Below are 288,358 nucleotides of genomic sequence, written 5' to 3'. Positions count from 1 at the left end.
GGAAATATAATAGATGAAAATTAACTGTTCTTTCCACTACAATTCACTTCACCAAAGTCTTAAACTCAAAGTTTAACTTTGACCTTATAATTACTATTACATTCCCAAACTAAAGATGAGTTCTGAGTAGTGTAGATAGTACTATCTGCCAAGTTCATATAATATGAAAAAGTTCTTTTCATTTTACAGTGTACTTCTTTTAAAAAATATTTTCATGGCTTTCCCCTTTAAATTTTCTTATAAAGCTTTTCAAGGCTGCGCTAATAGTTTACTTTCTGATATCATTTTATAGGAATGGTTACATAGCCTTCTTTACTTTGGAAATTATGATGATTTCTTCTCCTTAATAACTCTGATCTTACCAATTAATTTCAATCTAATGGAGACATACGGCAAGGAGCCCAGAGGTATCTGGGCAGAAGTATTATTACTTTATGGGGATTAGGAAAATAATCATTGACTTGGAGAATTCTCTAGCCATTTCTACCTGGGAATTTATACAATGATACCCATCAGTCTCAAACTGCTTACCTCATGTGTCCATCTCTTTCTTCCATGTCCATAATCTGTCAGATGCTAAGTTTCATTTTAAAATGCTAGTGGAAAGCAAAAGTAAATCTACCTGAAGGGTCATCTGGATAAGAATGATACCAGTTGGCAAAACCAGATTATCTTGGAATTGTTCCTATGTCCTGTGGATACATGATATTGGTGTCTCGTGACTCCTACTGATGGCCTTGACTTCTTTGGTGACGCCCTGTCTGCTGCCCTCTGAATTGTTCCCAACATGCCACCAGTTAACGACTTCTTCCTTTTCCTGGACACTCCTTACTACAGGCCTTCAATTGTTTGTTATTCCTTACCACTGGCCTCCCTACCTCAGAATTCTCCTCTCATTCAGTCCTTCTTACCCACTCATGCCATATTGAGTCTTCAGAATGTACTGAAGATCCTGGCACCAACTTTAAAGGCTCCTCATAGCTTAGTGGATTAAATCTAAAATCTTCAGTTAGGACCTTCACAATGTAAATTCACCTTCATTCCCTACAAGGCTCCATAAACATTCTTACCCCCCATTCAATCAGGTCCCTTCAGTCTGTGATGAACTAGAACACATAGGTCTTCTAGGAGAGAAGTCAGCAAAGTTTTTCTGTGAATGGCTGATAGTAAATATTTTTGGTTTTATGGGCCATAGGGTCTCTGTCATAAGTATTCAACTCTGCTGTCGTGACATGAAAGCAACTGTAGGCAATATATAAATGTATATGTCCATGTCCTGATAAAACCTTTATGGAATGGAAGTTTTTTTTAGATTTATTTATTTATCTGAGAGAAAGCACATACATGAACAGGAGGGAGGAGCAGAGGGAGAGAATCTCAAGCAGACCCCTCTGAGCCCAGAACTGAACACAGGGCTCTATCTCATGACCCTAAGATCATGACCTGAGCCAAAACTGAATCAGATGCTTAACCAACTGAGCCACCCAGATGCCCCTGAAAAATTTAATTTCATATAATTTTCATGTGTCTTTTTATTTTTTTTCTCAACCATTTAAAAATATAAAAAGCATTCTTTGCCTGTGGGCCATACAAAAACATGTAGCAGGCTAGATTTTACCCATGAGCCATACTTTCCCAACCCTTCTCCTAGAAGATCAGTGATCATGGGCTTTTAGTCAAGCAAAGCCAAGGACCACAAGATAGCAAAAGCAGCACTTCTTCTCCCCACAATGGCATCCTTTGTTACCCACTGTTAGTGTTTATCCTGTCACATAAGGTGCAGGCCTGCCCAACATCTTTGAATCTGTTTCTAAAGAAGAAGGCCCCTTACTAACCACACTGCCATGAGAAGCTGGAATACCACTGCATGTGGCTAGAGCACTGAGCAAGGGTCAGCGTGGAGGCCTTGGCAGGAAGGCAAGCCCAAACTACTGGCAATTCCTTCCTCTCAGTACCACTGGAGTCCTTCTAGGAACTAAAACCTCATGACTGAATTCTTCCCTTTCAGCTTTTAGGTGAGATATCTCTCCTGGGGATAAAGTTTGCTGACAAATTCCTGGCAAAGTTATAGGTAGTGTCAGGGGTCATATCATTAGGTATGAACACTAAACCTGCAGGCTAATGCTGCTGAGAAGCCAAGAAGATTTTTTGGCTGTTCACTACCAAAGAAAGACACTGCTTACCTTCAGATATTCAATCTTTGAGACCCAGAGGACAACCCTCTATGCCTTGTCTGAAAATTGTAGATAAAAGAGATAAAATCCACTTCCAAAAGAGAAAGATTGGAGTCAATAGCCACTAGAGCCTGAAGTTGGGGGAGCCCAAAGAGTTCTCTCTCATACAGCCCGGAGAATTATTAAGCCAACCAAGAAGCAAAGACAATAAACCACCTGACCAGGTAGAGCAAGACAAGCAGGATCTCAGAAAATCCAGATCCTTAAAGTACAGCAGACCAAATGACTTCCTACTTTGTCTGGAAACAATGGCCGAAGCTAGCATCTCATAAAATTGAGCTGGGGTGAGAATTGTTTATGGCTGAAACAATTGTATGAAACCAGCATACTCCCTGGCTTCATGGATCCTACATTGAAATCACCGAATACATTTTTGGTATTTTTCTTTCAAATGCTAGGAAGTAAAATAAAGAATAAGAATTCGGTAGAGGTATAGGCGCTTGGATGGAGAGTAGTCAGGTCCGTGTTCAGATGAGAGTAGGTCAGGAAACAAGGGAAGGTTAAAAATGTTCTTTTCAAGTGAGCAGTGGAGAGCAAAGCAGGATCTAAGCCTTAGCCACAGAGGCTTTCCCACTCTACTCTCTGTCACTCCCAATTATAACTGTCCCTATTCGCTTTAGAAATTCTTCAAACCAAAAAAAAAAAAAAAAGAAAAGAAAAGAAAAGAAAAGAAAAGAAATTCTTCAAACCAGAGAGAAAGTGTGTGTGGAGTCACCTTTTTGGAGACAAAGATGATGATCAATTGTTCAAGAGGCTGTTTAAGTAACACCGTGTGGGTGATGGAAGGGAGGGCTGGTCAAGTGTAGAAGGCAATAAAATCTCAATATGATTCTTATATAGGTTAGGACATATAGATTCTGATTAATACTAGATATTGTTAGAAAAAAATTTAATATGTAAATAAGGGAAACCATTAAAGGAGAAATAAACTGTACAATTTTCAAATCAGTTGGGGAAAAAAAAAAAACAGAGAAAGTTCGATCAGTTCATCTAAAACCAAGAAAAGGAGATAGGAAGAAGAAACAACCAGGAAATGTGGAAAACAGAAAAGATAAGATGGCAGAAATAAATTCAGTATCACCATAAATGAGTTCAATGTACCTAATTAAAATTCAGAGACTTATATATTGGGTTAAAAAAAATCAGCTGACTTTATAAGAAGTGTCTAAAATAAAATGACATGGGGAAGTTGAAAATAAAAGATGGGAAAAGTTGTATGAGCAAATACTAACAAAAAAAAGACAGGAGTAGTAAGAGGTTGTTGGAGTGACTTCTGTGTCTCAGTTTTGGTTGAACGCCCAAATGCTAAAAACAGTGCAGGGGGTATCAGGTATCCCACAGTCTAAAGTGAGGTACCCAAACTCCCCAAATAGGACATGCTAAGAAATGGTAAGACTCAGGTCATGATCCTGAGGCCGTGGGATCGAGCCCCAAGTCATGCTCCCTGCTCAGCAGGGAGTCTGCTTCTTCCTTTCCCTCTGCCCCTCTTCCCTGCTTGTGTTCTCTCTCCCTCTCTCAAATGAAATGAAATGAAATGAAATGAAATGAAATGAAATGAAATTAAATTAAATTAAATTAAATTAAATTAAATTAAATTAAATAAAAGGTAAGACCACTCCCTCAGCCTCCAAAAGAATAGAAAAGTGGAAGGTGTATATTGGAGAGAGTTGTTGGTTGCTCTGTGCTTCTACTGTCATGGGCAAAGTAAATGGTGTGACTCCCCTTCACCTCATGGCAAGGGAGGAGGGCTCCATTTGGAGAATTTGATTGGAGTCCCTGGAGTTAGGAGAGCATATGGGCTACATAAGAAGCTGTGGCTAGATTTGCTTGAAGCATCAGAGGAAAGAAAGCAAAGCTGTTTAGGGAACGAGCCACAGTTGTTAATGGCAACATGACAGCTGGGGCAAGGTGCATATTTCCCATGAACCAAAAATGAACCCACGGATTGGAGATGGGATGAGGGAGCTGACCTGAAGTCTAAAAGAGAACACTTCCCCCAAAGGACTGCTGAGAAGGATGATAGCACCTCGTTGAATGGTCATCCATTGGAATCCTGGAGCTGGGAAGCAGAAAATAGCCAGCTGGTGTCAAAGGACCAATGGTGGCATGTTTCACTGGGGGATTCTCTAAGAAACCCCAAAATTGCTTCCAAGAGAAAGGGTCAATTTGGAGCATCCAGATCACAACAGTAGCAGATAATACTCATCCCTCTCCTCCAGGCCCAGCCCTGGTGGAAAGAGGTAAGCAGGAGAGAGAGAAGTTGACCATATCCTTCTGTCTTGTTGCAGACTCCACAGTGCAGCAAATCCAAACCTGTATAAGGAAGAGACTACCCAAAGTGGAGGTTGGAGTTCTCATTATCACACTGGATTTGTTCTCTAGATGTCAAAACAAAAGGATAATTCGTATATTATCTAAGAATGATCCAAAGAACTATGGGACTTGTCCAAGATTTCATTTAAGGGCAGGGAACGGATTGTTTGATGGAGTGCGTTTAGTGAGGAGTGGTAGGAAAGAGTAAATTTGCTTCATAACTATATTATTAAGCTCAGATCATTTGACATAGCTATTGCGTTAAAATAAGATGAATTCTAATTCAAGGTGAAAATTATTAAATAAAACCAAGGAGGATATTTCATATTAATGAAATATGAAGACCTCTATAACAAGATTTCTCTTTTATACTCCCTCCTGTTCTTTTTCCATCCATCCACTTAGGAGACTTTCCTTTTCCTCTCTTGTTCAACCTGCCTCATACTTTACATTCTGTAAATGTGACATGGGTTTCAGTTCCCTTCCTCTGTCTTCTTATGGTTAGAAGTCCTTCCATCTCTGTATATCCTCCAAGAATTAAAGGGTGACTCCATCAATCCATTTCCATGTGATTTTGAGCAGCTGAAAGTTCCTATCTTAAGGTTTAAGTAAAAATAATGCTTATAAATTGTTTAATGTGGTATCTGGTGCATAATAATAAACGACAGTTATCAGTAAAACAAAGTGAGTGATAAGAAAAAATCTATATAGCCACTTCATCTTCTTTCAAGAGCAGAGAATGAGACTTCTCTGTGATATGTGCCAATCTAGCATATATAGAAGTTCAGGATATGTTCCTGAGGGGGATTATAATGACAATGAAATGGTAAGAACAGCAGTAATAGATACCCCAGAAATGTAACACCTAAAGCAAGTGTCCCAGGAAAAAGATCACTGTGGGTAATGGAGCCTAGCAGATTATTATAAGGAATTGACAATAGCAGGGAGATTAGGTTGAGATCCTGTAATTGGAAATTTGGGTGGCTCAAGTCCAGCACAAATTCCATGCAGCCTTCAGAGCAAAACCAAACACACAAAGAAAATATTTGATAAATATCCTCTGTGTGTAACACTCAGATAGGCCCTGCAGATCACCTTGTTTTTTTTTTTTCACTGTTTTTATACATGGCATGCTATCATATTTAAATATGAAGGACAGCTATAAATCTTTTTAATCTAAGCCAAGCACTATCACATAATGTCAGAAACATTAAAAGAAAATGCAAATATCTAAAGGCTGAGGGAATTGCAATTTGGAGTAAGCAATGGTTCTATAAAACAAATTGCTTCCGACAAAACCAATTGCAGTTTTGATAGAATTATGAAATCATCCCCTTATGGGACAGCAGTTATATTTGAACATTATCAAATCATTTGCCAATTCCTCATGCAATTTTAAATAATTCAGATTAGACTTAAACATGAGCAATTGCAAGTGGAATGAGTCAATGAAAACTGGCTGAGGGTCTAAAGATAACGAGGTCATAGTAATAATATGTGAAGCTCCAAGTAGGGTTCGAGTGGGATTGCTCTTTCCATGTTTAATATCTTGATTAATAGAGTGGGTGATGGAATAGCAATATAAAATGTTACATTAGGTCATTTTCAGGAGAGTGGTTGAATATAAAGAAAAAAAGAACAATGGAAATAGAAACTCATAGAAATTAAAAATTGCGGCAGAAAATAAAAAGCTGCCCTTTCAGTTGTAAAATTCAATGTAAATAATGTGATATAAAGTATTCTGATACACAGGTTTATTAAGAATATGTGCCTAAGAAGCAATTGGATAATGGCAGGCAGGAAATTTGAAATAATTTGTGCAGACAGTTGCTCTGCATTCTAACCATCTATCTCAACCCTCTCATCCAAAAGGGTCCAATCTATATGTAGATGCCTATACACTTTGTAAAATGGGGAAAATTAGGAACTAGACGTCAAAATATTAACTGAATAACAACAATATTATAAATTGTAAATAAAGGCTCTGTATGTTTGTTTGATAAGTAAATTGTAAAACTGGATTTAACTTTCCAGAGGATAGTATGTGTGTGCCTGCTTGGTTTCTTGCTTGCTTCCTTTCCTTCTTTCTTCCTGTTATTTCTGCATTGTTTTATTGATCACCTAGATCATATCTGATCCAGTGTTGGAAGAGGCTTCCCCAGGCATGAATACCAGCTGGCAAGGATCATTTGTGTCCATCAGGCAGCGTAACCAACGCACCCACCTTTTCTCCAGGCCATCATTTATCATCAGTCCAGAATTCCTTTTATTATTTTGCCTCAGTTTATGACACTGCTTTCTTATTTATTTGATTGAGTAACAATTTAAAAACAATTAGGTATCAGAGATACTGGGTTGAAATTGAGGGTTGGAAAATTTGGGGGAAAATGATAGCAAAAAAAAGAAAAGAGTCCAATAAATGCAAGGTCTAGTTTGCAGAAGAGCCCTCTGATATATCTGGTTCTTTAAGTTTGGACATATTTCCTTATGGACAAAGTTGGGGAAATACACCTGAATCTTAAAAATGGACTAAATATGGGCAGCCCGGGTGGCTCAGCGGTTTAGCGCCACCTTCAGCCCAGGGCCTGATGCTGGAGACGTGGGATGGAGTCCCACATCAGGCTTCCTACATGGAGCCTGCTTCTCCCTCTGCCTGTGTCTCTGCCTCTCTCTCTCTCTCTCTGTGTCTCTCATGAATGAATAAATAAGTAAAACCTTTTAAAAAATGGACTAAATATGTGCTAATAATATCATTCATCAAAATTGCTATTGATTCCATTATAATTTTCGACCTGGAAAAAAAAGGTTAGAGATATGCATTTTATAAATGAGAAATTGAAGCTCAAGGAGATTTAATAACTTGCTCAGAATGACACAGCCGTTTTAAGGCCAAGAGCATCCTGTGCTCCAATGCTTTCTACTCTGCCACAACTGGCCACCGAGTAAACGGTGACCTAAATGCTATGACTAATCTCTCTCTCCTTGATAAGGACTGGGTTCCCCACTTAACTCTGGGAGCCAAGTTACTTAGCTACTTAGGTTCAAATCCTGGCTCTACCTCTTACTAGTAGTGTAACCTTAATCTCTCTGTTTCCTAATCTATTAAATGGGGGTCATAATAGTACCTGCCTCATAGTGTTGTTGAAAAGATTAAAGTAGTTAGCTTGTGTAAAATGCCTAGAAGAACAACAAATGTTGGAGAGGATGCAGAGAAAAGGGAACCCTCTTACACTGTTGGTGGGAATGTGAACTGGTGCAGCCACTCTGGAAAACTGTGTGGAGATTCCTCAAACAGTTAAAAATATACCTGCCCTACGACCCAGCAATTGCACTGTTGGGGATTTACCCCAAAGATACAAATGCAATGAAACGCCGGGACACCTGCACCCTGATGTTTATTGCAGCAATGGCCACGATAGCCAAACTGTGGAAGGAGCCTCGGTGTCCAACGAAAGATGAATGGATAAAGAAGATGTGGTTTATGTATACAATGGAATATTACTCAGCTATTAGAAATGACAAATACCCACCATTTGCTTCAACGTGGATGGAACTGGAGGGTATTATGCTAAGTGAAGTAAGTCAGTCGGAGAAGGACAAACATTATATGTTCTCATTCATTTGGGGAATATAAATAATAGTGAAAGGGAATATAAGAGAAGGGAGAAGAAATGTGTGGGAAATATCAGAAAAGGAGACAGAACGTAAAGACTGCTAACTCTGGGAAACGAACTAGGGGTGGTAGAAGGGGAAGAGGGCGGGGGGTGGGAGTGAATGGGTGACGGGCACTGGGGGTTATTCTGTATGTTAGTAAATTGAACACCAATAAAAAATAAATTTAAAAAAAATGCCTAGAAGAATTTTCCCATACATGGTAAATGTTAAGTGAATGTCACTATTTATTGTATTTGTGACCAAAAGTCTAGATTTCATGCTGCTAAATTTAATAGAAAACATCATGGAGTTTTTTGAGAAGTGTTCTTGTAATTTATGAACAAAGGAACAATTTTCTTGGCAATAAAGGCCGTATCGTTTAGTATGTCTCAAATAAAATAGGGACTTCCACTTTTATAAGTTTTCCTGCATTATTTTACTTGGGAAAATATCACAAAAAGATATTTCAAGTTATTTTTAGCTGGTAAACTTTGTATATATTTTCTTCATGGTTTGCATTGAAATGCCTATGAAGGTAGTCTATAATCATCATTGCCTAAATCAGGTATGTTCTAAGGGAAGGATTTCAAAGCCTCATGGAGGATTGAAGATACACACACATGCACACATATACACACATAAATATATGTACATATATATTTTTTTAATTATTTTACTCTCATCTCTGTGATTTAAGAAAAAGCAAGAATCTCTTACTTAATTCGGGTGATAACCAGAACCAACCTAAGTCCAAAGCACTTAAGAACAGAAAAAACCTGAGTTTTCTTATTGCCTTTGGTATCTAATGTGGTCTAACTATTTTGCACATTTTCTGAGGGAAGGAAAGTGAATAATTTCATTTTAAAATGTTTAAAATGTTTTATTTTGGAGAATTTTAAACATATAGGATAAAGTAATAAAGCTGCTTGTACCTACCACCAAGATGAACAATTTACCAACTCTTGGCCAGCCTTCTTTAACCTGTATACCTTCCCAGGTGGTGTGCTGGAATCAGCTCAGACCTCTTGAGCATCCGCTCAAGAGCATCTTTTCGCAACGTCAAGTTCTGCCTCACAGTCTGATAGTTTGAAATCAGTCATGGTGTATTGATACCAAGGCAATCAGAGATGCTATGAACACTACAAATCAGGCCACCCTGAAACCACCCCCAAGCTAGCATTTACCAGCACACCACTGCCCTTCTCACTTTTTCCTCCCATATTATTTTGAAACAAGTTCCAAATTATATGTATTTCAGCCCCCAAAGAAGAGGATTCTTTTTATCTAAACATAACCATAATCGTATATAAAATTAATAAGTAATTCTTTAATATCAAATGGCCCATCAGTGATCAAAGTTGTAGTCATCTCTTTTTTTATACATCTGTTTGAAATAGGATTCAGATAAGGTCCCCTCATTGTAATTGATTGGTATGTCTTAAGAGATATATTCTAAGATGTATAGATTCCACCTCCATCCTCTTTCTTTTTTGCCTTGCAATTTGTTCAAGAACGCAATTTGTTTCTTGGGTAATTCCCTAAAGTGTGGATTTTGCTGTTGTATTCCTATAGTGTTGTTATTATACATTATTATTATTATTATTATACATTATTATTATACATTATTATTTGTCCTTTGAATGTCCTGTAAATTGGTAGTTGGATCAGACTCGGGTTCAGCTTTTTAGCCAGACTACCTCATAAGGTGGTATGTTATTTCATTAGGAGTACATAGTATTTGCTGATCTCTACTATCACCAATGGTTTGGTGATAGTGTCAACTGTTGATGATTACTACCAAATCTATTATTTCATTATGGGTTCAAATGCTGCTGTTCTAATTCTAATTCACCGCAGAATACTTCTATAAATAGATCTCTCCCTTCATCTTCTTGGTAAGCCAGGAATGCAATTTGTATAAAAAAGGCAGGACAAGTGTTTGAATGCTTCTTCATTTAACAGTGTTTAAGCTGCCTTTTGAACGTTCACGTTACACCACGTGCTTTTATATTAGTACCTGTTTTTGCTAATTCAAAGAAATCCCATGAGGATTTTTGCTTTCCGCAGAAAGGCAGTAAATTCAGCAGTAAGCCATTAGAGCAGCAGCAAGTTCCTCAGTAGCAGAAGTGGCGCCCCCAAGTGCTTTCCCTGGGAACTACTCAGCATCCCGGTGCCTTGGCTTTCAACTGTGTCTGGACATCTATGCTTTATCTCGATTTATAAATAACAAAAATATTTACATTCTTCCAAAGAATGTAAAGAATGTAAATACATTTTACATACATTTACAAATATTTACATGCATTCTTTATTAAAGAGCGTTGTCTTATGTAAAATAAGAAATTTACATACATTTACATACATTCTTTATTAAAGAATTGCATACATTTTACATATATTTACAAATATTTAACACAAATATTTACATACTTTACATTCTTCCAAAGTCAAATTTATAAAACAAGATCTATAACCAAAAAGTCTAACTCCACCTCATTTTCTTTCCCATAGGTAGAACCACTGTAAAATTTGTTACGGTCTTTCTAATACCAGCAAACTTTTTAAAGATTTTGCTTATTTTCACTAAAAACTATAACCCAAAGATGATTCCATAGTAATATATAGAGATACTCTTCCTTTTTACAGCTGCAAAGTATCCCATTGGGTGGACATACCAAATAATGGTTCTCAAAGTTCTCAAAGGGATGGACCAGCAGCCAACCATCACCTGAAAACCTGATAAAAACGCAGATTTTCGGGCTCCACCCCAGACTTATTGAATCAGAGAAACTCAGTAGGGTTGGGACCCAGCAGTTTGTGTGTTAAAAAGATCTCTGAGTGGTTCTGATGCACCTAAAGTTTGAGAATCACTGGACCATAATTTCTTCAGTCATTCCTCTCTTGATGCACAGTAGGTTTGCTTTAAAGCGAAAATTAAAAAATACTTAAGTATGTTTCTATTTCAGATAACTTTGTAATGAATCCTTTTTTTTTTTTTTTTTAATTTTTATTTATTTATGATAGTTACAGAGAGAGAGAGAGAGGCAGAGACACAGGCAGAGGGAGAAGCAGGCTCCATGCACCGGGAGCCCAATGTGGGATTCGATCCCGGGTCTCCAGGATCGCGCCCTGGGCCAAAGGCAGGCGCCAAACCGCTGCGCCACCCAGGGATCCCTGAATCCTTTTTTTTTAAAGGTTTTATTTATTTATTCATGAGACAGAGAGAGAGAGAGAGAGAGAGAGGCAGAGACATAGGCAGAGGGAGAAGCCGGCCCAAGGCAGGGAGCCCAATGTGGGACTCAATCCCAGGACCCCAGGATCACGCCCTGGGCCAAAGGCAGGTGCTAAAGCTCTGAGCCACTCAGGGATCCTGTAATGAAACCTTTGTACATATATCTGTTCATAATGTTGCTAGCGTTGTCTTTGGGATAGATTTCAAGATGTGGGATTCTTGGATAGAGGGTAAGTTCATCTATAATTTTGCTGGATATTGCCATATATAAGTGTTATTTCCTTAGGTCTTTCCAACAGACTACCCTGTTATACTTTGGATAACAAGTATATTTTGGATATACTTTTGGATGTGTAAGGAACTGTGTATCTCAGTGAAGTTTTTATTTACATTTTTCTTATGCTTGAGAACTGTTTGCATTTTTTTAAAGCTCTAGCCCATTTTTTTTTCTAGTGTTAATGGAGCTTTTGCTCCCTATTTTTACAAGTGCTTTACATAGTAAGACCATTTTTGAGATACCTGGGTGGCTCAGCGGTTGAGCATCCACCTTTGTCTCAAAACATATTCAAGGATTGAGTCCCACATGGGGCTCCCTGCATGGAGCCTGCTTCTCCTGTGTCTCTGCCTCTCTCTCTCTGTGTCTCTCATGAATAAATAAATAATCTTAAAAAAGAAAAAAAAGAAAAAGATCTGGAACAGAAAAAAACTTTTTAAAAAAGACCATTTTTCATGTGATATATTGCAATGATTTTCTCTAAATTTGTCACTTTTTAAACTTTCCTTACAGTGTCTTTTTTGAAGCAAAGCATTTTTATTGTATGTACTTCCTCAATCCATAACTCAATTTATTGAGTTGGTTACTTTTCAGTTTTAGTCCATCCCCATGTCTCTGAAAGTCTTATAGGGAGAGATATGTGGGGGTTTTTTAAGGATAAACCTTTGGTAAGGAAGTTTTACCATGGGAACCTCAGAAGAAAATAAATCAACACTGCCAGAGTATGGAATTTAGAGCATTGTGCTTAGGCGCTCAATATTGTCTGTAACTTCTTCATGATTTTTAACAGGTGTTCAATGGTGTTGGCTGGAAAAAGTTCAAGCTGGGCCCATTAAATTCTCTCTAGGCTGTGCTCTTATTCTCTTCCTGGCTTCTGAACAAGTTGGTGCATTAATGCAGTTTTTATAAAGCACTGATGCTTCACACTGTGCTTATTTGTAAAGCAATTCATGTAATAAAAATAGATAGATTCCTGACACATTGGAAGTCCCTGGAAATAGGGAGAGTGGATTATGTTCACTCCCCTGGTGTGAGCTAATTAAGAGAATTCAATGAAAATTCTGTTACCAGCTTATTCTGTTTCCACCTCCTGACAAATATCTATAGGTATATAGCAATCGTTACATGACTCGTATGGACCCACATGCTCTTTTGTGATTATTTCCTAATTTGGCTTCCAGGAGGAGGTTCACAAGGTAGATGTTTCAGGTTCCTTTTATAGAGATTATGAGTATGAACTGAAAAGAACGAGAGCCTTTATTCTGAAAATCAATTCCTAACTCATTTCTTATTTTGGAGGCAGTTTTAGATATGGATGACTATTAACTCTTGACATCAACATGAATAATATTGTCTTATATTTCTTTTATGCTTTCTATATTTGTAGAGCATTCTCACATAAGTGGTCTTATTTAAGCTTCACAATAATTTCATAATATAGGTGGATAAGTCTGCTCCCAATCCCGTTGTAGTGGGATTTCTCCCCCTCCACAGCACCAAACAATTCTCAAACAAGAGCTGGGCGTCCTACTACTGTTCAAGTCAGTTCTGACACTATCCAGAGAAAGCATCGGAGTCCACAGGTTAAGGACTCAGTCCCACAATACTGCCCTCTACTCCAGAGGCCAATTGCAAGTGCAGGCCATTATTTGTGCTTCTGACTGACTGGCTGTAAATCAGAGGTTCCCACAATCCCCTCCTTGGGTTTAATTAATTTTCTAGAGCAGCTCACAAAACTCAGGAAACCAGTTTACTCACTAGATTACCGGTTTATTACAAAGGATATTAAAAAGTATAAATCAACAGCCACATAAAGAGATACATGATGCAAAGTCCCAGGCAAAGGAGCTTCTATCCCTGTGGACTCTGGTGCCCAGCATAGGGGCTTGTGGTAGCATTCTGCATCACCCACCTGGAAGGTCTCTGAATCTGTCCCTTTGGAGTTTTTATAGAGGCTTCATTACATAGGCACGATTGATTAAATCATTTGCCATTGGCAACTGATTCAAACTCCACTCCCTCTCTTCTCTCTAGAAATCAGGTGGTGACATTGAAAGTTCTAACCCTCTATTCATGGTTTGTTCCCCTGGTAGCCAGCACTCCCCCCTCCATCTTTAGGGGTTATCCAGAAGTCACCTCATTAAAATAAACTCCATTGTAGTTGAAAGGGGCTTGTTATGAACAGCAAGACACCCATTTCACCTTTATGGCTCTGAAGCGGTTTCAGGAACTGAGGACAAAAGACCAAATATCATGATGAAAGGTGCTCCCCTTGCTCTCACTGCTCAGGAAATTCCAAAGGTTTTTGGAAGCTGTGAACCAGGAACTGAGGACAAAACCCCAAAATGTATTTATTAAAAATCACATCATAGGCTTAATATCCTTATTTCACACAAGTTAAAAGATAACTCAGAAATTTTGATAACTTGCTCAACGACACATAGCTAGTAAGTAGAGAAGTTAGGATTTCTACTAAGATATTCTAGCTGTAACTACAGGGTTCTTTTGTAGTTAGCCTCATCCCTTTTTCGGTGAAAATTCCAGATGGTCCCCAATTTACAATGGTTCAACTTACAACTTTTCAACTTTATGATGGTGCAAAAGTGATACACGTTTAATAAAAACGTACTTCAATTTTTGGATTTTGATCTTTTCCCAGGCTAGCAATATGCAGAGAAAGAATCTCTCCCTCTCTCTCTCTCTCTCTGTTTCTCATGTTGCTGGATAGCAGCAGAGAGCCACAGCTACCCAGGTCACGAGGGTAAACAACTGCTATAACCATTGTGTTTTTCATTTTCAGCACAACATTCAATAATTTGCATGAGAAGCTCAACACGTTATTATAAAATAGGCTTTATGTTAGATGATATTGTCCAACTGTAGTCTAAGTGTTTTGAACATGTTTAAGGGACTCTAGGTTACTTATGATGTTTTTGATAAGGTTAGGTGTATTAAATGCATTTTCAATTTATGATATTTTCAACTTACAGTAGGTTTATCAGGACATTACCCCATTGTAGGTTAAGGAACATCTATCTATCTAAGCATGTATACCTGTTTTAAAAATATGTTATTATTAGAATAGTGCAGATCTTCACTATATTATAGGAGAAAGGAAAAGAGACATGTCCTATTTTATAGGATATTACTATAAGCAATATAGATACTGTGTACAATTAAAAATTAGTCCAGGAGTGCACCTGGGTGGTTTAGATGAAGTGTCTGACTTGATTTTAGCTCAGGTGTGGTGAATTCAAGCCCCAGTTTGGACTCCATGCTAGGTGTGGTGCCTACCTAAAAAAAAATAATAATAATTGGTTCAAAGAACTGTGCATCTAATCTAGACAACACAAGGTCTGTGATAATTAAATGATTTGTCTCAAGTCATGTCACATGGTGTTAGTATAGCCAGATCTCTATTGGTTAAAGGGATGGGAAATGTGACTGCTAGAAGATAGCAGGTGGGGAGGTGCCTTGCCTAAGTGACACAGCAGATTGGTGGTTCTAGATGAGAGTTATCAGGATTCCCAGTAGAAAAGATTTGGAAAGATAAATAGTTGTCATCTATTGATAGAATGTTTTCTCTCTTTTTTTTTAAAGATTTATTTATTTATTTATTCCTAGAGATGCAGAGAGAAAGAGAGGCAGAGACACAGGCAGAGGGAGAAGCAGGCTCCATGCAGAGAGCCTGACATGGGACTCCATCCAGGGTCTCCAGGATCACGCCCTGGGCTGCAGGCGGCGCTAAACCGCTGCGCCACCAGGGCTGCCCGATAGAATGTTTTCTTTATTTAACATTTATTGGGCACTTATTCTGTGCCTTGGGGTTCAGAGATCCATATGAAAGAGACTGGCCAGAGCAAGGTGGATTAACAGAACTCCACGTACTAGACTAATTGAAAGGCCAGGATTCCAATCTCTAGGGAAATAAGTGAGCAGAAACATCCAGTACAGCTCTTTCAAAGCAGAAGCCCAGTGCTGGATACTTGGGCCCCAGAAGCAGGGGAAGCTGTGACTCAGCAGGGGATAACCACAGAAACTCAGTGGTCATCACTAGGACCCTAAATCCTGGGTCTCGTGAGCAATAAAAGAGACTCAGGAAATGGGAATCAGAATTCAGAACATAAATTACAGCTGCCCACGCACAGGTATCTGATCTATTCTTCACCAAATAGGTGACCTCAAGGGAGACTTCACATTGGGAATGAGCAGTAATAGGGAGTGCGTATTGTGTGGCAGTTCTATTTTGCAGGTGTGGTAGCAGCAGCAGTTGCAGGGGTGAGTTTTTGCTACCAAAGTAGCAACAGTATTGGTTTAAGTGAGGGTGAGTCCCTGGCTTTAGGTGCCTGGTGGCAGCTGCACTAGTAGTGATGGTTTTTCACTGGACCCATTCTTTGGGATGGTTATGGGCGCTATTCCTGGAGGTATAGTCTCAAATCTATTTCTCCAACCCTTCTACTCATCCTCTAATAAAATAATTTTCTATTTAAACTAATCAGAAGGGGCTCTTGTTTGCAACTAAGAACGCTGACCTTTGTCTCTGGCCTGTGTGGAATTAGGGCCTAAGACTAGGCTAAGGCTAGCTTCGTGACGATAAGAGCCCAGAAAGCAGGCAGATCCTGGAGAAACAGGGCAATTGCAAGGGAAACCTGCACAGGATCGATTTCTATAAGAGCTGCAGTCGTGGAGCTCAATTCTCAATACGTAATGTAGCCAGGGAAATATAAACTTAGCATATTTTCATTTCTTGGTTGAAAAGATCGTGTCAATATAAAGCATTATGTATCTATATTTTGTATAAACACAAACATAACACTTTGGTGAAAACACTGAATAAAATTTACATGAAGATACAGCCTTTTGGTTAACAATCAGCTTAAAGGTTAAACACTAGCTACTTTGCTTAAAGTTGCACACAAACTGAATACACATCACGTTGTGAAAGGTACTATGCTATGCAATCTGGGGCAGTAAAAGTAAAAGAGAGCAGTATTTACTGCAACATGATTTGTTGATAATATAAATATGTATATTTATATTATAATTATATATAATTATAATTATATAATTATATAATATATAATAATATATAATATAGTATATAATATAATATATCGTAATATATAATTACTATAATATATACATATATATTATTATATATTATTGTGTATACATATATTGTGTATATATATTATGTATACATAATATTATATAATATATATACATACATATATTATTATATATTATTGTGTATATTTACAGAATATTATAATATTATTATGTATATTTCATCTGACTGTTTCATTCATTCATTTATTTTGTCCACTATGTGGTCCTGCATCATCAGGTACTTGTTGGATGCAACCTGAGCATTCAATCAGCGCCTCATATCATCTTCAGCATGCCTGATAGTAAACTCATCATCTCTCCCACATGTGAAATCCTCTCCCGATGTTTCTGTTTCTTCTCCTGCATCAGCATTCTCCCAGACAGACTGACTTGAGGTCTCAATGTTTTTTTTGACTACTCTTGTCCATGTTCAGTCAGCTTCTAAAGGTACTTAACTTCTGAGTCTTCACCTTTTTAATTTCATCCTGTAGCTGGCCAGCACTAGGTTCATATTTTAGAGAGAATCCCAACTTTCAGTTTTAGGAAAAATATAGGTGATTTGGAAAATGGCAGGAATATTTTAATGATAAAATTTTCTACTAGAGCAGTGGTTTTAAAGCAAACTAGCAAATCTGAGATGCAGAGTAGCACCAACCTACATCCAATTCTGAAAGCACCAAGAACATCAAAATCTAAGTTAGTACTAAACATCAAAGAGAAACTGAAGTGCAATACTGTTGTGATTTCTCTGTTAAAGGAGAATTTACCTACATTTAAAAGCATGGTTTGATAATCAGTCTATTTAAACAATGCCTAAATCCATCCACTGTGGGTGCAGCGTGGGTTTCAACAAAGACATGGTGATCCTTTTGTCTTTTTGCACAGTTCAAATTTTATTCTTTAATTTTCTGAAATGTGTCAAATACCAATAGCCTCTGGGCTGCTTATAAAATATTTACTTAAAAAATTATGCAATAAAAAATCCAAACAGCAGCTGAGCTCATAAATAATTTAGCAAATGGCAAACTGACTTTTACTCATGTGCACAGGGCCGTCCGCAGAGATGCTGCTGCTGTGAAACCCGAAAGCAAACACAGTGTGAGACAGTTCTAGCAGAGCTGGAGAAGAAGAAGCCAAAACAAAATATGAATGGCCTTCCTCCCTTTTCTGTAAAATTTGCATTTGGGGTCAGAATTTGTGTCTGTCTTAGTTTATTATTATTTTCACAAAATGGCACTATCTCCACTACTTAGGTCTCTTGAACCTCTTTCAAGTAAACAGAGTGGCAATCGAGTGGCAATATTTTTTTTTTTCGAGTGGCAATATTTTGGAGAGAAACTGGATTTCCTTTGGCCATTGTCTGATGGGCAATCAGTCTGGTGTATGTGGTTCCACCCCCAAAGCTTTGGGTGGAGTTGGTAGGTAGATTTTTATGGTACCTGGACCTGAATTCTTTTAACTACTTACTAGCTCTAGGCTTGAAATTCAATTTAATTTACTACTATGAATGCACAATTTCTGTGAAGCTGTAATTCAGTATCTGCGACGCTACCCCTCAATTTATATGCAGAGAAATAATGTGCTTTAATGGAGGAGTCTTGCTAGAGGCACTGATGGCTGGGTGCAGTCTCTCCAAGAATGCAGTGTCCCTTCGCTATTTTTTTCCTTCCCTTATGTATCTGAAGTGAAAGCCTCTAGTGGATTACTCTTTTTGAGATGTATGAAGGCCCAGGGAAACAAGGAAGTGTGGACTGCTTTATCAGTGATTAGATTACAGCTACACGGTCATACATTGTGGCTGAGCTGGGTTTTATTTCAATGGGGATTTTACTTTTAACATTTTATCTAACTTTAAAATGTTTGCTGATGATATCAGTTGTAAAAATAAATGAAATGTTATTTATTCATTACAAAGGTGAATGACAGGGCAGCCCTGGTGGCTCAGCGGTTTAGTGCCGCCTTCAGCCCAGGGCCTGATCCTGGAGACTAGGCATCGAGTCCCACGTCGGGCTCCCTGCATGAAGCCTGCTTCTCCCTCTGCCTGTGTCTCTGCCTCTGTGTGTGTGTGTCTCCCATAAATAAATAAATAAAATCTTTAAAAAACAAAAACAAACAAACAAACAAAAAAACAAAGGTGAATGACATTGAAATATAACCTCTTAGTGTCTGATGGCCAGGTTTATAGTTACTTAGTTGCATATTTGTTGATCACTAACATATGAAATGAGAAGTAAGACAATGCATATTAGCTACAGAAACCTCTAGAAATATACCTCTATTCTTTTTCAAAGATGTATATATCTACTAAAATGGAAACATTATGGAAGGTTAGCTTGTAATTGCTTTCTGGTTTTCTTCGTATCTTTTCCTTTTTATTTTTGCTTTCCTAGGAAACCAAGTAATGGAAAAACAGCTGTTGCAGTGTCTTGCTCAGAACTCAAGTGTCATAGGTTAAAAGCATATATTTTTGGCTTTCACAAATAATTAATATCCTCTAGGCATTGTATTTGTGTATTATGCAAGCTTTACTATGAGAAAGTGGAGGCTATTTCTGTTTTCCTTCCATATCAGTGAAATTCTGTTTCTCTCTTTCTGTACTCCCAGAACGGATGCCCCATCTCAAATATCTCAAATGGCAAGTAATTCTACATGAAGATAAATATTATTTTTATTTACTATTACTGGTTGACTTTCTTACCAAGAGAGTATTCATCATCTTTATAGAACCAGCCATACACTTTTCCTTCCTCTTTTAAGAGGCACTTCTTCTTCCCTTTTTTTTTTTTTTTTCACAGTGTCACTATGGAACTCCATCCTTGCTGCTACTCCTCAGACATGCAAGTTTCTGTCTTGGCTCAAGCTCTTTGCGCTTCTCCCAGGTATCCGCATGGATACCCTCTCACTTCCTTTAGGTTTCCTTTTCAAAAATTTCCTTATCAGAGAGGCCTTTTGACAAAGTTATAGAAAATAGCAACCTTCCCCAAACCCCATACTTTCTATTCTGTTGATGCTTTTTTTATGTTTCTTCATTTAATTTTCCTGACATATTATATTTCTCAGGGTTGTTTGTTGTCTGTGTTCAACCATAGAATGGTTGAGGACAAGAAAGTTGCCTGTTATATTAATATTCTATGTATACTTTGTCTAATGTAAAGTCTGGCACATAGTAGAGACCCAATTAATATTTTCAAGTGAATAAATGAATCAACTAGATATTGATTGAACACTTTGTGGGTGTCAGGTACAAGGATAGATTCTGGGACATGACTGTGAATACAACAGACTTGTTTTTTGTCTTTGTGATGTTTACAGTCTAGTGGGCAAGAACGTGATACTAACTTCCCTTTCTCATGAATGAAGGTTAGATGTATTCCTGTAAACTTCAATATGCAAATATTAATTGCTCCAAATCTCCAGAAAGCTCAATCTTTTACAATCACCCTGCCATAGTCCTCTGAGTCTTGATAATAAATTATAATCAATTCTTGTTGTTTATAGAAGTTATATTCTTTAAAGTTTTCATGAACAGTCAATGAGTAAATACTGAACCATTGCTTCAAAGGAAATACAGAGTTAAGTTTCTCTAAGACTAGGGCCACAACATTTTCATTAGTTACTCGATATATAACCTTGCTTTATGTGTGTTTCTCTTCTTTTTTTTAAGATTTCATTTATTTATTTGAGAGAGAAAGAGAAAGCACAAGTGGGGTAGGGGAGGGGCAGAGGCAGCTGGAGAAGCAGAGAGCCCAAGACAGGGTTCGAACCCAGGACCCAGAGATCATGACCCCAGTCAAAGGATTAACTGACTGAGCTACCCAGGTGCCCCTCTTTTTTGTTTAAAATTTTTTAAATTTTATTTGAGACAGAGAGAGAACATGAGCAGGGGGAGAGGGGCAGAAGGAGAGGGAGAGGGATAAGCAGACTCACCACTGAGCAGGGAGCTGGCATGGGCCTTGATCCCAGAACCCTGGGATCATGACCTGAGCTAAAGGCAGACACTTACCTGACTGAGCTACCCAGGCACCCCATGTGTGTTTCTCTTTAAAGATAACTTATTTAATATATATTGTTGATTCATCAACTTTGAACTCATGGCCAACAGCACTATAGCTCATGCCTGAATAAAGCTTTTCTAGCACATGTGTTTTCTCTGTAAGGCACATCATAGCCTTGTGCTAGGAACCTGGGACAGCATTTCAGCACTGTGCTTGTGAACTATTTAAAACAGTGATATCACCAACAAAAAAGCAAAAATATGAGAAAAATATGACACTAAATAGATTTCAAGAAGGGCACTTGTTTATAGAAGGAAAGCTGAAGCAAGAACCGTGTCACCTTATTTGACCTCAGCTGGGAACGTGCTCATGGTGTGACTCAGATTTTTTGCTGCTGAACACATGTTCACAAATGACCACAAAAGTGTCCACAAATATTAATTTGGGAGTTACAAATAAATTTTAGCAAATAGGCAAGTTTGCAAATATAGAATCTGCAAATCATTAGAATCAACTGTATTTAGAGGGTAAAGGAAAGAGAAGAATCTAAGATAGTTTTTAAGTATCTGGGCTTGATAGATGATAGAGGAGTAGCAATGCTAGTTTTGAAAGAAACTTGTGAAAGATATTAATGTTGATTGGAGCTCTGGCTGCTTCCCTACTGGACTTACTAAAATTTGAGCAAGAACCAAAACTTTTGTAATTTAATGACTCAACTGGAGCTACAGAAGAGGAAAAAAAATGAAGCTATGTCTGCAAAGAGAAAGGGAAAAAGGAAATCCAGTGTTTAGGCACTTCCAATAATTCATTTAATTTTGGCAAGACGGCCAGTTGCTGTGATTTTGGCTCAATCAGTTCTGGCCCTCTGATTTTCTTTAGAAAATCTGGTGTGTTTCTCTACTTGTAAAATATTTTTAAAAGAAATTTAAGTAGAAGTTATTTTAAATATGAAGTATAGAAAAAAATATCACAATTCATGTGCTGTTTGGTTCTCTATTGCTACACAGCAAGCCATCCCTAAAGTAGAGACTTAGAATAGTAACTATGCTCATGATACGATGGATTAAAAGGAATTCTGGCTAAGTCCAGAGGGGTGGCTTCTTTGAAAGGGCTTCAGCTTTTATGATGGCGGCTCTAACAGCCTCTGAAAGCTACAGTAGGTTCAGGTGGGGTTGTATGTTTGGGGCCTCAATTTTATCTTTCACCTGAGTTCCTCACTTCACCTTACACTGTACCTGCTGGGCCTATTATGTCCAAGATGACTTCTTCACAAACTTGTTTGGTGCCTGGGCTGGGATGGTTGGGAACGACTGGGCCTCTCTTTCTCTCACTCTGGGCACATCATGTCCACATGGCTAGCTCGGGCTTCCTCACAGTATGGTGATCCCTAGAGTGGTCAAACTTCTGGTTTTTCCCCAAAAGGAACATTCCAAGAGACAGAGCTGGAAACTCAGTTTCTTACGGCTTTGGCTTAAAAAGACAGACACAGTTTATGTTCACTGTATTCTATTGTTATGGCAATCACAGAGCCCACCCAGAATCAAGAGGAAGGGACATCACAGAATCAAAGCCCATGCTTGGTTTAATGCTTGCAATATGAGCCTTGAACAAATAAAATTAACTATTGTAGTGTGAAAAAAAAAAAAAAAAAAAAAAGAGGAAGGGACAGAGACCCTGATCTATTGAAGGGAAGAGTGACAAAGAATTCATGGCCATTTTCAAACCACCGTGTGTACCCACTGCTGCGATTTTTTTTTTAAAGATTTTATTTATTTATTCATGAGAGACACAGAGAGAGAGAGAGAGAGAGAGAGGCAGAGACACAGGCAGAGGGAGAAGCAGGCTCCATGCAGGGAGCCCAATGTGGGACTTCATCCCAGGTCTCCAGGATCGGGCCCTGGGCTGAAGGTGGTGTAAACCACTGAGCCACCGGGACTGCCCACCACTGCTGAGATTTAATAGATCTTAACATTCTCCCCTTATTTTCTTTGTATCTTTCTCCTAAAGAAATAAAGCATTGCAGATAGAGTGCAAGACCTATGGCTCCATCACATCACTCCTTTCCCAAAGGTAATCATCTTCCTGAGGTGGTTGTGTTTCAGTCCCATTCATTGATACTATATAACTTTATCTAGTCACAAACAATATATTTGCAACTTTCTCTTCCTACTGTTAGGCTTTTGAGATGTATACATATTTGTACATGTTGCTGTGGTTCATTTATTTGAACTGCTAAATAGAATTATTTTGTATGGATAAACAATCATTTATCTACACATACACACACTTTCTCTTATTAAAAAAAATGTTGCTGCAAACTCCTTGTACATATTTCTTCCTGCTACAAGTGTAAGAATTTCTCTAGGATTACTCTGTCCAGTATGGGAGCCATTAGCTACATGCAGCTATGGGGCACTGGAAATTCAAATTGAACATGATCTAATTATTAAGTACATACAAGATCTTGAAGATTTAGTACAAAAGTACATAAAATACTCCAATACTTTTTAGTATTGATTACATATTGAAATGAAAATATTTTTAATATGTTAATGAACATTAAAATTACTTTCACTTGTTTTTTTACTCTCTTAATGTGGCTACCAGAGAATTCAAAATTATAATTATGGTTCACATTATATTTCTAATGGACAGAATTGCTCTAGGGTATATGATTAAAAGAGTTTTTATCTTTAGCTTTACTAGATATTGCCAAATTGCCCTCCCAAGTGGTTGCACCAGTGTATTTCTGCCAAACAGTGTGTTACAAGAGCTTCCATTTCTCATATCCTCTCCAGTCCTTGTTATCAGACATCGATCTCTGCCAGTTTTATAAGATATGAAATGGTATCTAATCATTGTTTTAATTAGGATTTCCCTGATTACTAGTGAAGTTAAGAACTTCTTATATGTTTATTGATGATTTTCCTTTTTTTAAAATTTTTATTTATTTATGATAGTCACACAGAGAGAGAGAGAGAGAGAGAGAGAGGCAGAGACACAGGCAGAGGGAGAAGCAGGCTCCATGCACCGGGAGCCCGACGTGGGACTCGATCCCGGGTCTCCAGGATCGCGCCCTGGGCCAAAGGCAGGCGCCAAACCGCTGCGCCACCCAGGGATCCCTGATGATTTTCCTAATGATGGTTTTGCCTTAAGATCCATTTTATAGTTTAAAAAAAAAAATTTAGGTATAATTGACATAACATTATATTAGTTCCAGATTATTAAAAAGAAACAGTAGTCTCAAAATGGAGTCACTTTTGCTAAGCCCCACCAAGACTTAATACTTAACCTGAATGCAATTTCACCCTCCCCCAGGAGTAGAATTTTTAAGCCAATCAGTCTAAAATTTCCTGACTAGCACTAGTGAGGTAATCTCCGTGATAAGAACCCTGCCTACTTTTAAAGGAAGATAACCTTACAAAAATAATTCACTCTTTTAATTTCCTTCTCCCATCCTGCCTCTGCCTATAAAATCTTTCAATTTTATACAACTCCTTGGAATTTCCTTCTACCTGCTAGATGGGATGGCCCCCAATTCTTGAATTGTTGATAAAGCCAGTTAGATCCTCAACTTTACTCAGTTGAATTCTAGTTTGTTTGTTTGGTTTTTTTAAGATTTTATTTATTTATTCATGAGAGACACAGAGGGAGGCAGAGACATAGGCACATTTTCTTTGTCTATTCACTTATTGATGGACATTTAAGTTGTTTCCATGTCTTGGCTATTGTAAATAATGCTTTAATGAACTTGAACTTGATTCATTAAAATATATATATTTTATGCATATATCTTTTTAAATTAGTGTTTTTGTTTTTTTTTCAGATAAATACCTAGAAGTAGAATTGCTGGATCATATAGTAGTTCTATTTTTAATTTTTTTGAGGAACCTCCATACTGTTTTCCAGGGTGGCTACACTAACATTTCTGGACATTTCATTACATTTCTATCAACAGTGCACAAGACTTCCCTTTTCTCTTCATCCTTGCTAACACTTGTTATTTCTTACGTTTTTTATAATAGCCATTTTAGCAGGTGTGAGGTGATATGGCTTTTATTTGCACTGCCCTGGTGATTGATGATGCTGAGCACCTTCTCAAGTGCCTGTCGGCCATCTATATTCCTTCTCTGGAAAAATGTCTATTCAGATCCTCTGCCCATTCTTAAATTGGATTGTTTGGTGATTTTTGGTATTGAGTTGTATGAGTCCTTTACATATTTTGTATAGAAACCCCTTATCAGTCATTTCATTTGCAAATATTTTTTCCACTTAATTGGTTGCCTTTTCATTTTGTTGATTATTTCCTTTGCTGCACACAAGCTTTTTAGTTTCGTGTAGTCCCACTTGTTTATTTTTGCTTTTGTTGCCCTTTTTTTTTTGTGTGTCAAATCTAAAAAATTATTGCTAAGATAGGTGTCAAGGAACTTATGCCTGTGTTTTATGGTTTCAAGTCTTATATTCGAAACTTTGATCCATTTTGAGTTTTTTTTGTGTGTATGTGTGGATGGTATAAGATAGTGGTCCTTTTAATTCTTATGTATGTAGCTGTCCAGTTTCCCAGCACCACTTATTGAGATTGTCCTTTCACCATATAATTTTTTTAAAATTAATTTATTTATTTGGGAGAAAGAGAGAGAGTGCGCGTGCAAATTGGGGGACAGACAGAGGGAGATAATCTTCAAGCAGACTCCTCACTGAGCATGGACCCAGACACGGGGCTTGATCCCACAACCCTCATGAGATCATGACCTGAGACAAAACCGGGAGTTGCACACCTAACCAACTGAGCCACCCCGGGGCCCCCTTTCCCCATATATTCTTATATATTCATTCTTGTCTTCATGTATGTTCTTGACTCCTTTGTTAGAAATTAATAGTCCATATATGCATGAGTTTATTCCTGGGTTTTCTAGTCTGTTCCATTGATCTATATTTGTTTTTATGCCAATACCATACTGTTTTGAAAATTGTTTTAAAAGATTTTATTTATTTATTCATGAGTGTCATAGAAAGAGGCAGAGACACAGGCAGAGGGAGGAGAAGCAGGCTGCATGCAAGGAGCCAAATGTGGGACTCAATCCCGGGAATCCAGGATCACGCCCTGAGCCAAAGGCAGATGCTCAACCGCTGAGCCACCCAGGCATCCCGAAAATCTTTTTATCTAGTTTTAATATAGCAGTATCTTTTTTGGATTAGTTTGCCAGGTTTACTGTATGCCTTTCTATATCTTTATGTTTTGAGTGTGTATCTTACAAACATTGTGTAGCAAATATTTTTATAATACAATCTTATAATCTGTATTTTAACTCAAAAGTTTAGTCCATTTGTATTTATGTTGACTAGTGAAATGTAAGGATTTAATTTCTGCCACTTCATTTTCACTTACTACTTATGATGCTTTTCTCTTTGCTTCCTCCCACCTTTTCTTCATTCTACTGAAACGAGCTTTTTATATCTGCCCCTCTTTACCTTTTTTCTCCTTGATTTAGAAGCTATGCATTCTGTGTCCAGTATTTACTCATCACCTGTAAAATTTTAGCATGCATAGTTGATTTACTGTCTGATTTAAGCAACATCTCTACTTCACTCCTGGAAGGATACAAGGACTCCCAATACCCCCTGTGGCTTTTAATACTTTATTATCATCATGTTTTAATATCCCCTGAATTAGTCATTCTTATTATGACTATTCTATAACATCCACATTTATTTGAGTTAGCTAGATGTTTAACAATTTACTTGCTTAGAATTGCTTCACATTTCACTCTATTCTTTTGGATTCGACTCGCTGCTCTCTAAAATATATATCCTTTAGTAGTTCATCAGAAAGACTCTACAGTGAACTTTAGTTGAAGTTGTCTGAAAATGTCTGAGTTTCCCAATCAATCATGAAAGATACTTGAGTCATATAGAATTCAGAGTATACAGTTATTTTCCTCTAGCTCTTTTAAGATACTCTTGTGTCTTCTGGCTTTGAAGTAGGGTGACCTAGCAGTCCTCATTATGGCGACTTTCCAATTTCAAAACTAGAAAGTCCTAAGTCCTGGGAATCCCCTCAGTTCTGGACAGACTGGAATGTTTGATGATTCCACCTTGAATGTCGCAGTTGGGAAATCTGTTACGTGCCTAATTTTTGTTCTGTATTTTTTTTTTTTTTTTGGTTGTTCTTACTCTTAGGGTTTTCTCTTTGCTTTTGGTGTGTGTATAAACTTGGTTGCCAGCATTCTGGGAACTGGGGTGGGAGGAGGGTACTGAGGGAAGCAGCATCTCACTGCTCCCTGCATAAACTTTAATTCTTTTGTTTTCAGTATGTGCCTTCAGCAGGTCTTGTGTCCTCTAGTCCAGAGCTTATTTGGTTTAATTTTCCCTCTTCTGCCTGGTTAAAAAAGTGGCTTAAAAAAGTGGTTGCTTGACCACTTGGGTGTCAGAAGAGTGTTTGAAGCATTAAATCCTACCTTTTAAAGGCTTCCAACCAGTCCTCATCCTTTCAGGCCCTTTAGTACCCCTGGTGCCGCAATTCTGAGGCTTCCTGGGGTTCGGTTGCAAGAATTACCTTGCTTCTTTGTAGCTTCTCCTCCCCACACATCTCCCTCTTACCACCAACACCACAGATTTAGATTTATGTTGTCTCCAACCCAATAACCAACCCAGTTACCATTTGTAGATTTGTAGATCTGAGTTCCAGCTTATAAAATTTCTGTTGGCACTTGTTATCTTTTCTCCTATTGTCTTGTCCTTACATGTTTAAGCCTTTTTTATTTCTTCATTTTCATTTTGGTGGGGTTTCAGGATTAGACATAAAGGCTCAAAAGTTAAATGTGCCATGTCTTACCAGTTCTCAAGGACAATATAGTTTTTTTTTTCTAAAATTTCTATTTAGTGCTTTCTAAAATCTCAAATTTTACTTTTTAACTATCATTTTTTAAAGATTTTATTTGTTTATTCATTAGAGATATAGAGAAAGAGGCAGAGACACAGCCCGAGGGAGAAAGGGCTACCTGTGGGGAGCCTGACAGGGACTCGATCCCAGGACCCCAGGATCACAACCTGGGCCAAAGGCAGATGTTCAACCATGAGCCATCCAGGCATCCCTAAAATTTCAAATTTTATAGTACGATTTTGTTTTCTCAGTATTTTGGTAATACTTGATTCTGATCATTTTAAACTTTCTGGTTTCATTGTCTTGTCTTTTTCTGGCTGTTTTTTCATCTCAAGTCTTTGCGTGTGTCTTACTTTTTGTGTCATTTAGCACTCACTAGTGGCAGGTGGTTTCTTATGTTTGATTATTTTGTATTGTGGACTTCTTTGTTTTTTGATAATCACATGTGATGTGTGTTGAGGGAGTGCCCCTCTACAGTGACTGTGTGTACTACACAAACGGAAGCACTTGCATGGGACAGTTTTAATGGTGATTTCTTGACACAAAGGAGGCTCCTTGACCATGAGAGTTGAGCAATTTCAGTCCTGCACTTGCACAAGGCACAGAACCAGGGATTTGACTTCTCAAGAACATGTTTTTTTTACCCAGAGAGAATGGCTTCCTTGCCTGCTCCCTGCTTTTCCTAGAGTACAGTTTCACTGAGGGGTAGTCCTTTGAGATTCCTGGGTTTTTTTTTTATGCAGAGATTTCAGTTCCAATCTCCTCCCACATGGGCCTGAAGAATTCATCTTCTATTGCTTCTTGAGATGTTAAAACAAAGAGGATTATGGAGAGTAGTAAACACTCCCCAGAGTATTGCAGCATCTGCTTATGTAACTACTACTCTAGTTTTCAGTTCCTGCTTCATTTCTGCTCCTGGAATTTATTCTTTTTTGTAAGCTTAGATACACACTCACTTTTATTTGTTTTTTTTTAATTATAAATATTTTTTATTTTTGTATATTTTTTTATTGGAGTTCGATTTGCCAACATATAACACCCAGTGCTCAGCCCATCAAGTGCCCCCCTCATTGCCCGTCCCTAAAAACTGCAGAACACTTCTGAAAGAAATTGAAGAAGACACAAAGAGATGGAAAAATATTCCATGCTAATGGATTGGAAGAATTAATATTGTGAAAATGTCTATGCTACCCAGGGCAATTTACACTTTCAATGCAATCCCTATCAGAATACCATGGGCTTTCTTCATAGAGTTGGAACAAATAATCTTAAAATTTGTGTGGAATCAGAGAGGACACTGAATAGCCAGGGGAATATTGAAAAAGAAAGCCAGAGCCGGGGGCATCACAATGACGGGATTCAAGTTGTACTACAAAGCTGTGATCATCAAGACAGTGTGGCACTGGTACAAAAACAGACACATAGATCAATGGAACAGAATAGGGAACCCAGAAATGGGCCCTCAACCCTATGGTCAACTAATACTCGACAAAGCAAGAAAGACTATCCACTGGAAAAAGCATAGTCTCTTCAATAAATGGTGCTGGGAAAATTGGACAGCCACGTGCAGAAGAATGAAACTAGACCATTCTTTTACACCATACACAAAGATAAACTCAAAATGTTTTTGTTTTCTAAATGTCTGTAGAGAGAATTCTCCATGTATTCTTGATCTACCCTCTTACCACAATCCTATTTCTTTGTTTTCCTCAAAAATACACTAGGATTCTTAGTGTGGATAGATAGAAGTAAAAAAATGCAAACGTAGAGATGAAAAGAATGAGTAGCACTCAACATTGTAACCACCGAAACACAGAAGATGTCTTTTATGCAGGGAAACAAACCATTTTCTGAGAAAGATAGTTAATTTAAAGTGAAGGGTATACTGGAAAATGATAAGAAAGCAGTTAAGAACTAGATTTTTAGATAAGCAGCAGTTTAGGCAACATATTATTAAGTTTCAATTTCATCCAGCTTACTTCAAGACACAGGGAAAATCAGTGTTTATACTCTGTGTTACAAATCTATTAGCTAACAAGAAGAATGCTACTATTCTCATAATTGTGTTAAATTAAGTAAAAACAAACAGGCTTGCATAAAATTTTATTAGAGACAGAAAATATGTGAAAGTGTTAGATTTTGAATGTTCTGAAGAAATACTGCCAAGTTTCTGTACTCCTCCTCTTTGAATTTAAGAATTATATGTTCATATTTTTATCTTGAAATTTTAACAATATCAAGATAGTTTATTTTGACATTCTACGAACTTATAGACCTAAAATCTTCTGAGAGAAAAAAATTAATATGATCAATCAAAATGTTACTCTCCAAAACAAACAAAATACAGAAAGGCAGAGATTTGGGGTAGAGATGATATATTAATTCTCTATTGCTACTGTGACATATTACCATAGACTCAATAGTTTTAAACACAGGAATTTATTATTTTTACAGTTCTGTTGGTTAGAAATCTGACATGAGTCTTCGGATAAAATCGAGATGTCAGCAGGGCTGTATTCCCCTAAGAGAGGAACTAAGAGAGGATCTATTTCTTTGCCTTTTCCATTTTGTACAGGCTTGGCCCACAGTCCTTGGCCCGTGTCTGACTCCCCTTTCTACATCCTGAAAGCCAATAACACTGCATCTCTCTGATACTGATCTCCCTGTAACTCCCTTCTTCTACCCCTCTTTTCTACCTTACAAGCCTTTGTGGGGGCACTTGGCTGCCTCAATTGGTAGAGTATATGACTCTTGATCTCAAGGTTGCGAGTTCAAGCCCCATGTTGGGTGTACGATTATTAAAAAAAAAAAAACAATTACTGTGATTACATGGTGTCCACCTGAATAATTCAAGATAATGTCTCTAGTTTAAGTTCAGTTGATTAGCAACCTTAATCCCTTTTTACCATGTAACCTAACATATTCATAGTTTCTGGGGTTTAGGATGTGGACATCTTTGATGGGCCGTTATTCTGCTTTCCACAGATGGCAGATTACACGTTAGACAAGCCAAGTTTGAAGGTCTCCAGTGAAATTCCTTGTATGTAGCTATAAAAAAATATACCTGGCACTCAATAAAAAAAAAAAAAGTGGTGATGCAGATTTTATGAGGTATTGATGTATTCGTCGTTGGAGTTGAGGTTATAGAGGAGCTCATGATGTTAGGGTGAATAGGCTAAGAAGAGAAGGAAGAAAGAGAAGTAAGAGAAGGGTCAGGGGGGAAAGATCAAGGATAGAAGGTATGAGGAGGGAAATAAATTAAAAAGATAAGCAACATATACACTTTGGGGGTCACGCTGAGACACGCTGAAGGAATTCACTGATGATTTTTATTCGATCACAAAGCGATGGTTCAAGTCATTTGCTACCAAACACAGTGGCAAGGATCTTAAGGAGGCTGATGATGTTTGAAATGGTTACTGAGCACTGAAGGAAGGCGAGCTGACTAAAGACTGGTTATAAGACTTGTTGAGTTGTATCTGGGGCTTAGCTGAACTTATTCCAATATTATAAAAGGTTGACGAAAACAAATTCTCCATGCTTGATAATTATAGATCTATCTAATCTAGTCTTGTCATGAAGACAAGAAGGTATATATAGGGTTACTCATGAGTTAGATCACAATTTATGTCCTTATTCCTTATCTCATAGGGAAAAATATTCTGAATTATAAACAAACTAAAAGGCAAACCTTGACTCTTGATCCACTGATGATTCATTCATCTGTCTTTTAGCAACCTGGTCCCATTTGTTGTCTAACTTTTTTTTGACTCTACTCCTTATCTCCAGGGTCTAGGTTGCCAATTTTCTCACTGACTCAATACCTTACCTTTTGACCTTTATTTATGACCTTCTTTTTTCATTTGAAATACAGGCTCTCTTTCTAATGCTTCTGTCAATAGCACTTAACCTGAAATGCTGTGTGCATGCTTTACCAAGAGGACTTCAGTCCATATTCATTTCTCTCTTCTTTGAATTCCTGTATGCCCACAGCTGCACCACCATCTAAGGGAGTCATTAGCTGCGCATTAACTTGCATTCTTTCTAGCTTCTCATGTGGTAGTTTTCTCAGAGCTCCTATTACTCATTCAATTTATATATATATATATATATATATATATATATATATATATATATATATATTATATTTATTTATTTTATTTTATTTTATTTTATTTTATTTTATTTTATTTTATTTTACCTCTTATGTGTCAAGGACATTTTCAAGAGGCTGGATATACAGTCATATTCAAAACAGAAGCAGGTATTATTTCTACTTCTGAATCTCCCAAATCATAGTGCAGAGCCTATGATAGGCACCTAATAACACATGCTGTTGATTATCATATGATGCAAGGTATGTGTCAAGGCTACACTTGATGCTGGTATTGAAGTCTGGAGTGAGAATCCAGGGCTCCACTCTGCTAAATGTGTGCTTTTTCTTGAAAATCCATTGGCAGGACCCAGATGCTTTCCAGAGAACAAAGAGATGCTGAGTAGAAGACTGATTTTAGGCTTGGAATGTAAATGCTTCAGGTGATAACAGACATTTGTCAGACTAATGAATGGGCAGGGAAACCAAAATACAGGCTGCAGAGTATTCTGAAATTATAGGTCACCATACTGAGGGAATATAGAAAGGAGCATTCTGGCTTTCCTGGAAACTGAAAGACACCCCAAGTCTGCAGCATTTACAGTAAATTTGAAGGTGCTTTGTTGAGTTGTCTTGTAAGTAGAAATAATATAATTTATGGAGTTCCTGGGACCCACTCAAGATGAAATTAAGCAGATTCAAAAACTACATGGTTAAAATTTGTTGTATAAGATGAGGGAAGGGTAGAATGGACCAATGGACCAATCGACTCATATTGGCATCTTTGGATCTCCTCTTTCCATGGCCCAAGAATAGAGAAGATTTGTTCTGAGAGCAATAGCTCTTTTTTTCTACAGACAAGATAACTTCGTTACATGCACATGTAAGTGTATGTGTGGTGCATTTAAGTGTGTGGAGAATGCTGACTTTGTACTGGGGTGAAGGTTAAATGACAACTCTAATTATGAGGCTGATAAGCTAGGATTAGATATAACTATGGGATGAGAATTTTAATAAGGAACGGAAAAGGAAATGGAAAAGGAGAGAAAAAAACAAAAAAAAAAGGAGAGCATGAAGAAGTTAAAAAATAAAAAAATAATAAATAAAAAGAAGTTAAAAATAATCTTTTGTAGTTTGATAGTTGGTGGAAGCATCTGCATTTGTGAGGTCGTGGAAGCAGTGAATCAGAGGAGATCCACAGAGAGGGGTTTTGGGGTTGGTCAAGAGAGGTTGGTATAGCAGCCTGTAGAATTTGACCAAGCTTGGAAGTTTTGGAAGAGATGAGTTCAAGTGTTTACTGGTGAAGAAAAGAGAGAATGTGAGCGTAGATATTTAGGAACAAGCTCAGGGCATTAGGGACCTTCAGGAAGAGAAATTTCATTTCATACTGGAGGATGATCATGTTGAATTTGACAGAAAAGACCAGGACCTCGTCATATTCAGAATTACTCTGTAGGGAAAGCATCAGCAATGTTTTTATTTTCCAGATGAGGAAGCTGATTTCTAGAGTGACATGTTGCTAATAGATGGAAAATTCAGGAGTTGAATCTCACTTTTAAATATACATAAGCCCCAGGGCACCGGGTGGCTCAGTCAGTTAGGTGTTGACACTTGGTTTCAGTTCAGGCCATGATTTCACTGTTGTGAGATTGAACCCTGAGTCATGCTCCCCACTCAGTAGGGGGTCTGCTTGAGATTTTTCTTTCTCTCCCTCTGCTCCTCTGCCCCCATTCTCTCTCACTCTTTCTCTCTAAAATAAATAAATATATTGTTAAAAATAAATACATAAATAAAGTTGTGCCTGTCTATTGGGATCTCCACCTGGGTGACTTTCCTCTGAATCACTTTTTCCTCATATCTCTGTTTTTCCTCACTAATGCTTTTTTCAGTACCCAAGTTGAAAGGCTTAGAGTTGCCCTGCCTCCTCCCCATCCCTTATACTTCAGACTCAGTCCTATGAATTATTTCTCTAAAGGTTTTTCCAAACTATCCTTTCTCTTCTTATCCTCCTTCTATATTCTTCCACCTTACCTATAATTTCTGATTCTTCTTCTCTGGACAATTGTAAAATTCTTCATCTGGTATCCTTAATTGTAGCTTTTTCAACTACCTTTAATTTTTTTTTTTAAGATTTTATTTGTTTATTCATGAGAGACAGAGAGAGAGGAGAGCCAGAGACACAGGCAGAGGGAGAAGCAGGCTCCATGCAGGGAGCCCGACATGGGACTCGATCCCGGGTCTCCAGGATCAGGCCCTGGGCTGAAGGCGGCGCTAAACCGCTGGGCCACCCGGGCTGCCCCAACTCTCTTTAATTTATCTTAAGTCTCACTGATAGATTTTTTAAAAATTAAATTCAATTAATTAACATACAGTGTATCATTGGTTTTAGAGGTAGAGTTCAGCTATTCATCAGTTGCATATAGTACCCAGTGCTCATTACATCAAGTATCCTCCTTAATACCCATCACCCAGTTACATCTGACCCACCTCCCCTCCAGCAACCCTCAGTTTGTTTCCTATAGTTAAGAGTCTCTTTTGGTTTGTCTCCCTCTCTACTTCCATCTTATTTTATTTTTCCCTCCCTCCCCTTATAATTTTCTGTTTTGTTTCTTAAATTCCACATATTAAATCTTATTGATAAGTTAATCACTCTAAAGTTTTAGCTTCAGATATACAGCTCTTCTGTTCAGAAACCTTTGATAGTTTTCCACTGCTCAGTAAATCAAGTACAAACTCACTAAAAACAGTAAGTAATAGTTACTGTTTGAAAGCATTTCTACAAGGTAGGGGCTTCTTTTGCATCATTTTATAGAAAAAGCAGTTGAGGACTAAGTATGCTAAATAACTTAAGTTATTAAGTATTAAGTGTCCTAAAGTCACACAGCAAACAAGTGATGGGGCCAGGACTTGATCCAGACACTTGATCCCAGAACCTCTACTTTATGCTACTGTCCTAACTTTTTGACAGTGAAGACCAGGATCATAGTAGTCAAATTGAACTCATCTAGTTCATAGACGTATTTGGTGTCTCCTAAATGTTGTTTGTGAATTTTTTTCCCCTACTCAAATCTCAAACCAGAAAATTCTACTTATTCTTAAAGATCTGTTCAAATTGTACTTCCTTCATGATGTCATTCAGAATCCCTCCAACCAGATATGATCAAATACTTTTTTGAATCTTAAGAAGATTCAAATATTATAATCATTTGTTCATTCTATCTATTGTTTCTGGTTAAATCCCATTCTCTTCTGAAGCAAGAGCTTTTTTCTTATACATTGTGAAATGCATTAAGTTGGATAGTTTGATACAAAGATCCCAGAAAAATTGCGATGGCTCCAGTGTTGTACTCTGTGCCTCATGTCCTTATATATCTTCTTAGCCAATGCACACTGTAGAATTGAGAACCCCTGAATAGAATACATATCCAGACCATAATTTGTTGGGCTTCTGGCCAATGTACACATGTGATTATAGGCGCATGAATTTAATGTAAAATTGCTTGGCCCCTTCCTAGCTTTGGCTATATGAGTCTAGTTTTAGTGGACTAAAAAGCAGAAAGTGCTTCCCCAAGCTAAATAAGTTTCTTTAAACATGAAGGCTAAGCAAATTGTTCTTAAAACTCTTTCTAATCCTCCTAATTAGATATAGGTTCCTCTTCAACTTTCTTCCTAGATTTTGTCATCCCTGGGAGACACATTTAAAGTTAACCTTCAGCCCTGAGCCAAGTTTTACAGTTCAGCTTACAATTTACTAAAAACTTAATTGATAAATGATGTTGACTGAAGTGGAAAATTGAGAAGTTATCTTAGTGATTCAGGTCCAAGCTAATTTTTCACCGGAAATATCCAAATAACCAAAGCAAAATAGAAACAGGATCATTTGGATTCTGATGCACTCCTTGGAGCTCAAACAGAAAATTTCAGAGAAATAGAAAGAGGCTCTACGTATTTGTTCATTCAACTAATATGTGGTTGGGACTGAACAAAGAGCCTGAAATATATTAGTGAATATAAAATTTCGGTGAATATATAAAATTCCTTGCTCTCCTCTGTTTACATTATTCATTGGGTATTGTTTGGGAAACTTTGCTCACCCAAAGAGTGAGCCAACTGGACACATGCTTAAAAAAGGATTTAGGTTCATTCCATAGATATGTAAAGGGTCATTAAAGGGGAAATAGAGTTGTTTAGGAACAGATCCATCTCCCTATGAGTAATAGCCTACCCTGTCCTCACTAATGACCATATCCCTCTTGCAAAAAATTCCTTAGTGACATAATGTGAGACTGACTGGACCACTAGTTTATATTAGTATAGCAATGTTTATGTTCCTTCGTCCCTTTTTCTTGTTAACAGAATGATTCAACTGTTACTTCAATCCTTCACAGAAGTTTGCAACTAAGCTTTCTAACCTTTAAATTTGTGTGGTCATTCATACACATCCATCAGTTTTCTTTTTCAGTTTAACCAATGGGCATGATAATTACCCCCCTAGAGTTAACAGTCTTGCATGTGTTAATTACTGTATTTAAAATAAGATAATATAAACACCTATTCTGAAGTTTTGGTTTAAAATTTTTTGAAAATTACTTTTGCGTCCTGAGCTACACTTTCATTCAGGTGTCAGTAGGTGGCAGCACATTATTTTTTGTTCACTGAGGGAGAAAGGGGAAATTGATTTTTCAACAAGTCCTATTTTGTAAAGACAGCCTTGACTAGAACAAAGGCAAATAGTTTCCGTATATAATCTTCATTATCTCATAAAAGTATTCCTTTAATTCTATGCATTATTTTGTATCTGCTGTGCCTTTATTTCAAATTCTACCCACATTAGCTCAATTATATGTGCCAAATTAGTTTTAGTTAGGTTTTGAGAAATTTGCTTTTTGTAATTAAATAGCCAGTTAAGGAATGAATGCCCTGAGTAACGTAAATCTGTTTTGGAAAGCTATCTCTGAGCAGATGTTGGAAGTTAGGGACTAGAGGGCTAGAGAGAAGTGATTTTCCCTAGGTCAGTTTTCAGGATTGTTGTTGTACTTCCTCAGGGCAAGACAGATGGAAATAAAAATCACTAATCTATTATTTAGCTATTTGGGCCTTATCTCTTTCCAAGGATTTTGATCCATGCCAGTGTTTTTAGGGAAAGGGAGCATATTTGCTCTTTAGAAAAACTCAAAATAATTTTGAAGGAATATAAACCACTTGGTTTTTAAAGCTAAAGACTTTTAAGCTTCGAAAAATGTATAAGGACAAAGTTTTCATTTCAATTCAACAAATACTTACTGAGTGCTGTGCTACGAAAGACTCCATTATCTCTCCTTTACTATTCATACAGAACGCTTCTTTCTGACTCTTCTGGTCACCAAAGGTGTGGGTTCTTCCCCACATACCACGCAATTCTCTGTGACACCAGCTGAATGTCCTACAATTTAACTCAAATCCAACACTGTCTACCTGGAAAGAATGTCAGGTTCCACAGGGTAAGGGCACAGTCCCACAAAACTTCTTCCATTCCACTGCAAATGCCAGTCACAAGTCATAGCTACTCATAACTTCTGTCTGAGATGGCCACAAATCAGGGGTTCCTACAACCTTCTCTTGGGTTCAGTTGATTAGCTAGCATGGCACACAGAACTCAGGGAAACACTTAACTATTTACTACTTTGAGATGAAGAGATACATAGGTGAGGTCTGGGAGGGTCCCAAGCATAGGAGCTCTATCCTCATGAAGTGAGTTGTTTCACCTTCCAGATGTGGATATGTTTGCCAACCTGGAAGCTATCCAAACCTCCTACTGGGTTTTATGGAGGTTTCCTCATGTAGGCATGATCAATTATTAACTCAATTTCCAGCCCTCCTCCTCTCTCTGGAGGTTGGGAGCAGGGCCGAAAATGCTAAGCTTCTAATTATGGTTTAGTCTTTTTGGTGACTAGCCCTCATCCAGGAGCCATCAAGGACCTACGGAGAGTCACCTGATTAAAAGAATAGACGCTCCTAGTGCTCTTTCACTTAGGAATTTATAAGGGTTTTAGGAGCTCTGGGCTAGGAACTGGGCGCAGAAACCAACATATGTATTTTTTCTATTCTCTCACAGTGCTCCTTTATTTAATTATTCAAGAAACATTCTTTGACTTTTATTCTTTAAAGGGTATTACACTGACTGCTGTAGAAGTACCAAATGAGTGTGACTATTTCCTACCCTCTGATAATTATTCTAAGACAAAGGGTAAGACATATAATACAAGCAAATATAAGGCACATGGTTGTGTTCAGTAACATTTGTTGAATGAATGGATTGTGATAAGTAGTTGTTAAAATGTGCTATGGGGCTTCAACGGGGAAAATCGAGTAGACAGATTAGGAAGAGGTAAATGGAAGATGCAGTTTCTGGCCATGGCTTTGAAGGACAAATGCAATCGAAGGGTCACAGAGGCAGAGGCTCTTCCAGGTGCTCAGAATACCAGGAGCAAAAGCATCTTGGGAAACAACAGATAGTCTAGTTTGGCAGGAAGGTAGCTCAAGGCATCAAGTCTTCCACTTGAAGAATCAGCAAGGCACACAGTGGGACATAATAGCTCCTTGCCAACTCATTTAGTAAATTAAGAGTTAGGGCCTAGACTAAGGCCCTCCTGGCTGGCCTTTGGCATTCAGAACCCAGTCTCTTATGAGGTGCGGTCAAACCCCTTGTTGTTCCTTGTCAACTAAGGTAACAATTGGTGACAGTTTTTTCTTTATTTATTTAGAACAACGACATTTTAAAAAATGATATATTCTTAATTAAAATTTCAAGTAATTCTAAAAAATACGAGTAAGAAAAAGAATACCCCAAATTTCATCTCTCAAGAAATAATCATTGTTAACATTAGATATCGTTCAGATCTTTTCCTTTGCTTATATGCAGATGAAGGGCTGTCTGGTGAGGAATAGTTTTGCAAAAATGGAACCATAGTACATCCTAATTTTATAGAAGTTATTAAATGTAATTCTACTTGAGTTTAAAAAGAAAAACTGATAAAAATGAAGGTATTGTGGAAACTTATGTAAATGTTTCATTAATATTAGTTGCTTTAAAAGAAATAGATAATATATTCCTGTGGTACACATTTGAAAAGCTACACATTAGTGAAAAGCCATGAAAATTCTCCCTCCCACCTGATCTCTCATCTATTCAGTGTTCTCCAGAGGTATCCATGTTACCAAATCGTTGTCCACCTTTTCAGAGTTCAGTGTTTTTAAAATTCTTTACCACAGTGATATTATGGTTCCTAAAATTAAGGACAAAATTATTGTAAAATATAATTAAAAGCCATACAATTTTGGAGATGTTATGTTTAAATAATTGTGTTTTGATTTTTTTTATAATGGTATCTAATACTGGGCACTAAACTAAGAAATTTACAGAGATTATTTCATCTGCTACCCACAACATTATCATCTTCATCTCACTGGCAAGGGAACTGAGATAATTAAATACTTTGTTTGAGGCCAAAGGTAAGAATTGACAGAGCCAATTTTTAAACTCAGGTGGGTCTAATTCCTGACATACCCACTACATGTACATGTCCTTCTAACAGTGAATAGAATTCCAGTGCTTTCCCCCTGGCACCTCCATTTGTTTCTTGTATAGCTTGATTTCATCTCTGGTAGTTTTTCCCAAGAAGAGCTGTATCTGCTAAGGCCTCTCAGAATGTATACCTACTACCTTAATTCTCAAACAACAAAACCATCTGGTTATTCCCAAGTCACACTTTCTTTCCTTCAGAATTTTGTAGACAGAGCTCCATTATCCTCATTGATTGTTGTGGAGAAGTCTAGCCAGTCTAACTTTGTTCTCTTGTAGGTGACTTGTTTTTTGTCTACCTGGATTTATAACTCTTCATTTGATCCCCAAAGATAATTAGCCTAAGTAGGCTGTGTGTCTGTTTTAATAATTCTATACCAGTTCTCCCTGGAATATGGACTGCCTATTTCACATGCAAAACTACTTCATTAATTTGTGGAAAATCCTCTTTTAAAAATACTGGTTTTCTGTTCCATTTTTCTGGTTCTCTATTCAGAGACACCAATTATCCTTGTATAGGATCATCACTACTATCTCTCTTTCACGTTACTTCCTCTCTAACTGTCAAAATCCTTTGTCCTTTTTTTCTGAATGTGCAGTGACAGCACTAAGCCTTCCTCTCAGTCAGCATTGCAATTCTGTTTTCAGTCTATTTGATCTTTTTCTTTCACATGTATTAGTTCTCTCATGGTGTCATTTTGGTCCTCAAGTTGCAGTCTTAGCTGTATTCCTTTTTATCTCTGTTGTTTTACCATTTTTGTCTTTGAAGTTTTTTTTGTTTTTTTTTTATGATAGGCACACAGTGAGAGAGAGAGAGAGAGAGAGAGAGAGAGGCAGAGACACAGGCAGAGGGGGAAGCAGGCTCCATGCACCGGGAGCCTGACGTGGGATTCGATCCCGGGTCTCCAGTATCACGCCCTGGGCCAAAGGCAGGCGCTAAACAGCTGCGCCACCCAGGGATCCTGTCTTTGAAGTTTTATTATGTTATCATATAATACAAAAGCACTGGAAGTGAAGTTTTTTAAATTTTTGAGTCATATTTTCTTTCAGATTGGGTCCCTCACCTTTTGTTCTTATCTGTCTTTTCTCCTTTTTAATTGTTATTATTTTGTGCTATAGTATATTTACATCATCGTGACATCAGTTATTTTTCTCTTGCTCATGCTTAACAGAAAAAAAAAAACATTTTCCAAGATCTCTTACTTGTGTCAAGATATTATGGGTAAATTCATCTTGATTTCCTTCCCATACTACCTAGGGCATGTTGTTGTCTCTTCCATGCAGGTGAGGACAATTCTCCTGATGCCTGAGGTGTGCACAGGGATGCAGGGGATAGGAATAGACATCAGCTGGGGCTGTGTGCAGCCTTTCATGGAAAATCAATGCATACATGTTGAATCACACACACACTCACACACACACACACACACACACACACACATTGCAAGGATATACTTTAATTCCCAGAGATGATACAATCTACATTTATATTTAATTTTCCTTTTAAATATAAAAAGGAAAACATTATCATAACTGCAGCATAACCTGTACAGCTGCTGCTGGGAACATAATGATGTTTCTTTCATTATTATTCAGGAGACAGTATAATGTGATGGTTGAGAGCACATCCCCCTAGGTTCAAATCCTAGGTCTGCCACCTAACTAGCTGTGTAACTATGAACAAGATACTTCTGTTTCAAAGCCCAGGCTTCCAAATTGGGGATGATGATAGAACCTATCCACACAGCTATTGTGTCATAAGTGGATTTGTACATAGGAAGGCTTTAGCACAGTCAGGCATACAGGTAAGGACATAATAAATGCCAGCTATTATTATCATCCAAAAGAGTAGCAATTTCTTTTTATTTTTCCTCCTGCTTTTGGAATTTGATCCAGAACCTTCATGAGTGAGAGCCATTAACAAGCCATCCACTTTCTAATAGCACATCTTGGTTAAACATGACTAAAGATCTGAAAGTAAGAACATGATTTATACATAACATTGATGGTGGAAATGTAAATGATACAATCACTCTGGAAAGCATTTTAACAGTTTCTTAAGAAACTGTGTGATTACCATTCAACCCAGCAATTGTACTCTTGGGCATTTGCCCCAGAAAAATGAAAATTTATGTTCATACAAAAACCTATACACAAATGTTCATAGAAGTTTTATTTGTAATAGCTAAAAACTGGAATCAACCCAGATGTTTTTCAGCAGGTGATGGTTAAACAAACTGTGGTACATACATACCATGGAATATTACTAAGCAATAAAAAGGATTGAGCTATTGATATCTGCAGTAATTTGGAGGAATCTCCAGGGAAATATTCTGAGAAAAAAAAAAGCCAATCCCCAAATTACATGTTGTATGATTTGTTTATGTAACATTTATAAGAAGCAAAACCTTACAAATGTAGAACAGATGAATAATTGCTGGACTTTAGGGATAGGGGATGGGGGAAAGGGAGGTGGTTATAGTTGTAAAAGGTCAATAAGAGGGATCCTTGTGGTGTTGGAACTGTTCTTATCTTGACTGTGATGGTGGATATTTCAACCCACACAGGTGACAAAATTCTGTGGACCTCGATACACACACACTCAAATGAGTACAAGTAAAACTGAGGAAATCTAATCTGAATAAGATAGGTAGATAGTATCAATGTCAATATACTGATTGGATATACATTTTTCTAGAGTTTTATACAATGTTACCATTGGTGAAAACTGTACAAGGGATTTCTCTCTCAACTATTACTTACAACTGCATGGGAATCTACAATTTTCTCAGCAAAAATTTCAATTCAAAAATGAAGGGGGAAAATTGCCTCAACTTCCCCCCTCCCTGCAGAAAAAGAAGGAGAAGGGAAAGAGGAGGAAGAGTGGGAGGAGGAGGAGAAGAACGAGGGGGAAGAGACAGAGGGAAAAAAAGAAATCTTTCTCTACTTTTTGGAGCCTCAGTAGATTTTCAGGCAGAAAATTCTTCTGTAATGTCTGAATAGGAAGGGAAGAAGTGTGAGAATATATTATATCCTTTGGTGCTGACAACTCCCCTCCACAGTGGTATAGATGGGGCGGGGGGCACTGGCAGGGAATATTCTACCAGCTGAAAGAGGGTAGGATAGGAGAAGGAGAAGAACCTTTAAATGATTTTGAGCCAAGGGGTGATCCAGTGTGTCACAAAAAGAATAACCCTGGTGGAAATGTGATGTGAGATAAAGTAGGAGCTTAGGATACTACTTCATGGTGCAAATTTGAGTGCTAAACAGTTCTCGCGGTTTACTGACAGGCTCTTTCTGGCCTCAGTGTTCGAAATTTGCATGTGAGGCAACCCTCCTATTAGGGTTGGGAAATATCCCATTTGCAGTGCTCTTATGTTATCTGGGATGCTGATATATCTCATTTGATGCCTCAAATGAGACATCAAATAGTTACCTAGCTTATGTCTGTTCAGCTAGATTAAGATTGTGGAGGAAAGGGATTTAAGAAACTATAAAGTTTGGTAGTAGAGGAGAGGCTCAGGAAGTGCCAAAATATATTGAGTTGCCCATATGCCCATGCCATGTGCCCATATGCCATGTGGCCATGAAGGTCATATGGTGGGATGCACTAGTAGGGTTCTAAACTGTCTAGGAAACCACTTGAGGGCACTAGAGGACCATGGAGAATTTGGAAACGGATGTCCCAAGTCCTACATATGCTTTGCATGTATTATGTCATTAAATCTCACAATAACCTCCTGTGAGCTAAGTGTTGTTACCACTATTTTAAAGAGAAAAAAAAAAAAAGCTGAGACTCAGATAATTTAATTTGTCCAAGAGCACATCATTAGAGAGTTGTAAAGGCAGGATGTCATTGGAGAGCTTCTGAGCACCAGTCTAGGGCTCTCTCACTTTCCCACGCCACCTTCTGCTGGGAGTTTGACTTTATCTGTCTTTTATTTAACTAAAAATTCATCTCATAGGCATCAGTGTGGATCCTACACATTTTATAAATGCTAAAGGTGAAAAACCAAACCTGCCTCTCGTTCTCATTCAGTATCTCTGGTCTCCTTCTTACCCAAGTTTCTGGAAAGAACGACCTGCATACTTGGTCACCCTTCCTCACTTTCATTCACTCCTCACTCCCTTCCATTAGACTTTATCCTTGACACCCACTGAAGGTGCTGGTGTTTGGGCCACCAAGGGCCTTACACCTTACTTGAACTTTCAACAGCTTTCAACAAGGTAGGCCAATGCTTTTTAACAATGGCTGCATTTTAGAATCACCTAGAAAGCATTTTTTAAAAAAAACTATCCAGGCCACAGATATTTTCCCTAAGAAAAATATCCCCTGAGATGGTGACTTAATTGGTCTAGGGTGGAGCTTCGTTATTAACACAATGGGTAGTGCTGGGGGCTTTAGGGAGGATAGTAACGTCATTTGATTATGATGACTGGAACTAGGATTGCAGCCTTGGAGATGGAGAGAAATAGAAGCTTTTGGGAATGGGTTCAGCAGGATTCAGTGATTGGATGGGGGAGAGGCAAGTGTCAAAAATGATTCGTAGATTTCTGGCATATGTGATTGGTGGTTGGTGGGACCATTTACAAGCATGCAGAACTTTGGAGAGGGAGCATATAGGAGAGAGCGGCAGATGGGAACTGAGAGCTCAGTGTTGCCATGTTAAGTCAGGCATGTTTTTGCTAATGCTCAAGTAGAGATTGAAGTATGTAGTTGAATGTTTGGATCTGGAGGTTGGAAAGGAGTCTGAAGTTGTCACCATTGTTAAAAACAAGACAAAAGGCTCAAAATGGAGCTGTTGATGCTAAGCCCCACACCACCAAATGAAGATTTAACTTAATCATAGTTTCAGCTCTCCCAGAAATGGAATTTTAAGCCAGTCAATCAGGAATTGCCTGAACTGTGCTAATTAGCTAATCTGCCTGATGGACCCCTGCCACCCCAAAAGGAAAAGGAACAAACTGATTTTCGTCTAGTATAACTTCCTTGTCTCTTCTCTCTAAAATAAAAAGTCTTTCATTTTATACAGCTCCTTATAGCTCCCCTCTGTCTTCTAGATTGGACGGTGATCAACTCATGAATCATTGAATAAAGCCAATAAGGTCTTTCCATTTTATTTGAATATTTTTAACAGCATATAGATTGTACATAAGGCCATGGGTGGATGAAATCATACATGGAGAGACTAGAAAGAAGAGAGAACGGGGGCAAATCCTGTAGAGTTCTATCATGTATAGATCAGTAGAGAAGGTATAACCAGCAAAATAAATCATGAAAAGAAGTGGCAGTGAAGTACAAGGAAAAGAGTGTGGCCACCTAGAGTCCAAAAGAAGAAGGAATCAAGGAGGAGGAAATTATCCCTGTAGCCGTTCTCAGCCTGCCTGAACATTAGAATTCACCAGAGAGGCTCTTCCTTCTGCCTCCCTACACCTCAGCTACCTCCTGATGAATGCTTTCAGTCCTTAGAGTCTTGGCTTGAAAGTCCTGCTCTCTGAGCCCCAATATAAAAATAGTCCTCTTGTCTATCCTCTCGTACTGTCTGTACTTTCTCTTCTCAGCACTTAATAGGATTTGTAATAATAAATTTACTTCTGTGGTATTTGTTTAAAGATGGTTTCTCCACCAGACTGCAAACTCTGTATGAAGGAGCAGAGACTGTGTTATTTTGCTCACCTCTCTAGTGTTAGGGCTTTCATGTATCTGGCATGTAGGAGGTGCTTAAAAATTCTTGTTGAGGAAATGCTTAGGGAAACAAATTTTTTTTTTTTTACCAGACCATCTATGTTATTATAAAATTTTCATGATGCCAGAAATCTTCAACTTCAATAATTTAGAGGTTTTTAAACTGATGCTTCAGGATCTTCCTTCCGCTTCCTTTCCTTTCCTTTCCTTTCCTTTCCTTTCCTTTCCTTTCCTTTCCTTTCCTTTCCTTTCCTTTCCTTTCCTTTCCTTTCCTTCCCTTCCCTTCCCTCTCTCCCTATCTTCCTTCCCTCCCTTGAAAAGCCAGCTGACTTCTTTATTCCTTTGGAGGTTGGGGCAGTAGTCTCAGGGGCTCCTGGTGGGTGGGACTGCTTCCATTTCAACATCACTGCCTTCTGGTTGCACAGGTGATGCCCATTCTGCAGATGGCTGTGGTTCATTGATGAGGAGTAGTACTTATTCTGTGGATCATGTCCCAGATGCTGCAGAGGGTGGCCTGGGAGTGATACCCAAGTAGGAGGTGGCCAGCTTTCAATGGCCAGATCTTCACTTAATGACCACCAGGGACATCTTTGCCCTGGGCTGCTAGCTCCTTGCCCACAGTCTTGTGGTGAATCACACCCATTAATAGCAGGGGTTGAGAGACTTCAGGTTGCTGTGTTTGATGCTCTATATCTGCTTGTTCCTCCTGACTGGAAAATGAGAGCAGTGCCCCATGAACAGCTATTGCAGATACCTGGCCATGGAGGCAGCTGCTCTTGCTGAGGCAGCAAGAACTGGAAAGAGCAGGGTTCCTTCTTTAGAGAAGAAAAGAAGTATGTTTACAGGTGACACTCCATTAAGTTTGTGCATAATTTGGGGGATAGGGAATATAAAGAAAAAAAATGACATTCTATTTGCATAACTGACACACTTTTCTCTTTCATCAGATACTTTATTAAAAAGTTAATTATAAAGAAACACTCTATTGTTTTCATTTACATTGAATACAATACTCCCTGAATACTTCTGATTCAAACACCCCACACGTGTCTGGGGTTTTCTTTACACCAAGCATACTGCAACACCAGCTGGGTGTCCTGTCCTGCGATTTAACTCAATTCTGACACTACCTATCTGCAAATATCATCAGATTTCACAGAGTAAGGGCTGTCTCACAAGACTGCCTCCTCTACCCCTCACCCCCACTGCCCACTCCCACCTTAGGTGTCAATTGTAAGTCCAAGTTGTCACCTGTGGTTCTGACCAACCAAGTATAAATTGACACCTTCCTCAGATCCAATTAATTTGCTAGCACAGCTCACAGAACTCAGGAAAACAGTTTATTTATTAGATTACTGGTTTATTACAAAGGATATCAAAGGACACCAATGAACACTCAGATGAAAAGACACACAAGACCTTTTCTGTAAGGATCCTGAACACAAGAGCCTCTGTCTGCAGGGAGTTTGGGGTACATCACCCTCCCAGCACATGGATGCATTCTACTCCACCAACCCAGAAGCTCTTCAAACTCCATTTTATTGTGCATGTGTTTTTGTTTTTGTTTTTTTCTGGAGGCTTCAATATAGAAGCATGACTTATTAAATAAAATAATTGACCATTGGTGATTGAACTCAATTTCAAGTCCCCGTCAGTCTCTGGAGGTCAGAAGTCAGAGCTGAAAGTTTCAACCCTCTAATCACATGGTTGGTTCCACTAGCAACCTTCTGTAAAGGTTGAAGTAGTTGGGTTTCATTTCTGTCCTCCAAACACATCTCATTTAATTTTATGGTCGCCCTAATTGGCACCACACCTGTTGTATGATAGTATACATTATCCTTTATCTATGTAAAATAAAATACCTTATATATTATTGAAGAGTAAGTGCAACAATATGAAATAGCCTGTACATTTTTAAAATGTTGTCGCCAAGCTATGTTAATCCACATCTCTGTTAACAACCTTTTTTAAGTAATTAAAAAAAAAATAAACACTCTGGTTACTAAAAAAAAGTGGGCAGCTTTCCAAAGGTTGTGGTTGAAAGGGGCTTGTAAAAGGATAACAAAAACATCCATTTCACCTTTATCCCTGTAAAGCTATTTCAGGAACTGAGGACGGAAAGACTAATGTTATAACAAGAGATGTTCCCATCACTCTTATTGCTTAGGAAATTCCAAGGTTTTGGGAGCTGTGAGCCAGGAATCATGGATAAATACCAAAATATACAAGTCCCAAACTTATTTAAAATTTTGAACTTTGATCTTTTTCCAGGTTAGCAATATGCAGTACGATTCCCTTTCATGACGCTGGGCAGTGACAGCAAGCATATAATCACAAGTAAACAACCGGTACACTAAAGGCCACTCTGCACTCATATACAACCATTCTGTTTTTCACTTTCAGTACAATATATAATAAATTACATTAAATATCCAATACTTTATTATAAGACAGGCATAGTGTTAGGTGACGTTGCCCAACTGTAGGCTAATGTAAGTGTTCTGAGCACATTTAGGATAGGCTAAGCTAAACTAGAATGTTTGGTACCTTAGAGGTATTAAATGCATTTTAGACTTAATGGTACTTTCAACTTAACAATGGTTTTATTGGGACATAATCTCATCATAAGCCAAGGAGGACCATATTTATTTTTTATTATATGTCACAATATCACAGAATGAGTTTTGGAGATTTAACACCTACACCCAAGAACATCATTTATTTCATTAGTGGAGAGTCAGAGGATTTAAGGGACATTTATTGTACTTATTGTATTGACTTTAGATGTCAGATTTGATTTACTCTTTTCAATATTTATAGAATATAAATATCATTATCCCATTTTACAGATCAGAAAACTGAGGATTAAAGGATTAACTAACTTGCTAAGGGTGTGAAACAGCACAAAGGATCAGATAATCAAATCAGACTCATGGGACCACATATCTCACACAGCAGCAAACTTTACTAATAGTTTCAAGGATACAAATAACTTCAAGGCACTGATGAAGCAGGAAGAGTTCTAGGACCCACTGACACAGCTCCCCGGTCACTTCTTGTTGCCCAGGGACTAGTTTGGGTCCTAATTAACAAACAGGATCTCTATGTGATGTGCACAATCACACCGCTTACACAGAAGAGAGCTGTATCTTTCAAGAAACATCTCCATTTTGTACTCTAATAGTTAAATAGGTTACATGACCTTTTTTAGGGAGGAAAATTACATAAATCCATAAATTGCAGATTTGATTACCATAGTAATCAATCCTGGACAGATGAGGTTCATCTTGCCCAAAGCAGTCCATAAATAAGGGTGCTTAGCTACTAATACTACAAACAGTATTAGTGTATTTGTCTGGATGTCTGTGGTCACATGCTTACAAGGAAATTTGACCAGATTATCTTCCTTCTTTCTTTCCCAGGGGCATTTCCTCAGTAATGGGAGAGCGTGTCACAGGCCTGCTGCTAATCACCTTGCCAAGGTGGCAGCACCAGTAAACATCAGAGCTGGCATTCAGATCCAGCTCTGTCACTTGCAAGTGACATTCTTCCCAATACCCTATCCTCTCTTTAGACTTCAGGAGGACCTAGCTAGTGGACTTCATAAGTATTAATACTTCTTAATGTGTCTCAGCTTTTGATTTTCATGAATGTTACCATTTGCATCTCTCAAACTCCCATGAATAGTTTTTCATAGAGTTGTTTCTGCTGCTACTACTGACAGCCAAACAGTCTGATTTGTAAAAGAGAGAAAGAAAGAAGGAAATAAATAAATAAATAAATAAATAAATAAATAAATAAATAAATAAATATTTTTTTAAAATGTAGAGAAGAAGGGAAAGATGGTTCAACTAATAACATTTTATTTGAAATGGATGTTGAAGTCTGTGATCCTTCTTTAACGGATAGCTGGATTATAAGTATTGTAGTCACCTTATTAGTTTTAATAGATGATAAAGTGGTTGTTTATAAAAGTAGGCTGATAATCCTCGTTATTTACATTTCAGGATATAACAGAAACTCAGCATGCTTCATAGATAGTGGTAGGTTATAGCCAGTTAGTACTGGTTTGTGAGAGCTCATTGTGAGCGGGATGTCACTCACTTTGGTAGCTTGATATGGCCATGGTAGAGATATTCACACCACAGAAATGATCAAGTACTATAGACCAGGACTTTTCCCCCCAGAAAGTTGGTTGTTGAAGGTTTACCAGCACATCAATATTCATAGAAAGATATTCATACACTTTCCCATTCTTACATTCAGCATTAATCTGGTGTCAGAATTAGAAAGTCAATGGAGAATCAAAATATTTACTATAAGAGGCAATTGGAGTTTAAATGTATTGGATTTTCTGGGAGGGGCAGTAAATAATGTCCATTTCTTTCTCTCCTGAGTTTGGAACCGACAGAAAGATAAAGATAAGATAAAAATCAGTATCTCAATCTCAACAGCATAGCTCTGTGCCCAAGTGGGGCTTCCTCATTCCTTGCCCTGCAACTGAATTCACCCATTCTGTTAGTGGCAGGGCCAGATCATCACAGACTATGGGGCCCCCCTCCACTTCCTGAATGTTTGAGCTGAAAATGTGTTTGTCCCAAGGTCAGGGGATTCAGAGGCACACAGAGACTGAGAGGAAGAGATAGACAGATTCTGGGCCTGCACACTCAGGTCCTGCTTCCCAGGTGTTCCAGTCACACTCATTGGGTGAGTCACTTCTCTTCCTTTGGGCGGGGACAAAGAGAGGAATGGAAGAGAGGGAAGAAGCTGGTACTGTATAATCCAAAGTTGTGGAAGAGAATGTTTGCCCTATATTATATTTTAATCCCCTTTCTTATCACTTAGTAAGATCAGATGTTGATCATACATCAGACATTTTGCTCTGTAATGCTGTAATGCTGTTGAATTGAACAATTGAGGTGAAAGGGTGATAAAGTTTTCAAATCTTTTTGTGGGAAGTGGTGGTTATGGTGGTGTATTTTACCCACAGAGGCACATAAAATATATGCTAGGCAGTTTTGATTTCTCTTTCTCCTTTTAAAAAAACTGTGAACAAAAGAGTTCCTGGCTGGTTCAGTTGGTGGAGGATATGACTCTTGATCTTGTGGTTATGAGTTCCGACCCCACATTGGGTGTAATTAATTAAAAACAATTTTTTTAAAGATTTTATTTATTTATTCATGCAGAGACACAGGCAGAGGGAAAAGCAGGCTCCATGCAGAGACCCCTATGTGGACATCAACCCTGGGGCTCCAGGATCACGCCCTGAGCCAAAGGCAGACTCTCAACCCCTGAGCCACCCAGCTATCCCTTAAAAATAAAATCTTAAAAAAAAAAGTTGTTAACAAAGATTCTCACTTATGTCTACCAATACTAAAATATCAGATCCCTTTGAGCATTTTCATCAAGCAACCAGTTAATTCATTGAAAAAGAGATAATCAGGCGAAGCATTTATTTAAATGACTTATTGTTTAGCTGAATTGCCTAGCTGCTTAAAAGAATTGACATCAGTTCTTTTGGGGTTGTTAATCCAGTGGCCCTGTGGATACAGACAGCCTCTTTTTCTCTGTCAAATCACAACATAGTAAAGTTTTGTCTACATTTCCAGTTTTGTGTGGAAATGTTTAAAAGAATGCACAATCCAATTTTTTTTTTTTTTAATTTTAAGTATGATACATTATCCTTTGTGCTGAGCATTGTATTTTCTTTTGGGGGGAAGATAATTTCAGACTTTTGTGTGGCTCTTGTCTTTTCCTTATGGTCCAATGAGGTCAAATTACCCAACGAGGATCTTGATGTTAGACTTGTCTAATAAACATGTCCTTCGAAGGATGGCTGTTAGTCTAAGGAGCATATACTGTTTAGAAGGCTGATTTGGGGAATCTCTAGATTATGTTAAAATCCAACCTAGGTTGATGATGACTTGACTGCGGACATCTGCAGACTATTTTCTCATCCACGGGAAATGAGGTGGTCCTGTCTCAGTGCCACAGGGCCTCAGAGCTGGTACTAAGTGGCACCATTGTTGACAGGCCCAGCAAGAGGCCAGGGACAGGGTAGTCATCACTGGGCTCCATCTCTATGCCCGGGTGAGGAAACACTGGTGCACCATTGTAAGGAGGCTTGTTGTCCTGCGCATGTGGCCCCCAAGTGAACAGTACCAGGGCACCTCAGCTCTGGTGTGAACTGCCTGCCCTGTTCACAAACTCACGCCCACACAGCACTTAAGAGAATCAATGCGTTTTGTCTTTCATTTGTTTGATGGGCTTCATTTTAGGGAATGTCTCAGTTTCCCAAGTATCCACTGAAAAATCAATATCCACATATTGATTATAATTTTGGCAGAGATTACTATTAGTAATGTTATTTTCTACAATAGTCCTATTACCTTTCTAGGATATTTATTGGAAATAATAGACTCTGGTTTGCATATAACTTGCATTAAATTTATATGTCATCCATTTATAGTCAAAAATCATAGATGCCTCTTTACATCCTAATGCTCCTTCCCATCCAGAGACCTTGAGTACCATTTTTCTTAAACCTAATCCTCTTCAGACTCTGTCTTCTTCACTTTGAAGGAAAACAAAATCATTTGTAGGAAGGGCTCTGACTCTATGTATGAAACAATGACATTTCACAGATGATAAGAGATGAATAGACTTAATTAAACCCCACATTTTGGTGAGGCTGTGCTTAAAATTCCAGCTGATATTGTTGTCATCTTTTATTACGTGCTTATTAAATAAGACATTGTCATTGTATGAAGAAATTCCTAAATGGTTATTATTGAAGATAGAATTTAAGTTATTTAAATGCTTGTAATTTTGAGGACCTATGGGCATCATTTTGAATTCTCCTTTGTCCCTTATTCAACAAATATTTTATCGACACCTGCCATATGCCCAGGATCACACAAAGTATCAGGAATATAAGAGGGTACTTGTGGCCCAAGAGACTTGGCTTTGTCTCCTCCCTTATAGTAGCTCACAGTCTAGATATGAAGATAAACAAGTAAAGGAGTTATATTAAATTGTAAGGTTAATAACAGGAACAGAGTAGCCATTTTAGTTGGTTGAAATTGAGGCTTGGCTATATTTAAAGTATGAAATAAACATTTCTTTCCTTAAGAATCTACTCTATCCACACGAATGAGTGGAGAACAACTTGGAGATGTGTTTTAAATTGATGGTAAGTATATTCAAACATAGTTGGTACAGGTGCGTATTTGTGAGCTGCATTTGAAGTGTGTGAGATGACATGATCATATTGCAGGAATGTTGACTTTGGTATGATGACCCAAATTTAGCAACAGGACTGACTGAGGAATGGAGGGAAATTTTTATTTCATATATGGTGTGGCAATGGGCTTTGTACTCATTCAACCTTTTCCAGCATTCCTAAATCTCTGTGTTTGAATTAAAATTCCTCTTGTTTTGAAGTTCAAGCAACTCTCCACAGTGGTACCCTCCAAATAATCTACAACAGGGAATTAAGTGCATCTCCTTCACTTTGTGAGAGACGGCAGAGATATTGGAGCGTGGTGAAGATGTCTAGTGTCAGTAGTCAAGGCAATGAGCAGTAATCTGAAGCTCAGTAGGAACCATGCAGAGCATAGCATGACTGAGGCCAGTGGCACTGAATATGGCTTGGATTGCCAGGGCTAGCAGAGGCATCCGCAGACCGTAACATACCTTCTCCGGGTATCTCTCTATCTAGTTTCACCTTTAGACACTGTCAAAGGTCTCTCACGAATATGCATGAAATGGTGTCATAGAGACCAATGCAAATGGCGGCCCAGATTGATTCTTTTTTTTTTTTTTAATTTATTCTTTTCCAGATTGATTCTTAAGTGTATTGCAAGACCCTCCTTGGCAACCTCCCAGAGGACCTCATGACATAGTTCCTTTACAAACTGGTGGGGGCTTAGCACAACCAAGATTCAGTATGAATAATAATGGATCCTCTATTCCCCAACTGGAAAGAACTCTTAATTTAAACCTAAATCAAATTCTTGTTTTAGTTACCTTTCCTTCCCAGGTTCATTCCAATTCTGCCCAGATGCCCATTACACTGGACCCACTAGTTGCTTAGTTATCTCAATTCTCTTTCAAACTGGAATCCTAAACAGATAAAGCCAGGACTCATTGTCTTGAAGTACACATATCATTGTCTGTAGAAAGCAGGGGAGGGATAATGTCGGTGGCATTGTTAAAAAGGCCCATCCTCAGCCCCCTCTGGTACAAAGACACATTTTCTTTTTGGTGGGTGAAATAAGGCACTTCTCCCTTGTAGGTTGCCTAACTTGTACAACATCTGACATTGTCAACCATGAAAGCAATTCCCCAGTCCAGGAACAGTACTTTGGAATTCATTCCCGTGATAAACAGAAGACATAAATCACTTAACAGGGTGCAAAAGAGGAAAGGACTAAGATTTCATGTTTTAAGATGTTTTCTGCACAATTATATATGTATCTTCATTTTCAGGGTGATAAAAGGGCACCAATGAGAAAGAAAATACCAATATGCACACATAAGAACCCAACTTGTGTTTGGCAAATATAAAGAAAATTTGGACTGCAAAATAGTAATTCAGTTGTATTCCCTAATCACTCCGTATTTGAAAAGTAGGTAAAATTATTTTCAAATTGTCAGAGGAACTTAAAGGAACATACCACTGTGTATTTAGATGTATATGTGATTTTAAAATAAAAAAGATCTGAGGCCAAGCTTTCCTTTAATGTGTTTTACCAACCATTGGCACATATGAAGTAATAGATACTAGGAAAGTTTAGAAATCCTCTGCCTCGTTAGGGTAACTGCTCTTTCTCCTACAATCAGACATTTATAGAGGCCTCTTTCAGTTTAAGAGCTATAATATATAAAATGAAGCAAGCTTTTGCAATTTGGTGTAAGTGCCTCTATCCTCCAATGGATTCCATCCCTTCAGTAGTTTTAAGAAGAAGACCTCTTGGGATGCCTGGGTGGCTCAGTCAGTTAAGCGTCTGCTTTCACCTTAGGTCAAGACTGGGATCAAGCCCCACATCGAACCCCACATCGGGGTCCCTGCCCAGCAGGAGCCTGCTTCTCCCTCTCCCTCTGATGCTTCCCCTGCTTGCTCTCTGTCAAATGAATAGATAAAACCTGAAAAAAAAAAAAAAAAAACCCAGGCCTCAAAGTTTTTGATCCACCTTCCATTAAGAGGTAACATCTATGTTCCATTTCCTGAATCTGAGATTTGTGACTCCTCAATTAATAGATGTAAATGTGTGTAAATGGTGCTGTGACAGGAGCAGGAGACTGTGTAGCTCCTGCTTTGCCTCTGGGAGACCTGAGCTGCTAGGTAGGAAGTCTCACTACCTGTGCCCACTGCCCTGGAACGGTAACATGTAGGTGCTCTGGTGGACAGTCTCCGCTGAGTCCAGCCTTCCAGACATCCCTGCCGAGGCACCAGTCATGCAAATGAGCCATCTTGGATCCCCAAACCTTCAGTCTTCCGGCTGACTACCGAGTGGTCAACACCATGACAAACAGACAAATCACCCAAGATCACTTAAAAATGTTGCCTTTCCACCACATCTCAGTTGTTATTGCTCATATCATTTAAAAATCCCATTTCAATTAAAAGCTGTCAAGTAGGAACTATGTAAGTGGAGACATTTCTCCTTCAATTCTGTTCAAACCCATAAAATCGTGATATAACAAAGTATTGTTTTGAGCCACCATGTTCTAGGGGGCCCCAGCGATAGATAAGTGGAACAATCTCCCTTGGGAGATTGGGCAAGCCTCTTCTGCCCAGAAATTATATGTCCTTATTTTGAAATTGCATTTTTTTAAAGATTTTATTTATTTATTCATGAGAGACAGAGAGAGAGGCAGAGACCTAGGCAGAGGGACAAGCAGGCTGCTCACAGGGAGCCCGGTACAGGACTCCATCCCAGGCCCCGGGATCACACCCTGAGCTGAAGGCAGACGCTCAACCCCTGAGCCACCCAGGGGTCCCCTGAAATTGCATTTTGTATCATGACTGAATGGATGGAGTTAACTGATGTCAAAACAGCCTTGCCAGGACTCTCAGTTACTTTACACTTTCAATTAATTGGCTTTTATTGGCTGGTTTGGGGACCTCATCACCATTAGGAATCACATGTGGCTTCTGAGTACCCAACACCTAAGTAATCAATGAGTTTCTGGGTTTAACTATTGGCTGATTGGGAACTGTTTCCACTGAAAGCAGCTGTCACTCCGGGAAGAAAGGCAGCTGCACAGGTTGATGCTGTCTGCAAATTGAGTGGATAGAGCTGCAGCAGGGCTCCAGGGCAAGCTCCGGCACCTCTCTGCGGCATTCACCTCCACGCTCTGCTACACGGTGGCTGGAGGCCTCTGGTGCTCAGTAACATTTTGGGCAGCCTGTGTGGCTTAGCGGTTTAGTGCCGCCTTCAGCCCAGGGCCTGATCCTGGAGACCGGGATGGAGTCTCACGTCAGGCTCCCTGCATGGAGCCTGCTTCTCCCTCTGCCTGTGTCTCTGCCTCTCTCTGTGTGTCTCTCATAAATAAATAAATAATATATATATTTAAAAAAAAAAGACATTTTGTTTGTATCTCTTCCACGGTGCCTGCCACGCTCTGCCTTGATTTTCACTTATTCCTACATACTTATTTTCCTCTCCTCTGCTAAATTGTCAGCTCCCAAGAGGGGGGTGCGATGCTGCATTAATTCTCTATCATTGGACAGTGCATGCTGCCTTATGAGACAGATAAACATCTGTTGACTAAATGGATGTTTCTCCACTAAAGTGACTGCAGTGGCCAATGGAGAAGGTTCTAGCTTTATTTATTTATTTATTTATTTATTTAATTTTTTTTTTTTTTTTTTTTTTTGGTTCTAGCTTTAAATTGCGAACGTGTGTAAATTCTCCTCTCCTTTTTCTTCATGATTTAGCATCACAGAATATCAGAGCTGGCTGGGAATTTAGAGAGACAGCTGGAGGAACTGAGAACAGGGCCTGCTGAGTGAGTGTAAGAGCTGGGACTGGAGCCCAGGTCCTCTGACTCCGCGCCAGAGCTGCTTCCACCAGACTAAGCAGCCTCTTCATCTCATTGATTTACCTGGTAACTCCAGCCTGGCAGTGGTGACAATATGCCATCAATTAGGTGCTCAACAGAGTCTCTGGCCAGTTCTACATCTTTGATCGTTGTCCAAAGTCTTGTAGCTTTGCTTTTCCAGCTCATCTCAATTATTGGGGTTACATTTGAACAGCTCATTTTCAAGCAGGAACTTGATGCAGGAGGGTCTCCTTCAAATGAGTTGTTTTCTTAATGCTCAGACCCATATTGTATGCATTCATTGATCCAGTGGGTATTCCTTGCATATTTATCATCAATCAGTATTGCAACAGATGGTTCTGTGAGGGTTTTTCTATTTATCATGTTATCATTCATTTTTAAAATGTACTCAACAGTATCATTTGCTTTCATTTCTTTCCCAAAATATTTACTGTTGTGTTAGATGTGCTTTTCATTCATTCATTCATTCATTCATTCATTCATTCAGCAAATACTTGTGTAGGCCTCTGTATGCACCATCCTTGGAAATGGGGACAGAGTGCTGAATGAGACAGATGTGGCCCTTATCTTCACAGAGATTACAGTGAAGCTTTGTCCTGGCTATCTTAGCTCTGTCCTTCTTTAACTCATCCTGAAATTCCCTGGGGGAGGGGGAAAGGAAGTACATTTTCCATCCCATCACATTCTTTCTTGCATTTCAGGACTCAGCCCTGACTTCTGCTCAAAGCCAGTCTTTTCTCTCCTCCCCACCCCCCTCCTTCGCCCCTAGGGCTCTGCTGCTTGTTGCAGTGCTTATTCATATCTCTATGTTTCCATGCAAGGCTATTCCCAAACTCTGGAATGTCCTCACCACTCTCCTCTGTCAGAAAGACACCTATTTATCCTTCAAAGTCTAGACCACATGTTCGCTTCTCACAAAACTTTCTAGCCCTCAGCCACTGGCAACCTCTTTTCAAGTGTGCAGGCACCTAGATTCTTATGTAAAGGCACAAAACCCATCTGGAATACATATGAATGCAACTGAAATTAAAATACCAAAATCAGAATACTAATATAAAAAAGAACAACTCAGAAGAGATTTTTATTTTTTTAAATAATATATGTACATGTTAAAAATTCAGTTGTGTAAAGTCCCAACTTACTCCTTTCCACAGAGGAAACTATGGTTATAAGTCTGTTGTACTGTTTTCCAAGTGCATATTCTATGCATATATGAATAAGAATCCTAAAAATTTTGTGAGGGGACTGGACAATTATTTTAAGCTCATTTGGAAAAATAAAAATCAATGAAGACCCAAGAAAACTATATCTAAGGGTAGTGAAAAATGATGTAGGAGAAGAAAAAAGTTTCCTTGACCCTCTTAGGGTCCCTGGCTGGGCCTGAAAATTAAATTGGCAAAGACAGATTTACAGGAGAAGAGCAAGCAAATTTATTTAATGTTCATTTCATGTGACACAAGAACCTTCATAAGAAAATGAAGACCGAAAAAAAAAAAAGAAAAGAAAAGAAAAGAAAGAAAAGAAAAGAAAAGAAAGAAAAGAAAAGAAAAGAAAAGAAAAGAAAAGAAAAGAAAAGAAAAGAAAAGAAAAGAAAAGAAAAGAAAAGAAAAGAAAAGAAAAGAAAAGAAAATGAAGACTGGAAGAAACAGACCTGAGTATTTTTATGCTAGTAGATTTGCTGAAGATTGGACAGGTGTGAAGAAATATGCTAGGTCGAAGAGTATGAGATAAGTGTGATAAACTGGGGGAAACAGCAACACCGGTTTGTCAGGATTCTTTTCAGGATCCTTTGTCTTCAGAGATAAGGATGCTTCTTTCCGTCGGGTGTAGGGAGAGCACCTCTCACTTGAGAGTTTTATGACCTATTTCATGGGAAAAGGACACAGGAAACACCAAAGTGACCTTGTTTCTGCTGTTTTCTCAAACCTCTTCAATTCAAAATATTTAATATGCCAAGGTGCCAATTTGGGGGGTAATGTGTCCTGAACCCCATCCGTGCCAATGACCAATTACAATAATCACAGCAATACTCACCATTTATGCAGGCATCAGGCACTGTTCTGAACACTCATTAATCGTCACAACAACTCCATGAGTTAGATACTATTATTATCCCCCTTTTACGGAGAGAGATATTGAAGTAACTTGCCAAAGATCACGAAGTTGTTAGAATCTGATCTAAATCTAGGCCTTTCATTTCAGGAGCCCACATCCTTAACCACGATGCCATCCTGTTCAAGATTATGAAGCTGGTCATAAAAAGTACAGCAATAAAAAGAACAATATTGACATAGGAATAGATAAATGGATCACTGGAATAGAACAGAGTCCAGAAATAGGTTCATGGTAAAAACGATGTTCCAATTTAGTGGGAAAGGGTGGGATATTTAATAAATGGTGCCAGCATAGTGTGCTATTCCTTTAGATATATCTTTAATATTTATTAAGATTTAAAGTCCACATAGTCTTTGACTTAGCAAATACATACTCAGAAATCCATCCCTTACAAATATAAACCACAAAAATTAGGACACACAAAAGGGTGGTGTTCATAAAAGCGTTGTTTGTATTGCAAGGGGGGAAAAAAGGATGAAGTGAAAAGCTGAATGCTGAACAAACAGGGAAATGACTGAATACATTCCACACTATACAAAAGTATGCAGGTATCTAACACGTCAGATATATATTCATTGACCAGGAGACATATCCTTGGGTAGATTGTTAGATAATTTTTTTTTAAGTTGAACAATATGGGGCGCCTGACTGGCTCAGTCAGTAGAGCATATGACTCAGTGTTGGAGTTGTGAGTTCAAGCCCCACAGTGGGCATGAAGCCTCCTTAAAAAAATGTAAAGTTGAATAATAACGTGTGTGCATGATTCCACATTTGCCAAAAGTAAGCATGTGGCTTGTGTTTGGTGGAGAAACTGTGGAAGGAATCATTCAAGCTGTTAACTCTATTACCTCAGGAAGTGAGAATGGAGGAATGGGAATAGGAAAGGTAATGAATGCTTTGAACTTTTTATTTAAATACTTTTGATTGTTTAATTTGTTATAAGAACATACTTCTTCTGTAAGCTAAAACAATCTGTTATTTGAGCACCCCAACCCTGGTGTATCTTTCATCTTTTTTTCATTACGCCTTGGAATGCTGCTAATATGGTCATTATTTCCTCTTCCCCACTGAAGACAAATACTGTGATTGCTGTAGCCCCAGCTCAAGAGTTACACCATCATGGAGCTTTTTTCACTGGTTTCCCAGGTAGACTTTCTTTGCATTCCTATACTTGTTACTGTTACTTTAGCATTTAGCAGAGTTAACTGTATTATTTATTTCCTTGTCCGCCTGCCCTTTGCTAGAAAGTAAACCTTTTAAGAGTAGAGGCTGTTTACTTACTTAGTATCCTCTGTGCCTGGCACAGAGTCAGGGCTTAATAAGTGTTTGTTTAGTGAAGAGGCTAAACCTTTGAAGGAAAGATCTTGTCTGGTGTAGTTCAGGAGCCTATTTATGGTGCTGTTTAAAAATATCATTGTTCCAGTCAGCAACCTCTAAAAAATTTGATGATTAAGGAAATTATAAACCCTCTTCTGCTGAACCTTAGTGGAAAAAAATCCCTAGGATGTTTATATTTAAATTAGCCTTGAGAGGTTAAGCCCACATATCAAGTATTTACATTTGTAATAAAAATAGATTTTCCCCCTAGTTCTGCTTTCACTCCTCTGTCTACCAAATGCATGGAAACATCATGGAGAGAACTAAAAGGTAGTGATAAGAAGGGTGGTATGTTATACTCACCTTTCAAGGTTTGCTTCTGGCTTCCCCAATTAAAAATATTATTTTAAAAATTGCCATGAAAGTAATACCTCATCATCATTAAAAAGAATACATCCGGGGCACCTGGGTGGCTCAGTGGTTGAGTTCAGGTCGTGATCCTGAGTCAAAGGATCGAGTCCCACATTGGGCTCCCTGCGAGGAATCTGCTTCTTCCTCTGCCTACGTCTCTGCCTTTCTCTCTGTGTCTCTCATGAAAAAATAAATAAAATCTTAAAAAAAAAAAAAAAAAAAGGAAAAAGGAAAAAGATTACACACAAAAGTGCCAGGGTAGCTCAGTTGGTTAAGCATCTGACTCTTGATCTCAGCTCAGGTCTTAATGTCTGGGTCATGAATTCAGGCTCTGCATTGGGCTCCCTGCTCAGCATGGAGCCTACTTAAATATATTTATATATATAAATATTTATGTGTATAATATATATAAATACTTTAATATTATGCATAGAATATATGTTATATTAAATAGAATACAAACATTTATGGGGCACCTGGGTGGCTCAGTAGTTGAGCATCTGCCTTTGGCTCAGGTCCTGATCCTGGGGTCCTGGAATCCAATTCTGCATCAGGCTCCCCAGAGAGAACCTGTGTCTCCCTCTGCCCATGTCTCTGCCTCTCTCTGTGTGTCTCTCATGAATAAATAAATTAATTAAATATTTTTTTTAAAAAAAGAATACACACATATATAAAGAAGAAAGTGAAACAACTGGATTTTTTTTTTTTAATTTATTTATGATAGTCACACACACACACACACACACACACACACACACAGAGGCAGAGACACAGGCAGAGGGAGAAGCAGGCTCCATGCACTGGGAGCCCGACGTGGGATTCGATCCCGGGGCTCCAGGATCGCGCCCTGGGCCAAAGGCAGGCACCAAACCGCTGTGCCACCCAGGGATCCCCTGGATTTTTATTATGTGGCAATTAATATAGAAAACATTTTAACAATATGTATCATTTCATGCTGTATGTGTGTGCATGCATGTGTGCACCCATACCCACAAATATTTTTACAAAAAACGATTGTATTTTTAAAAGATTTTTTATTTTTATTTTTCTAAGTAATTTCTACACCCAGTGTGGGGCTCTGAACTCACAACCCCAAGATCAAGAGTCACATGCTCTACTGATTGAGCCAGCCAGGTGCCCCAAAAAAGGATTGTATTAATCATACTACTTTGCAACCTGATTTTTTCACTTAAAATAAATCTGGTCATTTTCCATATTAATAAATATAGATCTGAGTTATATTTTTTAGTATGATTTCTTATCTGGATATACCATAAATTATTGAACTGATTTCCTATTAATGGATATTTTAAGTTGCGTCTAATTTTTCACTGATACAAAAACATGTCTTGGGATTGCTATCTTGAATTTTGCACATACCTGATTATTTTCCTAGAATAAATTACTAATCATGCAATTGCTAGGCCAAAAGTCACATGTATTTTAAAGTTTTGGAAACAATGACAATTTTTCTCCAGAAAATTCTCCAATTTCTACTACACTCAACATTATAGAGAAGTGAGACAAGTGCCTATTTTGCTGCATTTTCCTGCAGCTTTGAGTTTTGTCATTCTTGTTAATTTGTATCTCTTTGATTACTAGAGAGGTCAAATATTTTCTCACTGCTTTTCTTTGAACTTCCATTATGGCATTTTGTATGTGTGTTTAAAAAGTTTTTCGTTTTTATGTATTATTATGTTCAATCTATCATCTTTTTCAAGGTACTGGCTTTTGAGATCATGTGTAGAAAGGTGTCTTTAGTGACTACGATGCATTATGCACTTATGTTTTCTATTATACCTTTATTATTTGGCTTTTTAATATTTAAATCTTTGATCCACCTGCTAATTATTTTGGGGGAAGGTATAAAATAGAGTTCTAACTTAATTTCATTTTAGTTGGTTATCATACTCCCTTTAAAAAAAATAATTACTGGGGATCCCTGGATGGCTCAGCGGTTTGGTGCCTGCCTTTGGCCCAGGGCATGATCCTGGAGTCCTGGGATCGACTCCCACATCGGGGTACCTGCATGGAGCCTGCTTCTCCCTCTGCCTGTGTCTGCCTCTCTCTCTGTGTATCTCTCATAAATAAATAAATAAAATCTTTAAAATAAATAAATAAATAATTACCCTTCCCCTGTTCGATTAAAACCATTACAGCAAATACTTAAACAGTGATTTGTGTGCCACACACTGTTCTTCATGCTTTATGTTTACGAACTCATTTAAACCTTGCCACCACATGATGAAATAGGTACTATTATTACCCTCAGTTTATTAACAAGAAAACTGAGGATAGAGAATCTAAGTAACATGCCCAAGATCACATGGCAAATCACTGCTAAAGCCAGATTGGAATCCAGGGAGCTCAGGTCCAGAATCCACTCACCCAAACCTTATGCTGCCTCAGGAAAACACCTCAAGATCCAGTTCTAATGCTGCTTCCCCCTATACCTTCTCTGCTCACCCTAGTGAGACATGCTTTCCCTCCTTTTACTTGAAATCTTCCTACTCACTGCACTAAAATTCCTGCTTGGCAGTAAAACTGCATGTGCACATGGCTCCTCTTCCATAACAAATGTCAATTTCCTTGGTGGCAGGGACAGGCATTAACTATCTTTGCTCCAAATGCAGTGCTCTGCTCATAGAAGCATAAATTATTCCTTTCTACAGAAAGTCATTAGTCTATTCCTACAACCTCCCTCCGAAGACATTTACTAGACATTTTCTATTTAAATATAGTTATATGTGTATATTTTTGTTTCATGTAAATAGGAATATTCTAAGTATCTCTTCTGTACCTTTTCTTCAATTCATATATCTTTAATCTAGTTCCATATGAATACATAAAACTCTGGCTCATTATTTTTAATGATATTATAGCATCCCATTATAAGGAAAGGTCATAATTTATTTAACCAATCCCCTATGTGTGGGCATTTAGATAACTTCTAATCTTTTGCTTTTACAGCGATAAAATGACCATTCTTGTACATTTGTCTTTAAGGACACATGGGAGGTTTTACATATATATGAAAATTATAGCAGTAGAACAGCTAATTCAAAGTATATGTGCATCATAATTTTTGATAGATAATGCCAAACTGAACCATAGATTTTTTTTAAAGTTAGGTAATATTTTAGGAATTATATAGTTGGCTTTCAATAGTTTTGAATACTGAAAGACTTGAAAAAAGAGCAGTTTAAACCTGTGGACAAAAGCAAATATTATGTATGGAAAAAAGCCTTAAAAATTGATTTGATATTTACTGCAAAATAAGATAAGCCTGGATTTAAATTGATAAAATATAAAGAGGCAGCCAAAATCAAAGGCAACCGATAACCCTGCCATCATATACCAGTTAAGAAGCAGCATTAGAATGGTTTAAATTAGGGCATTAGAAATGAGGCTTCCTTTGTTGAAATCCATGGTGTGCCTCTTCTCAGTTGTGTGACCTAGGGCAAATTTGCTTAACTTCTCTGGGCCTCAGCTTCTTCATCTTTAAATGTGGGGGAGGAATAGATATAGAAGCATGTTTATCCATAGTGTTCATCTGACCCTGCTGGAGAATCTTCGCCTTTGTTTTTCAGGAAACAGTTGTTTCAGTTGTTCTTGGCTCCACTTTAGAGGATGCACATGGCTCAGTGCAGGATGAGACTGATTTTGGCAACTGAATGGAACACTGGAGTGTTCAGTTTCAAGGCTGATTTATGAAAAACAATGGCAATAAAGCCATTGATTAAAACATCCTAATCCAACAATACAAGAAAATGATTGTTTAGAGTGTTGGATGTGATTTTTGACTCTTGAATGAATTGCTTTGTTCCATTCATGAGAATAGTAGGGATTTTAACAAACATTATATAGTGTTTTCCATTTTTGAAGAACTTAAAGTTTGCGTAGTTTTATATACTGTTTAGTAAAACTATTAGAACTATATTTGATCCACATGTATATGCTTAGATATACCACACCATTAATGGTCCCATTATATAATAATGATAATAATTCTGTGCATTTATATAGTGCTTAAAATTCTTTTACAGTCTTTTTAAATGTTTGAGAGCTGGTTCAATTGTTTTTCTTCATGTACATAGATTAATCTCTACTTTTGAAAAAAAATTGGAACATCAAATTTATTTAACATGAGATTAAAGAAAAAAATATATTTTTCTAATGTGAAGAAAATGCAGTCGGATAGGTGGTGTGGGGGAGAGGGAGAAAATGCAGTCAGGAGGACATATGAAATTAATCCCTGTTGAAATGTTAATTTTGTAATAACATTAGCTATGACAGAAACCATGTGAGAGTGTGATACCAATTAAATCTGTGGATTTCTGTAAGGACACAAACTACATGAATCCCTGGTGGTGTTGCGGGGAGGGAAGAACATAGTTATTTCTTACTCAATAACAAAATGCTATTTCTGCATCATTTCTATCTGTAAAATCTCTTAGGAAGAGACAAGTTGCTCTTCTACCAGCTAACACAAAATACAAGGAAACCTTGTAATTTATTGCACAAGCTGTAAAATTCCAGATGGTGGTGCTGTTTTCATGAAGGAAAATATTTTATAAATCTTATTTTTCTTAAGAGGTAAATTATTATAATTGCTCTTTTATTTGCAAATTAAGCCGTTAAAACAACAATACAATATAGATACAATTTCTTTTAACCTTTGAAAAATTACTGTTTTCCATATAGGATTATTTTAATCTGTAGTGATTTTTTTTTAATCTGTAGTGATTAATCAGCAATGTACTTAGCAAAAAGATAGTGGTATATTTATTTATAGTGAGTAGTAATGTAAAAATGTGTATCACCATCCTTTGTATTTGAAAAGTAAAATGTCCAGAAAATGCCCTTATCTTTGCAAAACACAGTGCTGCATTTATGAAGATATAAAAACCTGTAGAAAAGATGCAAAATTCAAGACAAAAGCATTACTTAGGTGGTTAAAATGGCAACGCTATTCAAATTCAAACAAGGAAGTAGACTGTTAAAGCCAAGCAATATATAACTGCCAATAGCACTGCTTTTAATTTAGATAACATTTTATTGTTATTGTTTGTTGTTTTGTTTTGTTTTGTTTTGTTTTTTTCAGTTTGGCCTCCTTGGTGTGAAAAAAAGAGAAAAAAGTAAATGCTTGCATGTCTTTATTTTCAAAAGTCCCTTCCTAAGAGGTGAGAATATCTTTCTATAAAATTTCCTATATGAAATAATGCCCAAATATCTGGATGTGGCTTTCTGAATACCTGTGGATGCTTAAGGGAAAAATATCACCACATATTTACTTAAATTAGATAAAACCCAAATGTTTCTTGGAAAGGATCTTCAGCAGTTCTGTGAATCTGGGCAGGGCCTAGTCTCTGGTGTGGAAATTGTTACCCTGGCAGAGGCTCGTATAAAAATGATGGAACGAAACTCACTGTAGGAAAATCAGCCACTCCCTATCAGGACAGTAGACACCTGTGCCCTTTCCCTCAGCCAAAATGTCCTGAAAATTTTGGAACTATTTTCTGTTTTTGGTGGAGTAGACAACACACTGGATCAGAAAGGAATCCAAAGACTTGGATTCTAGAATCTCATCAACTATTAACTTTTGGCCTTGGGCAAGGTGCCTCACTCGTCTAAGCTGTCCTTATAAATAAATGAAAGGATTGGACTAGAGTGTAGATGACCTGTATGGCCACTTTCAAATCTGTATCTATAATTAGAAGTCAAAAACATTAATAGAGATGTAACATTAAATATATTAATTAATATATGTACTTAGGCATATTAAAACGTATATACTTGGGAGTGCCTGGGTGGCTCGGCAGTTGAGCATCTGCCTTTGGCTCAGGGCATGATCCCGGAGTCCCGGGATCGAGTCCCACATTGGGCTCCCCACAGGGAGTTGCTTCTCCCTCTGCCTATGTCTCTGTCTCTCTTTCTGTGTCTCTCATGAATAAATAAATAAAATCTTTAAAAATAAATAAATAAAACACATATACTTAAACAAGCAAAATCAATCATAGGCAAGGGGATAGGGTGGTTATAGGGTTACTTAATTTAGCAGTCAGTGATATTATCAAGAATGTAGATTTTTGGGATGCCTGGCTGGCTCAGTGATTTAGCATCTGCCTTTGGCTCAGGTCATGATCCTGGAGTCCAGGGATGGAGTTTCACATCAGGCTCCTGCTGGGAAGCCTGCTTCTCTCTCTGCCTATATCTGTGCCTCTCTCTGTGTGTCTGTCATGAATAAATAAATAATATCTTTAAAAAAAGAAAGAATATAGATTTTTTTTTTCTATCTTTCTGCTCTATTATCTTCATTATCTTGTCTTTTCTCCTTAGGCCTGTTCTCCACATGGTTCCAAAGTGACTGTTATAGTTCTAGGTGTTATATGTAGCCATGACCCCATCAAACAGAAGAAGAGCTTACCTAATAAGAGTGACCTCTTATTATTAACAAGGAAAATCTTTCCTTAAGGCAACCCTACTACCACTCCAGCAGACTTGCTTTCATGTATCATACATCATTAACCAAAATTATATTTCACATGCCCATGCCTAAACCACTACTATCTTAGACCAAAAAAAAATTCACTTTATGGGAGAAGAAAGGATCAGATGTCCTATCTCAATGAAATTAGGGTTCTATTAACGAGAGAGAACTAAAGGAAGGAATGACAAGTAGGCAACCAACAGGGCCAACCACACTGCTAAATAGGGATTGTTTGATGTTTTTATTCCCATAGGCTGCATATTCCCAGAAATATATTGCATGGATAGAAACATTCTTTCCCATAATAGATTTCATTGATCAATAATCAATAATTGATCAACAACTCTTGAGTCACATATTCAACATAAGATATTAATGGGGGGGGGCAAGGACAATAACTCCTGCTCACCATTTGGTCTTAAATTGCCAACATCATGCCCCATTACTCACAAATACTTAAAAGTATAATTCCTACAAACATAGACATTCTCCTATATAATTACAATACATCCAACAAAATCAGGAAATAAACACTGACACATTACTATTATCTAATTCTTAGAAACTGTTCAAGTCAAATAACATTGAAATTTAGGATAGAGCATGATGAAAAACATTTGGTGAGCATCAAATCAAAAGACACAGGAATAGAAAAGTTGCTATGACAGAGACCAAGGAATTACTGGCCAGATGGAAGGAATAGATGATGTTTTCCTACTGCAGATTATAAAACTAAAACTAAGGCATGATATTATAGACATGAGGAAGAGGATAGGATACACTTTTTTAGCTTCTCTTGCTAAAGATAAGTTTTGTCTCTTGGGATGCTCCAAAGACCACCTTGGCCTGAATTCTGACCAGCTTAAAGGAGCCTATGCACTAAGGGAATGAGACAGGAACCTTGTGACCATGTGAGAAAGCAAGTGCATCATCTCAAAGCTTTGATTATTAAATAAGGGGATGCTCGGCATGGTTGAAATGCACATGAGGCTTGAGGAAAGCAGATTTCAAAGGTTTTGAAAAAAATTCACAGTCTAAGACATGTCAAAAATAAAGTAGAACTCTGACAAAGTGAAATCTTATGTTTTATAGAAGAATATCAAACTGGTTGTGTTTAGGAACATCAAGTCCAAGTGACTGGGGTGAGTTACTAGGGAGAGCATAAGTGAAATTATGGAATCTAGTAGAAGAGCACACAAAGGGCCAGGTTCCTGGTTAACAACACAATTCTCTAGGGAAAGAAGAGGATAAATACCATACTTACCTATCAGAGTTCAAATAAAGTTTTGCTTTGGAACAGAAGGATTTATTCATAGAATGAATTGTATATACAGAAGGAAAAATAATTTTTGTTGAAGAGGAATACATTACAGAAGAAATTCTAATCAGTTAGAAAGCCAACTGATCATCAGCAAAGAATCAGTAAAACTTGGATTATGGAGTTGTAATGGAGCTTGTCCCCCAAATCCTAAGATACTCTGACTTTTGTAATTGAGACCCAACATTAAAAAATCATGACAACAAAGTTTATGCCATGGGCCACTACTTTTCTTTCATAGCTTCTAATCTTTTCAACCAGAAGTGAGAGAAAGCAAAGGGATCAGCTGAACAGCATCACATTACCCACCCAAACCCAATAGGCTCCTTTCTCAACTCCTAGACTGTTGTGACAACACTTAGAACATAAATTTTAGTGGACCATATATCTAAATATAAAAGCTAAAGCTAAAAAACCATTAGAGGAAAACAAGAATAAATCTTCATGATTTTAGGTTAGGCGATGACTTTTCTGATACAACATGAAAAGCACAAGTCTTAGAAGATTGATAAGTTGATAAATTGGGCTTCATAAAAATTAAAAATGTTCATGCTTCAAAGAACACTATCAAAAGTGAAGGACAACCACAATGGGAGAAAATACTTGAAAGTCGTACATCTAATAAGACCCTCATATCTAGAATATATAAAGAACCCTTACAACTCAACAACAACAACAATAACAACAAATTAAAGATGGGCAAAGGACGAGAATAGACATTTCCTCAAAAAATATACGTGAATGGCTAATAAGCACATGAAAAGCAGTCATTGTCATTAGTCACAAGGGAAATACAAATCAAAACCACAATGAGATACCAAACCACATGTACTAGAATGTCTATAATAAAAAAGACAGGCATAACAGATATTGGTGAAGATATGAAGAAATTAGAGTCCTCCTACACTGCTGATAGGAATGCAAAATGGTTGGGACACCTGGGTGGCTCAGCGGTTGAGCATCTGTCTTTGGCTCAGGGCATGATCCTGGAGTCTTGGGATCGAGTCCCACATCAGGCTCCCTGCATGGAGACTGCTTCTGCCTCTGCCTCTGTCTCTACCCTCTCTCTGTTTCTCATAAATAAATAAATAAATAAATAAATAAATAAATAAATAAATCCTAAAAATAAAAACAAAAACAAAGGAATGCAAAATGGTGCAACCACTTCGGAGGATGAGGCAACAGAGGGTAGGAATTGACTTTTAATGGATGAAAGATTTCTTTTGGAGGTGATGAAATGTTTTAAAACTAGTTTATAGTGATGATTGCATAACTCTGAAAGTATACTAAAGCCATTGAACTGCACCCTCTAAATCAATGAACTTTGTAGTACATAAATTATAAAGCTTAAAAACATATATATGCATCCATATATATGTGTGTGTTTGTTTATTTATTTATTTATTTACGTAAACTCTAAAGTAGCATGGAGTTCCTGTGATAATTCCTTGGCACTATAGCATGCAGCACGATCTTGGAGCTGTTACATGTGTAACATGTTATAGGAAGGTATGATTCCCATGAGAAGGAAATGTATAAATATATGAAACAGCAATCTGGCTTTTCAAGTGTCTGGTTTTGAGGCAGATGCTTTGGACAGGCCTGGGTTCAATATTATCCTTTCCTGGAACGAAAGTTACAAGATCAAGGAGTCCCTCCTTCTAGGATGCCTTATTCTAAAATGAGACCTCCCTGTAAGGCCTGTTTTCATTGTTCTTAATACCTCAGGTAAATTTATAAAAAATATATAATGTTTGCTTCACAAACACAACTTCTTTTTATTTATCAGACCTGCTTTTTAACCATGGTTCAAATCCTATGCGATTTACTTTTGGCCTACCTGATTTATCCGTCTCTAAGAGGGGCATGCTAGAGATTTCCACTATAATTGGGAGTTTTTTGTATCTCTTTGCATGCCCACCAGTCTTTCCCTTATTTACTAATGCTGTAATGTTAGAGACATAATGGATTTATAATTGCTCTACCCTCTTAGTGAATTGTTCTATCAATATGAAACATTCCTTGTTTTTCTTCTTGGTACATTGCGTCTTGAATTCTATTTTGCTTAATATGAATGTTGCTATACTTGCTTTCCATTTCTTAGCATTTGCCTAGAAAATGCCTTTTTTTCCCCTTTTTTGTTCCAGCTGTGTCTCTTACAAATGACATATAGTTGAGGTCTCTTTCTTTATTTTATTTTGCTTTGTTTTAGACCAGCCTGAGAATCTCTGCTTTTTAAATAAAGGAATTTAATCCATTCATCTTATCATAAATACTGATTATTATACTTATATGTGCCATGTTAGTTTAGTATTTCTTCTTTGTAATAGTCTCATACTTACAGAATTCTTGTAAAAATAATCCAAAGGACTTCAATATGCTTTTCACTCAGATTCACCATCTGTTAATATTTTGCCACATTCTTGATATTCTCTCTCTTGATATATATACACACACCTATGTCATGTATGTGTATTATATATTACAAAGTTATACATATAGTTATTTTTCATTTCTGAACCATTTGAGAGTACATTGCAAAGATCATATCCCTTCATTCCTGTATACTTCAGTGTGAATATTCTAAAAGAAAGAAAATTACGCTACAGACCACAGTACCATTATTAAAATAAGGATATTTAACATTATTATGTTACATTATTCGACCTAGAATTCATCTTCAAATTTTTCCTAGTAATATGTCTTATGGCAATTCTTTTTCCATCCCTGCTTCCAGTCCAGTATTGTGCATTGCATTTAGTTGTCATGTTTCTTTAGTATCCTTTAATCTGGAACATTTCTGTAGTCTTTATTTTATTTTCATGATTTTGACATTTTAAAGAATATAGGTCAGTTCTTTCCTAGAATGTACCTCCATTTGGGTTTCCTATCATCTTGTTTTATGGGCTTTGTATTTTTCATTGCTTATTTTTCTTCTTTCTAGTCTTTTATCCAGTTGCTGAAGTTTTTTGTTTATTTTTGTTTGATTTTAGTTACATTTAGTTGCTCTAGTTCCTTGGAAGTTACACACTCTATTTCTACTTTTTGAATGGTTATTTTTACATGTTTAATATGCCTGTTCAACATATTTTTACCTAGAATTATGCAGCATTTGACTTCACCCAAGACAAAAATGAACTTTTGCTCACTTTCATTTACCAGCTCCCTCTACTCCTGCTGCCATTTCCTACACCGAGATCATCTGGGATTTTAATTTCTGATTGTTTTTTTTAATCATCCCTCCAATAATCATTAAGGGTTAATTATAATTTATTCTGATTTCTTAACACCTTTCTTTCTTGTTTTATCTGTCCTATGTCTTCTACTTGGGTTTATTTTTCATTATTTGCAAATACATTCTTTACTAGTTTTTTCGGAAATGATTTATGATAGATAATTTTTTGAGACTTTACATTTAGAAAAATGTTTTTTCTTTCATACTTTCATGTTTGACTAGGTTAAATTTTGGGGCTCAGGTTTTTTTCCTCAGAATTTTGAAGATGTTCTAATTTCTTTTTGATTTCAGTATTATTGATGAGGTCTGATGTTAATCTTTGTTCTCATGTAGATTATCTGGTTTTTTTACTCTCTAGAGCCTTTATTTATTTTATTTTATTTTTTAAGTAAGCTCTATGCCCAGCATGAGGCTTGAACTCATGACCTTGAGATCAAGAGTTGCATGCTCTGCTGACTGAGTCAGCCAGGTGCCCCAACTCTATAGCCTTTAGAATGCCCTCTTTATCCTTTTTGTTCTGAAATTTCACAAGAATGGATCTAGATATAAATTATTTTTTCATTTATCCTGCTTATAACCTATTAGATACCAATATGAAAATTTTTTTCCTCAGAGAAATTTTATTTTACTAATTTTTCAATTATTTCCTCTCATATTCTCTTTGTTCTCTCTTTCTGGAACTGCTATTAAATGGCCATGGAAATCCGTAAATCCTTATGTCTGTTAACTTTTCTTTCATATTCTTCTTGTCTTTTCCCACTATGTTTTGAAACTATTCCTCAACTTGGTATTTCAAAATGCTGCTTATATGTGTCTATTCTATTAACTCTCAAATTGATCTTTTTTATTTTAATTATTGAATTTTTTAATTTCTACAATATTCAGTTAATGTTTCAGCTACAGTATCCTACACTTTTCCAGAGATATTTTTACACTTATTCTGAAACTTTACAAGCTTTTTAAAATCTTATTCTTCAAAATTGTTTGTTGAATTTTGGCCTTTCTTCCAAGGTGTTAATTTTCCTCAAATGTTTGCATAGTCTTGGTTGTTTGTTCATTTTCTGAGAATCAGTAAATGTTTCTGTTCTGTTCAAACACTGTGCCAGACAGGCAAGATGTGCTGGGGGTTCAGGTTGGCTCTGGTAGTCTGTTTTCTCCTGGTGTCGCGTCCTCAACCCTTAGAGGGAACTCTTGGTTTCTTTGCCCCATTCCCCAGCTCCAGACACAGATTTCTGATTTAGCTTGTGAGTTAATACTACTACTTTTGTCCTGCCTTTGTATATTCCCCTGTGTCTTTCAGGGCCTTTCTTGGCTTACCACTGCCTCTTTCCTGCTATTGGCTAAAATTTCCTGAAAGAAGAGGGGAATTGGATGACGAGGTCCTGGCTACTCTTAGACTTGTTGTTGTTTTACCTCGTCTTAGGAACTCAGAGAGTTACAAAGCCCTAGAGATTTAAGAAAAAAAGGAAGTATGTTTAACCAACAAAGTTGGGATCCCTGCTCAGACCAGGTGATGCTGACTACTGTGGCCTCAAATGTTACTTAAAACTTGGCATAAAAAAATTTAAAAATCTGATAGAAGTTCCACTTCTACCACATTTTCTAGGTGTTGTGACCCACCTCTGTATCTCAATTTCTTCATCTAGATGCTGAGGATAGTAAAATTATCTGCTGCATGTCTTCCATGATGATGAAATATGGCAGAAAAGTGAATATCCTTGGTGAGTGTCAAAGAGCTACTCAAAAGCCATTATTCATTACACTAAATAATGCCTCCTCAGACCTTGTGATGGGGAGGAGTAGGAAGTACCACATGAAGGAAGGAGAACATGAGAAAGTAGAAGAACATGAGAAAAGATTGAAATGACCAAGATGGGGCAGGAGGAGCTGGTTACAAGCTCTCACCCCAGACTTCTGCTTTATAATCAATGCTCTCAATTCCTTAGACTTCTTAAAACCAAGGTTTTCAGTGTGTCAAATCCAGAAACTCTGCTTTCCTTACTGTATAAAATCTAGCCAAAAGAATCACTGTGAAGACTATCATTTAACCAGAGCAGATAATTGATTGTGGGGGAGAGGGAGGAAGGGATGGCTGTTGAAACTCAGTAGGTAGGATTATAAAATCATATTAATTTTTCCTTAGAACTTTTCCAATTTTATACGTATCTTGTTCCCTGCGTAAAACAACCTGGGGAGAAAATAAATGAAAATAAAAATAAAGAACCTGGGAGTTATCTAAAATCTGAATCTGAAAATATCTTCTGTGAAGTGAGGATTTTGTAATGGGTTTTTTCCCCTCAGTGATGAAAAATTGGGTAGAAACAAAAACATTACAAACAATCCGAACTCTACATGGGCTGAACTCATAACCAGAGTCCCCACTAGGATCCTTACCTCAAAGGATTCTCATGTTCTTCCTTTCTTTAGGGAATGCAATTTCTCAGCCAATTCAGCCCAAGCTGTGCTGCTGTTACAGTACTCACTTCGGGGCTTAACGTTAAGAGGGCCAATGAGCATCAGTAATACTACAATGTAATAGATAGAGAGATTTCCTTCCGATGTGCTTTCATGTGGGTTATAACAGATGGCCTTAGCTAAGATTGGAATTTTGTATTTTACTTCTTGGCTAAAATAGTTTTTTGCCAAAATGTTTTCTTCACTAGTGTGAAAATGTCTAGCTGAATCAAAATGGTGCTGCCTGCGTACAGATTTCTTGTGTTGGCTGATCATCATCACATTTTTTTTTTTTTTAGGGAGGAGAGAATATTTGAATATTTGTTTCCCTCCATTTTCATTCAGGGATTATTTTGTCATTTAGGATTCAGTGTGGCTACCCGGCACTCACTCTTCTTGGAATCAAATGAAAGATGAGTTTGATCCAAGGTTTCCTATATTTCAAAATGAAGGTATCTACTGATGGTCAGGGTTCCAGGAGGGGGTGGATTTAATAAACCAGGAGAAGGGCAAAAGACTGGACACCATCTGGGGATATTTTCAGCTAGCTCAGCCAGATTGTTATTGACCTGAAGCTGGCAGCTTTTCTGTGGCCGGCACAATATGAATATAGTGAGCTCAGCCAATTCTTAACTGACAGGCTCTCATATTTCTAGACATTCCAGCAGTGGTTCCCAGAATGTAGATTTCATGGACAAGTACAATTGAAAATAAAAGAAGTATGGAGATGAACGAAGATCAAAGATCCTGCAATTAAGGTCAGCCCTTTAAATAGAATAATTTCAAATACATAAAAAAGTTTTGCTCTAATGTCCTTCATTTTCTCATTTTTTTCCAGATCAATGAAAATCAGATCTTGGGTCAGTCCTGGGGCACACATAGATGTTTGAAAACCACTATCCCTAGTCCATGGGGTAGCTTGTGACTTTTTAATCTGCAAATCCACTTTAGGCACTTAAATAGCGCCTACTTTGTGGGAATATAAAAGTGAAAAAAAAAAACCCCTCTCTATTGTGAATATACCTGCACAACTAATTATTCAGAACACTTCACCAATAATGTCTTATTGGAGTTCGCTATTCTTCCAAAAATATTTATGCAGTCACAATCACTCAAATAGCTGTTTTAGGCTATTATTTCAATCACAAATCGGAATGACCCTGAAGCAAGTAAAAGGCTAATGTTTAAAGATTAAGAGTGTTTTTGTATTTGAGCAAATGATTTTAAATCTCTGCTTGCTGAAAAAGCAAGGAAAGTGAAGTATGAATAAGTATGAATATGAAGGTGAGTACGTACATCCATGCAAGCTCATTTTTTTGGTAGTAAATGTGTGTACCTAAGAAACGAGAATTAAGATAAATGAGTTGTGATCCTCATAGCGTGCTCCTGGAAAATCAAAACTGCATTTCTCCTTTGTCAGGAGTGGAAATATGCATTGTTGCCCAATTAAGGAAAGGTTGACTGAAGGTGAGGAAGGTTCCACTTTTCTGCCCTTATTGCTCAACAGGCTTGTTTAACAGGCTAAATGGAAGGGAGGGTACTGCTTCACTCCAAGTATTATTGGGCAGTTGCCAAAGACAGTTTAAAAAAATAAACTAAAATAAAACTGCTCAGGCATCTAATGCCATGGAGCACAAAACTGACATGTTGGGGCTCGCAGTTTTAGTTACAGCAAACTAATTACCACACACGTAATTTCTAGTTATGGATAAGGGGCCATTTGCGCAGCATCTAGTACTTTTCATATTATCTCACCCTGGAATCTTGCAAATTAATAGAGGTAATATATTATTATGGGAAAAGATTGAATCTGACAATGATCTCAGGCACTAAAGAAACTGGCTGTCCTGCAGCACATGTGAATTTTTCATGCTTCTTGGAGACTGGCGTTCTTACCCTTCCACTGGCATTCATTTTCACTAGTAAGCTTTTGCCCTTCTGGCCCTGCTTACATGGCTCAGCAGACCACAAATCTGATGTTACAGCGTAATGCTCTGTCCTTTGCCAGGAGTCTCTGCTGTGGGCACACTTTCTTGAGGAGACTCTACTCTGCTTTCAGTCTCCGTCAATTACCCTTGTGAAAAGAATTCCTCTAAAGCATGGGGTGTATTTGGCTTTTGTACAATGGTCTAGTCCCAAACTCTGTGACAGCTCTACCTTGAGTAGCCTATTTGCGAATTCAGAAGAGCTAGGGTTGCATTTGGGCTCTCTTTAACCACAGCATTCTTTTGGCTTTTACGCTGGCCTCCAACATGGTATAAACAGTGATTTCATTATTGCTGGATAGAGTTTTCTCACTGGTTTCTGCTGAAACAAGGAACACGGGCCCGCAGATAAAAGCATCGTAATGATAAGAGGTAACCTTTGTTGCAGGCTTACTACGTGACTGGCACTGCACTGAGCGATTTACAACGCGCTGTCCCCTTTATTCCTCACAACCATTCTGTGGGGTATGATTCTTCCCATTTTATGATTGAGGAAATTGAGCCTGAGAAAAACTGAGGAAACTTGCCCAAAGTCACGTAGCTTGTATGTGGTAGAGGCCAGATTCCAGTGAAGGTCAGTCTGAGTTCAAAGCCATGTTCCTACTTTCTTACCTTTTTTCCTAGGCAAGCCATTTGTTCTTGGGCTGTGTGGGGAATTCTGGAATAGAAGATTGGACATTAAACACACACACATACACACACACACGCGCACACACACACATACACAAGTCTAGGTTTGCTCCCAATCAAACATGGAATTAATACTTGTAGGGCTGAGAGGGAGTCGCCACTCTGCTTAGGGCACCAACTCCCTCCAAAAGACAATCCTTTCTTGAAGCATCAACAGGCGGTGGGTGGCCCTGATATACCATCTTGCTCAGGCCAGTTCTCTATCCCAAGGATAAAGCTTTTCCCCTACCCCAGGCCCCTAAGGATCACTTTCCAAATGGGAGGCCCAAGCCAGTTCCCTGAAAAGCAGAGTATGAAGGATGCCTCTTTGACAAGATGGAAACCATATCACCTATGTTATTCTCATTTTATGTGGAGGTTTGCTCTAAGGCTTCACTTGGAGGCAGTGCTGTAGGACCGGTGTATAAGTGACACTGCCTTCTGAGGACAGCCTTCTTTGTCAGTTAACACTTCCCTTTACAAACCTGCCATATAAGATGGACCTCCCTGCTTATCAATTCCTCTCTTTAGTAAATAGCATTATGCAATTCTAGCTTAGATTTAATAAATTTACAAGACATTCAACCAACTGCCCCAAAGATAGGAAAATTGGAAAAGGAGCCAATTTTATAGTACTATTTTGAGAACTGAAAACTAAAAGATAATACAGACTAGGGGTGTCTGGCTGTCTCAATCGGTAGAACATGTGACTCTTGATCTTGAAGTCGTGAGTTCAAGCCCTATGTTGGGCGTGGAGCCTACTTTACAAAATAGGTAAAAAAAAAATAATACTGAATAAATAGGAATTCCAAAATGACAAACATTTCAGCATACCCCTCTAAAATGGTGATAAACAGAACTCTTCTTTCTCAAGGCAACTAGGTTCTAAAGAAACAGGGTATATTGAGAGTTTCCTATGCTCTGAAAGGATTTTGGAATTCCGCTTGATTGCCAGAGGTAGTTGGGGTATTATTTGTAGAGAGCTAACTCAACATCAAAATGGATCTGTTTGGAATGATCCCAGTGTCTGCTAAATTCTCTTAAGCCTCAAAGATAAGAAATGAACTGGGCAAAAAGAACTTCCTCTGAAGCCCCCTTTGATGAAAGCTGACTTGTTTTATTTTAGAGAAAAGCTGGAATGATAGGAATTTTATTACTGAAATCTCTTCTGTTGAACTTCTCTTTAAGAAACATTTTGGAAGATCTTAAGATTATCCGATTATTTGCTAAAATAAAATTGAATGATAACTTTTGGAGGAACTTTCTTAGCTATGATCTTATGTCTGTGTGCTGCTCAGTCAGTGGGTTGGTCTGTAAGGGAAGCATAGCCAAGGACTGCAGTTCGTGAATGAATTGTTCTAAATAATGGATGACGTACAGGATAGTCTGCCAAGAATAATTTGGTCTTGAATTAACTGATATTTGGAATCATATTTTAGCTTGTTTCTTCTGTGTTCTTTTTTTTTTTTTTTTTTAAAGATTTTATCTATTCATTCATGAGAGACACACAGAGAGGCAGAGACACAGGCAGAGGGAGAAGCAGGCTCCATGCAGGGAGCCTGATGTGGGAATCGATCCTGGGACTCCAGGATCACGCCTTGGGCCAAAGGCAGGCACCAAACCGCTGCGCCACCCAGGTATCCCTTCTTCTGTGTTCTTATATTTGATGTGAAACTGTCCACTTTCGCCAAGAGGCAGTCCTTAAATTTGAAGGAATTAGTAGTCTGGAGTTGGGGGCAAAGTAATCTAAAAGTTCATCACAGGTCCAACCAGAAGAAAAGAGCAATTTGTATGCCTGGTTTGTATATGGATTGGTGCCTCTTTTCCTCTTTCTAACAATAAGTGGAGCAGAATAAAATGGGTCACAGGAATTATTGAATCAAGCCAATTTCATCTATAACTTCCTAACTAATCCCAAACATGGGTTATTTTCAGAATACAGTGTTCCTTTTATATTTTTAAAAGTGAAACAGAGAGGACGAGACACAGAATAAAAGATGAAACAGTATAGACACATTAATCTAGGGCAAAACAATTCCTTTCATTTATAGCACTGGTTCTCAGACTTTAGTGTGAATCAAAATTGTCTAGGGAGCTTATTGAGTATGCACATTCCTGGCCCTACCACATGATTTAATAAGTTTGTGAGGGACTCAGGAATTTACATTTTTAAGAGACATCCAACTGTTCTTATTCAGGTAACCCACAGATCATACTCTGAAGGATATTGAAACCATCTGAGGGGAGATTAATGTCTGTAGATGCTAATACAGCATTTCCTCAGGGAGTGAAACTTGAGGTAGAGGATCCTGAACAGAGAATCTTGGGAATCCATCTTTGGTCTGGAGCTTACATATGGTTTCATTTCCTTTGGATTAGATAAATGACATCCAGGAAAATGTGGAAGCAACAACACACGTGTGTGCACACACACACACATCTATAATTTCTAGGCCCATTAATATTTTCTACAAATAGATTCTGAGATGCTTATTTTTATCATTAGCAAAAACTTTCTTCACTTTGAATAAACCTTTGACCTCTCTTACTTTCTTCACATCTGGACCATGTAGAACTCTCCAAACTCCAACCAGCAGTGACAAGGGACCTCTCAGCTAAGGCTTACACTGCTCCAAGATTTGGGGGAGCTTCTGGCCCTTTCTCCCCCTCCTTTCCCTACATCTACCTCTGCATTGACTAGATTCTCCTGTCCAGATCCATTGAGCTAGACTGCATCTATAAGCTCTGACCTGGCCTAGTGGTTGATCCCATTTTGTTTGAGATAAGCAGGATGTTAACAGATTTGGATTCCTACACTAAGCCAGCAAGATTTAGTATTTAATTTATCTCCTATTCATTCAACAACATGTGAGTGCCTACTCAATATTTCAGTGCCTACTATGTGACAGGTGCTGTTCTAAACATTTGGGATACATTAGTGAATCCAACAGAAAGATTCTTGACCTTATAGAGCTTATATTCCAGTACCGGAGAGAGACAACAAACAACATGATTAAGGCATAAGTGCTATGAGAAAATGAGAAAGTAGATCAGGGGGTGTGCACATGCATATGTGTGTGTGTGTATTTGTGTGTTGTCAGGGTAAGCCTTATTAAGAAAATGAGAATTGGGCAAAGATTAAAAGATGGGAGGAAGTTAGAGGATATTTGGAGGGAAAGCACGGTAGCCAGAGGATAAGCTAGGGCAATGACCCTATGGCAGGGATGTGCCTTCCATGCTCAAAGAATAATCAGGAAGCCAGTGTAGCTGGAACAGATAAGAGGCTTAAAGAAGGAGACAAAATAAGAGGTAATGGTAGGGAAAGTCAAGAAAAACTTCATCTTTTCTCTGCAAGCTGCTAGAATATTGGAGTGGATATCATCTGAGAAAGGAAGGACTATGGATGAGGGGGTGTTGACATGGAGCAAGTTTAGGCAATAGGGAGAAATCAAGAGATTTGTCTTGAAACTGGGCAGCCTGGTGGCTCAGTGGTTTAGCACCGCCTTCATCCCAGGGCGTGATCCTGGAATCCTGGGATTGAGTCCCACGTCGGGCTCCCTGCGTGGAGCCTGCTTCACCCTCTGCCTGTGTCTCTGCCTCTCTCTGTGTGTCTCTCATGAATAAATAAATAAAATCTTTAAAAAAAAAGAGAGAGAGAGAGAGAGAGAGATTTATCTTGAAACTATCAGACACCAAATCAAAATTTTGAGTAGGCACTTGGGTTCTTGAGCTTGGAGTTCAAGAGCAATGTAAATATGGGAATGATCAGCATATAGATTTTATTTAAAGACATGGAACTGATTTAAGTTATAAAGATGAGGATAGATAAGAGGTTTGATTCTGAGCTCTGAGGAACTTGAACAGTAAGAGGATGAACTAAGAGAAGCAAACAGCAACAGAACTTGGGAGGAAGCAACCAGAGAGGTAGGATGAAAAGCAAGAGAATGTGGTGTGCTGGGAGAATAGTAAGAAAGAGGGATAGCATCGTAAGCTGGTGGCAGGCCAAGGTCTGAGGTTTACCCATTGTAATGAGCCACATGAAGGTCATTGGTGACCCTGCCAAAAGCAATTTCAAGGGAGTCATTGGGAGTGAAACCTGATTGGAGAGGACTCAAGAAGAATAAAAGGAAAGTAAGTGGAGACAGTTAGTATATACAATTCTTTCTAGGAATCCTGCTACAAATGGAAAGGAAAAGAAATGGGCAGGAACTAATAAGAGAGGTGCTGTTGTCACTGTTATTTTTATTTTTTTATTTTTTTTATTTTTTTTTAGAGGTTTTATTTATTCTTGTGAGAGAGAGAGCACAAGCAGGGGGAGGAAGAGAGGGAGATGGAGAAGCAGACTCCCTGCTGAGCTTGAGCCCAGGACCCTGGGATCATGACCTGAACCAAAGGCAGATGTTTAACTGACTGAGCCACCCAGGGGCCCCTCACTGTTGTTTTTAAATGGGAGAAATATGACTAATGAGGAGAGAATAGAGAGAAATAGAAATAGAAGTAGAGTGAAAAAATTGAAGTGCAAGAGAGACAAAGTAAAATTGCTAGAACAATGTCCTTGATTACATGAAAAGGGTCAGAGTCCGCATGTACAGGATTGGCTTTGTAGAGAGTTTGGGTAGTTCATTTATGGCCATAGACAGGAAAGCTGAGCAGGTGGTAGACGATGTCATTTGGTAAGTACATGGGATGGTGTGAGTCTCGGGGAGTTCTCTTCTGATATTTCCATTTTCCCAGTGAATTAGGAAATAAAACCTATTAAAATGAAGATGGGGATGAGGTTTGGAGGGTTTAAGAAAAGGGGAGGAGGTGTGAAAGACTATCTGAGAGAGTGGGAGAATAAGGGATCTTGAGATATATGGTATGATTGCCTGTAGACATTAGGGGCCCAGCTGTGGTTTCTGTTTATAAATTTAAAAGTTCAACTTGTCTAGAGTTTGTGGTTTTTCTCTGGTCATATTTAGCTACACAGGTGCAGACACAGAATGGGCTAAGAATTGGATTTAAACCAGGGAGAAAAGGGAAGGCACTCCCAAGAGGAATTACATGAAGAAAATGTAAAGGAGGACCAATTTTCAAAGGTACAAGCAACGTCAAGGGGACCAGCAAGGATGGTGCAGCACCTGAGGGCTGGCAGCCGTAGGGAGCCATTATCACACCCAGGCTGAAAGGGCAGGAGATGGGCAGTTATCAGAACTCCTTGAGAGGTGCAGCTGCAGGAGGAGGACCCGTCAGTCCAGGCTCTGGCCTTAGGGAAACTCAGCCGCTGCTGAACTGCAGCCTGACATGGAGGGAGCAGGGGATTAATACCCCTACTCTTCTTTCCTCCCCTTTCCTGCCTGCACCTCTCGTTGGTTGAATGTAGCTGGTAGCTAAAGGGTTAGAGGGTCCTGTGCAACCATCTGTAAAGGGCAGCGCCTAGCAGACAGAGCAGAGTAGAGAAGGATGGAGAGTGGATGTGGAGGAGCAAACACAGAAGAATCTCCAGCTGGACCAGAGTTGTGCTTTTGCCCCACGAGTACACTGAAGTGAGTCAGGGGCAAGTGAGTCAAGCCAACATGCAAGGGAGTGATTATAATGGCTGCCTGTGGAATTCAAGTGGGTAAAGAGGGAAGAGAGAAGGACATCAAGGGTTTGAGGGACAGTGAGAGTGCAGAGGAAATGCCATCTGCTGAGGGTGAAGGATAGTTGGCCTTCAGGTAGCAGAAGGAGTGAAGACAGGAGGTACAGGTAGGAGGTGGTCCAAAAGGTCAAAGCTGAGATTGTGGAGGAGTTTCAGGTATTGACATTGACAAGGGCTAGATGTTAATTATGATGTGAGTGAGTGGTTGGGATGGGGTGGGTGGAATCTCAACAAAGTCGTTGAGAGTGGAGACGTCAAGGAACTAAGGGGTCAGACCTGGGATCTGGTGCTATACTGGCAGCCACTGGGTTCAAGAGCTACTCCCAGACCACTGCTTAGTGTTATCAGATATGACAGCTGGATCCTTCTCTTGCTCTCCTGCTTGCTGCCTTGATTGGTAGCACTGATTTTTGGCCTAAGTCCTGGTTGCTAAGTTCCAACCAGTACTTTGTTTGGTACAAACCACAGTTGACTGTGGTTCTGTTGTCTTTGGTTAAGTTTCCTGACCAATGTTTAGGATTATCCTGACCTGGGAATCACTTCTGATTTGCTGTTGCAGAGTTTCACCGCTAGGAGGAACCTGGACACTTTCTCCTTGGACCCTGTAGCTTTGACAGATGGCTGATCATGACTGATACTGTGTGACAGTCCCTCTGGGCCTCCTTCACTTCGCTAAACCTTCAAAGTCAGTTTTGGCAGCTGGGTGGATTCCCATAAAAGCTTATCCTTATGCAAAATCTCTTAACGTCCCTACTTGTTCATATTGCTATGAGGCCATTTTACCTTGAGTCAGAGGACCAAGTTATAACATACTACTCAAGGGAGGATCTATAAATGGACACAGAAGTGGCAGGTACTAGACACATAATCTTTTCCAGAGAAACTTAGGTTCATTTCAAATCCTCCATGCTTAGAGTTCCTTCTCATAAATATTCACGTAGCATACCTTTTGGTTCATAGCTAAAAACTAAGCACTATGTTAAACCTTTCTGGTAAAGGAAAATCTATGAGTTATAAATAAAGCACATGATATAAAGCAGAAATAGCTTTCCAAATGCACTATAAATTTTTAGAGCTAGAATGATGATAAATGTTAAAAGAAAAAAGAATATCTGTGATAATTTGATAATGCTGGGAATGAGATGCTTCTTCTACCTGACATAATAAAACAAAGAATCTAGAGTCTACTAATAATCAATTAGAAATGGAAGTGGAGGGACGCCTGGGTGGCTCAGCAGTTGAGCATCTGCCTTCAGCCCAGGGCTCATGGAGCCTGCTTTTCCCTCTGCCTGTGTCTCTGCCTCTCTATCTCTTATGAATAAATAAATAAAATATGAAGAAAAGAAAGAAAGAAAGAAAGAAAGAAAGAAAGAAAGAAAGAAAGAAAGAAAGAAAGAAAGAAAGAAGAAAGAAAGAAAGAAAGGAAGGAAGGAAGGAAGGAAGGAAGGAAGGAAGGAAAGGAAGAAAGAAAGAAAGAAAGAAAGAAAGAAAGAAAGAAAGAAAGAAAGAAAGAAGAAAGAAAGAAAGAAGAAAGAAAGAAAGAAAGAAAGAAAAAAGAAAGAAAGAAAGAAAGAAAGAAAGAAAGAAAGAAAGAAAGAAAGAAAGAAAGAAAAAGAAAAAGTGGAGAGGTGAGCACCTGGGTGGCTCAGTCGGTTAAGTGCCTGCCCTCAGCTCAGGTCATGATTCCAGGGTCCTGGGATTGAGCCCAGAGTTGGGCTCCCTGCTCAGTGGGGAGTCTACTTCTCCCTCTCCCTCTGCCTTTCCCCCTCCCCTGCTTGTGTGCTCTCTCTCTCTCTCTTTCTCGCTTTGCTCACTGGCTTTCAAATAAATAAATAAATAAATAAATAAATAAATAAATAAATAAATAAATAAAATCTTTGAATAAGGAACACCTGGATGGCTCAACGGTTGGGCATCTGCCCTCAGCTTAGTAGGGCGTGATCACCGGATCCCAGATAGAGTCCCACATCGGGCTCCCTGCATGGAGTCTGCTTCTCCCTCTGCCTGTGTCTCTGCCTCTCTCTGTGTGTCTCTCATGAATAAATAAATAAACATCTTTTTAAAAAAAATCTTTAAAGGTGGAGAAAAAGATTCAGTTTATAATAGTGACAAAAACTATACAATTCTTAGGAATAACTTTTAAAAGGAAGGTATAGGACCTATATGAAGCAGACTGGAAAATCTTTCTGAATAATATAAGATGCACATAACCTGAGAGACATTTTTGTTTTGGAAGAGAGGAAGACTCACTCCAAGAAAAATGTCTATTCTTTCCAGATAAATGTGATTCATGTATTGGCATTCTAACTTGTATCCCAATAAGCTTAAAAAAAAAACAAAACAAAACCTGGGCAAAATACTTCAGAGTGAAGATAGAAGGTTAAATATCTAAATGTGACCAATAGTTTTTTAGAAGGACTGAGACGGACACATCTCACCAATTATTAAGACATCATATGAAACAACCGTGACTGTAGTTAATACCATCTTGTGTAATTACAATTTGCTGAGAGAATGGAAGTAAAATGTTCTCACGCACACACACACAAAAGGTCCATATGTGAGGTGATGGATGTATTAATTAACTAGATGACAGAAATCCTTTCACAATGTACACACATATCAAATCATCATGCTGTACATTTTAAATATCTTCAATCTTGGGGTGCCTGGGTGGCTCAGTTGGTTAAGTGCCTGACTCTTGGTTTCAGCTCAGGTCATAAACTCCAGGCCATGAGTCTGAGCCCCACATTGAGCTGTGCTTCAGACTCTCTCTCTACCCATTCCCCCCATGATGCTCTGTCTCCCTAAAATAAATAAATAAATATTTTAATAATATTTAAATAAATCTTTAAAATAAATAAATAAATAAATATCTTACCATTTTTTCAGTTGTAGCACAATAAAGCTGAAAAACAAGAAAAAAAGAATATTAAGTAAATTGAAATTATTTTGAAAACCAAAAAATAAAAATGAAAAAAAAAAGACTCCAATTCATACAGTTTTAGTGCAGGACTGCAAATATTGATAGAAAGAATAAAATAAAAAAAAGAAAGAATAGAATAGAAAGTCCAGAAACAGATCAACATATAGGAACTTAATAAAACAAGGACAAATGATGGTTTATATAATAAATGGTGCTGACCTAGCTACCTACCTATCTATAAGAAAAGTTCTAGTCTCCTTTCACATACACAAATATCTTACTAGTGGATTGAATATTACTAAATAATAAATAATAAATGAAAAATAAATAAATGAATAAAATAATAATATATAAAATGAAATAATATAAATAAAAAATATTTTATTTATATTGTAAATAATAAAATAAAATAAATATAATAAATTATATTAAATGAAATAATATAATATTATTATAAATAATAAATATATTAAATGAAATTAGAGTGATATTTTTATTACTTGGCACTAAGAATTTCTTTATAAAAACTATAGACTCAGGAAAGCCAAAATCCATAAAGTAACAATAGCTTTATTTGACCACATGAAAGCAGAAAATAAAAGGATGCATCACAAAATCCAGAAACAAATAGAATAGAAAAAAATTAATATTTTACAATATATGTAGTAAACAAAGCATTCCTTTGTTCCTTTTACAAGTCAGTGAGTAAAAGATAAACAATCCTACTGAACAATGGATAAAGAATGTGAATAGGCATTTATAAGAAAGGAAATGAAAATGGCAATAAGTATTTGAAAAAAATGATCAATTTCATTAATAGTTTGGAAATTTAAAATTAGTAAAAACAAGATCCCATTTTTTGGTCATCACTTGACAAAAACGTTAAAAGTGTCACAGCTTCCATTTCTGGTGAGGATGCAGAAAAAGGGACAGTTATATATTATTTGTGGGTGTGTGGATTATTACTAGTAGCTTAGAAAGTAATTAGGCAACTTCTGTTAAAATTAAATAAGACAGATCTTTTGGTCCAGTAGTCTCACTCTGGGGAATTTTATCCTAGAGAAATAATACACCAATGTATAGGTCTTGCAGTCATGGATATTTAATTTAGCACATATACCACAAAAATCTGTATGTCTCTCATGGAAAAAGATTGAAAAAATATATATCCCTGTCTCATGCATACCAGGGAATGCTAATGCATCTAGTCACAGAATGAGTTTAATCTGTAGGTACTGTGATTGGCATGAACTCCAAGATCCATTGTTAAGTGGGAAAAAAATTAGATAATTTGCTTAGTGTTTACAGTATGAGTTTTTGCCCATGTTTTAATGAAGCCATTTAATCCTCACAGCAATTCTATGGAAAGGTTCTGTTATTACTTCCGTTGTACAAAAGCAAAATCCGGCATCAAGATATTGAAGTAACATGTCTGAGCTTGCAGATCCAATAAACTTGAATCCAGACAGTCTGATTTTAGAATCCATGTGTGTAGCCACTGTGTCAGAAGTTATATTTTGGATGTTTAGTATCAATCTAGTGTTCCAAAAACAGATTCTTAACCATTTTTAATACGTCTCTGTAATGTTTGATTTATTGCAAGGAGGGGCTTATAATTCTTAAAACACCTATTAAGAAAAATATTTAAAAATTAAATTTCAAAATAAAAAAGGGTTTGGGGACACCTGGGTGGCCCATCGGTTGAGCGTCTGGCTTCGGCTCAGGACAAGATCCTGGAGTTCCAGCATCGAGTCCCACGTCGGGCTCCCTGTATGGAGCCTGCTTCTCCCTCTATGTCTCTGCCTTCTCTGTGTCTCTCATGAATAAATAAATAAAATCTTAAAAATAAATAAATAACTAAAAATTAAAAAGTGCTTTAATTACTACATTGTGCACTTGAAACTAATACAACACTCTATGTTAACTAACTGGAATTAAAACAAAAACTTAAAAAGAAAATTAAAAGGGGGAAGAAACACAAATCTGGGAGTAGGATGTTGAATCCTGCATCTAATTATCCCACTTACAGAGAGAGAGTAACATAGACTCAATGTAACCTCTTTAATTTATTCATTCACTCATTCGACAAGTATTTATTGAATACCTACCTACCCTGTTCTAGGTGCTAGGGATATGGCAGTGAAGAAAATAGACATAAACCCTGCTCTCGTAGAGTTACATTCCAGCTAGAAAGAGACAGGCAAACAAGCTAATTAAAGCATTTCAGATGGAAATAAGAGTTCTAGCAACAAAAATGAAACAAGATAAGGGATACAGGAACTAAGGTATGAGTGTTACAGGTAGGTGAGTTGCTATTTTTCATGGAATGGTCAGAGAAGGTCTTAGGGATAAGGTGACATTTGGGAAAAGAACTGAAGGCAGTGAGGTAACTGCCACATGGGTAACTGTGCGAAGAGTGTGATGGCAGGAGGAAGAGCAAGTGCAAAGGCTCTGAGATCAGAGTATGCTTGGTATGTTTAGAGAACAAGGTCAGAGTGGGGTCGGGGTGGTCAGGAGGAAAAGGTCATGGGCTGACTATGTAAATAAACGATCTAATTTTTTCTACGAGTGATATGGGAAACCACTGGAGGATGTTGAACAGACCATGACATGATTTGACTTACTAACCGATGATGAATATTAGTCGGTCATTTCAGATTTGAAAGTGTTTGCTGTTCACTCCACACAGTCCACATAAACACTCCACTGAGAGTCTCTTGAAACCATTATCAGAAAAGAGAATTTTCAAATGGCCTGGGAATGTTGTCAGGAAAGTCTGAGAGGGCAACTGAGTGGGATTCCAGAGACTGATTGGAAATCCCATCCTCGTTTGAATGGACACAGCTGACAAAATGTGCCATCCATGTGGTTTGCTTTGTGGCTGTCCCTTCAGAGAAAGAACCTTAGAAAACTGAGAAAGACATTTTATTCCAGAAAGAATATTGTTTGTTTGTTTGATTGATTGATTGATTGATTTTCAGCAAAGGGAAGGTGGTTCATAGGATTTACCTAAGGCCTGACTTCCTTCCCCCAACAAACAAAACTAAACAAATAAAACCCCCAGGATTTTGGTTTGTCAAGAGAGCTCAGAACAACATGGAGGAAATTATTATTTCAAAAACATTTTATACGTTATGGGCCCAGGCAAACTTAGGGTATTAGGTTGGGTTTCCCAGAAGCAAATTTTAAGACTGATTTATTAGGGAGTGTTCCTAAGAAGAACCTACAGAGGTCAGAGAGTGGGGCTGGGAAGAGAAGGAACCAAGCAAGGAAGCATGTAGTATCAAGAAAGCCTGAAGGGAACCTGGCTCCATGGCACAGGGGAGTTCTACAGACAGTAGGCACGCCTCCATGTTGGCCCCATGAGGACCATGAGGTTGCGGTGCTATTTATGCCACAGCTTAACATCAATGACACCTTACATCACTTACTGATCAAGTGCTGTGGGAAGAGAAGAAATGCTAGATCCTCAGGCATACACATCCCCGAGTGGACTCCACTGAAAATCTCTAAGAGAAAAGATCCAGGATAAGGACATCATTTGACTACTATTAATAGAAAGTATATCTCACTCTTTCCTTCATGTTCTGAAAACCATCATGCTTCCACAGAAAAATAAACCTTTAGCTCAAACATCAGCTTGGATGTTTGAAAAGTGAAAACAAGATGCTTTCCCAGGCAGAAAAGACAGTTTCTTAACTACTTAGAAGAGCTGTCTTGTCTTTTTTTTTTTTAAGATTTATTTATTTGAGACAGCACAAGCGAGGGTGGGGGGGCCAGAGGGAAAGGGAGAAGCAGAGTTCCCACTGAGCAGGGAGCTTGATCCCAGGACCCTGGGATTGTGAACCGAGCTGTGGGCAATGAACCGACTGAGCCACCCAGGTGCCCCAGAAGAGCTATCTTTTCAAAAGGTATAGATAGTAAGTACATAGTACTTTCTCTGATGCCCAACTCCCAAGTGCTGAGAGTTCATGCAGACTTGGTTGCCAGGTGCCTGATTGAGGAAAAAGGTGCTCACTAGTGGTCAGGCACCTCTCCTGCTCTTAGACATGCTTCCTTTAGCTACATATGTTTAAAAATTGAAATTGCAATATTTGTCTGCATATAAGATATATTTTGCCCACAAAGAACGTATTAAAAAATTTATTCTGTGTTTAGAGTGTTTGTATTATGAATAAAAGCTTGAGAATCCAAGATGTAAAATAATCTATGCTAGGGGGACAATGAGTATGGCAACATAAAATATCACAACAGAGATAGATAGGAATTTCACCTCCTATGGATAGTTTCCTTAATGCAAATAATAAGCCAAAGATAACACACATCCAACCTGAAGTAAAATGGTCAAACCAATTTAAAGGGATTTGGAGGGGTGGTACAATTGGTTAATCATCCGACTCTTGATCTCAGGGTGTGAGTTCAAGCCCCACATTGCTGGGTGTGGAGCCTACTTTAAAAAATGAATAAATAGGGCTGCCCAGGTGGCTCAGTCTATTAAGCATCTGCTTTATCTCAAGTCATGATCCTGGGGTCCTGAGATCAAACCCCATGTTGGGATCCCTGCTGAGCGGTGATTCTGCTTCTGCTTCTGTTTCTCCTCTTTCCCCTTCCCTCCCCTAGTTCTCTCTCTTATTTTCTCTCTCTCTCTCTTTTTTTCCCCTCTCTCTTAAATAAATAAATAAAATCTTTAACAAAAATAAATAAAATAAAAATAAAGGGCATTTTGAGGAACTGATTATAGGCATTTAAAAAGGAATGATAGAATAAGATTGCTAAATTAAATACAGATTTTTTGAGGTTATATTTCACCAAGACAGAATCACATATGTAAATATGTAATTACCTATTACATTTAAATATTACAATATATAATTTTACAACATATTTAGGTTTATTGCAAAATCTAGGCCTTTAGTCAATAGTAAATAGCACATCAAACAAAAGCAGATTCCTCTAGATGATTAAATAATACATAAGTGAGATTGGTAAATGACATCCTGGCCTAATATTATGTCCTCTCTTTGTCTTATTTCTAAATTTTGGATAATTTCTAATATCTTGGATGTACCACTAGAGATTATAATTTAATGGGTCTGAAGAAGGTCCCTGGCATAACTATGTTTTAAAGCTGTCCTAAATTCATAATATATGTAAAACTTACCCATCATCATTTTGAAACCAGCTATGAAGTCAAACAATGGTGGACCAGGGATCTACCAATGGAGATTTTCTGATGCATAAGACCAAGAGTTGTCTCTAGTTTCTATCTGTGATATGGATGGAGCTAGACTAACTGGGAGCCTGAAGATAGAAAACAAGGAGTGGGGCTGGGTTTAGTCGCGGGGAGTGTTAATTAACATGCAGACTGTTCAAGAGGTTATTGAGGAAAGAGAAGAGATGAAGAAATAGCATAAAGGACAACAGAAAACAGTAGAAGAAGAGAGACCCGAGTATGAAATGAGATAAAGACATAGGAAGAGAATCTGAGAGCATATTGTTCTTAGAAGTTACAAAACCTCATCATAGAATTGATGGGGCAAAAGTTAAGAGCATTTCCAATATTAATAGATATTGTTAAATTTCTCTCCAAAAAAAGTCATGACAGTTTACACTGTCATCAGCCACATATGAAGATGAATGTTTCGTACATCTTTACCTGAACTATAATAGCAATTGTTTTGGTTTTGCCAGTATGAAAGGAGTCGTTTTAAAAGGTATACACCGATGTTCCAATTTTCATTTATTTACCTACGACTTAGTTAGATCAAACATCTTTTCAGGGCTTATTTTTTTTCTGTTCGTTTTTTATATTTGTGTAGCCCTTTTTACTATTGGGCTTTACATATATTTGTTTTTCTTAGTGATTTTTAAAAAGATTTATTTATTTATTTATTTATTTATTTATTTATTTATTTATGATAGATGGATATATAGAGAGAGATAGAGGCAGAGACCCAGGCAGAGGGAGAAGCAGGCTCCATGCCAGGAGCCCGACACGGGACTTGATTCCGGAACTCCAGGATCGCACCCTGGGCCAAAGGCAGCGCCAAACCGCTGAGCCACCCAGGGATCCCCTTCTTAGTGATTTTTAAAACTAGATTTGTTAAGGAGATTTGCTCTATGTCAAGGACTATGTAGGCAGAACTGTAGGAAGTTTCTAGGTGCTTCTTTTTGAAGACAGTTTAGTCACTGTTAAACAAGGAAAAGTCAATTGAATGGCGCCTCTTAAGTTCCAAATAGAAGCCAAACTGGCAGGCATCACCCCAGGGAAAGATGTAACTGGAACATTTTTGTGGTTTATCTATGATTGTCCAAAGCCAAATATCCCTTGGTATGTTGAAACAGTAACTGTTGAAAGGGTCAAGCAAATTTGCAGAGGCACCAGGAAGCCTCCCGGGAAGATAATATTATGTCTTCTACCCAATTCCTTTCCTTTTGAGTTTTGTTTTCGAACCTCTCTTGTAGATTGAGATGATCTCAGAGGGGACAGGAAACAGTCCCGAGAGTCCCAAAGGGAAACTCACCATGAGGCACACCTGGAGTTGAGACCTGAGATCAATATCAGGTTTAAATGCCCATGGATGGGGAAGGGGACCGGGGTGGCTCTGATACAGTGTGCAAGTATAATTGGAGCCCCTTCTGAGCCCCTTCTGGAGGGCATGAGCTGGGAATGAACTTCTGGCAAACTGAGGCACTCTTCATTGCTTGGGCTCTCAAGGTGATGTCTATCATAGCACTGCATTGATTAAGGTCATCATTCCTCTATGACTTCAGCCCTCATAGAACTGTGAGCCTGTGACAGCATTATTGCCATAGTAGGCACACGTAAGAAATTGTGCAGAGCTGGTGTTCACCAGTGACCACATGTGGCAGCAACAGAAGCTGCACTGCAGTGAGAAAGAGGCCTGATGTAAATGGGTTAAATTCTCCAGTTCTCTTTTACCTGGAATTTGGAAGCACACCTCTGCTTGGACAATTTGAAGGCAGAAGTATCAAGAAAGACATGTTGGGCATCCTGATAATTTGACCAAGAGAATATTTTGAATAATTTTGACCTCAAATTTTTTTACCTGGAATTTGGAAGCACACCTCTGCTTGGACAATTTGAAGGCAGAAGTATCAAGAAAGACATGTTGGGCATCCTGATAATTTGACCAAGAGAATATTTTGAATAATTTTGACCTCAAATTTGAGAGTCAGATTATACCAGTTGATACGTGTTATGGCAAATGTGTTTCGCAAATGTGTTTCATCTTTCAATTGGAATTTTTGGATTTTTTTTCTGTTTGGCGCTTTTATAAATCATAGAAAAATTTAAAAATTTATTTATTTAATTTGGGAGAGAGCATGAACAAGAGGGGCAGGGGGAGGGGGAGAATCCAAAGCAGACACCGTGCTGAGCATAGAGACAGACGGACAGGGGGCTCGAGGTCATGACCTGAGCCGAAACCAGTGGTCGGACCCTTAGCTATGCTACCCAGGTGTACCATACATAGAGAGATTTAAAATAATGATTAGTCAGTTACTTCCTGTGTGACTCCTGTGTTTTGTACCAAGAAAGGCCTTCCTTTCTCCCAAGATATTATATATATGAGATATAGATAGGTAGTGCCAGAAAAACTTTGAAAGACTCTAAAGTAGGGGGAGGGGGGGAAAGATGGCCAGATGATCTTTCAGTGGCACACTATACAGCTTTTCAAGGTGATGTGGAAAAACACTGATGATAGGATGGATATCCATTCATGGCTACAGTCTGTTAGCAACAGTTTTTCAGTCTCATCATCAACTAGACTTCTGCTTCCTGAAACTTGCCTGAGGCTCTACAACAAACTTCAGGCCAAAAATCTGGTTCTTTAGCAAAGACAAACTGCCCAGATTCTCAGGGAGTTGGACTGTGCCAAGTACATTGAACTATTGACACTTCAAAGAACAGATGTTTGGGTACAAGCTTGAGCTGACATAGTTTGGATGGCTTTCAGGCTGTACCTGTGCAGTGTGGGTGGACATCCAGGACTCGATTCCAGAAGCAGACAACTTTATAAAAGCAGAATGCTACATCAAGATCCCACAGAATAGAATTTCACAGGATGAAATGAGCTGATAGAAATTTGACTGTGGTTGTTGAGGCTGTCTTAAATGCTCTATTTTCTGAATCCATAAGGAGGCCATTTTTCTTCTTAAGTGACCTTTAATCTACAATCCAGTAGACCCTGCTCTTGTAAGGTGAAGTTAAACTTTTTTTTTTCCCTGCTTCTCACTGACCTTTCTTCCACCCACCAAAGTAAAAAGCTGAGTTCCCATACTGTTTCACAGCAATATACTTATTTGCATAGGTTCAACAAGAATCTTTTCCTTTCTACCAGTACATAATTGGAAAAAATTGATCGTGTAACAATGGTCTTTCCTGGAATGTCATATTCGAGAATGATGCTCAGTCAGTTATGTCAAACAACTCTAGGGAACAAAGGTTATTTCACTTATGGAGCCAATGCCTACAAAACCATCCCAGCAAAACTGGCCGAGTACAATCCTTAAAGGTGGTGAAAATGGGGCCGGGCAGAGGGTAGGGAGGGGGACGGGACTCAAGTAGAGAGGAATTCACTCAAATTTATAGACAGTGCAAGCAAAATATGGTAGTTTCTTGGGGTTCCTTTCCCAGCCTTGAGCTAGTAAATAATAGAGACATTAAACATACAATTCTGTGGCTCCAGTAGCTGTTCAGTACTACATGGCTATGAGTTTTAAATGCAAATTCAAAGAACCCTATATGATTAATACTTGCCTCACTTAAGAAAATAATCAGGCCAAACCTAATGAGTCCAGCCCTTTTTTATTATCAAAAACAATCTTTGAGATTTTTATAGTCACAAAAAAAGGAAGCCGTTAGGGAAATTGGAAAGACTTTGGAAGCAGCAGAAAAGGCTACTGGGAATACTTTTGATATCTCTTCTGGGTTAGCTGATTCTGTACATATTTTGCCTTTTTGGGGAGATGGGGGTTTTGAATTATGTTATAGCCTTGTAAATTATGCAAAACTGATGTAGAAATGATTACTGCCCAGAGAAGTAAAAGAATTCTGCTGGTGGAGATGCAACTGATTTCCCTGTGGGTTAGTCCAGTTTTGTGTCTATTAGCAAATTCATTTCAGCTCCCCCAATTGCTTATGTATGTGTCTGTTCTTTGAGTTATCCTTTGAACCATTTTTAAAATATCTTACTTGTTCCTTCATTAATAGTGAGCTAAATAAAATTTTTGACGCATGACAGCCTTATGAGAGTCATGGGTTTACACTTGTGAAAAAACATACTTGCCCACGTGTTGTGTATTCGAGCCGTCTTTAGATATAAGGGGCAATAGAGGATCCTAGCTTTACTTTCTTTAAAAAGCTAATCATTTTTTTCATAGTTATTGAATAACCCATATTTCCCCTATTAATTTAAAGGCCACCATTCTGGTGTTATTTGGACCATTTATGTGTTCTCTATTATGATCTATTTATTTATTTTCACATCAGTAAAAATCTGTTGTAGGTGCTACAGCTTTATAATACACTTTGGTAATCTGACAGGTTATTTTGATGTTACACTGAGCCCAGAGAGGAAGAACAGATTGTCCTGCCAATTCGGATTAGTCTAAAATTTAAACTAACTAATGATAAAACATTGGTATACAAAAAAATTGCCCTGCTATTTGGGTCTCGTCAACCTCTTCCAGATTATCCAACCAGACAAAATACAATTATGAGTCTAGAAGGTAAGTAAACAGGTCTTTTGAGTTGCAAAGTCAATGAGCCTGAAGTTTATCCCATAGGGGAGGTAGAGAGAGAATAACCCTGACCCAGACTGTAATATGTAAAACAGGGCACAACAGAACAGTATTGGCAGACATTCACGGAGTAATAGTGGAAGAAGTCAGAACTGTCAAAAGCACTGAAGGATTGAATCTTTTGATTTAGAACAAAACCAGCTCATATATTCAATGGCCTTTTGGATGTTTGCATTTTAACAACTACTTGGGTTTGAAAGTAATAATTACTTATACTCTTTGCCTCGGGGGTTTTGATTGGCTAAGGAATAGACAAGGAATACATGTATAAAAATATCAGCTTTCTTGCCAATGAAGCTGATTTGGAATAACAGCTCCTGTGCCCCGAATTTCCACCTTGAGATCCACACATGCACCTGTGCTCTGCAGAATGGGCTGTCATCCAGGCAGCTCAGGGAGAGGCAAGAAGGGCTGCATACCCAGTCATACCATCAAGGTCCAGGTTGTTTTTGCACTAACCCCATCTGCAAAAGGAATCTGGATATCAGAATCTGGCCATCTTGCTGGTCTGATAAACCTTTCCTAAGATCATGGAGGAGGAGCCAGGAATAGACAAAGAAAAGGTCAAGGTGCAGAAGCTTTCCCCATAATAGTTCAGAGAAATGGAGGCGTTGATAGAATTTTCTGTTACAGGTGGCTACAATATGAGGAGAGTAAGACTAGAGTCCCTATTACAATATAACATAGAAATTGATCCATAGGGGATCCCTGGGTGGCTCAGCGGTTTAGCACCTGCCTTTGGCCCGGGGCGCCATCCTGGAGTCCTGGGATCGAGTCCCACATCGTGCTCCCTGCATGGAGCCTGCTTCTCCCTCCTGTGTCTCTGCCTCTCTCTCTCTATCATCAATAAATAAATAAATCTTAAAAAAAAAAGAAAAAAAAAGAAATTGATCCATAAAGATGAACCTGAGTTTAAAAGGGAAATATTATGTTTAGTCTACCCTGATTACAAAGAATGGAGAAATATGTAATATGTTTCAGATCAGATTTCTATCAGAGGTATTGTTTTTCAAGTTTGGATATGTAAATATAAGTTTTCATGAACATACAACGTTCCAGAACACTGACAAATGTGTGCAAATCTGTCTCCAACAATCAAATGCCCCCCATTTTAGTACTGCATCCCAAAAGAATGAAGGCAAAACTCAAAAATGCTTTTAGTTCACATTTTTTAATGTTTAAAAACTATGTTAACAGAGCAATTATAGAACAGAACTTCTTAATATTTCTTTATTTACACCACATCCTGGGGGGAAAAGAAACTGTTTGATTAACCATGAATAGCAAGGTTTTGTGACTTGTGACTTACTTCTATCACCCATCTGAAAGTCATTTACAAGTTTTTATATTAATAAAACAGTGGTGTGCTACACATACTGGACTTATATGAAGTCTAAAATACAACTGGACCCTGGAGCGTGGACTATGTACCAACGATCAAGATTCAAGTGTTTTGGGGAAAAAATGACTTAAGACAATCTATGTTGGCGTCAACGCTGAAAATGAAAGGCAAACATGCAAGACTTTCAAAAGCTTGATAAAATAAAGGTCTTTTTTTTTCCCCCCCGTCAAATTTGTGCTCACAGTTAATATTCAGGTTTTTTTCCCCCTGTCAAAGATCCCAAGGTTTGGGAAATGCAGCAATTCAATTTAATTTTGAAAAGAAAAATTCTCCCCAACCTCTGTTTTCATAAATACTGTGTAGTGGTATCAGTGTTAACGGCAAAAGAGCATTATGAAGAAACAATTTGTCCTTTTGGGTATATCTATGTCTATATGACAGTAATTTGGGTCTAAATATTCCTTATTTGTAGCTCAGAGGATTATCTCTTAAATAATTGATCTTAATACAAGAAATCAATGCAACTATTTCTCAGACATTTTGCTTTCTAAACAATTAAGTAAGATTTTTAGAATCCAAGTTTACACTGAGAGGATGATGTTACCTGGGCAAGAATGTAAATTTTCCTAATTCCCAAACAAAACCACTAATATCTATGACAACATTTATTCTCGTTATGCAGATACTAGATTCTTGATATGCAGACTTCTATTTCAGTGTGAATCAACAACTGCAAAAATATACAGCCTCCTATTTATTTACAACATATTTACATACAAATGAAATATTTCCTACAATAAACCTCAGCTGCATAGATTCTTCCTTTTAAAAACACAAAGTCAAGCCTGTAGACAGATGGGCCCAGTTCACAGCCCTTCCTCTGAGAAAACCCTAAAGAAGGAGAAGGACTGAGCTTTGTGAATTTTACAATTTTCAAGCACTTTCCCTTTTAGATTTAGGGAGGTTTTTCCGTTGTTAGCCACCCCATTCCCAATTTGTACCTAAAGCCCTATGTCATCATCAATAATTCACTGCGTGTATTTTAGAGGAAGTATGTTCTGTTGCTGAAGGATCCTCAGATCTGCCATCCATAGGGAAAACCATTTATTGGCCCTGCTCAATGATGTAGTCTGTCTTCTTTGTTTTGAGAGTGGCTACAAGTTTACAGGGAAGTGGACTGGAGGCATTCTATTCTCAAAGCTTCCGCCCTTTCCAAGCCTCAAGCCATTTCCATTGATAAACTGAGGGAAGCCAGTGGCTTTGCTCTGAGGCATGAGATCAAATACCTGATGGTGTCCTCAACCTCCTCCCCACCCCATAAGTGGCCAACATTGTGACCTACTGAAACCCGGCCTTCTCCGAGCAGCTGGTCGATGCTTATGCGGTGCATACCTTTCTAGAGAATTCACTTTAAAAGGAGGGCACGATGGATCATTACACAACGCACAGGAACATTGTGGAGAACTTAACTCCTGGCACGAATTCAGGATCTCCTCTATGGAAGGCCACATTTACCAAGGGGGTTTTCTTTGCGTTCTCCACAAAAACAGAAACACTTCACTTTCATGTCTTCACAGCTTCAAAAGAAAGGTAATCCCAGTGCACCTCAGCCCGGGAGACCCGAGTGCGGGGAGCCTTCCTTTACGACTGTGCGTCAGCACCAACATTTCCTAGGCACCGCACTCTGAGGTAGGACGACTGGGGAGAAGCAAAGAGAGACAAGTTGGCCTGTGGTGGTTCTCTGACTTGACGTGCATCAAGGTTACATGGGGGGCTTGTTCAAACCCAGACTGCTGAGGGTTTCCGCCCCCACAGTTTGTGATTCCATTAGTTCTGGGGTGGGGCCCCAAACCCTGCATCCCCACAAGTCCTCAGGTGCTGCTGCTGCTGCGGCCCATCCGGGGAGCACTCTGTGAGAACCAGGGCCCTAGAGGCTTGAGTCCAACTCCAGAAGGAAGTCAGCTGTGGGGGCCATTTCTGCGGTGTCCTCTCAAACACAGGGATCCCACCACAGTCCCCTGTCCACCCCCAGCCCCGTGGCCGTCACCCACGTGTGCCTTTCTCAACAGGGTCCGCAAACACAGAGAAGGAAAGTCAGTAGAGAGCCTCTTGGACAGCGACCTGCTTACTAGGCGGCTAAACCACGGTCCACTAGCCCGAAACCCATTCGAAGTGCTGTGTGCTGGCACTCGGGGGAAGCTCTGCGCCAGCATCCTGCCCTGTAACTGGGGTGGGGTGAGGGGGGACAAACCACGGAGCAACAGGTCCTACAAAACAGAAAAGCCAGGCCAAGCCTGAGACCTCTAAGCAAAAGAAAGGACACCAGCCGAGGAATGAACGTCCCCGGCGGTTTACAACCCACAAGAGGCCCCATCCTCCTCCTCCCACCTGGTTCTCTGGTGGCCCTGGACTTACTCTTCCCTCCTTTGCCAGAGACCTTGCTTCAGGCCACACGGTCTCCACTAACTGGTGGTCACCCTCCCCCCACCGTCCAGCAGCTGGTGTGTGGCTAGCGTGGGCCGTCCAGATTCCATGAACAGGAGTGACGTCTTCTTGGCAACTCTGAACAAATACTCCTTAGAAACAGTATTCTCTCTGGTGGCTAGGCTTTTTAGCAATCACGCTTTATTATCCTTATTCTGCTAAATGATGGGTTTGATCATCCTTCCTAGCTGCTCTGGGGCCTAACCACCATGTATAACCTGGTTTTTAGAGGAAAATACATACCAGGTTGCAAACAACCAACTAACAGGGTTTTGCAACATGATCTACTTATAAATCGGGGACAGCCTGTGTTTAATGAGATTCGATTTCTCTCCCGTACACACTTTACTACCCCACTCCCAACACTACGTTAAATTAGGGATTTACTAGTATATTGTGTGATAATAACTAGAGAACAGGTCTAAATCCAAAGTATGAAACTGGCACTGTTCACTAGTGTTAAGGTTCTAGCTACCAAAGGAAAACGTGCTGCTCCCAATGGCCAAGGTATAATATTCTTTAGTCTACTAATTTAGCAGAAAAACTTCTATAGCACTTGACTGTTGTTTAAATTCTACCTAACATCTGTGATACATGTATTTTTGGCTACCAGTTCACTATTCTGAACAAGAAGAATTATTGCAGTACACTTTACAGCTAATCCCACACAAATGATGTGATTAATCTGTGGTATTTGACAAATTACGGTAGGGTCTATTATATTCAGTCAAAAATCAACTTAGATAAACATACAAAGAAGATTTTAAAAACCTGCAGTATCACAGGCATCAACAACAATGTGCCTCCTCTAAATAAATATCTTAAATAATAATAAAAGTTCCCTGTACTGACACAGAAAATCCAGAGATCCAAAAATATCACTACACATCCCAAGAGTTACAATTTTCTAAGTTGACTTTGTGTCAAATGAGCTGTTATAAATTAAGGAGGAAAATAGAAAGTAGCATAATATTGCTTGCAAACTAAACTCAGTACTTTTTTAACGGAGGGTCAGTCCACTACCTGGCTATTTCATTGCTCGGTGCCCTAGACGAGCCTCTGAGGGCCAACTGACTCGTGTTGCTCAGTTTCTCTCCCTGTTCATCCAATATGGAAGACACTGCTGAAAAGGCCAGAGGTGGCTGTGGATTTTACTAGGCTAGGTATTCATGTATGAGGAGGTATTCCTATCTAATTACCCGAACTCTGACCTAACGTGGATAGAACTCAGGAGCATTACATTAAAAGCTATGATGATCCTACCAAGAAATGCAGGAAATAACCTTTCCATCACAAGGTGCTTCGATGCCTGCCTTTTCTATGGGGGAGGGACAGTTCCTTGTTACTCCTGGGGAATGATGAATAAAGATCTTTGGGGATTTGAGTGAAGGAGGAACAGAACGCAGAGCTAAGTGCTTGGAAATCCCGCCAAGGTTCTACGGTTTAGATCCTACTTATCTCTGGATAATAAATCTGTGCTCAGTGAACGTACAAGTTTGAGAAATTCAACCAGAATATGAATAAACCACAAGTCCTATTTCAAGAGCACAAACATTTCTTACTGTGTGATAAGGACTGTCCAATCACAGGTGGTGGCCCAGCTTCGGGGGGATGCGATTCTGGGTTTCCTTGCTGTCCTCCAACTTTCCAAGCTATGCCTTGTCCCCAACTCTCTTCTTTTTCAGTCTCTGTGTAATTTCCTTCCACCCCCTTTAGGAGGCAGTGGGGCTGGGGTAAGGGTGTGAGGCAACGCTGTCCTTCTGTGTGAGTGACGCTGGGCAGGCAGTAATGGCCCACCCCTTGGTTAGGGATGAGAAGAGGAGACAGCACAGGCACCAAAGTCCCCGTCGGAGGGAAGGAAGGTACACTGATTTTGTCACAGGTTCTTCTCAAAAGCTATATCTGAAGGTTCTTTTTCTTTATTTTTTCCCCAAGACTCTGAGTGGATTGTTGATGGAGAAGAAATAGGAATGAGGCTTATTTAAGGTACAAAAATCTTATATTTGTAATAACCTAAATTTATAGATATAAAACAAGTCTTTTAAAGACCCCCTAAAGTACCCAATATAAAACAGGAATTACTTATCCTAGATCATCCTTGGTTAGATACACATTATTCTCTGTGCAAAAAGCTGGTGGACATGAGTAAAAGCTGCTGGGTTTATAATTTAAGAAAATGTCTTCTCTCCCTTCAACAATACAGGCATAGGGTTGAAGGCTATTTGCATCAGAGGAATATTTTCTTAGGCATTTTGGATGCTCTTTTTGCAATACTCTAGCTTCTCAACTTATTACAAAGGTGTCACAGGTCTCCCTCAGTGGAAGGTGACTTGGATTGGAATTTGACACAGTTGGCCAAGAGGGAAACAAAACTCCATTTGCTAGATAACCCAAATGTGTAGTTTAAAATATTTACCAAGGTAAGAAATCATTCTCACCCCCTCCCCAGCTGAGAACACTCATTGCAGAATGTCTCTGCATGAAGCAGGATGTAGTACCAGTGAGGCCACTGGCCCGCCGGAACCTGGCTGCCAGCTGATCAGAGCCACCTCAAATATTGGGCAGGTTCTGATCCAGCAATGGCACACACCCTGTCACTCTCTTATGATTATCCCTGTGTGCTATGTTAACCAAAGTAGGCAAAATATTTATGAAACCATTTTTTTTTTCTGTAAAGCAAAATAACTATATACAATTCAAGATTCGTTTTCTCTTCTAAAAAGGTACAGATGGTGTGAGTGGAACATCGGCAGGGAAATTATTTTAGAATCCAGATGCATAATAAATAAACATGATTGATCATTATGTTTTCAAAGTTCTAAAGGACCATGAAGTCACAAAAAATAGAGTAAGGAGGGTGAAGAATAACTGATTGTGAAGAATACTGAGAAATACAATTGCATGAAACTTTAAAAAAAAAAAACAAAAAAACACCACAATCCTGAAATCGATCCCAAATCTTAGAGGAACAGGAACCATTATACAAACAGGTTTTTTGTTTTGCTACCGAAGTGTTATTCCATTTTAGGTGTCTTGTGAATTTCTGTTTGCTTCTGTAAACTTGCGAAAGAAGTGATGAGAGATTGCTGATGTGTGGTGACATGACGGGGCAGCGGGCTGGAACGATTCCTGTCCTCAGCTGGTCTCAGTGGCCTTCGTCACTACTTGATGAGCAGGCCCAGTCGTAGATGACCAAGGGAATGCTGACCAGGGAAAACAACACCCCCAGGCCCAAGAAAAGGGCAGCCTGGAGCAACACAAAGGCATGGGTTATTTTCAGTGAGGCCCACATTTCCCACATACACCTGGGGAAAAAAAATAGAAATACTTTCCCTCTTCTTTGTGTGTCCCCAAAATTTGGAGTTTGTTACAACCATTGCTGAACTGTGAGAATCATCCCAAGATTGTGTGGATCTGATTCTTCAAGGATGGGAAAACAAGAACTAGCTATGCAGGGCCATCCTCCACATTCTGATCTTTGACTTCATGTCACCTCAGAACAAATATCCATTCTATAACTCTCTGGGTATCCTTATAGTTTCTTTCAAACTAAGCTCCTAACAACAACAACAAAAAAAAGCCTCTGAAAATATACAGGTCATTTTGTTATTTTTTTATGAACCAACCAAGGTTAGTTATCATTGGCAGGCAAACATTTCTGTTTGGAAAAGTGGGAAAAAAGTTATATAAAAGCAAAGTCAATCTGAGCAAGTGAAATAGGAAATGGGTGTCCACAACTAAGTTATTTTAAGAGTTCAGGAAGGCAGAAGAGGGGACCAAAATCTGGAGAACATGATATTAGAAATTGCTTGGCCTTAAAAGTATCCAATGAGGGATGCCTGGGTGGCTCAGCGGTTGAGCATCTGCCTTTGGCTCAGGGCGTGATCCGAGAGTCTCGGGATCGAGTCCCACATGGGGCTCCCCGCAGGGAGCCTGCTTCTTCCTCTGCCTATGTCTCTCTCTCTCTCTGTGTCTCTCATGAATAAATATATAAAATATTAAAAAAAAAAAAAGGTATCCAATGAGAGCTTTGCAGGAAGAAGGATGAAGTAACAGGAGAACCAAGGGGGCTGGACTGGAACCTGGGGGATAGAGCTAAGGGAAGGAGAAGAGGCAAATGGTAGGCAGGGCTGTACACCGCTTACCATCACAGGTCTGGTCTAACTCCCAGTGGGGCCCCACATGGACAGGAGCCCTTGTCTAATGCTATCTGCTAGATCCTACTACCAGTTTTAACGTTAAGGAGGCCCAGAGAATTCACGAGCAACAGGCCTCTACCATGTTCAGATTTAATCTGAGTGTATTTGACGGGCTCCTTCTCTGTCCTTGTGAAGCCCCTACTGGTATGGTTTAGTAAGATTTGGGACTTCTGGCTTCAGGGATAATCCTGTTGGGGAAGTAGATGTTGTACCAGCATCAGTGCTGCTTTTCCTAAATGCATAAGGATGATCCCTTCTGCCTACATCTCTCACCCGGGTCTGTTGACTCGGGTGATACGTGCAGTTGGAGCGCTTACACTATCTGGGAGGGCAGCTGAGAAGCCTTCTCCGAGGCCAAACAAAATGGTGCTCCAGAAGGTACTCATGTAGCAGCCACTTCACCCCTGCTTCCCTTACTGTCTCCAAGTGCACCACCTTCAAGATGCCTTTGAACTTCATCAGACCTGGAAACAAGAATCCCAATGTAGAAAGGTAGTTTCTGAATCCAGGTCTGTTGTTCCAAAGTATTTCTGTCAAACCATAAAAAGGCTCTTTAAGCTAACTCAGCCATTTTAAGTTAAGGCGTCCCACATTCCCTGGGCTGTTGGAAGGAGTTACATGACCACGAATTGTACAGAAGCAGTGGGCTGCCCTTAATCTTTGAGTCCCTCTCCCTTTCCTAGCTTGCTGAAGACAAGGCATCGCCTTACAGAGACGATGACAACATCCAGTTTCCCAGGTGGCCCAACCCTCGCTCAGGGAAAAGTTAAAACACGGTAAGAGTAACATATTTTCAGAGAATAGATCAGATTCTGATAAGGTATTTTAAATCCCCCAAAGGGGAAAACTATAGGACTGCTCCCCTTTTGAGGTCGCTACCAGTAGGGTCAGGTAGGGGAGAGATGGGCTATTTATTTGGGGAATAAATAATTTTTAATTTACATGAAAAACTAATCAGAAAAATCAGAGTGGCAGGCATGAGACATACCCAAATTCTTTGAGTTCCTTTATCTCCATCCTGGCTTGTGATTTTTAAATAAAGAGATGAAGGAAGAATGAAAATGAGCATATTAGCAGACGTAACTCCTGTAAAATAAGAAAAAAAATTGATGTTGTTATGGTGAAATTTTAGCTTTCTAAACAGCTGTTGTAGAGCACTGATAAGTGTAAAGTCATCAAGCCGTACCTACGACCCCAAAAATATCCTTCATGGAGGGTATGAAGATCACCAACAAGTTGATTATCACCAAGAGTATGAAGGTAACCAAGATATGGCGACACAAATTAAACTTCGTTTTCTTAGCCAGTTCAAATAAAGATGATCGAACCTACAGGAAAAGAAAACAAAGACTCCGTGACGGCCTCCAGCTTGCCAACCTCCACATTTTCAGCAGAAACTCATGTACTGGTGCACAGGAATCTGTGAAATGTTTTGCAAAGCCTTGCACAGTATTACAAGCAAAGGTCTTGATTTAAGGAAAGTATTTTTATTTACAAATAGGTAGTTTGCTTTGGTGAGGGGTAATTGCTGTTTCTATCTATGACTAAGTGTTCTCTTCCAGTCCCTTTCTGTTCTCTCATCGTGTACGAGGAAGATTCAAACACTCCGTCTTGGACGCCTGGGTGGCTTAGTCTGTTAAGCGTCTGCCTTCTGCTCAGGTAGTGATCCCAGGGTCCTGGGATCGAGCCCCGCATCGGGCTCCCAGCTCAGTGGGGAGTCTGTTTCTCCCTCTGCCCCTCCCCCTGCTCATGCTCATTCTCTCTCTCTCTCAAGTAAATAAATAAAATCTTTAAAAACAATCATTCTGTCTACATTTCTTTGTGAAAAAGGAAGAGATTATGAGAATTAAGATTTATTCCATCAGAGCCTGCCCTATCTCACTGACCCTACTTTCTCTCTGAAGGGCCCTAACCGAGTCTCAGGGTCCTTCCCTACTATATATGGTTCCAGTGACACTGGGAAGTCACCCTCAGCAGGCTTTCTCTGGAGCGGGCTCCTGAACACAGGAGAAAAGGGGAGGCCTTGGCTTTTTGTATGTCGACAGCTCGGAGGCCTCTTACTCACCGTGAAGAATAACACGGGCACTGTGAGGATGACAGCCACGATGACAGCCAGCCGCACTGTCAGGATGAGAATGTCATCTTTACTCTGGTACTTGTGGAGGAGGTCCGACTGTACGTTTTCTAAAGCGAGGGAGAGTATTAGAAAGAAACAAACACATTGCTGAATGACAGTTTTTCCTAACAACACAGAATCTGGAAACAAAAGGGCAAGGAAAGCAACGTTCTAGGTGTTGAGGTAACTATTACAACAATTTATGAAGTTGAAAAGAAAAAAATGCCCTGTGTGAGACAGGCTCCACTTGTCCGTATGTAACTTTAAAAGGAATTTACAGTAATTTCTAGAAGCAGTTACACAGTGTGGGGATGCTCAGCTTATACTAAATTCAACCTGGGAGTAAATCAGAATTAAAAATAACAGAGTTGAAGCACAAAAACCTTCCTCATCTAGACTTTTCCCCACTTGGTGCCACTCATCAAACGACGCTACACCTCTGCAGTCTTGCCAGGTGGACTGCACGCCACGCAGAGCCTCATTCAGACCCTCCTCTTATCATTCCACTTCCAGGGGCCAAGAGAAGGTGGTGCTAACTTCACCACCAGCAGGAAAGAATTCTCTTCCATACATGTTTTTCTTATTAAAAAAGAAAAAGTATTTAGCTTATGTAGCATTTTGAACTTTTCTTAACTCTGAACTTCAGGACGTGATTTCAAAGACAACCAAAGCTAGAATGGCAGTCCCTGCAAATGCTCACTCCTTTGACCAGAGCACCTTCCCCTCCTGCATGTCTCCTGTAAGGTCTAGCACCTTCCCTTCCTGCATGTCTCCCATAAGGTCTAGCACCTTCCCCTCCTGCATGTCTCCCCTAAGGTCTAGCACCTTCCCTTCCTGCATGTCTCCCATAAGGTCTAGCACCTTCCCTTCCTGCATGTCTCCCGTAAGGTCTAGCACCTTCCCCTCCTGCATGTCTCCCGTAAGGTCTTCTCACTATACCGGTCTCAAGGTTCTGGGGGTGGAATTCCAATTCGATTCTGTGCCATAGATTGGTCTCAGTTTTGGAAAAGGGACCCTAGGTTATAATGAGAGTCTTATTAGTTCTAATTTTCTTGATTCAGAATTTATAACCATCTAAAAATAGCTGAGCCTCTTTCTTTAACCAAAGAGTATAAAAGGGTTTGATATTCTATTTTTTGTGGGGGAAAAATGGATTTGCAAAGAAAATTCATGCATGAAGGGGTAACAGTGACACTGTTCAATTAACAGGGAGGCTCTCCCTCCCTCCCTCCCTTTACCTACCCCCAGCCCTGCAACTCTGCAGGAAAGCTAGAAACACTATTTTTATGCAGAAATTCAACATGGTATTTATGGATTTATCAGACAGTGCTGTTTGCCATTGCTTACAAAAACAGTAACAATACAACTGTATATTCAGGGTAGCCAATCTTCTCCAGGCTGAATTAATTGTCTCCAAACCTATTTAAGTTTGGAGACATTAGGGTTTATGGAAAAAAATGCCCCAAAGAAATATGATTTAATAAAGAACAATGTGAAATATATGTATTTAAATTTAAATCAAGTCCCAAATCATAATGGTAATGAAAGATGTTAAATACAGCTTGAGGATAATCTGAATAGGAGAGGATGAAGACCTAGTAAAAGAAGGAAAACTATTCCCACAGGGCCAATAAATTACAAATGAAACCTAGTTGTTCTCTTTTTCAGATTTCATGCCTTTGAACCTTCTCTGCCATTCCTTCACATCTTTGTAGGGCTCCAACTTCCAGTGAACAATCAGGCGTTTTATTTTTAATTAACACAAGTGTCATGAGTGTAGCACTCTGCTCTTTCTCACTTTCAACATCTGTCTCTGTCTCTCTATTAATGGAATCTGACCCAATTCGCAACAGCAATTAGGAGAGCCTTCTCCGGTATAGTTCTAAACTTTCCTCAGTAAAGGCGGCATGCTTATAAAATGCAGTTTCTTTTAAGGACAGTATTAGGAGAGAAAAAAATTACAGTATCTTGTTTCAGTAATTATTCTATTGCGCAGTCTGCACAAAATATACAAAGGAATCATCACCACTTGCTTTATGCAGAAGAAAAGACCTGCACAATCAATGGGTAGATTTTTTTTTGCTTTTTTGGGCTATCATGTTAAAAAGTTATTTAGATATTGGGGTGCCTGGGTGGCTCAGTTGATTAAGCGGCTGACTCTTGATTTCAGCTCAGGTCGTGATCTCAGGGTCCTGGGACTGAGCTGTGCTTTGGACTCTGGGCTGAGCAAGGAGTCTAATTCAGGATTCTTTTCAGGATTCTTTCCCCTACCTTGCCCCTCCCCCTGCACTCAGACTTTTTTTCTCTCTCTCTCAAATAAATAAATAAATCTTTTAAAAAATGTTAAAAGTTATTTGGATATTGCTTTTCACTAATTTACTTACAAATACCTATATTTACGCGCTAACAGAAGTCACTTACCATAGAATGTCAAGTAGCCAAAAATGGCAGTCAGGAAGTACATAACAAACATGGCGAAGAAGGAGATATTGGAAACCATCTGCATCTTTTTCTGTGATCGACTAAGAACAAAGATAAGGGAATTGTAAAACTTACAAACCATGTTACTGAGCTTAACTACCAGTGCTAACACAGAAGAATACTAACGACGTTCTATCAGGCTAGGGAAGATCTGACCAGCTGAGATCACCCCTCTTCTACACTCACTGCCCCCAGCAATTACTCCAGTTTAAAATAACTTCTTTTATACCAAACGGATATTGTGAGAGAGATCCATGGAACTACCGATCCCTTGAATGTCCTTCCCCATTCTTTCAAAAGAATATCAGGTTCTCATCAAAAGGCGGAGAATATTTTTTAATATTTGTTTTTGATATTATCTCCACACTCAGCATGTAAGGGGAAAAAAGCAGAATAAATTCAAATGGGCAGCCCCAGAGATGAACGGCAAAGCTAGAACTTGACCTCAGGTATTCTGCTGCTACAGCTGCTACTTAGGTTCCTTTTTCCCCTCACTGTGTAGCCCCAGGATACACCTGCCATTCCTTGGTCTGTGTTTCCAGACCAATAAGTACCCAAGTGATCACAGCTGTGATGGTGAAGGGCTCTTTCTCTCTCAGGTCAGGTTTACTCTGGGAGTTTTGGGTGAACTTTAAGTTTCTTTAATGGCCCAAACAATTAAGCTATCAGGCCTGTAGTCAATAACAGATCATGACTGTCATAACATTTGTTTGCGTCATAATAGGAAAAATTGAGAGAAGTATACACATCAGAAAAAATACAAACTAAAAGCTGGACTATTAGGTTTAAAAGAGGTCAAAGACATATTTAAATATTTATGATCCTGAGTATAGGATCATAAAGTAGGACTGATGTACATATAGGTAGATGTAGGTATTTCCAAATATATCCACATATCAATTACATATGAAAGAGGAAGAGTCATAAGTGAATCAATGCTAACAGACATCTATTTCATTTTTCAAAATGGAAATAGATAGCTACATGGTATATCTTTTCTGAGCTTAAGACTACGCCATGATGACTATTTTAATCTATAAAGTCTGCTAAGAGTCGGCTAAAAAGAGAATCCAGGAGGAAATTTATAAGCAGGATTTTTAGTTTTCTCTAAAACAGCAATCAAAAAACAAATCCACAGAATCATCTTCATGGTTTAAAATGAACAATAATATTCTTTTATCCAGTTTGTGGCCTTAACATTGATTTCTTTCTCCCTGATTTCGCAGCCTTTTCCATCTAAACCAGTAAGAGGCAAATCAGACATGAAGCATTTTGCAGTTTATAGATGCTGATTATTATTATACACTTGTAAAATAAGCATAAGTAACATAAAGTAACACGAATACTTGAACTCTCCTAAGAAACACAGTATGTGAAAAACTAACAAAAAAGTCCACATAGTTGGCCACTTTATATGTTTATGGCCAAAATATACTACAGTTTTCTGATTTTTTTTTTTGTTCTTTTTTTTTTTCTCCTTTATTATAGTACTTGCTCAAGAATGGCAGAAAGTAAATGTTGAAGCTGGGTGATGAGTCCTTGGAGGTTTATTATATAAGTCTATTTATTTTAATACAATACCTGGCTATTAATGAGGGGATGTAAAAAATGATTAAGATAAAAAAAACAAATCTCTTACTCTTTAAGCTCACTGTAAATTGGCAGGACTGACGGGTGGCAGACAAAAGCAAATGCGATGGTTGGTAAAGCGTACACGGTCTAGTTGAAAGAGAAAAATAAACATTAAGAAGAAACATTTTTACTCGAAAAATTATTCTGCTCCAATATCTCTGAGCTGATTTTTGTCTGACAGCTCTTCAGAATCCCAGGATTATTTGGTTATTAGGAGGGCTTTGATATCTAAAATAGAAGCAGCTTTTCTAAGAGAGCTTATCTAGCATGAGACGTGAGGCACTTGGCACAGAGGGGTTTTAGGTTCACCTCACCTACAGTGTATTGCACCTACTTCAGGCATAGCATCATCCCATATTTACATGGTGCTGGGCGGTCACACAGCGCTTTCCCTACGTCATTTCACTGAGTCTCTACAACAACCCTGAGCAGTAGACAGACCACCGATACTCTTCTGACTCCCTCCAAAAATTCAGGTGACACACTCAGGACTTCCACCTCTATTCCATGGCTCTTTGCTCCATAGGGTACATCAAATCAGACTTAAAAGATGACATCTAAAAAGACAACTACTTCCACGTTTGTTACTTTGGCTGTGTCCTTAGAGTTGCCGGAGAGAGAGAGAGATCTCTCTGTATAGAAATAGATCTGTATCTATTTCGTTTTCTCAGATAAGGCTTTTTAAAGCTCTCAATCTCAATATAACTTCTGATACAAAAAGAAGGAAGAAAAACTGACATTCCTCATGCTCTAATTCTGCAAAAGCTCTATACCAGGCCCATTCTATAAAACCCTATAAGATACAGAATTCTAGTTTTTTACATGGAATTTGGTAACTTGCCAAAGGATTTGAATCCAAGCCTGACTGGTTCTGTAGTCTACTGTTCCCCATACTACTAACAACACCCCAACTGTATGAAAGTTTTCTAAGTGCCAATGTGTGGCGGTATCCGTACTTGACAACTGTGCGAGCTGGTGTGCTTTACAGTCACTACGAGAGAAGAGCAGTGGGCTAAGGATGTTATTAATCTGTTTTTTCAAAATCTACAAGGAAAAGAGGAGCTGAGCTAATGATCCAGAAAGAGATTTTCACAGAGAATGCTTAAGGTTGTCCCATACATAAACTGGATAAAAGGAGGCATGAAATACAATCTTTGTCTATTTCTCAAAGGTCTCTAAATTTATGGAATTTGGGAAGCAGTGGTATGGTGTCCTATCGAGAATGAATACTTTCAAAGCAGTTTAATTACAACAAATATGAGAACTACAATGCCCTTAATAAAATGCTCTTTTTTATATTTAAAAGATAAGGAAACTTACCTTTGAATTGAAGGTAACATATTTTGGTGTACACATGTCAGGATTTGTTAAATTAGCACTTATTGTTGAATTTAGCTCTGCAACATCGCAGCGAATTTGAAATTTCTTGTAGATAACCTGGTATTAAGAAATATAGGAGAAACAAAATGGACTTGATCAAATTAAAGCCAAACAATGAATAACTGGCATTGTACTATGGCAAAACTAAACCAACCCTTTTCATCAGCACTTACCACTATAAGGAAAAATACCATACAGCTCAAAGAAAATCCACTAGTATAGCCAAGATACCCTAAAAGAAAAGGTGAAAAAAATTGTTATTATTTCATGTATCATCTTGTTTTTTCAATGCATTATTTCAAGCATAGTTCCAATAATATGCAAATATGCCTGTGTGAACATAAGATTTATTATTTGAGAGTGCTACTTTATTTGTTAAAAAAAAATGGTGACTTTAAATAAAAACATTATATTACTGTTTTGATTCCAGTTTTCCCTGATACACTAGACAATGAAGATTCCCAGATCCAGGGAAAAAATTGGCCCCAAATTTGGCCATAGCTCTTGGTTGCTATACTCTCTGATGGAGACCTATGGCCAGATGCATTTGCTCCTTGATCTACTCCATAGTTCTTTATTATGTACCTATTGTGTACATAGTGAATATCAGCTACAACACTTCTCTTCCCACATGAGGGGCACACACAGGGGAGATGAAGTGATTTCTAGGAATAAATTGAGCATCTGGGGCTCTTCACCTTGCTACCCTTGGAATCCCCCAACCACCATAATTTCCACAAAAGCAGGGTTAACTTGTATGTGGGAGGCTGCACAGAAGCAACTTTCTGTCTTGATACTAGATTTGAAAATCTACTTATCTAAATAATCTGGATATTTAAGATGTTGTATAAAGAGAATTCCATTTTCTGTACTTTTCTCAGAGGAGACTGTAAGTTGTGCTATTGGATATATCACCATGTCTGCCGCTGGCCCCAGAACTTCACTTCTCCGCTCCATATCTCAGTAGGATTGCTTAGGAGGGTCACATACTGACCAGCGTTTTCATCCCATATTAAAGTTAAGCCTGATTAATACTTGTAAATTTATCATTCACTTAAATCTTTACCCCACGAGTGAAAGTAGAGTTGGCAAAGTTGTTCATTTTTATCCGGTTTCTGATTCATCTGGGCACTGTAGAGACTATGATAAAAGCAAGCTCTTTCCTTACCTAAGTTCTTCAAGAGACACAGAGGAAGGATTATGCCAAAGGTAACCACCACCACCAGAACACGGCCATCCACATACCAGGCTCTGAAAGAGGCATTTAAATGGTTGGGTCACATTTTTGTAGAAAGTTGTATTTTTTTTTCCTCAAATGTAAAATTTCACGATGTATTTTAAGGAATTTTTACTATTATTAATTTTTACCATTAATTTCTATCATTATTCAGGTTTATCCAAACACTTGAACCCAGCCACTCCTCATTTACTATCGTCTAGCTCCCAAGTGGTAGAAGGGATTTTTCCCCTCCCCCATCAGCTAAATGTGGCGTTCCTTTGAATTATTTACATGGTTTCAAAGCTGAATGCACACACTGCATTCTGTTAGATTACAACATGTCTTATCAATTATTTAAAGATAAGTTCCTTTTTGTTTTGCTTGGCTAATACCATTGAAAAACAAGTCAGCACAGGTAGGCATTGCTTTCTCCCTAACCTCTTGTATTTGACCTTGAGTCCTGATGATAGAACACAAGGAACTCTGGCTTCTATGATTCTCCCTTGAAAGAAAACAGAAAAACTAGACTGACAAGAACTGTTAAACAAGAGGGAGTCAAAACAACCGATGTGCCAGGTGTACCTCCAACATTTTCCAAGCTTAGCTGTATCTTTAATAAAGTTGGCTCATGTAAATTTTGCTCCCTTCTTTAAGAAAGAGACAACGGTCTTAATGCGTGTTCCACTTCTGTGTTAAATATACGTCTGTGTTAAAAGTACTCCGTATCTGTTCTATTTTGTAGAAACTAGATATAGATCTCAGGCTCTCTGGGAGGTGCAGCATCTACCGTTTGCAGCCTGACAGATAAATCTACCTTTTAAATGTTCATATTCAAATGGCTTTCATTTATATAGCCCTAGAGAAATTTGTTAGAGCAACAAAGAAAGAAAAAAAAAAACCTAGGGAAAACTCAAAAACTTTGGTTAGCCCACACTTAAATTAAAAACATTTTAGTTATTTCACAAAAAACATGGTCGATAACTTACGAAAATGCCTCTTCCTTTCCCATGAGAAACTTTATGGCAGAGGGTAGTTCATTTTTTACTATGAAGAGGTAGCTCAGCATTGCTAGAGGAAAATGAGAACATTTTTAGAAAGAAGATACTAAGGCTCACGTTGCAAGCTATATAAAAGGCTAGCAGCCTGTTCTTAGACTGACCTTCAGTAAGACACAAAGACAGTTTTAGCTACTCCGTATACTTGGTTTTAAATAAGTGACTGCTCTCTCCGCTTTGCTTTCCATGTGCCATTTTAGCAATGAGAACGATCCTGCTTCCATTTTGTTAAAATTCATCCGGCCACCCAACCACCAGAATTAGAAAAGATAATAATATTCACATACTTTTAAAGTTATGTATAGAAAGCGTGTTCTTTTTACCTCCAGTGTTCTGTAGAGAGGTGGCTCCAAAGATTACGAGCTTCCCTGTGGTGCCAAAGACCTGTTCTCCCAGCTTTTCATAAACCATGCAGCCTATTTAAAAACCATAGTTGAGAACACAAGAAATGACAGGGTTCTAAAAGTTAAAGAAAGCCAAGATTTCCTCATTCCATGGACTATTCCCCAAGTTATTCTGTCTTTCTCAAAATCACACAAATAGCCTTTTGGGCTTTGCAAGGGGTAAGGCGTTGCAACCTCATGACATTTTAAAAATGTCAGACATGACCACCATTTCTCCTTTTTTAGGTTGGCTACGAAAGCATTACAATTAAATTATTAGGTCATAAGGCTTATTTTAAACTATCTCGAAAAGTCTTTGTCTTCTTACTTTACTGGGGGGAAATTCCTATTCTGGTCTCCCTCTCAGGTCTGATGATATCATTAAAATAAAGATTTGATTTAAAAATACAAATCCTATGGCTGGGATGAAAGTTCCCTTCTGAATTAATTACGTGAACCGATGAGGCTAACAAGGAATTATCTTAATCACATTCCACAAATGCCTCATGTGTCCTAAACACAGTAAGAAACATGTAAGAGTGAACACCAGAACTTTGATCATTTGTAAAATTTAGTTCAAAGATATGCAACTCAGAAAAGAGACCAATAGGTAAATCTGTCAAAAGAATAATTTGGCTACAGCAAAATCCTAACATGTTCAATGGTCTCATCTCAATAAATACTAAGCTGCTAAGCCATTCATTTAAAAAAAAAAGTGTTTATATTTCTTTATGACAGTTTGGCTCACATTTTTAAAACGTTCACAGAAAGCAATATAGGTCAGACTATAATTAAAGCTTTGTTTAATCTCTCATAAGACTGGTGTTTACACAAGACAATGGTAGATCCTCAATTTATTACAAAATGTCCCAGCTAAATGGAGTCATCTATGTACAGTAATAGTTGGTCAATGTGGTTTTAGCTAAAGTCAAAGTCAAAGTATTACAAACAGAATCCATTTGTCCCAGGAATAGAAAATAAACACTTCAGGTATTACACTGCCCAGAACCTGGAGCCTTTCCACAGCACCCTCACTCCCACGTTGCCTCAGGCGTAACATTTTCTCCTCGGAATATACACAAAAAAGAATGAGAGCTCTGTTTACTTTTAAAATCTTGAAGGCTGTAATATCAAAACATGGAATCCTTGCTCTGAATTTATTAAGACCTAAGGAAAAACTGAAGCCTTTCAAACAGAGGCATCTCAAACTAGAAAAACAGGTATAATTGGGGGTTTGCTTTACATGACAACGCTACCCTCTCAATGTCCAAGACAATGCAATTTCCATGGTGCTGTGTTTATTTCTCTGGGTCAATACCACTGTAGGTTTTTGAGGGACTGTAGGTCAAAGTACTCTTCAATAATCAGTTGCTGAATCGGGACGGTATCACTTGTTTACAGTATCACCATGCAAATCAGTCACCCTGGCTTTAACAAAACTAGACATTTATTATCAGCTTACCTGTTTCCTTGGAACAGATCAAAAGAAGGTTTATTGAATATATAGATAGCAGTGTCACAGAAGTCAAAAGTATCCTAAAGCAAAGAAAAGAAGTCTTGTAATAACAATAAAAGAACATAACTCGGACCTTACATTTTCGAAGGGCAAAGGCTTATTTATATGGTTAACCCTATATGGTAACATCCAAATTTTGGAAACTATTAGTCACACCCTCTTTAAAATCCTCCATAAAAATGCTCTACCAAATAAAGAACTGTTCATTAGAATCTGAGTAACCCTAACAGTGCAAATCCTCTACATAATTCAGAGCCTAAATAGCTCTCTGAGGTCATTTCAGTTGAGATGACTTTCAGACAGTATTATGAAAGAAAGCTTTTATTGTCTATGATGCACTTTCTGTTACATCTGAGTGAGAAAGTGTGAAAAGGGTGTGGGGACTGGGGATGGTGGCGGGGGTAGAGGGAAAAGCTTGCGGTGACTCTTAGGTCAACGACCACGTGCCTTTAGGCAACCTGCTCAGTTCTCTCATCCCTTAGAGGCCTCACCTATAGCACAGACGCAAGCTAAATGATGTCTGAGGTTCTTTTCATCTAATTACTCGGTGGCTATTTTTGAATCGATACACTGGACCACTGAGATAATTCATTTTTTTTTGCACCTGGTTCCTCTTAAAGACTAAGCACTTCTTTTAACGGATGGGAAAATCTTGACAAGCAAAGTGAAAAGACTTTTTTGACAAACTCATGTTTTTGTTTTAGTACATATGGCTCATTATCAAACCCTCCTCGAGAAAAAACACAGCTAAAATGGTGTGGGAGATTGCATAGATTATTTCTGAATCATTTGGTTAAGACACACTTAGTAATTGAAAATAAAGCCTATTTACTAAAAAGAAAAAAAATTCCAGTCCCCCAAATGAAACCACTTACTCCCTGATGTAGGGAAATATAGTCCTAGAACAATATATTACGGCAGTTGATTCCACATTTGAATAATTAAAGCTATGATTTTTCTAGCAAGTGCAGTTGGGAGGCACTTGGCACATCACGCAATTCTCTCTGTGTGAGCTCTCTCTTCCCAACCCCTTCCCCCACCCCACACACCTGCTGAACCACTGTCCTCGGGCCCAGCTCAGATGTCACCTTCTTAGGTGCCTTCCCTTGCCCCAGGCAGAAAGAAAGACAGCTCCACGGCTCTCTCATGTCTTATGGCGTTTTGCTGCTCCTGTGTGCAGTGCAGCCACAAGGAGATAAGGGAGGGACTACAGAATGGTCAACTGCAGAGAAGATGGAATGCCATAGATTGGTCACAAAACGTAAAAGGGGGACAGAGCTCAGCAGAGGTAAAAACAAACACTGGGGGAAGGAACAGAAAACCTAACACTCTGGGTGAAGACCAAACTGACCAGCTAATAAGAAGGGGAATTTGGGTTAAGGTATGATTGTAAGGAAGAACATTCAGACATATATGGACTTATCTAAGGTCCTTGAGTAGGAGGGTGAATAAGGGGTAAGACCCTTATTATCTATTCTGGCTTAGGGAAAGGAGAAACTGAGAGCAGGCATTTATGAACCATCCCAGTAGTGTTGATGTACGTAATGGACCACAACTGGATTTGCTCTGCCAGAGAGGAAGATACAGGACAAAACTGTGGTATGATTTTTCTTTCATCTCATAAGAGATAAGCCATATTTATTTTGAAGTTCACTCATGTTTTTTAGGGACACTGAACACTAGCTGGCAACTCCTACATGTGACAAGCCATAGAGGACTTCTCTGACCAGCATGGGCATCCAGCTTGGGATAGGATAGATGGAATTTTCGGATTAGCCATGGGCTGTTCTAGAGTGATCACATGTCCTGTTGAGTCTATTCTCCCGGGACTGACCTAGTGGGGAGAGGGGATCTTGCCACTGGGCCCCAGGCTAATGAGTAAAGAGTATGACCTTGGAGGAGCTATGTGCCTAGTGGGAGGGATAATTACTAACGTCTACATAATAATTAACCAAAGGCCCTAAGCTGAGGAGAACTGGGTCTTTATTAGCAAAAGAAACATAAGGAAACATCTGTTCACTCAGCTAGTAGCCCCTCGGATCACATGGTTCTTGCACATGGTTGCCTCTTAACACATTCTACTGGGTTGAATCTCTTTGTAGGTGATGCTCAGCTGGCCTGTGGCCGTTGACAAGAAGTAAAGGATTTCTTCACTCCTAACACGTCTTTTTCTCTTTCTGGGAGAAAAGTGTTGGTCAGGGAGGACATTAGCAGGGAGTTCCACCTATCTTCTCCCCTACACTTAACAGCACAGTGAGGTTCTCCCACAGTCATGAAAATGACCCTTGTGCTCCCCTGTTTAAGGACATAAACATTGTACCCTAGACGTAAAGACCTGTAGCAAGAAGTCTGACAGCCTCTGCCTTTAATCATCCCATCGCTGAAGATGGTCTTTCCATCCCTCCCAAAATATAGAGCTTCCCTCCACAAACTGAAAACTCATATGCAGCAAACCCTTTTTCTAGCAGGTCATAAGAGGTAAAATCAGGATGTAAAATTTTAAGACGGCTTTAGGCTATAAAAAAGATCTAGTAATATCAATGGAATTAAAATTTAGGGAAGTACATCTCCTTGTTTAGATTCTTAGAAAGAAGCGCTAAGTTGTCTAACTGGCTACAATGACCCTAGAGTAGTTTAAGGGGATCCAGGGATGTCAAAGACACAAAACATAACATCAAAGAGAAGGAGCAGGAGGGATGATTTGCCAGAATGTGATGACTTATTTGAACATTTCTCCTGTCTTGAGCATGATTGTACCTCTCTTTGTCCAGTTAGATATTTGTACATATTATTGTGGTTTGCTGGAAGAGAAATATACGCAGGTATTCCTGTGCTAAGAGGAAGATGAGTGATTCAGGTTTTCATCTCATCCAGACATCATGATTGCTTGCACACCTCTAATCACTGACTACAAGTTCTAACGAGGTTAGAGCAAAAGCCGCCTGCTGAAAAAGGTGTTGTGGTGGCAACTGAACCTCTGCAATAGAATCTGAGCTCTCAAAGTGTTGCTATTTCAGACTTAGGTTTTGCCTGGAAGAGAAGGGGATCCAGAACATGTATCTGGACATGGGCACTGGGGAAGCAGCAGCGGGAGAGTTCTCTAGTGAAGAACGTGGTCAGGAACTTCTGAGAACCCTCGCATGTCAGCAACATCTTGAAAGAGGTGGTGCGGGGACAATCCTTGGAGAGTCTGTGTCCCCTGAGGAGAAAGAGTCCTCAATTCTAGACTCTAGGATCAGAGGGGGGCCTTTAAACATTGCCCTGCCCAGTTTTCCACCCAGCACAGGAATGCTCCATGCTCCATCCAACACACAGGCATCCATCCAGGTCTGTGAAGTGTGTCACAGGGGACACATGTGGCACTCACCCCATCCTGTTTCTGGAAAGAGCCACACATAGGGAACAGAGGCTGAGCTGAAACTACTGCTGCTCTTCTATCCTCGGGGTCCTCATTTCACCCTTTGGACCTACTTGCATCTACTTGTAATGGAAACCGTCTTCCACCAAATAGTCCATCTGATGGTGCTCATTTTAACATTGTGCCCTTTGACCTAAATCTCTCCAAATCTCCCAGCTATCATCCTGTGATGGAGGTTTCAGGCTCTTTACATCTTAGTCATGGTCCAGTTCCTCAACCATCCTTCTTCATGGCTGTGTGCCCCCAAACGCAAATGCCATCACATTGGTTTTGGTCCAAATAGTGCAAAGCGTGTTAAGATTATTAACTTGAGCTGGACATCATGCTTCCTTGAAGGCAACCTATTTTGGCGTTCATTTTTACAGCAGCCAAGCCACACCTGATTCTTACTGAGCTTCTGTTGGAAACGGCTATTAGGCTACTCTTCCTGGCTCTGTCTCATGTACTTTTTTTGAAAAGATTCTGCACTTTTCCATTACATCTTATCTTTCCAGTCTCATGATATCTTTTTAAATTGTTGATCTTTTTACTTATGTATCAACTGTCTCATCAAGCTTTGTATCTTGAATTTGCCTTCATCCAAGTCACTGGTACAAACTTTGAATACAACAAGACCCCCATCTAAAAAAAGCCCCCAGTCCAGTCAACTGCTCCAGCCAGAAACCTGGAAGTCACCCTTGATCTTTTATCCACTCTCTCATCCCTCATATCTAATCATTGACAAGTGTCCTATTACTTCTCCCTCCAAAATAGATCCTAAATCCATATCCATTTTTTTTTCCATCTCCACTGCCACTACTCTAATCCATCACTTCTAATTTCTGGGCAACTGTAGTAATCTCTATCTATTTCTTGTTTCCAACCCCCCCCCCCCCCCAGTCCTTCCTCCACTTGACAGCCAAAGGAATCTTTTTATTTCATTGCTTTATTATGTTCCTCTGTTACTAGACATGACAGTTTAATTCAGAGTCACGGCCCATCCTATTTGCCTATTTACATACAATACCAAGCAAAGCACATAGCAGACTCTTGGCTAAAAATAAGTGAATTTACAGAATATTAGCATCTCATTTGTAAATCATATAAGATTATGCCAAATGTCTTGCTAAAATCAAAATACATTCTGCCTAAGACAGTTCTGTGACCTACTAGTTCACTATTATCTCAAAAAATGAAGTTAGTTTAGCAAAACCATTTAGGAAAACCCTATTGACCACTATGAAGCAATATTTTCTACAGTATTTGCATATAAACAAGCTATTTAAGAATTTGCCCTTGAATATTGCTTGGGATCTATGTTTTACCACTTCTGAAAGCTGGGATGAAATCTGCCCATTTCTAGTCCGCTGGTGATACTCCTGCTCTTCATGATTTCTTAAATATTTCTGACAGTGGTCCCAGATATATTTACTGTATTTGGTGCAAGAAAATTTTGGTTCCTACCTTAAAGCAATAACATGTAAACATCTGTTTTAAAAACATTTATTTGCTATTATTTTGAATCACATCAGTAAGACTGTAATTCTTTGTTCTCCCATAACTTACCCAAAGACTACATGGATAACATTATAATAAATTTCATTTCTTAAAGTACTATATGCTAATCAAATGGAAAACTGTGACAATAAATGGAACCAAACATTTAAGACAACTGAAATGTTTTGTTTTTTAAGTAGGCTCCACACTGGGCTACAGGGGCTTAAACTCACGACCCTGAGATCAAGAGTCAGACACTTAATGGACCAAGTGAGTCACCCAACACCCCAGTAATTGAAATGTTCTATGCCATGATTGTGGTGGTGATTTCACAACTGTATCTGGGCAAACTTATCAAATCCTAGCCTTTAAACTGGAGAATTTTATTGTATATAAATTATGCCTCAAAAAAAAAATTTAAAAAAGACCAACTCCACATAGCTTCAAGGATGATGAGACTATCTTTTAAGTCTCGCTAAATAACAAGCAATCATATGACATACTCCCCACCCAGCATCCATCGGAGCCCTTGAAAGAGGTGGAGATGAAGCAGCAGTCATCGCTGTGGATCCAGAAATAGATTCCATGGGGGTGTTCGGGGCTGCCATGCAGGTGAGTGCTTTCAACTCCTCCTGGACCCATTCCTCTTAAAAAAAAATAAGAGAACCCTTCCCAACCTTCCCTGCATGACTCTCCCTGTGCTCTCCCTTGCCAAAGTTTAAAGCAGTTGTCCTCAAAGTTTAATGATATATCCGAATCTCCTTAGGATCTTGTTAAATTGGAGATTCTAAATTCAGTAGATCTGGGGTGGGACCCGAGACGCCGCATTTCTCACAAGCCCCCAGGTATCGTGGATGCTGTTGCTCCACGGGCCACACCTGGAGCAGCAAGGATTTAAAGTCGCAAGCATGGGCACTGCGACACATACGTCTCGGTGTTTCTGTTTCTCACGACTGCTGTGCCACATCGCCTGCCACACTGTGGGTGGGGTGCCATGCCAACGTCACAGTGTGACTACCTATGACATGCACCCCACGCTGTCCAGGTGGGACTGCAGTGAAGGGAAGCATTTACAGCTGGAGCATTATCACTCCTGTGGGATGCTGACCGGCTCTCAGTGTGAATGCGAGGTCCAGTCGACTTCCTTTGGTCAACTTCCCCAGGGTATTAGGGCATTATATACCTCACCAACATATATATTCTAAAATTAGGGGCGCCTTGGTGGGGGGGGGGTCAGTTGGTGAAGCATTTGCCTTCAGCTCAGGTCATGGTCCTGAGGTCCTCTGATTCCCACACCCCGGCTTATGTGTGTGCTCTCTCTCCCTCTCTTGCTCTCTCTCTCTCCCTCTCTCTCAAATAAATAAAATTATTTCCAATGCTACATCCCTCCCCCACCCCAGCCACATCTCTTTCCTTCCAAAAGGGATCTGAGGCTCACCACACTATATACTTCTTCCTCTTTTAAATCCAGTTAAAAGTATAAAACTTTTAACACCCTCATGATTAGAATAGTCCATAGAAAAACTCCCTGCACTAGAGGAAAAGTAGTCTTTATTACTAGTCTTGCTTTTATCTACCATCATCTCCCACCAATCTACAGCCTCTCCCTCCACAACTCAGACACATACAAGCTGGTCAAGGCAAAATATGTATAAGAAATCTTAAAACTCCAGGACAAGGGAATTGGACAAACTGTAAGGAACATATCGTTTTCTGGCCAACCATCTTCCTCCAGTCCTTCTCTGTTACTGGCCTCTCTCTTACTCTCCTCTACCTCTTCCCTTTTTCCTACCTTTCCAAGCTGTGTCCACCTTCCTATTTTTCCCCCTCCAGTTTTTTACACTAACTCTCTCCGCTGTTCCATCCCCTCCCCACCAACTCCTCCAAAGGGAAATATCTATGTGAAGTGAGTAAAGATTTAAAAACACTGCTGCAGAGAGCAGAGCGCTAGCTGGGGACGAAGGGAGGGCTGGGCAGGGTGGAGGACTTTGAAAGAGTTACCCATCTGTGTGGGTTAAAGAGCTCAGATTCGGGGGTGGTTTCCAGCCAGTGTGACAGAGGACCAGTGGAGAAGGGAATTTTAGGGTGTGGGAAAGAGAGGGGGTTTTCAAGTGAAGGGCAGTGACATCTAAGCTGGACAGGGAAGGAAGTGTGCTTCTCTGTGAGGTTCTCAGAGACAATGGTCCTCCATGACATTGGAGGAGAGACCCAGTGGGAGTACCTGAGGAAGGAGCCTGGAAGTGGAGGGCATTGTGGTCAGAAGTAGGATATCTGGAGGGTAACTGCAGAGGCAGGATGGTGCAGCATGGTTCCTGGCCCAGGGGAGCCATACCACTAGGAGGCTTAAGTGGAGAAGAACTGGCAACCAGAGAAAGAATCATCTATTTAATGAGAGCTCAAATGGAAGGAGATGTGCCTGAAAGTGAGGAGAGAGGGACCAGGTGTTCTGAATCCCTAACCCATACGAAAATTTTAAATATTTTGGAAAATGTAAAATTCTCTTTTACATACAAATCCACTTCCTAGAACTTTAATTGACTTTAATGAGAACTCAATATAATTCACAAAACACAAATTGATCATTACTACTAGTAAATTTAGGGCATTTTCACTATATCAGGCCCACACTAAGCACTTTTTAAAATATTTCACTTATAAGTAGTACTATTACTATTTTACAGATAAGGAAATTGAAGTTCAGAGAGGTTAAGTATTTTGTCTAAGGTCACACAGTTAGCATGAGAACCCTCAAACCCGGGATGTCCGGGCGGCTCAGTGGCTGAGTGTCTACCTTCGGCTCAGGGCGTGATCCCGGGGTCCTGGGATCGAGTCCCACATTGGGTTCCCTGCAGGAGACCTACTTCTCCCTCTGCCTATGTCTCTGCCTCTCTGTATATCTCTCATGAATAAATAAATCTTTTTTTTTTAAGATTTTATTTATTTATTCATGAGACACAGAGAGAGAGAGAGAGGTAGAGACACAGGCAGAGGGAGAAGCAGGCTCCATGCAGGGAGCCCGATGTGGGACTCGATCCTGGGTCTCCAGAATCATGCCCTGGGCTGAAGGCGGCGCTAAACCGCTGAGCCACTTGGGCTGCCCTGAATAAATAAATCTTAAAAAAAAAGAAAGAGCCCTCAAACCCTCATAGTCTGACTCCAAAGACCTTACCCACCCATGCTCTATTGTCTGCCAAAGTCAAATGTCCACAGAGGAATGACAGTGTAAAAAGGAAAACCTTGCAGAAGACAAACAACTTAGAATGAAATACATCATAATGTTAACAGAGCCTGTTGTAACAGTGAGCTTTTGGGTGATTTCTTTATACTTCATTTATTTTTTGCATTTTCAAAATGGTCTTTAATGATTATCTTACTTTTACAATAATATTATTAAAATGAAAATGAAAAGAACCTTTCAAATGACGGTAGTATTGTTTCAAATCTTCCTTTCGCGGCGGGGGGGGGGGGGGGGGCGGAGTGGTTAAGAGTTGCATCTGTTTAAACCTCAAAATCATTAATGTAGTCCCTATTTCCTTGAAGGATCTCACCAAATACTTAAAGAAAGGAGCAGAAACATATAATTATTCAGTTCCAAAGTGCACTTCCCAGTCACTAGATCATGACTGGATTTCAACATTCTGGGGGTCAGAAGACCAGCACACCAGGACCTAGTAGCATGCAGTTATTTGTAATATTTACACATTAAACTAGAGAGTGAAAGGGATGGTTTTAAAATGCTGAGCTGGGAAGAGGCAGGGATCAATTATTTGTACAATTCCTTCCATTTCTTTCCTTGTAGGTCAATCTAAGTTTTCTAGTATGAAGCTGCTTTTAAACCGCCCTCACTGCTGGTTACGTATGTCAATTTGTCTAATGAAAGAAATATGCCTCACTGATGACCAAGCCAAATAATATCTGGTATAATCTTAAAAAGAAAGAAGTACTTACAAGAGGTGTGCAGACAGAACTAGAATTTATCAATTTAGTTGATACTTTGTGAGGTTAGGAGGGGACTTGACTATAAATGAGGAAGTTGTACTGGTAAGAAAGAAAGCCATGCGCCACCACCACTTCCTGTTTTTGCCTATAGTCGTTGGCAGAGGGCTGTGGGTTTTGCGGGCATTCCATTTATAACTCTTGACATGTCCTCCTTCCTCTTCTTCTACTCCACAAGAATAACTGGCTTCCTTTCCCCTCAAACCTAGATCCTTACCTTTGAAAATGATGCCCCCTTTATCACGCTCTTAAGATGTTAACTCCAGAGTGACAGAAAAATTCCATGTAACCATTAAATAAGGAAGTATGCTGTTCTTGGTGGGTATTTCGGACTTTCACTCCAGCAGGAATGATGGAACTGGGGCTTCATTCATATTTTCCTACTCTGTTTCCATGGTAACAATGTACATTTAAAAAAGAGATGGAAGAGTTTAGTAGGAGGCCTACACCATGGGCTTGTTGCCCTCCCTTCCCTCATCCTACCACCAATCACAGTGTCGTCCTCGCAAGTCCCTTAGCCCCTGTGAATCTTAGTTTCCTTACCTATAAATTAGGGATGTTACATAGGGTTGTTATAAAGATCCCATGAAACATGTACACTTTATAACATCTTTTTTTCTAACTCTTTAAAAAAAAAAAAAGCTTTTCCCAGCTAACAAACCATACCAAAAGAGGTTACAGGTGGTTTCGGTCGGTACGCTGTAGTTTGCGAACCCCTGATATAGATGTAGATCACTGATACCATGTACCCAAAGTGAAGTGAAGCCTGTGGCTATAGAACAAGGCATAACTAACTGGCCCACACGAGGGCAGTTTCCCACTCTACTAAACCAACTACCACTCTGAGCAATAAAAATTCAAGTCAACCCTGAAAATCCAAATTTCTGGACTATACTGACCTACTGTGCTGATATGCACCTGGCCTACTGCAACCCAGTAGAGTGGACGAAAAGGAGGCCTCCATGCGTCATCATGGAGGCTGAATGATGGCAAAACCTTAGACAGTATAGTTAAGTTGGTTCTTGCTGGCTAAGAAAGACACAATGCTCCAAAACGGAGGCCATGCTGTTGTCCTCGGGTAGCACGATGGCACCGGATGCAATTCGGTATAGAAAGGACTGAGCATATACTCCCTGCACATGCTCTTGCGCATGCACTCGGTGCACACACTTGCCCGCCTTTCTGGGGCCACGAGAACTGCCTTCTTGGAACCTCTTATCAGACACATCTTAGATGACTCACCCAACTAAGCATAACTGCTCAACTTTTAAAAACAATGGGTGGGACTCATCTCCTACGCTTGCCAACCCTCTTCGTTTACAAAATAGGCACTCATTTTTAGCACAACACAAACCATTTTCCTATTTCCCTATTTCTGAAAAGCTTCTTAATCCAGTGAATTTCAATAGAGTTCAATGGCACTGCCACTGTCCTTTTTACATGTATCTCAAATGTTGGCAAGCCTGAATGTGCCATTTCTCCCCTTCCTGTATTATTATTATTCCCAAACAAGAGACTCTGATGCCAATGATTTTTGCTGCCAGCTAAAGGACAACAATTTTCTCTTCAGATCATTTCTAAGGAACAGTGATGATGACTCAAAGAATTTTAAAAACAACTAACTGATTGACAAGAAAGAGAAGATGAATGTGTCTATACTCCTGGACCTCCTAGGATCACCGGAAGCGTCGGGTTTCCCTACTGACTTCCTCTTTAATCGCATGGTTTTTTAGATCACAAGATCCAGTTTGGTCTTTCCTCAGGAAGCAAAGAACTGCCTGCTTAGGAGCCCAGAGAGAAAGACAACTTAACATTTATGAGGAATAACTTGATAAATATCACACAGACCATCTTTGTTACTGCTAAGAGCAAAATTATCATCTTGGTGGGCGTGATTCAAACTTTTCAGAATATATATGAAGTAATGAAGCAAGGAGAGTTCAAGAACATGCAGAGTACATACTGGCGAAGGTACACTGCAATCTCACTCCAATCTAGTAGAATTTGCTGAAAAAATATTAGACTTTAGAGCTATACTGAGGCGATTGTTTAAGAATACAAACCTCTTGATATCATAAGAAGCCCATTTTGGGGGACAGGATAATAATGATCAAATACCTACAAGATACGAACAGGACTTAGGGCAATGTGTTGATGCACCTGTGGTCCTAATTCCATTTCTATCTTCCCCTTATGTAGGCTCAACTGTAAAACACTGAATTTAAAGAGAGAAGGCCCCTGCTAGTCTCGTCTTGCTTTACAGAGATCTTTATATTCTAGGTTGACCCTCACTGACATGGCTATTTACTGGTTTGTTTGTAAACAGTGTCATTATAGGTAATACAGTGTTGCATCTTTTTGGTGGTAGGATAATGATAAATGGTCCACTGAGATAAATATTAAGAAAAAGGGAGACAGAATTCACCTACAATTGAAGCAAACAATTCACCACAAAGTGAAAGTAATTGCTCTAAACTGAAAATGACAATTACTGTCCTTTTTGCAAGTAGCAATTTAACAACAAATGCCCATTTAGCAATGTAATACTAACCTCTTACAGGATTTAATAGGCTCTGAACTATTTAGACTTTTCAAATGAAGGAGGCATTCCCAGGAAAGTAACCAAGTAACCACTTGGTAGTGAGTCCTCTACTAACCTGGTTATTATCATTACAGCTCCCATAGCCCACTTAAACTTTGAGAGTGAGCCAAACCTTTCTATTGGTATTTGCCCTATGAGAAGGTTACAACATTATGAAAGCCATCGCTTTGCCCTTAAGCCCTGTTTTGGTGTTTGCTAAATCTAATTAATTCACTCATTTCAATGCATATTCATTCACTCATTTCAATGAAACTTTATTGAGAATCGCCTAGATGCAAGCAACCGTTCTAGATCTTATTGGGGCAGGGGGGATGACTCGAAAAAGGAAGAATTAGACATTAATCTTGCTCCTCGTAGGGCTCAGAGTTCAATAGGGAAGGCAAAATAAACGCATAATTAATGGACATAATACTTGCTATTGGAAAGGTTAAGAAAGGAGAAAGAAGAGAGAGAGAGCCTCTCTTGTACCTGGGAGGATGGGGAAACATTTCTGGAGATGGCATCCGATTCAGAAGCCCAGAGGCCTGTGGGAATAAGGAGGGGGAAAGGCCAGGGTGACAAGGACGGGGCAGGAGGCCTTTACAGAATAGAAAGAGGTTGCCTGGCTCAAGCAGAGGCTATCAGAAGGGAGATGGGGTTGAAAATATAGTTTGGAACAGGTGGCACAGCACCAACTGCTTATTTTCACTCTTATGGTCTTAAATATCAATACTGAAAATCTGTTCTTCCTCAAGTTTTCTGTAAGAGGGGGAAAGTCTTACTGCATAGGTTTTAAATTCCCTAAAAAAGAAGTTTTTTTTTTTAATTAGTTTCCTCCCCTAAAAACACATGGTAGCAAAGATAATACAGAGAGTGTAAACTTTGCACCCCAGCCCCTGTGTCACTCTCCAAAAGTAACCACTGTCAACAGCTTACTTGTGTAGGGTATATGCATTTACACACAACCTCCCTCCTTGCTCATTTCCACTTAACATTCAGGTTTTTCCACATAATATTATTCCTGGGAAGTTTTTCCATACCAGTACATAGATATCCAGTTTGCTTTTTTATTTTTAAAGATTTTTATTTATTTGAGAGAGAATAAGAACACGAGTGGGGTGAGGGGCAGAGGGAGAAGCAGACTCCCCACTGAGCAGCGAGCCTGATGTGGGACTCGATCCCAGGACCCTGAGATCATGACCTGAGCTGAAGGCAGATGTTTAACCAATCAAGCCACCCAGGTACCCCCAGTTTGCTCTTCTAAATAGTCATGTAATATTCTACTTTATGGAACTACTATGATTATTTAATCAATTCTCTCATAATGGACTTGGTATTATCTGACTTTGCTAGTACTTGGTTTTTAATTCTTAATAACAATAATTTAGTTAAATCTTTGGAATTAAATCCAAGGGCTCACAAAGACAGTAAGGAGTCTTAAAAGCACACAAGGCCAAGTCAGATGTAGATATGACATGTACAAAGAAGTTCAGAATGTTTATTAATTTTATGATATATTTTAGGCATATATTTCATTGGCTGTGACCAGAAACTTGGTTACCCCTGAGCTACAATTTAATGCACTTGATATTCCAAAACTATTTCCTTTACAATATGGGTGGTAAAAAGTAGTAAAATAGCCCCTGATGATTATACAAGGCGATTTTTAAAGCTAAAATATTAACTTGCAAGTATCTATTGATAAGAATAAAATTTCTCTCATGATGTATATTAATTATGCAAATTTTGTTTCTGAAAAGCAATATAGTGTTTTAGATTACACAGGTTCTAGGGTCAAAAAAAGCCTGAATGGAACTCTGGCTCTCCACCTTGCTAAGTTGTTATTAAGCCTCAGTTACTTCATCTGTAAAATGAAGCTAATACTTCATAGTGTTGATGGAGATTATTATTATTTTCAAAGATTTTATTTATTTATTCATGAAAGACATGAGAGAGAGAGAGAGAGAGAGAGAGAGAGGCAGAGACACAGGCCGAGGGAGAAGCAGGCTCCATGCAGGGAGCCCGACATGGGACGCGATCCCAGGTCTCCAGGATCACGCCCTGGGCTGAAGGCGGCACTAAACCACTGAGCCACTTGGGCTGCCCTGTTGATGGAGATTAAATGAGATATATGGCATATATAATTACTGTTCAATAAATGTTAACCATTATTTTTTTTTTTTGTTAACCATTATTTAATGACTACCTAATTAATACTTCAGCAACACATACTATATAGTGTTATTATATACCAGGCACTACTGGTGTTCCCTTCATCTCTCTCTTTCTCACATGCACACACTCACTCTTTCTCTGTCATACACACACACATACACACACACACTCTCACGGCAGCCCTATGGGATTGATACTAATTAATAAATGTCTTCTTGCATACCACTTTTCAAAGTGTGTCTTTAGCTAGATTATCTTTTTATCCTCATAAAAAGTGACATAAAAAATGCCAAACGAGACAAAAAATTCAAAAACTTAAAAAATGAGAGACTCTGGAATGGTCATCAACCAAAATAAAATTTAAACCAAACTAAAATTTAAACAATCTATATAGATTGTTATGTTATTTCACAATTATCATTTCAAACAGATAGTTTATAAACTCAGTGTTTACGGTAAATGATCATATCTTTTGAACTCTCAGAAGTATTATCAATTAGTTTCTCCTTTTTCATGGTTTTACACTTAAGGACTATATTATTAAAGTAATAATAAATGATGATAACTGCTAATAAGTTATGGAAAAATATAAAGCATTTATTGCTTTTCAGATTAGACATTGTTTAATAAGCCTCTCATTTACTTGCTACTGTGAAGAAATTGTACATTCTAAAGATATTCATTTTCTATAAAATGCATACCTTTTTAATAGATACCTTTAGAAATGTAACTTCCCTGTTTCAGGCTGGCTTGGGGCAGATGGTAAGGTGAAATAAAAAAACAAAACAAAACCCACCATTCTTCCATGCCAATATTTACTTTTCTCTTCTTTTCTTTTTTGGGGGGGAGGGGCTGAGGAAGAGGGAGAGAGAGAATCTTAAGCAGGCTCCATATCTAGTACACAGCCCTAGTCCGGGTTCAATCACTGAGACCCTGAGATCGCAACCTGAGCTGAAATCAGACGTTTGACACTTAACCCACTGAGCCATCCAGACACTCTGCCGATATTTACTGTTAATGCCACTATGGCCAAGATGGAGTTACAGAGAAGCTATGTAAAAAAAATCAGTGATAGAAGAGAGAGCTAGTAGAAGAGTTTTTAGCACCCACTGCCTTTTCCTTGGATCCCATATCTTAGGGTGCATTTTACCCTGAGAAACTTGTACCTCAGCACATCCCCAAACTGCTGCCTCAGGGTATAGCCCTATTTTGTTTCTAACAGAGAACACATACTGTCAGAACAGCTGTAAGGGGGATCCCTGGGTGGCGCAGCGGTTTGGCGCCTGCCTTTGGCCCAGGGCGCGATCCTGGAGACCTGGGATCGAATCCCACGTCAGGCTCTCGGTGCATGGAGCCTGCTTCTCCCTCTGCCTGTGTCTCTGCCTCTCTCTCTCTCTCTCTCTCTGTGACTATCATAAATAAATAAAAATTAAAAAAAAAAAAAAAAAAGAACAGCTGTAAGCTGAGATTCCCATTCCCGTACTTCCTCTTCCTAACATGGAATTATAGGGCTTCAGAATTCAGGAAAATACAAAACCTAACTGCATTTTTCCAATGGGGCAGAGTTCACTGAATCCAACTGAATCAGATGTGTGTTAAACAAGGATGACAGCCATTATGGTTAGGTCAAAAAACGAGCCCCACATTCATCCAAGAAAAAGAAATCACTCCCGCAAGTTTTCAGATGACCCGAGTGAAGAGCTCCGCACCCAGCCTCAGGGAGACTCAGAGGAGCCTTCCCAGCTGCTTTTCTAAAGAAGCTTGGACAAGCTTGGACTCTTTTTCGGGTTGGCTAATATGAGTCTGGAACAGGGCCCTGTACCAGATGAAATATCTTGATCCTGCCAACTGCTTCTTGGCTTTGAGCAGCTGTAGGAGCAGCTGGTTTTACAACACACAGAGTGAGTCCTTGTTCTAAGGTAGGAGATTTCAACATTTTGTGAAAAGCTTATAAGTTTGGGTCTTTATACAACTACCTTAGGAGCTTTCACCTGATGATTTGGTGTGTTGTGCTTGCTACTCATGCATCTTGCAAATAACCAAATAATTTATGAGAGTTTTATACAGGGAAGTCTTCCTGCAACCGAAGAGTCAAGTTTATCCAATTCTTTGCTTCAGTCAGAACCTGAAGAGTCATGAGATAAGAGATCAATTATCCCTGAATCACTATAATTAAAAATCAACTGAATCCTAGGAATGGTAGATTGAATATAAGAACTTGCCCTGCTCCCTCCTAAGAACACAAGAAGAGCCAAGAATCACAAAATTTCAGAACTAGAAAGCAGACAAAGCTGAACCTTAAATTGGCAGTGGAGAAAGCCAAGACCACAGAATTCCCAAAAGGCCCTGGTGGCATTACTGGAAGTAGGGAACAATGGAAGGGATGAGCTAAAATAAAGAGGATCTTCAAGAAATAGCTAGATTCCTCAGACCAGGCACCTATTCCGTAAAGTTGAGTCATTGCTCATCCCCCACCTAGCAAAAGATATTTATCTGAAGATACATTCTCTGGAAAGTGCCAAATATAGGTCTCTAGGTGAGGGATTCAGCACAACTTATGGGGGGGTAGGTACTGTCAGGAAAACTGGGATTTGGTGAACACATGCAACTGAGATATTCACTCCAAACCTTTCCCCCAACTTGGTTCCCAGAAAGACGGCAGCAATGCTCAGCCCCTCCGGACAGGTGACTGGAAGACCCTGGGTGCTCCAAACAGCCAAAGAGTAACTGACACTGGTAGTTCCCCAAGAAAAGGGCTGCTGACAAAAAAAGAAAGAAAAGAAAAGAAAGAAAAGAAAAGAAAAGAAAAGAAAAGAAAAGAAAAGAAAAGAAAAGAAAGAAAAGAAAAGAGATAAGAAAAGAAAAGGAAAGGAAAGGGCTGCTGACAACACCTTAAATGAAGTTATTGCCAACAAGCCCCACCCACCGGTAGCAGGCCTAAATTAATCTTGTTTTCCTCATCCCTTACTTTTGAATATAACAGACAAAGAAGGACCACTAGACATCTGAGGAAAGATTCTACAAAATGAAAGATAATGTCCAAAGCAAACAAAAAATCAACTTGCACCAGAGAGATACTGAATTCAGCAGAATTCAGGCTGTGGGAAACTCTAAGAGGACAAATGGCCCAGTTTCTTTAACAACTAAACTGTATACAAAAAAAGGAGAAAGAGAAGTGGGGAAGTCTTTAGTCTATAGACTAAAAGAGATTAAAACACACATCAACCAATTGTACTGTATGGACCTTATTTGAGTACTGATTTGGAAAATCCAGTTGTTCTTTTTAATGAGATAGATAGGCAATCCAAATATCATTCAGATATTTGATGACATTAAGGAACTGGTTTTTTAGCTGTGACATATTATGGTTCTGTTTTAGTAAACCTTATATTTTAAATGAGACATATACAGAGATATTTATGGATGAAATAATATTAGAGCTGGGATTTGCTTCAAGACAAACCAGGTGAGGGGGATGATTAAACAAGAATGGCCATGGGATGAAGGGAACATGGGAATCTTTTATGCTCTTCTTTCCACATTATGCTTGAAATTCACTAGAAGCCTTAGAGAAAACACGGACATCAAAAAACAAAATAATATAATATAAAAAGGAATATTCCAAGAATCTTTAAAAGCTCCTATAAATAAAACAATAATAACAGAAATAAAGCATTCAGTAAAGAGCTGGGGGAAATTGAGGACATATCCCAGAAGCTATAGTGAAAAATCATAGAAATGAAAATAAAGAATAAAAATTAGAGGACTAGTCCAGAAGGTCCAGAATCTGGGGAGCAGTTCCAGAAACAGAGAAAAGGAAAAGAGGAAGAAGGAATTCATTAACACAATAATGTATAAGAGAATGTCCCCAAACTACTTTTTTTTTTTTTAAGATTTTACTTATTTATTCAGGAGAGGCAGAGACATAGGCAGAGGAAGAACCAGTCCCTGAACTTCTAAAAGAAAAGGAGGCACACATGCCTGACACAATAGATGATAAAGACCCACATTAAGACACATCACTGTAGGGGTGCCTGGGTGGCTCAGTGGTTGAGTGTCTGCTTTCAGCTCAGGGCATGATCCTGGGGTCCTGGGATCGAGTCCTGCATCAGGCTCCTTGCAGGGAACCTGCTTCTCCCTCTGCCTATGCCTCTGCCTCTCTCTCTGTCTCTCATGAATAAATAAATAAAATCTTAAAAAAAAAAAAAAAAGACACATCACTGTAACACTGCAGAACATGGGGGACAAATTTCTAGAAACAAATTTCCAGAAACAAATTTCCAGAAACAAAATGGAACAAAACAAAACCACTGGCTGTATAGGAAAGAGCAGGAATCAGAAGGATACGGGACTTCAAAACAGAAGAAACCAGAAAACATTAGAGTAATACCTTCAAATTCTGGAGGAAAATTATTGCCAGTATAGAGTTCCATATCCAGCCGAACTACCAATCAAAGGTAGAATAAAAACATTGTGCAGACATGAAGGTCTTGAAACAAATAACTTATTTCTATTTATCCTTTCTCAGCAATAAAAACAAGGAAGTAAATCCAGAAAAAGGAAGAAGTGGAATACAGGGAATAGGGATCTAGCTGAGAAGAGAGGTGAAGGGGATTCCCAGAATGTGACAAGGAGAGACTCCACAATGAAAGTCTGTTCCCTCTACCTCAGTTCTCTTATCTGTAAAGTGGGGAGCTAACACTAGTACCTATCTCAGAGATTTGCAAGGATTCAGCATAAAACACTTCGAGTAGTACCTGGTACAAAGTAAGAGCTACAAGTTACTGTCGCTACCATCATCAAAGAATTACTATGTTAACATAGAACTAAATACTTGATATAATGCAATAACTGAAAAAAATTAATGGAAAACACATTTCTGAACTGAACATATTTCCAACTTTAGAAAAACTGAAAACAGTCACAGACCATAGGGTTTCAAAGGTTGGCGGGGTTCTGAGATTTTTCTAGTGCAATTTTCTTGTTTTACAGAGTAGACAACTGCAGCTCAGAGTGGAAAAGTAACTTGCTTAAGACTACACAGCCATTTAGAAGAGCTGGGACTAGCAGTTAGGTGTCCCTGGCCACTGCTCTGAAAATCACAAGTGCAGCAAACCCTCAGGTATCCTCAGAGTTCCACACATACCAAAAAAGTCACCATAGAAATATTTTGCCCAACTCCATGATTTTACCCTAAAACCTAGCACTTGGCTCAAGATACACATAAACAGAAAGACCATATAGAATGATCCACCCAGCACAATAAAGAGAAGAGGCTACAGTTGGGTTTACTGAGTTGGGCAGACAATGAGGAGGAAAATGTATTGAATTCACTGTCCTATCACAGAGTTTTAATTCTAGAAAGGAGGTATCTAGTGGGTTTACACATAAGAGGAAGAATTTTAATCCCTAGCGCTACTGACCAATATGGCACATCATGGATGGACATCACTGATCCCTGAGTAATGGAATGGATACCAATGTACTTTCATCACAGTTTTCTAAGTCTTTCTAAAGGAACATACACAATTTGTAGGAGTACTAGCCATTTCAGTCACTGCTTCCAAGGAAATGATGCTTTCATCTAAACAATCCAGCAATGAAGACTAATGAGTGAGGCAATGAAGAACGTGAGTGTAGTCACGCGGGAAAAGGCTGGAGGAGAGAATTTCCTCCTTGCCTTATCAGGCAAAACACCACTAATACTCCATGAGGTTTGAGAGGGGAATCAGGCTGGGTGAGCATTTTCCTGGCATCAATTCTAGGATCTGTTTTCACCTTGGTCCAACTGAAAATAAGCCCTCTGTACATCTGCAGAAAGTCCCATTCAACACTGCGAGAAAAAGTTATATAAAACAAAATTGCCTATTTTCTTTTAACTAACTCTCAGAGGAAAAGTACATGCTAATTTCTCGTCTGTGCTTCTTGGCTATTTATTATAAACAAATTTGCAATTACCCTTGGATATGGTACATGTTCCATTGCAATCCAAATACCAAAGTGGTGAGTGGCTGGATTAAACACCTCTAAATATTTTGACCTTTTAGCTGAGATTTAAAGTGACAGGTAAGGAATCCAAAAATACCAAAAGTGCTATTATGAAATCTTTTAATCCTTTTTATAAAGGCTTATTTTGGTATTTTTGATAAATAAAAAGATTTCCTCTTTTCCACTTTCTTATAAACATTAGACGCAACTTGGAAAATCATTCCAACAAATAATATAAAAGTATGTACTCATGACTTCACCAAATTACTAAAAACATAAAAAGAAATATTCGGAAATACTTCCAATTTCTTCCATATATGATCAGAAACATACAGAAAATAGTTTTAAAATGGAAAGTATTGTAGTGTCAAAACTCACAGAAAAAGTAGGATTCCGGTGTTTGCCAGGGCAAAGGCGAGTCCCAAAATCCCACTGCCCATAATGGCGTTGCTTAGGTTAAAAACAGACATTCCTAAGGACGTTGTTCCTGGAATCTAAACAAAGAGACACACATAAGCACAACAGTCCCCAAGAAAGTACCTCATGCCAAAGTCTTTAAAGCACTATTAGGAACCAGTGGAGAAAAAAAATTCAAGAAATACTTCCTTAGTGGTCTAGTTATTTATTTTCTAAAATGGGTTTTGGGAGAAAATACACAGGATCAGAGGAATACCCTGGTGAATATAAATAGCTGTACTTGGGGTATTATGCTACACGATTTAAAAACATCTGTCCCAATTTATGTGATTAAAACAAATAAACATACTTTATTATGATGACACTTACATATTCATCACATTTCTTTTTCTCCAAATGGCTGTTGGTGAGACTTCTTCTACTTTCGCGATCAGAAATAAACTTGCTGTAAAGACATGTATAATAATTTAACATCACACTGATGATTGAAGCTTAAAATTATAACTTATCAAGATATCACACATAAAAAGTCATGAGAGGGTTACTTAAGAGTTTACTGCCCTATTCAACCACTTTTCTGTTTTGTTTGCTTTGTTCTTTGCCCGTAATAGTTGTCTACGCTCTTGTTTTACCAAATAAACTGAGTCTCCAAGGGCAGATCTTTGCTTCATTTGTTTCTATACCCCTCGCTCTACTTAGTAGAAAACACTGATAGTAGCAGGTGTCCATCTTTAGATGAAATGAAAGACAACCACCTTCATCAAAAAGAATAATCTCAAATCATTTCAATACTAATAAATTAAAACACTATACGCACTATAAGTTAACTTTCACATAGATTTTTCTCTAACTGAAAATTAGATGATGTCAAGGATACTATAAAGCTGGCATTTTAAAAGAATACTGGAAACAGATCTCCTTCGGAGCTCACATCCCTGGCGCACAAACTTAAATAAGCATCCCTCTCTGCTGCAAAAAAAGAAAATAACTCTTTCCCCATCAAACATTCCTTCAGCAACTGCTATATGCAAGTCAGCAGGCCAGACGGTAAGGGAGACATGGGGCTATGTAATAAATGATGCAGACACTAGGCTATATGAGTTCAGGCTAAGAGATCATGGTGAGGGGGAAGGCAGGGCATATAGTGAGGGGCAGTTAGGGCTTTAAGAAAGCATGGCATTTAGAACTTGAGCTCGAATCCTCACTAGCTCTGAGGGACTGAGATATGAGCCATGCTACCTCCGTTTTCTCATCTGTGAAGTGGGAGTAACTCTATTCCATTATCTCATAGCATTAAGTAAGAGAGCATGAGTAAAACATCAGTACAGCTCCAGGCACAGAGTAACAGCAATAGATGCTAATCACTACTCACCACCAAGGAGGTGGGACTTAAGTTGGGATGGAAAGATTCAGACAGGCTGCCTAGAGTAAAGTATATACAAACATATAGAAACAGGAATTCAGAAAGCTCTAAGAACTATCAAATATATTCATGATTAATATGAGAACTTTATGGCCTAAATTCGTAATTAAAAAAAAAAAATTCCCATGGTGCCTGGGTGGCTCAGTTGGTTGAGCAGCTAACTCTTGATCTCAACTCAGGTCTTGCTTGATCTCAGAGTCCTGAGTTCAAGCCCCACATTGGAGCCTAGTTAGAAAAAAATCCTGGCGCACCTGGGTGGCTCAATCAGTTAAGTGTCTGCCTTCAGCTCAAGTCATGATCCCAGAGTCCTGGGATTGAGCCACGGGTGGGGCTCCATACTCAGCAGGGAGTCTGCTTCTCGGTTTCCCTCTACCCCTCCCCTGCCCTGTGCCCCTCCCCTGCCCTGCTCGTGTGCACTCTCTCTCTCTCTAAAATAAAATCTTTTTTAAAATATCTCCATTAACAAAACAAGTGTTATTGTCAAAGAAAAGTCCATTCATGGGTAAACTGCTACATGGATTAGCAGGACACTTTAGGGATGCTTTTTAGCTCTTCTGAAAATTTGTCCAGTTTTAGCAAGAACTAGTCACAGTGAATTTTTCACCAATGAACGTAAAGCCCCTTGAATTGGGCTTTTTAAAGACTCAGATATCTTTAAATTGTGCACTACATTTTCATATATGTTTTGAATGATACTATATTTCACAATAAAACATTTTTTAAATGAAAGATACATATCATCAATGTTGGTTTAATTTAGCTACTTTTTTTCATCTTTGATCCCAGGGGTCTGGCTTCTCTTACTTCTCCAAGTTCGCCTTATTTTGCCAAGCTAACCTCAAGAGAGGTGACACACAGGCTACGAACTTCCCCGGGGGGCCACCACCTCACATAAGCAGCACAATCTGCAGTTTATCCCTTTGGCATCTAGGCAGATGTGTCTGCAACCTGTCCTGTTAGGGTGAGAGAGCGAAAGGAAGTAGAAGGGAATCTCCGTCTCCTGAAACGTAGGAGAGACTGTCCCAGATAAACCCAGAATAGGGAGGTCTGGCTGTGCAAAAGGCAGACGAGATAAGGAATCCACAGAAGGAAAAGCTGCTTCTATCGGTAGAATTAGCCAGACAAAACTTAAAGGCAGAGGCCTAAGAAACAGTATTACAGGTTCTTAGCAAGAGAATGGCATCAGGAAACCAGTATCTTTGGAGACCAATCTGGCAGTTGTATAGCATTGTTATTAATGATTGGTGTGGCCCTCCTTTTGCCCTCAACATTTTTTAAAAACGATTTTATTTAATTTATCTGAGAGACAGAGGGAGGGAGAGAGAGATTGCAAGCATGAGCGGGGGGAGAGGTAGAAGGACAGGGAGAGGGACAAGCAGACTCTCCACCGTGCACAGAGCCCGCCAAGGGGCTCAATCCCAGGACACAGGGGTTGGGCACTTAACCAACTGAGCTGCCCAGGTGCTCCTGCCCTTAACATTTTAAATCTTTATACAGAATTGAGGCTAACAGATCTGGCTGAAAAGAGGCAAAGGAAGGCTGTCTTCCATTTCACACAGGCAGACCCAAAAAACATGGGTGCTGGACTTGCCAAGATGAAAGCGACTCCTATTTAGTGTTGCTATTACACAAAAGATTATTTAATCAGACTGACCTTGACAACCAACTCAAGTCTAACTAAATCTTTATCCAGAAGGTCCCCCATTTGCCTTCCTTGTAGAGGGACTTGATTTCCAAAAAGCATTTCCACTATTTTTAAATCAAGAGGAAAGCCCCCAATGTTTTCAAAGAAGACACCCAAAACACCAGTAAATGGCGACCCAACTTATGGCAGACCCAAGTTCCCAGCCCGGCAGCTCTCCTCAGAATTGGTGGCAGAGGACTGGTGGGCAGAGAAGAATGGGACACAGGCACTGTGACACCAAGGGCGTCTACCAGGGTCAAACACCGTGCAATGGAATGGGATAAAGAATAAGGTCCCTGCGTGATTGCCAGGTCTCCCCTGCAGGACTTCTGCAGGATGAGAATAACCAAACTAACTTTCAGAGCTGCGGTAGTGAGTTACCATTACAAAGCACATTAAAAAAATGTGTGTCAGGCGCCTCCCTGGTTCTACTTCTCCCAGTCTACTTTCTGCCACATGGCTTAATCGGTTTTCCCCCAAAATCTTCACTGGCTCCCCCACTGAGAAAGTTTCAAGGACAGATTCCCTACCCTGCAATTCTAGGTATTGCTTAATTTAATTTTGTCTCAATGCTCCAATCTCAGCTCCCCCTGACCCTCAAAATGATCTTCCAAAGAGAAGTGAGAACTGAGACAAGCAAGGCCAGTGCATTCTGCAGTATATCCCAAAACTTAACTCCTAATAGCCTACTGTTGGCCAGAAGCCTTACCGAGCACATGAACAGTTGATTAACACACATTTTGTATACGTGCTACATACGGTTTTCTTACAAGAAAGCAAGCTAGAGAAAAGAAAACGTTATGAAGAAAATCATGAGGAAGAGAAATTACATTTACAGGACTGTACTGTATTTACTAAAAAAAATTTTTTTTTTAAATTGGACGCATGCAGTTCAAGCCCATGTTGTTCAAGGATCAACTCTAGTAGGAATCCACTCTCACCTCAGAAGGCCCTCCACCCTCCTCTCAGCCTGCACCATCCTGCCAGTTCAAAGCCCTCTCCTTCCATGAGTCTTCTTATACTTTGGTCTAAATGGAGTTTTCTGACTCTGACCTATTTACTATTTTTCTGTGGCACAGACTGAGCCCTGAGGTCATTTTGCATCCTGAGCTGTTATGTGGCACCCTCACTCCCTCTCCTTATACGTACCTGCCCATGCATCTGCAATTCAGAAGACCCTCCATAACCTGCATAGGCATCTTCTTTTAAGGAACTGTGGAGTAGCTTAGGCTGCAGGGAAATCTAACTCACAAGAATGAAGTACTTAAAGAAAGCCTCTTTATTCCCTTTGATTGTTCCAAATTTTTCTTCCCTGTAGTCTTTATAGCTTTGCTCTGTACTTCTGTAAATGTCTTTAAAACAAATAAAACCAACCCTTTTTGTAATGGAAAAGTCCATTCAAAATAACTAGGTCATGCAGCTTATTACAGGTTCCTGTTATCTCACCATTTAAAAAAAAAATGCAATTGCATGTTAAAAACCACTGACCTCTGGCAAAGAAATAGGAATAAAACTTCTTTTTTATTGACTTAAAAATGGGCTATGGGTGAAGGTGCCTTTGACATATGGTCTCAGATGATAGAAGTATTATTAAAAGAAGAATTTCCACTGGGTCGGTCTGTACCTACAAAGCAGAATTCAACAACTCTTAGGGAACCAATTGTTCTGTGTCCAAAACAAAACAAAATAAAACCTACAGTGGCTGTCGTGGTGACCTTCAATAGACAAAGCCTTAAAAAGGATGTAGGCGTTATACTGAGATAGTGTGAAAGGAGGAGAGAAATACAGAGCAGTTATTTAAAACTAAAAATAAATCAACAACAATCCAATTAAGGATGGGTTGTACGATAGGAAGATAATCTTCCTATTGTAATCTCTACCAATCAGGTTCTTACTAGATGATAGTGTTTCATTTGAGGATTCATAACACAAAAGAGATGAGTGCTTGAACCTAAATGACCTTTGCTAGTTCTTTACCGAAATTCTAACACTCTATTAAAAAGGAAAAGGAAGAGAGAACTGGAGGAAAGAAGTAACAAAGAGATTGGAAAACATGAAAGAATGAAAGAAACAGAAGGCATTTAAAGAGAAGACAGATCCAGATGGCCAACAGACACATGAAAAGATGCTCGATATCACTCATCATCAGGGAAATGCAAATCAAAACCACAGATATCACCTCACACCTGTCAGAATGGCTAAAATAAAAAACAAGAAACAATAAGTATTGGTGAAGATGTGGAGAAAAAGGAACCCTCACACACTGTTGATGGGAATGGAAACTGGTGTGGCCACTCTGGGAAACAGTATGGAGGTTCCTCAAAAAATTAAATAAAATAAATCAAAAATAGAATTACTGCTGAGTGAAGTAAGTCCATCGGAGGACAAACATTATATGTTCTCATTCATTTGGGGAATATAAATAATAGTGAAAGGGAATATAAGGGAAGGGAGAAGAAATGTGTGGGAAATATCAGAAAGGGAGACAGAACATAAAGACTCCTAACTCTGGGAACCGAACTAGGGGTGGTGGAAGGGGAGGAGGGCTGGGGGTGGGGGTGAATGGGTGACGGGCACTGGGGGGGGGGCACTTGACAGGATGAGCACTGGGTGTTATTCTGTATGTTGGTAAATTGAACACCAATAACAAATAAATTTATTAAAAAAATAATAATAATAATTACCATATGATCCAGTAATTCCCCTACTGGGTATTTACCCAAAGAATACAAAAACTAATTTGAAAAGATATATGCACCCCTATGTTTATTGCAGCATTATTTAGGATAGCCAAATTATGGAAGGGACCCAAGCATCCATCCATAGATGGGATGGATAAAGAAGATAAGGTACATACAAAGAGCCACACACAACAAAGAATGAAATCTTGCCATTCACAACAACGTGGATGGACCTAAAGGGTATAGTGCTAAGTACAATGTCAGAGAAAGACTAATACAGTATGATTTTACTCATATGTGGAATTTAAGAAACAAAGAGACAAAAAACAGATTCTTAACTATAGAAAACAAACCAAAGGTCACCAGAGGGGAGGGGCTTGGGGGGGATGGGGGAAATAGGTGAAGGGGATTAAGAGGACAGTGATTAGTGATAAGCACTGAATAATGTATAGAATTGCTGAAGAATTGCTGAATCACTATATTGCACACTCAAAACTAATATAATGTTTGTTAACTATACTTGAATTATTTTAAATGAATAAATAAATAACTTAAAAAAAACTTGAACTTAAATGACCTTTGCTAGTTCTTAACCGAAATTCTAACACTCTATTAAAAAGGAAAAGGAAGTTAAAAAACTTAAAAAAATAAAAGACTAGAGGGTAAACAAAGCCTTACCTGACAGTCAAACTCTACTGAAAAGAAAGGGAACAGAAGCCATTAAAGCAAGGAAAGAATTTTCTGACATGAAAACTGAAGACAGAAGTTGTGGAAACTTCGTCCTTAACATGTAGAAAAGACAGTACATTCTCAAGCGTCCTTCCAAATGATACGAATTTAGTACATAAATTCTTCTGGAAGATACAGAGGGATCGAAACAAACAAAGGCTGATGCAGGGTATAGTGACAAGAGTTGTCCCGGATTCTTTCAAGAAAAATCTTAAAGACTTTTCTGGGGTCATAACAATACTAACTCTACATAAAGACCAGAACAAGAATAGATAACATACATGAATATTCTCATGGATACAGCTGGGATAATCTATGAATATTTTGACAACTTTAGTATTTCAACAGCTTTAAGGTAACAATAACCAGCAACCCTCCAAAAGCTAAAGCGAAATTGTTATTCCTCGGAGTGGAGAACACAGAAGTGCTTCCCAAGGAAAGAGGGTTGCCCTATTATTGATACAAACTTTTCTCCTACTAAACTAAAAGTCTTACTATTGCCAGACACTCTGCCAAACACTGTACATGGATTTGCTCATCTATTTTCACAATCATTACATGTGATCAGTACTATCATTAGTCCCATTTTAGAGAAATTAAGTAACTTGACCAAAGTGACATCGCTAGTAAGTAAAGTGCTGAGCCAGGATTTGAACCTGAGCAGGCTGGATGCAGAGCCTGAATTCTTTTTTTTTTTTTTAACTTTTTTTTTCTTTTTAAGATTTTATTTATTTATTCACAAGAGACACAGAGAGAGAGAGGCAGAGACACAGGCAGAGGCGGGACTCGATCCTGGGACTCCGGGATCCCGTCCTGGGCTGAAGGCGGCGCCAAACCGTTGAGCCACCCGGGCTGCCCCAGAGTCTTAACCTATTCTTAACCTATAAACAGTATAACAGTATTGCATTTAATATTCCCCAACGATCCCATAAGGTAAGGTATTATTATTATCCCTGTCTCACAGGGATAGAACTAAGGCTCAAAGCACAAGGTCTACTGATTGAATCCCAATCCAAACCATGCACTAACTGTTCTGTTTGTGACTGTCTCTCTCTCATTTAGCCAATATTTTGTAACATCCACCCTGTACCAGGCACTATTATCATATCATTACAAGGTATAAGAGATATAAAGATGACTAAGATGGCTCTGTCAAGAAGCTCACATCCAGAAAAAGAGTCTAGAGCCTGCCTCTCTGAAGTGTGGTCCCTGGATCAACAACATGGGCATAACATACATGAATATGAATCTCAGGCCCTGAAATAGAATCTCAGGCCCCATCGCAGACCTCCCGAACCAGAATCTGCATTTTAACAAGGCTTCCAGGTGTTGAGTATGCACATTAAAATGTCAGCAGTACTGGTCCCATGGACATTTCGAAAGGTTTTGCTGTTTTAGGTAGAGATTTCTATGACTACAACCCCAAAATTAGGGCATGAAATAAAACAACTGAACTGGAATAAGGGCAGGAGTTCTAATACCCAGATGGCTCTACTCTATTTTTAACTAAACTTAAAAAGATGACTCTTACAGTACCCTAGTGGGGGAGTTCTCAGGCAAAGACATCAGTTACATGCCACGTAAGCAGAGATCAATATTTGCTTTCCACATTCTCTCTAGCTTTGTAAAAAGAGGGACCGTGACCCCAAAAGTTCACTGTTTTGGCAGATGGCCCTCTTAGATTCCTATAACTGAGCCTACTTTCCTCACTCCCATGTGAAAACGCCACAAGAAGAGTGAGAGGTATTTAGGTGTAGCTTTTGCAGGAATCATGATGGGGATCTTTTGTTTCTTTCATTGGCCTCTTTTGGCTTCATGTTGCCATATGCTGTTTTTAATTTGAATTGTCCTGGAGCCAGAAAGGAAGCAAGATTCATGAACTATGTCAGTGAAAGAGAGGACATAAAATAAAGAAAGAAATGCATCACACTGTATTTGCAGTAGCAGAACCAGATTCCACAAAGCAAGTGGTCAACACCCGCCAGCTCTCCCGCTGTACCCACTTACTGCTTTAATCAGTCTGTGAGGAAGTGAGCTCAGGCAAGGTGCCCAAGCCATGGGCGAGAATGGGTGCTTCCAGCTATTGCAAGCTGGAATCTCCTCAACAACTTAATATATTTAGTTTACTAAGTACAACTTTTAAAGATCAAATTCAGATTCTAAACTGAACATTGTAATGACTCATTTTAAGGTCCTTACAGTTTGTACTGCTTGGGCAATCAATGAAGCTTCATTATAAAACTAAACTGTCTTGTGAAATGGTTGGACTCCCATCCACTGTTAAGTGGAGGTCAGTAGTGACTGCAGAACACTCCGGGTGTACGCAGCTTAAAATAGCATTGGTATTTTAATAAAACTGGGAAAGACTACCCTTTTTTCATTAATGCCCCAATAGTCGGAGGCAGCAGCATAGAACAGAAAGACGGGGATTTCTGACAGAACCTGTGTGCACTATTGGGCAAGTTATTTTATTTCTGAGTCCCAGCATCCTGATTTGTAAAATGCATTTTAAATTTTTCCTTATTTGCAAAAGAATGTTATAAGGAAAAATGGCAATATATGCAAAAAATACTTGGCACTCAAGAAATGGTAGTCATTATTGATAATTACTCAGAAAAAGTCCAAGAAGCAAATTTAATTCCAACAGTAAGATATGTCACCACCCAGTGAATGGTACTTGGATGATAATGAGGAAGTGTCTGGGTTGCACACTTAACCTCTGAGAACATTTAGGGAAGAGAAAAGGGAGAAGCAGGGCTGGAACTTTTGAGTTTGTGATGACCACAGCTGAGGGCTCAGCAGGCCTTCCAATTGCACACCATATTAAAACATAGAGCAGATTTCCAGAAACAATTTCCACAAAGATGCCTGGTTAGCTGTTGTAGGTTTTCATCTTCTTCCATCCCATTTCCGTCTGATCACCCCCCAAATATGTACATCTCTGGAATGTTCTAGTAAGTGGTCCTGTCTATTCCACTGTCTTCCCCTGGCCTTTTAGGAGGCTACATGCTTTAAACAGACCACATCACTGAGTCCCAAGCTAGAGAGCTTCCTGTGAAATGATCCACAGACACTGGCTATAAAATCAGCATGTCAGAGAATGGCCCAGATCACTTAAAAAAGAGGGAAAAAAAGACATCAGTCCTTCTCTTCTAACTTAAGAAACATAAGACCCAAGAGTTGCAAGGACCTGCTGAGGTCATGACTGGGGCTGAGAGCTTTTGGGGCAGACTCTTCCCACCTGCCTCCCATCTACCTCCTCCCACTCATGCTCTCTTCTCTTTCTGTTTCATGTACTAATTCCCTACTACAGTTTCTCAGAGAACTACTGGGGCTCAACTATTATTATTACTATTTAAAATCTGTGATAGACATCATGCTTGTAAAGCTGTATTTGCAGTTTTAAAATGGGATCATTGGCAAATGGGATGTTGACTGTTAGTAAAAATGTGGGTGAGGGCAGATGACTGTAGTACATGCTCAGATATGAGATGCAGCAAAATTCTAGCAGCCTGTCTGATTCACAAGCATAGAGCTTTTGAAAAGTTAGGTCTGGTTGGGGTCCAGTGTATTTATATATTTTTATTAGACTCAATTGAAACATTTGAAAGGATGAATAAATTACTTTCCTATTTGCTTCATTTGCTATTGCAGACTGTGCCCAACAGATGTCACATAAGAAATTCAAATTACGTCTTCAAATGGAGCATAACTTTAGTAATGAATAATTCAGGAGAATAACCTAACACCAGAATAATATTTTAGAGACATTCCTTTCATAGGGTTGAGAGTGTTAGCTGAGAAATACTCACCTATTTATCTGACCATTTTCTACTTCGGTGAAATCATTGGAATCGTTGCTAATGTTATCATCCTCGGGCACTGTCATGTTCTGCAACTCAGTTAATTCGAGTCCACTTTTGAAATGCATCATGTTTAGAAAGTAGTATCGATAGTCAAAAAATTAGTCCAAATTCTGCTCTGAGTGTATTACAAATGGATAGCAGCAAAAATATAAGCTTGACACCCCTAAAATACAACACAATAAAAAATAAACATATGAATATCACTACTGATTAAACTGTGACAAGTAAACAATAGTCAACTTACTGATAATTTATACATTTTGCTATTCAATGCATTTGAGCAGTCTTTGTACATCAAGTTATAGAGGCTTATCTCTAAATTTTATGCCTGTCATAACTCTCCCCTCTTTATAACTACAAAATGAGTCCCATAATTTTCCCGTTCACATTTATAGGAATACCAAGTCAACTCCAGGCATTATAGATGCCTTTTATGAAACTGTTTAAAAGGAAAGGGATGCAGTTATTTTAATGCATCCCATCACAGGGCACACACATAGTGGGTGCAGACTACACAGACACAAAAGCACCTCTGATCTAGCAATCCTCGTTTAATAAAAATGCGAATCCTCAAAAAATGGCATCATGAGGGATCAACTACCCAACCTGGAGGTCAAGCAGCAAAGGACAAACCTGTGTTTTGAAATTTAGCAAACACTTTATCCATCAACTGCAAGAGATTAAATCAATCTCTTCCATGAAATCACTCCATGTTGGGGAATTAGGGAATTAAAAACTCATACTCAGGGGATTTAGGTTAATCTACCTAAAACTGTATTTCCTCTCCAGAAACAAAAGACTTGTAGAGTTCCTAGTCTGCCCTACATGGATGACTGGGACTTACATTTTGATGGCATATAAGGGGAAAAAGAGCTTCGGACACATCACAAATTAAGCAGGTGGCAACCAAAAAGAGCTAGATGTGACCTGAAAAGTAAGGCCTATGTATGTATATACAGGAACCTCACCAGGGTCATCTCGATGAGGTGATGGACACCAGGGAATGAAGCAGAAAAACAAGAAAGTTTGTGTTTTTTTTTTTTTTTTCTTTTTACCACCAAAGGCAAACCCCTTTGGATGATACTTTGTCTGATCCTGAATTCCATAAGCTGACTATAGCCTAGTTAAGAGTCAAAACCCTAATGTGCCCAGGTAAGCATCCCGGTACATCCCAACCAGTATTTTGCTAATTGACAAAATTTTCAGGACCCGTAGAAAATACCTCAGAATGATCATTTTTTAAGACTGTTCACTTTCCCACAACCAAGGCACGCAGTATTCCTTTTTGTTCATACCGACTCCTATCTAGCATGAAATTCCCTTGGTTCCAGGATCCTTTACAACTTCCAACAGGGAGACTCACCTCAGTGCCGGTGACCTCTGTTCCCCTTTACACCTGTCCTCTTGAGTCTGGACCCCCAAATGAGGGGATGGGGAAAACCCTAGAAACCAGGCATGGACGAGACTGGAGACAAAGCCAATGAAAATACATTTTAAACCTGCGGCACTGGCGTGCTAGACTGCCCCTGCCTTTTGGGGCCAGGATAGACGGACCTTGCAGTGGGGGCCTGGAGCTTCCTACCACACCCCCAGGGAGAGGGGGCCATTGCTGTCCCCTGCTGGTGAAGACATTCTCACTGCCCACTGGGGAAGATAGGCTTAAAAAAAAAAAAATACGGGATCCCTGGGTGGCGCAGCGGTTTGGCGCCTGCCTTTGGCCCAGGGCGCGATCCTGGAGACCCGGGATCGAATCCCACATCGGGCTCCCGGTGCATGGAGCCTGCTTCTCCCTCTGCCTGTGTCTCTGCCTCTCTCTCTCTCTCTCTCTCTCTCTCTGTGACTATCATAAAGAAAAAAAATAATTAAAAAATTAAAAAAAAAAAAAATACTTCCTAATACTTCAGGTCCTGGGAGCTCCACTTCCCTGCAGGGCAGGGCCTCTCCTGGAGAGCAGGAGGCCAGGGCAGGGAGGGTCAAGCCCCACGTCTCCCTGGGTGGTGTGGGAGATCTCCCTAGGCTGATTCTCTAGCTGGAATGGTAGTACTAGCAACTAGGCCCATCTCTAATTGTTTTTAGTGCCTTCACACAGCAGCAGCATTTACAACCTCTTTATAAACGTCGCAGTGTGTTAACACGCACTCTTGTCGGCCGCCTTAATGAAAGCCACACAGATGGGCTAGACTGGGTGATTTCCAGGAGCCCTGCCACAAGGTCTCTTTTCTGTATCACTTCCCTCGGAGTCTGAAGTGTTACTGAAGTGATACTGCGGGGCTCGTATAAAGTTGATTCAGTGGGTGGTGTTTGCAATTTGGGCTGAGTCCTCTCCTCTGACAGAGCAGGAGGAAAGAGGACGCTGGACAAAAATTTTCTGAGGGGAGAAAAAGTTGACTAATAATAGATCTGGAGTCTACTGTTTGAATTTAAACTTTCATATCAATATACATGTGTATGTGTGTGTGTACAAATAACATACATATATATAGATAGATGGTCAGTTAAATAAATGGATTAAAAAAAAGGCAAAAGCATCATAAAAAGGAAGTCCTGGCCACTAAGATGATGTCAGTATAAAGAAAATGCCGGTACTAAGTTAATCACACAGAATAAATGTTTTTTTCTTTGGCTTACACAGAAAAAAATTTTTCACAGTCAAGGAGCCTAGAGGTCCAAGATCAAGGAGTCAGCAAGTTTTGTTTCTTCTGAGGCCTATGGTCCACAGCTTGTGGATAGCGCTGCTTCTCTCTGTTCTCAATGGTCTTTCTGCTGCCTGTGTGTTGTCTGTGTCCTAATCTTTTTTTTTTAATAAATTTATTTTATTTTATTTATTTATTCATGAGAGACACACACAGAGAGAGAGAGAGAGAGAGAGGCAGAGACACAGGCAGAGGGAGAAGCAGGCTCCATGCAGGGAGCCCGACGTGGGACTCGATCCCGGGACTCCCAGAATCATGCCCTGGGCTGAAGGTGGCGCTAAACTGCTGAGCCACCTGGGCTCCCCAAGAATAAATTTTTATTGTTATGAAATAACCTATCTGAAATCTAACTCGTTCTTGAAAATGAAAACTGCAAAACTGGGTAAATTAACAAAGTTAGTGACACCTCTCACCAAGGCTGAGGCCACACTTAGAAATTCCTCACTGTTCAATTTATCATCTATTTACTGAGGCTCGATGATGAAGGGATTTCAAAGTTTGAGAAAGGTCAGATTCAAGAATCTGAGGCAGCTTCACAGAAAATTCACATTTGGACCAGCCCTTGAAAAAGACATTTTTTTTTTTCTTATTCTAAAACTAATACATACCAGGGATTCTTCAGAACCAGGCCTTGCAAAAGAGATCCCACCACCCAAAACTGGGCCACTATTAGACTCTGGTGTACTTCCTCTCTCCTCTTCTTCTTTTTTCTTCATTTTCCTTTCCTGAGTTTTCTTTCTCCCTCTCTAGTTCCTTCTCTCCCCCCCCCTTTTTTTTAACATTGGGATTTTAGATTGTTTTTAACCTACTTTTCCTCATGTTGCATTACCTTATAAGCATTTTGGAGAACAGGTATCTTTTCTAAAACCACATTAGTTCCTTATTAATAAAGAATATAGGCTTTGGTAGAAAAATTAGAAGAAACATGCATGCAAAGGAAGGGGGGGGGCAAGTAAACAGAAAAAAGTCACCTGTTATGTCAGCAAACAGAGATGATCACTGTGTATATACTGGAGTATGACCTTCCGGGGCTCTTCTGTGCACATAGATATGGTGCCGAGCACACAGTAGGCACTCAATAAATATCTGTGAAATGAAAAGAGTACAAATAAAAAATAGGTCTACATTTACAAAAATGGAAATCATATCATAGAGTCTCGAAAACATTTCATTTTTTTTGCTTAACAAGATACGATCTCCTCTCCTGAGTTAGGTTGAGATAGTGAACACGGGGCTACACCATTGCTGCAAATGCTTGCTTATCTGCTGGACTGTGCTATAAGCTGACATCCAGCCCTTTCCATCTGTACAGCCACACTGCTTGGCAGACAAGTGACGGGGGGTGGGGGGGCACTGAGCTGAGACTTCTCAATGAAGGAGAACATGGTCAACAGCACAGGCAGGAAATGCAGGCTGAGTTCAAGAAGCAAAGAATGAGAGCTTCACTGAAATTACCGAGGCGATTATCAGACAACAGAATTAATTAAAAGGCCTACCAGGGTTATTGTGTGAAGATCTTGATGTTCGCCCAACCATAATTACAATCTCAATATTTATAATAGGCTGCAAATTAAAGGTTTTTTTTTAAAGAATTATTTATTTATTTATTTATTTATTTATTTATTTATTTATTTATGATAGAGAGAGAGGCAGAGACACAGGAGGAGGGAGAAGCAGGCTCCATACTGGGAGCCCGACGCGGGACTTGATTCCAGAACTCCAGGATCGCGCCCTGGGCCATAGGCAGGCGCTAAACAGCTGAGCCACGCAGGGATCCCCTGCAAATTAAAGTTTAATCGGTACAGAATATCTTTGGTCCTTTACCACAATCTCGTGAGGTACTCTTGAGCAAACATTATCTCGGTATGCCTATTGGTATACTTTACCAATAGTAAAATTAGAGCAACGTGAAATACGTAAGTCTCTACTCTTCATGGTGTTACATATCAAAGAAGATATACAGAGAAACTTGTCTGGCCTTACATTGCTTAAGCCCTATATAAGCGAGCAGACTATCCCATATAAGGTGACAGCATACCATAAAATATCTGCTAACTCTATGATAGAGCAAAGAATAAATCCAGAGGTTTCAGAGATATGCATGCCTACAGGTGTACGGAAGGAAGGAGGGAAGGAGGGAAGGAGGGAGGGAAGGAGGGAAGGAGGGAAGGAGGGAGGGAAGGAGGGAAGGAAGGAAGGAAGGAAGGAAGGAAGGAAGGAAGGAAGGAAGGAAGGAAGGAAGGAAGGAAGGAAAAAATAGGGCCTGGAGAAATCAGGAAAGAGTTTACAAAGTTAGGCCTTGAGCTGTATCTAAAAACAAGGAGACTTAGATGGGGGATTGGGAAGGCGTTACTTGTACTGGGAACAGCACATGCCAAATGTACACAGAACAGCCTTACACGACCATTCAGATGAACCTAGCTAGAGCAGAGGGAGCAAGGGACATGTTCTTGAGGAACAGAAGTTTTATAGGTTTGGTAAAAGCTGATTAAAAGACTGTAGGGGGGATGCCTGGGTGGCTCAATCGGTTAAGCATCCAACTCCTGATCTCAACTCAGGTCTTGATCTCAGGGTTGTGAGCTCAAGCTCCACACTGGGCTCCACATTGGGCATGGAGCCTACTTAAAACTAAACAAAATAAAATAAGATAAAATAAAATACTGTATAGGGAAAGCCAAACTATAAAGAATATATTGTAACTCGATGTCAAAAATCACTTCTTGGATGTGGTCTATGTATACAATGGAATATTCCTCAGCCATTAGAAACGACAAATACCCACCATTTGCTTCGACGTGGATGGACCTGGAGGGTATTATGCTGAGTGAAATAAGTCAATCGGAAAAGGACAAACATTATATAGTCTCATTCATTTGGGGAATATAAAAATTAGTGAAAGGGAATAAAGGGAAAGGAGAGGAAATGAGTGAAAATATCAGTGAGGGTGACAACACATGAGACACCTAACTCTGGGAAACGAACAAGGGGTAGTGGAAGGGGAGGTGGGCGGGGGGGTTGGGGTGACTGGGTGATGGGCACTGAGGGGGGCACTTGGCGGGATGAGCACTGGGTGTTATGCTATATGTTGGCAAATTGAACTCCAATAAAAAAAAAAAAAAGAAAAGAAAAAAATCACTTCTTGGGAAAAATACAAATTCAATTGCTTTCTAGTTTCTAGACTTTCTAGTGGATTGGCCTGCTCAGTATTTGTTCCTACTTCTTGTAGTCCAGTTCTATAGATGAGGGCAACTTGAGAGCTACATTTCCCACACTCTTTTGCAGCTAGGGTTCTAGGTCTGATACAGATTCCACCAATCAGAGAGCAAAGTGGTGGGAGCAAGGCATCCATTTGGCTGGTACAATTCTAGCAGGTGCAATACATGGCTCTGGAACCAACAACTGCAGCTATGGACTCCTGATCATCAGGTGTGGCTCAAATGATGTATTCCTGGAGCATGGAGCTGAGATAGTGAGAAACTGGCTTCATGGTTTCCTGGCTTCCTGATGGAGATGCAAGTGGCAGTTCCCTTAGCAGACTAGTTTTAAGTGGTGGTATTCCCATAATTATTCCTAGAGACCCAGCCTGCTCTGTCTTCTTTTCCAACAATTTTACAGGCACTTAATTGCCTGTATTAAATCCCTTACACTTACCATACATAGAAAAATCTCTGTTACATGCAACTAAACCCTGACTGATAGTCATTAATTTTATTCCCCCCACCCTTTTAAATGTTTTATCATGGGAACTTTTAAACATATACACAAGTAGATAGAATGGAATAAGGGACCCCCGTGAAACGACTTCAACAATTATCAATGCAGGCCAGTCTTACTGAAGTTTTACTTCCACCATCACAGAGAATTATTTTAAAGCAGATTTCAGACATCCTATCCCCTGTAAATGTTTCAGCACATATCTCTGAAGGAAAACTTTTATAAAACAATACCAGCAGATCACTATCAAGCCTAAAAAAATGACAAGAATTCCTTCCTATCAATAATATCCAGTCACATACACTTAATTTTAAAATTGTTATGAATCACTATTGGTTTTTTATTCTGTAAACTAATTAGATTAAACCTCTCCTAGCTCAACTGCTGAGAATCAATTATGGTAGTTAGGTCAGTAGTTTTGAGAAAGCATGAGGCCTAAGGCCAAAGATGCTCCTATTCTTCCCGCCATCTCTTCCCATAACTGAGCCGGTTTACCCATTTGAGATCTTTGGATCATCTGACTCTTAGATGGTGAAAATATCAATCTATGAACTGCTTTTCTGTTTCTCAAAAGGCCTCAAAGAGGCCCAAGAGGTTGACTAAAATGTCAAGTATTCTTGCTTTGGGCTAGGGTGCATTAACTTGGTGTGATAAGCCTAAATTCTGACCGGCAATTTTATATTTCTTTGAGTAATAAAACCAGGACATAAACTGATATATTAAAGTTGTAGGCAAAACTCATTAAACAGTATACTTACAATCTGAATATTGCATCGTATATAAATTATACCTCAGTTAAAAGCTTAGTGTATAGAAATACAACGGACTTCTGTGCACTGATTTTATATCCTGTGACTGCTGAATTTCTCTATCAGTTCTAGCAATGTTAGGGTGGAGTCTTATGGGTTTTCTACATAAAGTATCACATGTCATCTCTGAAGAGTGAAAGTTTGACTACTTCTTTGCCAATTTGGATGACTTTTATTTATTTTTGTTGTCTGATTGCTGAGGCCAGGACTTCCAGTACTGTGTTGAACAACAGTGGTGACAGTGGACATCCCTGTCGTGTTCCTGATCTTAGGGGAAAGGCTCTCAGTTTTTCCCTATTGAGGATAATATTCACTGTGGGTTTTTCCCATATGGCTTTTATGATATTGATGTATATTCCCTCTATCCCTACACTGCAGAGTTTTCATCAGGAAAGGATCCTGTATTTTGTCAAATCCTTTTTCTGCATCTATTGAGCAGATCATATGGTTCTTATCCTTTCTTTTATTAATGTGGTGTATCACACTGGCTGATTTGCCGATGTTGGACCACCCTTGTGGCCAAGGAACGAACCCTACTTGGTCATGGTGAATGATCCTATTGATGTACTGTTGGGGGATCCCTGGGTGGCTCAGCAGTTTAGCATCTGCCTTTGGCCAGAGGCGTGATCCTGGAGTCCCAGGATTGAGTCCCACATCACGTTCCCTGCATTGGGCCTGCTTCTCCCTCTGCCTATGTCTCTGCCTCTCCCTCTCTCTCTCTCTCTGTGTCTCTCATGAATAAATAAATAAAATCTTTTAAAAAAATGTACTGTTGGACCCAATTAACTAGTATCTTTGTGAGAGTTTTTGCATCCATGTTCATCAGGGATATTGGTCTGTAATTCTTTTTGGTGGGGTCTTTGGTTTGGGGATCAAGGTAATCCTGGCCTCATAGAATGCGTTTGGAAGTTTTCCTTCCATTTCTATTTTTTGAAACAGCTTCAGAAGAATAGGTATTCATTCTTCTTTAAATGTTTGGTAGAAGTCCCCTGGGAAGCCACCTGACTTCTGTCTGTTGGGAGATTTTTGATTACTGCTTTGATTTCTTTAGGGCTTATGGGTCTGTTCAGGTTTTCTATTTCTTCCTGTTTCAGTTTTGGTAGGTTTTTTTTTTTTTTCCTAAAGATTTTATTTATTTATTCATGAGACACAGAGAGAGAGAGCCTGCGTGGAGCCTGACATGGGACTTGATCCCGGGTCTCCAGGATCATGCCCTGGGCTGAAGGCGGCACTAAACCGCTGAGCCACCGGGGCTGCCCAAGTTTTGGTAGTTTATATGTTTCTAGGAATGCATCTATTTCTTTCAGATTGCCTAATCTGTTGGCATATAATTACTCATAAGATTCTCTTATAATTGCTTTTATTTCTGCAATGTTGGTTGTGAACTCTCCTCTTTCATTCATGATTTTATTTATTTGGGTCCTTTCTCTTTTCTTTTGGTAACTCTGTCTAGGGGTTCATTGATCTTACTAATTCTTTCAAAGAACCAGCTCCTAGTTTCATTGACCTGTTCTACTATTTTTTTTATTTTTATATCATTGATTTCTGCTTTGATCTTTATTGTTTCTATTCTCCTGCTGGATTTTGGCTTTATTTGCTGTTCTTTTTCCAGCTCCTTTAGGTGTTAGGTTAGGTTGTGTATTTGAGACTTTTCCTGTTTCTTAAGAAAGGCCTGTATTGCTATATACTACCCTATGACCCAGCAGTTGCACTATTAGCTATTTATCCAAAGGATATAAACATAGGGATTCAAAGGGGCACATGCACCCCAATGTTTATAGCAGCAATGTCCACAAAAGCCAAAATATGGAAAAAGTCCAGATGTCCATTGACAGATGAATGGATAAAGATGTGATACATATATACATATATGTATATATATCGCATACATACACACAATGGAATATTACTCAGCCATCTAAAAGAATGAAATCTTGCCATTTGCAACAACGTGGATGGAACTAGAGGGTACTATACTAAGTGAAATAAATCAGAGAAAGACAAATACCATATGATTTCACTCCTATGTGGAATTTAATAAACAAAACAGATGAACATAGGGGAAGAGAAAGAAAAATAAAATAAGACAAAGGCAGAGAGAGGGGCAAACCGTAAGAGGCTCTTAACTATATGAAACAAACTAAGGATCACTGGAGGGGAGCGGGGTGGGGGACGGGGTAACTGGGTGATGGGCGTTAAGAAGGGCACGTGTTGTAATGAGCATTGGGTGTTACATTCAACTGATGAATCACTAAGTTCTACATCCGAAACTAATAATATACTGTATGTTAATTGAGTTTAAATAAAAAAATTTTAAAGACCAAAAGCTTAAAATTGATACTTATAATCTTTGAAAAAGATCTTTGGGGGATGCCTGGGTGGCTCAGGGGTTGGGTGCCTGCCTTCGGCCCAGGGCGTGATTCCGGAGTCCCAGGATCAAGTCCCACGTTGGGCTCCCTGCTTGGGGCCTGCTTCTCTCCCTGCCTATGTCTCTGCCTCTCTGTGTGCCTCTCATGAATAAATAAATAAAATCTTTAAAAAAAAAAGAAAAAAGAAAGGAAAAGATCTTTGGGAAGTGGGAAATACTAAAAGAGGTCTTTGGTAATAAAAAGGCTAGGAGCCAAGAAGCAATCTCCAATTAAAGGTGTTTTCTCTCTTCTTAAGACTCATAGCTTAACCAAGTACAAGTGCTCTTAGCTCTGTTAGCATTTTTCTATCACTACTTCCTCTCCACGCACTTCCCTGACTTCCACCCATCACTCTCAGCTCCATATCTGGAAAGTGACCTTGTCTATAACCTTGAAATACCAGCCCCCAACCCGCCCGTTACTGCCAACAATCTGAACTTGCTCCTGTCCTCATCACTCCCCTGAAACCATGCTCAACTGGCAAATTCTGGCTCTACCGTTCAGGAGCTGTGGACTCTGGGCAAGTAGGTCAACTTCTCTTTGCCTCAGTTTCTGAATCTGTAAGACTACCCACCTCATACAGTCATTATAAAGATTCCACGCTCGGATCCATGGGCAGCACCTACAACAGGCCTGGCCTGGGTCTCGAAGGCTACTGTAGCTATACTTGCTACTCCTGCTACCACTTCCTAATCAAGACAAGTGGCCTTTTCTGGGTTCTCATTCTCTCCAACGCCTTCCAGGCAGGCAGGGAGCATTGCTTCTTGGACTCCAACTTGCTCCTAAGCACTGCCTCTGGGCCTCCTGGGCCAGCCCCCTTCCTTCTCCCGCCTGCAGTGTAGGGGTCACTCCTCCAGCATACACTCTGAATTCTTTCCTTTCTAAGGTTTCAAGCCTGTAGTGTCAGATTTCAGCCCACAAAGGCATCTTCCAGACGTTTTCCCCAGTCTTTTTCATTTGCTAAAACTAGCATTCCTCTGCATTATGAAATAGGCTCTCCCTCATAAATACTACTTGGTAATAATCAAGTCACTTAACATGTCACATGTTTCTTCATCTGTAAAATGAGAAGGCTGGAGGGAGAGAGGATCTCTCAGGTTCCTTCCTGTTCAGAAAAATTTCCACAAATTCTTTTTAGACGCCAGCTGCCCGCTGGACTTCTCCATGTGGATGCTTGCCATTACTTCAAACCCCACATGCTTAGTTGAACATATCACTGACCTCACACGTCGGCTTTGCTATTCCTGTTAAAGATAATGTTCTTTTTCCTCATCACTCAGACTTGGAGCCCGGGTATGGCTTTAATGCCGCTAAATATCTAATCAGTCACCAAGCCCCATCAACATTCTTTCATAGTCCCCTCCTGCCCCTTATTCCCCTCTGCCCACAATCCTAACTCACTTTCCTCCATGCTACCTGCTGGCCCTACCCTCTCTCCCCTACAGAGGCAGGTTGTTCCTGAAAACCTGTGTCTGGCACATTCCTCTTCTCTTCTTGCCAATCATAACTTCCCAGCGTCTACAGGATGAAGCCTAATCTCTGGAATCTTCCAAAGCAATCCTAGATTGCTCATAACTAGCTCTTTAATTTGCTCTCCCATGACATTCCTCCTGGGCCCTCCATTCCCTCAATGGATCTAGTCTTAGGCAGTTTTCTGCTTTGTTCACACCATTTCTTTGACCCCGAACTGCTCCCCTCCCCCTTCCCATGAAGTCCACTCCTCTGGAAGTATAACATTGCTTTCAAAGCCCAGCTTGTTTGCTTTCATGCTCTTTTTAAAAAATTCAAATCAGGGCAGCCCCAGTGGCTTAGCGGCTTAGCGCTGCCTTCAGCCCAGGGTGTGATCCTGGAGACCCAGGATAGAGTCCCATGTCGGGCTCCCTGCAGGGAGCCTGCTTCTCCCTCTGCCTGTCTCTCTCTCTCTCTCTCTAATAAATAAATAAATTTTTTAAAAAATTTCAAATCAAACTTCTCTGTGATAGCTTTCTCCAATGACCAACCCATGAGTATGTACCTGTGATGAATTCTTTCAACATTTTTGTATAGATTACTCATTGGCCTGTACAAGGGTTTTCATATAGGTTAACAATCTTTTTATGTACTTATCATCTTCCCTAATTACAATCTCAACTTCTTGAGGATAGGGACCATAGACCTGATAGCTCCCTTAGCAAATAGTATTAGCAAATATGTTAACAATAACAGTGATGACTAAATTTAAAGAGCAAGCTATGATCATCTGTCTGCAGAAAACATATCAGTGATCCTCACACACTTTCCCTGGAAAATAAAATAGAAGCGGGAAGATAAAGGAAGCAAGATGAATGCCCCTTTCCATGAAGTCTGCCACTTAATTCCTTTCACATTTAATCTGGGTATGTGAGAATTATGTGGAAATACATTTAAAACTGTGCGGTACTATATAAACGGGAGGTATTTATCATTAACCAAGGTTAATGCCATGATATGATACGCAAAGAGAATGCAAGAGCCAGGGGAGGGAGAAGCAGACTCCTCGCTGAGCAGACCTACAAGACTGGCCTCAATCCCAAGATGCCAGGATCGATGCCAGGATCAATGACCTGAGCTAAAGGCAGACTGAGCCACCCAGGTGCACCCCATATTCAGACGTTTCAGAACTACTCTGATTTCTCTAAGACCGAAAATACTGATAAACTCCAAGAGTTGGTGAAGTCAATCTGTAACTTTCTATATAGGACAAACTGTATATCACATTTGTTTAAAAAAATCCCCTTAAAACTTTATTTAATGAGAACAGTGAGTGTATTTGAGCAGTGTGGATACCACAAAACTAAAAATCTTTCTTATCAACTGAAAATTTGTAGATTTAAATAGTTACAAAGGGCAGAGTTTAAATGTTTAAAAAAAAATAGTTACAAAATGCAGAGTTGAAAACAGCCTGGAATAGTTCAGCTTTTGAGAAAATTATCTTTCTTTGCATATATATGTTTTTGCTCTAATGATATATTTTTTAAAGATTTTATTTATTCATTCATGACAGACACAGAGAGAAAGAGAGAGGCATAGACACAGGCAGAGGGAGAAGCAGGCTCCATGCAGGGAGCCTGACATGGGACTGGATCCCGGATCTCCGGGATCACACCCTGGGCTGAAGGCGGCGCTAAACCGCTGAGCCACCAGGGCTGCCCTCTAATGATATTTTTGATCAAGAACTGCTGTTGAGGGGAGCCTGGATAGCTCAGTTGGCTAAGTGGCTGCCTTCAACTCAGGTCACGATCCTGAAGTCCTGGGATGGAGCCCTGCCTCAGTCTCCCTACTAGTGGAAAGCCTGCTTCTGCCTCTCACTCGTTCTCTCTCTCTCTCTCCCCCCACCCAATCTCAAATAAATAAAATCTTAAAAAAAAAAAAAAAAGGAAAAAAAGGACTATTGTTGAACTAAAAACACTGGATGGAATTTTCTTTGTTTTTAAGGCTTAGCTAAGTTATGACAGCTAGTGCCCAACAAACTATTCAAGAAAGAACAGAAATAATAAGAAATTTAAAGCATCACAAAGTGGTGCATATAAAGAGGATCATTTATTAAAAAATTACACATATGCCTTTGCCTGAAAATAGAAAACATAATAAAACACACTATAGGGATCCCTGGGTGGCGCAGCGGTTTGGCGCCTGCCTTTGGCCCAGGGCGCGATCTTGGAGACCGGGGATCGAATCCCACATCGGGCTCCCGGTGCATGGAGCCTGCTTCTCCCTCTGCCCGTGTCTCTGCGCCCCTCTCTCTCTCTCTGTGACTATCATAAATAAATAAAAATTAAAAAAAATTAAACACACTATATACCCCAATACCAAATGATGTAATAATCCTTGGACAAGTTTTTCTTCCCTCTAGGCCTGTTTTCTCACCTTAAACTAGGAAGTTCTTTTTTTTTTTTTTAAGATTTTATTTATTTATTCATAAGAGACACAGAGAGAGAGGCAGAGGGAGAAGGAGCTTCCATGCAGGGACCCCGATGTGGGACTCGATTCCAGGACTCCAGGATCATGCCCTGAGCCAAAGGCAGACGCTCAACCACTGAGCCACCCAGGCGTCCCAAACTAGGAAGTTCTGATTAACCAATGCTCTCTCAAAGATCTCCAGTCTTAAGGCCCTCTGAATTTATAATGCTATCGAGTGTTTCCTAATGGATCACTTTCAGAGACAAGAAACGGGCTTGTGGACAAATCTTCTGAATAGGTGACTTAGGCTAGAAGTCCTCAGTTCCGGATACAGATACAGGAATCACTTCAAGAGTTAAAAAAAAAAAAAAAAAAAATTGCCTAACACACACCAATTTCTGATTTAATTGGTCTATGGTGGGATCGAGCATGGATAGTTTAAATGCTCCCCAGGGGATTCGAATGTGTAGCCAGGACTAAGGTCTACAGATGCAGAGCAAGGGTTGCAAGTGCCACCACAGCCTGGATATGGGAGACAAATGGGCAAGGCAGATGAAGCATAAGGAACTGGAGAACACATATCCCACCTATTTCAGTAGGAATAAGCCAGATCTTTCTACTGTTTGTTTTTTTTTTCCTAAGAAATGCCTGAAATCCAGATTTTAAGTGAATATCCGAAGTTTAAATATTGACAGCTAATTCCAAACAATTTTTTTAAAAGTCTAGGTCACATAAAATGTACCCACATGCTTTATTTGGCTTTATAGCCAGTCGTGTGCAAGCTCAACTAGACGAGTTCCATAAACCAAATACAACTTTTTCTCTGTGCTCTGTCCTTGTCTCTTCTACTCAGAGCTTCCTCCTCCCTTACCTGGGTCAGACCCTATCCTTTTCCTTTTCCTTTCCATTGTCTGTTTCTTTTCCAGTCTTCTTCATCACTCCTAAAAGATGGAAACTGAGATCCACACATTAAATCTTTATGTGGCCCTGACTGTATCAGTGGGCAGGATTGTATATACCTGGGAAAATTCAGGCTGTAAATTGTAATCTAAGGCTGTGGCTCCCTGATGTCAACAACAGGCTGGTTTAGTCAAAATCAAGGGAAAAGTCACTCAAGGTCACAGCTCTGCATTATTTAGACTATATCAAACAACATATGGAGCTCTTCATTTAATTTCTGGCTTTTTTTTTTTGTTTGTTTGCTTTAAAATCTAAGTCACTGTAATTAGAATCACCCTGAGTGTTTTAAAGAAAAAAAAAAAAGTCCCAAGTCTGGGCTCCACCCCAGGCCAACTAAATCTGAAGGTCTGGAAATGGAGTCTGGGCATTGGTAGCTTTTAAAAGACTCCGAGTGGGGGGCAACTGGGTGGCTCAGCTGGTTGAACGTCTGGCTCTTGGTTCCAGTTCAGGTTGTGATCTCATGGATCATGGGATTCAGGCCTGTACCGAGATCTGGGCTTAGCAGGGAGTCTGCCTGGATTCTCTCCCTCTGTCCCTCCCACCTGCTTGCTCACTCTTCTTTTTTTTCTCTCTCTCTCTCAAATAAATATTTTTAAAAATAAATGAAAAATAAAAATATAAGACCCCAAGGAGGTCTAATGTGAAGCCAGAGTTGAGAATCACTAATCTGAACTTGTGCCCTAAGGCTGTGGATTAGCAGCACATTTAACTCAAGATGATTATCATCTTGAGTACTTCTTTGAAGTTGTTCAAGGATTTCCTCAGCTCTGTTCTCATTGTATCTGCACAACTCTGTGGGTTAGGCAGCTTGGACACTATTTATTAGCGCTGGACGGATGAGAAAATGAGGCATAAAAACGTTAAATGATTTGCCCAAGTGCACCCAGCTTATTAGTGGCAAAGGCACACTGTAACTTTACCAGGTAAACTGAGGCAGAGTTCCTTGATCGTAAGCCTGGTTCTTGCAAAATTTCCCCAAAACATGGTGCCCCCCTGATGACTGAATTCCTTTACTGTTATTAAGTAGCCCTAACACGTAGGTGGTCACTAGAAAACCAATGACTATAATATGATCAGATTTTAGAAGCAAGCGTAACAGCGCTTTTAAAAGACGTAATTTAGGGTCAGTGGTCCAAGGTGCCTTTTTCTGAAGTCTGTGATGCGATTTTGAAAATACTTACTTCTACACACATCCTTTTCCCGCCCCCACACCACCTTTCATAGTTTCCATTAAGATGTTATTTTCAGAAAAGTATTTTAAATGATTAAATATGCACAGAATACCAGAGGTAAGGGGAACTTTACTGATCAACTTTCCCACCACTTCTGATAAATGAGAAACCTTAAGTCCTTTTTTAATACAATATATATGGAGTGCTGACATGGTGCCCAGCACTTCACACACGTTATCTTAATTAAATATTCAGGATACCTCAAGAAGATAGGGACCACTACCACCACCATCACAATTACCTTCATTCCCATTTAACAAATGAAAAAACAAAGCCAGGGGCGCCTGGATGGCTTAGGGGTTGAGCAGCCGACTCTTGATTTCGGCTCAGGTCGTAATCTCAGGGCCATGAGACTGAACCCCACATCCAGCTCCCAGCTCCACACTCAGTGGGGAGTTTGCTTGAGGATTCTCTCTCTCTCCTCCTCTGCCCCTCCCCCAGCTCTCTCTCTCTCAAATAAATCAATAAAATCTTTTAAAAAGACAAAACAAAAACACTAAGGTTTAGAGATGCTAAACAAGCCCCCATGTCCCTGGGCTGGTTGGTAAGTTGAAACTCAGTATTTACTTTTTTTTTTTAATAATGTGTTCTGAATTATTATTTTTAAAATTGTATTTATTCATTCATGAGAGACAGAGAGACAGAGAGAGAGAGAGAGAGAGAGAGGCAGAGACACAGGCAGAGGGAGAAGCAGGCTCCATGCAGGGAGCCTGATGTGGGACTCGATCCCGGGACTCCAGGATCAAGCCCTGGGCCGAAGGCAGGAGCTAAACCATTGAGCCACCCAGGGATCCCCTCAGTATGTACTTTTAACTCGAAGCCTGTGGCCTTATCTCCTGCCTTCCGTGACCTGGAGTGACAAAAGTGCAAAAAGTAAGAGATACATCCTTATGAAAATGCTAAGAGATGATCAGTGAACACTTTATTTGAAGGGGGAGAAAAGTGACACTCAGGCTAGGCCTTCACAAATACACAGGATTACAGGAGGCATTCCAGTCCAGAATCAACACCGGTGCTGAAGCAGCAAAGTGACAGGGAGAGCACAGGGTAAACTGTGAGAAAGATGGAAAGAGATGAGGCATCAGACCGTGGAGGGTCCTGAGCTGACTAGCTAAGAAATGGAAACTTTAATTTTAGGTGACGAGAACCCCCTGAAGGTTTTTAGAAGCAAAGTCACTAAAAAATGCAAACCGAGTTTAAGAAATACAGATCCATGGAAGCCTGGAGACTGATTAGGGAGCAGGGGCTTGATACCCGAGCAGATCAACTAGAAAGTTGTTACAGCTCATTAATTCCCTGCTCCACTCTTAATCACGTGTTGTGTCTGCAGGAAGCACTGGTTTCTTCAGAGCACCCCCATGTCTGTTTCGTGATCCTTGTATCCCAACACACTACTTGCATTGCCATGTCTAAGACTGGTGACAGGGACCTGAACTTGGGGCAGTGGGAATGTAGATGAGAAGACAGGTTTGAGAGGCATTAACAAGGGCCTGGTAAGTGCTCAGAAGAGGGAGGAGAGTAAGAGGGAAAGAGAAGCAGAAAGAAAGCTCTCACATTTTCACTTGGGAGAAAGGGAAACAAATAATGTGATATAGAAAGGAAGAGATGATGGGGCACCTGGGTGGCTCAGTGGTTGAGCATCTGCCTTTGGCTCAGGTCATGATCCTGGAGATCTGGGATCAAGTCCCACATTGGGCTCCCTGCATGGGGCCTGCTTCTCCCCCTGCCTGTGTCTCTGCCTTTCTCGGTGTCTCTCATGAATAACTAAATAAAATCTTAAAAAAATAAAAAAAATAAAGGAAGGGATGGTCAACAGTCGCATAAAGAAGTGAATGAGATGGCTAAGGTCTCAAGCCAAGAGGCATTTCTTAAGCAGCTACTCCATGCTGGGCATTAGGGGAACAATTATAAGACTGGTTTTTGCCCTCAAGCGTCATCCAGGGGGAGGAAAATACCCGACAAGAGCAGCCAGATGCCTGGCCTCCTAGTCTCTGGACAAACCTCACCCTCCCACACAGATCCTGCTAGACGGTCATCTATTTCAAGCACCTTCCCCCATCATGTGATCCTGTTTTATGTCTTCATTCTGCTAACACACACCTGAAATTCATTATACGTGCATTTATCGTCGGTTTCCTCTAGGAAAAGGGAAACAGAAACAGGAACTTTAGTTACATATAATAAGTCCTCAAGTAGGAAATATTTATTGAATATTTGGGGGCAGGAGGGGAAGTGAATAAACCACATCAAGGTTTTAAGATCTCAAACCAGACTAGGCAAGTTTCCTAAATACCTTAAGGAGACATGCTGAGAATTGATGTGACTGAGAGGGGCAAAGCCATTTTGAGGTTGGGGCCCGAAGCAAAATCCAGGATCGGTGGCTCCTCTGGGCTGTTTCACATAGATTTCAGGAGTACCCGCCCCGCAGTGAGATGTTTTAACAATGAGGCCAGCCAGCCACCTAGCTCAGGTTTTATTTCCGCGGTCCTGACGTCAGAAACAGCACAAGTTGCTACCCAGTTTTTTCTATCAAGGTGACAAATTACAGCCTGGCTGTACCCTGCAGTCTGCAAACCACTGCTTTATTCCCTCCTCCCCCTGACATTAAAAAAAAAAAAAAAAAAACTCCACTGCAGAGATGTCAAATCCCCTTCGCGTACAAATAAATACCGTTTCTTCGCGCTTGGGGTCCCTTTCACTCTTAGCTACGCGCGGCGCCAGGGATTAGTCTGAGAAAGTGCGCGATCCCGGGGGCGGGGAGGCTTCCACCCGAGACGCGGCGCCCCGAAACGGGGGTCCGCGCCGCAGAGCGAGACACAAAGGGCTCCCGACGGGGGAGCCCCACCTTCCCAAGCCCGAGACGGCCCGTGGAGGCGCCCCGAAACGCGCTGACGCCGTGACCGCCAAATTCCTTTTGCCGCCATCCGCTCCTGTGCATCCTCTGATCGCAGTTCACCCCAAACCCGGGGTGGGGGGGGCGACTCCGCAGGGCAGCAGCGCCCGGGCAGCCCCGTGACCTGCGGGGTCCCCGCGGGTGCGGAGGAGCCGGGCGCTCGGGGCGCGCTGGGGGGGGCGCGGGCGGGGGGCGCCCCAGGGCGCGCGCCGGGGCGGCGGAGCGCAGGATTTCCTCCCGGCGCTGGCGCGGCGAGTTCAAAAGGCCCTTTTGTGGCAACGTTTAGGGACGCGAGCGCGGTGCCGGGGAGGAAGGAGGAAGGGGCGCGGCGAGGGGAGGCGAGGGCGGTCCGCGCCCGGGCCCCGCGCGGGGCGGCCTTTTGTTCGCCAGCTCCCCGAGCAGCGCTTCTCGTCCTCGCCCTCCTCCCGTTGTAAAGCGCCTCGTGGGGCGGGAAGCGACCGTGAATCACCGCCCGCGTCGCCAGCCCCCCTCCCCCCGGAGCCCCCCGACGCGGCGCCGCCGAGGGAGGGGCCCAGCCCGAGGAGGGGGCCGCAGGCGAGCTCCCGGGGGCCGGCTCGGCCCCGCCGCACGCGCCCCGCGCGCCGCACCACCTGCCCTCCAACGGCCCCGCGGGCGCAGGAAATCCCCCCGAAAAGCCCGGACCCCGCGTGCGTAACGGCGGAGCGCCCCGGCCCCGCGCGGCCCGGACCCCGCAGCCAGATCCCGGCGGCGCTCGGCCGCCGCGCACACGCCCGCCGGCTGAGCCACGGCCCCGCACAGGTGCAGGAGGGGAGCCCCGGGCTGGTCCCGAGCGAGAGCCGCGCTCCCCGCCGCCGCCTCCCGCGCCGCGAACTCCCTTCCCTCCCGGCCGCCGCCCGCTCGCCCGCCCCCCGGCCCCCAAAGCGAAGTCGCCTCACCTCGGGCACTAAAGGGGAAAGCGGCCAGAGGAGGCCGGGCGTCCGCCCTTCCGGGGTGCCCCGGGCCGAGGGCCGGCCTCCGTGCGAGGTCGGGGCGCCGGGCGCGCGGGCGGCGGCGGGGGTCGCGGCGGGCTGCGCGGGGAGGCCCGGCGTGCGCGGCGGATCTCCGCGGAAGGTGAAGGGCGGAGGCTCCCGGCGACCTTCAGCGGCGCGGCGTGGCCGCCCCAGCCCGCGCTCTCGGGCTCTCCTCCTCCTCCTCCTCCTCCTCCTCCTCCTGGGCCCGATTGCATCAGAATCTCCCCCACCGCCAACCCCCACCCCACCCCACCCCCACCCCAGCCCGCTCGCCAGCCTCGCACTTACACGCGCGCGCTCGGGCTCGGAGGGTCCCGGGCCGCAGTCATTCTCCCACCGGCGCGGCGCGGCGCCTCGGCGCATCCATGGCTCGTGACGGCTCCGAGGGGGGGAAAGTCAGGCCATTCTCCGCGCGCCGCCGCCTCCCCTCCCGCGCGCCCGCCCCTGAGCCCGAGCCGCGTGTCACCGCGCCGAGCCCCGTCACATGGCGACTCCCCGCGGGCCCCGCTGGCCGCTCGCAGAGGGTGCGGCGACCGCGCGTCGGGGAAGGGGCGGCGGGCGGGGGCGCGGGGCGGGGGGCGTGTGCGGGGCGCCCTGGCGGCGGCACCGGGCACGGCGGCGGCGCGCAGCCCGGACACCTGCCCACGCCCCCCTGGGGTCGGCGGCGGCGGGGCACCGGGGGCCCTCGGGGGCGCGAGTGGGAGCGGCTGGGGGGCGGCTTTCGGGGCACGCCGGGGAGGGGGGCGCCGCGGGCAGCTCGCAGCGCGTGGGTGCGGGGCTGGCTCCGGGGGCCGGGGAGGCCGCGCGGCGGGCGGGCCGAGCGGGGCGCACGGGCGCCCCTGCAGCCCCTTTGTCCCCGGCCCGCAGCTGGGGCGCCCCCCTCGGCCGACCCCGCGGCCGCCGCCCGCCTGCCCGCCCGAGCCCCGTGCGCGGCGCCGGCTCCGGGGGCCTGGGCGCGACCCGCCGAGCCGGGAGCGCGCACCTGCCCGCGCGCCGCGGGGCCCGCTCCCCTCGGCCTCGGCCTGGGCCTCGGCGCGGACCCTTCCCGGGCGCCCCCCGGCCCCGAGGTTGGGTTTTCCTGAAAATGGCGCCCGGAGGTCCCACCTGCGCCTCCGCCAGCTGCGCCGCGGTCACAAAGCCAGTTTGCGGGCTGGGGACGCGAGCTCTCCATGGGCAGGGATCGCGCCGTCCCCGTGTTCCATCAAAACAGGAAAGGGAAGGTGAATCATCGCTCAGATTAATCTACCTGGAGCGTCTCCGGCGGGCGCATGGACCGGCCCCCGTAGTGGAGTGGCCACCAATCGCTTTATTGAAAAAAAATGTTAATCACGTCTGGAAAAGTGAGAGGACACCCCACCATTCAAACCCCTGGTAATTCAAAGTCTCCCCCCCCCCCCCCCCCGCCCACTGCATCCCCCCAAATGGCAGCAAATGGCAATAGCCATTCACTGGGCAGTAGCTTCCTGAGAAGGCACGTCGGTGAATGAGCTTGAGAAATGGAAAATCCAGGGGAGCGAAATGATGGCAGCTCACCTCAGGCCTGCGTTCAAATTCTGCCTCTGACGTGGTGGCCTCACCTGCTTCACTTTTGTCCTAGTCCTGTTTTCCCGACTTGCACAACAGAGGGTTAATTGTACCCGCAGCACGGGAATATTCTACAGGTCTTCAAAGAGCTGGTTCCAACCCCCTGTCCTTTCCTGGAGGAAGCTAATGTGGTATGGAGTTAATTTTTTTTTTTTTAAGTGATTTTAAGTAGTGTGCACCTTTGCGCGACACAATGATTCTAATAAATAAGGACAGAAATCTGAACGGGCAGCGTAGGTAAACTGTGAGCATAGTTCCAAAGGCTGTTGAAATCTTTGCCTTATTAGGCAGGATGTATGTTCATCACTATTTGTTTGGAGAGAATCTGATTTTAAGCTCATCCTTCCATTGTCTGCTGGTTTCTAGGCACCCGAAAGACTGCAGTTTTTACCGAGCGTTTTTTTGAATTGGATTCAGGAGTGATGGAACTGCTACTCCTCTCCAGCTACCGTGCTATGAACTTTACAAGTAAATAGTATCTCATTTAATCCCTCCAACCCGCTCCATTAGGTCCTGTCCTCTCTGTATAAACAAGAAAGTAGGTTCAAAGAGGCGGAATTGGCTCTGTTCGCTCCAGACAGAACACAGTGCAAGGGGGGGAGCCTGGAAGTGATTCCTGAAAATCTATGCTCAAGTCTTTTAAACCGTGACACTGCGGCCTTTTGCGAGCAGACACTCTTGGTCCTCGGGTTGAGAAGGAGCTTCAGCCCTCATCTGGATATGAGTTGACAACCTAGAAGGAGAGTGTAAGTAAGCATGAACGAGGCTGAAAGAAGGGTTGCTCCTGCGTGGGGAACTGGGGGTGGGGGGCCGGAGTGGGGGTGCCCAGATCAACTTCCTGCTCTCTGCAGTGTATGTGTTTTTTTTTTTTAATTTAATTTATTCATTTATTTATTTATTTTTCAAAAAGATGCTATTTATTCATGAGAGACAGAGAGAGAGAGAGGCAGAGAAGCAGGCGGAGAGAGAAGCAGGCTCCATGTGGGGAGCCCAATGAGGGACTCCATCCCAGGACTCCAGGATCATACCCTGGTCTAAAGGCAGGCGCTCAACCACTAAGCCACCCAGGTGTCCCAATTTTATTTATTTATTCATGAGAGACACAGAGAGAGAGAGAGAGGCAGAGACATAGGCAGAGGGAGAAGCAGGCTCCATGCAGGGAGCCTGACGTGGGACTTGATCCCGGGTCTCCAGGATCACACCCGGGACTGAAGGTGGTGCTAAGCCACTGAACCACCCGGGCTGCCCAGTGTGTGGTTTTCTTTAGGATTGCTTGTAGTGAGACTTCCTTTCAGTAGCTCAGCACTTAAACCCATTGCATGAAAGGGGGCAAAGGGTGTTGTGATGACAACCTCCCCATTCACTGGGCTGAGACATAAGCAGCAGGATAAGCACTTTACAGATGGGTTCTTTTTCTTTTTTCTTTTTTTTTCTTTTTTTCTATTTGTTTATTCATGAGAGACCCAGAGAGAGGCAGAGACACAGGCAGAGGGAGAAGCAGGCCTGATCCTGGGACTCCAGGATCACACCCTGAGCCAAAGGCAGATGCTCAACCGCTGGGCCACCCAGGTGTCCCTACAGATGGTTTCTTACCTAATCCTTACAACATTCCTAAAAGGTGCCGACCATCCAAACTCCTGATTCAGACACTGAGGAAATTATCCTAAGGTCTAACTGGCCCATCTAGCTCTAGAATCCTGAGCTGATTCCAAAGCTGATTCTCTGTGTCTAGGTCTAAAATGTTGCCCAATGTGAAAACAACCCTCTTTGGAGGGCCGAGGGGTGGGACAGGTCCCAGGTCCCTGTGCCTTCTGGTGGGAAACCACTGGCCTGTTTCCAGAGAATCCAGGGTGTCAGTTTGCTCTATAATGGGTTTGTGAAAAAAAATAATAATAAAATAAAATTAAAAAAAATATATAATGGGTTTGTGAACTCCAAGGGCTTTGTTGTCGATAGTGTCTAATGTTCCCAAAATGGTACAAAGGTAGTCAGGACACACTCACAGGTTGTACTGTGGACTGCTCCAGGAAACCAAGAAAATGAAAATTCTGTGTCTGCTCTGAATGTGATGTTGAGGAAGGAATCTACTGTGAAAGGAGAATTGAATCACCTGGGGTCACCTGGAAGTTTTCTGGTAGCCCCATAGGTCCTTTCTGTTTGGTTCCAGGAGGGACGGGTAGCTTTGTGAAGAAAGATCCCCAAGGAGGATTCAGCCTAAACTTAAGTCACAGCTGCTCTCAATGCAGCTTCACCGTGTCCTCACCTGGCTTGCACTCGCTCCCTGGGTGGGTTGCCCGGCAGGATAGCTAGAAGGGTCACCACTAGCTGTGCACTTACGGAGAAACTGTGCTTTCTCCGTGCATCTTCAAAACTTTCCAAATACATCTGGCCCAATACTAGCAGACATCTTGTGGATGAATCTTGAGTCATAGGATTAATACTATCTTCTGAATATGTCGCTTTTCCTTTTAATCTACAAAGGACTATTTCAGGACAGTCTGAATTTTAATAATGATAAAAAATAGAAAAGTCGACTGGTGAGGTTAATTCAGAATAAGTGTCCTGTACATTTTCTACTTGTAACAGAAGCAGTTCAGCCATCTGTGAACAAAACTTACCTTATTAGGAAATAAGTTATTTATTCTGAAATTGGTTTTTTTTAATCCCTATTGATAGGATCTACTCTAAAATCACTGATGATCTTTGAAATTACTGGTTCTTCTTTTGACTGATGTAATCGCATTTCTTGGCCTGATTAACCCTTTTTTATCATTCTTGTTCTTTGGATCATATCCATAGATGCCAATATTTTGGTACTAGGAGTTAAACAGCCGCAGCAAAAAGTAATTTGCCATTAAAGGCGTTCCCAGTTGTCCTGGCCATCTTTCTCCAGACACGTGGCACTATGAGAACTAACCTTTCTCCATAGCACTGTGACAGACAGATCCTACTGTCCCTTCTTCCAGCACTGAGATGAACATTCTACCTCGCTGGATTTGTAGTTGATTGGTCCTGGCAGGAGGTCAACAATCCCCACTCTAAGCTGAATGTAAATTAAAATCCCAGAGTGAGCCTCTTTAAAGGTGTCTATTGTCTCTGATTTGGGCCCAGGCCAGCTTTGTAGGGTCATTTATTTGTTTCATCTCTTAGGGGAGCAGGGAGTAGGGTTCATTAAGTATTGCGACTGTATGGCAAGATAAAGAACCAGGGCTGATGACCAGTCCTGAAAGTTTGATGTCAAATTTATCTGACATTTAGGCATCATTGTACAGGTCAACTGTGACTGTATTTCCCTAGCTTGTTGCCGCATGGGGTAATAATACCCATCTCATGGTCAAATGAGTCAGTGTCTACAGAATACTTACCATAATGCTTGCTTGGGGCATAAGTGCTCAGTAAGTGGTATTTGTTTATTATTTTCACACTTTGCAGAAAAAAAAGCATGCGGCACTGACTGTTCAAAGCCTGAATTTAGGGGCACAATGTGTACTTTACTGTCCTCACCCCATACTGAGTATCAAGCCCACGCCTCTACTCCCATTTCATTCACCACTGTGGTAATGGGGAGAGAGATGGTATTAGAGAATAGTTAGCTCTCCATTTCGGCTCTCAACCTTATCTTTAAGGTGAGAAAGGGAAGTTTGGGATCTACCCAATAATGTATTAATTAAGAAGTAGAAGTGTTCCAGAGTAGTGTAGCATCTTAGCATGTACTTACTAACGGTGCCGGTGGAAATTGGCACAACTTTTTGTAAAGCAGCAAACTAGGTGTTTGAGTGTGGGCTCTGGGCCAGATTGCCTGAGTTCTAATTCTGATGCCACAGCCTATTAGCTCTGTGACCTTGGGCAAGTTACTTAATGTCTCCGTGCCTCAGTGTCCTCATCTTTAAAACAGAAGTGAACCAGGGCAGCCCTGGTGGCGCAGCGGTTTAGTGCCGCCTGCAGCCCAGGGTGTGATCCTGGAGACCCTGGATCGAGTCCCACGTCGGGCTCTCTATATGATGCCCTCTGCCTGTCTCTCTCTCTCTCTCTCTCTCCCTGAATAAATAAGTTTTTAAAATCTTAAAAAAAAAAAAACCAGAAGTGAACCATAATACCTACCTCATAAGGTTAGGTGAAATGTGTATGTCAATAAACTTAAGAGAGTTCACAACATATCTTAAGTATTCAACAAGTAATGAAAATTGTTACTGGAAAACAGTTTGGCAGTAAGTTGAAGGAACTTAGATTTCATCAGTGTCACTTCTGAGAAACTGCACCCTAAATATAATATGCAAAGATGTCACTACTAGCGCAGAGGGCATGGACACAGGCTTTAGAATCACACAAGTAAAGGTCAAAGGCATGTTTCCAAACATTCATTTTTTCCCCCAAGTATTCGTTTAAAGCAAGGATGACATAAATTCATAAATGACAAATTGAAATAAAATGCTCCCGTGGCTAGGCAGAGCTATAAACCCTCCATAGCCCTTAGAGATGCTTTGGGAAACAGGATACAGAGCTGACTATTCCTTTATTCTAATCCAATGTGATCCTTCTTTCTTTCTTATCAGTTTGGGTATCCAAACGCAAGAGAGCTGGAGAGAGGATCTGCATCCAAGAGTGAGAGAAAGGAAAGTGATAGAGAAGTGGTTGAAAGACACCAGGGAAAGATAAGAAAGACAAGAAAATGAGAAAATGAATGACAAGATCAGGAGGCAGGAACATCTGAAACAAGTCGGAAATGCTTGGCATGGAACTATCAGGGCAGGACTAGAGCTGGGTCATCCCAGGGTGTTGGAGGCTCTCCTGACGCTCTTTGATGCTGCAGTCTCACTGGGGGGAAATGCAGCTTTTGCCTTTTCTGATGAAAAGATAGCTTCGAAATGGAGGGGCTGCTTTTTGTTTTTATTTCATGTTATTTTATTTTTTACTGCAGGCAGTTCTTAGGGGGAAGAATCCTATTCATTACTTGAGTAGAGTAACATGCTTTACTAAAATAAGTTTCTATTCTAAATGATTGTTCTTAAAATAGGAGATACCCAGAAATATCCATTTTGAAGGACTCTTTATTCAGTTTATTTTAGGCATATGAAGCTACTTCATAATCACAAAGGGGGTAATTTAACAAGAGATGTAAAACTGATAGTCTTGTGTTGTACATATTTATGGTTATTTATACGATGTATATTTATACACATATAGTTATTTATACACACGTGAATAAAATGCTCAAAGTTCTTTAATCAAATGTAACATGTCCAAGATTGAGCTCATCATTTCTTCCCCCAACCCAAAGTCTTCTCCTCCAATAGACGCCATCTTGGGAAAGAGCACCATCATGGGCACAACCACTCAAGCCAAGAGAAGGGGAGTCTCTTGGCTGTCTCCTTCACTCTTCACATTGAATTCATTAATTCTTTGAATTAACATTTACTAAGTGCCAGGTATTTTTTTAAGATTATTTATTTATTCATGAGAGACAGAGAGAGAGGCAGAGACACAGAGGGAGAAGCAGGCTCCATGTGGGGAGCCTGATGTGGGACTCGATCCCAAGACTCCAGGATCATGACCTGAGCCAAAGGCAGATGCTCAACCACTGAGCCACCCAGGCGTCCCAGTGCCAGGCATTTTGCTGGTCTTTCATGGAGCTTGGAGTTAGAGTGGGAGGCCAGTATTCCTCAGATGATCTTGGCAGTGGATGTAAAAATTACAGATGGAGAGGAATGCTCCGAGGAAAAGAACTCAGAGTATGATTCTGTGAGAGTGACAGAGGAACATGCACCAGCCTGGGAGTCAGGAAGGCTCCCCCGAGGACAAGAGCCTTGTTTGGATTCTGTCCTCTTTATGCTAAGGGTTTGAACAGGGAAAGGGTAATGGACATGGTCCAGTGTGCATTTTCAAAGGAATAATCTCCAGTCCCATTGCTCCACCGCTTAAATATTTCTGCATCTGTTCCATCTTCTCCATCCTCCTGGCTATCACTAGCATGAGCTTCCATCAATTCACTCCTGGCCAACTTCTCTCCCAAGGATGTTGATTATGTACTGAATCATTAAAAGCACCTGATTATACTTACTCAACATGATATGTACATGTACATATTAGTCAGTAACATATATGTATTACTGTCCCATTTATTATATACATTAAAAACATTGCCCCAAGTTTTTAACAATTAATAGGATTTTGCATTTTATATTTATTTAACAATATTTTGTTCTATTACTAAAATATATTCCTAATTATTACTAAAATGTTAACATTTTAATGGGATATATTTGATTCAGTGTACCTTATTTTTAAAATTGTTCTTCATGTTCGTGGTACAGCAATTCACAAGTCTGGCTCCAGAGTTGATTTATTTTGACTCTGAATTTAATGGCTGTCATAGCTGGGAAAGAACCTCAAAAACACATGTCCCGATGGAGGAGTGCACCGTTAGCTTCCCAAAGAAGTGAATGAAGCCATTCATTTCTCAATCTCATCCACTAATTTACAAAGACTTATTTTATTCATTGTCCACCTACAAATGTACACTTAGATAAGGATCGTCATTAATGACCATGGAAGAGAGCCCATAAATCTTACTTGATAATTCTGAGTTTGTTTTAATGGACTTCTTATCACTTTGACTAGATAGGCATTGGTTTACCTTGCAGTGTGACCAACCAAAGAGCCCTTACTAGGAGTGAGAGTGTCAGTTCTACTTTTTCTTATTTCCTTATGCTTATATTGTTAGTTTTTTCTAAATCTGGAGTTTCTTTAGATGGATCTTTTCAATCTACTATTATACAAGTTAAACTGAAATATAATTTGTTAATTTAATCAACTAAGCACACGGAAAAGCAATACATCACAATATGCCAAAAGGAGACAAATTAACAAGGGCACCATTATACCTTCCTGGACTCCTTCCTCAAGATACCCTGAGTGCTGCGAGTGACAGGATCCCTTCTAACATGTGGGCTGAGGGAGGGTCATCAATGATCTATGTATTAATCTAAACAGGAATTCTAGTATTTTCTCCCCGAGGTCCACTTTGTTACTCCACATCAGCCTTCCCTGAGAGCCTCCAAAAACTCAGTCTAACTGCTCTTGATCACCTAATGTCTCCACTGCCGTTTAGAAGTCACTTGCCATTTCTGAAGTCCAAAGTAGCTTACGTGCTTCTCTACATTGAAATGATTTATTCAAAGACCACTTCCCCACTAGTCTCCAAACTTCATAAAGTCAATAAAGTCAAATGGCATGTTTTCACTTGTTTCCAAGTACCTCAGGCATAATGGGAGCTCAATAAATATTTGTGCAATTAATAAATGTATGAAAGAGTAAATAGAATATAGTTAAGTAGCTCTAATTGTTTCATTTTTTTTTTTAAGATTTTATTTGTTTATTCATGAGAGACACAGAGAGAGGCCAAGACACAGGCAGAGGGAGAAGCAGATTCCATGAAGGGAGCCGGACATGGGACTCGATCCCAGGACTCCAGGATCACACTCTGGGCCGAAGGCAGGCGCTAAACCACTGAGCCACCCGGGTGTCCCTTGTTTCATGTTTAATTTAAATGTCAGGTCTTTAAAAGGACAAGGAATATAACAAAAATATAAAATATTTATCAAATATACATTTAGCTAAGTTTTGAAAGTTTAGGAGCCTGTATACATGTTATCAAATGAACAGCAATTTTTGGAATCTCATGATGAATAATTTACAATTTTAAAACACCAAGGGTGTCTATTGAATATCATTCTTAAAAGGAAACAAACAAAAAACAAAACCCCAGCCTGTGTTTAAGGAGTAGTATATTTAGCTTAACAGTTTTCTAGCTTATGTGAATTATCTAGAAAATTCAGAGCCCAAACCACTTCCTTAATGATCGGGAAGTTTTTACTTCCAGAATTATCGGGATGAATGCCAGCATTCTCCACGTCACACTCCCTGTATGAAATTAACATTTGTAAATGGAGTCCAATTAAATTTTGTACTTTAAAAAAAGTTCCAATTTGTTCTATTGTTCCTCCTTGCCCTTCATACAAAAATGAGAATTTAGATATAATCCTATAGTTAGGATATGAGCCATTTAGCAATATCAATTTAACCATGAATATGATAGTTCTTTGTCTCTATTCAAGTTGTTATTCTTAATCCACTGATTTCAGTTTTGAGAAGGAACAGAACTCCAGCAAAACTATCATACTGCATGGTATTAGTGTATTCATTCATTCATTCATTCATTCATTCGTGTCTTCCAGGAATGTGCTTGAAGTTAATTCCTTTTAAAGGCAGCATTCTTTAACTGATTCTGTCATCTTTGGAAACTTGCTCCTGCATTCATTTCTTTACTACTGTATTTTCATTCCCTTCTCTACTGACGGTAAAGTATTCAAACCTCTCATCATTAGAAAAGAAAGGGATGAGGAGGGAGGAAACAGGAGAGGAAAGCAAAACAAGGAAAAAGAAAGGGAGGAAATTTCTCGATTTTACATCTGTCTCTAGCTGCAGCTTTTTTCTTTCTTCTATTTGAGAGCAAGCTTCTCCAAAGAATAGTTAACAATATGTTTCCAATTTTTTTTACCTCCTGTTCATTCCTTAAATACACACACATATATACGCAAAATTGCAAAATTAATTTCTACTCACTGTAGAAAAGTTGGAAAACGCAGTAAAATCTAAGGAAAACTAAACTCACCCATAAGTTTGTAGACCATTAGATAAGCACTACTGACATTTAGTTCATTTTGTTTTTGTGCCCATCTTTTCTACATTCAGAATCATGTCCAGTTATGCATTTTATGAAATTATGATCATTTATTATATCATTAACATTTATTCAAAAACATAAATTTTAATGACTACGAAATATCCCATCATATGGTTTTGCATTCTCATTAACTTCAGATTTTCATTTCATTATATATGTGTATAATACTTCTTCCCCATCTCTGAGTATTTCTGTAAGATAAAATTCTAGAAGTAGAATCAAAGGGCTTAAATGTAGCAATATTTTAAAATATTTGATACAAATTTAAGATCACTTTTTAGAAAGAGAGTATGCCTTAAAACATTAATAGCTGGGTGATATGCTATATGTTGGCAAATTGAACTCCCATAAAAGAAAACATTAATAACATGTGAAGGTACTTGTGACATGGCATCTTTAGTAGTCTTGAGAATTATAATTTTGCTCATAATTTAGTAGTAAGTGAAAAAAGAATTTCGGGATTTAATTTGCATTTCTTTTGTTACTGGTTTTACTGAAGTTTTAAAATGTGCTTATTAGACCTTTTTTAATTTGTTCTATGAATTCTTATATCATAGGCTTTATTCATTGTTCCAATATTTTGGTGTTTTTAAATCCAGTTGTGCAAGTGTTTTATATTTTAAAAGTCATAATTGTAGCTAATTATGCATTTTTTCAATTTTCTGTTTGCTTTTTAGTTATGTTCAGAAGGTTAAAATTTTTATGTCAATGAACTCTTGAATTTTTTTCTTACATCTACAAATTTATTTCACAGATACAACATTCACCAGAACTTGGCCTTAGTTCTTATGACTTGGGCTTTTACTGAATTCTTTCATCCACTTAGGAGCAAGAGTTAAGAATCTAAATTGATTTGTTCCAAATCACTAACCAATTATTCTAGTACCACCTGTGAAAATTCCTTCTCTCTACTGCTGTGGTGCCTCCTTTATCAGATGTCATCACACTTTAAAATATATATGTAATAAGTTCCTACTCCTGATCTAACTACTCTGTCTGCTGATATGCCTATTCTTTTATCACCTATGCTGATTTAGTAGACCTTTGTCGTGGGCTTTAATATCAACTAGGGCACAAGCCTTTACATATTTTTCTTAGTTAGTCTTATCTGTTTATTATTCCACATGAATTTTAGGATCATTACTAAGTCAATAAAACAAAAACCATAGATTTGGACTTTTTTATGCCTATAAGTCAATGTGAACATACACATAAAACCTTTACCATAAAAATGCATAAAAATCTAAGAGTTCCTGTAAAAGAAATGTATAGGCTCTCTATCTATAATTTTGAATATATAGGGGGGCTTGGCTGGCTCAGTTGGTAGAACATGTGGTTCTTGATCTTGAGGTCATAAGTTTGAACCCCCACATTGGATGTAGAGATTACTTTAAAAAATATAAAAGAGGGGGGCACCTGAGTGGCTCAGTCGGTTAGGCATCTACTATGGTCCCAGGGTCCTCAGATCAAGTCCCACATCAGGATCCCTGCTCAGTAGGGTGTCTGCTTCTCCCTCTGCCTCTGCCTCCCTCTCTGTCTGTCATGGATAAATAAATAAAATCTTTATATATATAAAAGAAACACACTTTAAGAGTAAAGTATAAAATATTGCTAATATATAAATGACGTACTGAATACATTGAGAAATATACCGTACAGGCAGAAGGTTACAATTTTTTCCTAAATTAATTTATAGAAAATTAACTTTTAGGGCAGCCCAGGTGGCTCAGTGGTTTAGCCCCTGCCCTCAGCCCAGGGCCTGATCCTGGAGGCCCAGGATCGTGTCCCATGTCAGGCTCCCTGCATGGAACCTGCTTCTCCCTCTGCCTGTGTCTCTACCTCTGTGTGTGTGTGTGTGTGTGTGTGTGTGTGTGTGTGTGTGTCTCTCATGAATAAATAAATAAAAATCTTTAAAAAAAAGAAAATTAACTTTTAAAATAAACCCTTATTTTTATTATTTTTCTAAGATTTTATTTATAAATAACCTCTACACCCAACATGGGGCTTGAACTCACATCCTCAAGATCAAGAGACTCATTTTCTACGGACTGAGCCAGACAGGCGCCTCTTTTATTATTATTATTATTATTATTATTATTATTATTATTATTAGAGAGAAAGAACTGGAAAGAGAGGGAGAGAAAATCCTAAGCAGGCTCCCTGCCCAGTGGGGCTCCATTTCACCACCCATGAGATCATGACCTGAGGGAAGATCAAGATCCAAAGCTTAACAGATTGAGCCACCCAGGCACCCTGACCCATAGATCCATTTTCAAAACAATAAAATGAGGGCACCTGGGTGGCTCAGTCAGTTAAGGATCCCAAGCTTGGTTTCTGCTCGGGTCATGACCTCCTGCTCCCTGAGATGGAGCCTCCCGCAACCTCTCAGAGCTCAGCAGGGAAGATTCTCTACTGCCAGGCTCTCAAATAAATAGGTAAATCTTAAAATAATAATAATAATAAGGCACCCATTTTTAGACAAATTACATTTCTGTATTAGGAAAGCATAAATAACCTTATGTACTTGAGTTTCGGGGGAGGGAGTTGGGTTTGGTTTTGGGTTTTGCTGCAAAAAAAGCTTTATTGTTTCTCCTGGTCCACGGCTGGGGGAGGCTCCGCGGAGGGGCTCAGGCACCAGCGCCGGCACCAGGGGGCCCGGGGGGCCCGGAAGGCTGCGGGGCTCCGGGTCGCGCTCGCGGGGCGGGGCGGGGGGTCTGCGGGCGGCCCCGGGGGGGGGGGGGGGCAGGAGGGCAGGAGGGCCTCCCCGGGCGGGGCTGGGCGGGGCGGGCGCAGAGCCCCAGGTGGGGTGCCGGCCGCCCCGGGGCCCGAGGGGTGAGGACACGGTGGCCCGGTGTGTGGCCGAGGCTGCAGGAAGGGGCGTCGGCGGGTCCGCGGGGTCCCCCCTGCCGACGCTGAGCCCGAGCAAGGCAGCGTGTCACGGTCCCCGCCTCCACCCCCGCCCCGCCGACGGGGTCCGCTGGGTACCCCCCCGCCGACGGGGTCCCCCCCAACCCCCGCCGAGGGGTCCTCTGGGTCCCCCCCCCCGCTGACCTGGTCGGCAGGGTCCCCCCCCACCGACGGGGTCCCTCCCCCGCCGAGGGGTCCGCGGGGTCCCCCATCCCACCGACGGGGTCCTCCCACCCCCGACGGGGTCCGCTGGGTCGCCCCACACCCCACCGACGGGGTCCCCCCACCCCGCCGACAGGGTCCACGGGGTCCCCCATCCCACCGACGGGGTCCCCCCACCCCCGACGAGGTCCGCAGGGTCCCTCTATCCCACCGACGGAGTCCCCCCACCCCCCGCCGAGGGGTCCGCTGGGTCCCCCTCCCGTCCCCCCCGCTGACCGGGTCCGCAGGGTCCCCCCTACCGACGGGGTCCCCCCACTCCCCCGCCGATGGGGTCCGCGGGGTCCCACTTCCTGCCGATGGGGCCCCCCACGCCCCCCGGACGGGGTCCACGGGGTCCCTCATCCCACCGACGGGGTCCCCCGACCCCCCGCCGACAGAGTCCGCGGGGTCCCCCATCCCACCGACGGGGTCCCTCCACCCCCCGCAGAGGGGTCCGCTGGGTCCCCCCCCCCGCCGATGGGGTCAGCTCTGTCACCCCCCCACCCCCCCACCCCGCGCCGAGGAGTCCGCTGGGCCCCCCACCCTGCGGACGCCGAGCGGGATCCAGCACCGCCGTAGACGCGCTCAGGTTGTAGCGACGCCCGATCTAGTTGTGGAGATTCCGTAGGTCAAAGTGAAAGACACCACTTGGGTTTGCTCTCTCCAGTAAAGAGAGCCTCGGTCCAAGTTATCAAAAATATTTAATAATCCACAAAGTAGGTATCTGTCGAGGTTTTGGATTCTCTGGGGAAGAGTCAGTCTTAAGACTGAGACTCATGAGGGGGAAGTTGATTACTTGGGATCTACCCTGGAGGGAAGGAAGCAAGACCAAAGGGACACCCCCAGGGAGTCCCAAGCCATGACGGGCCTTCAGGGTGGCCTTGAGTTAGAGGAGGAGCAGGATAGGTGCCCTGGGGCCAATCAGCCTTCTGTGGTCGAGATACTTCTGCAAAAGAGCAAATAAATGAGGGCTTCTGTGGGCTTCCAAAGGAGGACAAGGACAGTGTCCCATGGTGTCCTCTGTAGCACAGACTGAAATTGGGCCTTATGATTGCCCCATCGTGCATCAGTGTGGACTCAGGAAATATAAATGTAAATGCAAAAGTAGAAAATTCTTGGGGATCCCTGGGTGGCCCAGCGGTTTAGCGCCTGCCTTTGGCCCAGGGTGTGATCCTGGGGTCCTGAGATCGAGTCCCACATTGGGGTCCCTACCTTGGGCCTGCTTCTCCCTCTGCCTGTGTCTCTGCCTCTCTCTCCCTATGTCTATCATGAAAAAATAAAAAATCTTAAAAAAAAAAAGTAGAAAATTCTTGAGAGAATGGTTTTAAAATACACACAGCCTGCTGTACTTCATGTCACAAACAGGAAGAAATACAAAAAGGAAGGATCCTAGGGTTCTCATTGTTCTGACTTATCTGACTCTTGGGCATGAAAAACTAGGGTCGAAGAATTCGATGCTCATTTCCTTTGTTTTCCATCCCCTTCTCTAGTGAAACAGCAAAATAATATGAAGCCAGGAGGAATAGCAAGGGATCAAAGTTCACCATACATTCCTGAACAGGCAGGGAGGGGATGGAACTTAGTCGAGATTTCGTAGACAGCAGCTAAGCCGAGGTCTGGCTGCTTTGAATGACTGTGTTTCTTTTTCTATATGCTGTAAATATGAGGGATAGAACCAGACAAAACAATTAGAAATTATTCCTCTATTCTGGCATAACTCCGCTTTTAAAATATTCTATTTATTTATTATTTATTTATTTATTTATTTATTTATTTATTTATTTATTTTAGAGAGAGCACGCGCACATACTCCTGCACATGAGTGAGGTGGGAGAGGAAAAGAGAGAGAATCTTAAGCAGGCTTCACACCCAGCATGTCAGGGCCCATTGCTATTGTGGGGCTCGATGTCACAACCCTGAGATCATGACCTGGGTGGAAGTCAAGAGTCAGATGCTTAACCAACGGAGCTACCCGGGGAACCCCCATAGCATAACCCAGTTTTTTTCATTCATTGGTTTAATAAATATTTATGGACTGCTTACCAGGCACCTGACTCTTTGTTGGGATAGAAAGGAGATGGATGAAATATAGTTGTAGTCACAAAGATCTACCGAGCTTATCCATCCTGTTAATTATTAGGGTGTTTGCTATTTTGCTATTTTGCTCCTGTACCAGTGGCAAAGTAACTGAAGTAGTTACGTAATTAATTCTTTTGATGGCTTGCCTGAGCTACGCAAATGAGTGAGCATCTGAAAGACATTAAAGGCATAAGGCACACCTTTAAATAGATTTTTGGAGATGAAGGTGGATATGGTGGCATGGGGAAGGGAGACAAAGGTGACCCATTTTTGAAAGGGAGGCAAAGTAAAATTGTACTCCTATCATGGGAGTAAAAGTGCAAGTTATGAGGGGCATTCCTGGGGATCCCTGAGTGGCTCAGCAGTTTAGTGCCTGCCTTCGGCCCAGGGAGTGATCCTGGAGTCCCGGGATCGAGTCCTATATCGGGCTCCCTGCATGGAGCCTGCTTCTCCCTCTGCCTGTGTCTCTGCCTCTGTGTGTGTGTGTGTCTCTCATGAATAAATAAATAATCTAAAAAAAAAGGGGGGCATTCCTGAATTGTTTGTTGATTTTAATGAAGAACCTAAAATAGTAAGTTAGATGCCACTCATTCTTTCTTTTGGTATAGGGTCCTGCTCACAAGCATGAGCTTTGTTACTAAATATACCCAAATTCTAGTCTTGTCCACATGTAAGAAGCACGTGTGCGGAAGTGACTTAACCACCTCGGTCTCTGAGTATCTCCCTCCACTTGTAAGATAGGAATGATAGCAGTACCAATCTCATAGGTTCATTGTGTGGATTACATGAGATTCAAGATTAAATAGGGCCTGGTACTTATTGCTTACTATTTATTAGCTCTTGTTAAGAATTGGTAGTCTTGGGACCCCTGGGTGGCTCAGCGGTTTAGCGCCTGCCTTGGGCCCAGGGCGTGATCCTGGAGGCCCAGATCGAGTCCCACATTGGGCTCCTTGCATGAAGCCTGCTTCTCCCTCTGCCTGTGTCTCTGCCTCTCTCTGTGTCTTGTGAATAAATAAATAAAATACTAAAAAAAAAAAAAAAAAAGAATTGGTAGTCTTTACGTGAACATGTATTTAACTCTATTTGTAGTCGGCATGAGAGACAGTAGAGACTGATGGTTAAGAAAATGACCTCCAGAACCAGACAGCCAGAGTTCAAACCTAGACTCTTCCTTGGGCTGGCTGCATGACTTTGGGCTAGTTACTTACCCACACTATCCCTCAATTCCTCGTCTGCAAAGTGGAGGTTACACAGTTCCCACTCACGGTGTTATTGTGAAGATTGAGTGAGTACGTATCTATAAAGCCTCTAGGATAATAGTACCACGCAGAAAGGGCCGGGTAGGGGCACCTGGGTGTCTCATTTGGCTGAGGTCTGCCTTTGGCCCAGGTCATGATCTCAGGGTCCTGGGATGAAGCCCCACATTGGGCTCCCTGCTTAGTGGGGAGTCTGCTCCTCCCTCTCCTGCAGCCCTCCCTCTGTTTGTGCTCCCAGTTTCTCTCTCTCTCTCAAATAAGTAAAATCTTAAAAAAAAAAAAAAAAAAAGGAAAGAAAGAAAAGCAAGAAAGAGCCATGTAAATATTAGCTATCATCGTCATCACCACCACCATCATCATCACCGCTTGTTAAAGACACGTGCTTCTCCAGATCAGTTGATGTTGCAAAACCCGTAGCCCTCAGACATACACCCACATACTGGAATGCACACATGCACAAACACACCTCAGCTGCAGAGTCCTCGCTGCTACAGACCGTTCTCTGGGGAGACCAGCAGTGAGTGCACCTACTCCTCTGCTGAATTTCCCCTGGAAAGGAAAGGGAGCTGACTTCTGGAACAGAATGTAAGGGCAAGATAAGACCGGAGGAATGAGCAGCCTCTGGCGCTGCCAGCCCAGGGCAAAGGGTAACCCTGGTGCCTTCCTCACTTCCCTTATCAGCCTCCTTTCCTTCCTTTTGCCACTCCCACTCTCTCCTGCCCTCCCTCTCCTGTGTCTGGTCTCCAGTTTCAGTGACTTCTAGCCATGAGCCCTTGCCAAAGTACCAACTCTAATTAAGGCAATTGCTGAGAACCTCAGGTATGCAGCTCCCAGAGGGCCTTTTCATATTATACAGGAGGTAGGAAGGGGCAATATCTGCTCTGTTGCTCCCGCCCCTTCAGCCCCCCTCCTTCTTAACCCGTGTCAGGGTCATGGTGAGAGCCAGCAGCAGGGGGGTGGAGCAGTGGGGCCCTTCTTTCCGACTCTACCTGCTCCTCCTCTGGAGGGGCAGGGTTTTGTGACCAGGCTTTGCTGAACACGACCCGTGTCAGCTCTTTCCACTCCCTCACCGGATTATGTGTCAACACACAGGGGTTCCTACTTTGGGTTCAGAAAGGCATCATCGGGTATCCAGTCAGTCTCTTACACTTTTCTTCCACAAGAAACATTCACACTTTTACCTAGAAAGAAGAAAGGAGCCATTAAAAAAGAGGAAGGAGAAAGAAGTTTAAGTGAGGGCTTCAGGAGGTTCCTTGAACCAGCCAGACCTGCCTGAGTGTGCCAGTGGCCACACAGGTGCAGCTAAATGAGTGGCCAGATGGATCTTGGAAGCTTCATAGAAATACGTCATTCCAAGATGGGACTCTGGCATTTCCTTTACAACATCCCCGATAAGTGGATGGGTCTAGCCACATGGGGTTATTTGTTTTGTTTTCAGGTTATTATGTTTCTCCTGGCTCTGCCCTTCACCAGCCAACCCTCCTTTTCACATGACAGACGCTAGATACTCAAGAGCAACCTCTCAAGAGTGTTCTCTCCGTAGCCACCATCTCGCCCAGGCCAACCCTACCCTAACCTGCTTGTCTTCCCTGCCTCAGCAGTATTTCTAGTTCCCTTGATCATTCCCTGTATGTGTGTTGACAATATGTTCTGCACTTTCAAATTTTCAAATATATGATCTGTGCTCACTTTGGCTATTCCAGTGTCAGATCATGTGTTCTAAATATTGTTTGGAGAAGATGTTGCTTTGGACCACGAGGCTACTCCTCCAAATTCTCTAATTCTGACTCCTGATCTGGCTCTCTCCCTTTCCTTTCAATCCATTACAACTTCCTAAATACTTTGCATAGGTACCTGCGAAAGTTCCCGATCCCTAAAGAACCCTAAATGCTATTCTAAGGTGCTAGTGGATGCGGAATTCAGGAGTGACCAGAATGTATCAGGAGGAGCACAAGTAACAAATCGGAGATGGTGGAGGGGAGCACAGAGTTAGGGTCTAAGTTCATATAAAAGAAGAAAACATACATCCAGTCAAGTGTGTACTTGAAATCCTTTTAAACTTTGAGTCTTTCTGTTCCTTCATGAGTATTTGTCTTCTATACATTATTTTTATTTCTTTATCTCTTTATTAGTTCTTCAGTTAATTCTTGCTACACAAGAATCAACAGTGTTAGCATCACACAGGAGTTTGTTAGAAGTGCAGGACATCAGGTTGCACCTTAGACCTACAGAATCAGAGTCTGCATTTTAACCAGACCCCCAAAGTGATTACCTCACATACTGAAGCCATCATAGCCACCTGCAAATACACTATGCTTCTTTATCAGTGGCTGGAAAATCTTAATGATGCTTTGTCCCAAAATTCCACCAACATACACCAATCATTTTATCCTTGACCACATGTGTTGATTTTTTAAACTCCTGACACTTAAACTTCTTTCTCCTTCCTCTTTTTTAATGGCTCCTTTCTTCTTTCTAGCTGAAAGTGTGAACGTTTCTTGTGGAAGAAAAATTAAAGAGACTGACTGGATGTGTTCAAACTATGGGGTATATACTCCAAGAAGTATAAGGGTAGAGCACTTTACTGTAATTCTAGGAAAAGATGGAGATTTAAATCTTTGTCTTTGGGTAAAAATGGTGATGAGGAAAGAGAGGGGCATGAGTGGAACCAAAAGCAACCTTAGGACTGGAGCTGTTTTCAGGAATAGACATGGGATGGCCATATTTGCTTGTAGTGAGAATGAATTAACAGGCGCTACCCAATTCCCATGATTGGAAAGCTGAAGCAATGTGGAGGCAGTTAATAGACTATCTTGTGGACATTTGAGCAAAGAAATGATATAACTAAAAAGGATTTTGCAATTTTTAAGAGGCTGTAAAGGATGGACTCTAACTTTTATAAGTGTCAGTTTTCCCATCTGTGAAATGGAATGTAATTTTTAGTGTACAGATTGTTGTAAGGAATAAAAATAAACTATATAAAGAGCTTAGACAGGGTTGGCACATGGATGGGAAGCACCCAACTGGCACAGAGGTAGTTGTAATTATGCAGGTGGGGCGTAGGGGGAGGATGAGAGCTGTAAGTGTGGGGCACTCTTCTGAAAGTGCTTTACAGGGCAGCCCGGGTGGCTCAGCGGTTTAGCGTCACCTTCAGTCCAGGTCGTGATCCTGGAGACCTGGGATCAAGTCCTATGTCAGGCTTCCTGCATGAAGCCTGCTTCTCCCTCTGCCTGTGTCTCTGCCTCTTTCTTTCTCTTTGTGTCTCTCATGAATAAATAAATAGAATCCTTTTTTAAAAAAAGTGCTTTACAGAAAGTGACACATGTACTTCTCACCATTGTCCTATGAGGTGGATGCTGTTATTCCCATTTTCCAGATTGGAAACTGAGGGACAGAGAGGATAGTGACTTGCTCAAGTTGCCACAGACAGAATTCAAATGCACAATGTGACTTCAAACCTGACACTCTTGGGACGCCTGAGTGGCTCAGTTAGTTAAACCTCTGCCTTTGGCTCAGGTTGTGATCCCGGAGTCCTGGGATTGAGCCCTACGTCGGGCTCCCTGCTCAGTGGGGAGTCTGCTTGCTTCTCCCTCTCCCTCTGCCTTTCCCCTAGCTTGTGCTCACTCTCTATCAAATAAATAAATTAAACCTTTAAAAAAATCTGACACTCTTGAACACCATGCTATTCCATTACTGGTGTCTCCTTGAAGACAAGGAGCAGGGGTGTGATGGGAGAAATAGAAAAGAACGAGAGGAGCCAACAAACACCCATCAACGAGGAGAGATGGCAGTGTGTGAGCAAACAGGATGAGCATACAAAGTCCAAAATAACTCTGAGCCGGTAAGCAGAGCTGGGAGGAAATCGGCACAGGTGCCAGAGACAGAGGCTTGTTTTGATTTCGGCTTACTGTCCTTGGAATGTTTAAGGTTTGATTAAAATCTCTTGGATCATTTTGGAGCTATAAGACACTATTTAAAAAGAGTGAGAGAGAGAGAGAGAGAGAGCATTGCTTTTGCTTTTGCTTTTTGAACAAAGAGCACTCAGAACTGGTCATTCACCTGAAGCCTGTGTGTTCAGTGATTAGTTCTGTACACAGGTGAGAATTCCTCTCAAGTAGCACATATTTAAAGAGCATAAGTGGCTTTTTTTCACACCCCATTTAATTTACACTGGTTTTACCTTCCTGCACAGATGGCCTGCTTTTCCTCTTCCTGTGCTCAATTCTCACTGAAGCCAGAGAATGCTAAATGCCCATGAGGATTCAGCAGAGTTAAGGAATACAGGAAGAGGAGTCAGATGGTGCTAATATTACAACCCAACTGCAGGGAATGGTTCCTAAAGTTATGATTTTATGCATAAGGCACTAAAACCATTTGCGCAGCATGGCTAGGAAAATGGGACATTAAAGGAATATTAAATAAAAAACTAAATACTAGATGCTGTAGGAGTCTTAAATGGTGAAAGTAAAAAAATAAAAAAAAAAGTGTTGATAAATGTCCCTGTCACATCGTTTTTATTTTTTTAAAGGCAGGACTTTATTTTCAAAAACTGTTAGTGGTCATTTTGGTGGAACAGACTTAGGGTGATTTTATTTTCTTCTTTAAATTCATTTTCATTTCTCCACGCTGAGCGTGTGCTCCTTGTATAATCACAAGAATCCCATTCTTTTGAAAAAGAAGAGTGACATTTAGAACCTCTGTGTTCCCCATTCCGTGTTTAACTCTGAATGAAAGCTGCAGTTTCGGCTGAGTTTTTTGCCTGGCGGGGGCAGTATGAGTCCCCAGGATTTCTGTCGTTGTCATGTTATTGGTCCCTGGGCAAAGTGCAGGGAAGGGGTGAGGCTCCTCCTCTCTCACCCGCTGTTAACTGATTAGCAACGCGAAGTAGAGCTGTTCTTCCTATTAAGTGGAAGAGTCAGCCTAAAGGAACAGAAAGAGGGAGTGGTGGTGAGGGAAGAACCTTCAGGAGAGCTTCCTCTTCAGCATTTTTCAGTGATGATTACTCCAGGGACTCAGCCAGCTGCAGCTTGCAGCTGTGTTTCCAGCTGTGCTGAGTGGGGCAGGATGCTGTGTTTGGCAGGTGCCCCAGTGGCCCTTTTCTGGGGGCACGTAGAGCAGCCGGGAGAAAGGGTAGAGCTGGGGCTACTCTGAAACCCTAGGGAGTGGGCTTTCTGGACAACTTTCAGAAAGTTGAAGTTGTACCTTTCAGGTGTCAGAAAGATCAAGTGAGCCAATATACATAAAATTGAAACCTAAAAACACTATCTTGACGTGTTTGTATGAGAGTACACTTACTTCTCTCCTTAAGCTCTAAGACTTTAAAGCTTAACCACTGTTACTTTTGTAAATGGAATAGACCACATTTTTTTTATTACTTGGCATATTTTAAAATTCTGAAAACAGTATTACAATGACCATAAAGAATGCTTTAGAACATGGAAAGGATCGATCATGTAAGACTCCAATTATTTAAAAGAAAAAAAAAGAATCCTATTATTTTCATTTGGGGGGCCTTAAAGTGTTTTTGTTTGTTTGTTTGTTTGTTTGTTTGTTTTTAAAGATTCTATTTATTTATTCATGAGCGACAGAGAGAGAGAGGCAGAGACACAGGCAGAGGGAGAAACAGGCTCCCTGCAAAGAGCCTGTTGCAGAACTTGATCCTAGGTCCCAGGACCATGCCCTGAGCCAAAGGCAGATGCTCAAACCCTGAGCCACCCAGTCGTCCCTAAAGTGCTTATGCTTAAAAGAATAATGAAACTATGTTACAGAAAATTTTGGGTAAAATATCATCCCCCTCAGATTATACTACCCTAAGACAACTGGGCAGACAGTTGTCTCCTGGGTAGTAGACAGTTGTCTAGGGATAGTATACTACCCTAAGACAACCGTCATCAATTCTGTATGTTCTCTTCCAAGTTTTTTTTTCTAAAGGCAACATCTTTAAACTTTAAATTGTGTGGGATATAATACTTTTGTATCTGATTTCTTTTTGCTCTCTGTTTAACATTATATTGAATAGGAGACAGTTTAGGGTAATGCTTAAAAACCCATGCTCCAAAGTCAGGTAGGAACTTCTTTAAGGAATTTTCTTTCTGTTAAGTAGAAGGGAAGTCAGTGTGGAGAGATAATTGAAAGGAAGCAGGGGGGATAAAAGAAGAACCTTGAAAAGTACCTTAAAGGGGAGTAATACCTACTTCACAGAATTATTATGAGACAGAAATGAAGTAATATCCACCACATAGCTACTACATAGCCCGGGACACAATAAGCATTCCATGAATGGTAGCTATTGTACCATACATATAGTGTTCTATAGACTTTATAATTCTTTTAATACCAATATCAATATTTTAATTTCAATATAGAATGTCAGCAGATACATTTACTCTAATATCTTTATTGGTGACCACTAATTCTCTTATAATTTTTCGGCATAATAAATAATGCAGGACATGGCTTTTCTCACATTTTAGATTCTCTTCTGAGACTATATATATAATTTAAAAGAATTACTGTGTCAATGAACATTTTTATGGTTCTTGATACATTTTGCGATATTGATTTTCAAATATGTTCCAATTTATAATGCCATCATCAATATTTGAAAACAATAGTATTGTTGCCAGAATTGAATATTAAAGTTAATTTGTGTGTGTGTGTGTGCATGCGTGTGCCGCGCACATGCTTGCATGCATGTCACACATTGTGTGTTTGTGTATGCTTACTAATGTGGTGAAAAGCAAATGATGATGTAACAGCATTTTTGCTAAGCCAGAGGAAGCCTCTGATAGGCTGGCATGTGGAACAAGGAAGCACCACTCCCTAGAGGATCCTGGTCTGCAGGATCTGGGTGAACTAACTTCCTAACTGAATTGGAAAGTTCCAGAAATTTGACTCCCACAGGATGTGCAGACAGATGCCGATTTGCGTTGGTTCAGGAGCTAAGTGGGAGTAAATCAGAATTCAACTTACAACAAACGGGCCTCAGATGTAGAAGGTTTTAAAGGTGGCTGAAGATGGCTCAATGGAAAAGAGAGAATCCCCCCAAAAGAAAGAAAGATGTATTAAACTTGAGGAAAATGCAGTTGAGACTTTGAGGAAAAAGTCTCTTTTGAGTAAAGATTTATTCTGACAGAGTGGCTCAGGTTCAACAGCAGGATCTGACTGCTAAAAGCAGCTGGCATGCTTCTGAGCTCTTAAAGGAAGATAGTAATAAAGGAAAAGAAAAAAAAAATATCACCTAGGATACAGCATCTTTGCTGTGGCAACTTTCTCTGAAACAGCTGGTCAGGAAAAGCAGGCGTCTCCAACTAGCTGGAGAGTGAGAAAAGCCCTTGAGTGGGTGGGAGAGGTGGGATGGGAGGTGGTGGCAGCAGGGCAATAACCATCAGTGGAGCAGGGATGGCTGAAAACCAGGCACTGAGGTAGGGACAGCAGTGCTTTGGCACCATGGATGGTGTATGAGGCCATGGGCCTCCCTGTAGCTGCTTGCTGCCCTCTTTCTGAATTACTGCTTCTGATCTACTTTGGGCTTGGAAACCAGATACCCAATCTCATTAGAATTTTGGGTAAAATAACAATAAAAAGTTTCTGGGATGATAGTGGAATAGGAAGTGCCAGAAATCTGTTTCCCTACCTAGACAAAAATTATACTGGCAGACTCTGTCTGATGTAACTATTTTGGAACTGTGGAATCTGTTGAAAGCTTGCAACTTCCAGAGGAAGGTTTGGATGGTAAATTGCAGTAAATTGTAGTTAATTTTGGTCAATTTCAGCTCTTAGCACAGTCTCAGCTACCCAGCCCTCACCCTCTAGATCCCCCACAGGCAGCCATGAATGCATTCCAGAAGAAGCCTATATGCAGCTTGTAGGGGTGGGCAATAAGAACCCTGTCCTCCAAACATTGAGGATCTACACTCCAATCACTAATTATTGCTCTGATCACAGAGATGCAGACAAAGAAGGGAGTGGCCGTTGTTGTTGCGCTTCTCCCCATTTTTGCAAGTCCCTCCTGCTCTGGCTGACATGACTTCCAGAGAACTTGAAGGGCCAATGGCCTTTTTTCCCCTTCATTTTTCTTTTTTCCTTCTGGGAGTCAGACATTAAAAGCCAAAAATTTGTTTTTGGAAAAACAAGAAAGATCTCAAGACTTTCAAAAGCAACTGCAGGAGTGCCTGGCTGACTCAGCTGGTACAGCATCTGACTCTTGATCTCAGGGTTGTGAGTTCAAACCCCATGTTGGGCATAGACTTACTTAAAAAAAAAAAAAAGAAAAAAAAGTAAGTCCATATATGAGGACATTAGAAAGTCACTGCACATGCCCAGAGAAGAGTATATGCATAGAAAAGACCTAAGAACACCTTAATTTTACTTTGCAGGTTGATCCCTGACAAAGAGATAGCTCACAACAATCAAAACAGAAATAAAAGCAACAAATAAAATCAAAACAAAACCCAGACATCCCTGGGCAAAGGGTAGAATCCGATTTTCAGAGTTACTACATTATTAGATTCAACTGTTAGGTTTTTAATAACAACAACAAAAATATCACAAGACCACAAAGAAACAAGAGAGTAAGGCCCATTCAAGGGAAAAACAGTTAGTCAAAGGAAAAAAAAATGTCCTTGAAAAAGACCAGATGGCAGATCTTCCAGAAAAAGTCTTTAAAGCAACTGTCTTAAAGATGCTGAAAGAACTAAAAGAAGATGTGGAGAAAATCATGAAAACAAAGTATGAATAAAATGAAAATATCAATAGAGAGAGAAAAAAAACGAAAAACCAAAAAGAAATTCTGAAGCTGAAAATTGCAATAACAGAAATGAAAAAAATCACTAGAGGGATTCAAAGACAAATTTGAATAGGCAAATAAAAAAAGAATCATTAAACTTGAAGATGGCTCAATGGAAATTATAAAGTCTGAGGAACAGAAAGAAAAAAGATTGAAGAAAAGTGAACATAGAGAGTCTAAGGGACCTGTGGGACACCATCAAGTGAACATAGAGAGTAGAAGGGACCTGTGGGACACCATCAAACAGATCAACACACATATTGTGGGAGTCTCAGAAGGAGAGGAGAGAAAGAGGCAGAGAGAATATTTGGAGAAATAATAGCTTAAACTCTCCAAATTTTATGAAGACATGAGTATCACCATCCAAAAAGCTTGATGACTCCAAGTAGGATGAACCTAAAGACACTCACACTGAGACACATTATAATCAAACTATCAACACACAGTGAGAATCTTGAAAGCAGCAAGAGAGAAGTGACTCATCACGTACAAGGGATCCTCCATAAGATTATAAGCAGATTTCTCAAAACTTTGGAGGCCAGAAGACAGTAGGATGGTGAATCCAAAGTGCTAAGAGAACAAAACTAGTAACCAAGAATCCTGTCTATATCCAGCAAAACTATTTGTCAAAATTAAGGGGAGAAATTAAGTCATTGCCAGATAACAAAATCTGAGGGAGTTTGTTACCATTAGAACTGCCTTCCTAGAGGGACACCTGGGTGGCTCAGCATTTGAGCATCTGCTTTTGGCTCAGGGCGTGATCCTGGGGTCCTGGGATCGAGTCCAGCATCGGGCTCCCTGCAAGGAGTCTGCTTCTCCCTCTGCCTATGTCTCTGCCTCTCTCTGTGTGTCTTTCATGAATAAATAAATAAAATATTTTTTAAAAAGAACTGCCTTGGGATCCCTGGGTGGCTCAGCGGTTTAGTGCCTGCCTTCCACCCAGGGCATGATCCTGGAGATCCAGGATCGAGTCCCACATCGAGCTCCCTACATGGAGCCTGCTTCTCCCTCTGCCTGTGTCTCTGCCTCTCACTCTCTCTCTGTATCTCTCATGAATAAATAAATTAAAATCTTAAAAAAAAAAAAAAAAAGAACTGCCTTACTAGGAATGGTATAGTGAGTCCTGCAGGTTGAAATGAAAAGGTAATAGACAGTAACTCAAAACCATGTGAAGAAATAAAAAGCCCAATAAAGATAAATACAAGGACAATTATAAAATCTAGTATCTTTGTAACAATGGTTTGTATCTTCATCTTTTATTTTCTGCATGATTTGAGACTGATCCATTTAAAAAAAGAATTATTTGTCTAAATGCTGGTATTATTATTGCAACTTTGGTTTATAACTTCACATTTTGTTTTTTTACATAATTTAAAAGACAAACACATTTTTAAAAATTATCAGTTTATGTTTTTGAACATGCAGTATATAAAGATGTCATTTTATGACCTCAATAACTGAAAGGGGTAGGGGCAGAAATGTACAGGAGCAGTTTTTGTATGTTATTGACATTAAGCTGTTATAAATCCAAATTAGCATGTTATAACTTTAGGATGTTAAATGTAATCCCCATGGTAACCACAAATAAAATAAAACCCAAATCAAAAATGGGCAAAGAACCTGAATAAATATTTCTCCAAAGAAGATATGCACATGGCCAACAAGCACTTGAAAAGATGTTCAGCATCACTAATCATTAGGGAAATGCAAATCAAAACCACAATGAGATACTACCTCAAACCACCAAGATGGCTACTATAAAAAAAAAACAAAAACAAAAACAACAAACAAACAAACAAAAAAAAACCCTCAGAAATTTAGCAACTGTTAGCTAGGGTCTGGAAAAATTAGAACCCTTGTGCACTGTTGATGCGTATGTAAAATGGAACTGCTGCTGTGAAAAACCATATGGCAATTCTTCAAAAACTTAAAAATGGAATTTCAGTTTAATCCATTAAACCCCATTTCTTGGGTAAATACCCCAAAATTTAAAGGCACAGTCTTGGGGAGAAATTTTTTCACCCATGTTCATAGCAGCATTATTCACAATAGCAACATGAAAGCGTGGAAGCAAACTGAGTGGCCTTTGATGGATAAATGGATAAGCAGAATGTGGTATATACATACAATGGAATATTGTTTAAGCCTTAAGTAGGAAGGAAATTCTGACATATGCTACGAGATGGATGAACCTTGAGGACTGTTAAGCTAAGTGAAATAAGCCAGTCAAAGAAAGACACTTAGTCAAATCATAGAAACAGAAAGTAAAATGGTGATTCCCAGGGGGTGAGGGGAGAAGGGAATGGGGAATTATTGTTTAATGAGTATAGAGTATCAGTTTTGCAAGATGAAAAGATTTCTGGAAATGGATGGTGGCAATGATAGCACAATAAGAACATACTTAATGCCACTAAGCTGTACACTTAAAAATGGCTAAGATGGTAAATTTTACATTATGTATGTTTTAGCACAGTAAAAATCTCTGAGACAGAACCTGAGGAATTATCTTTACAAGCAGTGTGTGTGTGCTTTAGTATACGAAATTTATAAACTCTGTTTTAACTTATTTTTTTGTTTCTTTCCTGATTCTGTGCTCTGTTTTATGCAAAGGAGTTTGTCTAAGAGCTAAAGTTCTAAATGGGTGAAATCCTTTGGCAAATTTTATATAAGTTTCTTTGCCCTCTTCCAGGTTCATAATATATAAAGGCACTGTAATGAAGTGGATAAAAATTTAGGCTCTGGAGTCAGAAAAAGTCAGGAAGATCTGGGTTTGAATTTGAGTTCCACAAGGAACTACCTATGTGATCTTGGGAAGTTATGCAACCTCTCCAAGTTTAAGTTTATTTATTCATGAAATGGAGATAATAAGTTACCTGTGGGGTCCTTTGTGAGGATTAAGGAGAAAATGCATGTGTAATGATACAATACACGGAGCCTGACACCAGTGAGAGCCAAGGTGTGTTACCACTATACTGAGAAGCTCCAGAATTCTCTCCTGCTCATTCTGCTTAGTGATGAGTCACTATTCAGCATAATATAGCCACTTTACAGTGTGGAGGGGAATTAAACCCAGAGCATTGCTTTATGATTAGATGATATCAACAGCATGCAGATTTGTAGTGGATTTCCTAAAAGAGAGAATGAGCTTTCAATTAAATTTAGAAAATAAGCAAACAGAAAGCAACTTACTTCACATGAGTTTACCCTAAAATCACAAACTGGGCCTGACTGAGCATTTGGCCTCTGAGAACAAGGGTAAAATAAAGTCTTTCAAGACCTAGCTGTATGCCTTAGTTTTCCCCCACAAGACCTAGAGGTCAGAAATTCAAAAGAAATACAATTTAAATAATATTAGTATTTAAATTTGAAAGTCTTTTTTCTCACTTTTTATTTGCCTTTTGGATGAAGTCTTTACACACACACACACACACTCATAGGTGTGTGTGTGTGTGTGTGTGTGTTCTTAGTTTGCCTACTTACATTTTTTTCCTATGGAAAAAAAATAAATGTACAGTTGCCAGATGACCTTGGTGAATGTACCCCCTTATTTTGAATCAGGAAAGGGGTGTTTGGGGTTCCAGGTCACCTTCTCTTTTACCTTCCTTAGCTACTCTCTTCTTTTTCTTTTTAAAGATCTATTTATTTATTCATGAGAGACACAGAGAGAGAGGCAGAGACACAGGCAGAGGGAGAAGCAGGCTCCATGCAGGGAGCCTGATGTGGGACTCAATCTCAGGTCTTCAGGATCACGCCCTGGGCTGAAGGCAAGTGCTAAACTGCTGAGCCACCCAGGCTGCCCCTACTTTCTTCTTTCCTCAGACTTAAAGAGAATGTGAAGGAATAATTGATGATAAAGTGTCTTTTTCTTTTTTCTTTTTTTTTTTTTTTTTTTTTTAATTTTTATTTATTTATGATAGTCACAGAGAGAGAGAGAGAGAGAGAGAGAGAGAGAGGCAGAGACACAGGCAGAGGGAGAAGCAGGCTCCATGCACCGGGAGCCCGACGTGGGACTCGATCCCGGGTCTCCAGGATCGTGCCCTGGGCCAAAGGCAGGCGCCAAACCGCTGCGCCACCCAGGGATCCTAAAGTGTCTTTTTCTTAGAAGACAGAAGAAAAAAAGCATATGTCAATAAGCTATGTAAATGTATACTGGGATTGAAAACATATGTCTAAAGACTTGTACATGAATGTTCATTGCAGCATTATTCATAATAGCCAAAAAGTTGATACAACCCAAATGTCAATCCCTTGATGAATAGACAAAATATGGTATGTTCATACAATGGAATATGTCTGTATGTATATAAATATATACATATTTGTATTTAGTTTATTCAGACATAGTTTATGTCTGTATGTATATAAATATATACATATTTGTATTTAGTTTATTCAACTCTTGTAGTCACTGAGTTGTATACTTTAAAAGGGTAATTTTTATGGTATGTGGATTATATCAAAATAGAGCGCCTTATTTATTTTATTTTATTTTTTTAATGCTAGACATTTTTATCTTATTTTACTTATTTATTGTTTTAAGTAGGCTCCACACCCAGCATGGAGCCCAACTGGGGCTTGAACTTAAGAACTCTGAGATCAAGACCTGATCAAGATCAGCTTAACCAACTGAGCCACCCAGGAACCCCCTTTTTAAAGCTGCTTTCAGAAAAAGGAAAAGAAAGGCATGACTAGGTTCTCACAGACCTGTTGTTGTTGTTTTTTTTTTTTTTTATCACATCTATATATAACTTCACCATAGCAGAGTTAGAGCATTTTCATAAATAACCTGAAGTTATTTACATAAAGCCAATTTATTCTGAAAAATAAAATTCAGAATTTTCCAGGAAAAGCAGGCAACATTAATGGTAAATTTGCTCCAGCTCACTTGGAGGATTATGGAAATATTCGTACTCTCTATTCACATTCATCAGTTGAAGCTTCTGAGGCAATGTTTGTTTTCTGAATGTTTCCCGCTTCCTGGAGAGGTAGAAGAATTCTTCTTATTAAGAGTAATGCCAAAACAGCATTACGCATTTGACATGAAGAATTAAAGAGAATGACTAATGAAGTTCCAGGCTAAGCTTTTGCATTCTACCTCTGTTCTCTACTAGTAAGTGTGAGGCTTGTTTTCCTATGCCCTGTTTATTTAAGCAATGAATTTCTTCCAGAAACAGAAAACCCATTAAGTAATGATAAAGTCTCCTCTAAAAACAAATTTGAGTATTTGATTGCTTTTCCATTTGATCTTCTTTAAGGATTAAAATGAACAATGTCATCAATATGTTAAAGTAAGCAATTACATTGAAATAATATTACAGGCTTTAAATTATGCTGTCTTTAATCTTGTAGGTATGACAACTGATATTTTGGGACTAGGGATCATTTCTTAATTACCAATAGAAAAATTCCTGCATCATGAATCATGTGATTTAGATTCAGAGCTTATTTGGATCATACATTTAATTATGCTTTTTGAAAAAAAAAAAACTTCTGATCTATAAAACAGATTAGAAATAACAGCACCAATCCTCTTAGCCTGCCAGCTAGTTTTATTGTCAGTTAGTGTCAGAAATTATCTATAATAGTCAATGAGCCTATCTACTACTAGGTCCTCTAAGAACAGTCTCCAAAATAAAGCAAAAATAAATTAAATGAGAAATAGAGAGACAGAATCAATCATTTACAACCTCCTTAAAGTCAAATGAGATGATCCTTCCCTGAGCCCAAACAGCTTTCTTTTCAGCTGATGTCACCTGAGTTCCATATATAGCAATACCTGAGGACTATGGTGGAAGTGCAAAGATACCCTGGTTTCCAGGGACAGCTTCCTGGACTAGAGACATCTGAACCCAGGACTGCCCTCCCCACCCCCCAGCGAGTCTTTATGATACATTTTTAAACTTCTGAAGTCACTTCTGGTGGCCCTACTTTTGATATGACCCATCCAATGACTAGGCAGCCATATCTGGTCATGAACTAGGGACCACTATTCGCTTCTAATACCCTGGGACTCACTACATTAGACTTAATTTTTCACCAGTGCCTCTCCTAACTCATGTATTTGTCCAAGTTTATCTTCTATTTTGTTTCCTCAACCCACATATGCTTCTCAGTCTCCATTTACCCTACCCTCAACCTTACGTGATTACTTATTCTTTTCCACCCTGAACTGTGCTTTTCTAGAGGTTGAGCTTCACTAAAACAGCTCCTGAGTTTTTGGCTTTTTAGAGTCCAGTTGGGTTTGGCCAATGGCAGGCACCAGAAGTCAGATTGGAGGGTGAAGGTAGAGAGGTTAGGATATTTATTCTTTTTTTTTTTTTTTTTTTTTTACTTCATGAAAGACACAGAGAGGGAGGCAGAGACATAGGCAGAGGAAGATGCAGGCTTCTTGCAGGGAGCCAGGTGCAGGACTCGATTCCGGGACCCTGGGATCACACCATGAGCCAAAGGCAGGCGCTCAACCATTGAGCCATCGGGGGGTTGGGGGGTGTGTCCCCTGGGATATTTATCCTTATGGTCTTTCTAACCAACTCCCATCCCTTGCTTCCTTGTGATCCTGGCCATAGCTTCATCCCTCTACAGCCAAAGACCCCTCTTCTATACCTCCAGCTCCCAGTAGACTACCTTTCTGTCTCTGCCTTTTCAGAACAAGTGGTGATAATGGCTTCCTGCTAGTACTTGTCTCAGATGCCTCATCTTTCCTCGTTGACCTCTTTAATCCTGCCCCCCTCTGTTTCTTGTGGGGACAGTGACTGACATCCTATTTCTTTCCCTTAGCATCTCCCTGATACCTAACTCTGAGGCTTCTTGGTGCGATTCCTACTAACCACTTCTGAACATCTTGCTTATTCTCTAGGAATGACCACATTGATGATGGGGAGTGGAAAAAGGATTGCATATTTCTGGTTCCTTTCCTTCTGTTTCATTCTCCAGATATTATTGAGAGATGGCAGCTACTGGTGACACAGTGCAGGGCTTTCCTCTGTCCAGATCATTGGTCTTAGAGGGACAGAGACAGAAAGGGGCTGAGTGGGCAGTCTGGCTGTGCACCCATGGCATTTTTAGAGACAACCTGGGACCCAAGTCACCATGAACCATTTAGGACTTCAGCTACTGTTATTTCTAAACCTCATAGCTCTTGAGTGAGGGTTTATATTATAGGGACCAGCTGGCTTTGTTTTTCTAGGAAAGGAGCAATCTTCAGAAAGCAAAGATAGTTTCTAGAGTCAAGGCAGGGTCTGACAAGAACCTCCAATTATTTCATTATATAAAATACAGATCTTCCAATGCCAGAAGTTTATAATGAGTTGAATGTCTTCTCTTAGCCCAATCAGCTCCAAACCACTAAAAAACAAACCCCTTTATTAGGCAAAATCAGATTTATTGAGCCATTGCTAGGGGAGGGACCACACACTAGGGAAACTGCAGGGCATCTCACCAAACAAAGGGAAAGATAGAGTTAGGATTGATAGGATTCCAGGAGAGTAGAGTTTAGGTAAAATTTAAATAAATCAGTCTTTTGATACGTTCCAAGCAAAGCAATGCTGGGTAAAGTGTTTAACATCACGTCTGGACTGCAAGAGACCAAAGGCCTTGTTTCCTTGGGGGAAACAAAAGTTAAGATAGATGTGGAATGTTATGTACTCAAACCCCTTATCTGAAGCTTTGCACCTGGGCTGTAAATCCAGATTGCTTCTCTGTGTCCAAGTAACTTACCCCCCAGGCAAGTGGGTTGTTTCATCCTTACTGACATCATCTCAAACAATTTAAATCAAAGTATTTCAAATTTTGATGGTCTCTGATTTTAGACAATACTTTCTCAGTGAGTGAGAAAGCAGTAGTCACTTAAAGGAGGAGGGGTGTGATGACAGTTTACAGCTGCAGTGTGTCCTTGGGGAAAATATTGTTTCCTGTTAACTCTGCAGCTGGCTTTATCTGTGTCTTTTATTCCAATCTGATGAATGGCAGGACGGATTTTTACAGTCCGAGCTATTTTTACTTTCTCATTGCCTCGATGAACTGCATTGGACATGTAGCATAAGCAAGAAACTTTTGTAAGATTAAGCTGCTGACATTCTGAGGTTTTTGTTTAGTTTCGTTGAGTTTTGTTTTACCAGAGCATAACTTAGCCGATTTGGGATGTCATAGAAATTTCTATTTTAATTACATTCCTGTAAAATGAAGTATTGGCTTAGGGGCCGGTAGCAGGTGGTAGAAAACTATTACTGGAAGATGAAAGGATGTATATCCGTACTCTGCAGGAGCAAAACATTTGGTACAGTTGTCATCCGAAGTAATTTGTGTGGCACATCGAATTTCTAATAATTTATGGCTTAAGAAAAAGAGGTTGGAAAATAGAATGTTGATAGCCTATGTTGCTTGCTGATGATGACTTTTGGCAAGGTATTAGAAGGAATAGATAAGCTTAGGAAAGAATTGGCCAGTTTGCATGCAGGGAAGGGAATAGAGTGTCCACAAATTTGGGAATTTTATAAGGTTGTAAAAGGCAACCATTGCTGAAGCTCGAACCTAAAAAGCAGCATTAAGAAATGCTCTGATGACAAAGTCTGATTAAAACTCAAACCTGCCTGGATGGCTCAGCAGTTAAGCTCTGCTTTCGGCTGAGGGCATGATCCTAAAGTTCAGGGATCGAGTCCCACATTGGGCTCCAAGGGGAACCTGCTTCTCCCTCTGCCTCTCTCTCTCTCTCTCTCTGTGTGTGTGTCTCTCATGAATAAATAAATAAAATCTTTTAAAAATTAAAAAAAAAAAAAAACTCAAACCCATAGCAAGGATCAAATCAAGGTACAGCCATAGGACATATTGTTAAAAATCTCTGTATTGGTTAGGGTGGCACTTGCTATATCTTTTCAGTTGGACAGACTAGCTCAGGGTAAATGTGACTGTCCCACCAAAGACAGGCCCAAAGTAATTTCAATTGAGAGAAAGAGAGAAAGAGAAGGGAGGGGGGTGCAATAAGACAAAGAAATGTAGGGATCCCTGGGTGGCGCAGCAGTTTAGCGCCTGCCTTTGGCCCAGGGCGCGATCCTGGAGACCTGGGATTGAATCCCATGTCGGGCTCCTGGTGCATGGAGCCTGCTTCTCCCTCTGCCTATGTCTCTGCCTCTCTCTCTCTCTCTCTGTGTGTGACTATCATAAATAAATAAAAATTTAAAAAAAGACAAAGAAATGTAGAAAATTCAAGAAGTATGACTAAAGAGAAATGAAAACATACGTCTGTTCAAAAACTTGTACGCAAGGGTTTATAGCAGTATTATTCATAATCTCCAAAATGTAGAAACAATCCCAAACTCTATCATTTAACGGATAAATCAAATACGGTATATTCACAAACAAAAATATTCATACAATGGAATATTATTCAATAAAAAGATATCGAGCACAGATATATGTTACAACATGGGTGAACCTTGAAAACGTTACGCTAAGGGAAAGAAGCCAGTCACAGTAATCGATGGGCCACTTCTCTGTTATCCTCATCAGTGTGAGTTCTTTAAGGACACTGTGTATCTGTGTATTCCCAGCTCGTGCAAACAGTAAGTAACCAATAAATGATGATGACAGCAACTATCACTTATTGGATGCTTACCATATCTTGGTGCCAGGGTAAAGGCGTTACCCACAATATTTCATTGAATCCTGATAAGTCATGTGTAGGTCTGTTTAACACAAATATTGGTTGAATGAGTCTTCCAGGCATCTGGGATCTTTGTGTCTTTAGCATGTGAGTCAATGTTGTGTGAGCCCTTACCATAAACACTGTCTTCCCCAAGATTTTTGCCCATGTCTGAGAGCTTGGTTGTTTTCTTTGTGTCTTCTTGTTTTTCTATTTCGGTTCCTCCTGAATCCCTGACCTCACTTGGATCTTTTCTCCTGCCTGTGTCATCGCTCAGCTTTATATCAAACACGGAACCTGGACCTTTTCTTTATCTTCACCACACTCATTAGCATGAGGTAGTTGGGGGTAGCGGGTCGTTACCAAAGTCTTGAGAAAAACAGAGTCGCATGTTGCATTGCAGCACAGCATACACTATAAAATTGAACATTATGCCAAATATCTCTGAAAGAATACACAAGAAGCTGCTAATTGTAGATGCCTAAGGGGGAGGGACCTGGAGGATGGAGGGCTCAGGAGTGAAAGACGGGCTTTTCATTTATACCACGGGCTTATGTCGTTTTTTCAAGAAAACCAAAAAAAAAAAAAATGCAATTTATACAATTGTTTTTTAAGTTATTACATCGCTCTTAAAAGTCCCATGGCCATTCTTTTTTTTTTTAAGATTTTATTTATTTATTTATGAGAGACACAGAGAGAGGCAGAGACATAGGCAGAGGGAGAAGCAGGCTCCTCATGGGAAGTCCGATTTGGGACTTGATCCCAGAACCCCGGGATCATGACCTGAGCCAAAGATAGATGCTCAACCACTGAGCCATCCAGGGCCCCCCTTGCCCATTCTTATCCTCAAAGCATGTCCTCTGGTTGCCTCTTGGAATACCTCAGCCTTCTGCCTTGTAAATGTACCTTCTCCTTCCTCCTCACTCCCTTTACTCTTAACCCTTGTTTTCCATTTTCCCACCTCTTTTTGGGTTCTCCATTAATTGCACTCTTTTCCCACTTTTCCAGACTAGACCCAGAAGGAGAAAGGAGGGGGGAGTTTTACCTTTCATGTCCGAAGAGGCCGTCTGTCTTTTCTGTGAATCATGCGTCGAGGATAGGAAGCTGCAGTCTGTTCTTGTTTTAAGTTACACCTACCAAGATGGCTCTGATTTTTTTAAACATGAAAAGATCAAGTATTGGTGAAGGTTAGAGAGATGGGAACTCTTGGGCTTTGCTTATCAGAATGTAAAATGGTGCGGCCACTATGGAAAACGTTTTGGCAGTTTCTCACAAGGTTAAACATAGAATTTTCCTATAATCCAGCAACTCCACTCCTAGGTATGTATGCAAAAGAACTGAAATCAGGGACTTGTACAGATATTTGTATGCCCATGTTCATAGCCCAATAGCCAAAAAGATGGAAACGACCAGTGCCCATCAGCAGATGAAAGGATAAACACAATGTGGCATCTACATACAACAGAATATTATTTAACCATAAAAAGGAATAAAATTCTGTTATATGCAACAACATAGGTGGACCCAGAAACATAAAATATGAGCCAGACACAGAAAGACAAATATTATATGGTTCTGTTTATACGTGGTGCCTAGAATTCATGAACTTACAGAAACAGAAAGCAGGAAACAAATTACTAGGAACAGAAGGGAGGGGATAAGGAGAGTTGTTGTTTAATGGGTATAGATTTTTTTTCTTGGGGATAATGAAAAAGTTTTGGGCACGGAGAATGGTGATGGTCACACATTGCACATATATCTAGTGCCACTGAATGAACAGTTAAAATGATATATATTAGCTTATGTAAGCTTTACTGTAATAACCCTCCCCCTGAATCCTATGCTTGTCTACCCACTATGTACTATCTTCTCCATTACGGAGATGCAGACTCAGGTTTAGGAAAATAACATTCTCCAGGTCACACATCTGGGAAGTGCAGGATTGGGATTCAAATTCCAAGTGTGCATTCAAGCCTTCTCTTGCTCATATACTACATAAATCATTCTCTTATTTGCTGTACCGCTTTATGATAGCACTTCTAATATTAAATTGCAATTCATCTGTTCCCCTCACTTGATCACTTGATCTTGAACTTCTTAAAAGAAGGGAAAAATTCCTCTATCTTTGAATGCTTTTTTTTTTAATGATTTTATTTATTTATTCATGAGAGACACAGAGAGAGGCAGAGATATAGGCTGAGAGAGAAGCAGACTCCATGCAGGGAGCCTGATGTGGGACTCGATCCTGGGACTCCAGGATCAGGCCTTGAGCTGAAGGCAGATGCTCAACCAGTGAGCCACCCAGGCATCCCTCTCGAAAGTCTTATTAAAATGAACTGTAGCTCGTTCATTTTCAGCGCTTACAGTATTCCATTGTGTGATATACACAGCAAAAGGCACTTTCTGGGTTACTTTACTCCATCTCCAAAACAATCCCCCCAATGGGCAGTTAATGTTCATCCTTACTCTGATAGCAAGTTAATTAATGGCAAGACATCAGGACTGAGGCTTGAATCTCAACTTCATCACTTTCTGGGCAAATGACTTAACCTTGTAAGGGGGAGGCTTGACCTACAAGCCTCAATTTCTTCTTCAGCAAAATTTGGATTAAAAAAAAAAAAGCTCCTGCCACAGGGGATGGTAGTGATTACCCTCAGTGCTACCTGGCACGTGGTAAGCACTAAATGATGTGACTTATGTTAGATTTTATTACAAAGTGAGCCAAGTGGGCCAAAGACAAGTTAAGGAACTTGCTGGAGATCAGAGAGCTGGTAATGGCAGACCAGAGCTTGGACCTGTCTTTACACAATACAATTACCAGGTCATGCTTTTCCCCAAGACTTTTTCAGTGTATTATGGTGTGTGTGTGTATGTGTATGTGTGTGTGTGTGTGTGTGTGTGTGTGTGTGTAAGAAGAAAGGGTGCTTGTTTAAAATGTAATTCATTAGGCTTTCTTTCTCTCACAAGCAAGAAGGAATTTCTCTTCTTGCCTCATTGCCTTTAATACAGGCAGTAAGGACTAAACATTTCTTTTTGGAACAGTTTATGAGAGAAGAATGTTTTCAAATTTATGAGGCTCTCATGCATTTTGAGAAGAGATTTTCATATTCCACATATTTCCTTCTTTGGATCTTTCTATTTTGGGATTGGTTTAAAAATACAATCCCCCTATCTGGAGCAAAAGGGTTGTGAACTCTGAGTTCCACATCTCTTGAGACTTTCAGTCACTTTAGAGGAGAAATACAAAGAAAATGAAAGGAAATAAAAAACAAATATAGCTTGTTCTTGGCTTGGAAAACAGGGCAATTCTGTGATAGGCTGCAGGAGATTGAAGACACTGGAAGAAAATTCATCATTTACCAAAACTTAAGGGGTACTTTTCCCCTCAAGAAAAATAAACAGTTGCTTACTGGAATTACAGCTTCAAAATAGGCATCTTCAATATATTTGCTTTCTTTTACTGTCTGTTGACCAGATGCCTCACTTTAAAAAATTATATCAATGTATGATTTTGCCACATTTCCAGTAAAAACAGTGTATAACTTTGGAAGTTTAAAGTTATACACTGAGGACCTGAAAATAATTCCAGAAACCTCTGAGAAACAGAGGATTCCCGAGATTCGTTTGTGATCACTTGCCCTTTTAAAACTAAAGACCTCCAGAACTAGATCTAACAGGAATTCAATGTTTTTAAAGATTTCTTCCCCTACCTATTTGAAAAGACAACAGCTTTTTTTCAGCAAATGGAAGGCACTTCTTGGCAACGGCATCATCATTGATTAGGGGGCAGGAAATAGATTATTCAATATCTGTATTGATTCCTTACTTTGATTACTTACTCAACCTTAGAGGTAGATACCTGGAAGGACCTGAGTCCTTCCTCAGCCACATGATCATAGTCAAGGAGACTTGACCTCTATGTGACCTTAGTGTCAATCTGAGGTCGTTGGGTGGTACAGAGGTCAAGATCATAGGGTTACAGAGAGGATGCTACAGCCCCCCCACCTTGTCAATGAGAAGAGACTGTTTGAAAATGGTGACTTAGTGGGTGAGCTTCAGACTGGCAGGTTTCTTAGTATCTTGGGGTCTTGTTCTCCTGAAAGAATTTAGAGCCATGTTTTCAAACCATGTTCCATAGGGCTCCAGGGCTCCCTCATAGACCATTGTGGAGAGATTAATCAGATGGAGAGAGATTGGAAGCCACAGCTCTTAGGCTGTAGACCTCACCCCTCACCATTTTAGCCAGCACAGCTCTGCTTTTATCTCCTTTATAGATTGGGCTCTACATCAAATATTTTTCAGATAATCAGATGAGAAAGTTGAACTTGTCAGAACTCCTTGTAGGGAAAGTAAGTAGTTAAGAAGGATACTAAGACGAGTCTAGTAAGTAAATTTATGTCCAGTAAAAAACCATCTCAGGAAAGTGAGTCCTGATGACTTAAAAACTTTTGTTTATCTGAGAAGGATAGACAGGTTTGAAGACAGAGTTGAACTACTCGCGGGAATCAAAGACAGGCTGTGTTATGTTGTGGGGTGAAGGGCAGACAGAGAATCTCCAGGTTACAGTGCAGCCAAAGGGACTTGGGAGGAGAAATACATCAAGTGGCATTTTACAAAGTGGCACACAGTAGGACGTGCAATGTAAGAAATTTTCTTTGCTATCTAACCCTCTTGATACCCCACACCCCAAATAATATTTAGTGAAACATGCTCAGTAATGCTTTGAGGTTTCATTGTGAATAGATTCTTTCTGGAGAAGGCAAGATGTATTGAGGTTTGCAAACTGATAGTGTAGAAAAAAAACAAAAAAAAAAACCAGATACCATACACATATTTCATTTGATGATTCACCAGAAGGACTCCCAAGACTCAAAATCAGATAATACTAACTGCTAAGATTTATCAAAGCAAGGGATACAGAGCAAAAGGAAGAGGGAAAAGATATGCAACAGTGGAATCCAGAGGGGTCTGGCACAGGGTTCCAAGAGCTTCCTCGGCCGAGGCCACACAGGAATGAGTGCTGTTTTTCCAGCAGTGAACTACAGGGATGTGTGTGGAATGTCTCTCCTCAGGGAAGCCAAAACGAGTCTCAACGTCCAAGGCTTTTATGGGGGACCGGTTATGTAGGCATATTCTGCTTGGCAACCGGTCTTGGCAACCAAAACTCAGGACCCCAACAATGAAACCAGGTGCACATCATTAATCTTGGTGTCTGTGTAGAGTAACCGGAGAAGCCAGTATAGCCTGGTCTGTTGTTTCAGGTATATGTAACAGAATCATCAATCACTAACAGAAGAAACATTCTGAGGCCCACTTTCCCAGAAGTTGCCCAAGGAATATTCATGGTTCCCTTGAAGACATAAGTAGCAAGCCACCAGAAGAACTAGACTGGCTGTGTGAATTTTCCCCTCACAACACCTGGAGTACAACCAAGTCTGGCTAGCATTTGAAATGGATTTCACCGCCACAAAATCACTTCTATGGAGTAGAGGTTAAAGATGGCGTCTGCCACCTGGAGGCAGATCGCAGCCTAGGCAAGAAAGCCTTCCTGTCGGAGGCTTCTGGTTGGAGATGAATAAACGATCTTGTTTGAGTCAGAGTGTTAAATTTCATAGTACTCACTGCATTTATGTTACAAGCATCTAGTAAGGTTTTTTTTTTTTCTTAAAAGTTTGAGCCTCCTCTCAACTACGCTATAAGAAATACAGGCCATGTCTATTCATTCAACAATTTTTTTGAGGACTTAATGTGGTATTTGCTGGACTGTTGTGAATGTTGGGGGTAAATTAATAAAAAGATGTCTGCTCTTATAAAGCTTACTATTCGTGTGGGAGAAATCAGGAAAAAAAATGTGATTTAAGGAAGGTATAATCCATGGACTTTGGGCAAAGTCATAAAAGACAGTGGTTCTACCTAGAAGTCTAGAAAAAGGAAATCCAGGGAGAATGAGTTGATCGGTATCATGAGGTTGTTTGATCACTTTGCTGCGTGCCTTCCTAACAAGAGTGACCAACCATCCCAGTTTGCATGGACTGAGGGGTCCCCCAGGATGCAATACTTCCAGTGCTAAAGCTGTAACAGTTGGTGACCCTATTTCCAGCCCATGATCCTGTCACTCCTCCTCTGAGAACTATTCTCCCCACCAGGGTTGGGTCCTAGTAGCTATGTTTGTGTTGTGTCACCCTGCCCACCTGCCTGTATTAGAGACCAGGACTCATTATTGGCCAATGCTTATCTTGAGAAGTTGGCTGAAGAAATTGCTCAGAATCTAACTGCAAAGCTCTACAGTGAGCTCTCGAAGGTGTCTGTCATTAAGGTCTCTCGAACAAATCTAGCATTTGACCTTTGGGAAGCCTATCTTTTAATTCTCTGAGGTACCTGGTCCTCTAAGTTCTTTTCCTCTGCCACCATTTTTGCTTACGCTAATTTAAATGATTTTCTTTACTGTTACCAGAAACTTAACTAAGCCAGTTGTCCAAGAAAGAGTATTTCCAAGTCAGGTCTACTCTGGTTCTCTAGTTAGAAACATTCCTAGAATATTCCTCAGGTTTACTGGAAACGTCTTTTGGGAATAGCTGACTCCCTGGTTGCAGAGCTGTATTTTCGTCCCTTGAGTAGACCTACCCACCAAATATATTTATTTGGGATTAATAAATTGGCATTGTGCTTCATTTCGGTATCATTTTTCTAGAATGGCTCATTGCAAGTGTATGAATTCTGTTAAAACTGTGGAGTCTGACACATAACCCCACCCTCTTTCCCATGGGCATGTTAATTGTATGCAGTAAGCATTCAATTAAAACTTCTCAGACAAGTAACTGCTAACTCCTCCAGGCTTTTTGTCCAATTCAGACGTGTTGCAAATTCTGCTGTACTTTCTCACCACACATAACCCCTTCCCACTTGACTATCACGACGGGATTATTTTCTTGCAGAAAACTTCCCCTGCCTTTGCAACCACTCCCAAGCACGCCTGCTGCTCTGAGGCATCTTGCTTTTTGTCGTGGGTATTTCACTGTACACGCCCTAGGTTTTCCAGGCTCCCAGCAGACCATACCTGAACTACCTGGTGTATTTTAGCAACTCCCCTCACATCTAGTCTCAGCTTGCCTGCACATTCCTCTGCAGCCAGCGCGCTTCCTCTCCCTTCCTGGATTGGTGCACAGAAGCTTAATTCTTGACCTCTTCCTAGTTTTTTCACCACTCTTTACTTTCACATGCTCCTCAGCAGTACCTGGGTAGGCACATGCTCCAGAAAGCTCTCAGATGATGCTGATGCACTAGTGGCCTACCTATAGCAGGCCCAACCCTGGGTCTTTGAGGTACCTCCTCACTTTGTAGAAACCAAAAACAAACTTTCCCTGACCATTCTCCTCTTCCTTATTTTATGGGACCTACTCAGCACCTCATTATCATTACATGGGACCTACTCAGCACCGATGCAAAACCCATCAGACACTGCTTATCCCATTACCTCAAAGAAAACACTGCTACTCAGGATTAAGCATGTATTTATTTTAGTTCAGTTAAAACAAACATACATTGTTTCATTGAAACGGTGTAGCACTCTTTGCCAACAAGTCCTAGTGGAACTGTTGGCCTCCAACAGCAGAGTGGGGGTATTTACACTATATACAGAAAGCTAACACACCCAGGTTCTCAAAGATCTTTCATTACACTAGATCACATTTGATTCCGTTACCTTAGATCACATTTTGAAACTACTGCATTTTGAAAATTAGACCTTATTTAAAATTTAAATAAGAGATCTGAATTTGCACCAAGTTTTCATGAAAAAAGTGATGTTCATTCAGTCTGTTTATTGCAAATGCAATTTAGGCAATATTTTAAATCTTTAGTGTTTACATAATTAGTCAATTTGTTTATATTGAAATCTCTGTACAGGTACTTTGGGGACAATTCTTATAGATACATGTGAATTCATCAAAATGCAGTTAAGAAACTTACAGGAATATATACACTTGAACCCAAGACCCAAACCTGACATTATATACATCATATATTACAAATACATATGGACAGACAATGTATGTACAGATTATCATAAATATTGAAAAATAGGTTAGCTTTAATGGATTAATGCTGTTCTATAAATAACATTACAGTTATAACTGAAACATCCACGGAAGACAGTAATGCAAAATGAGGTGACGAGACAGTGGTTTTAATACTGAAGACTGCTCATTAATGGGAATTCACTGTTTTAGGAACCTCAAGGCAGACAAGATAGCTCCAAGAAAATCATGCAATGGAATTTACCCTAGGCAGTTCATTTTGAATCTCAAACAGCCAAAAGAGGATTGAAGGAGTCTTCCCAAATCAATTTGCTATGAGAAGAAAATGCTTTTTTTCCCATTCCTTCCTGGTTGCCACGGTAGTTTCTCCCACACAAAAGGATGTAAACTGTAGAAAACAACTCTCCTTGGTATTCTCTGGCAGGTCTCAGATGTGCAATCAGGAATTCTTCCGGGAACTCAAGCGAAGTGCCAATTCTTGGTCTGAACTAGAGGTGAGGTTCTGGATTTGAAGGGAGTGCTGAAGCCCAATTAAATGAAAGCAGTGCCATAGAATCCATCTTCTCACTGCCCTTCTCGATGGTCCCCAATTACTTTTTATTTTTGCAGAAACACAAACGGACCATTGGTTTCACCCAATGTAGCACTACAAGACGTCTTCCAGTTCCACAAGGGTCTTCACAGACATTATCTTGTCTGTAATTTAGTCACATATAATACAAGAATGTGTAACAAAAACCATGTCTGCCACATTTCTGGCCCTTGCCTAAAACTAAAAATGCTTAGTTTTAAGAGAAAAACTTAGAGCCAGAGGACCAATTGATGATTCCATTATTTGCTTCCCTCAACCACTAATGGAATTATGTATATTAGATTTTAGACATTATGCCTGATGAGCAAAGTACCACATTATTTAATATATTCACCATACACCGTAACGTACAATAAATGTGCTCTTAAAGCCAAGTAATTTTTTCACTTCTAACTGGCAATGAAATGGAAGGGTGATCATGCAGTTGGACCAACTACTTACACTCAGGTTGCACTGTTTTCCCTAGCTAACCACTTGTTGGATGTAAACAAAGAATTCTGTGTTGTACAAGAATGAGATGACGATCCAGTGCAAATGAGTTTTCGAAACTTACTGCATGAGAAACCCAGTGGCCTATATAGAGAACTTATACCAAATATCGGTGTAACCTGTGAATTAGACCTCTACTGTAGACAAAACATGAACACGACTAAGCCATACATTATCAAGTAATTCACACTTCCAGTAGCAGATGAGCATTTCAAAAAGTTGTACTCTCTGGATAGAACAGTTTTGGCCTATAGCCATCAAATGCCCATTTTCCACTGCTGGAAGCAATGTCAAAAAAAGGGCTGGCCCAAAAAACCCAGAGCTGTCAACTCAACTCTGGAGACAGATGCAACTGAATAAACCCTGTTTTACCCAATTGCACTATTTGGTACCTCAAAATTAGTTATTTTACTCTCCATAGAAGTATCTGCATTATGTATCTTTCATTCTAATAGATTGAAGCCATAAATATTTCAGTCTGAATGAAGCAAATTATTTGGGGCCAGAGAAGTAAAGTGATGAACGAGTTCATCTGATTTGGTATAGCAATCATCAATCAATTAGTCTTTAATGGTGAAGTCTGAATGGAAAAAACTACGTTCCTATTCATGGTACTATTTTTCATTACATCATTTTCTCTAAAAATTTTTTTGGGTTTAAAAAAAGTATTTGGCTTATCATGCCTACAAAAAGGCAAATCATGTCACAATATTAATATTTACTTTTAAATACCAATGAATTTCTTTTATGGAATTTGTGGACAATCATTTTTGGATAAAGTTCAGGAAAAAAAAAAGCAATTTTTCTAAAAGTAAAATAGTGCTTCTGAGGTCTTAAAATATTTTTGGTACAAAAAAATAATAGTGTTTTTCTCAATGGTTATTTCAATACTTTGCTGTAAATTAATAAGAATTGTTTCTCACATCGAATGGTTCCATTAGGCACATTCAAGTAAAATCATAAAATATCCAAGTTAAACAATGACATAGCCAAACATGTGGCTTGATAAAAGTTAAGAGTTCGTCCATTCTCTGGAATGGAATAAAATTGTCACTTCCATTAACCCGAGACTCGTGGTTTTGTTGTTAATATCCATTTCTATCATACAGAATAGTTTCTTTAGAAAGAAAAAAAAAAAGTTCACTTATTCTGCACTCAGAAGAACCAGCGAGGAATCTGCACTTCAAAAGGAAGTGAAACTGAAAACATTAGGTGAAATTTCATAGTAAGTTGAGAGTTGACTCAACACTGGCATCAAGTGGGCTATTGGAGTTTTCGTGGTGCCAGTTAGTGGCCACCTCCATGGGCATTGTGTACCCAATCCAGAACAATCAAGGCCATGCTGCCGGTCATCACCACTATGCCGCTTAACAGGAAGAGCATAGCCTGTGGTGAGCACAAGAGAAATTGATCAGCAAACAAGAAAATATAACTGCTAAACATTCCTTTCTACTTTTAAAAATGGGCTTGTGATCACTGAAATTATGTCGAGTGTCTTACAAAAGGTTTTCTCTTGCAAGGATAAATAATTCTCTTTGCTAAATAAATGAAACAGATGACGGTTGTTTATAAACAATTCTAATACTCTAATCAGACTAAATCTATATATGGAGCAGGCTAAGGACTAAAAGTCAGTCTTTTTCCTAAATAACTTCACCACCCCGATCTTCTGTACTTAATGTACGTATTCTTTGTAAAGTCAGTTATTATGCTTTAAAGCAACATTTTAGGACTTTATAGTGACAGCCCCCCCAGAGCTTTGCTCTGAAGACAGTTCAGTTCCTTCCTTTATACACTGAGGCCCATTTAAGCGTCTGTCGCAACGGACAGACAGCCCCACATACATGGGTTAAACTAATGTGGAAAGTTGAGTCAGTATCTCCACACCTTCCATGTACTCTTTATCTCTGGTTCCTATCGCTAAAAAAATCTCAACAGCTTTCCTGCGATTAACTTAGGCCTGTATTCAAAGGCCAACTCCCTTTCACCTCCCCTGCCCCAACCTTCTACCTGAGAAGCACTCCATTCTAGAAATATTCACTAGACGCTAAGGAGAAGCAGAACTCTAACAAAAGGTAGCTAAGGAACTAAAATTAAAATCAGGAGAGGAAATTCTAGTTTGGAAGATTGCTACTGTGCCTGTAGAGCAGAATATCCCACTCACCCCAATCTTCTGGACAGATTTCATAGGCTCTTTCTTCACTAACTTGATATAGAAGGCCGAAGGCAGAATAAAAATCAACATAGCAGCTGCAGACGCCCCTGGAAAAAGACACAGGCCATTTTGAGAAATCACTGGTCATTCCTTTCAAAACTTTAAAATCCCTGGTATGTGAAAGAACTTTTGACACCTTCTAAAACTTACCGATGAAACCAAAGATATCTCTAATTGTGGGGACAAAGATGACCAGCAAATTGGTAAATGCCAAGATAGACACAGTAATGAGACTATGACGCCACCAACTGAAATCTTTTGTTGCACACAACAGGTGAGTAATGGAACTCCGGATCTGCAAAAACAAACGAATAGAGAAATTGAAATTCCAGCTTTACATTAGTGGGGGGAAAAAAATTCCCCAAATAAAGGGCATTATCTTAAGAAAAAAAAAAAACAAAAAACAAAAAACAGGGGAAAGCAAAGCAGCTTTCTCAATGCTTAAGATTGTGCCCCTTCCTCTACTACTGTTTCCTTAACATTGGAAGATCATTTTAGATCTCCAATTATGGAAAAAATTACCCAGGAGGTTTTGAAAATCTACCAAGTATTTAAAAAAATCCCTTCAAAACCACCAACTTGGTATTGCTCTAGCAGTGTTTCCCTTCTCACAGAAGAGGAAAATCTCACAAGTCTTCACCTGTTTAAAAACTCGTTCCTAGTGAGAAGAACTAGTGATTACTTACTGGGAAAATGACTACTGGTACGGTCAGAGTCACAGCCATCAGGACAGCCAAACGAACAATGAGAAGAAGAATATCAGTTCCCATGATAGTAGAGTAGGTATGAAGCAATTCAGACTCAACGTGTTCTATGGGGAAAGACAAAAAAAAAAAAGAAAAAACTTCAAGTGAGTGGTTTCCTCTAGACATTAGGTGGGAAATCTAACTTAGAGCAAATGTGCACCAAAGTTATGAGCTACTCACAGAACGGCTATAAACTAAGAGGCTAATAAGATTAATTTGGAATTAGGGTTAATGCAATTAAAATAACATTGAAGGAAAATTTTTCTAAATACCAAGTAGAGATTTAGCCACATGACCCCCATCAAAACCAACAGGAGCTAAATAGCTAAATCCCACGGTCTGGCTTACAGTTTGTGTTGTAGAGTTTGAAGGTGGTAGGCAGTATGAACTCAGATGCAAATACATCATGTAAAAAGCCATCAAATGACTAATGATATGAACCGGAGTTCAAGAAATTACTCATTAAAGAGATTATAGGAAATTCTAAGCTCTAAAAAATCAGTTTCTGATCCCAAACAGGAAATACACCAAAATAGATAGAATTTTAAGTGGTAGATTATACACATAAAAAAAATCAGTTTCATTTCACCAAGTGTTTTCTGAAAGCTAGACATTATTTACCATAAAATGTCAGGTATCCAAAGAGGGCAGCAAGCAGGTACATGAGAAACATAGCGAAAAATGAAATCTTGGACACATTCATCATTCTTCTACGGCTGCGGCTACATAAATTCAAAGAAAAATACGAGTATGTATTTGAGCAGTAGTTACAGCAATAACCTGGTATTTGTCTAACTTTCCCAATAAATTTTTATAAAAAACATGTAAGGCACTCACCCTTTGAGTTCTTCGTAAATGGGAAGGATAGCAGGATGACAGACAAATGAAAAGGTCAAAATTGGCACGGCATAGACAGTCTGCAAAAAATGAAAACATTTACTTAAAATCCTCACGTCACACACTTGGGTCATCCCAGTTCTATAGTTTGTATTTTATAGTAACCAATTTTAGAATCAAAACTACAACTTTCCCTGGCATAATTAGATTCCCTTCTTCCAATCTGTTCACTGTGATCAACATCCTAACTTCAGAAAGTGTCAATTACTAACATCACAGGATTACTTCATTTCTCCATCCATTTTAAGATACAAACTAATGCTTTCTTCTCAGTCTTCAAGAACTCAATAATTAACTACTCATGTTTTCTGAAGAGTAGCTTTTACCCCTCCTCCCCTTACCATGGAAGTTATTTTCAAATTTCCAGTGGATAGTTTCCCTTCTGTTTTTCCCTAAAATCTTCTCTTAAGAAGATAAAAATTAGGGGTCAGGCAAGCTTCTGCCTTTGGCTTGAGTTATGCTCCCAGGGTTCTGGGATCAAGTCCTGCATCGGGGGGGGGGGGGGGTCCCTGCTCAGTGGGGAGCTGAGCTGCTCCCCCCTGCCCCGGTTGTGTTTGCACTCTGTAGAATAAGTAAAATCTTAAAAACAAAAACTAAAGAAAAAATTTATATTTAGTTACCTGTGAGTTGAAGATAAAATAACGTGGTCTGCAAGAATCATCATCAGTCACATTAAACATGTCAGATGCCAAAGGTGTTGGATGTGTTAAGGTACTGTTTATTGTTTCATTAATTATCAAACCAACTTCCACAGGACAAGGAATCTGGAATTTCTTGCAAATCACCTGCCAACATATTATTTTGCGTTTGTTAAACTGGGTAACATGACTGGGCTTATAAACAAATCTCTAGCTTTAAAGAAAAGTTATACCTACCACAATTAGGAAGAACATCATACACAGTAAGGAAAGGCCACTGGTATATCCCAAATATCCTGTAAGGGGTGACAGAAATTATTACTTCAATACAACAGACTTCAGGCAAATATATCTTCTCAACCAAGCAACCCAAGTCTGCTTGGAAGACTTTAGTATGAACCCAACACCAAATTTCTAATTCTTACACACTAACGTATAGAATTACTTAAAAACACTTGCTAATAAAATAAAAGGGACTTTAATTTCGTATCATCATTTAAAAGCAAAGATATCCTCCAATATCAACAAAATATCCCAGCCCCGCCTGGAAGCCTTCATGCTGGGATTTTGAAAGGCTTAGGCGTGTAATGCGGCAGCTCCCAAAGTTACATTCTTGGGGCTTTTTAGCTTTCAATTTCTATTAAGAGGACATATAGCTAGTGAGAATTCCCTTTAGAGATGGGTTTACTCACCTAAATTTCTCAGCAGTGACAAAGGAAGAATGAGCACCAGTGACACCAGCAAAACCAAATAATCACCATTCAGATACCACAATCTGAATTAAAAAAAAAAAAAAGAGAGAAACAAGGTCAAAACCAATCATGAGAACCCCCAGAATACTATGCACTTCTTCTTACTGGACTCATTTCATAGATATACTATAAAAATAAACACAAAAATTAAGACAGGTTTGGAAAAAAGCACTGCTTATTCACAAAAAACCTATACATAGGAATAAATTTCTGTGTGTGCTAGCTGAATATTTACTCAGGTTAGAAATGGGGTATGAACAGTATAACTTTTGTCTCACTGTTTGCCCTGGGAAGGCTGCCCAGCTGATTCATAACATAAAATGCTTCTTAAAGGCTTGATACTAATGTAGTATACAAAGCAGCATTGTTAAGGCAGTAATCTTATCTTTAAGCGTTTTTAGAAAAATTGTACACCAACTCGGTCATAGCTTTAGCTTGCAATTTTTAATGCTAGAAACAAGGAAATTCAAAGCAAGTTCCTTTTAGACATCTATTAGCAAATGTAATTATTCAACTCCACAGCAAGAAAATTTTTTTATACTTAGGTAAAATACATAGGCAAAGACACATAACAAAACTCCCCGCCCCCAACCAGGATTTATTCCAGACTGTCAGGAGTATGTTGTGACACCTTGACCCACCTTGACTCCAAAAACAGTCAAAAGGTCCCTTCCCGAACTTAGAGAAATTATTACCCAGGTCTCCTTTAAGAGTTCTAGCAATATCTTTTCCTTTCCAGGTAATCAACCATACCCTCTCTTAAGTCACTATTTTCAAATTCTAATGCCCTGTGAATTCCACTCCACTTACTTACTTCAGCAACAAAGACCCCACAGAAAACTCACGTTTAAAGAACAGCTTATTCAATTTCTAAGCCAAAAGAGATAACCACACTTCTCTATTTTGAGATAATGAGCTTCAATAGGTGGGGAAGTAAATTATTCTTCCCCATGTTTACTTTAGATAAAAACCTGTTAGTCCGCTGGGAGGAATAGCTGTGTTACAAGGATAAGGTTTCTACAGCACCGCCATACGTTTTCTGGTCTTATGCATTTGAACAGATTAAGTTTTAAGAACACAAATTCATTAAAAAAAAAAAAAAATCAGATAGGACTGATTTGTAATGTAATTCAAAGCTTCAACCTGACTTAAGTTGGACTTTGTGAGTTATTCAGCTACAATTTCTCAGGGAATAAATATAAAGTTCAGTTCTAGAAAAACCTGCTTTCACACACAGGTTAAAGATATTATCCAAAATTAGAGCGTGAGCTTCAATCTTTGGGCTTTCATTCTTAAGAGTTCACATCAGTCCATGAGGGACTTCTTGGTCAATTTCAACAGGAACATTAGGAAAAATAACTCATTGATAATTATTTTGTATCCACCTTTGAGAAAATGTATCTAACCATTTTAGACTGTAATTTTTCTTATGAGTAACCTTACTTAGCACCTACCCAGTTGTATCTTCAATGTTCATTAATGCCTGGATCACCAAAGGTAACTCATATTTCACTATGAAGAGGTAGCTTGACATAGCTGGAGGAAAACAAAATTATACCATTACAAGTGCAAAATGTGGCATGTGACACCAAAAGTAACGTGTCACCACTCTGTGCTACACAAAGAGCAAAAAGTCTACCCAAATCACCTTTTAAAAAATTCTTACCTCCAATGTTCTGCATGGTAATTGATCCAGAGGCTGCAAGCTTTCCAACTAATCCAAATGCTTTATGCCCCAACTGTTCATATAATAAAGACCCTAAAATACGAAGAACACAGACGCATGAAGCAAAGGAGGAAAATCCTGACAGGCGTTAATTGCTTTAGAAATAGCAAGAACGCTAACCATACCTCCTTCGTTGGCAGTTTTCAAAAGGAGATGAACAGAATACAGGGAAAATATTGACACAAACGTCAAGAGAATTCTGGTGAGAGAAGGAAAAGGCACAGAGTTATAAATAAGCACAGCTATATTTAAAGACAATCTTTTGCTTGTTACTGAAACACTGAATATGGAACGTGTCCTAATATTTCTGTGCTAGATAGAAAGCCCCTAAGACCTGGTGTTTACAATCCTGGCTAGAGTGTCAACATCTATGAATCTGGTACTAAAAACTCGCATCGCTTCTCAGGTGTTCTACAGTATTGGTGGAGAGCAGGGCTTTACCAACTGCACCAAAGGTGTCGGGAGACCCAGGAAAGCTTAAGTTTAAGGTGGTGGAATTATAAGACTTATAATTTGGTTCTGGCGCCATAATATTTAACTGTACTCTTGCCACTTCTCTGCATTTTAGTTTATTTATTTTTTTTTTTAAATGATGGGTAGGTCTGCCAGTAAATACAGCCCACAAGGCACTTGTGAAATCCAAAGTGAGACAGATTCAGGAAAGACCTTGAGACCACCTGGACTACATAAGAGGAATGGGACTAGAAAGGGACATCGATACTAACATTTCAAGTGTCAGGCACAGCTTTACAAATAACTGGGCACAAGTCAGAAGTAATCGCTGTGAAGATATGCTGTATTATTGCGTGCCATGGTGTGGAATACAGGCCTGGTATTATGACAACATTAAACAATGCCTGTGCTAGAACAAGGAGCCCAGCCCATCAGTCTGACGGGGCTAGCTAGCTCTTTGCTCAATCGGGTGGATCAGGGAAAATAAAAAATAAAAATAAAATCTAAAGAAAAAAAAAAAAAGGGAGGAACTAGAGGTTCCCTAACGTCACTTAGTTTTCCTTTAAGGATACAATTTCTCCCTCACTCCAGATTCACTTTCCTCCCCTCCTGGGCAAGCCAAGGAAAATATAAATTTCTTTCTATTAAAAATAAAACAACCCCCCTCTCCTCCAAATCAGGGAAACACGTAGAAAACTCTGTAAACAAGATGGTTACTTTGATTCTGTACAGGAATACTGAATCCGGTACCATATTAAGGTCTAGCAAAGAAACTGATGTCTGTTAGTTAAAACCTAGGTAGTGGCACTGAATTGCCAGTCTAATGCCAAAAGCTTTATGGGGCCTAGTCTGAGGTGGAAAAATGACACCTCCGGCCTCACCTCTCACTGAACAAAGTTGTTAGTTTAATCAAAAACAATGTTCAAAGTATGCTGACAAACTCAGCCCTAACTACAATGAGGGACCAAAGGACTTTATAAAACCTTTGAGGTCGCTTTCAACCTCAGGTCTGCGTCTGCCTAGAGTTGTTTAACCATGCCGTGGCAGCCACATGGGTTTTGGCCCATTTACCTCTTACAACCTCTACATCCTCTAAACGTACCTTGTAAAATACTGAGGAGATTAAAAACTCACTTTCACACTCTCAATGTTATTTAACCATTTATTAAAAGAGTTGCTCAAGCACATAGATCCTATTACAGTGTAATTTCAGAAGTGCAAAGGTAACATCAAAATTTTGTTTTTACTTATGAAACAGGTGCCATCTTATCTCATGTTAAATAGAACCACGCTGGCGGCATTTAAAGTTGGTCTCCAGTTTTCATAGTAAGAGTCAGGAAGGATTTCGAATATTTTAACAATAAGGTCATTCGAGTTCTCCAGTAAAAACTTTAAAACACTCTTAGAGTCCCTTCCATGTAAATTCCTGGTCCTTCACACCTTAGTAAGAGATGTCAGGGAGCCTCATGCTAATGAAGCAAGTTGCTGGGATCCTAGCTTCCCATGCTCAAAGCCAGGCTCAACTTCAGTACAGATATTCACCACAAAGCACAACTTTGCTGCAAAGGTCCGCTTTTCTTTTCGTGAACATTCTATTCTGCTGGAGAAAATAACTTGAGTAGATGGCACCAGTCAGCTAACTAAAAACACATCTGTCACAATGGGACAAGTCCCTGCTCCCTGTAAGGCATGGTTTCTTCATTTGTGCAACAAATCATACTATCCTCCACAGAAATTGCCTTACCAGGAGCCCAGAGGTACCTAACCTCAACAACTACGATACAAACTTCATTGAAAATGTACGTTCAAGTTTATACGTACTTTTGTCTTGTACTATTCCCTCCTCTGGAAATAGGGTCCAGTTTTTCTGATTATATTATCTGAGAATCAGTAACCTCACAACAGTTAAGCAGCACTGCTCTCAAGTCCTCTATAGATCCAAAGTCCTATCCTAGGCATTTATGCTAGGAAGCACAGGAATAAATCATTTTAACTGGGTAACTAGAGAAAGAACATTTAAAAACAGGTACTATTAAAATAGTTATTTTATTGCTATGGCATGTGGCAATCACACAGACCTGGAAGAAATAAATATTAAAAAACAAAAAGCGAAAACAAACAAAAAAAAACCTACCCCAACATATGGGTTTCTTTTCAGTGTCCAGAAAATCATGACTCACTTTTCTTAGAACGAACACGTTCCAGGTTAAGCAAACACCACCACACCCCATATATTCTAAAAAGTCTTTTTGCCTTATACAAAGGTTTTGGGGGGAGACTATGCCAATTTATAAATGGACTTGGAGGTACCATCCTAATTAATTTTGTTTCCTATTTGGCCAGAACAAAACTTCTAACTACCCTGGATTTATCATCCACGGTTCTTTTCAAATATCCAACCCGTTACAACTCTTAACTATTCCCACTGATTTTGGTTTAATGATCAGTTTTCACTGTGGTCCTAACACCTCTTCTTAATTGGCTTTCTTGGTTATCATGCAGTTTACATATCAGAGTTAAGGTTTCCGGGTTTCTCATTGTAAATTTCACACAAAGGATCTTTTTTTAAGTCAACTATTTCAACTGTAAATTCTGTCTCTGGAGCCAAAAGTTTCACGTTTTATCATCAGATCAACTGCCCTGCATGGCAGACTCACTACTTACACATACTTACATAAAAAGAGCAATTCCAGTATTAGCCATGGCATAAGAAAGCCCAAGGATTCCACTGCCCACAATCGCATTGCTCAGATTAAATACTGACATTCCAAAGGAAGTAGTACCTGGATGCTACATAGAGGGAAAACGATAACCAAACATATAACAACAATTAAATGGAGAAAACCAGCTTTGGGCAAGTTAGATTGAAATCTAAAAGTCAAACTATTCTTTTTTTTTTTTTAACTCCATAAAGCCACAGACACACAAAATGATTATTTCCAACTTACAAAGTCTGTTTCATACTTCTTCTTCCCCACGTTGGATTCAAGTAAAAAGTTCTGGTTTTCGGGATCTACGTCTGCATAATGGCTGTGAAGAGGGGGGTGGGGGGTGAAGGGTGAAAAAAAAAAAAAAAAAGCAATTCTCAGTCGTTTTGCAATATACCACGGATCGCGGGAACGCAAAGAGCTAGCTGTCACACACCTTCCCCGAAATGCCCAAGTGTCAAGCAGGAGTCGGCTTTCACCCCAGAGACTGTCACTGCGACAATCGGATACTCTTTTTTTTTTTTTTTTTTTTTTGAGATTGCACACACTCTCTCCAGATGCTGGGGAGGGAGCTGTGCATTGCAACAGCAGAAGCAGAGTCCTAGGTAAAGAGCCCCTGATTGCAAGCCGTTAAAAAAAACAATAATAAAAAATTAAAAAATTTTAAAAAAAAAGGGAAAGAAAAGGAGGAGAGCACACAACTTCTCCCACCTTTTCAGAGCGGCTTGCTTGGTGGGGTAGGAGTAGTTGAAGTCGCTGTTGGAACTGTAGCTGCTGCTGTCCTCATCCGGGGAAATGTTGAACCTTCCCATCTCGGCCTTCTTCATGCTGCTCCCGGGAGGCACAGGGCGCAGCGCTGGACGCTGGGCGGCTTTTGTCCTTGGCGGTGCACCGGCCCGCGCGGCTGCCTGCGAGGAAGGTAGAGGCGGCGCGTCAGGACTGCAGCGCGCGCCCGCCCGCCGCCCGCCCGCCCGCCGCGGTCACGTGACGCCGCCGGGAGGCGCAGCGCGGCTGATTCATCCCCGGCCAGGCGAGTGGAAAAGTACCAGCCGAGCGCGAGGGGCGGGGGCGCGCCGAGGGGCGGAAAAGTACAGACAGCGGAGCCGCGGAGAACAAAGATGGTCCCGCCGCGGCGCTGCGCCCGCAGAGGCCCGCGCCCTCCAGACCCCGGGGCCCCTCTCCGGCGGCTTTGAGCCTGGCACGCTCCCCGTCCCCCCCAGCCCGCGGGCCGGGGTGCACGGGGGGCCCTGGAGGCTTTCCCTCCAGCCTCGCGGGTCGTGCACGGGCGTGCAGCGCACCCTTCGCACCCGGGCGCCGGCTGGCGAGCTGTGCGTGCAGCCCAAGCGCTACAGCTCCTCGTTTCTTTTGCAACGGGCGACGCGCGTCATCCGTCTTTTTCGTGCCCGGAGTCCCCACATGGGGAAATAAATGCCTCTGCGGCAGACAGCGGACTCACAAGGGGCAGCAAGGGCTGACACGGGTCCCCTCCCGACAAGGGGAGAGGGAGAGCACCCGTTCCCCGGCGCCCAGGGTTTGTTTACACGCGCACGCCCGTGCCCTCGAGCACACCCGTCTACAGGCATTTGGCTCGCGAGCGCTTCGCCCGGCCGGCCCCTCCTATGCCCGGAAAAGAAACTGATGCAATATCGATCGCCGATTATCAAATGTTCCTGGCCCGTCTTTCCCCGCCGTGGCCTCTCTATTCCAGAAGCCCCAACCCTCCTCCTCGGCTGCCCCCATATCCCAGGCCCCCTCCGAGCTCATTTTTTTTTTTTTTATTAATGCAAATCAGTCACAAGACTTGCCGCAGCGGAGCCGCGGGGCCGGGCTGGTTCCCCTCCCCTCCCCTCCCCCCCCACGGGAGGATGCGGCTCCGCTCGCGGCGGGCACGAGACCCCCGCGCCGCGCCCCTCCCCCGCCCCGAGGAGGGCGGCGACCCCCGCACGGGCCGGGGCCGGAGGCGGAGGCGGGTCCCACCGGCCCGTGTCACCCGCCAGTCCCGGGAGCAGGTGACCCCCGCAGCTGCCTTCCCGTCGCGGCCCCTCCCGGACGCCCCTCCCCCACTCCCGCCCGCGCCCCGCGCCCCGCGCCCGGGGCACGGACGCCCCCGCGCACGTTACCTCGGTGGTCCCCGCGCCTGCGATCCCGGAAACGTCACGCAGACGCCTTCAGCGGCTTCTCCTCCGCCGAACAGAAATCGTTTAACAAAAAAACCCAAACCAACAAAGGGCAGGAAAATTTAAAAAAAAAAAAAAAAATTTTTTTTTTAATAAAAAAAAAAAAAAAAAAGGGAAATGGCAAGTGGCCGCCCCCACCGTCCGGCGTCTCGAGGGAAAGGCGTGAGCGTGCGGGACGCGTGGCCGGGCTGCGGGCGCTGCTGCGGGCCGAGCGCTCCGGGACGGCGGCGACGCGCGGCTCTGCCGCTGCCCGCCGAGCCCGCGGGTTATAGCGGCCGCCCCGGAGGACGCGTCAGGGGGCGGGGCCGCGGCCGCCCGGGTGCCTCGTCTTTGTGTATCAACACCACCTGGGCCCCGCCCCCGGCCCGCCCGGGCTCGCAGGCCCCGCCCCCGGCCCCCCGCTCCCCCGCCCCCCGCCCCCCGCCCTCGGGGCGGCCGGCCCCGCCCGCTGCCCCCCCCCCGCCCCCGGGCAAAGCCCAACCCCGTTCTCCCGGGCCTCGGGGTCAGCCCCGAGACCCCCCGCCCCGCTCCCCCCCCCCCCGGCCCGCTCCTTTCAGCCCCGATGGGTGCCCCGCGCAGGCGGCTGCCTTTAAGGAGGCTTCTCCTTCCTTCATCCCTTCCTTCCGAGTTACCAGCAGTCTTTGCTTTCTCCCCAAGGCGTTTTGGGGACACATCCCGCCCACCCGACCCTTCCCTGCCTGTTATTTTTGTGGTTTGCTTGGGGTTTTTCTCTCTCAAACTTGGACCAACGCAACAGCGTCGTCTCCATGGCCGGTTTCTGTTCTCGTTCTTTCTTCTCCATGTAGACCCGCTTTCACTCTTCAGGACTAGCCTGAGTGGGTCCGTTGGCAGCTCCATTTCCGTCCACCCTTTTTTTGTATGAACGTGGAAAACCCTAGCAGGGGGGAAATGCTACATCCTGACCTGCCAGCCAGGCCTCTTGGAAGGGGATCCCGAAGGGGCCTGGGCTGGGGGTGGGGGTGGGGGTGGGTGGGGAAGCTGGTTCTTTTGGGGAGGGGGACGGGGTCCCCAGGTTTCCTTTTGCAGACCCACTTCACTCATCCCAGCACCCCCGACCCAGCTTGAGAGCTCTTCTCGCCCTCCTCGCCTCTCTTCCCCTGTATTTACAAAGGCGCTGGCCCCCCTGGAATGCTGGTCTGGGAGACTCTCCCTTCCAGTGGTGATGTGGTCTTGCTGAGCCAGGCAACTAGGGGGCCCCTTCGCTGCGGAATACTTCGTGCTGCGGAAAAGGCACGAGTCCGTCCCTTGCTGGAAACAAAGGCCCCTCAGGAGAAATGCTTGTTGAGTGAATGAATAAACAAACGAGTTTGACCTACTGCTCTCTTCCTTTTGGGGACGTGGGAGAGATTGGGCAGGGCATAGAGGAAAGGGTTGGGTGTGATCACAATTTTTGCTTTCAATGTTTTCCTGAGGAAATCTGTACAGCTGTCTATTTCCGTGGCACGTGAGGCTACGGGTGCCCTGGGCCCGCACAGGCGTTCAGGAGTGACAAGGGAGGACCCGATTTCCCCTCTGCACACCACTGTTCCCCACCCCTCCTGCTGGGCAGACCTAACAATACTCTTCCTTGCTTTACAGCCCAACTTCCCCTCACCGTCACTCAAGGCTCATTCACTGAGCCCCTCAGGCTGGCCCCCCGTCTTTTTGCAGGAATTGTTTTCTAGACCATGTGGTGCTGGACTTCTTAAAACCTGTGCTGTCTTGTACTCAAAATTGTTCCAGTTTGTTTGTAGTCTGGTCTCCCCAGGGAGATTGTGCACTTCCCCAAGGCAGGTTTGGCATTTGACATGCACTCGGAGCTGAAAGGACTTACCTTTCTTCCACATTCGTTCCCTAATAACACCCATCAACGCTTGTCAGGCGAGCACTCTTAGTGGTGGGTTGGAGGGGACTCCCTGCAAGTTTCTCTATATCAGGTTTCCACCAATAAAAATCAAAAGGTCTTAAACCACTTTTTCGTCCAGGTGAGTCCCCCTCCCCTGCCCAGTCCGATGTGCTACGGAAGCCCTCAGGATGGGTGGTTTTGGCTGGCAAGTTGCACCGTTGGCAGCTGGATCGCCTGTCCTTTGGACTTTTTGGTGGTTTGTACTGCAACACATACTTAAGAGAACCTGTAAAATTCAGGGTGTCTGTGTGTGTGTTGAGGGGAGGGCTGTAATCTTGTTCTGATCTCTGTATAAGATCTTGAACAGTAAATGAGGAAAAAGAGAAAAAGGGGGAGACCTTGAAGCATCTGATTTCTAATTCCCAGTTTTTCAAAGGCCAATCTGGAGTATATCTACTAACTGAAGTGACTTCCAATGGAGGCCCGAGGTGCTTGGGGTTTTGCTGGTACGGTTACGCTTTGGGCTAAAATGCATGGGACATGGTGCCCTAACCCAGTTCCTGAGTGCCTGTGCTGCCTCATGCTTGTTGGTCAAAAGTGCTACAATTTTGCTTCATTTCCAAGCCAATGTTTTAAAAGAATGTTTTTCAAACTGCAGAATGGAGCCCAATGGTGGACAGAGATGAATTCAAAGGATAACTATGAGCTTTTTTTTCTTTAGTGCGGAAGAACAAACTAGAATAAGAGATACCACTATGCTATGTATAGTAATGCTAAGTACTATTCTATAAAACTTTAATTTTGATTTATACATATGCATATATTCTGAGTTATGATGTAAAATGTATTTCTTACTGTGGGTTGGGATCAAAGAATATTGAAAGCTACTGAAAGCAAACCTATCCGAAGACAGAAAAATAACCACAAATATCAGTTGTCAGCTTTGGATTTTCAGAAATGCAGTCAAGGTAGATTGTTAGAAGTTTCAGGGTGGGGTGGAGGATCCCTGGGTGGTTCAGTGGTTTGGTGCCTGCCTTCGGCCCAGGGCGTGATCTTGGAGTCCTGGGATCGAGTCCCACATCAGGCTCCCTGCATGGAGCCTGCTTCTCTCTCTCTGCCTGTGTCTCTGCCTCTCTCTCTCTGTCTCTCATGAATAAATTTAAAAAAAAGTTGGGAGGGGGGTAGAATTATTTGACCATTATCACTTAATAAAGTTCAAGAGTTTTGTTTCCTGGGGGCATAAAGAGTTGACTTTCCCAAATGGTTGCTAAACAATTGGTCTTTAGGATGTTCTTCAAAATTCTATTAAATTTTTTTTTCTTTTTTCAAAAACCTATTTATCCAGCATTTCACTTTGCCTGAAATGGGCTTAAATAAATTTGCTTCTTTCGGGTGCCTGGATGGCTCAGTGGTTGAGGGTCTGAGACTTTGGCTCAGGTCGTGACCCCCGGGATCAACTCCTGTATCAGGTTCCCCGCAGGGAGCCTGCTTCTCCCTCTGCTTATGTCTCTGCCTCTCTCTGTGTGTCTCTCGTGAATAAATAAATAAAATCTTTAAAAAAAAATAAATTTGCTTCTCTCTAGTCTCCATTTCCAACCAAATAGATTTGTTTTCCTCTTTCCTTGTTTTTATTTGAGAGAGACAGGGAGCCTGGGAGGAGGAGCAGAGGGAGAGAGAGAATCTCAAGCCGACTGCCTGCTAAGCAAGCACCTTGATGCTCCATCTCATAATTTTGAAATCATGACCTGAGCAGAAATCAAGAGTCAAACACTTAACCGATCGAGGCACCCCTAAATGGTTTCTTTTTCAGTTTGGCTTTTGTGACTTTCTTTGATTTGGCCCTAGCCTATATTTCTACCTCTATCCTTTAGTTCCTGTGGTAGGCAGCTCCTGCCATTACTGTATATCTAAACTTTATCTTTCCTTTGAAACTCAGCTTAAATATCACACCTTTCATTAGTCTTTTTTTATTAGATGCTTCCATTTGAGACTGTGCTCATTCTACTTGAACTTAGTGCTTTATAAATGCTTATCTCTTTGTGGCCCTTTTTGTGTTGTCTATGTAACAGATTTTACGTTCGTGTCTTTCCAGGATAGAGTCTGGCTAACCATACCCAGCCTAGTCACCTGTAAAAAAGAAGGTACTTACCGAGTAGATGGATGAATTAAATACGCTTTTTCCCTCTGTAATATCTATCCCTACCTGAATTATATTTACTTATTTGCTTATTTATTGTTTATCTCCCTCACTCTAAGCTCCGCGAAAGCTGGAATTTAATCCCGTGAAAATTAATAAAGGGAAACCTCACTAAAGTGGATTTGGGATGCTAGAACGGGAGGCTGGTAGGAGTTCTGGTACCACTCAACATCAATTATGGAAAGAATTGTCAATTATAGACCCAACAGAAGAATCCTCAACAGGAAAGAATCAGGAATTACAGGCTCCAACATGAGAAGATGTACCTTGCATCTTATAAGAAATTACCCCTGTAACTCAGTACATGAGAAACTGTCATCACTAGAACTCTTGCTTCTCTCCAATGGACTTTTGTTCAAAACAACCCCTCCCAACTTCCTCCTTCTTCTCCATAAAATAAGGTTCCTCTCTTTTGTTTTTTGGACTTGCCTATGGTTTTGCCTTGGCTTGCCTGTCCCGGATTGTAATTCTCTGCCCTTTCCAAATAAACCCATTTTTGCTGGTAAAATAACTGGCAGTTTTATTTTTAAGGTTAACAATCTGCTTTGATCACTGTTAGCTCTAGCACCTATTACATGCCTGACAACACATTTTTGTTGAATGAATACATGCAGGAGTAAAGAGTTTTGAGCTTCTCTTGGACCAGGAGGAAACAAACATGCTATCTGGTATGTCTAGAGGGCATCTATCTCATCCCTTACTAGCCAAAGCAGAACTCTTGATTTCTAGCAAAACTGTTCCTCTCTTAATTCTTAGAATTTAGAAAAACAACACTGCCATTCATGAGATAGCTTAGGCCCCATACCACGGAGTCATCTTGAGCCCTCTTATCCTCAAATATCCAATCCATCAGCAAATATTGAGGGCTCTGCCTCCAAACAAATTCAGAATCCTGCCACTTCTTACCCTCTGCACTGCTCTGGTCCAGATGACTGTCACTCCTCTTCTAGATCACTGCCAAAGCCACCGTCTAACTCATCTCTGGGTTTCTGCACTTAGTGCTCACTTTCCATTCTCCACCCAGCAGTCAGAAAGATCTCAGAACAAAAATAAAATCCCTTGCTTAAGGGGATCAATTATTTCTCTTCCTTTAAGCCCTCCAGTGACTCCTCATGGCAAACAGAATAAAATCCATATTCCTCACTCACCATGGCATTACCAGGTTGTGCCCTTGCCTACCTCCTCAGCCTCATCTCTTTTTTCTTTGCACATTCTAGCCACATTGATTTTTATTTTTCTCCCTAAAGCACTCCAAGTTATTCCCTTTCAGGGAATAACTTTCTGCACTTGCTCTTTCTTCCGCCAAGAAATCTCCTTGCCTCAATCTTTATTTGATGGTTTCTTACCACTTAGGTCTCAGTTTAAGTGTTGCTTCCTAAAAAAAAAAAAAAAAAAAAAACAAATCAAACCAAAACAAAAAACTTCCTTGACCATTCTGGCAAAAGTTGCCCCTTGCATGCAATCTCCTTTTTACCACTGTCCTATGTGATTTTTTTATAGTATTATTTCATGATTTGAAAAATATATTATTTAATCCTTTGTTTATTTGCTTGTGACCTTCCCCTACCTGTCTCTCTCCCGGACCTCTTAGTGAAATAACTCCAAGAGGAAAAGTCCTTTGTTTTGCCAAATCACTCAATCTTCAGTGCCTAAACAGCACCAGGTACATAGAGTTCTTTTAGAGAATTAGTATGTTTAACACAGTGCTTTGCAAATAATAAACTGAGTCGATGTTGGAGAAGGGCAGATTTTTCTTCCACCCAGTCTTCTGTAAGCCACAATGTGAGAACTGATCCCAAGAACTTGCTCTCTAATGGCTCCATTTCACCTAATTAATATGACCTTTTGCAATGTACACAACCTGACATCCTTGTCCAGACAGTGTTATTCAAAATTCAAGTATGGATGCTGGCATTATGAAGAAATAGTGAAATCTTGCCCTTCCCCAACCATAGCTGTCCCTTTATTCCAATGACTTACATATTTCTTAGCAGTCATCTCTCCCAGTTTCCTCAACAAATTCCTCTACTCTTCTTTTTCTCTTATCATTTTATGTATTCTTTAAAAAAGCTTTTATTTATTTATTCATGAGAAACAGAGAGCCAGAGAGGTAGAGACACAGGCAGAAGGAGAAGCAGGCTCCATGCAGGGAGCCCGATGTGGGACTCGATCCCAGGTCTCCAGGATCATGCCCTGGGCCAAAGGTGGCACTAAACCGCTGAGCCACCCAGGCTGCCCATTTTATGTATTTTATTCTTGGCATTATGTTTAGTAGGTGCTCAACAAATGCAGTGTTGTATTTTATCTTTATAAGACAGCTCTCAAGCCCAAAGCAATAATATTAACTGCCTGAGCCCTCTGGTGACTTGAGCATGTTTTTCTGGTGCTGAAGGATACTCCATTAGGTAGCAATTGCTGTGTAATAAATGATTCCACAAGTTAGTGGCTGAAATTTCAAAGTTTCAGTCTGTGAAGCGGACACTCAAGAGCAGGTCAGTTGTGCATTTTGGCTTCGAGTCTCCTATGAGGTTGGAGTCAGCTGACAGTTAGCTCTGTAGTTATCTGATGGCCTGACTGGCAAGCCCTGATTCGGTGTGGGAGGGGACTACACAAAGATGTGAATGCCAGGAGGTGAGGGTCATTGGGGTCTATCCTGGAGGCTGGCCTCCACAGAGGGGCTGTCAGCAGTGAAAACATTTTATTGCAAAAAACCCAATATGCAATGAAAAGTGGCTTAAGTAATAAGGACTCACATACTGTCCCATATAATAGGAAGCCGATAGGGCAGTCATAGGGTTAATTCTTGGGCTTGATAATCTCCTCAAAGATTAAGAGCTCACCATCTCTTTACTCTGACATCTTTGGCATGCTGGAGATGTCTCCTGTCATGGTCACATGTTGGCTGCAGTGGTTTCAGGGGTCATATGCAGACTTGGCCATATCCACAAAGAAAGGAATGTCAATTCTGTGAATCAATTTTATTATGAGAGATAACATTTCCTGGAAGTACTATTGTAGACATCTTAGGTCCTACTGGCCAGAGTTAGGTAACATAGTCCTGCACAAAAAATACAAGATGCATATTGTGAAGCCATATGTTTGGAAGCATTACTGTTCTGCAGGTACACACCTCACTTTGCAGTCAGAAAAAGAAAATCATGGTGTCCCCGGAAGCTCAAATTAAAAAAAAAAAAAAGAAAGAAAGAAAGAAATAAAAAGATTAAGGTAATTTTACAGATATTTTAGTATCAATATATTCAGTTCTGTCAGGACTATAGAACGTTCCAGAGTGTCAGTACTCTGGTTTTCTTGTCTCCTCCCCAAGGAAAGGGGGGGAAGGAATGGCTTGAATAATGACCTTTTTGTGGTATTTATCCATTGGCCTTTTCATGTGACCCTGGGATAGTCTATTTGCTAGGTGTGATATATAATAATGAAAGTGAAAAAGAAACAGCGTCAGAAAGATGAAGGATTTATTGACCATAGTTCTTTCACTGGATAAACTGACACCTGCTAATTAGCAATAAGTGGCTTGGGAAGTGAAATGTGAAAGCAAAATCACAGACGAGAATTCTCGCGTGCCCGCTTCCAGGTTATTCAGAACGTGCCAAGTTCTCACTAAGAATCACAAATTAAGCTAAGAAGACAAGATGTGTACATACTTAGTAAAGAGAAGATTTATGTTTTATGGAATAGAGTAGTACGTACGCTCCATTCCTTAGAAAATTGGAATTTTCACTCTCTTAAAATTCTCCAAAATAAGGTGGTTTAAAAATACCTTTATTTCTAGGCTTGTTAGTGGTCTGTTTTCTCGCCCAAGGAGAAATGACAGCCAACTGCATGATGTGTTCTACTCAAACCACTCTTAGGCCACAGTAGACTTGGGTCAGTTTCTGGATCTTTCTTTGCCCAGGGCTAAGATACTCAATTAGGGATTTATTAAAATTAACATACCCGAAATTCTGGTTCTGAGACGGAAAGCATTTTAATATCTGAGCTTGGTTCTGGAATCCTGACTCAGGTAAAACTCCCGGTTTTAGCAGAAATCTCTGGCACCCCGTGTCTGATTACGATGCCTCCTCCCTCCAGCTCCAAGTAACCCTCACGTTGGGGACATCTGGCGCTAATGCCACTTCTCATCCCCACCCCGTCCAGGGACATCCGTCCACCCAGAGGGGTCGTGCACAGCCCACCGGCCGCTCAAACCGTGAAATGCATTTGCTTTCTGGAGGTGAACCGCGCGCATCACACACCCCTTGGGGGGGGGGGGATAATGTCATTGTGTAGCCACGTGTCAGCCCTGGGGGGGGATGAGGTCAACCGACTCCCCAAAGTTGCCGTCTCGGGAATGAATGTCGTTCGCGGTTGGGAAAGCGAAGCAAGGAACGCCACGGGATGGAGAAAACAGCTTATTTGCCAAGCAAATGAGCAGGGGGGTTAGGCAGGGGGTTAGGCAGGGGGAAGCTGCAAGAAAATTGGGCCGAGCGTGCGCTTTGCTGGAGCGACGACGCAGTGCGTTAAGCGGCGCGGCAGGCAGGACGCCGACCGGAGCGGCCCTCCGCCTTTGTCCTCCGCGCCACCCGAGCTGGGGGGGGGGGGGGGGGGGCGTGTCCTGCGGATCTGGGGTGGCGGCCCCGAGGGCGCTTGCGGCGCCCCAGAGGCGAAGGCGGAGGCGCCAGGATGCCAGCGGGCTGCGCACAAGGTCGGGGGCAAGGCCGCGCGGCGGCCCGGAGCCCCAAGGAGGGGCGCGAAGGAAGCGAGCGCGGCCAACCCGAGGGCGAGCGGCGCGGGCGGCGCCAGCCCGGGGGCCGCAGCGGGCGGGGCGTGCGCAGCGCAGCCCCCGGGGGACCGAGGAACCTCCGCAGGGGCGGGGCCGGGCCGCGGCCGGAAGACGGGGGCAGGCGGGGGGGGGGGGGCAGGCGGGGGGGTGGGCGGCGCGCGGCGCGGCGAGGGGGCGGGGCCTCCGCGCGCAGCCTCAGTAGGTCTCCGGGAATTTTCCACTCGAGCGCCGGAGCCGCCGAGACGCCGCCCGCCTCTGCGCACCGGGGGCCCACGTGACGGTGATTCACCAGGCGCCGCCTCCCGAGCCCGAGGCGGGGAAGCGACGGGGAGAGGAGCGAGTGAGGAGAAGAGGAGGAGGAAAAGGAGGAGGGGCGGGCCCTGGAGGTGCGGAGGCCCCGCGGCGCGGCGCGGCGAGGGGGGCGGGGCCGGGCGGGCCACGCTGGCCTCCGCCTGCGACGGGGAAGCTAGACGGCGCTCGGACGGGGACGGCACGACCGGCCCCCGGCTGCGTGGAGGAAAGGGGCGGGCGGGCCTGCGGGTTCCCGCGGAGAGAGCCCCGCCGCGGACATCGCAGTGCGGGGCACGGCGGCGCCCCCGTGGCACGCGTCCGCGCGTGTGTACGTGGCTCCTGACGTGGAGAGCCCCGGCGGCGGGGCGCGCGCGCCGGACGCACGCACGCACGCACGCACGCCGGAAGCGAGGGTGCGGCCCCGGCCCGACCCGCGTGCCCCGGCAGGCCCGCGGGCGCTGGTGTGTGCGCGCGAGGCGGCCCTCGGGGCGCGGGCCCGGCCTTGCAGCCGGTTCCACATGAGTCCCCCGTGGACGCTCGGGAGGCGGCGCCCCGGAGGTTTCCTGTGTCCGCCTGCTGTGTTGAGTAGCCGCGGCGCGGGCACCCCGGCCCCGGCGCTGCCCTACAGGAGCGCGCCCAACTGTTTCATCTCAAGTGCGTGCCCTTGTTTACGTTCTTTCTAGTAATTGTGGCCTTTTTTTTTTTTTTTTTCCCTTCCTTTTCCTCAAATCGTCCCATCAAAGAGTTGGAAGCAAATTAAAAGGAAAGAAATTACCAGCCTGAATTAGAAAGTTGAGATCTTTGTTTACCAGCTGCGCTGGCTGCGGAGGCATCGGGGGTTTGCTGTGTTCCGGGTCCCCTGGCAGCCTGTTCTGGGGCCTTTTCCTCTCTTTTCCACCTCGAGGCGAAAGCACGGGCTAGAAAAAGCTGCTGGACCTGCCCGATGCCTTTTCTACGCTTTTTGTTTGACTTTTGCACCAGAACAGTGTATATTGTTTCTGCCGTTAGAATTCTTGTAACTGGGATCCCTGGGTGGCACAGCGGTTTGGTGCCTGCCTTTGGCCCAGGGCACGATCCTGGAGACCCAGGATCGAATCCCATGTCGGGCTCCCAGTGCATGGAGCCTGCTTCTCTCTCTGCCTGCGTCTCAGCCTCTCTCCTCTCTCTGTGTGACCATCATAAATAAATAAAAATTATAAAAAAAAAAAAAAAAAAAAAAGAATTCTTGTAACTAAAAAGAATAGCTAATACTTGTGTACTGCTTGAGATAGGTGCTGTCTTGTTTTTTTTTTGTTTGTTTGTTTTTTTCCCAAAAATTTTATTATTCATGAGAGACAGAGAGAGAGAGAGAGACACAGGCAGAGGGAGAAGCAGGACTCGATCCCAGGACCCTGCAAGGGAGCTGGATGCAGGACTCGATTCCAGGACCCCAGGATCAGGCCCTGGGCTGCAGGCAGAGGCTCAACCACTGAGCCACCCGGGCTGCCCTGTTTTAAGTTCTTTATAAATATGTGAGGATTCACTTATTTATATATGTCAACATATTTAAATTCGTCAAGTCTGTGAGGTGGGGGTTCCTTCTGTCTCCTTATACGCCTTATCTCATCCCTTACAGCTAGGGAGGTTGAGGCATACATAAATCAGATAACTTGGCAAAGGCCATCCAGCTTGTAAGTGGAGCAACTGGAATTTGAAGCCAGGCTGTTGGAGATAAATCCCACGCTGTGGTCACTTGCTATGGAAATTTCCTACCAACAAACATAATTGTATTGAAATATTAAATTTACATTTTGGCAAGATTCCTTCCTCCCCCCCCCCTTTTATTCATTTAACCTTCCTGAAGTTTAGTTCGAAGAACTGTCTAAATTTAGTTTGAGTGGAAAACCACACACAATTTAAAAAAAGAAACGAAGAACTCCTGCATTCCAAGGCAGTATTACATGTTTTATACATGGAAGAGTATTGACATATTTGACCTAGGAACTTCTTTTTCTCTGGAGTAGTGTTTGTCTTCAAAGACCTTTAGCCCCTAGGAAGTGGTGTGAGACCTCCAGGAAAGTGAGGATGAGGCTTCTCAATTGTCAGTGTTGGATAAGTATATTGATGGAAACATACTCAAGAAGTGAACACCCTTGAAATGGTCAATGACATAACGTAAAGTGAAAAGGAAATTTCCAAAAGAAACAGTAATATTGGGTACATTCACTAAGAAGGTAACTATGGGTTCCTTCCTCCCTCCGTCCCTCCCTTCTCTCATTTTTTTCTGGAACCTTCTTTTCTGCCCTCAAAACCTCCCTTGACCCCTTCAGGATTGGCTTAGAAGCCTCCTGTGTGTGCTCACTTGCCACCCAGAGGCTACTGTGGTGGCACCTATAACTACACTGTATTCTCATTGCTTGTTCACGTGGCTTTGCCTCCTAGGAGATGCCTAAGTTTCCTGAACGGCAGACATTCTGTGCTGCTCAACAGTGTGTCCCCAGAGCTCAGCACAGTTGTTTGTCCTAAAATAGGGACTCAGTAGTACTGGTTAAGAGGGTGAGTTTGCATCAGTCTTATCTTTTTTATTTTTTATTTTTTATTATTTATTTATTTTTTTAATTTTTATTTTTTTTGCATCAGTCTTATCTTGTAAAGATGTACTGAATTGAGTTTTAAGAACCAGGAGACCAATGTGCCCTTGGGAACATTGTCCATTCTTGGTCCATACTGAACTCCTCAACCTCCTTTCTTTCTTATATTTCCTTGTATTCCCTATCGTTTAAAAAAAAATTTTTTTTTTAAAGATTTTATTTATTTACTCATGAGAGACTCAGAGGCAGAGACATAGGCAGAGGGAGAAGCAAGCTCCTAGCAGAGAGCCTGATGCAGGACTTGATCCCAGCACCCTGGGATCACAACCTGAGCCAAAGGCTGTCGTTCAGCCACTGAGCTGCCCAGGGTCCCTCCATCATCTTTTCATTTGATACTAACTGCCCAATGCCAGGGATATATATTTTGTTTCACTATATATACTACTGCCCCACTTGTTATTTTGCACCTAATAGTTTTCTTGGAGTGTACTAAATAAGAACAAAAACAACTGAAAAATTCTGTATGGTTAGCCAATTTTACTTCAGTACCTAATTAATGTTCAGAGGTTTATTAACCACAGGTTTAATCCTGGCCTCACAATTTGGGATCCTTAGAATAATAGAATCATAGGATTTTTTATTGCTGTAGGGGGACCTTATTAGTGCTCTGTCTGATGCATATCTACTAGCCACACAAAGTTGTTTAATTAAAATTAAATATAATAAACCAAGTTCTTCCTAGCATTAGCTAAATTTCAAGTACTCAATAGCTACATGTGGCTGGTGGTTACCCTATTGCAAGCACTGAAATAGACATTTTCATTATTGCAGTAAATTCTGCTAGACAGAACTGATAAATTACAAAAAATAGGTCAAAGAAGAGTTTATTGGCTTAAACATACCACTATTGCTAAAAATATTTCAGATTGCTTAGTTCTTTTACATGCAAAGAACATCACATATTTCAGATGTCTTACTCCTTGTAGATAACACTTTCTTCTTTAACAGTTGTGTTTAAATTAATGCAAATTTAAACCTATTCAGAAGGAGTGATGGTTCAAAACGATTTGTCTTTGTTTTCCGTAAAGTGACTATTCACCCTTTGTTCTCTTTCTCTGAAATAAATAAATCTTTAAAAATGGAGGGGGCGGGCAAGGTTGCCCAGTCAATTAAGTGGCCAGCTCTTGATTTTGACTAAGGTCGTGATCTCAGGGTACTGGAATTGAGCTCCCCATGGGGCACCACACTCAGTAGGGAGTCTGCGTGGCATTCTCCCTCTCTCTGAGCCCCTACCCCCACTCATCTGCACGCTCTTTCAAATAAATAAATCTTTTCTTTTTTTTTTTTTTAACGATTTTATTTACTTATTCATGATAGACCTAGAGAGAAAGAGAGAGGCAGAGACACAGGCAGGAGAAGCAGGTTCCATGCGGGGAGCCTGACACAGGACTTGATCCTGGGACTCCAGGATCGCGCCCTGGGCCAAAGGCAGGCACTAAACTGCTGAGCCACCCAGGGATCCCAAATAAATAAATCTTAAAAAAAAAAAAAAAAAAGTAAATATTCACCCCCAACGGATCCTTTGTGAATCTTAAATGTTTTTCTGTGTAAAAGCACTCTGATCAACTTGAGTCACTGCACAAGTTTGACATTCATTAGATTCAGCTGTACATTTTAAGCTCACATGATTGAGAAACTAAAATAGTAATGTTGGTAAAGGACAAATGCCAGATAGTTTTGGAATGACCAAATATATATTTAATGATATCACACATGCAATACAGACAGTTGTCAGTTTACAGACACTATTCGGAAGCAGCCCCAATATGAAAGCATCCTGGCATACCTTTTTAAAACTCTTTCTTAGAACAGGTAGCCAAAGTAGCTATTGCGCAAACAAATTAGTAAATTAAAAAAATAAAGATAAATCTTGAAATTCTGAGAAAATGTATAGCTTGAGTTGTGGAGGTAATGCAAAAGCTATGAAAAACCCTGGGGAATTAGTACAGGTAATTTCCACAGTGGAGCAGATTTGCTTAAGTGGTAACCCCCTGACAAAAATAGTCCAGTACCACCTTTCCCCACTAGGCCCCGCCCCTCTTTGCCCAGCCAATCCCACTCCCTTCCAGGGTTTAAAAAATCCTCCGCTTTCATTTGTACTCCAGTTTAATTTCTGTCCAAAGTTTTGTGGTTCAGGGCAAGTTTGCCAGCTTCTGTGAGCCTCAGTTTCCTAAACTCTAAGATACGAATAATAACATGCTAATTGTTAAGAACTAAAGGAAAATTCATGTGAAAATATATATTTTTAAAGATTTTATTTATTTATTCATGAGAAATGCAGAAAGAGGCAGAGGGAGAAGCAGGCCCCATGCGGGGAGCCTGACGTGGGACTTGATCTTGGGTCTTTGGGATCATACCCTGGGCTGAAGGCAGCGCTAAACCGCTGAGCCAAACCACTGAGCCACCCAGGCTGCCAGTGAAAATACTTTAGAAATTAGAAACTATATAAAAAGAAGGCATTATGATTACATATATTAATAAAGGTCAAAGCCATCCCTCCCCTGAAGGTTAAATAGTTATCAGTCACTGCATATGATGGGAATCTGGTTCATCAGAATATTTACACCAGTTGATGCCTTGAAGTTTCTTGGGAGGCAAGGGTATTCTGGGAGGTGAAAGATTTAAAAAAGGAGCTGGAAGGCAGTGAAAACTTACAAAATTTGGAAGGAGGCCTGTAGGCACTAGTGTCTGTCCAACTAAACCCCCCCAAGACCCATGAGGCAGAAAAATACCATATATTTTTAAAGATTTTATTTATTTACTTTAGGAAGAGAGCACAAGAAGAGGTAGAGGGAGAAGCAGACTGCCCCCTGAGCAGGGAGCCTGATAGTGGGGCTCTATCCCAGGATCCCGAGATCATGATCTGAGCCAAAGGTGGGTGCTTAACCAACTGAGCCAACCATATGCCCCCCCAACCAAGTTTTATTTTAAAGAATGAATATAATTGCTTGCATTTTCCCTCTACTTCCTTCTTCTGTTTCATTGATTATTCCTAAGGCTTAAGTTTCTCCTTTACGTTTTAATTCATCTGACATAGCACGTTTTTAAAAATTTAGCGTTGCTTGCTTTGATTTTCCAGCTGTCTTTTGCTGATGGAGCTTCTGTGAAGGGCAAACTCAAAATACAGCCCGCTGCACAGCACGGGGAGGAAAGTGGTGCTTGCTATGGGGGGACCTGGGCAGCTACACCTTTAGCCCTGGCAGAAGCAATGTGGGTCACAGCTACTTGCTGGGGTAAGGCAGAGGCAGCAGTAGTTAGACCAGACCAGACCCAACCAAGCAAAAACAAACAAACAAAAGGGAGAGAGCGAGAAAGAGAACAGGGGAATGGAAGTGGTGAAGAGGAAGGGAAGGCCACCAAAGACAGGAATGGATAACATCAATGGTTCTAAGTACAGTTCATGTACCGACTCATAAGCCACATGACAATACTGTGAGGCGAGCTGGATTATTATTATGCCCATTTGATAGATGAAGAAATTGAGGCCCAGAAATGTTGAGCAACTGTCCGCAATGTCACACAGCTCCTAAGTGGTACAAGTGGGATTTGAAGTCAGCCAGACTGGCTCTGCTGTACTTGTAGTTCTCAAACTTTCTGGACTTAGGACTCTCCCCCCACCAATCCCTGTACTTTTAAAACTATTGAGGACTGCAAAGGGTTTGTTCAGGTGGGTTTTATCTGTTGATATTTGCCATATTAGAATCTTAAACATACTTAAGTCATTGAAAAATAACAAACCAATAATGTGCTAACATAAATAATATTCTAAAGTGAAAATAGCTCTATTTTTTCAAAATAAAAACATTTAGGGAGAAGGATGGCATTGTACAGTTTTGCAAATTTCTGCACCATACCATATCCCTTTTGGTGTGATGGTGGGTAAGAAGTGGGAAGGAAATGAGAGAGACTGAAAGGTATAAACCATGGGAACTCCAAGCCTATTTCAGTGAGCACCCCATGTGACCTGTATGAGGAAGAAATGATAACTAAAGACTTGTCTGAATAGGATAGAGCAGCATCTGGATTTGCATGCCTGTTTTACTCTTCAACAGGTTGTTTGGAATCCCTCTTCCAATCTACATACACATGCATCTATATTTGCATGTCTGAGGTTCAGTAAAAAACTTTGAGTTTTTTTTACTGAATTGGAAGAGATTTTCAAGATTTATCTGACTAATTTTATGAAGGGAAGCAGTTGAGGCTGGGCACAAAATCAACATCACTGGCTGAGCTACTTACTGGTTAATGGGAAAACGGGGGCTAGAACCCAGGTCTCCTGTCTTCTCATTCCACTTCAGAATGTCATGTCACGGGGATTAATAAATCTTTTTTTTTTAAATAATAAATTTATTTTTATTGATGTTCAATTTGCCAACATACAGAATAACACCCAGTGCTCATCCCATCAAGTGCCCCCCTCACTGCCCGTCACCCATTCATCCCCACCCCCCGCCCTCCTCCCCTTCCACCACCCCTATTTCTTTTCCCAGAGTTAGGAGTCTTTATGTTCTGTCTCCCTTTCTGATATTTCCTATCCATTTCTTCTCCCTTCCCTTCTAGGGAATTAATAAATCTTATTCAGCCATTAGATAAATCTGTTTCCACCAGAAAACTTGTGAATTGACAACCGCACAATCTATAGTCCATTCATATGCTTTATCAATGACATCGTGAAAAATTGCTCATCTCTGAAAATTGCCTCTCCCAAAATGTCTTGGTCTGATGTTTTGTTAGGACTAGTTACAATTTCTTGCTTATTGTCTTTTGTTTCACAGGTTGTGCTGAAGAGAATATGGGCTTGACTTTGGAAAGAGTAAGGATAGGAGACCCAACGGTTCTGAGACATCTGAGAACCACTGATTGGCCAGTCTGTTATCTGCAGGATCTACTTTTCTTAAGGATGAGCATATTTTGGTCCATAGGTTTCCAAGACAAGCACATTCCTGCCAACATGATCCCTGGACAAGCTGTTCTGGAATTTGAACTTGCTACTGAAAAGGGGTTAAGTCCAGGACACACACACTCATTTCAGTGGGGGGTGAGCCATAGTTGGCTATGTTAGCACCTCATTATACAACAGTTTCAGAATAAAGTGATTCCAGATGTGCTCTCAGCAAGTACCTAGTACTTATGTTTTTAATCCATTAGGCTAAAATCCACCTTTCTGAATATGGGAGGAACCTGAAGTTAGTTAATTAACTAGTAATTCCTAGTTACTTTATAAAGTTGATTCTAAATTGGCCATAATTTGCAGGATACTTTAAGCTAGCTGATTCCAACCTTATAAAACATAGATATTTACACATACATACGTGTATTCACACACATATGTATCTGATTAGGATTAGAAGTTCATTTTGAGTACCAGTTTGATGAACATGAAGTTCCTCTGTCCATCTAAGGAGTAGTAATTTAGTTTCCTTCTTCTGACTAATGAAACTGCTTGTCATTCTGAAGACCAACTTCATGGGAAGTCCTGGTTAAAGACTCCCCCTCTCCTTTGCCTTTTTTGTTTGTTTGTTTTAGATTTTATTTATTCATGAGAGACACAGAAAGAGAGAAAGAGAGGCAGAGACACAGGTAGAGGGAGGAGCAGGCTCCATGCAGGGAGCCCTATGTGGGACTTGATCCCGGGACTCCAGGATCATGCCCTAGGCCAAAGGCAGGTACCAAACCGCTGAGCCACCCAGGGATCTCCACTCTTCTTTGCCTTTTTAAACACAGTTGACATTTTTCACTTCATAAACTTTGTAACCTGAACTTATAAACAAGAATTAAAGAGAAAAAGTGCCAAAGGTCTTCTTTGACAAGTCAGATTATTGTTAATATGGGATTTTTGTGTCACTTGGTTCTGGAAAGTGAGGAGCTGAGGGCGAGTATTTCACTTTGCTTTAAAATATTTCAGATTTGGGGCACCTAGGTGGCATGTTGGTTGAGCAGCTGACTCTTGGTTTCAGCTCATGTTGTGATCTCAGGGTCGTGAGATCAAGCCCCACATCCAGCTCCACGCTCAGTGTGGAATCTGCTTGAAGCTCTCTCTCCCACTCCTCCCAACCCCACTCTCTCTAAAATAAATAAGTTTTTGAAAAAAGTTTCAGATTTGTCTGCAGAAAGTATGTGAGTTTTTTTGTTGTTGTTTTTGAATACAAAGCAAACCTGGTCTTTACTTACTGTAGTTGAGAACATTGCATTCTAATAGGCTCTTTGATGTGATACTAAACATATTTTTAGGGACACCTGGGTGGCTCCGTGGTTGAGCATCTGCCTTTGGCTCAGGTTGTGATCCTGGGGTCCTGGGATCGAGTCCCACGTCAGGCTCCCTCCGGGGAGCCTGCTTCTCTCTCTGCCTGTATTCGTGCCTCTTAGGAATAAATAAATAAAATCTTTTAAAAAACATTTTTAAAAATTTAGGCATTGTATCTGGCTTTCAGGACAACAACATTTATTTGTCAAAGATTTTAACCTAGGACATTATTCACTGGGTGGAGATATTGGAAAACATATTTTTCAGACATACCTGTTTTGTTGCAGCTAAAGTGGCAACCACAGCGGGCAATTTAGATTGGAGAATGGATTCTGGATCTAGACTGCCTAGCTTGATTCCTGGTTCTGCTTTTTGCTAGCTATGTGCTTCCATTTTCACAAATGTAAAGAATGAATAATGACTGGTGAGGATTTAATGAGTCCATGCTCGTAAAGAAAGCACTTAGAACTGTGCCAAATACATATTAAACACTTACGCAAGTGTTTATTTAAACAAATAAAAAAAAATCTCAAACTTTGTCTTTGCCCAGTCGTAGATGCTAATATCGAGTACCAGCAGAAGCAACATATCAGTAGTTAAAAGAAAAACAATCCTTGGGATTAATCCACTGTTGTGAAGACTTGTCTTCTAGGTGCTTCCATTCAATGGGCTAAAGCTGGAAGACAAGAAGATGAGGAAAGTATACCAGAGTGTCATGTCCTTGCTTAAAGCCTCAGAGTGAGACCTTGCTAGATAATTTGTTTATGTTATTTCCAATTAAAGCTAAAGACCCTTGGTGTTACTCATCAGTGGGTGATGGATGGACATGGTCAGTGTGTGGATTGTCAAGCATTTGTAGTTTAATAATATGAAGGGCTTACTCTGGATGAAATGGAAAAGTTGTGGTTTTCCCTAAGTCATATAGGGAGTCACTGCTGAGTCAGCAGGGCCCACTAGTCTATGTGACAGTTTTGTGACAGTTTTATGCTATTGCAGCCCTTCAGAGGCATGGGGCCTTTTGCTTGGAGACAATTCCTCTTCAGGCTGGCTGACAGAGCTTGTCCCAGAACATAGAACCTGACAAGTGGAGTACAGGTTGGCTTGCAGCCCCCACCTCCCCTCTATCCAGGATCTGGTGCCATCCACAAACTACACATTGAATGCCATAGCTCTGGAGACAGGTTTTTGCATATCACTTCCTATGCTTCTGCTCAGAGTATGTGTTGTTCATTCTGTTCTTAGTCTACTTAAGTAGCTGGGGTTGGGGAAGAGATGGTTTAGTGGTTTTTGTCATTGAATCCAATGGACAATTGCTAATCACTACTTAGGATAATCCACAAGCATCTTGCTGACAGTCCACGGCTGTTTTCTATCAGAGGTTTTATTAAGACACTTAATTTAGGGTTAAGGTACCACTGGACCTTTTAGGAGTCTGACAACAAAGAGAGACACACCAGAGTATTAGACCTTTTTAGCCATCAATCATATTTCTGCAATGCTATTGGTTCTTTTTTTCTACATCCATTTATGATTTAAGATGATGCATTTTATTATTTTTAATTTTATTTATTATTTATTACTATTTTATTTATTTATTTTTATTTCCAATGGTTTGCAAGCTGTAACTGAAAGATTGAAAGCTTGGGAAGGGCCGTGGGTAAACCAGTCAGTCTGTTGACATAGAATCACGTCAGGAATGGCCTCACAAGATTTGTGAGTTTTGGCCTCTTCTGTTTCTCATCAAATATTTCTCTTCAATATTATCCAGTCAGATTCCTCATTGGATATGCAGTAGGTTAAAATCCCCATTAAAGTTTGGACTTCAACCAAACATAGCAGAGAGTCTTAATTCTTTAACGTTATCTCTCCAGATTCTTTTATTATATAGTTTCAGCGGTCCTGAAATTTGGAAGGTGTGGATCAGGATCTTTACTATCCCCTCACAAAGAGAGTGCCACCTATACAAAGTTTTATTGTTTCAATTGCATTGACTCACATTCTTAAGGAAACTTGGAATATATTCTATTGTTCTAATCTTATCCCTTTTCATTTAGAAACTCCTCGTTTTTCATTCCCATCTCCTGCTCTGGATTTGTTCCATTCTAAAATGAGTAGGAACTCTGCTTTTTTAGTTCACTCATGGTCCAAGCATAGCTTTGGAAACAGGTGTTTTGATCATCAAACTTCTAATAAGTCGTATGCATGCAACACATTATACTTCCTAAAGTACTCTTCAAATGCATTATCACATGTAATCAACCTGAGATTTTGCAATTGCTTTTATGATTTTCTCCTTTTTTTGCAAACTTGAAAACTAAAGCTCAGAGGTCTACATACTGTGCTACCCAAAGGCTATGAAGACATCCAGGCTTTTCACTTTATATTGACTAAAGTGAAAGATTCCCCCTCCCCATAGTTTCCATAGATAGAATTACCCAACAGTACAATTTTAAGACATATTTTGCTCATTTGATTATGTGTAGCACAGTTCATGTAGTGGGAAATATCTATATTGGTAGCTAGTCTGTGATTTTGTTCCAACTTACTTATAGAATCTTTTGGAATGGTTTAAAATTCGTAGGGTTTTTAACTCAAACTAGACAAAAGGATAATGCACAATTCTTCAGCAAAATTTACAGTAGTTAGCATATCTACAGCTTTTCAAAGTAATCAGTTGGAGAGAACCTTGAATTTCTTTTTTCTTTTTTGTTGTGCTTATCATGTGTCCCAGCTAATTCAACATTTTCACTTTTTCTAACTTTTTCTCAGGGTGTGTTGACACTCAGGTTAATTTTGAGCTGGTTTTAAGAATATCCAGGGCCTCGGGGTGTCTAGGTGGCTCTGTCAGTTAAGTGTCTACCTTTGGCTCAGATAATGATCCCAGGGTCCTGAGATCAAGCCCCAGCTCTCTGCTCAGCGAAGAAATCTGCTTTTCCCTTTTCCCCTGCTTCTCCCTCTGCTTGTGTTTTTTTCTCTCTCTCTCAAATAAATAAAAATCTTAAAAAAAATTTTTTTTAAAGATTTTATTGATGAAAGACACACACACACAGAGAGGCAGAAAGAGGCAGAGGGAGAAGCAGGCTCCATGCAAGGAGCCCGATGTGGGACTCGATCCCTGGAGTCCAGAATCAAGCCCTGGGCTGAAGGCAGGTAGGTGCTAAACCAGTGAGCCACCCAGGGATCCTGTTTCTAATTTTTTTTGAAGTTTACTTATTTTTTAGTAATCTCTACACCCAATGTGGGGCTCAAACTCACAATCCCAAGATGAAGAGTCACATACTCTTCCAACTAAGACAGCCAGGTGCCCCATGCTATGTTTATTGTTTTATTTTTAAAGATTATTTATTTATTTATTTAACACACACACACACACACACACACATGCACACACGCACACACGCACACACACACAGAGGCAGAGACACAGAGGGAGAAGCGGGCTTCATGCAGGGAGGCTGACATGGGACTCGATCCCCGGTCTCCAGGATCAGGCCCTGGACTGGAGGCGGCGCTAAACCGCTGAGCCACCAGACTGCCCCTGTTTATTGTTTTAAACTAGAAGATTTTAATATAGTCTAAAGTGTTATAGGGAGGATCAAAGACTTTGAAATCTGAACATTTCTGGGCTTGAATCTTCACTCTATAATGTACTACTTATACGTTATAGTATAACGTACCTTCCTTAGGCAATAACTTCTCTGGTCTTCAATCTCCTCACCTGTAAGTTTGGGATTATATTATCTACCTTGCAAGAGTGTTGTAAGGATGATCTGGAAAGTCATATGCAAAGTATTGAGAATTATGCTTGGTGCATAAAATGTGCTCAAAGCTCATACCCAGCATTTGATGAAGACAGAGATAGCTATAGTAGCTCCAAGTTATTATACATTATTATAATTTTAAAAAAGGTAGTAAATATATGAGAGGAATGTAAAGATACATGTAAGATTATCTTAGCTCCCCAAGATTCATACATTTGCTGCTGAAGCAGTGACAAGTCTGAAGTTTCTGAATGTACAAAGATTAATTTAAATCCAATCCTAGAGATGTGATTAATGTTGAGAACTCTGAGGGGCAAGCAGCATGGAGGTGCTAGGCGAGTAGTATAGACGAAGTGGGACATTTTCTTTCTTTTTTTTTTTTTTTAAGATTTTATTTATTTATTCATGAAAGAGAGAGAGAGGCAGAGACATAGGCAGAAGGAGAAGCAGGCTCCATGCAGGGAGCCCGATGCGGGACTTGGTCCTGGGACTCCAGGATCTGCCCTGAGCCGAAGGCAGACACTCAACTGCTGAGCCACCCAGGCATCCCTAAGTGAAACATTTTTCAGTCTCACCTCCCATACTGATGCTGGTGCTAGGGTTTCCTCCTCCTTCAGGAATCATGGAAGCTCCTGCCTACCTACTAACACTGATCCAGAGAGGACAGTGAGCCACTGGCTACTGATGGTAGCATCATACAAAGTAGAGTGAGATGGCCGAGTCTGTTTCTGAGGAAAGATCCAAAGTCTGTCAATGTCCATAATCAACCAAAGTCATTCAGCAATCATTTTTTGATATGATTTTGGGGTATGGCATTTTTAGAATTCATATATGCAACTTAATTAGCAGCCAAGCACCCGCTGATCAGATTGTATAGCACTTGATTAATCTTTGTGTGTAAAAATCAGTCACATAATCCATAGCGTAAAATATTTATGATGACAATAGCAGTTGGGCAAGATATTCTGAATTTTACATGGAAGAGCAAAGAGCCCATAATAGTTAAGATAATTTTGAAGAAGAACAAGGTGCAGAATTTTACTTTAATAGATATCAAGACTTACTATGAAGCTATAGTCATTAAGGCAGAATAGTAATAACGTTTAGAAACATCCACATGTATCTGAAAACATGGTATATGTAAGAGGCCAGATTGGGGAAAATTTTGATGCTTCAGTAGTGGATTTTGGTACAGTAGGGGAAAAAAAGAAAAATTAGCTTCCCATATCACACCATAAGCAAAAATTAACTATCTTAAACTATCTTTAACTAGCTTAAAGACATAAATGTGAAAAGCACAATTTTTAAACATCTAAAAAACCATTTTTGTGAACTTGGAATAGGTAGGATTTCTTAAATGTGTAAAAAACATAAAGAAGAACACGGACAAAAAATAAGCTTGATAAGGTTAAAATGAGAAACTTCAGAAATTAAAAGATGCTTAAGCAATGAAAGACCAGTGAGCAAGGAAGAAAGAGCTTTAAATATATAATAAAAAAATTCATGAAGAGAATGCATAAAGAATCCCTATAAATCAATAAAGGAAAGGCAACCCAATGGAAAAATGGGTAAAGGATATGAACAAGCAATATACGGAAAAGAAAGCTCAAATATCTAGTTGTCATGAGAGCACAGTGATCAGGGCAATGCAAAGTTTAAAAGGACAGAAGATAGGATTTTGCATCCACCAGAGATCAAGTGTTGCTGAGGATGTAGAACAAACAGAACAAACAGAAATCTTATGCATTGCTCATGGGAGGATTTCACTGACGCTACCACTTTGGAAAACAATTTGACAAAACCTAGGACTGTGGATGAAGCTGGCCATACTACCTTCACCTCCACTGCTGGGTTTAATCTCTAGAGAAACTTTCACAGCCCTGGCCACAGCCCTAATGCAAATTAGGGGCTCAGCAAATAGATCTTTAAAAAAGAAAAGAAGGGAGGGTGGGAGGAAGGAAGAATATTTGTGTCATTGGCTTCATTTCTGCTTTGTTCTGAGTGGTGTGGAACTACTCCTTCCTTGCCAGAGTGGTCCCAACCCACCTTATAGATTTGTCAAATGCCTGCAATTTTGAGAATCTCAGATTAGCCTCTAGATCTCCCAGATTCTAGGGAGATGACTGATGAATTAAATACATTCTTCTTACAGAATTCACAATGGTATAAATACTAAGCTCTAATTGCTTACTTAAAATGAATCTAATGTATAAAACGAGGTGTACTGGTATGTTACTGGTACCATAAAATATTAGTACTGGATCCTTACAATTATAATGGCAAAGAAAGATGACACCTGATGCCCTGAAAAGATAAAATGTCTTTTTGAGGCATATGAATAATCAAAAAATATTCTACTGGTTTATGAAGAAATGAGTGCTCTCTTTAAATAGTAAATATTCATATGCACTAAGCCAATCCTTTTATAACTATATTTCTAAGAGCATAGAAAACATGGCAGCTCTTCCCATAGCTGGAAGAATGTGTGGTTACCCTGGCAACAGCATCTTAGTTCCTGTTTCCAAGTACCACCTGGTGATTTCAAGTCTAACAGCTGTGCAGCATCTACATTTCCATTGAGGAAATAAAATGCATTCATGCATCATCTCATGGCGCATTTAAGAAGAAACAAGCTTGCAAATTTGGGGAAGGAGGGAAAGAAATAACACTATATATTAGCAGGGCCAATTGCAGTTTAAAAACCCTGACTGCAGTATTGGAAGCTTACCCAAAACAGCCAAGGCCACCACATAAGGGCTGTAGAATCCTGAGGCAGATTCTCCATCAGAACACTAACAATCACATAGGCCCAGTAGCCCAAGCACATTTTCTTATCCCTTGCCCAAAATATGTACTTTTTTTTTTTTTTTTTTAAGATTTATTCACCTGTTTTAAAGAGAGAGAGAGAGAGAGAGAGTGTTTAAGTGCAGGGAGGGGACGAGGGAGTGGGAGAGAAATTCTAGCAGACACTTCGCTGAGCTCAGAACCTGATTGGGGCTCAATCTCATGATCCTGAAATCAGACCCTGAGCTTAAAATAAGAGTTGGGTGCTCAACCAACTGTGCCACCCAGAGAGCCCCAAAATATGTACTTTAAGTGGATTGACACTCTTTGCCCTAATAGGCATTTAAACAAAATGGTTGGGCACAGTAGAGATAGAGGTGCCCAGGTGGGACAGTTGGTTGAGCATCAGACTCCTGATTTTGGCTCAGGTCCCAATCCTAGGGTGGTGGGATCCAGCCCTGTTTCAGACTCCTCGCTCAGCCTGGAGTCTACTTGAGATTCTCTCTCCCTCTCCCTGCCACTCCCACTTATGCTGTCTCTCTTTTGTTCTCTCAAATCTCTCTCTGTCTCTAAAGTAATTAAATAAATCTTTTTTAAAAAGTTGAGGAAAGTGAAGAAAACAATACCCTTTGTTTCGTGTTTGTTTCTCAATACTCCCAATTGCATCCAAAGTATCGGAATCCTTCTGAGATCTAGTCATATTAAAAAAGCCAAATCCTACAGTGATATCCAACAAAATAAGTGTTAGGGGAATTTCTAGATTATGTCATTGGATGCTAGACGGAAAGAATAGCATTAGTAGGCTGCAGGGGCCCAGTGAGCTAGAAAAGAATTTCCTGTCCTTTCCAAAAAAAAAAAAAGGCTATAAACAAATAGTGTTAAGATACATATTTAATTTTTTCCTTTCCCTTTCCTCCTGATTATTATGATTCTACACATACATTGTGAAAAATTTAGAAATAGAAAAAAGTATATAGGAACAACAACAGAAATCACTGAAGATAATAACCTTGTTAATAATTTTTATCTTTTTAATGCATTTTTTCCACTTTTGTTCTGCATTTTGGAAGGGAACCTCAAATGATCCAATGATGCAACAATTAATTTTCTGAATACTTATTATGATTCTGTGTCAAAGGAACATTTAAATTCTGATTTTGAGTTTCCTTGCATTTTTTTCTTATACCAGTGGCTTCGTACTCTCTTGTCGTTTCATGTTTGTCAATTCGTTCTTGAATTTCCTTCCTCTTATTTTATAGAGATCATATCTTCATATGCTTCTGTTTAGGATACCAAACAGGACATCAGCATTTTCTTTGGTACTGTAGAATCTTTTCAAAGGCATCATGTCGCTTTTATCCCACTTCATACTCTCACGGGGAGAAATTTACCTGATCCAACATAAATAGCACAGAACATCCCTAGCACTGTCCACTTCTATTCTGACTTCTCCTTTCTGAACTAAACATTGAAGGCTGGCTATGTGTACAGCCTCTGCTCAGTTTCCAGGGCTTAGGATTTCTTCACTGGAGCACTTCTTAAGTATCTGAATTCCTACTATGTGCAGACACTGCTGTAGGTGCTGGGGATAGGGCCATGAACAAAACAAGTTTATATAAAATAAGTAAACCTATACTTGTATAATGTAGATTGTAATATTAAGCTTCAAATAAGGGAGATAAGTTAGGGAGGCAGTTATTTTACCTAGGGGGTCAGGGAAAGACTTGCAGACTGAAACTGGTATTTGAGCTGATGGAATTCAGGAAATGAATTATTTGGTTATCTGGAAGAACCTTCACAGAAGAGTAGTCAAAGAGGGCCTTTTGAGCCATTCTAAAGCTTTGTTTTTTATTCCATGTGAGAGGTATTCCCATTCTAGGATTCTGAGCAGAACAAAGTCCCATAAGTCAAGTGAACCAAGTGTTTTAAGAAGTGAGAATAAGCAAGTGTGTCCAGTGTTGGACAGGGTGAGTGAGGGGAGGCTGAGAACTGACCTTTGTGTGTAGCACCATGGAGATCACTGGTGACTTCACACTAACAATTTCAATAAAGTAATGAGGGTGAGAGCTATTTGAAATGGATTCCAGAGGGAGTGGAAGAAGCTGGACAGGAGGCAGACTACTCTGAGGAGTTTTACTCTTAAAAGGAAGAGAAATGGAATGGTAGCTAGAGGAGGATGTGGCACAAGGAGAATTAAAAAAAAATTTATAATGGAAGAAGGTATTACAGCACATTTGTGTGCTAGGCATGATCTACTAGGGAACAACAACTCAATGATGCAGGAGTGGGTGGACAATTGCCAGAGGAATGTGTTGGGTGAGAAGGGATGGGCTCCAGAGCACAAGTGTCAGGAGCATGAACTTGCACATGGCTACAGGAGTGAGGCTGGGGTGTGAGTACAGAGGGACCTACATGGGTGGGAGAACAGACATCCACTCAGTGTGGCTCAGGTGAACTTCGTTGGCAGTTAGCATATTAGACTACGGTGCCATCTGCCATGCATCCGGTGTATCATGTGCACCAGGGCACTCCATGGAAGACTAACCTCTTCCTCTCCCCTTGTGGGCACACACACGCAGGCATTGTTCACAAAGCTTTACCACTTCATGTTGGTAAAGCAGGCACTACATTTATGTTCATTGTGCAGTTTAAAAAACTTGGGCTTGGGGGCGCCTGGGTGGCTCAGCTGGTTAAGCCTCCAACTCTTGATTTCTGCTCAGGTCATGATCTGAGGGTCATGAGATTGAGCCCTGCATGGGGCTCCATGCTTGGTATGGAGCCTGCCAAAGATTCTCTCTGTCCCTCTGCCACCCCCCGCCACTTGTTTGTGTGTGCGCTCTCTCTCTCTCTCTAAAACACAAAACAAAACAAAACAAACTTGGGCTCAAATCAGTTTGGCCAATAACATAAGGCCGCACATTGATAAACAATAGAGCAAGGAACTGAATCCAGACATTTTGACTGTTTCTGAGTTGTTCCACACTGCTATCGGGATGGACCTGTGGAAACAGGAAGGGATGTTTTACTTCCCAAGATTAAGATTCAATGTCTTTTTCTGGCTCGTATCTACAGAGGATCCCACCACAGGGATGATTGTGTGAATGCACAATCCATTCAGGTGCACAGGGATGTCTTCACCAGGTGGAGGACATATCCAGATGCATGCAACGTACAGATGGCCCTTTTATCCCATTCACTAGAGCAGATGCTTAAAGCACCCAAGAGCCTGCTCTACTCCCCACAGCCTTTGATGGGCTGCATTTGAACTGCACCTTCCCACCTGTTCATCCTCCAGCCACCTTTTGGTTGACATTCTACTGTTTCTTTTTGTTCGTTAGGTCTAGGGAGAAACAGAGTTTTGTGTTCACTCAATTGCCAGGAACCAGAGCACAATAGATTTTTGAACTTGGAATCATTCCAGGATCTCTGGTTTAACCCTCTCCATATGCACCCCATTTTCTTTATCTGCTATGTTGATATCTCAGGCACCGTCGAACATCTACTTCTAGAACTTTGTACCTTCAACACAGGAAAACACACACATGCACACACACACACACACACACACATCTGCTTTGTTTTCTTTTGGAAGAAGCTCTGAGAAAAATGATGTGAGAGTTCAGCTTGATGCCTGCAATTTCAAGGGCTGTCACTGCAATCATTATGTGAGGCCACTGGAGGTAGGGCTTTAACATGCATCTGGCAGTTATCCCATGTGCCAGGTGTTTTCCTCAAAATCTGCTACTTTGTGCTAGGTGAGCTGTACGTTCCAAGTGGCAGGTGTTTTCTATTACACATGCATAACGTGTATTAAGTCTTTGTACACTATTGTGTCATGTCATGGCTAATCAGTTCAAACTCGTAAGGAAGTGTTATTATTTAAAAAATTCAGGGATGCAGATGAATGAAAAGGATGTTTCAAGAACTAAAATTTAACACATGTAACCAAAGAGTTTGTTTATTATTTATTTATTTATTTTATATTTATCTTAAGATTTTATTTATTTATTCATGGGAGACACACGCACACAGAGAGGCAGAGACACAGGCAGAAGGAGAAGCAGGCTCCTTGCAGGGAGCCCGATGTGGGACTCGATCCCAGGACCCTGGGATTACTCCCTGAGCCGAAGGCAGGAGCTCATCAACCACTGAGCCACCCAGGTGTCCCAAGGAGTATATTTACATGGTACTTAAACATGCCTTAAAAAGGAAAGTTAAGGGCAGCCTGGGTGGCTCAGCGGTTTAGTGCCTCCTTCAGCCTAGGGTGTGATCTTGGAGACCTGGGATTGAGTCCCATGTCAGTCTCCCTGCAGGGAGCCTGCTTCTCCCTCTGCCTGTGTCTCTGCCCCTCTCTCTGTCTGTGTGTCTCTCATAAATAAATAAAATCTTAAAAAAATGAAAGTTAAGGTTAAAAAGTATTCAGAAAAAATAATAGAATGTATATATATAAACTTTTTTATATATGTAAATATATTATTATATATAACATAATATAAATTACTTATATATATGTAATATTTTCAGATGCTCCTATGGCTGAGAAGTCTACTCACTTGAAAATATCTTGGAATAAAAGATGTTTCATTCTGTCTCCTCACAGAAAGTTTTGCAGGAATTCTCCCATTGATTTGCTGCCTTTTGCAATCTCTTGCCCTAAAGACCCTTTCCTTTGTGGGAAAGTTCAGTCCTGGAGAATCATGGAGGAGAAACAGTCTAAGAGAATGAGATGATAGCTTTGTTAACATCTCCATATATGTTGATCGTGTGTGTTGTGGGGGTGTGTGGAGGTAGAGGATTAGGCAAAGCTAGAATTAGTCATATGAATTATGTGCTTGTTTGGACACTCGACCACTCCTGCCCTAATCAGTGCCAGTAAATCCTGCAGACAGCTCCAACACCGCCACTCTGTTTCTGTCCCACTCACATAAAATTCCATGCCAAGGTACAAACCACAATCCTCCCTTTCTTGGTTTTTCATGCAAAAACTATTTTAGAATAAATTTAAATGTCAAACCTTCAAGAACTCTGAACAGAGGGGACTTCAGCTCACTCAGTCCTCAACATGGCTAACTTTTTAAAGAAATTCTGATGAGAGTACTAAAATTTTAGAGATCTATATTTTTCATTGATTTCAGTTCCAGAGAGAAGCAAAATTGCTATGTTGAAGCAAGAGAATAAAAGAAGAAAGAGTGAGAAAAGCATAAATGTCAACAGCAGCACTTTCATGCCTGGGAGAGGTCCCACGGCCCTGTGTGTGAATAACATGGCAAAAGCTGCGTCACACAGTATGTAAACAAGCACAGTCCCCACACCATTTACAATTTTCAACATTGACCTAAACAGACATAGACACAGAATTCCAGTCCAGGCAGATGTGGATGAATGTACACATAGAACATTGCAGGAAGAACTTGGTGCTTTCTCCCCCCACAACTATTTTATTATACAAACATTTCAGATTTAATACACATTCAGTGTTCATAGTCTGAGCAATAGAAAACACATTTTAATCAGTCCTAGACAGCAGGAAAAACTTCCTGCAGGAGTTCTAGGAGGTTTATTCTTCATTCAACAGATGTTTATTGATAAAATAGAAGGCAGGAAGTTATATGACATGTCTAGCTTCAAAGAGCTTAAAATATGGTTGAGATATTTAGGGGAGTTTGGTCATCAGGGAATTTAAGAACTTTTGTATAATTATGTGAGACAAATATAAAACCATAAAGGGAAAAGAGAAGGTCAGAGTTTTGACTTCAGAATTACAAACTAAAAAAAGAATGTCTAGGTGATCTGGAAAAGTCTTGAGGTAGAAGCAATTGAACCAAGAACAATAGTATGCATTATCTAATCCAGTATTTCCCAAATTATGGAGTGGGACTCCAGTGGAATTCTTTGAGGATCTGATGAAAGTCATGAGGCCAGAAATAGCCATCTACCCTCAAACTTTTATGCAAAATGTTAAGAGATTTGGAGTCTGAGTTCATGGGCTTTACATTTTCAATCTAACAGTTACATTTACCATGGTTAATGAGTTGTCACTATTTATTCACATTCTTGTCTCCTCCAGTAGAATATAAGTATTTCTTGGACAGGATTGCATTATGTTTTATCTTTCATTTAACCCCTCTGTTTAGCATTAACGCCTCTTCATTAAACCTCTCTGTTTAGCATTGTGTTGTTGTGTAGAAGGTACCAAAGGTGTTGACTGCCTGCCTGTCTCAATGTTTAGGTGCTAGGTTAATACAGCATCTTCCAAATGTCAGTCATTTGAGTAACTTTCTCAATTTTTGCCGTGGCTGTTTACCACCTTTGTTATTATTTAGTACCTATAGCTGCAAAATGATGAATTCTGGTGATAAATAATAGCACATTTCAGGATAAGTATGCATGTTATTTTCATTCTGTTTGTTTTCAGTTCAGTTTACAGCAAAGAGAGACTTCCAGTTTACTTCTGGTGTACCTTTAATACCTGTCTGACATTTGGGTATCTTCCTTTGGAACTAATATAGAGACTTCTGTATGCAGCAGCATTTGGCTAGAAGTGAATAATATTACTTTTTTTTTTTTTATTGAGTTTAGTTTTATGAAAAAAGTGATACTAATTTTCCGTCTATGGAAGAGACAAAAATTTTCTTTTAACATGTACTTAAGTTGAAAAAAGTTTATTTAAGGAAGAGTAGTAAATCAGTTATCTATTGATGTTTAACAAGCTACCCTGCACATAGTGGCTTAAGAAACAACAGTTTATTAGGATTCTGTGGGTTAGCTAGGCACACGTGGGCAATTCTTCTCCTCCATGTGATGTCTGCTGTTGGGGTCATTCCTTCATCTTGACAACTTGGATAGAGTTAGAAGGTCCAAGACAGCTTCCGTCATGTCTGCCAGCCCAGCTGGAGTGCCTGGAATGGCTGAAGCTGGCTGAGCCTCTCTCTCTCCACATGGCCTCTCATCCCTTAGTAGTCCAGCCTGGGCTTTTTTACATCATAGATGGATCTCCAGACATTAAAAAAAGAAAACTGCAAAGTCTCTTAAGGCCTAGACTTGGGAGTCAAAAAGCATTACTCCTGCTACATTTCATTGGTTAAAGGAAGTCACAGGACAAATCTTGAACCAAAGGGAAGAAAAACAGACTTTATATATTTTTGGGAGGTTAGTGGCACACATGTTCCAAGGTGGAAAGAATCTTTGGCAATAATTTTGCAAATAACCTACCACAAGTGGTAAGCTTAAAGTAAACAAAAGGACAAATTGTAGCAGATATGGCAAAAATTGTGAGAGTGTTACTCTAATGACTAGTATTCGGGAATGCTATATTAACCTAATACCTAAATATTGTACTAGTCAGTCCATTGACCTTTTTTAGTACCTTATGCATACTAAATGCAGCACTACACACAAAGGGATTGAAGGAAGAAGATAAAACATGATAAGAACATGTCCTAGAATGGCATACATTCTAGTGAGGCAGACGGGTTTGAAAATAAATAGTCATAACAAAATAACCATGATGCTTATTATAGTAAAGGGTTTAAAATGTAGAGTCCTGACATTTTACATAGAAGTTTAAGAGCATGTGGATTTTTAGGGGGCCCATGACTTTTATCAGATTTTCAAGAAAGTGTGAGACCCTAAAAGGACCTGAAAAGCCCTGACTGAATAAAGAGACACACGGGTGTGATGTATGGGGATGACAGTTGCTAACTGCAGTGGTAAGGAAAAGGCTTCACAGAGATGGTGACTCTTACAGATAGGAAGGAGTCATGACTGAGGAGGAAACACGGGCTTGAGTTGGAAGCCAATTAGATGGGTGAGGAGATGGAGGGTAACTTTGCAATGTAAGGTGGTCTCTCTCAGAGATCAGATCACTGTAAGGGACTCCTCCCCAACCACCTCCACCCACAGACATCTGAATCTTCCCTATGTAGTCATAGAACCATGTGGAGTAGATAATGAGTATTATTGAAAACCCACTCTGATGGTCAGAACACCAGAGAAGTGGAAACCACAGGGAGAGAGGAACTCTAGGGTAGAGTGAGTTCCACTCTAAGTATGGTTAGTACCTAGGAATGAGTTAGTCTAGGGATGCCACTCTCAACTCCTTGCCATACTTTGATGTTGTACAGGATGGATTGCATCACTGTATGAGATGGATTATATCACTTGGATTTGAGTGCAGAACCTGTTGTATAGGCTTTTGGGTTTGGGATGTGTTGATTTGAGGTAGTGGTAGGACATGAGCCTCTCTTGCCATCCACGGGACAGCTTTCTGAGCCCTTTCAGTGGGGACAATGTGTTGAGAAGAGTTGCCTTTGGATCAGTCCACCAGCAGGCAGATGTTGTCTTCTGACTGTTTTACTCCAACCACACCGAAGTGAGGATATATTTAATTTTGAAAGAAAATTTCATAGTATAATAATATTTTATTATTATTATTATTATTGTTTCAGTTACTTATTTCTGAACACATCTGTCATCCTCCAGTGAAGAATGTGTACAATGGCTAAGTAAATAAGTCTATGTCAGTATTTCTGACCATGTCTACTTTGGCTGGTATCAGGATCCCTCTGGATTTAGGGTGAAACAAGAATAAGTTAGGTTGAGACATGTATTGAAATTATAGGATCCCATAAAATGAAATTTTCAGTAACCAGAACATATTACTTTAGAGCTTATAAAGATTTCAAATATTGGATGAACAAAAAAGAATTTAAGTGATTGGATCTATTATTATTTTAAACCTTAGGTAAAATATTTCAAAACCCCAGCCTTTGAGTGTTACTAGAAATTTGGGTTAGAAGAAACAAGTAATGTGTCAGTCTATTTGCCACAGCTCTGGACTTCATCCTGAGAGAAGAAGCTTGGGTTTGGGGATGATTTTAGACCACTATTTTTCTGCCATTTGCTGTTATTACCCTGATTCAATTCTATAAGCTGAGGCATTATTAAAAAAACAAAATGTAGTCAGGGAACAATTAATTCATCAAACACAGGCAGTATATAGGACAAAAATCCTAAAAAAGTACCCATGACAGAAAAGCTGGGGAAAATTTAGGCTCGGTATCAAGGAGCTGCTGTTTTCCTTTTTCATATTTTTTGTGACCTTGACTATTTCCATCATGATGTAAACCCATGGAATCAGATCACTGACATGTTAATGATTCTCTAGTTATGTTTGGTAGTTATTAATACTAGAGAGGTGGCAAGGACACTTTCGACAGTGCCTCCTGTCAAGAGAAAATGAAAACCTTCCGGTAGAGGTCCCAGAGCACTGGCAGTAGGCTTTATTCTAAGCCAGGCTCTTTAAAAGGGGGATCTAAGTGATTCACCCTCAATGTAATCTTTTTTTTTTTTTTTGAGAATTTATTTATTTATTCATGAGAAATACAGAGAGAGGCAGAGACAGGCAGAGGAAGAAGCAGACTCCCTGTGGGGGGAGCCTGATGTGGGACTCCATCCAAAGACCCTGGGATCACGACCTGAACCAAAGGCAGACACTCAACCACTGAGCCACCCAAGTGTCCCATCCTCAATGTAATCTAGAAGAGGAAAAGATAACAGCTTTGGGATCCCTTGAGTTGGTGACAGAGAATACTATCATTACTACTGCTGCTAACTGCTATTACCGCTAGTAAGAATAATATAAGCTAGAGCAATGACTTGGTACTCATGATGTCTTATGGACTGTTCTAAGCATGTTCTGCACCTTAAGCAACGTAAATGTCATGGCAGCAGTAGACACCATTGCTATCTTCCTTTTACAGATGGGGAAACTGAGGCCCAGAGAGGTCCCATAGTTGGGAAGTGGAGGAGCTGGGATAGGAGTGGGTGCCGACAGGACAATAAGACTGCGAGCAAAAGTGAGGAACGATGATTTGTCCATAAGATGAGAAAGGTCCCTGGGAGGAAAGCTGTTCCATCTCTGAAGCCACTGCTAACACTGAGGAGCAGGAGTGGTTCAGCTTCCTCGCCCTGGGCTCCGCCCTGCCAACAGAAGGCAGAGGTGCAGGACAGAGGGTTTGGGACTGCTGCTGAGACCCTTGTCTACAGCCATGCACCCAGAATCTCACAATGAGCTAGATGGATGGCTGAGAATATATTAAACTTCCTTGGAGCCCTGAAGAAGTGCCATAAGCACTTAATGCTGGGGTACAGGGACACTCTTTTCTTTTGGTCTTAAACAAGCAGACTTTTTCAGTTAATTGAACAGGCATCTGGAGCCCATTTTATTTGTGTCTTTTTTTTTTTTTTTTTTAAACCTCCTGTCCCCAATAGACAGGAATGACAAGGATAAAGGCTAGGATAAAGGGGAGGAGATCCTACCAGATTTTATGGAGACATATGTGAGCAGGAACGAGACCTTTAGGCAGAATTTATTTATAGCTCTATGGGGTGTATGGATTTGTGTTTATGTGTATGAGCATTCAGGAAATCTGACGTTTAAATTCCTTTAGTGTTCTTAGAAGGTGCCCGGGAGGATTCATTATTTTAGTTTTCATATTGATGTCGTTAAGAAAAGTTAGACAATTCAGATCATCTTATTTCTACACAGAAATTCTTACTGGCATCTCATGTGCTACTAACATGGGCATTCACTGGTACTCCACATTTTGGACATGCAGTAACCACTATTACCTGGCCCTTTGTTGTGGACGGTGGTCCTACTCAGGCATGTTGGAGAGAAGGCATCTTCCCTTCCTACCATGTTTTACCCTAGCCCCTCATTACTGTGTTCAGGAAATCACTCCTCTTTCCACCCCTAATTATGCCTCTGGGTACTTTACGGTAAGTGTGACATTTTTCTCTTGACAGGCAGTATTGCATTATAGAACTGTCCTTGTCACTCTTTATTGCTTTTAATAACTATGAAATCTCTTACGAGATGTCTAGAGGTTCATCAACATATGTTGATGGCACTATTCTATCAGTCCTGAAATGGTCAAGGTCACTGACAATGTGCCAGAGGAAGGAAGACAGTCAATGCGGTATTATAAATAGATATGTACCTTGAAAATGACCCTTTCAGACATGGGGACATCAGTTGGCAATAGGAAGGAAGTGATGAAATGCAATAATTTTATTTTACTTAGGGAAGTCTCTAGGTGTATGCCAAAGGCTTGTTATATTTAATTTGACTGGCATGTTAGCACATCAGAAGTTTAAACATTGATCACAATTATTCCACGATAATGAAAAGTGAATTAGAAGATAAGGATGGAGCAATACAGGTTGGATAGTCAAAACTTAGTATATGATACGTATTTTAACTTAGGAAATTGAAGTGAAACGTAAGAACAGTGTACAAATATTTTGTCATTCTGAACTTTTTAAAAATAAAAGCATTGGGGACCATGGTAGGTAGTAAGTTGAAATACCGGTACCGAATCCCATTTCCTTGCCTCTTGATCTCTCATTTATTCTCAGTAGATATATTTTAATAATGAAACCTCTAATGGGTATATTGGTTTTGTTTCTTGGTGCTCAAAAATGTCCTCAAGGCATCGATTTAGACTTACCAGTGGAGAAGTTGATAATTTGTGCCTAATAGACTTCAGAACTCTCAGCATCTGGAAAGAGAGAAAAGCAACAAAAACAGTATCATCATCAATAGCAATAGCACCAAGAATAATGACAAGAGCATTAATCGGTGTACATTCTTAATTAACCCTTTCAACATCTCGTTTAGACAGGTATTGTCACAATAGGATAAGGGACCAAGGGTTTAAGCAGTGAGGTCAGACATTGGGTAAGTTAATTCACTCCTCTCAGAATTGCAATTTCTTCATCTGTAGAGGAGAAAGTATTATAATTTATAGTAATGATTAATAACACCTCATAGTTTTTTTCTGAAGATTACATAAGTAATGCATGTAAGCACTTAGCACAATGTCTATTTTATGATTGCTAGTTATCGTTGTCATCATCATCACTGTCCCCATTTTTCAGATGAGGAAGCGGGAGCATGAAGATTCAAAAAGCTGGCAAATGGGAGGCCGGAATCAAATAAGGAGGCACTGGCCTCCCAAACCCCTGCAGGTCACTGACAGTCATCACCACACTGGGTTAGGGAATGTCGCCTTTTGGGAAAGGAAGCCACAGGAGTGTGATGTAGCCTTTGGCCAGGAATCTAACTGTAACTTTGGGAAGACGTGGGGGATGTGGGGGAAGGCAGTTATTTATAGTCAGGGCCTCTGGGGCTTCAGATGCTGCCTCTGACTGGGCCCTTCTCTCCCCTGCATTCCTGTCTTCTCCCAGTGGTGTTGCCCTTTCCATATGTCATGGTTGCCCAACACTAGAAAATATTTATTAGGTTACTCACTCAGGCCCACTTTCTCCCCTAATTCCCTTAATATCCTAGATTCCCTGAACTCCCTTAATTCCCTGAATAAGGAAAAGAAGGAAAGGGGAATAAACTACCAGTCGGATATCCTACCCCCACCTCCCCTTATGTTGTGTAGACCTAGGTCCTTTGCTTGTCTTCATGGAGCTATGCAATTTAAGCAGCTATTTGTAGCATCTTGTGGCAAAATAAATGTTAATCTTGAATAAGTGTCACTACAGGTGGGATGTAATGTTTTAAGGAGTTACCCTGGTCTTCTATCTATATAGTTCCCTTTCTGGTAAAGTATAAGCATTTGTACTGTGCAATGCCTCACCCCTTTCAAAAATTTGGGAGGAGAGGTTGGAGGTTTCTTTGACATTCAACAAGTCTTTGTTTTGCACTTTTGTCTGTTTAAGTGTTTTTAGAAAAGTTTTTTTTTTCTACAGTGTAATCTGGGTAGGGATTGGTGAAATTACTATTCATTAGTATTTAATCACTTTCTCCTCTGTATTTTCATCTCTGTGATTCTCTCTCTTTTTTTAAATACTTTATTTATTTATTCATGAGAGACACACAGAGAGAGGCAGAGACACAGGCAGAGGGAGAAGCAGGCTCCATGCAGGGAGCCCAATGTGGGACTCAATCCTGGAACTCCAGGATCATGCCCTGAGCCGAAGGCAGACACTCAACATCTGAGCCACCCAGGCATCCCTGTGATTCTCTTTTGTGTTAGATTTAGTTGTTTGTATATGTTTGTTTTCCTCTGTTGGGCACAGGCTTCTTGCAGACAAGGATAAGGCTTTCTTCTTTTCACTTGTACTTGGTACAGAGCATTTGTCAATAAACATCAGAGCACGTAGAACTAGTGGATTAGCTGTGTACTAACTGACAAATGAGTGAAAAGGAGAAGGAAGCTTATAGTCTTGACTCCAGGAGACAGTAAGTTTAGCAAGTCAGGTGCCTTTAGCAGTCACTAGTTGACACCAGCATAGGGTGGGAAAGAGGTCAAAAGAAAGAGACAGGGATCCCTGGGTGGCGCAGCGGTTTAGCGCCTGCCTATGGCCCAGGGCGCGATCCTGGAGACCCGGGATCGAATCCCACGTCGGGCTCCCGGTGCATGGAGGCTGCTTCTCCCTCTGCCTGTGTCTCTGCCTCTCTCTCTCTGTGTGACTATCATAAATAAATAAAAATTTTAAAAAAATACTAAAAAAAAAAAAAAAAGAAAGAGACAAAAAGGGAGTGGACACAAAACATTTTTCTAGATAAGTCTCCTGAGTCAAGGGTAACAAATGCAAAATTAAATTTTTGGGACTACATCAAAATAAAAAGCTCCTGCACAACAAAGGAAACTATCAATAAAACTAAGATGACCTACTGAATTGGAAAAGATATTTGCAAATGGCATATTCAATAAAGGGTTGGTATCCAAATTATGTAAAGAATTGATACAACTCAACACCCCAAAACCAAATAAACCAATCAAAAAATGGGCAGAAGACATGAACAGATATTTCTCCAAAGAAGACATACAGATGGCCAACAGAGACATGAAAAGATGTTCAACATCTTTCATCATCAGGGAAATGCAAATCAAAACCACAATGAGCTATCACCTCACACCTGTCAGGATGGCTTAAAAAAAGGCAACACAAGAAACAAGTGTTGGTAAGGATATAGAGAAAAAGGAACCTGTGAGCACTGTTGGTGGGAATGCAAATTGGTACAGCCAATTTGAAAAGCAGTATGGAGATTCCTCAAAAAATTAAAAATAGAACTACCTTATGTTCCAGAAATCACACTACTGAGTATTTACTCAAAGAAAACAAAAACACTATTTTGAAAAGATATATGCACCCCTATGTTTATAGTAGCATTGTTTACAATAGCCAAATTATGGAAGCAGCCCAAATGTCTATCGACTGATGAATGGATGAAGAAGATATGGTATAGATAGATAGATAGATACACATATATATGAATATTATTCAGCCATATAAAAAAGAATGAAATCTTACCATTTGCAACAACATGGATGGATCTAGAGAATATAATGCTAAACAAAATAAGTCAGTCAAAAGAAGACAAACCATATGATTTTGCTCATATTTGGAATTTAAGAAACAAAACAAATGAACAAAGGAGAAATACTGACAAACAAAAAAACAGACTCTTAACTATAGAGAACAAATAGATGGTTACCAGAGTGGGGGAGGGAACGGGTGAATTAGGTGAAAGGGATTAAGAGTCACTTAACATGAGCACTGGGTGGTTGGTGTATGGAATTGTTGAATCACTATGTTGTACACCTGAAACTAACAGTGTATGTTTACTATACTAGAATTAAAATGAAGTTTTTAAAAAAGGAGGAGAGGGCAGGTAGATGCAGAAGAAAGGACCTGAAGATACAAAAGAGGCTAGGATAGGGAAGATATTTTACATCACCAATCGTTTCTCCCAGTTCCTAACCCCTGTCTTGGGCCAGTGTGCTCTGCCATTACAAACATCTTTATTTATTTGTTTGTTTGTTTATAAAGATTTTACTTATTTGAGAGAGAGAGAGAAAACATGAGCAGGGGAAGGCGCAGAGGCAGAGGGACAAGCAGACTCGCTGCTGAGCAGGGAGCCTGACCCGGAGCTTGATCCCAGGACCCTGGGATCATGACCTGAGCTGAAGGCAGATGCCTAACCAACTGAGCACCCCCAGACGACCCTTCCTTTATTTATTTATTTATTTATTTATTTATTTATTTATTTATTTATTTAATTTATATTTATTTATTTTTTAAAAAAGATTTTATTATTTATTCATGAGAATACACAGAGAGGAGACAGAGAGAGAGGCAGAGGCACAGGCGGAGGGAGAAGCAGGCTCCACGCAGGGAGCCCGACGTGAGACTCATCCGGGGTCTCCAGTGTCACGCCTTGGGATGAAGGCAGGCGCTAAACCGCTGAGCCACCCGGGCTGCCCTATATTTTTTTTTTAAAGCTTAATCAAGAGATTAGGTTTTATTGGACTCTTAAATTAGAAAGAAGTCAGGGCTGAAACTATTCAGCAGTGAAAAGTGAGTCACTATTTTCCTTCCTTTAGCTAGATCCAGAGTTCTGGTATTAGCAGGGAGCTGGAGATGGTGAATCTGAATATCTGATCTCCCGGGCCCAGAACAACTGATAGTAGTGATTGGGAGAGGAAGTGCAAGAGGTAGGATCCACTGTATAATTAGAGGCAGGTAACACAACAGGTCACACACCAGTGTGGGGCAATTATGCATGTTTTGTCCAGAGCTAGGCAGAGTAGACCTCCTGCATTGGTAGATCTAAATCTAGGAATTTCAGTGGACTGGCTCTGGCCTGATTACTGCTTGGAAAGAAATGGCCTTTCATTTTCTGTTTTCTTAAACCCCTTTTCCTCTTTTATTCTCCTCTGATGTCTTCCTGGACTAATAGAAAAAAAGGAGAACAGGAAATAAAGGAATACTTGGTTGTAAAAAGAATAAGCAATTTCCTAAAACCAGGTAACTTAATGTTAGCCTTAGGTTCTTCCAGAAAAAGTCCTCAGACCTATTTTTTACCATTCCTGATACTCTTAGTAATACTTTTATTTAAATTTAATTTTGTTTTTAACCAATCATCATGACTTTCATAAAGGCTCTGTTGGGTCTCTTAAACCTGACTGTAAACAAAATATATTTCAGAAGGTTCTGCAGAATTTAAATGTCGACTTGTTGAGGACCATGTGTTTCCTTTCTAGAGACATCTCTGAAGAGAGGAGAGGGTATAGGAGAAGGAAAAATAACAGGCAATGAGTAAAGTTAAGAGGAAACCCTTTTTGGGGGGATCCTGGGTGGCAGAGTTGGTTAAGCATCCGACTCGATTTTGGCTCAGGTCTTGATCTCAGGGTGGTGAGATAGAGCCCTGCATGGGACTCTGTGCTCAGTGTGGAATCTGCTTGAGATTCTCTCTCCCTCTCTATCTGTTCTTCTCCTCTCCCAGCCCCTCTCTAAAAAAGTAAAAAGAAAAAAGTGAAACACTGATCACAGTGGATAGATTTGATTCCTGTTGTAACAGAATAAAGGAGCTTCTTCTTATTCCCAAAGATGAATACGATTCAGTTGGCATGTTCTATGTACACATGGTGATAGTCAGCTTCGGGTCCGCTGCCAGCATTTTGGAGACACTCCATTCCTGGGCAGTGGGGACTATGAACAATGCAGCATTCCCCTCCTGTTCCCAGTGTGTTCCATCTGTGGCACTTTCTGTCATTTAGTTCCCAATTTGCTTGAAATAGTTTTATTTGCTCTAAAGTAGGATGATGCTATGTTGCCAATGACAGGCTCTGCAGCTCCATCACCACTGAAAATGCCGTCAGCACGATATTAAGGAATAAAAAGCTAACAGGTGGAAGTCAGAGCCAGCAGCACGCACAGATGGCAGTGTAAAAACCTTCACTTTATTCTACTTCAGGCATGCTTCGTATTTCCATATTCTTACTAAGGTAGTGCAAAGCTACCGTAAGCATGGCTCTCTTTATGCATCCTCATTGAAGAGGTAACCCTAGAATTTCATTTTAATTATTTGGTTTCAGCATTTTTTCCTTCTTCTCATGAAATCTGTTAGCCACTTTCCTAAAGGGTTAACAGAGGATGTGCTAGAGATCCATGAACTGGTCCAGAGGCTCAGCTCAGTTCACGTTTGTTGCCTTCCCTTACTGTGCTTCAGCACAGGTTATGAAGATGCCAAGAGCAAGTTCCTGACTACACCAAGCTCACAGGTGAGCCAGGAGAGACAAAGGCAAAGGAAGTATGGGCTCAGGTTGAGACATTGTACTTCATATTACTTTTGGAAGAAATGAATCAAGTACTAGATTTCTTGAACAGCACTAACAATCCATTTTGACCAGCAGAAATGGAAAATCAAATGGGTAAGTTAGGAGGGCAGGGAAAATTTGGTGGTAGTGGTGTATTAAAAGAGAGTGAAGGGAATTTTTCCCTTCAGTTTATTTTTATTTTTAAAATTTTATCTTATTTTAAAGATTATTTATTTGAGAGCAAGAGAGAGCATGAGTAGGAGGAGGGGCAGAGGGAGAGGGAGAAGCAGACTCCCCACTGAGCAGGGAGTAGGGAGCTGGGAGCCTGTTATGAGGCTCAAAGTGAGGCTTGATCCTAGGACCGAAGATCACGACCCGAGCTGGAGGCAGACACTTAACCAAATGAACCACCCAGGTGCCCCTATTTTATTTTATTTTATTTTATTTATTTATTTATTTATTTATTTATTTATTTATTTATTTATTTTTAATTTTTATTTATTTATGATAGTCACACAGAGAGAGAGAGAGGCAGAGACACAGGCAGAGGGAGAAGCAGGCTCCATGCACCGGGAGCCCGACGTGGGATTCGATCCCGGGTCTCCAGGATCGCGCCCTGGGCCAAAGGCAGGCGCTAAACCGCTGCACCACCCAGGGATCCCTTATTTTATTTTTATATCCAATGTGAAGCTTTGAATTCACGAGCCCGAGATCAAGAGTCACATGCTCTACTGACTGAACCAGCCAGGTGCCACTCCTTCAGTTTTTTAAATTGAACAATTTTGGACTTAGAAAGATAGTACAATGAGTACCAATATACCCTTTACACAGATGTATCAATTGTTAACATTCTATCATGTTTATTTGCACTATTTGTGTATTTTTTGAACCATAAAAGTAGGTTACAGAGCTCTTGACATTTTGCCTGTTTAAGAGGCATGATCACACCCTTGAGATACACAATGATTCTATATCATCCAATATAGAATCCATATGTAAATTTCCCCAGTTGTCCTAAATATGTCTTTTACGGATTTTTTTGCCTCCCCAATTCGTGATTTGATCACCGTTCCCACATTCCATTTAGTTGTGTCTTTTCACCTCTTTGAATTTATATTTTGTTTTTATTTGTTTCATGACATTGAATCTTCGAAGAATTTAGGCTGGTTACCTTGAAGAATGTCCCATATGTTGGATTTATCTAATTATTTCTTCATGAATAGATTCAGGTTAAACATTTTTGGCAAGAATCGCAGGTGGATGTTGTGGTATAATAGCTATGCATTTAGAGTTAATGGACCTCATGGATTTATGTGTATGGATCTATCTGTATTCTACTGGGAGGAGGGCTTTAGTTTTTATCAAATTTCCAAAAATTCCATGAGCCCCCTGAAAGCTAAGAACTGGGGTAGAGGAGTATGTAGTTATTAACAGGAGGTAAATAGTTATTCAGTCTATGCTTAAATCTTAAATAATTTTAAACCTTTACATATTGTGTACATTTTTAAACATAGTATTTTATTTGTAGGTTTTTTTTTTTAAATACAGTGCTATACATGGTAAAACATTCAAACAATACACAATATACCAAAAAAGTATCCTGACTCCAGTTATTCAGGTCCTCTGTTCTTGGCAAAAGTAACCTGCATTTCCAGTTTCTTGATCCCTCTAGATAGTTCATGTACAGGTAGTACATATGTGGATATGTGTCCTTTAATTATTTTATACAAGTGGGAGAATTTTACAGAGGAGGTTTGCTATAAGTGAACCTGATTTATTAGATCAACTGCAAATATCTGAAGTGAAAAAAAATCAATTGTATATAGTAGGCAACAAACATATTAATAGTAAAAAGAAACAAAACAAAAAAACCAAATCAGGAGAGAATCAGTGCTGGTAACCACACCTGCCATTTCACTCAATGAGTGGGCAGGAGACCAACACCCCAACCTCCTGTTCCTTCAGCTGGGCTTACCCTCAGAGTGTGCATAGCCTGAGCCAAGGGTGAGGCTCACTTTTTATTTCTATTTCACTGTGGTAAGAACACACGAGATCTACCATCTCAACAGATTTTAAAGTGCACAGTACAATATTGTTAACTACAGGTGCAGTGTTGTACAGCACATCTCTAGAACTTCCTCCTCTTGCACCACTGAAACTTTATACCTGGTGATTAGCGGCTCTTCCTTTCTCCTCCTTGCTGCCCCGGCAACCACCACTCTTTACTTCTATGAATTTGACTACTTTAGAGACCTCATCTAAGTGGAATCATGCAGCATTTGTCCCTCTGTAACTGGCTTATTGTACTTAGTATAATGCCCTCAAAATTCATCCATGTTGTTGAATATTGCAGGAATTTCTTCTTTCTTTGTGGCTGAAGAGTGGCTAGCTTTTAAAGACTGTATTTATCACACAGCATGGCCCCTAAAGGGAATTCAGCTTCATCTAATGTGTAACTGAAGAACTGAAATGTCTTTCGGTGCCAAAGGAATGCCAGCTCAATGCAGGATTTACCAAGAGAGGGTTTGTGGATTTATGGAGAGAGGGTTTCTGAGCCTCCAAACTGGCATTGCTCCAAGGGATCTTGGAGGGATGTTTGAACTGTGCAATTTTATGCAGTGACTTGAGAACCCAGGCTGCCTTGTTCAGTTTTGTGCTTTTAACAAAGTTAACAGAATATCTTGTTTGTTCCACACTGGCATATAGAAACCTAATTTGGGATCCCTGGGTGGCGCAGCGGTTTGGCGCCTGCCTTTGGCCCAGGGTGCGATCCTGGAGACCCGGGATCGAGTCCCACATCGGGCTCCCGGTGCATGGAGCCTGCTTCTCCCTCGGCCTATGTCTCTGCCTCTCTCTCTCTCTCTCTCTGTGACTATCATAAATAAATAAAAATTGAAAAAAAAATTTAGAAACCTAATTTATTCTTTTATATAGCTACATAGTGTTCCATTCCATGAAGATATTAGAATTTGTTCAAAATTGGTTCTCTACTGATAGATATTTAGATTGTGTTCAGACTTTTTCTCCTACTATTCTAATACTTCAAGGAATGATGTGTCTTTTTATAATAATACATTTCAAGGATCTTGAATGACCAAATGATCATAGGAGAACAACTAGAATATTTTTGCTATATTTATTGGAAAATATGGGCTTTGTTTTCTTTCCTGGTTACTTTTGTATTGATACTATTTTGGTATTAATTCTATGATTTCAACTTTTTCAAAATTGAGTTTAAAAATATCAATTACACCAGGCGGCTCGAGTGGCTCAGCGGTTTAGCGCCGCCTTCAGCCCAGGGCCTGATCCTGGAGACCCAGGATGGAGTTCCACGTCAGGCTCCCTGCATGGAGCCTGCTTCTCCCTCTGCCTGTATCTCTGCCTCTCTCTCTCTCTCTCTCCTCTCTGTGTTTCTCATGAATAAATAAATAAAATCTTAAAAAAAAATCAATTACACCTGAAAAAAATCCCAATTAGCATAGTTTTAATGGCATTTAATGGCATTAGGATCTCAAAATACAACTCACCAAGTATCTTTAGTAGCTAGTGTTTATTCCACAAGTATTTCTTGTGTGCCTCTGTGTACCAGGGACAATATTAAGGGTTTTAACAGATTTCATGCCTCCTAGTATCATTGAAGTTCTGCTGAAATTCAAGACAGAGAAGTAGTTAATCATAAGATAATTTCTCATTTATTCCATTAAGTCTATAAAATTTGTATACTAGTGAGGTGGAAGGGAGAAAAGTAATGTATTTGTATTAAAAATTGTATTTTAATGTATCTCCTAGGCAACCGTTATAAACAGGTACTTTTCTTTCTTTTTCTTTTTCCTTTTTTTTAAGTGGCTATTCTGAGTGCTAAGGCTTTTGGAAGCCTCAACTGTCCTAGACTCTAAGATGAAATTTTCAAAATACACCACATTATAAGCTATTTTCTATTACAGAGGTATAACTAATCTCTGATTAAGATTGTAAGCCTACTATACACAAATGAATTCCAGACATTTAAATGTAATTGATATGCTTTCTTTAGTTTGATAGAACAGAAAAGTATTATCTTTATCCAATTAACATCTACCTATTAAAATTATTTTATCTTTTTAATTTTAAAATGGATAATACATGCATATGATGCAAAATTTTAAAATGGAACAAAAGACATCTACAGAATCAACCAATATAGCCAATTTCTTCTGAGATATTCAGTGCAGACACAAGCAATTATACAGGCTTACATTTTCACCTTGCATCCTTCCCTCCTTTTCTTCTTTCACTCTTTATTTTTTTTTTTAATTTTTTTTTTAATTTTTATTTATTTATGATAGTCACAGAGAGAGAGAGAGAGGCAGAGACATAGGCAGAGGGAGAAGCAGGCTCCATGCACCGGGAGCCCGACGTGGGACTCGATCCCGGGTCTCCAGGATCGCGCCCTGGGCCAAAGGCAGGCGCTAAACCGCTGCGCCACCCAGGGATCCCCCTCACTCTTTAATAATTGGTATGATCAGTCCTTCCTAATTCTTCTTTTTATTTTTCCCTAAGTGCTTTTTCCTGGCTCTTACTGCTGACTTGGTTTTATATCAGAACCTTAAAATCAACTTGTCTAGATTGAAAAAAAATCCCACTAGTAATTTTGAGAGTGGAATGCACAATATTTATAAGTTCACTTTGAAAGAATTGACATCTTAAGATGATGAGTCTTTACAACCAAAAAAACCATGATATTTTTAAGTTTTTTTTAAAAAAGGATTTTATTTGTTTTTTATTTGGGGAGAGGGAATAGAGGGGAAGGGAATGAGAATCTCAAGGAGACTCAGTGCTGAGCGTGGAGCCCCAACATGGAACTTGACTCCCAGGGCTCATCCCATAACGGGGAGATCATGACCTGATCCAAAACCAAGAGTCAAATGCTCAACCGACTGAGCCACCCAGACAACCCTTGTTGTTTGTTTGTTTATTTATTTATTTTTATTTATTTATTTATTTATTTATTTATTTACTTTTAACCCTTGTTTTAGTCTTTTAAAAAATGACTGTTAAGTTTATCTTGAGGAATTTTTATCTTTTTATTAATTTTTTGGGTAATGATTCCTTCTATTATGTCTCCTGGTTACTGTTTGTATGTATGAAGACTATTGTTTTTCCATATTATGTTTCTTTATTGATTTTTTCATTGTTTGTAATAGTTGTTCAGCTGATTCTCTTGAATTCTCCAGCTAAGGAATCACTTACTTGCACATACCTTCAGAACAATATTAAATTATTGATGATGTTAAGTTGTATGGTTCGGTTAACTTATGTGCATAGTTTCTAACAAAGTCTCTCTTGGCAAACTGCTTAACTGAAAAGCAATATATGCTATTAAATATGAACACAGGGCAGCCCTGATGGCCCAGTGGTTTGGCACCGCCTTCAGTCTGGGGTATGATCCTGGAGACCCGGGATCGAGTCCCACGTCAGGCTCCCTGCGTGGAGCTTGGTTCTCTCTCTGCCCGTGTCTCTGCTTCTCACCACCCCCCATGTCTGTCCTGAATAAATAAATAAAATCTTTAAAAAAAAAATATGAACACCAACAAAACAACCAAATCTACAGTCAACCACAAAAGCAAAACAAAACAACCAGCTAACAAAAACTGTTCTCCTATGCAATCTTGTGAATCAGGCTTATCTCACTTTAGTGAAAACAAAACAACAAAATGAGATATTTTGATACAGAGGTTAAGATCTGTATCACTACCATGAATAGCCTATAATTTCAATTTTTTTGTGTTCCTTAAAACTCACTGTTCTCAGTTTATTAATCTTACATTAAACACATGTATCAATTTTGAAATGATAAAATATTCTAATAAAATATTAGTTTTATTGTCTGTTTTTTATGTTGTAGATCCACATAGAATTTAATTTGAAAACTGAATTTAGGGCAGCCTGGGTGGCTCAGCAGTTTAGTGCTGCCTTCAGCCCAGGGTGTGATCCTGAAGACCTGGGATCGAGTCCCATGTCAGGCTCCCTGCATGGAGCCTGCTTCTCCCTCTGCCTGTGTGTGTCTCTGCTTCTCTCTCTCTCTCTCTCATGAATAAATAAATAAAATCTTAAAAAAAAAAAAAAAAGAAAATTTAGTTAACAAGGAAAGTTGAAAACTCTGGATTTGGTTCTCTTGTCTCTCTCTTTGCTGGCATAGAGCTTGTCATTGTAGACCAAGAGTCAGTAGGTCAATGGCCCAATACAATAGTCCTTTTCTTTTATGCTGGAAATATCTGTAGAGAGGGAATCTTAGACTCTTATAAGTGAAATTCTTAACAATACTAATTGTTTGCTTACCTGCAATGTATGGATCGTTAAGATAAAGCAGGGTGGGAACCTGAGTTACCCAGGCATATCTTTCATCTGAATATGAAGGAAATGATTCATTGATACTCAACCCAAAAGACCTTGCCTGGAAAATAGTACAGTATTGCATAATCAAACACTTGAAAACAAAGTGTCCGAGGAAACAGTCTGGAAATCAATTCCTGTCATTTTCTCTTATTACCTTAACTATTGTTTGCTAGTGTCCATAGTAGTAACCACCTGTGCTTTGTTTTGCATTGTTTTCGCAGTAGCCTCCTGAGGTGGTGAGGTGGGTCTCATCACTCTAATTTAACAAGTGAGGAGAGGGAGGCTGAGGCTCACAGAGGTTCAAGACTCATACAGGGTTGCGTAGGCAGAAAGTGGTAGAGCCAGGAATGACTAAATCTAGGTCGGCCTAGGAAGTGAGAGAGCATGGATTATATAACTTCATGTTTTAGAAACTCAGTTTTTTGATCTGTAGAATGAGCATAATAGTCATTTTGCGTGCTGTATTGCTAAAAATGCAATGAGATAATGTAGGTAAAACATCCAGGTCAGTGTTTAACATGTGCATGAAGCTTAGTACATATTTATTTCATTTACTTTTTAGCTCTTTATTCTCATTGCCATGTTTATAATTCTATAGCTGTGGGCTTAATTAGTACGTAAAAATTTCCACTACCTAATTCCTTATGTATAATAGTAAATTAGGGTATTGAATTCTCAATATATTTCCTGAGACTTAAAGCAAATTTCTTTGGGTATTTTAGTTTACTCACCCCTCCCCTCACTTTTGGGCTAAGGGCCAAGAGTATTTTGAAGGGATTAAAATGAACCTACAATTTATTGAATCTGACCATTTAATAGCGCTAGAGTGAAGTTATAATACATCTGCAAGGTGACATATCTAAAGAGGCAATATGCAGCGGGCGTAAGCAAAATCATAAAAATCCATTTATCTGCCAGCACATTTATGTAAGAGATTACACTACTGGTCAGGAATTTCCTGCCGTATGTCTTTTTCTTTTCTTTCTTTTCTTTTCTTTTTCTTTTTTTTTTTTTTTTTTATGGAATTTTTCAATAGCTTGTAATGGGCTGTTGTGCTTCCTCTTCAGGCTTAGCTGTTATCAGTTCCACTCAGATATTCCTTCCTATTCAATTGGGAGGGCTTTGTGACACTTATGAATGAATGCACCTATTTTTTAAATGATTAGAATGTTGATTCATATCATAGGAGACTCATCATTTCTGTTCCCCCATACACAGGACTGTGGTAAGAATTTACTCTTCTCAAACATACCTTAATTATTTGAACCTCCAGGAAAAGGGTGCCATCAAATAAAAAATCGCATGTGGATTTTATAAGAATTAACTTCCTCCTAAAATATGCAATACTAACAGTCGAGAAAATCTTCTAAGTAGGTGAGGAAACACACTTGAGTGTTTCTAATTACATGCATAATGCTAAGTGAAAAGAAGAGCATGTAGAAAGAATATTTCACAGGTAACAGAAAATCAAAGTTTAGGTCTGAACTCTGGGACCTACTGTGTGAGCATGGGCAAGACACATAGGACTCCTGAGTCTCATTTTTTTTTAACTGTAGAAATGGGCACTGTATCATGGCCCTTAATCTTATTTTATTTTATTTTATTTTTATTTTTTTATTTTTTTTAATTTTTTTATTTATTTATGTATGATAGTCACAGAGAGAGAGAGAGAGGCAGAGACACAGGCAGAGGGAGAAGCAGGCTCCATGCACCGGGAGCCTGATGTGGGATTCGATCCCGGGTCTCCAGGATCGCACCCTGGGCCAAAGGCAGGTGCTAAACCGCTGCGCCACCCAGGGATCCCCTTATTTTATTTTAATAGGACAAATGAATCTCCCCAGAAAATCTTAGTTTACAAATGTGGCATAAAACTTTACTCATGCTGCCTTATTTCAATGTGGTTAGATATGCAAATGAAATAGTTGGCTATTGCAATATTCACATAAGGAATTAGTAAATTAAACTAATATAAAAAGTAAGAAGATTTAATATTTTCCAACTTTCAATGGAGAAATATGGTTTTATGTTTTGTTTCAAAAAACAATTAGATTCAGCAGTAGCTGGTTCAATAAATTAATTAGCCACCTTGGGATCCCTGGGTGGTGCAGCGGTTTGGCGCCTGCCTTTGGCCTAGGGCGCGATCCTGGAGACCCGGGATCAAATCCCACGTCAGGCTTCCGGTGCATGGAGCCTGCTTCTCCCTCTGCCTGTGTCTCTGCCTCTCTCTCTCACTGTGTGCCTATCATAAATAAAAAAAAAAAAAAAAAAAACTTAAAAAAAAAATTAGCCACCTAAACATAAATCAGCTTCAATCTTCTTTCCTTTTTTATCAATTTTATATCAAAAATCTGCCAGTAAAGAGAAAGGAACATAAGATTTTCTCAAAGTGACCTTTATAGCAGTTGCATATAATGGATGTGAATTGTATCATATCAGATGTTTTGATTCATCTAAATTAAAATTTCTGGTATATTATATGAACCTAAAGATTTTTTTTAAATATGAGGTTTTTTTTTTACTGTAAAAATAGTTTCCAGAAATTAAAGTGTGGGTAAATATAGGGACTATTGGAAAACTCCATTGTGCTAATGGATAAACGAAAGAAAAATGATCTAGAGATGCATACCGTGGGAAAGGAGATACAAAATTATCACTAGTGCAAGTGATGTGGTTATTTATTTGGTAAAGCCAGAAAATCCATCTTTATACTTTTGGAAACAAGTGATTTTAGTAAAAAGATAGGTTAAAAGTAAATGCACAAAATTCAGTAGCTTTCTTATCTACCCAAAATTACCAGTTAAAAATATAAGAGAAAAAAAAGAGTTCCATTTTCATTAGAACGTGAACTCCATGAGGGCAGACACCATCTTGCTCACTGCTGTCTCCCTAGCTCCAAAGCTGTGCCTGGTACATAGTAAATAATAATAAACATTTATCGAATAAATGAGTAAGTAGTAACAAAAAAACATCACAAAGAGGAGCTTCTGAGTGGTTCAGTCAGTTAACCTTCTGCCTTCAGCTCAGGTCATGATCTTGAGGCCCTGGAATAGAGTCCTGCATTGGGCTCCCTGCTTAGGGAGTCTGTTTCTCTCTCTCCCTCCGCCTCACCCCTCTGCTTGTTCTCTCTCTCTCTCTCAAATAAATAGATAAAATCTTTTAAAAACAAAACAAAACAAAATCCCAAATGATTAGGAACCATTGTGATATGAAATACATAGGACCTTTATGAAGAAAATCACTCAAGTATACTGAGGGACGTAAAAGAAGACTAGGAAAAAAAGGAAAATAACTGGTTCATACTTGGAAGGATTCAATGCTATAAAGTTGTCAATTCTTTCAAAAACAATCTCTTTATTCAACAGTAATCTTATCAGAATCCCATGGATTTTTCTTTTTTAGTTGGTCAGATCAAGTCTATATTTCATGGAAAAATCATTTTGTAAAAAGAGCTGGTGAATTCTCAAAAAAAGGGTCGTGGTTATACATAGGATGCTCTTGTCTACCAGATATTCACTCATTCAACAACTATTTTTGAAGATCTACTCTGTGCTTGGCAGTGTTCTAGGCACTGAGGACGTGAAAGTGCATAAAACAGACCAAAATCCCTATTCTGGTGGAACTTAGTTTAGAAACGCAGACAACAAGTAAACTATGTAGGATGTCAGCTAGTGACATGTGTTAAGGAGAAGAATGAAGCAAAGAAGGGACTAGATAGAAGGAGGGTGTGGGGCAGGGTGGGGGTAGATGGAAGTTGTGGTTGTAAGTAGGGTGCTCAGGAAGACTCACAGAGAAGGTGGTATTTGAGTGAAGACTTGCAGGGGGTGAGTCATGAAGTTATCTGGGATATTAAAAGCTATGGTAATTTAAACAGTGTGGTCTTAGCTCCAAAAAGCCACAGAAGGATGGAAAAAATATTGAGTTCAGAGATTGCCCCAAATATAGATGGAGATTTAGCATATGATAAAGTGGCCCAAAAGATGGACTTTTTATAGATGGTGCTGGGACAACTTGCTATAGCCATTTGGGGAGAAAAAAGTATGGGATTGTACTTACAGAAATTACAAATGGATAAAAGATGTGTAATCTTAAAAAACACAGACACGTTAAGCTGCTAGACAACGCTTAAAGTGAACCTTTTTACTTTTTAAAAAGATTTTATTTATTTATTCATTCATGAGAGACACAGAGAGAAAGAGAGGCAGAGACACAGGGAGAGGGAGAAGCAGGCTCCATACAGGGAGCACGACATGGGACTCCATCCTGGGTCTCCAGAATCACACCCTGGGCTGAAGGCGGCGCTAACCGCTGACCTACCTGGGCTGCCCAAGTGAACCTTTTTATACTCACACTCTGTGACTAGAGCAGGCTTGTGAGAGCGTGACAACAGGGCCGGAAAACGCAAATGAATGGCTCACAAATCTGACCATAAAAGTTTAATGTGGCGAAAACAAAACAAAATAAACAAAAATCAAAATTGCCACCACGAAAGTTAGATTTTTTTCAAAAACCAACACATATCACAGAAACACTGTATTTCCTTATTTTTTCACCCTTTCCAAGGTTAGTGTATACATAATGTCTCTTTCCCTTTGCTCTTAAGAACTATTAAATTAATAGTGCATATTCTAATAAACTGCCTGCTAGAAACCAGAAATAAGGTATACAAAGAATTTTAGAAAACAAAGAAATTTCTCTTTCGTACTCCAATAGCAAAAGTAAAAAGAATATGAACACAATTCACAAAGAAAGAAATACAAATCGCAAACAAAAGTGAAAACATGTCTAATCTTCTGAGGAATCTAAAAAAGATAAGCCAGAGCAATACTGAGATGCACATTTCTACCAATTGGGTTGGTGAGGTCGAGGAGGACTAATTATGAGAGACAAGGAGGGTGGTACATTGTTCTCAAGTGCGAGTGCACATTTGTGTAGCCATTCACGAAAACTAAATATGTTCAAGCCTTTAAACATTTTTCAGATTATTTTCCAGATATAATTGGACAAATGATCAAAGAGGTATATATCTCAGATCAAAGAGGTTTATCTCAGCATTGCTTGCAATAGCAAAAAACTGGAAGTAATCTTGATGCTCATAAATAGGGGGAATGGCTAAGCTACAGGATCTATGTATGGACTGTAGAATACTATGCAGTTATTATTTATTTATACGAAAAGATGTCTGCAATAAATCGTTAATTAAAGAGCAGACTACAACAGTCATTTTGGAAGACAGTCTGGCAGTTTCTTACAAAGCCAAACAAACACAGTCTTACCATATGATCCAGTAGTCACAGTTCTTGGTATTTATGCAAAGGAGTTGAAAACTGATGTCCACACAAAAACCTGCACGTGGATATTTATAGCAGTGTTATTTATAATTGCCCAAAATTGTAAACAACCAATTCTTCAGTAGGTGGATAGATCAGTAAACTGTGTGGTATATCCAGACAATGAAATATTATTTAGTGATAAAAAGAAATGAGCTATCACATCAGGAAAGCACAGAAAAGACACTGAGGAACCATCAATGCCTGTTGCTAAGGGAGAGAAATTAGTCCGAAAGGCTACATGATGTGTAACATTCTAGAAGAAGCAAAACCATGGAGACCTTGAAAAGACCAGGAGTTGCTGGGGGCTGGGGGAAAGTGAAGGGAGGGATGAATAGGTGGGGCATAGGGGACTTTCAGGACAGGACAGCTATTCTGTGTGATAGTCTAATGCATTTGGTAAAACCCATAGAAAAGTGAATCCTAATGTAAACGTTGGATAATAATAATACTAATACTAATAATATTATTATTAAGTATTTGTTCATCGGTTGTAACAAATGACCCCACCGGTGTAAGATGTTCATTATAGGGGGACTGGGTGGTGGAGGGTGAGGAATGAATATACATCAACTCTCTGTTCTTACTTTCTGTTCAATGTTTCTGTAAACCTGAAACTGCTCTAAGAAATGGTGTCTTAGTTAAAAAAAAAAAACCTTATAAAGATCATGTGTGTACAATTCTCTTTTGTAGTGTGTGTGTTTGCATGAGTGAGTGTGTATAGGGGGACCTGTGTAGAAATACTCAGGATGATTATGTCAAAATGTTCATAATATCATTTTCCAGTGTCAGGATTCTAAGTGATTTTTTCTTTTCTTTTCTTTTTTTTTTTTTTAAAGATTTTTCATTCATTTATTCATCAGAGAGAGAGAGAGAGAGAGAGAGAGGCAGAGACAAAGGCAGAGGGAGAAGCAGGCTCCATGCAGGGAGTCCGACGCGGGACTCGATCCAGGTCTCCAGGATCAGGCCCTGCGCTGAAGGCGGCGCTAAACCGTTAAGCTACCCTGGCTGCCCTGATTTTTGTTTTTTAATTGGTGTCTTTCTGCACTATCTAAATATTTTATGGTTATTTGGTAACCAGAAACAAAAAAAGTATTTTCGTTTAAAAAAAAATAAGACAAGAACAATTGAAGAGAACATGGGGCACCTGGTGGCTCAGTTGGTTAAGCATCTGACTTCAGCTCAGGTCATGATCTCAGGGTCTTGGGATGGAGCCCTGCATTAGGCTCAGGTCTGCTTGTCCTCTGCCCTTTCCCCACTCTCATGCTCTCTTTCTCTCTTAAATAAATAAATAAATAAGCAAATAAAATCTTTAAAAAAAGAGAACACCACCACCAACAGCAAAATGTAAACAAAACAATCTATGATCCTACCATCTAGAGATAACAACTTTAACATTTTGGTATCTGTCCTTTGAGGCTACTTATAACAGAGGCAGCTTTGGAATATATACAAACATTACCTATAATTTTGCAACACATTTATACTATAAATGTATATTATACATGTATATAAATATAAATGTATATAATATAAATGTATATTTATAGTTTTGTTCCCTTTGTTTTAAGCTTACTTTACTCCTGTTAACCTTTACCATGCTGTTAAAATTCTTTGAAAGCATCATTTAAAAAAATGTTGCAGAGTAATCTACCATAGGAAATCCAATCACTTGCTGATTTTTTTTTCGCATTAGGATGTTATAAACAACATTGCAGTGAACAATATTTTATGAAGAGTTGCTATTATGTCCTGATTATTTCAGAGCCAAGGATATTTCTAAGGTGATTCAAAGTCATCCCTTTAAATAAGTGGCAAACCAGTAACTAAGTCCTTAAAATGGGAAGGGATATTAAACTGTTTAATCCCATCCCTGTTTGCATGGAAACATTGCATTGAACCAGTTTATTTTTTATTTTTATGTTTTAAAAAAGATTTTATTTATTTATTCATGAGAGACACAGAGACACAGGCAGAGGGAGAAGCAGGCTCCATGCAGGGAGCCCGATGTGGAACTTGATCCCGGGTCTCCAGGATCAGGCTCTGGGCTGAAGGCAGCACTAAACCGCTGAGCCACCCAGGCTGCCCACATCAAACCAGTTTAGAGTCCAGTTTTCTTTCTAACCTTAAAATTTTCCAAATGTACATGATGCCTTTATGAAAAAATTCCTAAAATAGAAATCTGAATTTATAGAATTAGAAGTGGCTATTCAATTTATAAATATCAATGAATATCATTTAGTATCAATGAAGATACCAAATCAGAATGATTGCACTTAACTTTTGGGGGAAGGGCGAGAAGCTGGTGTGGAACTTAAGATCCTTTGGAAAATCTCATGAAACTATGGCTCCCACACTCAAAAAAATGTCCATGTGTGGGTACACCCATATATTTGCATACTTTGCTGGAGGTGTGATGGTCCATCTGTGAACCTCAGGTTATTGTAGCATTTGAACATGACCAGGACTTTGGTTCATTAAGGCATTTCAAACAAACAAACAAAAAAAGTCACTTTCTCTTTGTATCGTTTTATAAAATCTTTTCCTTTACAGGTTTCATTCAAGTACCCCAATCAACTGAAATAAATAAAACATGCTTTTTTGATGAAAGGTTTTTTAAAAATAGCTTTACTATTGAGTTTTTTTTTTTTTTTTGGTTAAATATTATTTATGAAGAATGTTAAAAACAACTGGAAAGGAAAATGTCACAGAGAACAATTCCCCTGGGTGGGGCCTAGGAGATTCATTCTGTGCATAAGCCGCCTCTTATCAGAAAGTTACCAGTGACGCCATATCCTTTTCAGGAAACCAAGCAAGACTTTTTTTTTTGACTTTGAATTCCTTACTGATATCAGAGCAGGCAACCCTGATGTATTCGTATATTTTTAGAGTACGTTAAGTCCTCTGTTACTAAAGGTGTTACCAAAGGAATCATTCTACGAAAACCAAGGGTGGAGGGTATTCCTTTCTAATGATATTTTATTGACCATTGTGGATTGGAGATTAACTGAGTCTATACCCAGAGATTTATTTGGAGGAAGTGATGAGGGGAATAGCATATAAATGGGGTGGAGGGAAAGCAAGGAGTGTTTGGGAAGAAGGGCATTTGAGCCACTTGAGGGATGTGCCTGCTGCTCCTGAGTCTCCCTGTACTTCCTGGGCTCGGTGCTAAGTGTTCTATGCCTTCTCATTATTCTCCTTAACAAACCCAGGAGGTGGTAGATATTATTATCTTCTCTTAAAAAATGAGGAAATGGACATGGATAAGTTTAAGTAAATGACCCAAGTTCTCACAGCAAATAAATAGCAGAGTCAGAATTTAAACTCAGGAATGTTTGGGCCCCAAGCTGACCTACATGCTTTACCATGATGCATACCTCCATCCCAAAGTAATGCTGATGTTATGTAATTTGTCCCAATTTGGTTTTTGGTTAACAGCCCAGAACTTCTGAAAACACATGGCACATACTCCAGTTTATTTATTTATTTAAAGGATTTCTGTCTTTCAGAGGTCAGGGAGGGGCAGAGGAAGAGGGAGAGAGAGTGTCAAGCAGAGTTGGCTCTGAGAGCAGAGAGTGGAGCCCAATGCCAGCCTCGATCTCACGACCCTGAGATCACGACCTGAGCCAAAACCAAGAGTCTGAGGCTTAACTAAGATACCCAGACATTTATTTTTATTCAAAGGAGGAGGAAATGTTGTCACCAGGACGGCAACACGGGTCATTTCTGACTTCACTGTCCTTCACAAGAACAACTAACAATTAATTATTCAAGAACAAGACAGTACTAAGAGAATCATAGAACACAAGGATGAGGCTGAGGCACCCCCTATACCACAGACACTAAGATAGACTGCATTAGAAGGATGAGGGAAGTGGCTACGTGTTGACTGCATTTCTCAACAGAAACTTTTCAGGCCAGGATGATTATTCAAAATAACTGTCATCCAAGAATTCTATACCTGGAGAAGCTGTCCTTCAGAAACAAAGGAAGAATAAAGATTTTCCTGAACAAACAGAAGCTGAAGGAGTTCATCTTTATAACAGCATTTATCTATAGGAGCCAAGACATGGAAGCAACCTTCGTGTCCATTAATGGATAAATGGATAAAGAAGATAAGGTCTCTGTGTATAGTTACACACACACAGTGGCAATTCCTGGCAAGAAGCACAGGAGGCATGCTATGGCAGGATTGAATGGTTTCTTTTCTGCTGGAGAATAACATTTGACAAAATTGGGAATTTTAAGAAAATATTCGCCATGTCTGATAATCATTTATTAATCAAGTATTTTTTTTTTGGTAGTAGATGCTGGAAATATAATGATGGACTAGTCAATGTTCCTGTTTTCAAAGAACCCAGAGATTAGAAAGAAAGAATATAAAAAAAAGTCAGTACAGGGTATCAAGGGCCATAATCACAGGGCCTTATGAATGCACCTGGGAAAGGCACCTGACTCTACTGAAGGGGTCACAGAGAAATTGTTCCAGGGGAGGGAACATCTATTCTGAGCATGACTGTCTATTCAATTTGTGGAGTCCAGTGCAAAACAAAAATGCAGATCACTTGTTCAAAAATATTAAGAATGGCAATACAGAGACAAGAGTACTAAATCAAGCATAGGCACTTCTAATTGAATTTCCTTTCATTTAGACTGCAACACCCACAATGAGAACATTCCAAACCATTGTTTAGCAAAATGAACCCAGTCTGGGTACTTATGCCATTTGTTTCTTTTGAAATGTCATTTTTACACAACTAACATCTGTGGTTCTAAGAGAATATATTTAAATCAGGGTTAGGGTGTGGCTGTAATTTTTGAAAGAACCATAGAGTATTAAAACAGGTGATGGTTGTTTATTATTTATGGTATTTCTCTCAGAAAGTTGCAGAGAACTTTCTGGGAACTCCAGGGAATATTTAAATACTTTTTTTTCCCAGTAGCCTGAACCTCTGAAAGAAATAATTTATGTAAATGATAAAAAGTGAGTGTTAGGGGTATTTGGGTGGCTTGGTTGGTTAAGCATCTGACTCGATTTCGGTTTAGGTCATGATCTCAGGGTGGTGGGATGGAGCCTTTCCTGAGGCTCCTCACTCAGCAAGGAGTCTGCTGGAGATTCTCTCTCTCCCATACCCCCTCCTCTCTAAAAATAAGTAAATAAATTGTAAGAAAAAGTGTCAGTATGTTTGTTGGGAATGAAAACAGAAACTTTACCTGTTGATTACCAAAAGCAGAGAACATGGAATCTATGGAATATTGTATTATTGTTGATTTTTTTTACTGCACCTTTTAATAATTTTACACATCTCTGTTGACAGCCATATAACTTACAGTGCTTCTGTGGGAGGAGTCTACCTCTGGGTGCCCTTGGTATCATGCTGGGTCATGTGATTTGTTTTGGCCAATAGAGTGAGAGGAAGCAATGTATGCCATGTCTGAGTGGAAGTTTCCGGCAAACACCAAGGGCCATTGCAGTTTGGCCTCTATTTTCTCTCCCCTGCCATGTCCAGTGTGTCTCCTAGAGAAGCTGCTCCTTCGGCTTTGATCCTGCATGAAAAAACAGGAGCAGAGCCATAGCCAACAAATGAAATGGGACTGAGAAATAAATCTTCGTTGTTGAAAAGCAACTGAGATTTGGGGGTTATTAATGACTATAATCTAGTGAAAACTTGCTAATTCACTATCTTATTTATTATAGGGCAACGATTCACAAACCCAAGTATTTGCCTGAAGGATGCTCAGTGATCCCAGTCCTCTAGAGAGTGACATTGCTCTCATAATGATGTAGGTTCTTCCAGAGACACATCCTCTGGGAATTCTTCGGATGGTAATCTGATCGGCTTCGAAATCAAGCTGAATCCTAGAGGTAGGAGCAGGGGCTGGTGTCTAACACCCTCTGTTTTCACTTCCCCACTGCTGCCTGCTGTCTACTTGACCTGGAACACATTGCTTGGCCTCAGTTCCCCGTCTGCAAACTTGGAATAGGACTGTCTACTTCATAAGGTTGTTAGGGCAGAGTCAGTTTATGCTAATTTCTTTCACATCAGTGCCTCTTTCCCATCGAGTTTTTCTCCCTTATTCAATTAGCTTTTTTCTTTTTTACTCTGCCTATCATTTTTCATATAAAAGAAATAAGACATTTAGGGATTAATGTTGAGCTTCTTTTTGTTCCTCTCCAAGTACCTATTCCTTTACCTCTCCCCGATGGCAAACAGTATCTCATATTTAGTACATAATTTATTTTGATATCTAGTTTATATCGTTTATTACACATGTAATAAATTACATGTACAATGTACATGTATACGCAATACTTATTAGTATATGATACTATATATAACCTAGTATTTTACATGACTTATTGGTATACACGTATTATATTAGTGTACACTATATTGGATTCATGTGTGTGTATGTATATACATATATACACACACACCTAAGATATGCATATAAACACAATCTTTACATAGACACACTTAGGATAAAAGAATTAGTAAAATATTACCTTTCCCTAAAAAAATAATGGCAGGGAAAAATAGTTTCTCCCTGTGAAGTTTTTAATTATTTTATGTAATTTGTCAGTTTTTTCTAATTGTCTCTGTAGGCCAGGCCCTGTAGTAGGAACTGGGGATGAGAACAGAAATGGACTTGTCCTCTTTGAGCTTACCTCCTGATAGAAAGAGGCAGAAAATAAACAATTGAGCAAATAAGGAAATGCAATGATGGGCCATGAAAAAATTAAGGGTCACTCTTTAATGACTGGAGAAGAATAATTAATTTATAGCTGTTTTGAGGGAGGGATGTAATATTTATTGAGCAACTAAGTTTCAGCTAGTTTATCTGTATGATTTAACTTAAATATTATAGTAATCCTGGGAGTAGGTCCCTTTTATGGATGAAAAAATTTGAAGTTCACATCCGTCAACTAACTTTCCTCAGATTACCCAGCTGGCAAATTGAAGAGTAGCCTTTTAATTCTTACTGCCTACTTCTTCCTCCTGCCTAACAATCTCTTTTCCAGTGGGAAAAGCATACATTTTTTCCTGTCTACCCTCGTCTCTATACCCTCCTCAGTTATGCTGTGTTCTAGGTGGTAAATTATTTTACCTTAAAAGAAAGTTAAATTTCATTTTTCCCTTCATGTTAAGGGCAGTACTTTCATAAACAGAGCAGGACTGGACTCAAATTCTAAACCTCTCAAACTGCAGTGCTACTAACTTGATAGATGTGTGATTTCTGGCAAGTCACTTAGCCTCTCTGAGCCTCTGTGTCCTCAAGTGTCCCAGGAAAGAGTGCCAGGTTGAAGATTTTGTGACCTCAAATTTTAAGTGAGCAGGGTCTGGGTTAGTGAATTTTATTATACGTTGCATAGTGATATTGCACACCGATATAGACTCTCTCTCTGGTGATGTGCACAAGGATTTGTATAACTTAGGTTACTTCCTTGGGGTGGTGCCTCAGAGGCCTTGGTGAACTAGAAACTTGAATCCTGGGTCTGTAGAAGAACATCCCTTTCTTCTACATCTCACTCTCAATAATTTTTCAGGCCGGGGAAAAGTTTGCTTGTGGTGCCCTCTGCCCTTGTGGATAAAGGAGGCTCAGGATGACTTTGAAGACTCCTCAGTGAAGGTGGGAACACTGGAGAATTATCATTTTCTTTCTCTTCATTTGTCTGGGTAAGAGTAACTGTAATAAAGTATAGTTCAGGAGGGCAAAAACCATTTTGGAGAAGCCTTGAAAGTGATTCAGTTTCAAGTCACAAGATCAATTATGCAAGGTTCTAGAACTACTGATACTATTACAGCAGATCCATGGCACAGGTTCAGAAGGTGATTCAGGATGTCTCTTTCCTTGGACATTAACGCTCATTACCTGAAAATTACTCAGCCTTGGCCCTTAGGGAAATCTTAAGTGCCCAGCCCAAATGGCATAATCCTATTTGAAATACCAAGATCTCACGATAATGAACAATGTAGAAAGAGAGAGGGCACTTGTCTGGGTTAGACCTCATCAATTTGATAATTTGCAACCAAGAGGACAATCATCTCTAGATCACTGTGCATCTGTCATATAAAGGATCTCTAGACTTTTAGCTGTGTGCTTAAATTATCTTGAGAAAATGAGGCAGAGGGAAGAAGGAGGGGAATAAATTCTCACTTTTTTTTAGGCTCCTGCCTTTTTGACGAAATGAACTTCGTTTGCTGACAATTTCTCTTCTTGCCTGCAAATTAGACTAATGAGTCCTACCTCACAGGGATGTGATGTGGGTAGCATGAGACTATGTAACTAAAGGCCTCACGTCATGTTGGGCCCAGAGCAGGTATGGAGTGGATGTCAGTTCTTCCCTCATATTTTGCTCATCACATACCTGACTGATGTCTGTTAGGTGCCAGGCTCCATGCCTTACACACCATCGGGGAGATGTGCAAATTTGTCCTCAACAAGCACATGGTCCAGGAAGGAAGATAAAGCTGTGTAAATGGACCACTTACTGGTGGGGTTTTTGAAGGAGCCCAAGAAATAGCACCCCTCTTCCTGGCTGAGTCAGGACCTTGGAGACTCTGAGAGGGACCCAGGAGTTGAGTGGATTCTGGACAAGATGGTGTGGATCTGTTTGCCCAGGAAACTTCCCAGGTTTTCAGACACTGCAAAGGCCCCGGGTGCAATCACTGGCAACCTAGAGAAGCCCAGGCCTCCTCTGGGTGAGAGGAATGTGCAGGAGCCAGGAGCTGATCCACAGAGGTGGGCGGACGGCCTGTGGGACTCAGACTGCCCACAAAGCTCCCCCAGCCACCCCACCCCCCACAGGCAGGAGACAGGGGAAAGGTAGAAGGAAAGAAAACCCTCATTAAGTTTGTTTTCAATTTAAATAGAAGGATGAAGAACAACTGACGTTAATACTAATACCTCATTACTGGTTGATTTATTTGGTCCCTATACCCTGGCTGTCAGAATCACCTGTGGAGATTTAAAAAGTTATAAATACCTGGTTCCACCCTGTGGGTATTCTAAATTAGAGGGTTTGGGATGGGGCCCAGACATCTGCATTTTAAAAACTCTCTACAGGTCATTCTGACAGGCATCCAGGCTTTTGACCCACAACATTGAGCAATGTTGGTGTGGTTAATCTTAAAAACAAAACAAAACAACCCCCCCACCCCCCCAGCCTTCTTTAGAAGAGGACCAATGAAGATTGCATTACACTTCTGTGTGAATAACTCCTTCAGATCTGTCTGCCAAAACAGATAAGCTTAAGAGAGTAGACAAATCAAAAGTAAGTCCTTCCTCTTTATATAGTTTTTTGTAGAAACAACCGCGCGGATACATTTTTCTCTTTGTTCCATACTTTGTATGCTCAAAGCCAGCATTTCAAAAGGCAGTTTTCCCTAGGAACGTGGATAGGATCATAAAAGATTCAGCTGCAGATTTACCCAACCTGTGGTGAATGCCTACTATGTGCTAGCAATGGGGCGAGGCAACCTCCTTATGTTTCCTCAGAGGAGAGAGTCAGGCTAAAAAGGTAGTGGGCTAACGAAGATGCTAGGAACTGGTGAGGTTTGGGGACCACGACTTAATGAAAGTTCACCTCCAAGCTGATGAAGACATGGTAATGCTGTGGCGTGAAAACCTCAGCAGAGGCACTGGAAATTGGTACAGCATTGGTACATACATTTGGTTATATATTTTAAGGACTAGATCTATGCAAATGTTCTTACAATTTTACTCATTGATCCAATTTCTGAGAATTATATTAAGGAAATACTTTTTAAAAAGTAATGTGCTATAGGTAAGAAGAGAATACTTACCATATTTTAAACTTATAGCAACATCTAGAAATTGCAAAAATTTAATCATTAAGGACGTAAGTAAATTGTTGCATAGTGACTAAGGACTTAGTTAAATGTCACATCGACACTTAAAAGTGATCATTATGAAGTCTATGTAGTGATAGGTAATATGCTTATGACAAAATATCACGAAAAAAATATGAGATGGATAGGGGTTTTGTGCATTGGAATAGTTGGATTCGGAGTGTTTTTTCCGTTGTGGAGTGGTAGATAAATATTGTTTGGGTTACCCTGTATTCCTTTCTACCCTATACGGACCCAAGAGGAAAAAGAAACTTTCCACTCTTGGCCAGTGAACTGGGATGATGTATGCTTGAAGTTTTGGTGACTTTGTCCTTTTTTTCTCTACCAAATGAAAAAAGCTTGCCTCAAAAAAAAAAAAAAAAAAAAAAAAAAGAAAGAAAAAAGCTTGCCTCCAAGAAAAGTGAAAGCTAGAGAGATGGATCAGGAGTCAGAGAGATGGATGGATGGATGGATGGATGTAGGGATAAAGGGGTAGATAGATAGATCGAAGGACCCACCTAATGACAGTTTGTAAGTCCCTGCAACAAACCCCTAAAACTGTCACTTATGTGAACCCACTAACTTCTTTTCTTATACTAGTTAATTTCCTATTGGTCACTTGCAATTCAAAGAATTCTGACAATAGAATTGATTTAATTGCAAACATTTTTATTCTGTGTCAGAATTTGCCAAAGTTGCTATTTGTTTGTTGGTTTTTAAATAAACTCTTTTTACTTTCTAAAGTCACTGGAACAAGCTGTCCTTGTGTGTAAATACTGCTTTTGTGAATCATTTCCCATTAAATTACTGATTGACTTTTGGTTTCTATTGACTGTAATTTCCTCCCGAGTCTTTCTCAGCTTTTCCTAAGACATCAGCCACATTAACTATTTTCCCACATCCTGTTTCTGACAATAGATACCCTAAGAATGCTTTCCAAAGGATGATCTGAAACACAATGTGAATCCAAATCTGTACAAGGCAGGAATACATGGGCAGTTTTGAAATAAAGCAACAAATGTTAATTGCACACCTACTATATGCCAGGCAATGGGACCAAGACAAGGAAAGTCCAAGGGGACAGAGTCTCTGCCTTTCAGGTACTTCTATCTGAAGTGCATGTGTGTATTCACCGGAGGTGCAGGGCACGTCTAGTCTGGGAGTGTATTTAGCACTTGCTACTTGCTTGCTTCATGTCTCTGCCGGGGCAGTAGGCTAATAACCAACGTTTATCGAACTCCTACTCTGTGCCACACCTATATGCATTAATTATTATTATTATTATTATTATATTATTTTGCTGCAAAAAGCTTTATTGTTTCCCCTGGTCCACGGCTGGGAGAGGCTCCGCGGAGGGGCTCAGGCACCAGCCCCAGCACCAGGGTGACGGGGAGGGGGGCGCGGACGGAAGGCTGCGGGGCTCCGGGTCGTGCTCCCGGGCGGCCCCCAGGAGGGAAGGAGGGCAGAAGGGCCTCCCTGGGCCTGTGTGGGGCGGACGGGGCGGGCGCAGAGCCCCAGGTGGGGTGCCGGCCGCCCCGGAGCCCGAGGGGTGAGGACACGGTGGCCCGGTGTGTGGCCGGGAGGCTGCAAGAAGGGGCGTCGGCGGGTCCGCGGGGTCCCCCCTGATGACGGGGTCCACTGGAGTCCCCTCCCGCCGACGGGGTCCGCAGGTTACCCCCCCCCCCCCCAGTGACGCCGGGCGGGATCCAGGGACTGCGGGGGGCACCGCTGCCAGGTGTTACCCTTTCCCCATTTATCGGGGGAGGACACTGAGCAGCGTGAGGCTATTTCACGCGCCAAGTGACCCAGGTGGATGGAACCCGAGGTGGCCTGGCTCCTTACCACCCAGCAGCGCCGCTTACATGATATCGTGAGACACATTGCTGGATCTGATCCTTACAGCAATTTTTGAATTTTTTTGAGAAAAAACAAAAAGTTATGAAATTAAATCCTGGTGGTGAGATAGCCAGATAGCTGGCCAAGATGAGATGGAGAGGTCCTTCTCAGCTTGCACTTTGAGCCGTACAGAAAAACGATCTGAAAAAAAAATGAATTAATCCGTACATTCATCTATTCAACAGATGTTTGTTGACTGTCTGCTCCTGAGCAAATGTTGTCAAAAGCCCTCAGTTTAGTAGGAGGAGGTGAAAAATAAGCAAATCCTTAAAATATGTCGTAGCGTGGTGAGTCCTCTAATAAAGGCATCACAGATTCCTTTATACCTCTTTATACCCCACATCCTGAGGGTATTGAGAGGAGGAGGGAGGGTTGGAGCGGGGAATGTTCTGAGATGGTTGACCTGTAAGCTGGGCGTTGAAGTAGGAGTTCTATTCGGTGGGCATGGGGACGGGTAGGGGGGCAGTGTCGGTGGGTGGTGGTATGAAGGCCTTCTACCAGGAGGGTCTGCTTTTAAATTTGCTGCAAAGGTGCCTTGAAAGTGGCTTGCACCTACCTCTAAGTACAGGGCTGGAAAGAGCTGGAAGTTCTGCATACTACAGGAAAGCATTTGCACTTAACCTTGAGGTCGGGGTCATATGTACTTTTTCAGTTGCATACACCTAGTGGTAAAAACAACTTGAGCCTGTTAGTTTTCAAATATATAATCATTTAATACTTTATATGGATATTTACTTGTGTACGTCCTACTAGTCTGTTGTATCGCTTACAAAATACATAGGGGTAAGATTACACAGACAATATTTAAGGATATTTCTTTTGCCCTCACGAAAATATTCAAAATTAGAAGGAGCAGTGTGTTTGGATGTTTGAAAACTTTGCTTGATTTAATGCTTTGGGATAGAGTAATTTAAAGGACTGGTTTAAGTTCATTTTATTTTGATTTCTGGGTTTAATCAAAACAAGATACTTCAAAAAAAGAGTTCCAATCAAAGAAGTGTTTATTGGCAGGATTAACTAAATCATGATGCCTTTTTTTTTTCCCAAAATCTCAAGTGCTATAATCAAGTTTTTCTTGAAATTTAATTATTAGGTTTCCATCTTCCTTGATGTTAATAAGTCATTCTTGCAAACTTTTTGGAAGGTGTTGTGGTTTGCATTTTTAGCAATTGTTTCAAACCCATGCATAGTCTTTATCTGGGAAACTTTAAATAGCCTAGAGAATTCTGTTTCTAATTTTCTAATATGCAGATAGGAGAGTTTTTTTTTAATTTATTTTTTATTGGTGTTCAATTTACTAACATACAGAATAACCCCCAGTGCCGTCACCCATTCACTCCCACCCCCCGCCCTCCTCCCCTTCTACCACCCCTAGTTCGTTTCCCAGAGTTAGCAGTCTTTACGTTCTGTCTCCCTTTCTGATATTTCCCACACATTTCTTCTCCCTTCCCTTATATTCCCTTTCACTATTATTTATATTCCCCAAATGAATGAGAACATATAATGTTTGTCCTTCTCCGACTGACTTATTTCACTCAGCTGTTTTTTTTTTTTTTTTTAACTGAGACACATTCACATTATTTTCAGCCATCAACTCATTAATGTTGGGGAAATATTTCCCCAAGTGTATCTCTTGCAGTGTAACGGACTGTCCCCCAAATTAGTGGCTTTAAACAGCAGACAGCTCATCTTTTTTCTGGGTCAGGAATCTGAGAGTGGCTTAGCTGTGTTCTTTTTGTCTCAGGGCTGGAGTTGAGGTGGTGGCCAATCCTCCAGTCAAGGCTGGATTGGAGGAGAATCTGCTTTTCCGTTCCATTACGTGCCTGTTGGTAGGCCTTAGGTCCTCACTGGCTATTGGCCAGAGATAGTTCCTTGCTAGTGCTTTTCTCCAGAAAGTGAGAATTAGAGCGGGCAAAGAAGATGGAAGTCACAATCTTTTTGTGACATAAGCTTAAGTCACTTTTTAAATATTCCGTCTGGGGATGCCTGGATGGCTCAGCGGTTGAGCATATGCCTTCGGCCCAGGATGTGATTCTGGAGTCCTGGGATCAAGTCCCGCATGGGGCTCCCAGCATGGAGCCTGCTTCTCCCTCTGCCTGTGTCTCTGCCTCTCTCTCTGTCTCTCATGAATAAATAAAATCTTAAAAAAAAAAAAAAATTCCGTTTGTTAGAAGTCAGTGCCTACATCCAGCCTGTACTCTAGTGGAGGAGATTATACAAGAACCAGGAAGAAAGGATGGAGGGGGAGAGGGGGGGATGTGGGGGAGCAAGGGGGAAAGGGACAGTCTCAGAGACTG

The 288,358-nt window shown here is 40.4% G+C and overlaps 2 protein-coding genes and 5 long non-coding RNA genes across 23 annotated transcripts; 3 read left to right on the top strand and 4 right to left on the bottom strand.

Moving 5' to 3' along the window:
- Nucleotides 1–58,982: 58,982 nt before the first annotated feature.
- LOC144297589 (uncharacterized) lies at nt 58,983–83,014 on the top strand. 2 transcript variants are annotated; one of them, XR_013364554.1, is made up of 5 exons: nt 58,983–59,104; nt 65,052–65,130; nt 72,637–72,711; nt 74,101–74,202; nt 82,278–83,014. It is a non-coding gene; the product is annotated as an uncharacterized LOC144297589 (long non-coding RNA). The 2 variants fall into 2 exon arrangements; XR_013364555.1 differs by lacking the exon at nt 58,983–59,104 and adding an exon at nt 59,288–59,365.
- Nucleotides 75,869–91,359, bottom strand: LOC144297591 (uncharacterized). Its single transcript, XR_013364556.1, has 3 exons — nt 91,169–91,359; nt 84,600–84,626; nt 75,869–76,087 (listed from the first exon to the last, which is right to left on the bottom strand). It is a non-coding gene; the product is annotated as an uncharacterized LOC144297591 (long non-coding RNA).
- A 4,262-nt stretch (nt 91,360–95,621) lies between these two features.
- Nucleotides 95,622–165,586, bottom strand: SLC38A1 (solute carrier family 38 member 1). 7 transcript variants are annotated; one of them, XR_013363898.1, is made up of 18 exons: nt 164,618–164,790; nt 148,375–148,489; nt 144,657–144,873; nt 134,697–134,772; nt 134,289–134,404; nt 114,223–114,296; nt 112,701–112,793; nt 112,309–112,390; nt 111,272–111,354; nt 110,277–110,335; nt 110,044–110,160; nt 108,731–108,810; nt 107,032–107,132; nt 104,560–104,678; nt 103,681–103,822; nt 103,483–103,580; nt 102,812–102,958; nt 95,622–101,542 (listed from the first exon to the last, which is right to left on the bottom strand). XR_013363898.1 is itself a non-coding variant. In XM_077870346.1 (18 exons), exons 4-18 carry the CDS (start codon nt 144,776–144,778, stop codon nt 101,441–101,443), a joined length of 1,464 nt encoding a protein of 487 aa, XP_077726472.1. In that variant the 5' UTR covers nt 144,779–144,873; nt 146,074–146,175; nt 148,375–148,489; nt 165,434–165,586; the 3' UTR covers nt 95,622–101,440. The 7 variants fall into 7 exon arrangements, 6 of the variants coding, with proteins under 6 accessions (XP_077726472.1, XP_077726473.1, XP_077726474.1 ...); XM_077870346.1 differs by lacking the exons at nt 102,812–102,958; nt 164,618–164,790 and adding exons at nt 146,074–146,175; nt 165,434–165,586; XM_077870347.1 differs by lacking the exon at nt 102,812–102,958 and adding an exon at nt 146,074–146,175 and having other exon boundaries at nt 164,618–164,788.
- On the top strand, nt 164,053–171,145 carry LOC144296948 (uncharacterized). The gene is made up of 3 exons (XR_013363899.1): nt 164,053–164,117; nt 166,280–166,659; nt 170,467–171,145. It is a non-coding gene; the product is annotated as an uncharacterized LOC144296948 (long non-coding RNA).
- A 35,873-nt stretch (nt 171,146–207,018) lies between these two features.
- SLC38A2 (solute carrier family 38 member 2) lies at nt 207,019–221,209 on the bottom strand. 2 transcript variants are annotated; one of them, XM_077870341.1, is made up of 16 exons: nt 220,897–221,209; nt 219,488–219,684; nt 219,017–219,098; nt 218,743–218,858; nt 215,741–215,814; nt 215,556–215,648; nt 215,344–215,425; nt 213,830–213,912; nt 213,375–213,433; nt 213,120–213,284; nt 212,440–212,519; nt 212,224–212,324; nt 211,543–211,667; nt 211,007–211,151; nt 210,806–210,903; nt 207,019–210,027 (listed from the first exon to the last, which is right to left on the bottom strand). In XM_077870341.1, exons 2-16 carry the CDS (start codon nt 219,601–219,603, stop codon nt 209,929–209,931), a joined length of 1,518 nt encoding a protein of 505 aa, XP_077726467.1. In that variant the 5' UTR covers nt 219,604–219,684; nt 220,897–221,209; the 3' UTR covers nt 207,019–209,928. The 2 variants fall into 2 exon arrangements, with proteins under 2 accessions (XP_077726467.1, XP_077726468.1); XM_077870342.1 differs by lacking the exons at nt 218,743–218,858; nt 220,897–221,209 and having other exon boundaries at nt 219,488–219,628.
- Nucleotides 221,210–229,972: 8,763 nt separating this feature from the next.
- On the top strand, nt 229,973–238,495 carry LOC144296941 (uncharacterized). Of its 2 annotated transcripts, none has more exons than XR_013363879.1 (3): nt 229,973–230,162; nt 235,465–235,571; nt 237,473–238,495. It is a non-coding gene; the product is annotated as an uncharacterized LOC144296941 (long non-coding RNA). The 2 variants fall into 2 exon arrangements; XR_013363880.1 differs by lacking the exon at nt 229,973–230,162 and adding an exon at nt 230,504–230,721.
- Nucleotides 237,175–274,766, bottom strand: LOC144296943 (uncharacterized). Of its 8 annotated transcripts, none has more exons than XR_013363891.1 (6): nt 274,258–274,766; nt 269,139–269,351; nt 268,928–269,042; nt 266,137–266,254; nt 257,000–257,050; nt 237,175–239,617 (listed from the first exon to the last, which is right to left on the bottom strand). It is a non-coding gene; the product is annotated as an uncharacterized LOC144296943 (long non-coding RNA). The 8 variants fall into 8 exon arrangements; XR_013363888.1 differs by having other exon boundaries at nt 266,137–266,251; nt 274,258–274,764; XR_013363886.1 differs by lacking the exon at nt 269,139–269,351 and adding an exon at nt 250,040–250,199 and having other exon boundaries at nt 266,137–266,251; nt 274,258–274,758.
- Nucleotides 274,767–288,358: the final 13,592 nt, after the last annotated feature.

Source organism: Canis aureus, chromosome 25, assembly GCF_053574225.1.
Source record: "Canis aureus isolate CA01 chromosome 25, VMU_Caureus_v.1.0, whole genome shotgun sequence".
Taxonomy (NCBI): domain Eukaryota; kingdom Metazoa; phylum Chordata; class Mammalia; order Carnivora; family Canidae; genus Canis; species Canis aureus.
The sequence above is the reverse complement of the archived record's forward strand: the minus strand, read 5'-3'. Positions and strand labels throughout refer to the sequence as shown.

Excerpts from the sequence above, each read along its gene's own strand:
- SLC38A1 (XM_077870346.1), bottom strand. The coding sequence starts at position 144,778 with ATGATGCATTTCAAAAGTGGACTCGAATTAACTGAGTTGCAGAACATG. Across the intron at positions 112,391-112,700 it reads CTCTCTACAGAACACTGGAG|CAATGCTGAGCTACCTCTTC; the intron begins GTAAAAAGAACA and ends ATTTTCCTCTAG. Across the intron at positions 108,811-110,043 it reads ATGTTACCTTCAATTCAAAG|ACCGTGTACGCTTTACCAAC; the intron begins GTAAGTTTCCTT and ends TCTTTCAACTAG.
- SLC38A2 (XM_077870341.1), bottom strand. The coding sequence starts at position 219,603 with ATGAAGAAGGCCGAGATGGGAAGGTTCAACATTTCCCCGGATGAGGAC. Across the intron at positions 215,649-215,740 it reads GAAAACTGCCAACGAAGGAG|GGTCTTTATTATATGAACAG; the intron begins GTATGGTTAGCG and ends TTCGTATTTTAG. Across the intron at positions 215,426-215,555 it reads TACCATGCAGAACATTGGAG|CTATGTCAAGCTACCTCTTC; the intron begins GTAAGAATTTTT and ends GTTTTCCTCCAG.